This window comes from Athene noctua, chromosome 3 (genome assembly GCF_965140245.1).
Source record: "Athene noctua chromosome 3, bAthNoc1.hap1.1, whole genome shotgun sequence".
NCBI classification, from domain to species: domain Eukaryota; kingdom Metazoa; phylum Chordata; class Aves; order Strigiformes; family Strigidae; genus Athene; species Athene noctua.
Window position 1 is genome coordinate 78,515,929 of NC_134039.1, and position 288,358 is coordinate 78,804,286.

General features: G+C 37.4%; 1 protein-coding gene across 2 annotated transcripts; it reads right to left on the minus strand.

The window, feature by feature from the left end:
• Nucleotides 1–42,985: 42,985 nt before the first annotated feature.
• On the minus strand, nt 42,986–214,131 carry SEMA3A (semaphorin 3A). 2 transcript variants are annotated; one of them, XM_074903439.1, is made up of 18 exons: nt 213,860–214,131; nt 182,822–182,949; nt 165,092–165,249; nt 162,310–162,372; nt 145,326–145,445; nt 112,463–112,556; nt 105,050–105,169; nt 81,628–81,770; nt 80,360–80,474; nt 80,192–80,261; nt 78,981–79,125; nt 73,097–73,316; nt 67,968–68,059; nt 65,025–65,066; nt 59,149–59,306; nt 54,957–55,024; nt 48,846–48,988; nt 42,986–47,278 (listed from the first exon to the last, which is right to left on the minus strand). In XM_074903439.1, exons 1-18 carry the CDS (start codon nt 213,973–213,975, stop codon nt 46,823–46,825), a joined length of 2,451 nt encoding a protein of 816 aa, XP_074759540.1. In that variant the 5' UTR covers nt 213,976–214,131; the 3' UTR covers nt 42,986–46,822. The 2 variants fall into 2 exon arrangements, with proteins under 2 accessions (XP_074759540.1, XP_074759541.1); XM_074903440.1 differs by lacking the exon at nt 182,822–182,949 and having other exon boundaries at nt 213,864–214,061.
• Nucleotides 214,132–288,358: the final 74,227 nt, after the last annotated feature.

Consider the following 288,358-nt stretch of genomic DNA (forward strand, 5'->3'; position numbering starts at 1 on the left):
AGCTACAGCAGAATACCTCTCAGATACCTCTCCAAAATCTTATCATTTGCATTATTCTTTCTAAGTTATGGTGGAACAAATCCAACTCATAAAGTCAAAACATATTATACAAATATTTATTTAGAAAAGATAATATGAAAGACAAGTATATGAAGAAGTGGTGTACCATCTTTAAAGCTTCAGAAAATTAATGGAAACCAGGAAGAAAATTTTTTCATAGACAGATTATTAAATGTTATTCACTGTGGAGCTTTCTTCATAATATCAACAAAAGCAGCTAGCAGCGGTTACTATCAGTGACAGTAACGCAGACACCTTGGCTGTTCCAACACACAATTGTACATGTTATACTGTTCCAACATAGAATACATACATATTATTATTTATATGTACTGCGTGCACACTTAAAAGTCCTACTCAGGAGTGTAGATCCTAAATACCGTATAAACAAAAGAATTTACCACAGAACTATGTTCCTAAACCTCTTTGCTTGTTTGTAGATGAGAAAACTCAAGAATTGTTTGGATGCAGCAGGATTTGCTAATAAAGTCTGGTGTGATCATTGCAACATGTTTCATGAGAACTAAGTCTACCACAAAGATACACACGGAACTTGTACAAAGATAAAGTACAGAAATAATCCTGTGAAGCAATGAGTAAAAAATCCACTGTTGTATCTTACCTAACATCAGTATGACTTAACATTTGGCAGGAAATAGGCGAATTATGCATGCCCTATCTACTTTGTCACAAAACCATCAAATGCTGCTGAATTATTTGTAGTCTTGCATGTTTTACTTACTTTGGGATTTCCAGAAATGGCATTACCAGGTCAGCCAAGACCTTCCAGCTAAAAAAGTGACATAATTCCTGGAAGTTACATTTTCTGATAATCACATTAAAACATAACACTGTCTTTTATTACATACCTTTCACTCCATAGAACCACAAATTGCTCTGCAGGTTGTTTATGTATCTTTCCATATGTATAAGGATAGTGAATGTGACATCTCCTCTCTGCCATCAGCATTACATACCATGTTTAGGAAAGGAAATTAAGAGTAATGTAATCCAATGAAATTACAGGGCAATTTTGCATAGGAAGAATGTGATCACTCAAAGACAATTTATCTAGGTCATCAAGGAAAAGGCTCTGCAAACATTTCCCATAAGTTCTTTTCTGATATTTCAGTCAAGATCTACTTTTTCTAAAAGACAACATACAAGAAAAAGTGTTTTCTTATCATCTACTCCAGAAAAATATTATACCTCTCATTTCCTTCCTACATACTTGGAAATATCTCCATCAAATATAAGACTTACACTATGAAATCTAACATGATGGCAGCTGAAATTAATGTGGCTGCAAAGTTTGTCTGTCAGTCCAGAGTTTCTGAAGTTCTTCTGGATACATTTCATTTTTAGAATTGCACAAAGCATTTTCAAAGAGGACTTCACAATCCACACAAGGATGCTTACTAGGCAGGGGAATACTTGGGTAATAAGTTAAAGAATATGTTCTTTTGCATTGCTGGATGTAAAATTCAATGTCTGGAGCAGAAACGTGGCTTTTGTGGTCAAGGCTGTCACTGTGAGTTTAATGAATAGTCCCCAAACGTTTTGTTGTTAAGCTTCATTTGAAAAACACACCTGGTAACAGCAAATAAGTGCACTGATAAGTTTAATAGCTTACAGTATTTCACTTAGCTTGAGGCAGAACTGTTAAACAATTTTATTTTTTAAAAAAACCCAACTTTTAGCAAACCTGTGCAAGAATCCCCTTACTGTATCCAAATAAACCTTAACTACCAGTCTTTCCAGCAATCTGGATAGAAAGATAGTGAAAATGATTGGCTAATGTCTTCCAGGTGCCTTGTTACTTGCTAAAGAGCTGTGTAATGGGGTAGGTGTCAGTAGTCCCCAAGAGTGATGTGTTAGGCTCCTGAGAGCTCAGGGAACTGCTGCAACATTGGAGAGATATTGGGAAAACAAGGAGTGACTAACCAAGGTGGTATAGAAAGGTCCTGCAGACACATTTGGAGGAGCTGTGGGCAGGGAGGAATGTCTGCAAGTCTGCGGTGTGCTGCTGTCTGTCATGACCTGGATTGGGAGCCCAGAGACTCACAATGGTTCTGTGATCCCCTCGGATTAAATTAAGGTGAAACAACACCAAACGACCAGCTAAAATGTTTTACTTGCGGTAGAAAACTATTTAAACGTGGAAAAAGATAATAAGGAATGTGATCTCTTATAAATTTATAAAAAAGGAAAGATAAAGAAAGGAGTGAAAGATAGTCAAAGAAATCCGGATCACCACCCCTGGATCTAGCGTTGTCTCAGGTCTGGTAATCTTGAGTGGTGGGTGCACACACAGCAAAGTTTTCTGTCACCTTTTAAGTTCATGTTATCAGCTGATTAGCATACTGGACAAGGAGAGGCAGGTATTCCACAAACGCATTTCCATGAGAGATGAGGAAAAAGGTGGAGCATGGGTTCTGCATGTGCATTGAGGGGGAATGGGGTGCACCACCCCTCGTCCAATTGAGTCAGTGGTCGTAGTCACCCTGCCCACCTTTGGCTTTGCCTCTGTTCCCACAGATTTTTGCTCATTTGATGCTTTTTGAGCAACCATCCAGCTTCTGGTGCAGAAATGCTCACCTCTTACCAGTTCTTATCACATCTTCAATGGTGAACTTGGGAAGTCATTAGCAAGGCCTGCATGGTGTCTGGTGGTCACAGTGGAGCCACATAGTATAGGGTTTACACAATGAAGCCAGTGATTAGCAGTCCTTGTGCTTGAGGGAAAACATTTGGTTTCACTCAGTCCATGTTTCCCCCCTTCGAGGTTTAAGGAGTTTGTCAATACAACTGCGAGGGAGTGGGGGATGCATCCTTCTATAGGCTCCCGCTTCCTTGGGTGACATTCCTTAGGCTATTCACAAAGGCCACAACTTGTCTTTGAGCTTTTCCATGTCAATGAATGTTTGAGGCATTTCTTCCTTCAATTCCTTACACTGTTGGACAGGAGTTACCCTCTTGGTCTACCAGAAAGGATGAAGGCAGTGATGTCAGGGCTGCAGCCGATGACAGTTTTCGCTCCTCTCTTGCCATGATCTTAAAAGAGCCAGGTTCACTCAGCAACATGCTCTTACTGTCATCAGCCCTTTCCCCAGGCTCAGTGAAGGGGAGACAGGAGGCAGATAGCACAGCTAGAGGATACAGTCATGGTGAGTAAGGAGAATGGGCTCTGTTCTCTGGCTCTGTGAGCAAGCTGTGTGGCTCAGATCACATCCATGCATAGCTGTGGCCACGGATGAGTTCCCTTCAGCCAAAGCCAGTGCATCAGCTTTTTCTATACCGCTTATTATAAATAGTCCCTAGTGCAAGTTATACCCTAAATTGTGTCTGGACATTGTCTTGGAGAGTGCCACTTGGCAGGCTAACATGCTAAATCTCCCTTCTCTTCTTGTCTTGCCTCCTCGCCCCAGTTAGGAAAGCCTTTTGTAAGGGTACCTTTTTAGGTGCAGGTATTGAACCAGCATTGCACAGATTTTCAGGTTACTTTAGATCTCAGTGAGGATTTGCTTCAAAAATACCATGCCCTTCTTTGCTGATAACAACACAAATGTCATACAGCTTCTGGCACCAGTCAATTTAAGAATTTCCAACTCAAGTAAATCTTATATAGCTAATTAAAACACCATCTCATAGGATTAATTAAATCCCCTACATAAAATTACTGCACATAGGTCTTTCTAACTGTCAGATTAACCCTGCCTGATGCAATTAAGTTGGAAGATGAAATTGTATTCAAATCAAAAGTAGATTTTAGGTACTTTATAAAAACACTGGACACTGATGAATTTGTAGCAGCAGGTAGCTATAATTAGTGTAGGATTCAGGGTTCACCAACTCATTAATTTAAGACATTTTAATCATTTTTTAATTTTAAATTATTGATGCAAAAAGAAATATTTTCTGCTTTAAATCATCTTTAAATCTTACTTAATATTTCTGTAGTATGTTAAGTACATGACAGTGTCTAAGGAAAATTCTCCTTGAGTTAAATGAGCCTGGTATCAGAATTTGCAATGCAGAGTTAAAGTCACTGGGCCAGAGTCTCTGGTGTGTTAGTGTCAGTGTGTGCTACACATCCTAACCAGTTTAGGGACTTCATGGATCTGGACATAGTGCTGAAATGTCTTAATCTTGATGTATTTATACTCTGTAAGGTGGGAAATACTACTATCCCCATTCTGTGTATCGAATTAGACAAAAGGAAACTAGAATTTGATTCTTCAGAGTGTTAGCCAGTTACTTCTCTCTGAAATATTGAAATGACACACTTAAATGTCTTTACGTACCAATGCTTAAATGATTGATGGGGTCTCTTTGAAAAGCCCTGACTGGGTGTATTCTCCTGAATGCTAAATCAATGCCCTATCCATCCTTCTTAGTCCAGAAATACTGTAGAGTGCTTTAAAGTAGATGAAACAAAGGAATCTCGTTTTGGAAGTGGGCCCTGCCACTGTTTGTCAGCTGACATCAGATGATGTTAATCTCCCCAGTTTCAGTTGTCCTGGATAAGAAAGCCTAAATCTGAAGAGGGAATGGTAGGGCAGAGCAGACAAGTGTGGCCTGTAAATTTAAAAATGTAAGTGACCACTCTGCAACTTTCACTTACTGAGTTGCTTTTATAACAGCTTTTTTTTTTTTTTTTTTTTTTTCTATTTTCCTTCACATAATATTGCAACGTGTCTTACTACATGCTGAGCTGGCTATAAATCCCTGATATAAAATATGTTTATCTTTTTAAGGAGCATGGAAATGTAATGATATGGACATACAGCCTCATGTGCTTACTAAGGTGAATGGAATGTAACTGCTTAAACCTTCAGGTCAATCTGTACGTGCCAGTGAAAAGAACAAAACTTCACATCGTACCATTCTTCCCCCACTCTTTAAAGGAGAGCTGAGACTCCCTCAGTGTCTGGTGGTGTTTATATTATTTTCGGTTTCATCAGCATTCATGTCACATAGGTAGGTATTTCAGCTTTCATTATAAACTTTAATGAACCGTGTTCCTACTCTTGGTGATAATGACTTTCCAGGCTTAATGATAGGAAAGTCCTAGTGAGTTATCAAGCCTATCTCCCAAAACCGTTCCCTAGAGTACCTTTTAATTTAAGAGTCCCAAGTAACAGAGTCTCTACAGCTTCCCTTGGGAGACTTTGCAGATCGTTTAGTTTGCTCTCAGGAGTTGTTCTGGATGTTCATCCCAGATCTTCATATCCTTAAATTAATCCAGTTACTTCTTTAAATCAACCAGAACTTTTATTATGGAGCTGACAATCAGAAAAGGAGAAGAAAGAAAATGAAAGAAAATATCTAGCAGGAAATGACTACTGTGTATGGCCACTTCTGTCTGCTGTTTCTCCATCCAGGTATGTCTACACCCCTCTTTTCTACAGCATCTATGAACAATTTCAAGACTGCTTTCTGGGAAAAGAATATTTGCATTTATCATAATCACTGGCTTTCTTCCAGGTAAACAATGTAAAGTGTCTGCATGCCACCATGAGGGACAGACACATATACTTTGGTGACGCTTTTAGATGAGGAAAGAGAAAGGAGGCTCAGTGGCCAGTTTTCTCTTTGCAGCTTTCCACAGAGGTGCTACACACAGGGGCTTGTCTGTGGAGCAAAGAGCCCTGTGCTCCCGGCAGCTTCAGGGGGAAAATGGTGTAAGAAACAGTCTCACGGTGAACTCTATCTCAACACAAGACAGAATCTAAATGATGGTCTATGCCTGAATTATCACCAAACCGACAGAGAAATTCTAATTTTACGCCAACACAGTTGTTTTCTTCGCTGACTCTGATTAGAGAAGGACAAAACTGATTATTCTGAGCTTCCTTGTTTACCCCTGCCCTTTTTGTGTCACCTGTGAATTTTAAAAATTTAATTAGCTAATCCAGCTGTTTGGGACTTCACATTATCACACAGTAGCAGCCACATAAATGATAAAATTTACAATTTAAGTTTCATGTACTTTTCTGAAATATTGTTTCTGTTGTCATATACTCATTCAGATCAGTACATGACATACGATGTCTGAGGTATAAAGGAGAAACTATTTAAAACAACAATTCAGAAAAAATACATGCTTATACAGTGCCCTAAGACAGCAAGGGGCTAATTTGACAGAACTGAATAAAGCTGGTCAGAATTTTTTTTTTTGATAGTGGGAGATTACTTGAAAAATATCTGTTTATTGAACTGGATTATTTTTCCTAAAGGGCTTCATGTTTGAACTTTTCCCAAGGGAAACTTCTTCAGGGAAGCATCCTGAGCAAAGTTCAGTTGGATTTTTTATGCTGGATCTTCCATGGCCTTGGGAATTTGATGTATCCTTTTCTATTCAACTCTACTTTTCTTCCCACCCCCTTCTCCATTAATTAGTGTAACTCACATAAAAAAGGTAAGGGAAACTGTCTCAATCACCTTTATAAACAACTTTGAAGTAAAAAAAAAAAATATTAAAAATATTGCAGTAGAGGATTTACAGTATAACTTAGTGGTACAATCTAGTGGCTCTTTTGCCAAGACTTGCTAATCATTTCTTTGTAAAGGAAGAGTTTCTATAATTTATGATGAAGATCTACCTTTCTTATGAATCTTTGGTATGTAACACTAGTAACACTAGGATTATTTTTCAGAGGGATCACTCTGAATTTATCTGCTTTGTTTATAAATGTCCAGTCTTATTTTAAATGATGTAATATTTTGGCCTCAATATTTTGTAACAAGGAATCACAGATCCCTTGTCATTTGCCTGAATAGAGCTTGTTCTTTTGCAATTTTCTTCCAGGAACAGAGGAAAAAGACAAAAATATTTTCAGAAAGCTTGAAAATGGAGACTTCAGCCTCACATCACTAGCTCAAGATGTCAGACTGGTTCAGTTATCTGTCCAAGCTTTTTGATTCTCACCTCAATCAAAGCCAAATGCTAAAAGTTTTGAAGTTCACCATTTCCTGCTGTGACTGTAAGATTTTTTAGAACATCTTATGCCCTTTTCAGTGCAAACAGTTTGCTGAGCTATCAAGCTGAGCTACCTTATGAAGAAAGGTTTTGCAAGCAGAAAAATCACTGTATCTGAAATAAAGTGTCAGATAAATCAACATGACAGCTATGTGGAGTGACAGAAATCCAAAGACTTTTTTGAGTCTGAAGTCTATTTCCATGTATCCTCCTCTGTCTGATATGACATTAAGTTGCTGTGTATAGATAACCTGGATAAGTGATCTAACATCTGTGATGTGCAACACACAGCCCCTGTAGAGTGACAGCTGCAGCAAGAAATAGCTGACTTCTACCAAATGAGGGTCACTAAAGATGTAAATCAGTATCAGGAAACAGGAAAGAATGGTAATGAAAGGGAACATTAACTGCATCAAAAGCACTCTTAAATGCTCTTATTCAAAAAATTTTCACCCTTTTCTAAACTTATGGATTCTATTATAGCTAAACTGAAAAACTGTGTTGACCCTGTCACAACCACTTGCACAAATTTTAGTTAACCCATTTTAATGAACCCTAGTGATGTATATTAAATGTTATGTATGGACTACATATTACATTTGAATGAAATTGAAGCTGTGCACTTTATACTGGTACATTTGTGAAGAACATCTGCAAAGATGTTATTGCTAGATGTGTGCCTTGCTGCTCTGGTAATCCATCATGGTTCTGATTTCTCTGTTTCTAGATGGTGCATAAGAAGAGCAAGGTGATGGCTGCCAGGACAGTGTGACCATATTTCCACGATTCACTCAGACTAAGTCTTTTTTTTGACATTTCTGCCTGTTTGTTTTGATGTCATTTGTTGTTACTTTATTTTTAACAGGCAAGAAGATCAGGGTTGTCTCTTCAAGACAAAAAAGGTCTGAACTAAACAAACATTAGTGTATCAAGGCTGGTTTGTTTTGCACTGTAGTTTCAAGAGAAACCAGGGTTTCATTATGCATTTTGACTTGGTGATGCAAACTTGTTTCTCTGAGGAGTTTAATACCCAGTTGCTTAGAAACAATCTTCAAAAAAGACTTTTCCTGCTAGATCAAACTGCGGAAAAAAAAAAACCAAACAAACAAACAAAAAAAAAAACAGCAACAAAAAAACCAACCATACAAAGAAAAGCCCCTCGATGATTCTAGAGAGTCAAAAAGAAGGCAAGTGTAATGATAGCAGAAAAAAAATAGCATTGCCATAATTAAGATAATCCTGTGATTGCCGCTTACAGTGACATGGCAGATAGCACCAGGTAAATGTGAGTATTTCTCTTCCTTTCTGGGCTAGATAAAAGACATGTGCCTGCCAATGGACAGAAAAAGATCACTTTCACAATGGGCCAGTTACTTAGGCTGTTCAGTGCACAGCATACGTTGCAAGTTGCCTGATGCTCTAAAGCAATATCTGGTTGAACCAGACAATAACTTCAGTCCACGTTGTGCTATCCAGCCACTTCACATATATCTCCATGACAAAGCACAATAAAGCACTCCACCAACACAAGTGTGACATACTCATGCTTTGTACATATTCAAACACTGGCACTCAGTAGGAAGAGTTATGACCCACAGGTTAAGACTGGCAAGGAAAAAGAGCCCTTGCAGACCTACAAAGAATAACCATCTGGACAAGTCTGCCTCCAGTAATATTGAATCTTCATCTGGGCTGTGGTTAAGTACTGTCTCTCCATAATAGCAAATTCTTCAGCTCAGTGAAGTATCTCCAGGCAGTAAGATCCTGCTCACCTGAGGATTTCAAATGACTACTGACATTGCACATTTTTTATTCAAGGAGTAATTTCTGTAGAACTTTGTGGGAGCTTGAACCTTTTTGCACCTTCATTGTCTCACCCTACCCATGATCTGCTCCTGTGGTGACTCACAACCCTGACTCTCATGAGCAATGAATGTAGTAGTTGAATGAATGAATGATGTAGTTTCAGCAAGTTCCCTCTTGGCAAAGTGGCCTGCAAAGCTGTTTCAGTGACCCTCCTGTTTCTGCTTCATCAACAGGACTCTGGTTGATCTAGACCTTTGCTTACTATGGACTCTCCATCATCATAGGAGATAGGATTTGCATTACTATCTTGTTATCATCCCAAGACAGATATAACTAAATGTTTAGAGACTGAAATAACCAAAAGCTTTCTTAAAGTACATTGTATCCTAGGAAAAATTCCTGGCAACCATGAACACAAAGAAATAACTCAATGCCTGCTGCTGTGCTGCTTGGCACTATAGGGGAGTGAGGGAACCAACTACTGCAGGAGATTGGAGGATGACCAGACCGTTTGGGGATTGCCAGCAAATTCCACTATGTCGCAAAATTTTATTACAGGCAGGGAGCTGAAAGAAACAGTATAATTACAATGAAAAAACAATTCTCTTTTTAGTTCACATGCAATACTCATTGATTGGCGCAAGGTATTTGCAACATGTTGGTGCTTCATATTATTGACAGTTAAGAGAGGTATGGAGAGATATAAGGAGTGATTTGTAAACTTTCAGACAGGAGGTACTTACCTTGCACTCACTGTCAAAAAATTTTAGGTAATATTGCCTATTATTTATCCCTTAAGTGATTTGCTTACTGTAATATAGGAAGTGGGATTCTAGCCTGTCTAAAACTGATCAAAAAGAAAGACGGGAAAGAATAAATATGGGATTATTGTTCTTCTCATAAAAAAGGTATTTTCTGGATATACTATACTGAGGATAGCTGCTTAAGGGACTTCTGCACATCCAGTGAGGTGAAGCATGAAAGCTGATCTTTTAGAGTTACTTTTTTTTTATTGAACTCTTGGTCACAAATTGCCCTTTATTCTACATGTGTCTCTGATTGTTATTGTTCAGGACAAAGATATCTCGAAGTCTTTGGTGAACAGGTAGATTCAAATTTGCTTCTCTTCCTTCTTTTTCAGTAACAGATAAATACAACCTGTGAACAATCACCTAAGCTAGAATTTTAAATATAGAATTTCTGAAGGAAGATGGTCTATCATTCTTCTGTTTAATACCCCTAGTGTGTAGGTTCTCATTTCATATGAAGCTGTAGCTAAAGTGTAAAACAACATAGATCATATAAAATGCTTTCAATGGATTATAAAATATTACTCACACAATGACATATTTTCTATGTTAACATTTTTACAGCACTGCAGGAGTCAGTCAGAATCAAGGAAAGGGGCTGACTGGGCAGAAGGAAAATGAAATTTTAATGAATAATAAGAGAGTAAGTTAAACTGCAGTTATTTAGAAATTAACACCTTTTGCTGCATTAATGGATCAACTAATAGATCAAAGGTTTGTAAATGTCGAGATAAAGAGGTGAATGTCTGTGTCATTAAATGCTGTATTTATTTCTGCAAACACAGATTATCAAACCAGAAGGATTTATTGTAATAGTGTATACTTCTTCCTAACAGACCATAGGATATTTTTATTTAAACTAGAACATCACATTTAAAGAGAGAAGAAAAACAACAGCAAAACAAACCACAGAAAAAGCTTCAATTTTTTTGCCTTAATCCTTCAAAACACTAGAGAAATCCTTAAAATGAATAATTATCCTGTTAATACTCTCCCTAAGCAGATATTTGTTAGGCTGCACTGCTGGGTCACAGTCTGCTGGACTGTGGGCTACAGACTGGCAACTCTGGGACATTGAAAAGGCATAAACATAGCCATAGATATGGCTTCTAAATAATCCAGCTGCTTAGAAGTACACGTTCATTTTTAGTGTCTTGCAAAATTCCAGGAAAACCTTTTTGTCTGTATATTTATTGAGGTTAAGCAGAAATAAAGGACAAGAGTGTAAGATTTCTTACTGAAAGAAACCTCATGGTAACTTTTCCCTTCTGACACCCTCAGGAGATTCTACTAGCATTCCCAGAATTCTTAACACTATAAACTAGAAGATGGATGGCCACTGTATATATTGCTTATACCAAATTTATTAATGGCACATAATTTTTCAAATAACTAATTTTTGATAATAACAGAAATATTATGATTTCTGAAAATGCATAAAGCCTTTACACTGCCTTTACCACCATTTCTTCAGCACATCAGAGGATTCTTTGAGGTATATCAGTGTTTTTCATGGTGCCTAAAATATTTCTTCTTTGTCTCCTCAGAGCCCTGGATTCAAGTGATATCAGCCAATTTAATATGAGTTTGCTTGGCTAGTTCTCAGTTGCATCACTGGATATGAAACTGGGAACCTTGTTCCCCATCAGTGTTTTTTGTGTTTCTGTGAGAATATTGCATGTTTCCAAGCAATAACATCAACACATTGTACACTGCATTGAATTTTTCATTCACTGAACTTCAGCCTTAAGAATATTAAAAGTAATATTACCTCCTTAGTTCTTCTCAGGAGTCTTTGCTTCAGTCACATCTTGTTTGATGTTTGTGAGCTAAAGTACAGTTAAGTATCATGCTACTTCTTTACATCCAAGTGTCTCCGACAGTTTTACAAATGATAGCCGGCTTTGGTCTTTCATCGATTTTGTTACCCTTGATATTTTTTGTATGGTAAATGATCTATACTAAATATTCAATGTGAGGGGTGGTGGAAGCATTAGCAGAAAAGGCAAAAACATCCCTCAGAAAGTCAAGATCTGATTTGGATATTGGTTGTACAATTTAAGCATGTTCATCTTCCTGAGACACACCTGACGCTGAGTCCAGTTCAAAGGCTTCCTTGGTGATAAAGACAAAAGGTAGGATGGTCCTTTCCCTTGCTTGCTGAGGTACAGAGGGTCTTTCCCAGTCAGTACCTCCTCTGAAAAGCTGTCATTGTCAATGATTACTGCGGCTGGAGGATGAGTGACTGCCAGCAGTAGATTTTTTGCGTAGTCCTGCTAGCAGGAGCTACAGCCCATGCTCTGGCTTCAAGTCTGAATTCACAGATCAGCCACATCATGTTTAACCTTGGGATTGAGAAGCAAAAAATTCTCCTCTGTTTTACTAATTGGCTTCTACAACTATGGCTTCAAGATGTTAAAAAAGCCCAAAACACACAAACAGAAAACCTGTCTGCAACTTCATTGGCTTTATTATTGCCCTGAAGTGTCTTTTATAGGAGAAATAGCACCTGATGGAAGGAACTTACTTCTGTCTGACCAATGCTGACAGTTAATTTGAAAGACTCACTTGACAATAAAGGTCAGAAATACATTTAATAGCTTCTAGTCAGAGCTGCTGATGGTCAAGGGCTCTTCTGGTCTGAAGTTTGTTTCACTTCTATTAGTACTAAGATTTCTCTGATATCATATTTATGGACAACAAGGTAATAAAGATGTTACTCTCTTAGTGGTAAGCTACAAGAGACCTACTCTAAAAGGCCACCCAGTGACCTAAGTCAATTCACTATTTGTACTAAGAATCTTAAACTCAACCAAACAAACAAAAAAAACCCCCAAATTCTATTTTTCTGCCCCTGCAAAGAACAGGCTGATGTCTGACAGTAAACAAGGGAGGAAATACTTTAAGTCACAGAATATTACAGTATCATAAGTAGGGAAAAATAGCCCCTCGTCTCAGCAGTTGAATTAGGGTTGTATCTCAGTGCTTTTGGAGCCACATCCTAGGAAATTTGAAACCCACATGAAACTTACTCATTGACAAACACATTTGGGAAAACATTTTTCATTTAGGAATATTGTACATGGAGTCTACTTCTATACTACCATCTCCATAAATTTATGTTAATGTCAAATTTTATCAAATTAAAATAAAACACAATCAATCTTTTACTTTGGTATTGTAAAGAGGTTAACTATGCAGAGTATAGAAGAAAGGTGGTCCATGGGCAGGAATTAAGACAAACAAACACTTGTAATGCTTTGATCAGTGATCCATATGCATTGAGTTTCAATTACAGATACCAAATTTTATCTTAACGTGTTTGAATATATATTTAAGTCACATTAAAGAGAAATTTAATACCACCACTTTATCATTAAACAGAAAAAAGAGATTTTCAGAAAACTAGTAATGGTTCCAAAATCTTGAAGGATTTTATTAAAAATATTCTTGTTTTCGTTTTTTCATATTTTTCCCTAAAGTGTTATTTTGGAAGAAAATATTTGAATCAAAATGGGAAACAGTTGTCAGAACTCCAGTTATAGCAAACAAATTAAGCCTGTTAACTAGTCTGATAAAAATAGATTTGGGACAGTATGCTCTATGTTATAATTATAGACATGTTTACAAATATATGAAAAAAAAAAAGAAAATATTTTTTCCATTAGTATGTTTTATAATACATAATACAATGGAATAACACGTTCAGTTGAAAATTTCACCATGTTTCAGAGAGCACCATTATTACAGCTTTAATACGGATGTTTAATCATTAACATTCTTGTCTGAAATAATAAAAGAATATGAACCCAGAAGAATTTTAGAACTTTAACAGCTTCTAAATCTCATCTTTCAAAGAACTGTTGACTTTCTTGACTTCCAGCTGACAGAAAGGAAGTGGACAGAATAAACTTCCTCAAATAGTGATTGGCGTTTATTTAAATCAGAATGCCAAAGCAGCCACAGTGAATTTCCCTACACAATTCCAGAAAGACTAAGAACTGCTCAACTAGGGAGTTAAACACATCTCCAGGAAAATAAGTTATTAATTCTATAATAAGAGAAATCAATTTTAAAGTTTAAAAAAATTTCTCAGAAACTGAATTTTTACATAGTTGGTATGGAATTGATATTGATATGCTTGATTTATTTGAAACTGTGGCAATGATGAAGTTAAATGGAGTAGCATGAAGTTCAGGAAAAGAGTTAAATTACAGTTTCACACAGTTCATTAAGAACAGTTGAAGAAAGGATGTATAGTAGTCACTATTTGTGTAACCTATTAAAATGTCCTAATTGAATTATTTACCTGAACCTTTGACTACTTGGATCATTATTATTATCTCTCTTAGGCACAAAGACTATTACAGACATGTCCTAACTGCTAACTTGTGTTGTAACAAAGAAAAATTAGCTAATAATAAAAATAGGTTTAAAACTGCTCTGCATTTGACAGGCAGAATTTATATAATATAAATTGTTGTGTTATTTTAAGTCTATGCATATACTACTTATATCCTATTCCTGCCAAGCAAGATAACTCAGTACTCAGTCATTCCACATGCTGTTGGGGTTTGCTGGTTCATTTACTTGCAGGTCTTGTATACAGTGATGTTTCTGCAAACTATAAGAATGCAAATGTTGTCTGCTCAAATTTTAATAAGATCATTCCTCAACACTAAAGTCTTTTAGTACTAAATACTGAAGTATTATGTCTATCTATTTTAATCAAACTGAATTTGAAAGTATTCAGGATTTATTTAATCCCTGATCTCTGGCACAACATATAAATTGTTTCAGATTTGTCCTTGCTCAGGAGGAAAGATTTGTGGATTATAGGATACCATGAAGCAGGATGGGGCAGTGTGCATATGCTTATGAATCATTTTGGACTTAATATTTCTCCATGGCTGTTTTTCACTGCAGGGAAGTGCAGCTGATGACCTTTATAGTCTAACAATTAATGGAAAGACAGAATGCAGTCATCAAGGTAAGGATCCATATGATTAATTCTTACTAAATTGCATTTAGTTTTGTTCATTAAAACCTTTTTTCATTAAAACATTTTATTTTTTTCCCCACTATTTTATGATCTGCAGTATTTCTGTACTTACAGAAACCACTTTTACTTCTTCGGTGACTAAGAAAGCGAGATTCTTATTTCATCTTCATCAAGAAAATGGTATGACACATTTTTTTGAAGATGCTGCTAAAGTATTTGATCAGCAGCAGACTTTGAGGTGTTACTTAACATCAGAAGCTAGTTAGGAAGTTGTGAAAAAAAGATGCTGGATGGTATATGTATATTCCCTTTCTATTAATCTAACACATGTGGTCAACTTCAAAACATTCCTTTAATGTCCTTCCTCTTCTCAGCAAAGGTACAAGAAATCTTATGCTGTAAAACAAGAATACTGCAACAGAAACACACACTCTTAAATTCAGTATTTGGGCTAAAAGTGATAATGCATATGGAAAGGACAAACATTTTATCTTCCACCAACCCTCTGACATGTCAAGGACATGTCAACACTCAGTACAGGAGAGGGGATCTGTACAATGGACTGTGATTCACTAGCCATCGATTACCATGTTTCTTCCCTTGTTCATCTTTAACAAAACGTCCTCACCCTGGCTGTGTTTCAGAAAGCAAAGGAATGGAATGACAAACACACAAGTCACTGAGTTATAAAATCAGGTGTCTAGGAGAAAATACACATTTTCAGAGTTTGATGTTAATCATGAATTAGCTCCTGTATAATCTTTTAGCATTCTGCTTTCTTGCTCAATAAAATATTTTGCTCAAAGGGTGGGGGGTTTTGAGTAATATGTTAATGAGTTAAATCTGCTGCAAATTAATCTACCCAGGTAAATGATAATCAAAGTTTAAGTCTTCTTTCTTCAACTATCAACTTCACTGGCTCTTCTGATTTATTTTCCCTGGGCAATTTTCATTCCCAGGTTTTTTAGTAGAAAGTTCAGGTTCTTTGCTCACCGGAGTACGAAGTCTGCCTGCCATCTTCATGGGCTCATGCCTCATTCATTCCTCCATGCAAGTCTTAAAGACATAATGCTATATCTCAAAGATGCAATTTGCTCTGATTTTTCAGAGATCGTTACATATTTCACTAGCAAATTCAATATGGAGCCTATATGATCTCAGTGTGATCCCCACAGAGATGCAAATGCACTAGTATTATTAAAATATGATTAATGATGGCTAGTCAGATGGTAGTTAATGACGGTTAATTGTTTTTTAAGTGTACAGGTATCTCTTCCAGTCCAAACTGATACAATTTTGCCTTCCTACCAGCTGTTGACTCCAGAAATTCTTTGTAGATTTAGAATGTCTGTCACTGAGAGTGCCTCATAACCTTGAGAAGTAGCTGGATCTTATGCTGATTGTGTACTCTTCCATATGGTAGCACTGAGAGGTCTTCTCTAAATTTTTAATACATTCTTCATGTACATTTGATCACAGTGAAAACTGAATTCACAACATTTGTGTTTCCCTTTATGAGACGATCCTTCCACCTCCTGGGTTTACTTTATGGGTCATGATGGCCCTTTGCATTGGCAGCAGTGTGAGCTAAACAACACTGCTTCCTTGTTTCTCTTCTGAGTGGGAATTTCTACAGTACAGTTGGCTATTTTCCTTCTGCATCAATAGCATCCATATGCTGACTTTTTCTGCTCTATTTAATATTTTCTTTATTCTGGGATCTTTTCCAATTTAACTATGTAAGAGGTGGCCTTCTTTAGTCTGTTGCTGTGGCTATTATACTGTTCTAAAACACAGACATTTTGAAAAAGGCCAGTGTAACCTTGAAGAATGAAGAAGTCTGAGGAATAAGAAATGTAACATAGAATGCAGAAAAATTAACATCTACTGCTGCACATGACAAAACAACAGGAAGGAAAATAGCTTAGTCAGAATCAATCAGCAACAGGAGATATAAAATAATTGCACAGAAGGCTCAGACACATGTTCAAATTACCGCTGCTCAACAAGTTTCTGAGCATGCATTGAACCAGTGTAATTGTCTGTGTTCTTAGCCCGTGGCAACAAAACATCTAGAAACTTTGCTTAACCTGTTTTCATTGCAAGTTCAATCGAGTTGCATTATTTTGCTTTTGCTGTGTGCTAAAGGCTTGCACATTAAAAGGAGATTAAAACTGTCACACTTTTGCCTGTTAACCTATGGGAATATATTTTGTTTTCTGATATGTTAAATAGGGACTTGTTTTTATTAGCTGTAGTATACTGCTTTAACATTTCTTTATTTTATTTGTTTACTCCAAACATCCACTGGCTGCATATGAATCTGAAGTGGCACTGCACAGACATTATAAAACCTGTCAGTGAGTGGCAAGATGGTCATTTGTGCTGTCCCAACAATCACTAGATTTCTGCATGTGATTGTCATGGTGACTCTACGCTGGTAAAAAATGATATTATAATCCCCATTTCCAAACAGAAAAAGAAGGTAAGATCTTCTGATTTATTCACACAGAGATGCTATGCATGGCTTGTCAATGAATCCAAAACCTGAAGTTCAGTGCAGACCAATCTTCTTTCTGAGGATGCCATGTGCTTATTTCTTGTTTTGTTACATATTAATAAACTGATAATACCAAGTGTGTCTGACATTGAAAGATTCAACAGATTGGAAGAGAGAAAAATGTATAAACTGAAAAAGAAAAGAAAAAAATGATGATGGACTCTGTAAAGAGTAAAGCAAGTCTTTTAAAACTGAGACCTAAAAGGAGATGTGATCTCTAAAACAGACTACTGGTAAAATTGCACAACTGTATTACTTAAGCTAATTACAGTCAGATTAGTGTCTTCCTGAAAAACGGTAGCTTATTGAGTGTGTTTATCTGATTTCTGTACTGGAAGCTGAGGAATAAAATAAGTAGTACTGACATATACATCAGTAGTCACATAGACATCACTAAGGAGAGGACACCTTCTAGTGGAAATCAGAGGTCAGGGAGCTCCGTCAAATTCATCACGAACTAAAACATGACTCAGTCTCACTGAAAGCATGTAAAATGTGCTTTGGAATCGTGGAGGGGAATAATACCAGTCATGCTATTTACTCCTTACTCTTATAAATATAATTTTTGCCCACCCTGTGTTTTTTTTAAAAAAACCTATTTTTGTTCATTATTATAACTTCTTTCATTTCATGTGGGTGAAAACCAGGCACAGTCATGGCTGATAAACAAACACAAACAAGTAGATTAAGGCAGTGGAAACAAATTTTGGCTGAATCAAATACCAAGTCAGACTACTGAACTGCTTTTTTTTTTTTTTTTAAATGTTTAAACCAGAATAAAGTTGAAATAACTTGACTATGTTATCTCTTATTTCTGCTCCACCTACATTTCTCCATTCTTCTTTTCCAACTGCTTATGAATACAAAAGCCATTTGTATATCTTCATTAGAACTTCAAGTAGCACTTCCACAATTAAGATACATTTAATCTAGAGCTGTAGTTGAAAGAGGACAATAAAATGGATAGATTGTGGAATGTTAAACTGAAGTTACATTACCAGGGAGGCAGCATACCAACTCTAGCAATTTGCATGGTAAGCTAAAATTCTGAGCAGGAATGTCTTGCAGGTGGTAGATCAGATCTCCAGAAGAAACCTCTACATACCTCACAAAATTGGTTAATTGGCATGTGTGGTAAATCTGAAGTGTCCAGGATGTGATGGACTCATGGTACAAATCAGCTGCACATATGCAATAGATTTGTCACAGTTTGACAATTGCCATATTAGTCAATGTTGGCAAGTGTAAATGGGACTTAGTCAAGCTGACAACAAATTCATTATGTAGGACACACCGAAAATTTTTTTTGGACCATGTTAAAATGAGATGTCTTCCATATTAATCTGATCTATACCAATTTTTTTCTTAATTTATTTTCTAAGACAAAAAAACCAAAACAAAACAAAACACAAAAGACTTTTTTCCCCTCCACACAAAATTTATCTAATAGAAATATTTGGGATTATATTAATCCTCAAAATGTGATTAAAAATGTATAGCTTGTTTTTCTTGAACTTCAAGAAGCAAATATATATAACTGCAGATAAACAATAATCTCCCCTATATTAGTAAAAACTGGTCTAGAATTAACCTTTTTATATTAAGCTTCACAAAACCAAAATTTGCTCCATATGAATATTTACATGCTAATAGCCCATATGTAATATTAATTTTCAGTGTGCTACAATTTAATAGAAGAAGAAAAAACAACTGTTAGAAAAACAATAAGATAATGAATGATCATTTCCATATCACAGCAAGATTAATAAATGTATATAAAAATTAGTCTTCTAACTAAGCTACAGGACTGGAAATTCATCACCACATATTTGGGAGAATGGGGGTTATTTTTAATTTTTTTTTAGGGGGGGGATTTGTGAGTTTTGTTTTGTTGTGGTTTTTTTTTTTTTTTCTTTCAGCTTTTTATTTAAAATCTGCTCTTGAATTTAAGGTTCTTTTTAAATGCATACTAGAATAATTAGATGCACCACGAAGCAGCTTAAGCTAATTGAAGTGGCCACAAAAACTGTCAATGCAAATTGAGCCATCTGGATGAACAGATAAAAGCTTTGGAGACATTCAAAAGACAGGTGGCATTCAGTTACTTTCCATCTCTTCTTCACAGTATGGTTAGAAAATTGGGAGAAAGAAAAGTGAAACTCTTTAGGCCACTGAGACAAAATCTAGTATCAACAAGATATTTCTGAAAAGAACAGAGCAGGTAGCCTACAGTATTAGGGAAAGATAATGTGGTACCACATGGTAGTAAAAAAGAATAAATCAAGTACATAAGCTGAAGGAGCAACAACTACTCGGTGTACAAAGCAGGATTAGGCCAAACTGTAAGATATTTTTTTTTTTAAATAGAGCAATAATCATTTCTTAAGACACTTGACTGGATATAGAATACTGACTTGAGTTTCAACTCAGTCATACATTTTGTGAAGAATTTGGCAAATCTCCTAAGTGCTAATTTTCAGAAAGTGTGAGCATTCATTTTTTTATTTCATGTCTGTAGGAATTACATGTGATCAAAGGTTCTGAAAAATCAAACTGGACTGGTTTTAAGCCTTGTTTGTAAATGATTGTGCCATTTCTTCTTCTCTTTTGTATAATATAACATGTCTATTCAGATTGCCAGGGATTTTTTTTTTTTTTGTTGGATTATTGTGTGGGGTTTTCTTTTAAAAGGACAATAATTTACTGTAAACTGATATATCCCTTTGTACAGTTCAATTTTCAGCCAGGCTTTCTAAACAATACTGTAAAAGAACATATCAAAATTGGGCAAAATTGTTCAAACCTCCTGTTCCACGAAAATAAGCTTTGTATTAAATGAAGAGTACCTGGATGGAATGTCATCTTTACAAAGCTTGTCTTTTTCATACATTTACAATTTGATTGCATTTAAGATGATTTTTTTAAAAAGCTGAAAGAAATATTTAAATGATGTCTTTATAGCATTTCTTCTTAAGATATTGTGCATAACCTTTTACAAAAACAGGCAAACCCCAAACACAAGCTTTCCTTTTTAAATTAACAGAAGTTTAAATTTCTCAGCCTTGAAAAAAAAAAATCTAAAAAATCAAGTAGGTCTAAAAATAATAAATAATAACCACAGGAATTACTTGGTAAATCTCAAAAAATAAATTTTCAGTTCTGATACACTTATGGATAATATTTGAGCTCACCTGGAAGAAGCCCCTGTTGAGAAAAACCGATGTTTTCACAGCTGCTCTTTTTACTCAAAGATAAATAGTTCTTTTATTGTCACTTACATGTATTGGAATAGCTTTACATTTCAAACACATTTAGATTGTTTCACATGTGCTACCCCACGTGGTTTATTCTATGAACTTTTTAAAATGGAATTTCCTTCCAAGACACCTGGAGATTCTGATCATTGCAGTGTCAAGCGCTGTGTGAGTACTTACAGACCGGGAGAGACATGGCATCTGATCACTGTAGAGCCATCAATCTGTGTTAGGTACCCAAACCCTTGGAAATCCAATAGGAGAGGTGCATCCTCTCAGGACTCCCTGCTCTTTCCCCGGTAGGTCATAGGTCTCTTGTAGGAAGGATCCTGCCAGCTAGACTCAGGGAAATGTCAACCATATATTGAGATTTACAACAGAATCAAATGGGCTTTCAGATTTAGTATCTGATATCTTCACTGGGCTAATCCTGCAGGTCTGTTCAGGTTCAACACCTGTAATTCTTTGGAGTCTGTGACCAGCAATGGTATAAGATGCTTTAAATATAATTTTTTAGTGTACAAATTTTCATGCAGTGAATCAAGTCATGGAGCAAGAAACTTCAATATTAGGTCATATGGTGGTTAAGAAGGCATAGGCCGCAAAAGGGACAGGCACCGTTTAGTGGGTGTCGTGGTTTAAACCTGGTTGGCAGCCAGGTTGCCTCTGTTCTCTTGAACATGGAGAGATACTAGACAGTGTACTTCCCAGCTATAGGAGTATATATCACAGGGCATCCTTTGTTTCATGACCCCAGTTAGTAGACATACCCAGAGAAGTTGATTGGTGATGGGTGCCATGGTGTTGTGCTACATGCCTGAGATACAGTCTAGAGGCTGTTGTATGAGTTTGGATGTACAGGTAAGCTATGCTAGCTCTATACCTGTAAATAACCAAAGGTTCCCTGCCTGCAATTTGAGAAATAAAGCTTAATGGAAAAAAGACTATGAAAAACAAGCATAGGTCTATCTGGGGCTACAGACTGCCACTAGAGGGAATTCTTGCTCACTACAATAATTTCCAGCTGAGACTATCTCATATCAGGCACAGAAGTCATGGGACAATAAGGAAAAAATAATTGAAAAAAGTATTATCTAAGTGTGACTGCATCTATCAACAGTTTTGCAAATTGCACAGACCTGAAAATCTTCCATGAGGAAACACTGCATACTACTAAACCAGGGTTTGCTTTAGGGCAGCTGTCCTTACTCAGGTGCATATTCTTGTTTCCAGAGCCCAGCTAGAATAGACAGATCTAACAATGCTTGACACTTCACGAAATATTAGAAGGAAAATTAGATCATTATTGTAATCTTGGCTTTCTTGTAAGGAAGGCCATATGCACCTTCAGAGATCAGGATTGATCGTAGCTTGGGTATTTTTTTTTAATCTTTTTTTTATTTTTGTTATCAGCATAGAGAGCAAGTGTCTGTGGAGTTATTCACTGAATAAACCTTATAATCTTTAAAGTGACATATTTCAAACAACTTGTTAATGTTAGGGAACTGTAACATGAATGTAGCGTGATCAATTAAAATATGCATAAATGCAAAATATGGATTATTATACAGGTTTTTGTATTTAAAGATGTAAGTTATGTTTCAAAAGAGCAGTGCTGATATTTCACAACCTATATAGGTACTTAATGTCTGATCCATAAACAAGGGTATTCATTTCTGATTGTACATCAATTGTTAGGTAAATCTTTAGTAGTAAACTTCAGATGTGTGATAGTATGTATAAAATACAGCTGCTTCATTCTTCTGACTTAAATTTTCCTAAAAATTCGGGTCTTTGGGAAGCCCTTTATTTGAATGACTTCAAACAAGTTCATTAGTAGGATTACCATCTCAATTAAAATAGACTGGAATCTGATATTAAGGACTGATAACAAAATGCTTTCCTTTCTTTGCTTTTATGTTCAATAATTGTAACACATTTAAAAAAAAAACGTTAGTAAAGGTTGTGAATGGTTCTGCATAAGAACAGACTATAATCCTTAATCATGAATCTTCTCTTGACTAAAGAAAGAAACTTCTGTTCTTTCTAGGTGGTCCCAGTTTAGATTATGCTGGAAACAGAAGGCAAAATTAATTTGTCAAATTTAGGCATCTAAAACTTAGGCATCTAATATCTAAACACCTAAAACTGAGCTAATCACACTAGGCTCTTCACATAGTCAAATAAGAGAAATAAGCACCTCCAGAGGGCAACTGAGCTCATTTTAGCATAAGCATCTCAGATAACTGAGTTGAACAAACCTAGAGGATAACCACCTCATATTTAAACATCTGAGTTTTAGATGTCCAAAGTGAAGCAAGGTTAATACACTCAGAATGACCAAAGCCCAGAAAAAGTGCCTATCCTCCCAATATCCTGAAATCAAAACTTGCATGCATTTCAGTTAATGTTAGCTCTCTAATCAGATTCTTCCATGTGAACAGCTGGTACAGAAGGTGGAGGAAATGGGAGACAAATGTTGCTCACCATAAACAGAAAATACTGGGGGTTTTAATATTGCAACTTTGTATGAAGAAAAAGAATAAGGCAAAACACTCTGTGGTCTCTAGAATAAATATAACAGGAAAAAGTCAAATCTATTTTTAGGACTAACTTTTTTTCCAGAAAAAAAACCATTCCTAATTGTGTTACTAAATATATTACTGATTGATTGAAATATTTTGACATTTCACATATGAGACATTTTGAATGTGAACATTCTAGTATTTTCCAATAAAAGTGAGCAGATGTTCCCTAGATAGTGTTCCCATTTTAAACTTACTTCAAATGTTTTTCTTCCTCCCTTTCACCAACTGTAACAATTTCTACTGTTCCTTAACAAGTATTTCTTACAATTAAACATTTTTGCAAACCACTCAATATATTAATACATCCTAAGGTCAGAGAAAACCTTGTGATAATCTAGTTTGATCTGTGGAATAAAACAGGCTATCTGATTTCTACCAGTAAATTCATGTTCCAAATTAATGATTTCCAGAAGAATATCTAAATTTGCTTTAAACATCTGCCCTGATTCTGAATCTACCACAACTTCAGCTAACTTGCTGCTTAAGTATTCTTGCTGTCAGCATTCATGCCCTAGTTTGCATCTGAATTTGTCCTATTTCATCTTAAGAACTAATTCTTACTAAAACTTTTACGTCTTCAGTCTAGAGCTCTTCATTAACTGAGTTCTGTCTCCCATTGAAGAGCCACTGAACTGTGCTGAAAGTATGACTTTCTTTTGGTTAAACTAAACAGATTGATTCATCCTTGTTAGAGAGTTTATTGAAACAAGAGGGCTTGAACTTAATAACAGCACTTAGAAAGGACAGTTCCCCATCTTCATTGGTGCCCTGGGAGCCAGGAGGGTTGCTAAGAAGTATTAGCTGGAGAGACGCAGAGTGGAAGAAGTTGGGCAATGCAGCCTCCTTTAAGCCTTTGATAGATTTATGTCTTGTGTAAACAGTATCAAGAAGTACACAAATACTCTCTTGTTTCTGAGGAGCTTGAAATCCTTTGTAATACACAGTGTATTGAATCTCACATCTTGCCTTCAAGCTAGATGAGCATTATCCATGTGTTAGACAGAGGGAAATGGAGGCAAAGGGAATTTATATGATTTGCCTCAGGAGAAGATTACCCTTCTGCCTTATTTGCCAGCCTGAGCTCCAGCTTTTTAGTAGATAAAAACATTTATGTTTGAGTGGGATCTGAAAGGGGATAAAGATCAGGAAATTTCCTTCTAATGCTATCTGTTGATCTCTTAGTCCCTAGAGATGAATATATGTATTATGCATGATAATTTTCCTTCAGATTGCATAACTTCAAATTTCCTTTTTATTCATACAGGGCCTGATTCCAAGCCTGCTGAAGGATGAAATGATTCTCACAAGCTTTGAATTAAGCTTATAAATGTATGCTCCATTTTAAAAAGTGATGCGCACAGTATTGTAACACTGTTATTTCATCTATGAGGCATTTTTAAAAAAATAGTTTTACGTTTATCTACAGTTTCTTGTAGGCAGGATGATTATCAAGTTATATGTATAAAATCCAAATCAACAAGAACAAAAGGTAGAGATGATTTAAAATAAGCTAATAACCTTTACTTTCTCAGTGTAGTTTGCAGCCAGTGTGTTATCTAGGTTAAAGGATAAAACAAAACCAAAAAGAAATTAGCAAATTAACAGATCCCTATAAGAGAACATGAACGTTTTCCCTAACCCTGTTGGTTACATTCCATTTTGTACTGGAGAAGAGCCGCTGGATGGCAGCCTTGCTCCTTACAAATTAGAGGATCCAGTCCTGGTTAAACAAGCTTTGTTACGAACCTGCAGCCCAACCGTGTCTGTTGCCTGTGCCCTAGTAACGGAGGTGCCTTTGCTTGATTATTCAGAGGGATAGGGATTCTTCACATGCAGGTGCACTTAATCTTTTCAAGATGTAACAAAGCCCTGTAAAGCTGCTCTCTGTTGTGTAAAGTGTAATATGTCCGCTGATCTTTCATGTTTATTCAGCTTTTTTGGGGAGGGAGGAGGTGCCACAACAAAAGAGAGGTAGAGTAGAAAGTATGCAGCTTGCATGTTTAAGCAATAAGGAGATTGCTCCATTGTCTAGCATAAACCCCGCCAGTGTGCAATTTCCTTTTTCCTGTTCTCTGAATTAGTTGGTAGGACCAAGTTCCCCCAGGTGGGAATAAGTTCTGCAGACTTCTTGGGAAAAGCTGACCAAAATTTCCCTGTACAATTCCACTTTCTTCTTAAAACAACTGGGAAGTTTTTCCAAGATGCCCTGTATCCTATTGCAGTCCTGCCCCTAAACCTGCTGACATCAATGTGGAATTTTACCTTGGTAAATTTGGGCTTGAATATTTTTCCTGACAAATGTGTTTTGAAACGATAATAATCTTCTGCTTCTACACTAGTCAGACTTGTTCATGCTTCTGTGAGACTTTTTCTCCAGGTAGATAAATGAAGGCAAAGGGTAGGTCAGAGTAGGTAGATTAACACACTGAAAATACAAATCTTCTGTAGGATCAGTACTAAATGGGATCTTGGTACAGCCCTCAGCATGTCAGTAAGATTATAGCTGAAGAAATCTCATCTCTACTGCCTTGGACATGTGGCAGATTCAGTTACGACTCCCTAGTTGCTTTCCCTCTTCTGTGACCTGCCCCTGCCAGCTGGCACAGAGGGTTTCCCTGTTGTGTCTGTCACCCTGTAAGTAGCAATATTACCAGTGTTTGTGATTTATCACGCTGCTGTCTGCTGACCTTTTGTTGCTTGGCATTTCAGCCTCAAGGAAGTAGAGCTATTCCAAAACCTTCTAATCTCTGTGAAATACTAGAGCAAATCTATGGTCAGTAAAGATTTCTGCTTGTCACTGTGTGGCCTGACATTGCTATTTAGAGCTTAACAGAAGAACTTTTTAAAAAGAGCAAGGTTCCTGCTTAATCAGTGAGGATTAATAAGGAGACTGCTGCCCTGTCTCCCCAGCCATCTCCCACTGAAGGAACAAGTGAGTGCTTGTAAAAGAGCTCTTGACCCATCTTTGTTTGCATGTGGCATGTTAACGGAATTCATTAGATGTTTTGGTACCAGTGGTAATTCCAGAGCTGATAACCACATAACAAGGCCAGTACACACCACTTCGAAAGGCAATCTCATGAAAAATCCCAAGCAAAACTTTCACTGTTCGTTCAGGAACCTCTGAAAAAGTCTTGCTGCAAAAGCATCGTTCTCTGCTGCTTCAAATACAGGAGAATCTGCATCAAAGAATGAACTGGCATTCAGGTATCCAAGCCTCAGTCTAAGTAAGAAATTACGGCATGCATACCTCTTCCAGTTTACAGCAACCCCCTGCCACAGAATCATAGTTCTTAGCAAAATAATTTTTCCACAGAATAGTGTGTGTTCATGACACAAGCATGTTCCTCTCTCACTTAGGTCTGTAAAACAAAACATTTATCACTGAGAAAGAGACACTGCAATTTTAAAAGCGTATTCCTCGTCCCATAGCTCATAGTTCTTACACGGAGTGAAGGCCTGAGACAATGTAAAGAATTCACACCATTTCAGCTGAACTATGCAGATGAGGTGCTTGAAGTGGTGAACTTGTGACTGGGAGCTCTGCTGAGTGGAGAAGAGCACCTAGGGTATCGTTTAGTCACCTAAATTAGATGTCTAAGGCCATGGTGTGAAGAATATTTCCCTTTTCACATATTTTATTAAGATGTCAAGATCTGAATGTTTCTATCCAAATCATACTGCATATTTCTGTGATACTTATTGATTTTCTTGTTCCTGTACATTTGTTTTGCATGTGGTAAAGTATTTTACTGTACTGCAGATGTAACATGTTCAAAACTCAGGCCCTACCAGGTGGCTGCCTCTCGAGAGCTTTGTATTTGCTTGTAGAATATGCAGCCATCACCTCTGTTGCTCTGGAGGGATCCTCAATAGAAAACACAATCAGATAAAGATAAAATTCTCCACAAGTTACTACAACACTTCTGCTCAGCTGAGACTGAGCAAACAATCCTCTCTTGCTTTATCAATGCAATCTGAACACAAGCCACCCCGGAGCCTAAATCTACATTAGTGAAGTACAAAAATACACTTCTTGAAAGAGCAGTTACCACATCTGAAATACATCCCCAGACAGCAACAACCATCCACTGAGACATGGCCAAAACACATACCAACTTCTTTCCAAGTATTCAGCATACCAGAAAATAAGGTGTATAAGAAGTGCTAAAGGAAGTCTGAGTCACTGTCACTGTTTTAGGCTCATGCCTATCGTGCCTGATGAACGATGTCCATATTCTTGGAGACTTTGTTGATAGACTTCATCAACACCGTATCTGAAGAGGCAAATCTATCATCCACCCTGCAGCCTGCCTCAGGCTAAAAATATCTCAACAGATCTTATGTGCCATTGCCTTACAGAAAACCTTCTATTTATAAATAAGATAGGTGATCAACTCTTAAGGAAATAAAAGCAAAACTCTTTCCACCTTTAATAACCTAGATTGCTATAAACATCAGCTGGGTCAAGCCAGAGAAGAGAGTAAGATTTGGCAGTGATAAGGGGTGAGTTTTTCTTTAAAATAATTACAAAAGTAGTTACAATGCTCTTTAATTCATATTACATCAGCCAATACCATACTCATTCAGGGCAATAATGATGACTAAAAAGGACATATAACTAATAAATATTTATATGATAGATTTTATTAGTACTAGTTATGACCTTTGGTCTTGTTTCTTACTTGCATAATAAAATGTGTTTACAATGCCTATCCAGTAGAATATTAAAATTTCCATTTCAGGAAGAGCTACTTACTCAAGTTTTTAGGCCAGCTCTGTAGTGCCTAGGACCTCCGAAGGAGACAAACCACTTGCATCAAGGTTCAGGCTTTAGTTTAAGTTTTTTGACATAGGACACTCCTCTCAATCTGGGCTACTGGAGTGGTCCCGATTTCAAGACCAGACCTCAAAGCCTTCAAAGTCTCTTGAATGTGGTCAACTACCCACACAAAAATGAGGGTTGCAGTGTCTTAGTTGCTCATGAGGTTCTGCTAGTCAGTGCTAGTAAGCAAATGAAACCCAGCATTTGGGTTCAGACCCTGTTTCATAGTTCTCCACAATGTCTAATTGTTAATGCAAGCCCTCTTACAGTTTTGATTCATGTCAGTTAGGGCTCTCCGTACTTACAGGAATGGACCGGGGGACAGAAGATGCTGTTTTCAGTAGGCAATCTGTTTGCGCCCCACTTAGGTGGAGAGGAGAGCTCTGTTGTGTGAGAGGTATCATGTTGTGCTGCATGCCCCCAAGGTCACCTAGCAGTAATGCGACCAGCATGTTTTATCTGTTCTGTACAAGTAGTAATAGTGACCATAATGACCAACACAACAAAAATCACTACTTTGTTATCCCTCCTGCTTCAAGTATTTCACCAAACTCATGGTTCTGTGGATGTTTTCTGTTTGGAGAAAAATTTTAAGGAGACCGAAAGACACTCTCTTTTTATTTTTTTTTCTTTTTTTTCTTTTTCTTTTTCCTTTCCCTTTTTCTTTTATTCCTTCAAAGTAATTATTATTCACAAATAATGTTCAAATATTTTTTTTTCAACAGAACAGGAGTCAAATAACTAGAAACAACAACACAATCACCATTTCTCTTGAATATTCAACTTATTTCCAGGCAGCTAGTGTTTCTCATAACATTTTAGAGCCACATTCTGAATATTTATTTTAAACATTTTTTTCTTAGTTTACTTTTTCTGTTCCTTTTTTTTTCTTTGATGTTTCCCTGATTCTTCCTCATAAACACACAAATATAAGAAAACCAGAGTCAAGGACATAAGATGTCATTAATACAACATTGTTTTGGGCAAAGGCATGTACCTCCAATCTATATGTGGCAGAATTTATTATTGTTTCCACTAAGTGAACTAATCTATCTGTAATTCATTTTTATCATAAATGAAAGGCAGTTACTATACTTAGCCTGTAACAAAATATGGAAGTGAATAAGTATTCTGAAACAGAAAATACCTTCTTGCACATTTTTCTTGAGCCCTGCCAACACAAAGCAAAGGCCCTCATCAACTAAACTTCCCCACTTACAGAGATCTCATTGCCAATCTGTTCCATTTCATCTCTTTTCTGGTTTGAGGTTGAAAGTATTTTTTAACCTGATGCTGTACTTCCATTCATAGCTGTTTAGGGCTGCTTAACAGCAGAACTTCTTAACAGACACAGTGTGAATTACATGAATATTCAGCTAATGCATGAGATATTTACCACAGTATCTTACTGTTATATCCTGGACCTGCTCCCTCTTCCCCAACAGTGTCCCTGCCTGTGATTTCTCACATCCCAGTTGATTTGAGATATAGGCTATCTGCTCATCTTACTTTCAAAGAGCAATACTTCTGGAGGGATGTGGATTATCTGATTATATGTGAGAAAATATATTCACTGTTCTTTCTCTCAGCCAATTTTTACTGTGAAAAACCAGATGCAGATTTACCAAAAGCTAAATCTGAAAACATCAAAGCCTGCCAAATGGCTATATTGCTAAATGAGGGGGTTATCTGAAAACCACTGTGGATCTGTAGAGAGTTCTTAATATATTATTTCTATGAACCCAAAAGGTAGTAATATTTACAATGCTCAGTTAACATAATAACTTTAGTGTTCATTAATCTTCACAAGCTGTCCCAAATCTGCTGCATTAAGAATGAGAAATAACAGTAGTAAAATGATTAAACAAGGTTATTTTATTCATTTCCAGGATCTTCTCACTCAGACAGTTCCCTGCAGTGACTGCATTCCCTTTTGTGGAAATGGCCCTTAACTGAAGGGTGCTGAGGGCATCAGGAGGTGAAGGATAATTTACAAAGAGAACTCCAGGTGGACAAAAACAAGCAAATCATTCTTGTGAGTCATAAACAAAACTGAATCATATAAACAGAAAGAAGAGTAAGAGAGAATAAAACACAACTGAGAAATGTAACCAACTCATCTGGATGGAAGCCATCACTTTGTGGGAAATGGAAAGCAGAAGGAAGTGACCATCAAGTATTCCCTTTATAACGGGCTGACATCACTCAGTTCTCTGCCGGTCAAGGATATCAAATTGCCTGTGCTCCCATTTTAGGACAGTGGGGAAAGTATACCTGGCTGTAAATTTTACTAGCATTATGTTTTTATTCTCTGGAGATTCTAGTCTGACAGCAGGAAGACAAATATTGATACATCAGTGAATGAATATTCTTCTGGGTGATGACCTTTGTGAATACTCTTGTTCTACCCTAATAAATGGTAATTCAGAAAATTGTTGTCATTTACTCTGCTTCTGACAAACAAAAGGGAAAAAACAGGCCTTACTTCCTGAGTCACTGGATTATCAAGAGCAGTAGGAGATTAATGTACTGGGAAAGGAAGGAATAGCTTTATGAGGATTTGGGAATCTCTGAGACCTCATCACCATCAGTGACCTTCAAGACCTTCCTATGTGAAAATCCATCTGGACACCTGGTTGTCCCACTCTGTGGTTCACAACTCTTTACCTATTATATTTGTCTGAGCATATTATGTTCTCTATAGAAACACTAAACTCCCTTATGTGAAAACTAATCCATATGGAAAAATCATTTTTCCCAGATAGTTGATCAAATATATTTCATATGTTTGAAAGATATTGTGTAGTTTAAACAGAGCTGGCTTGAACTCATACCACATATAATCTCTGCTGTGGAACAAGATACGTTTTAAAATGAGTGAGTATATGAAAAAAAGATTGAAGGTCTATATTACATACCAAAAAAAAAAAAAAAAGAAAAGGTTAGTTTCATATCAGACAGAAATTGTGGTAAAGATTTTGGGTTATTTTGTAGATGTCATATACTCTGTGAATGAATCTGGGGTGGTACAAACGCAAAGCATGTGGAAATACATATTGCAAACCCATTTATTTAGGAAGGATGGACAGTCTTGTGGTTTCGGACTTGGAAAAGCATTTTCTGATTGAGTCACTCAGGTAATGTTACCCAGCCACTCTGTTTATCCTTGGCCTGAATTTTCAGATGCGGAGTAGTAAGAGCACTGTTTCCTACATGTGTCATGAAGAAGAAAGAAATCTGTTAACGAAGACCCTACAGTATAGGGTATCTAAGTGCCTTTATAGATCAAGTCACATTCTGATTATATGCCTGAAAATTTTGCTATGATTGCTTATAAATAATAAGAATTCAGCTCTGTTAACTCTGTCAAGATGTGATAACTCTAAACTTCAAAGTGGTCAAAATAAGACATACTAAGAAGATTTCTTGGGGAAATTCAAGTGGTTTAAGAAGTGATTTTTCAGTTGATTATTCTTTCCCTACAAAGAGCTGTGTCATTTCTTGTAATATTTAAATGAGCCCACTAAATGAAAGACCATTCATAAAAGAAGATTAAGAAAAACATACATGTTTTTTAATTAAATGTTAGAGGCACTTTGGCTGTCTTTGTAATGCATTTTAAAAGTTTGATAAAGATCTAATAAATAATCCTTCAATTATTTAAAAAAAATTAGTTGACTTTTTATGGAAGAGGTACTTTTAATCTAACAGTTATGAACAAATGCCAAGATAAATAATCGCTGTGGTTTCAAATATATACAGATGTCTTTCCTCTTTCGGTCATCTGTTACTGCACTCCAATGCTGAATTCTGATTGTGGGCAATGTGCTAAATGTTCACATATATACACTGACATCCATTGAAATCTCCACCCCCACCATGGAAGAAACAGAAGTTAGTGCACTAAACACTGAAGTCCTGAAGGTGTTTTGAAAGTTAACTAGGTGGGAAGAAAAATCTATATAATAAACAACATAAAATAATCCAGATCCTTCTATGGATACAAATTATTTTTCTATAAACAACGTAGTTTCTTATCAATATAGTTTTCATTTGATTATTCACTGAATTCTATTGTTTTTAAAGAGCTGTTAGAGTGAATTAGCAAGACACTAGGCTGTACTGTGCATGTAGAATCAGGTTTATTTTTCTTTCTAGATATTCCTCATATGGGTAATCTGAAACAAGTGATAATCAGTACAATTTTTAACCAAGACTTTTCACAGCTGTCATCATAATTGGTTTCCCATGATGCTTATAAGAATAAAATGGATAATGATAGAAGAAATATACTCTTATTTTTTTGCATTGTTCTACAGAGTTCAGCTGTGCAATTGGTTTCCTCACACAGTCTTCACTGAAATGTCTTTGGCATTTATCTCATTTCATATGAAAATTCTGGGCAATAGTTGGGTAGCTGTTGTGTTAAAGCAATTGCTTATTAGACTAATGAGTAGTATCTCAGTATTGTCTAGTGCTTCTTCCCAGATGACTGCTCTGTTCACCTGCTCTTTCTTGCTTTAGGCTGTAATCACACTTTTGGTACAGGTCATCTTATTTGTGTATTGTATGATTAAACATTTTAATTCACGAGTCTTTTTACAATCTTGCAGTATACACCAGTAAATAAAAACTAATACTGAATGCTGATATCACTTTTAAGTACCTCTTTAGGGATCACTGCCTTTCTAATAGCTGATATTTATACAGGATTTTTTTGTCATTTACAAATAAGGATCCCTCTTGTCTAACTGGAATTCCTATGCAGAGCAATATTTGTATTTATTAGTCTGATCTGCTTACCTGCAAAATACTTCCCAATGTGGAGCATAGATTGTAGAGTCTTATATTCAAGAATTAGGTTATTCACTTTGAAGCAGAACAATTGTTGAACAACAAATTCTGTTAATGTTAAAACAAGAATAAAATTATTATTTAAACTAAGCAGAAATACATAGAGAATATCAGGCAGACAGAATGCAATTAGCAAGCTGCAAAGCCAATAAGATTTTGTAACTACCACCTCTGTGGCAGAAAACAATTCGTGAGTGAATCTTCAACTGTAATTATTTAAAAGACGCAATCAGAGGGTAGCTACAAACTGATTACTCAAGGACTTCCCCCACATAAATTTGAGGGATGCCATTAAATGAATTTAGCAGATAACAAGGTTAGAAAATGCAAAAGAATGTATCATCCTTTACACAGTAGGTTAAGGATGTGAAATTGCTTTAAAAAAAAAAAAAAAAAGTTATTGTGGATGGTAGATTTTGTATGGATTCAAAGGAGGTTGGACAAGTTCATGGAACGGAGGATTGGATCAACAGAGGTGCATCGAAGCTACCTCTGGACCATAAGGTTCCTGGGCTGCACGCCATTGAAAACTAGATTTTTCTGGGGAATTTTCACTATATTTGCTTCTTTCTTATAGTCTTATGTGCACATTCAATTTTGTCCAGTGTTGCAGACAGGTAGTTGGTCAAGATGGGCTTCTGCTCTCACTCAGCATACTTGTTCATATATGCCCTTAAGTTATGAAGAATTAATAATGATTAGATGTTCTCAGAGAGATTTCCTAAAGAAGAAGAGATTTAAGAGAAGAGATCTCTTTAAAGAGCATGAAGCTGTTCTTCAAAGATCAATAAAAACCTCCTAAGAACTCTCAAGTTTAGTTTAGTTAAGAAATTCCTATCTGAGATGTTGTCAGAAGTTGATCAAACTCCTGGAGCTACAAAATGACAGTTTTATACGTAAATAAGAATTCTCATGAGAGTAGTGTTATTTACTGACACGCTCACAGCTACACATAGCAAAAGAGTATTCTTCCATGTCATATTTAAGAACATCTGCTTCTTATTTGAAAACAGGAACTCTGTAAGAACAAAAACGTTTCTGAAAACAAGAAAAAAAATTGATCAGAAAATTTGGGCCTTGGTGGGAAAGGATATGGGTAAGGTCTAACTACAGGTTAGAATTCATAGAATCATAGAATAATAGAATCATTTAGATTGGAAAAGACCTTCAGGATCAAGTCCAACCATTAATCTAGCACTGCCAAGTCCACCACTAAACCATGGCCCTAAGTGCCACATCTACACATCTTTTAAATACCTCCAGGAATGGTGTCTCAACCACTTCCCCGGGCAGCCTGTTCCAGTGCTTGACAACCTTTTCAGTGAGGAAATATTTTCTAATATCCAATCTACTCCCCTGGCACAATTTGAGGCCATTTCCTCTTGTCTTATCACTTATTACTTGGGAGAAGACACCAACACACACCTCACTAAAACCTCCTTTTGGATAGTTGTAGAGAGCAATAAGGTCTCCCTGAACCTCTTTTTCTCCAGGCTGAACAACCCCAGTTCCCTCATCCACTCTTCATAAGACTTGTGCTTTAGACACTTCACCAGCTTCATTGCTCTTCTTTGGACACATTCCAGCACCTCAATGTCTTTCTTGTAGGGAGGGGCCCAAAACTGAACAGTATTTGAGGTGTGGCCTCACCAGTGCCAAGTACAGGGGGATGATCTCTTCCCTAGTCCTGCTGGCCACACTATTTCTGATACAAGACAGGATGCTCTTGGCCACCTGGGCACACTGCTGGCTCATATTCAGCCAGCTGTCAGCCAACACCCTCAGGTCCTTTTCTGCTGGGCAGCTTTCCAATCAGTCTTCCCCAGGCCTGTAATGTTGCCTGGGGTTATTGTGACCCAAGAGCAGGACCTGTCACTTGGCCTTGTTGAATTACCCTTGTTTATGAACAGCAGGACTCTGAGTAGTTTTATTTCTTCTGAAATGTGAAGATACTTGTCTTCCTGAAGACTATTAGTTTATATATCAACTCAAAGCAGAACTGAATGCAGAGGCGCCTTTTAACATATAGTGGCGATCTGACCCTGGGAAAAGTTCTAATTGAACTTCCCCTCCTTAGATATTCAAGACTGACAATGATGTATCCCCTTTCCTCCTCCTTTCCTGGGCTTTAAGCTTATACATTCAAAAGCAGTTTAAGAAACTGCACTGTTTGGACACAGTACACACACTTGTGGAATCCAGATTCTAGATCACAGAATCATGGAATTGCTGAGGTTGGAAGGGACCTCTGGAAGTCATCTGCTGCAATCCAGCCAGTTGCCCAGGCCCGTGTCCAGACAGCTTTTGTGTATCTCCAAGGATGGAGACTCCACAACTTCTCTGGGCAACCTCTGCCAGTGCTGTCATATTCACAGAAAAAAAACCTCTTTCCTGATGTTCAGACAGAGCCTTCTGTGTTTCAGTTTGTGCCCATTGCCTCTGGTCCTGTCACTGGGCACCACTGAAAAGAGCCTGTCTCTGTCCTCTTATACTCTCCCTTCAGGTATTTGTACACATTAATAAAATTTCCCTTGAGACTCAACTTGTCTAGGCCAAACAGTCACAGATCTCAGTCTTTCCTCAGACGAGAAATACTCCAGTCCCTTAGCCACCTTTGTGGCCTTCATTGGGCTCTCTACAGTATGTCCTTGTCTCTCATACTGAGGAATCCAGACCGGGACACAGCACTCTGGGTATGGTCCCAGCAGTGCTGAGTAGAGGGGAAGGATCACCTCCCTTAGCCTACTGTCAACTGTCCTCCCAGTGCAGCCCAGGATACCATTAGTTCAACTTGGTGTCCACCGGGACCCCTGGGTCCTTTTCTGCCAAGCTGTTTTCCAGCTGGATGGCCCCTAGCATATGTTGTTTCATGGAGTTGTTCTTCCCCAGGTGCAGGACTTTGCACTTCTGGATGAACTTCAGGAGATTCCCGTTGGCCCAATTCTCTAGCTTGTTGTCAAGGTAGATTTCCTTCTCCAAGAACTGAAATCAGTAAACTGATGACCTTCAGGTCCACTCATAGCACCTCCAACTCATGACTAATGCTCTCCTACATACTTCGTTTCAGTTCTGCTCTCTCCCTAGTCCTTGTTTCTTTCTTCTGGTAGGATTCACTAGACCACTCCCTGATCCCTGAGTCAGGAAAATTCAGATTTGTTTACATCATTAAGAAACCATGAGCACAGGATGAAACAGATAAATAAAGACACACACACTTTATAAAAGTAATACAGAAATTTACTGTGTTATCCAGAAATATATCCAGTAAAGCATGAGGGAAACTCAGTTTACAGTACCTTGGTAATAACCTGCAAGCTAAAAAATGTCATGCAGATTTATTTCAGCCTCCCAAAGCTCTATCGTGATTATGTCTACTTCTAATTGAATGAGCAGCCCTAAATGCTTCCAAATAGCCTAACTTTTCTCATTCCTCAAGAAAGAAGAGGGAAAACTGTCTTTGAAAACTTAAAGCATAACGTATCTTCTAAGTAACGAGCACTGGGAACAAAGTGCCACTGTGAACAGGTTATCTCATTACTGCTGATTGAAGAACTGTTTACACCTCCCTCTGAGGCAGCTGGTACTTTTTGTCTTCTGAAACATGGCACTGAATGACACACATCAATTTTGTAGGCCAATATTGCAGTTTCTATATTAATCCATTCCTATAAAGCATCATTTCAGAAAAGATGTTAAAAAAAGAAAATCCAGACTCGAAACAGTTGGCTTAAAATTCTGGCTGATCTCTTTTTATGATGTGAAAATAACCTTCTTGGTAATACTAGAAGCTTATACCCCCTAGAGGTGTTTATATGAAAAACTGACAGTTCTATTTAGTTTTCTTCTGCAAGTCTATTTCAAACATCAAGATCTACTGCAGAAATCTGGAGAATCATTGTCTGGTGTTGAAAGTGTTGTCACTCACCTTTCCAAGTGACAACAGACTGACATATACTTCCAGAGGTAGAAGAGAAATGTAAACTTTTATGTAAAACAAATAGTGAGATCAAATTAACTTTTCTTGCTGTTATACCTAAAAGTCAAGCAAAATTAGGACTAAAACATGTCCCGTATAAGCAGCTTTATAGTACTAGATCTGTAACTCTGTTTCTACATCCCCTTCTACTCAGCCATTACAAAAACAAGTTTCCATACAGGGCCTGACCTTGTCTGAATGCCTCAATCCATTGCTTTTAGTGACTCATGGCAGGAAATGCAAATTCTGCCTTTACCCCCCTTCCATTAAAGCTAAGATGGAAGCAGATTTCACTAATTTCTGAGAACTTTTCCAGATTTTTAGCAGTCCATTACATCTGTAATTCTCAAATGAACTGGTAGAGCTCAGTCCATGTGTGTGTACCTATTCACCCTTCAAATAGAAAACTGAGTCTTTAGAGGTCACTAAAAATTGTAACTAGGTCTTACAGTTATTATGAAAATACTACATATTTTAAACTATTTTAGCAATGTAGTTCTAATACAATTGTGATGACTTGAATGAATCCTTTTGGAGATCTCTGGTGGCGGGGTAAAATGCTAGCCCAAAGGAGTGGCTGAGGCAAAATACAACAGACTTCGTTCAGGATCATCTACCTGTTAGGAGTCACTGGAATACTAGATAACGCAATAGGGATGCAGTTCCTCGGCACTGCTAAATTAAGTTCCACTTTGCGAAGGCAGTCTAAGGGGGAAAATGCTAGGACACTGCCTTTCATTGGGAGAGTGAATAAGTATTCATCAGTAGATCACATTACCTACCTGTGATACATGTGCTGGTTCTACAGTATAAATCTAACTGACCCAACTAGTCTAAGAAACAAGATTTAGCTGTTATACAGCCCATTTTATGGCCTTGATAAACATTTCTCTTTTTAATGGTGGATATTTTAACTGGTTTACATGGGATTCAAAAGCATTCAATGCCTATAATAGAAGTTTAACAGAAGTAACTTTCATAGTAGTGACAAAATAGAAAATAATGTGTTTAAATACCTAGAATTGAAAATAAAACAAAACAAAATTTTAGAAGGCAATACTTGAATAGAGACTGCCATTTTGTGATCTTATTTCTATGATTTTTTTTTTTTTTCTGGTATTCTTTATTTCTGTTCATAGCCCAGCCCTAACCTTTTTAGTGGCCATAGAAATATTTACTGTGTTTTACATGGAGATTATATGCAAACTGCAACTTATTTAATGTTTCAGCTCCTACAGATGCAAGAGCAAAAAAGGATTTAGCGTTAACAATAGTTCCAAATATTTGCAGAAATGCTTTTCTATCAGGCCACAATATGTACAATTGGCAACATATTATTGTTGAAGCACAGTGAATGCCAAACAGGAGAATTTCTAGGAGACAAAGAACCATTATTTGCTGAGAGTGCATGTGTTCTACTCAGTGTGCAAAGATTTTTTCAGCTGCATTGTGTCTGCTATTCTGACATGCAACGGTGAACTTAACTATAAATAGTTTAATTCTACATTCAATCATTTCTCCCCCTCCAGCTAGTGAAGATCTGAGATGTATAATATGTGAAATATTTACCATAGTTTGAAGCTCTGCTATACTCAGTTGCTTTACAATGGCATCAAACTCCTTAGGTTTCATAATAAACATTTTGAGCCATAGTGAATAGCACAAGGATTGAAATTTATACCTTTCAGTACCCTGACTGTTTGAGAGATTCCAGTCAAAAAAAAAGGTGGCAGAGCACAAAACTTTATTTCTTTGGGTGAGAATCTAGCTAAGTACACTGGTTAATATTAAAGACAAAAATTGGAACTTGTTGATTTCTAGAGGTGTTGACATGTTCATAAAAGTGATGTGTGCACACAGTTGATTAATAAAGGAAAACAAAGTGAAAAATTTCACAGTGCTCTAACAGACGTAGATCAGTTGTATCCTCTAAACTTCATTTATGACAGAACAAAAAAAGATCACTTCTCCTTACCTATCTAGTGTGCAAAACAGTACAAGCAATCTTCTTCATCTGTACTGGACATTGGACAACTATTAAACTGGGGCAAGAGCCTACATTGTCTTTACATAGAATAGCAATTAAAAATCAATTTACATGAAGACACCCAAACATGAAGCAAGGGAACATTCTACTCCAGAACTTATTGTAGGAACAACAACATGTGAATAAGTTACCAAGAATTACACAGAAATGTGCTTAAGCAGATGTTTGATTCAGGACCTCTGATGAGCATGCAGATGTTTTAAAAAGAAACACAAAGTCCAGTGAGGTGGGAAGCTTTTCATTATACTCACTGAGCTTTACTCAGCTCCTAATATTTTTGCACTACAGTCACTAAAAAAAACCCCAAAACCTGACATGGCTAAATTTGTAATTTTTTGTTTGTTTGTTTTCTAAACGGATTTAATCTCATTTTAGCAATTTTCTTTTAGGAACTGTAAAACTATTTCTTGATTAAAAGCTGATATTTAAAACCGTTAACCTGTAATGAATTACCTTCGACAAAACTATGAAGCCCTAAAAATAGGGCTTTATAATGGAAGTGCTGACAAAACCCTAACAAAAAGAGCACCAGTGGCCCTACTGTAATAATAAAATAACAAACAGAAGAGGAAAGTTAAGCCTTCTCTGAAGGAACTTGGACAGTCTGTCTGTTTGTTCTGGTTTATGGAGCTATTCAATGTGGTATTGTTCAGTGAAAACAGAGTTTATAGGAATGCATTTTTTCTACAAACCAAGAAAATAGTGACATGTGAAACTAAAGGGCCTAAGGGGCTGGTCATTGCAAAACATAACTGAAGCGTCTGTATTTCTTTTTCTTTGCTTTTTTCCTCTCCTGCCCCCAGATATACCAAGAAATGAGAAGTTGAAATCAAGACATATTTGATATTTACTTGATGTACTGGTTCTAGTAGAATTACCATAGTCTCTTTATCCTTTTTCCATGCAGAAACGTGCATATCTATTTACCTCTACATGAATAATCATAATTCATGCTAACACACTTACAGGAAAAGATGACGATGAAACTCCCATAGAAATGACTATACGGTATTTGTATGAAGCATAAAAGTAATACAAGTTGCAGGGGTACCCCATGTTGAGGGGCGTAATGAGGAGTTTTGTTCCCGGGGCAGACCATCAGATTTGATTTACACAGTGCTGTAAGGTGGAACAGCCTGAAAAAGCATTGGGCCTGTACGTGTAACAAGATTCATCCTTCAGAACCTGTTCAAAGTCCTCGGATGGAGCTCAGCAGCATGTATTACTGTGTCGGTGGACATGGCAGGCTCACACATGGAGTGAAGGCCTAGCTCTGTGTTTCTCATGAGGCCTTCTTTGCTCAGAGAAAAAGGGTTATAATCCTGTGTACATTCATTCTTAGTATCTGTTTTGGTGTACATTTTAGCTTTCTTTTTCAATGTCAGCTAAACTGGGTCAAGTAAACCAGCTTTGTATTGTTGGGGTACAGTTGGTTATTGTAGTCTTTCAGAAGGTGAAGAACTATCTCTAAATCTGAAAGACAAATAAATAACCTCATACGATCAAGAGCAATTCAGGAAGGACTGTTTGAGACTCTTTAACTGCAAACACCAGGCTCCAGCTTGCTGCCATAAAGCCTTGAGCAGTATGGAGCAGGACCTCTCTCACGCCTTAAATTTGTTTGGGGTTCTTGTATGTTAGGCTTCATTGCCACATTTGTGTCAATATTTCTTGCTAAGACCTGTTGCCTCAAAGGGCTGGTCTGACACAGTTGCTCTTTCTTGAGCCTCCGCAGAGGAAATGGGACTTCTAAGGATGTTTACTGACCCACTGCCAGCAGCTGAGTGCGCTCAGGGGCCTTAGTGCCCCTTCACACCCCTGGGGCTCCCCCCGCCCCGCCCATGACTCAGGAGCCCATTCCAGCCCCCAGGGCCAACAGTCCCTGCCCAGCTGAGGCTGTAGGATGCCACCTCCAGTCCCACCACAGGCCTGCCCATGGGCCCTGACAAGCCAGGTTCACCTGAGAGCTGATGTTCAGTCCCCAGCCCCAGGGAGGTGCCTGAAGCCTGGGGCTGGGGCAGCCCCGGCCACCCCCTGACCTGTCCTGCTCCTGGGTGGGGAGGATGGGCCCGGGCTGCCAGGTCCTGCCCTGCCACCCTGGGAGCCCCCACCGCCCCCAGCCCGGCCAGCTGCCATCCTTTGTGACTCCCTGCAGACATCTTGCGTGGTACCTCATAGTTCAACTACAATGAAGACAGGGTTTTTACTGATCATCAAGGCCTGATTTTATCCCTGTTGATGCGAACAGAACATTTTTAAGTCTAATACTAACAGATGTGACAAGAGTAGACTGTATGCTAGTTTGATTGAAGTGTCTGGACACAGAGCAGCTCAGGGTCATCAGAACCTGCATTCCCCATGTGTGATGAAGATATTAGCCTTCAACAAGAACTGTAGATATGTATGATTATCTTTCTGGATTAATATTGAGGCAAGAAGAACCCCATTTCCTAAAGGGGTGAAAAGCTGCTATGAAAGAAAGGGAAGCTGCTTTCTTAACTGAAGTGAAACTTTTTAGTATGGAAATATCTTCACTAGAGTTTTGGGATTTAGCTCAGATCGTCCTGAAGTTCTCCAAAATGTGAACCTTTGATAAATTCCAGGACAAAAAAGTCCCAAACAAGGCCTGTTCCCCACAGTTTCTAGATTTTCTATGAAGCTTCTCCAACCTTTCATGAAAGTATTTATGGGGAGCAAAGAAGCTGGCTGGTTCACTAATACTCTGGTCTACTTGTATCCTGTTACTGAGCATTCTGGAGAGAATAGTCCTTTTGTTTTAGGCTTTGGAAAAAGTAATCATAACTTTGCCTCCCGTTAAATGTATGTTTGATGGGGAGCTCAGTGAATCTGACCTGCAAGGGAACAGAATAGTGTGTCTCAGTCTTCAGAAAGGAAACATTTATATCAATTTATAGCTGAGGCCACCAAACGTGTTCTTTAGAGATGCACTAGAATTACATGTAGAGCCTCAAATACTTCAGGGAAAAAGGGATTTCATCTCAGTGAAAGCTGGCTGTTTAAATATATGTGTCTGTGTATATATATATATATATATATATACACATATGCATATATATATATGTTTGAACAAGTAAGCATTAAACTCAATATTTCTTCTTTCTTCCCACTCAGTGTCAATGAAGGTTCTCCGTACACACTGTACATTCCTGGCAATGTAGCAAAGTAGTAACAGAGGACAATCAGTTTAGCTGTGCTCTGCAGGGAGTTCTAGCAAAGGACACAGGGTAGCTACATCCAGAAACAAGGGTCTTCCTTTGTGAGTGTTTATAATCCATCCACTGGACAGACAAAAAAAAAAAATTATTCTGGTCTTTCAGTTAGTGGATTCACGGCTTGCCATATCCATTGTGTCCTTGTTGTAATTGCAGACTTCTCTTGTATCCCACTGAGTTGCCCAGCCGCCGTTGAGGGCTGATTTTCATTTTCAGAAGGCAGTAGTACCCATAAAATATCCTTACAATGTCCTTTTGAACATCTCTATCCTTGCTTTACAGGAAGGAACATGGCAAAGCTGAATGGATTAGTGATGATTAAGTACTACTGGTTGTTTCTTTAGTTCTGTTTGTGCCAAACAGAAATAATAGTACTTTCTTTTCTCCACTTCTTGTCTGGTATATTTAATCCTCATGCTTTCCAGGGCAGCATTTGTCTCCTTAGCTGTTTGCATAGTGCTTAGTGCCATGGCATATTACTTTTAGATATACCCCCTAGGCACTTCCAAACAGCTGCTAAATTTACCAAAGGATACAAGGGTATGTCGATAACAGACAGAACCTGATTTATTTTACTTGCAGTCTGTGCAAGCCAGATTCCAAAAGGAAGTAGCATAACTGTACTAAGCCATTAGCGTGGCACAGAGTGGATTTTATCAAGTACAGCAACTTCCTAGCATTTGCGTGGCTTCCAGGCTGATTTACAGTTTGGTTCATGGGCAGAGTCAGTGGGGTGTGTATATGTGTGGCTTTATCTGCACAAGCCCATGAGGGTGTGCCAAAAGATAGGCTGAAAATAGGTTTATAGTTTTCATTTCAGGCATTATTGGTTTGTTGTCTTCAAAAATAGCATCCCTTCTGGCCTTGTAAACAGCTCATACACACTGATAGCATTATATTGGCAACAATGCACTCTGTATGGTCAAGAAAGTTACAGGGCACATTTCCACGCGAACAGTCAAGACAGCAAACTCAAAATATTTGGAAGAAATGTTTATTTAACAACTGAATACATGCTAAAAGAAATAATTTACAGCAGCAGTTTCATTACATTTTTTTCTCTCCAGTTTTCTAGATCCCATCTGAATTGAAGTGATAAATACAGAAGTAGAATTATTTACTACCCAGTGAGGAATGCGCTTAAAGAATAAGTGCATAACTTTGTCACCGATATAGGAAATAAACCACTTAATCACCTGTGTGGCAAAATCTTATCTTTTAGTATTATGCTGAACACACCGAAATGGAGTACCTCTAGATAACAGTACTTTACACTGTACCTTCGTATCTAGTCAAAAATATTTACATCTCTTTTGGCTAATGTGTAGGTAGCAAAAACTGAACTATTAAACACATACCATTGATATTCACTAAATAATACATAAAAAGGATCAGTAAATGCGCATTCACATGCATTTAATTTAATTTAATTTTTTTTACATAGTGACTTTATTGGGTCATGAAGATTTAACTCTGTTCTGCAAAGATGCACATTTTCTCAGTTTGATGTTATAGTTTAACATAACCACACAGTTTTTAGGAGCCATTGAACAATTTCCCATCTTCAGTGATCCATGCAAGTGCAAAGTGTAAATGAGTAAGAATAAGATTCAACGCATTTTTTTTTTTCCCTTGTAAATGGATATTTTCAAACAAATCAAAGTAGATCTTTCTGGTTATAAATGAAATCCTTTATTTCTCTCCAGCTTAAACACAACTTTTTACTTACTTTTTCTAAATTCTGTAACTAGAGGTTTAGAGGGTTTTATTGACAATTTACAGAAATACAGTTTTTACCTTTATCTTCAAACCTTATGTTGCTTTAAACAATAATGACACAAATAGGGATATGAATTTTACTGAAACTGCAGGGCATCTTTCTGTACATGAATTCATTAAAGCCTATGTTCTTTGAAAAAAAAAAAAATTTCACGTCAGTAGTAAATGCTCTTTTAACTTGACCATAATATGAACTTGAAAAGCAAAAATTTTGACTGCTGGTTTGATCTTCTGCCCTCTTATTTATATAAGTAAATACAAAAACATAAACAAGACTACTCATGTCAGTGAGGACTGGATTGAAGTTTGCAAGACCTGATTATATAAATTGTTCAATTAAACTGCCAGGCTATGGTAAAAACTTTGCAACTTCTGTAATTTTGTGCCCACAGATCATCTTAATTTTAATCTGTTTCTTCTTCAGGGGTGGTGAAAAAGAGATTGATTTTGGTTTGGCTTTTTGCAGCAAGTTGCTATAGAACCAGTTGCTGTGAGCATGGTAGAGAAAAAAAGTTAGATCGCAATTTCATTAATATGTAAAAAAAGGAAACAAAGTAATTTAGCGCCTGTTGAAATCAATCTGTATTTTTCCCACTGAGTTTTCCGAGGTTCACTTTCAAACTGTTTCCTTTTGTAACAAAGAGGATTCTAATGACTCGATAGTACACAATAGCCCTATATAAAAGGCTATAGTGTTCTGTAATTACAATTAAATAATTCAGCTGACAACAGCGCTCAGAAATTCATCATAAACTGAGCTGAAAAGTTAATACTTCTGTACAGGAAAGCACATAATTGAACCTATGTTTTAATTCATCCCTATTCAGCACATCATGAAACCATGGGAATTTAACAGCATATTAAAATTCACAGAAATCGAACATAAGAGAGACTTAAAGTTCCTTTAAAACTAAATTCCTAAGTGCTTTCCTAAATCATTACAGCCTTTTTCTTGTCTATTCAACAAATTTTCTGCTAAAGAATTAAATGACAAAAAATCTTGCACGTTCATGCCCTGCAAAAAATTCAAAGGGGTCTTAAAGTGACTGCGCTGTTAGTGAAAATCCAGTTGTTATGGAGGCAAGAATACAAGTCTTCATTAATCATAACAGTACTTGAATTAGTGAGTGGCAAGGAGACTGGGATGTATTGTGAGAGAAGTGTCACAGCAGTTGTGTTATACTGTATCTGATAAGGCTGATAGTGTAGTGATTGATAAATTAAATAATCTGGAATGAATAACAACAAAACAGATCAGTCATCAATACAGACACACTTTTATATAAAAGCTCCTTTAGCAAACTAAGGACTTTGTTCTATTAATTTTCCCCACAATGACATTACTTGAAATTCTGTCATTTACGGACTCTACCAAGATAAAATATGGGAGGCTGGAGAAAGATGATCTCAAAAGAACTGGACACCATAGAACTGGGGACCAAAGGCACATCTGTGCTGAGGTGAATAAATCCACTACTTATAACCCTAAACCTACACTTATGGTGCAAGTACATTGTCTGTTTTACCCTGTTGCTCTCCTGTATATAGAATAAGACAGAAGTGCAGGACCAAAATACGTGTTAGTATAACCTAGTCTTAAGCTGAACTTCACCAATTTACTACTGCAGCAGATTTCACCCACAGATAAAACTGTCCCTTAGATCTTAAAACAGAGAGCTGGCTTTGAGGTTACTCTTTATGTGGCCTAGTGCTGGTTCTTTGCATTTGGGTGATCTGGCCCACAGAAAGAATGGAGCACTGAGAATCAGTAGTGTGGACATATTTCTACCACTGAGCTGGGAACAAAACTCCTTAAACTGAATGTGAGCTTTGCTCATGGATATATGACGGTCTATGAGCCACAGTATTTAAATATTAGCATTCACAAATATTTACGAACCAAGAAAGCAGGAGTGTAATTAGTAGAGGGTATTTTAATGCTATTTACTTTTTTTAATTTAAAAAAAATATACAACTGAAAATCAATGCTCTCCTCTTCATTGGTTCAATCTATAGCAAGGTATTATACAAGTTGAATCATTTCAAATATGATACTTAGAAAAAAAAGAATGCAGAAGACTTCCATGCTATACAGCGACTTTCATGTTAAAATAGCTTAGTTTTAAAATTGTTTTGAAGTTACATGTCATATAGATTACTGAGAGGGGAGGAGGTTAACTGTAGTGTGACTAGCTCCCCTGGAAGATTTTCCAAAGAGAAGAGTAAAGCAGCTCATAATTGGAAGTTGTCTTTTTTTCCTCTAAACCAATAATTAGAAAGTACAATATTTCTAAGACAAAAAAAGTCTAATCTATTTTAGAAAAGAGCTAATGTTTGCTGCATATTTTTCATGGTACATTTAAATTATAGTTTTAATAAAATACATCTTTTTAGATCAAAGCTGAAAGAAGTCATCAGTAGTAGGCCAGTGTACTCCATATTTTTTGTTCTTCTAGATGATGGATGGCTTATGTTGTTCATATTTCCACAAACAATCTCATTCAGTATTGTTTTTTCCTCTTCTAGTATATATAAACAGGAGAACTGGTAGACAAAACAAGAACAAAATCCTTGTGTCCAATCACGTGTTTAGACGTTCATCAGCTTAATGAGTTCATGCAGTTTTATACATAAGTCTAGAAATGGTAGTGCTGATGATGAAAGCTGTGTTTTGTGTTTTGTTTTTTTTTTTAAGATGACAGCATGAAATACAGCATTATTTTTTTTTTTTAATATATTCAGGCAAAAGAGAAAGCAAAACTTGCCTGCTGAACACTTGAAGAACTTTTTGAGCAGTAAGCTAGGTCCGGGTGAGTTATCATCCTTGAAACTCTGATCTTTCTGGTCTTAGAATCAGAGCAGAGAGGAAGGAGTTACTACGAAAGTTAGAAATGGATTTTTTTTAAACCTGGTGGAAATTGTTTGAACTTTCCACTCTTGTAAACATCCACATAATGCCATGAAAAAGTTCATGAATATTGCATTTTTTTCCAGTTATCTGTCTATACAAGTTTCTACTTGGATGAGGTTCCTAGAGGTAATGTAGCTCAGACACTCCGTGGTGCCCTCTCAAATTCATGGGTCCTCCTGTTCCTACCTTTTTTATTCTCTTGTAGGTGCTTCCACTTATTTGTATTCACCTGCGCATTGGCAGGCCTTTGCCGGCGTTGTTTGCGGTCTCTTTTCCAAACCTGCTCACAGAACTCATCCATTGTATTGAGATTGGGGTGATTGATTAACTGCATGAAGTCTCTATACCAGATCTTTTGACTGGGGGTCATGCTATTGGTAGCATCCTTGGTCTTGGAGGCATCACCATCTTCTTCTTTATGGAGCAGCTCTTCCAGGTGGTCAGTATCAATTACTTCCAGGGTCACTTTAAGCAAAGTTTGCATGAAGCCATGCTCCACAGCATGACAAAAATAAATACCGGAGTCTCTCCGTTGAAGACTTCGTAGCAATAGGCCCTGTTCTGTTCGGATCATGCGATCATCCACTTTTATCTGTATTGGAAAAAAGTGTTAATTTCAGTAGTTTTCTTCCATGTATGTGCAACATTATTGTCTATCCATACTAGTTCTGTAGTCCTGCTTTCAGATGGTAAAACTTGGCCAAAAATCCCCCAAACCACATGAATGGAAAACACTTTGCCAGTCATCTGTAGTAATGGAAGGCTCAAATACTCTGGAAAAACTACTGGTGTACTGAAAAGAGTTTGGAGGATTAAGCATTTACTCCTTAGTCTCGACTGTTGCTACAAAGGTCTGTATCAACTGTCGGATGGACTTGCTGGTAAGATTATAGAAGATGGAAGGCTATAACCATCAGAGCACACATGGATGCATTTAGCTATATTACTGACATCACATTTACCATTATCTTTCAGTCAAGCCTAGATATATTTGTGGGAAATGTTCTCTGTCTTCCTATTGTTCCTTACTACAAAACCATAGAAGTGGGATCTGCATAAGTGGAGAATTTATGAAGAAATACTAAGGATTAAATCTCAAAATTTTAATATTCAAAAAGCAGCTGTCCAAAGTACTGTATTTTTCTGAATTAATTAATATCTAGAATACAGTTTCATCCTTTGAATGCACATGTTGTTGCAGACAGAAATGGCATAAACCTGTTTACTGCTCTCTCCACCAAGAATCAATTCTAAATAATTTACCCTTTATGCAAACAAAGTAAACAGCAAAAATATCTAAATCTGATAATGTAACTAATTATTTAGTACATGGGTTTTTTTAAAAAATAAATGCTTCAAGGTAGTTTGGGTATATTTACAAATACTTCAATGCAACAAACAAGCTTTTGTTTCCTAGCTTGATCTCCCTCCCTAGCAGAGTAGAGTATCCTCTTAAGATATGTATGACCTAGCTTGATAGTAACATGACTTGAGAACCTGGCTGAGTAATAACATAAGAATGTTGGTGACAAGAGAAGGAGAAAAAATAACGTATCAGCTTAGTGTAATGCAAGCAGGAAAAGCTGGTGTCTTTGCCTCTATGAATATTGCTTTTGATGAAAAACATGTACAAATTTTCATACCCTTGTGTCCACTACAGTTCTCAGTTCTTTCCGTCTCTGTCTTATCTGCAGTAAAGTCTTAGAGCGTGTCGTACATTGGACATGCTCCTGTTAGACTATGTTTCAGTCAAACAGTATAATTACATGAATGCAGATAAATTTTTTTTTCGGTGGCAGTTTTAGTCTTTGTAATTTTTAAGTTCAATATATTCCTTGTATGATGCTTTCGGTGGCACCTAGAAGCATGCTAACTTTTTGTATTTCTGAGATATCTAACAGAAAACCAGTGTGTTTTGCAGGGGGTCTGACTAGGGAGAGGATATGAATGTTTTATGATGTAACAGTCTGTAAAACCTATTAGAGAATTTATGGGATTCTATAGTGATAAGAGTATGGTGAAGAACAACAGAAATTATAAGATTCCAGAGAAATTCTACTAAACTAAAATAGAGATGGACATTATTCTGGGAAGGACTCAGGTTCAACTATATCTTCATAGAGAAGACTAGTTGCATCTCTTTATTTTTTGTACTCTACCTCTTCTTTGCGGTCATCATTTTGCTTCTGGAATTGCCAGTAGACTGCAGCACGCTGAGATTTTGGACTGCACTCAAGAAAAGTGCTGCTATTCTCTACTCCATAGATAATCTTTTCCTCCAGGGTCTGACCACTTGGATTATCTGTAAAGCAAGAAAAAAAAAAAAAAAGAAAGAAACCCAATTAAATTACCAGGAAATAAGAATCTTAATTGTTAAGTGAATTCATATGCTTAGAAACTGGGGTCCCTTAAGGTGTTTAAAGATAAAAACTTTAAAAGAAAATTTCCCTACACCAGTATGCCATTTGGAAAATCTCCATTATCTCTATCTTTGTAAGAATCCCTGGTAGGACTTTTTTTATACTTATTTTTGTATTTTGAGTCCTAGCAGCTGTTAACATCACAGTATGTGAAGTTAATGAATTTTATTGTGAAATTTTGTGTAAACCTCATTATTATTTATCAAGGAAAAAATCTAGGACACAACAAGAATTTTTAATAGCAAACTGTATGCAGTGAGAAAACTCTGGATGTAGTTGCAGAATGTCTGTAATGATGCCTCCTGGGCTCTATGATCATAATACTTTAGAGCAAAGTAATAAAACATGAGGCTATTTAAAAGTAGTATAATATATTTAGATTATATGGCACTGCAGTTTGCTGAAGCTGTTAATGACCAGGAATAATGTTTTTGAGGAAACAATCTTCAATTAATCATTTCCTCTCATACTGATATAATTTATGGAAATGTAATGAGGTTAATAAACCAGTCATTATGGGAGGGGAAAAAGAAAGTTAAATAAATTACTTCCTTTTGTAACAACAATGTTTCAAGATATTCATCAACTTGCTGGAAATATCACATAGCTATAGGACTTATACAGCATTTGATTCTTCTCCAATACCACAGAGGCTGTAAGGCATCGTATTTCAACTCTCCACCTTAGCTCTTTAAAATGCTGCTACAGACTTAAGTGGCAACAGTACACTAATCCTGGAGAGTAGATGGGGAGGAAGGGGCTGGCAAGCTATTTAACACTGTGGATCTCATGGGGTTTCTTGTCTCTTTGCCATATTTGTCGTTCTTTCCATTTTCCACTTCTGATCTTTAGCACTGTAAATCTTTAAAGAACTTCTTTTGATATGTTTTAACAGGAAAATGATGTCTAATTAAAATGCTCTCAGAGAAATCCTTTGTCAAGTTTTATTTGCTTCCACTGTGCCTTTACCATGTTGGCCATGTTGGTTAGCAAACGCTGGCTGTTTGCTAGATGACTGAGCCAAAGGTAAAACTAAAATTGAGCTCCTGGTTTATGTTGATACAGCAATCATATGTCTTTCCATGATGACTTGCCGCCCGGAGAGAGGATGGGAGATGGGGACAGAATAGGGACTGGTGCTTGTCCAGTTCTCAGTAAGGAAACATCAAATGGCCTATTAACACTAAACAAATAGGGAACGTGTTAGCTTCCTTTCCTCTGCCGGATGGTGAATCTTTCCAGCAAGTAAGCGGGGTGCTATATAAACAACCAAGTGAAACTTTTATGACATCTCTCAGAAACCACATCCCTATGAAGTGCAGCATAGGGCCAGGAAAATGCGGAGCAATGGAGGAATTAATTAGAAAGCAAAGCAACAAGAGAAGGGCAAAACAGCTGGAAGAGAATGTGACCAGGAGTACCAGTGGGAAGATCTGAGATGGAGCATGGTTGAATCTGTGTCAGTGAAACAGAGGAACTGGGAGTATGTGAAAAGATTAACTGAATAGAACTAGAGTTATAAGATGAAGATTAGAAATGCAATTGATTAGCTGATAACTCATGGGTCCAGACTGAACATTGTGAATGGCTGACTGACGTCCTGGCTCTTCTGTTTCAAGTTAAGTGCTCTCATTTAGGAACAGAATTCAGACAGCTGAGCGGGCAGTCAAAGATCCTCACTTAGTCAACAAGGGGCAGTTAGATATCTGAACTGGGTTCCACAACAGATAGCACATGTAGGGCTGCAGCGTAAGACAGTCAGAAGGAAATGTCTCCTTTTATAGCCTGGGACACGTACGTTACTGCTCTAGTGATGTGTTTCTGTGAAACAGATTTACAGGCTTCCAGAATAAAGAATGGAAACACAGGGATTTCGCTCTAGGATGCATTCATTCCTTTCTTCCAGGCTCCATGAACTTTGAATCATGGTTGCAAAATGGCCCAACTTCAGTAAGAGCAATCTGATAGTTTGGGTGCTTGTATTGGAAGTAGAGCTATCAAGTCAGTCTCCTAAGCCTAAATGGAATTTGAGCCCTCTTCTCCCACATCCAAAATACCTGATTTAACCAGCAATTAGGTGGCTTGTAGCACCACTTGACTATATTTTCCCTAACACAACATAGTCCAAGTGAATTATACAGGAGCAAAGCACATGTAGCACTGGTCTCATCAGATCCAAGGAGACAAGTCTTTTAGATCCTAAATACCCGTATAAAGGACAAAAATAGATATTTCTTTGGCAAGGATCCTAGGGCCCATGAGCAATAGCTTATTTTTAAGTACATAGAGAAGTATCTGCTGGAAAATGGTATCTAGAGTATCCTTAGAATCATAGAATAGTTTGTGTTGGAAGGGACCTTTAAAGTTCATCTAGTCCAACCCCCCCTGCAATGAGCAGGGACATCTTCAATTAGATAAGGCTGCTCAGAGCCCTGTCCAACCTGACATTGAATGCTTCCAGGGATGGGGCATCTACTACTTCTCTGGGCAACCTGTTCCAGTGTTTCACCACCCTCATTATAAAAAAATTCTTCTTTATATGTGGTCTGAATCTACCCTCTTTTAGTTTAAAACCATTACCACTTGTCCTGTTGCAGCAGGCCCTGATAAAAAGTGTCTCCCCATCTTTCTTATAAGCTCCCTTTAAGTATTGAGAGACTGCATTAAGTTCTCCACAGAGCCTTCTCTTCTCCAGGGTCTCTTCCCCAACACTCAGCCTGTCCTTATAGGAGAGGTGTTCTGTCCCTCTGATCTTTTTTAGATTCTAAGTATTTTTAGTAAATAAGAAGCTAGTTACAAGTTTTCATGGAAGTTACCTTGAAGGCGCGTGCTCTGATGGCATTTCAAACTTCTGAGTGTTTTCTTGGATCAGACCATGGCATTTTAGCATGTTAGAGATCAACACAGAAAGTAGCAGAAGCCCCCTTTAAATTTCCTCACAGCTCCAGACAATATAGTATGGGTGACAGTCATGCAATGAGAGAGGAAGGATTTAAGAGATCTTTCAAATTCCATTTCCATGATTTAAGGGAGCAGAAAGCAGGTCCAGAAATGTCTATAAAGTTCATGTAATATTGTACATGTGGAGTGCAAGAAAGTAAGCAGAGTGATGGAATAATCCACAGGATCAGAATGCAGCTCTGGGACTGAGGGAGAAACTGAAGAGACTAGGAGGAAGAATGAAAGTCTGGGAAGTTCAGAAGAGCAGCTGGAGGAATTAGAAAATTATAGAAGTCATGAAGTTGGTTATGAAATTCAACTCAAAATCCTGCCTGAGAGCTGTAATTCCCAAAATGAACCCAACAGCAGTATCAGTTTACTACCCTGATAAATACATAATTTCTGACATAACCGAAGAAGTATGAAAGGCTAAGTACTTATACCAAGATTGCTTTGTAGATGAATGAATCTCACTATACAGTTAAATTCAGAGTGATTCTTTGAGCTTCCCCTTAGATAAATCACCTAAAAACTGGTGCCTCTTTGTTTACAAGTTCTTCAAAAAAGAACTTGATTGATTTCTTGATAGCATTAATATATTATGCTTAAAAAAATTGTTCTTTAGCTGACACAAAGGTGACCATGCTTTTAGATTTAAGCATTAATGCCCAGCCAAATGCCTGTAGAGCTAAGGATGCGCAGCTCCCTCTAATGTTGTGTAGTTATGCTATTTGTTACACATTTGCACAAAAGGACAACTGAAAGAGCTGCCTAAACCTTATTAAAAGCATTATTGCTTCAGACTGATATCAAAGTAAGCTTCTGCAGTGTCTTTAAAAGTAAGATATACAGTAAGAAATTGTTGTTTCTGCTGGTTCACATGGAGAATCAACTGGCAGTTAGTGCAAAGGAATGTATAGACAAGTAGTAAATGATTGCAGGAGCTTATTTTTGACTGCAGGCAAACCCAAGTCTTCATCTGTTGTCCAGGAAACTACAAGTCATAACTGAGGAAAAACCTGGCATGAGTTGGCATAGGAAGTTTGAGGCCCATGCAGCTGCCTTTACTATGCATGATAATGTGTAAATGACAAGTAAATATAGGATAATTTTATACAAGTCAGAATTAATTCAGAGAAAATTTCACTCAAGAAAGCTAAAGTATTTTGACAGTGTTTCCTTAAAGTCTAGGACCTAAAACTGCATTCCCTCAGTATTTTTTGTAACTTACTGATTATTCTAATCGTGCTGTCTTCATTTCACTATTAAGTAAAATTTACAGTGGTATCTCATCTCATCTCATCTCATACTTGCTCTGCTCATTTTGTCAAAGGTGTATTAAAGCTCCTTGTGATCAGGTATACTATGTAATAGCTTCTTCCTGACCTTGAGTTCTTATGACCGTTGTAATGAAAAAACTGCTCTGCATTGCTCTCTTCTCTTTGGACAGAAGATATCTTTTGGTACAAATCAGTTTACCAAATATGGAAAGATAGCAAAACCAAAGTGTTTTAAAATCCTTTTCTTGTCTATGAAGATAAAGAACAGACCTATAATTGTATAAAGCACAGCAGGCAAGTACAAGACAACGTTAAAAAATTGGACTTGTGGTAGCCCAGATCATCATTTTACTCATAAGTTAAATGTCCTTATAGTAAAAAGATAAAGCTAAGACATGCCTCTGCTGGTAATAAAATCCATGTTTAGTGCCTGGTGAAATTTTCCTACTGGGGAACTGAAATGTCATCTCAACCCCAATATATGGATGTTCTCATCTGCATTTTTTAAACATTACTAGATATCATACAACTGGACATCTGTGAGCTTTCTACTAGCCCACACTAAGTAGCTCAAATCTGAAGTAGTTGTGTGTTCATGGGCTCTCAAAACTTTACAATTGCATGTTGATGCACTTTTCCAAAACATTTTCCCCTCTGAGTAGCTTGGCCTGAGTCTGAATCAAGAAATAAAAAGTTATAGTAATGTTAGCTGTGATTTTCAAATGATTAAAAAGGAAGATAAAGTATTACTGAAATGTAGTGGTGGTGAATTATAGCTGACAAAAGTACAACTTTGGACTATTTATCATTCTTGCTATATACAAGGACTGAAAGGACATGAGGGTTTTGAGGTATTTCCATTTTCAGCCACCCCTTCTTTATTTATCCCAGAAAACTGCCCAGTGGTTTAATTGTTATTATAGATGTACCACAAGCATGAGTAATAATTTTTTCCAGCAGAGGGAAGTATTGCCTAAGTGTTCTCTTCTCTTTTGGCAAAATGGGCATTTTTCATTTTCTGACTGAAGATCTTCTGAAGAGTTTGGCAACAAATTAGTAACTGTGAGATGTTTATCAGCCAAACAATTCAAAAAAGGAAGATTTGATCAATACACTGTGAAAATGAAACAACCAACAACACCCCCCCACCCCCCCTAAAAAAAAGTCAAAGAAAACCCATGCTGAAAGCACATGGGATGGGAATACTGAAGGGAACATCCTGATATTAAGGGCTGCTTGTGTGGCATCTACAACAGACCATTTCATATTTAGCCAAGGTAGTTCATTATGTGCTTGGTTATCATCCTATGTGAACTATATGAAGCTGTTCTGAAGGAGATAGGGCTTTTTTCTGACATAATATGCCTAGCCTGATGTACAGTATTGTCAGGTAAGTGAAGCAGAAAAACTGAAATGCTTGAAACTTGAGGAAAAACAAAAACAAGTCTTCAGTGTCTGATCCAGGCCATTGTGAGCAATCTAAATTGGGATAACGATGTATTATATTAATCTTTCACAGATGTTCAAGACAATTTTACCAACAAAACATTCATGTGCTTCCTACTCTTCCCACACACAGTCTGCAAATTACATACAAATTAGTTGTACTTCAGTGATACCCATAACTCACCATGATGCTGCAGGTCTGAGCAGTGGGTAAGTGGGTCTCCATTTCGGATGTCTTGTCGTCTAGTACGTCTGCAAATACCATATTTGAAAACCGTTAGTGACCTTCTCAGTTGTTAGCATTCACATTTGCCATGACTGAAGAGGAACAAATGGAACGTATATATAATTACATAGGTCATAAGTGCACCTACACAACACTGGGAAGGAAATCATATTGTTACTACCATACTCTATGCATTATCACAATTTGTAGAACCAGACTTTACTGTTACAGGTAAAGGCTTCAGAAACTGGTAAATACAGATGTCTTGCACTGAGCCTATGAAGTTTATTTTAACTGTGTTGGCAATTTTGATCACAGACAAATTCATTACTTGATTCATAGATAGAGGGACTGCTAAGGGATCAAAGTATATACAGTGCAGTTTAACATGGATACACAAACATGAAGAAGCTACAGCTTTTCTGCAAGTAGAGAATACTTTAAGTATCATGGCATCTTTTAGATAAAATGAAATGTTAGGATGAATGTCTTTGAAAGAATGTCCATGTGCTGTATTTTCTACAAAATCTGAACGAAAATACATAGATCATTTCAGCCACTACAGATCTCACCAAAACATTTCTGATAAAACCTTTTCCAAAACTGTTGCAAATAGTTTTGTCTTTAGAATAAACTCAATAAAACTGTTGGATAGGAAGATTTTGAAATGTCATTTATTCCATCCTTTGTAGCTTGAGTCTGGGTTCTAGCTTTTATTACATGTCCATTTAATGTAGTATATTCTTTTCCCAGCTTGATTTCCATTGGCTCATTTGTAAAACATATTGATCTGTGCTAAAAAATGTTGTATTTCACAGAAGAAAGCTTTTTAATACAGTTTTATTTTGCATTTGGTTTTTTTCTGTCTTTGTCTACTCCTATTTTTATGTAAATAGCTGTGACACAAAATTCAACTGAGCCATAGAAAAGCGTTTCATATAAAAAAAGAAAAAAGAACAAGGCAAACAAAGATGTGTTTCAAGTGTGAGCACTTTACTTTAGGAATCAGAGAAAGCCTGAGGGCTTGCAAAATCAGAAGAGAACAAAGAGGATTAGGCTGCTGAACAATGCTGTGATTTCAGATTAAAGCATCCAGCAACGGATATGCAAAAGTCAAGTAGCCTTGTAAAAAGCCCTGTTGGTCACTCCCTTGTGACAACAGCCCGCATTTTTAAGAAGCCATTGTTCTGCAGCACAGAGACCATCTCTCTTCCGTTCACTAGCCCCTTTTGCAGACTCTCACTGACAGCCCAGCATCAGCACACACTAGGAGTTCTCACAGAGGCACCATCAACTGCACAGCTGACTCCCCTTGACTGGAATATTTTAACCATTTGATTTTTTCCACTGAGAACTACTGAAATGTTAAACTGAAATGAGTTGTGTGAAGTTTGACAACAGTTGGTTTCTTTTTTTTTTTTTTAAAAAAAACCAAAAACCCAACCAATTCAGAATGGGCAGTTGTTATATCTTTTTGAATAAAAACTTCTTTAAAATTACCCTAGTGAATTAGCATGCTTTAATAAGAAAGATTCTTCTGTTGATTCAAAAAATGTACTAATCCTAATTTCAGATATCATCTTCATATTACTCATTAGCAATAAGTATAGATACACCAAAACAGAAGAAACTATTAAGTTTTATTACTCCTTCCTAAATTTTGAAATGCAGCTTATTTATAGGATACTATTTGCCGAAAAGAAGTCTGTGGAACGACTCATATTACTGCCAGTGGAATCTGGATGAGATGTTTAGTTAGAATCTCAGGAAAATGTTGCACTTATCACCACTGTATCAACACGATTATTTATGAAATATGAACCAGAACACATCTGCATGGGGTAAAGTTAAGTGGTCACACTACAGGAGCTCTGAACTGTCATTTAGACTTGAAAAATACACAAAGAAAGAAAAGTAAATTAAAATCATGGCTCATAAAAGCTCCTTTTTAAAAAAGAAGAAAAAGAAACAAAACAAAAACCAAGACCCCAAACCAACTATTAGTAAAGCATCTGTGCAATTGCCTCAGGACTCAACTTTCCCAATATTTCTGGAGCCTAAAATTACAAGGAATCATTATTAGGAAAATGTTGACATTTAAACTGTTTCCAGCAATGCTGATTTTGTCATACATGCATTCAAAGCTGGCTTGAGGCAGTGGGTACAGCAAATACCAGGTAAACAGAGAATCCTCTCCCCCAGTAACACAGACCTTTATTCTGCTTGTGCTGCTGCCAGGGGAAAAATGAGGGGAAGTAGAGGGGGACAGAGGCTTTTTCTGAATGCATTGTCAGGATCCCAGCTTCTTAGGAATTTTTCTTTCATAGTGGCCTCAAGAAGAGTAAATTCTTCACCCCAAGGTTTTTCTGTAGCTGTGCAACCCAGTTTAGCCCCAGTAATCCTGCCCCTTAATCCCTGTAAGAAGAGGTCTCAGTCCCTTTACTCCTGATGGCAACAGTGAGCTCAGCCTGCTGTTTAATAAGTTGGAGAGACGGATAAGTAAAAGACAAAGGGCCCTATTTTTTCCATCAGTGTAAGCAGATGAATGACTGGATGATGTGCTCTGTGGGTCTTGAGATGGCCTGAAAGTAGGAATGGGTGCTAGTGAATGCTGAGAAAGGAAGACGTACAGGGATAATGCTTAGTAGGGAGGTAGACGAGCGAATCAGTGATTCCTGACCTTACTGACTCCTTCAAGTCAGAAGCAGTACTCAACCACAGTGACTTCTAACCCTAAAAACTTTCAGATCAAATCAATCTCTTAGACTCTCTTTGAACACCTCAACGTTCCCTCTCCTCTCTTTCCTCCTCTTCCTACAGAGCAACTCCCATGTTCCCACCACTCACGTGAATTTAGCACATGCAGCTGAGAAAATTTGACCAGCTCTTCTTTTGGGATGAGTTCAGTTTCTCCTTTTTAATTATTCTCTAAAGAGTTTCACAAAAAGCTTGTCTCAGATTAACTCGGTTCCCTGGTGCAAAAATAGAACCTCATGTGCTGTAAGCAGCTTTTTGTTTTGTCACCAGTATTTGTTTAGGATACATTGTAATGAAAACCTTGCAATTTTAATCCCCTCCATCTGAAAAGTCTGTTACACAAATGCTACTTCCCACCCTTTACCACATTTCATCTCCTGCAACAACCAGCGACAAGCAATCCAAATGTGGAATTTGGAGTCCTGACATTCTCAGCTAAATATTTGCTACCATTAACTGTATGTATATAAGCCCTTATGTATATAAACCCTTGGATTCCTTGTTTCTTCATTAAGTGCAAGATGTTTGGCATGTTCAATTTAATGTGAGCACTTTTTAATCATTTTAGCCAATTTATCATGGGAATCTCAACACTACACCAGTATCCGTTCTTATTTGCAACTGGTTATCTATTCAGCTATTCCTAATTTCTAGTTCAGTAGCTAAGAGCTGTTCAGTAACTAGCTAATATGCTTTAAGACAAGGAATTTCAGAGATAAAGGCAGGCAAAGAAAATATTATTTTAAATCTTCAGATCAGGCAAGTAGGACTTGTAAATTCTCTATAAAAATTTTATTTTCACTTGCAGAGTCTGTTTTGCCTTAACCTTTGCATTGCAACACCTTTAGCATCAGTGCAGAGTGAGTGTAAAATAGTGGTTCTGATCTGGTAGCACTTAGACACACATCAACACATACAAGTTATACTTTTGAATAATAACAATAATGTCATATATCACTAAAATAACAACTTTCCATTCATGTCCAAACACTTTATAAATATTTCCTTTGAATTAGAATTCATGAAAATGCAGGAAGATTAACTTGGGCAAGTAGTTCTTTCATTTTAATATCAAGCTCCCTCCTCATGTTAGAGAAAAGGACTTTTTTCTTTTTGCTGTTTATTACTGAATATAAAGTTATGAATCCATTTCAGAGACAACTCTTTTATGAATGTTCTCTTAAAACAGCTTTTTACGCCAACCCAAGAGGTAACAGTGTTCACTTTAAACCAAGACTTCACATTGCTTGTAACTCCCACAATTATGTTTTTTTTATAACAGAAAGTTCTCCAGTTAACCATCCCATGATAAATCTCCAAACCCCTCTGGCCATATTGAGACAACTAGTTAAAACAAATAGCAAACCATGGAGAGATCTAAAGCTGCACCTACCTCTTAGCAGTGGGGAAGTAACGTGAGCAAGATGAACCATCCCAGGCACAATAAGGGTCTCTTGCAAGGCAACACTCAGCACATGCTTTCCCATACACATCACAGCGGTGTAAAGGAAGCTGTGAAACTCCAGTAGCTGAGCCAATGTAGAGCTGTTGCTGTTATAAAAGTAAAAAAAAAAAAAAAAAAATCATTACCATTTTTTTGCTAGGAAAGCATTAAAAAAAAAGTTAGATAATAATATGTTAGGACCGTTACAAATACAATAACGGATCATGTTCCTGATGTACACTAAAAGAATGAGAAAAGAATTGTCCTCAGGATAAAAAAAAATCAAAAAGGAAAAACTTTGATTTTTGTTATGTAGCTCTTGGTGGCTTCTCTAAAAAGTAAGAAATATTAAAGTACTCTTCCATTTTTTCTTTTGTATTCAAATTCCTGCACTGGAAAAGCACTACAATCGGTGACAGAACACAATGGAGAACATGCTTTTGAGTTTAAAGAAAAAGAAAACCACTTAAATTTCCTATATATGACATTGATTTGTGTAGGTGTGGGGGGAAACCTAAAGTAAATTATTTCAGACTGATGCTAAGATATTTCGGTTTGGAACTGCTGCCATGCATGCAATTCTTTACATGTCTGATAATTCAGATGCTTCATACTCTTTTCGACATGTCACATATTCTAATTGAAAAATATCTTTAATGAGGGGAGATGGCTTACTTTATTTTGGATAAAAAACAGTCTTGAGTGGAAGATGTAGCTCAAATGCAGACAGAAGCCATGAAGTAAATAAAAAAACGTGCATACAAAATGAACTACAGCTTTGTATGGCATCACAACAGACTATCTTGTCTCTCCCAATTTCCTCTCTGATATCAAATTCATGTGGTCCATTAGGGAAGTTGGTCCCCAGAGGGACGTAAGGAAACTGAACTACTGATCCCACATGAGAGTCCAAACAGAGATATTTCAGCTTAGCACAAATTCAGAAAGAAAACAAGTACGAGTATAGTAAGTAAATATGGTTCCCTCTGAGATGCAAAACTAGGGAAAAACAAAATAAATAGATAAACAAAAATTAAATGGCATAATCCTTCTGTTTTGGAAACACTGACACTTTGGTATCAAAGGCTTAAACTCTGTCACTCAGCACCCACGGTGGACCAATTAATACATTTGTTTTTAATGTCCCACTCCAAGCAGTCCCATCAAGAAAATAAAAAATTCTATTTTTTTTCTTTCTTAGAAAACATAAAGCTAGTGTGAAAAATAAGACTTCAGGAAATGTTATCAAAATTCTTCATCTCCTACACAGGGATACCCCAGAGGTACCCTTTTCCAGGGAATTTGGGGATGGAAAGTGGCTGAGGTCACTTACCTAGCAGAAATGATGAGCACAGGATACCAGGAGACAGCAAAACCAAAAACACTCATAAAAAAGTGTTGTGTTAACTTCTTTCAGAGACAGCAGTTTGGCAGTTTATACAGACATATTAATTGTAACAGAAACATCCCATGCATTTATATAAACACCAGTATTTTGTCAACGAAAATATGACAAGGAAAGCACCCAAAGGAAAATTCACTGGTAAATTGAAAATGAAGCCCTTTCTAAGCAGCTGCTTCCCTCTATTACAGTGCCATTGCTGGGTTGTAAACCCATATTCTCTGGGCAAAAATCTCTGACCACTCAGAGATCTACATAAAACCTTAACTGCATGTACCTCTTCCCAGTTAGTGTGGTATCCCTGAGAAGCAGATGACAGGCAGCAGACATGATAAGCTAATTCTAACTTAAGTCACTTAATCAAGTACCCAGCTTAGGGGTACGTACTGCAGTAAAAAAAGCAGCAATTCAAATCTTAGGTGTCCGAACAATTTCTCACGGGATGCCTTTTCTCTTTACTGATTATGGAGGCAGCATAGGTCAAATGAGAGCTTCAGTTAAGTATTTTAAATGTCCAGATGGTATTGATCCGAGTCCTATGTAATTGGGGCATTAATATCTATATCAGCATGTAGCAACGTGTGGTGCAACTAATATAAAAATCAACGCAGAGAACGCACATGGGAAAATAAGGAAGAATGGTGTAATGCTTTTCTGTGTACCTCTGTAACCAATTTCATTTTTGTCAAAAACCCCTCCCTGATTTCTAATAAGTGTATTTAGAATTAAAGAATGACCAGAAACACATTAAAATAAAAAAAAAAAAAAAAAAAAAAAAAAAAAGTGAGACCAAAATAGGGTTACTTAAAGACTCTATTCCTTGTAGATAAGTTCATAAAGTTCAGCCAGTGAGCTCTAGCATGTGTTTCAGGTGCTGCACAGCCTGAAGGCTGCTGCCCTGTTTGCTGCTCTTCTGATTATGGTTTTAGACTCCAGCTGGTGATCATTATTCTGGACACTAATAATATATAAATCCAGGCAGTATGAAATTCAGAAAATAATAACAGAATGATTTGCATCAATGGTCTGACCTTACTTTGCCATACACATTCAAACTGCCTTTTGGGCAAAGAGTCTCTCCCAAGAGTTTGTTAATTTAATAAATCAGCTGATTATCAGATCAAACCAGGGGGGGTGTGAGGGGGAAGGTTGTCCTGTAAAAATTCTTGCTGAAGTATCAGAACTCCAGAAAAGCTGAGGACACTAATGTTTTAAGCAATGCAGTGGTTTCTGTTTGCCCCATGGTGATGCACAAAATGCAGTCTTTCCTTGGAAGCCAGACAAAGAGATAACTGAGGATTTTCATTTGAAATTAAAAAAAAAAAAAAAGAAAAAAATGTGATACTTAAAAATAACTTAGGCAGAATTTCAGAAGGGACTTTAGGGAGCATGATGTTCAAATTCCTTTTAATTTTATGTCTTGAAAAGTAACTGATGCAGAACAGTTCAGGGGGCTGCTTAAGTGACATCTGTTTTGAGCTGGTCTTTTCTATATTCTCACTATGGACAGAAATGGCAATCTCTGAATAAAATTCACCACTCTGTGAAAAATACTATAAAAGTAATCACTAAGGTCTTTCTGAAGGTCTCTGTCTTGACTTTGATTGAGAATCTTATGGAGGAGAAACAAAAGCTCTTCGTAGCAGTTCACCAGACAAGGAGCTGGCCTGTATCAGCCAAGGATCTCCTTGGTTTTGTCCCATCTTACCAGAAATCCAGCGGCTTTTTGAAACAGGGGATCATAAATCTGACCCTGAGAAAAAGTTGAGAGCTTGCTCCACAAAAAGTCACCTTTGATTGAATGCCAGGCCTGACTTTTTGGCCTACTTCTACATTGTTTTAAAAAATCATGAAGCCTCACTTGACAGACTCGGGGACGGTTGGTAGCCAGGGGCTCCCTGCAAGCCTCCTCCCACCGAATTGTTAATTTATGCAGCTGTAGGGTGCTACAATGGCTCTAGGATGCTGTCCTCTGAAGTTTTGTGTCTATTGCTAACAGTTCATAAGTTCATATAAGAAAGGTTACACCAACCTAGGACTCCCAAATTAGGAGGAACATGTAGCTTTAGTGAGAAAATATAATTCCTGTGAGTTAAAACAGAGCTGAGAAAGACTGTATCAAGGCTTAGTCTTACATATAAAGGTTTAATTTTCTTGCTCAAAGTCACTGTTGCTCAAGGGCCAAATTCATACTCATAGAAAGAGGCATGGAAGCCTTAGAGTTTTATATATTTTAAAATTATATATATATATATAATTCTATAAATTCTGCTCCTGAAGAATTTGTGGATTTTGGTCTTTAGGAAGAAGAGTCACGTGTAACAACGTATAGTCACGATGGCAAAACAGGTAGCTTTGAACAATCAGTGTAGTAAAATATTCAAAACCAAGGAGAAACTCCCCATACCATGTTTTTATGATTGGGTGGAAGAATTGTTGGTGAAAAAATAAAATGAAGTGATTGCTTTAAAGTTATTCAAGAGGACATGTTGGTTTTACTGTTTACATTTCATGATTCTGCTTTCTACAATGCATAGAATTATCGTTCTGTTTATATGAAAAATGCCCTGCTTATCAGAACACAATGAGTAAAGTGTTTGAGTTATAAAACCACAGTATTTTAAAATCATAAATGTAAAATGGAAACATGTTGCCATATACTTATTTGATATAGAGATAGAGTGCCAAAAGCTTGTCTACTGTATCATGATTCTGTCATTTTTAGCCTGAGGCTGGTTGATTTTTCATGAGCTTAACTCTGCCGGAATAACTTGTGTTTTATGCTCTTTTTTAGTTTTAAACAATTTTAGCAGTGTAAATTTGTTTTTAAAAGAGTCAGGGAAAATTGTAATCTTTCTTGAATAACTAAAGATGCTTCAAAGAAGAGATTGTATGAAGATGCATGGTCCATTATCAAATCTGATTGGCTGTTTTAAGGGAATGTACTTATAAAAATAACCCAAAGCAGAGCATTTTGGTATGATGTGAACATACACACAATTTTACAGGTTCGTTTTTAAATATCCCAGTGTTCAATAGTACACTTTTTTTGTCCTACCATTTCTGATGGTTTAGGTGGTAAACTATGTTAGAAGTGTCCCCAAACAAAATGTTTTCTGTCAAATACATGGAAGTTTTCAGACAACTTTCTTAAATACAGTGAATTCTGAGTTAAATATGCAGCTTTTCAAACATAGTATTGGGCTCTGATCATTACAGAATGAATTTAGCTCTGTTTAATTAATGAATTGTTCAATAATGTATAGAGTAAGGTAGATGAATTAACTAAATCTTATTTATAACACATACAATTTTTCAGACACCCAGTCCTGGAAGTACTACCAAATCCCCTCTTTACTGACAATGACATTAATGGAAAAATTAATGAGTGTGAACAAGTTGCTTGTATTTACCAGATTAAGCTCCAAATCAACATGAATATGAAAAAGAAAAAAAAGTTTTATTATGTTAATTATGTTAAATTTGACACCAAATTTTATGTCCCAGACTTCTGAGACAGGAAGTGGCAGTGGCTGGGATCCATCTACCTAATTCAAGGCAGAACTGGAAGATAGGGACCTAATACCCACTTCACTCCTTGACTGCAAACCAATATTCTTTGCACAACTACATCATTCATCTGCTACTTCCTAAAGAAGCCTAATAACAATTGCTTGTATCTGCTCAGAAATGCAGGAATCACCTTGTAAATCAAACAAAACTTTACCTCCATCCATCAACAAGTCCAGTTAATTTTAGTTATGGTGTGGTCTACAATGAAGACTATAATACATATCTTTTCTTCAAACAGTTATTAGTGCACTCAACAGAAAGTAGGAAATATTAATTCTGGAGTCAGGAACTCATATCCTAACCATGTGACTGAACCAGAAGGCCATGGAAAATTTGGACTAAACCATATCTACCTTCTTTCTGAAAGCTAAATGGTGCACATCCAGGAATGTAATGGACATTGGACAGACAGACAAGAGGATGTCTCATTTCCAGACTTTGCTTCCACTATCTCAGGATGTCTCATTTCTAGTCTTTGCTTTCGCTGTCTGCATTTTTTACTAGACTATTCCCACAGAGACTAAAACTAGTCCTGTTAAAGCAAGAGACCAAGTCTGGACACTCCTTTTGAACAGTTTCTCTGTCATAAGAACATTTTTTTTTCCTTCGGAGCCTCTAGACAGTTGGTTAGTTTGTATTTAATTTTCACCTTACCAGTAAGTAACACATACTAGACTTTTCCTTTCTCCTTTGCATGTCACATTTTCCTAAGAAACTACTGATGTTTATGTAAAGGCCTGGGATGCTGCTGCTGTAATTAATATGTCTCTACTGACTGCCAAGTTACTGTCTCCAAAAGACAGAGACCAATAAATATTTAAAAGTGATTTAAAGTTTGTGCACATAGTACCTGTTTTGTGGAAATCTTCATTGCTGAAATAACAGTGGGTTCCTAGGGGAAAAAAGAGTGAAAATATAAAATAATCTCTATAAAAATAAAAATTCTGCTAGAATGCTATTTGCCCAACCTAGAAACCCTGAAGTTAAACTAGACACTCCTTAGAAATAGTGCTTCTTGTTGTCTTGCAATGGAATAGTTTCTAGTTGTAAGTGAATCAGAATGTGTGTACATATCTGAGTGTGTCTTTGATTCCTATGTTGATTGTAGATATATAATTTTCCATTATTATTATCATTGTGATTAACTTGTAACTAGTTTCACATCTTGAAATTAATTTCTACAATTAATATTAAAACTACATTTAAAGAACCTCCCAGGTAATATGAAAATACTAACAGTGGTATCAAAATACATAGATACTATATATTAAAGGTGTTAACGCTGAAATAAGCAACATGTTTTGACCATACCAAGGTGAAAAAAACATTCCTGAAACATTTGAGTCATAAGAACAAGTCTTAGTCCCAAGTATAATCTTGTTAACTGCACCACACTATTCACATACAAAGAAGTTACTCATATTTGCACAACACAGAACTAAAACTGGCAAAAGGGTTTTTACACCCTGGAATACTCATTATTTAATTAACCAAATAAGTCACTAGGAGAATTATTGTTCTCCGCTCCTAATTATCTGTAGCAAGCAGATGTCAAACCAGTATCTACTTTGTTATATGAGAGACTGTAGGAAATATTTAACAGAATAAGTATGTTTAGATCTGATTAAAAGACTGTTATACCTTTAGGCCCAGCTGCTTGAATGGTTTTTAATCCTGAGAGTAAAAGTGGCATAATTTGGTTACAAAGTGTCCAAGTCAATTGTCTATGAACTTTATTCCATCTAAAACCATACTCTTGGTTATATATATTAATAAAGTCCTTATTAAGGTTTTACACTTGCGTAGCTGTCAACTTTCTTATCCTGAGAGAATTTGATACAGGTCAGTGGATGTTAAGCATGTGGACTTGCCTTTACAAATGGGTTAATAGACCTTATATTAGAAAGCATTAATTAAGCATAACAGTTAAATGAAAATTGAACTCATTAGTTTGTTTGCTCAGCTGTTCAGAGAAATATTGCACAAATGTGTTTAAAAGAGGAATTCGTTATCAATGTAATAGATATGGAAAATTTTCAGTTTCATGGAATTATAACCGAAAAGTGTTCTGTTCAACATGTTGCAGTTTAAACATCAAAATACATTGTTTATGATGTCCATAGAGTCTTTATTAACTAAAGAAACTTACATTTGGTTAAGGTACTTTTAAAATCCCTATTGAAAGATCCATATCTTATGCATACAAATTCTGCTTATTCCACTGAAGTACATTAAGACCCTTTTGAAGGCTTAAATACATGCTAAAGGAGATAAATGAGCTTTCAAGTAAATCCGAAGACCAAAATCCTTTTGTGTAATGAATAAATACATATGTAAAGTAAAATACCAGATGTGAATTTGCCATTAACCATTCTACTTCTGTAAAGCCTTTCTGAAATAAAACTTTCATTCCATTTATTTTCATTCTTTCACTTTTATATTTCTCTGATCTCCTTCAGCTTGGCACTTCTGCTTGATTTAGGGAAGAGACTCATACATTATCAACAATTGCCAAATTACCCTGCATTAATGTAATGACTTTTGCATGTACAGAAAAGAAAAAAAGCTGGGAGCCACAAATTACTTGTCTCATTTTCTCCTCATAGTTTCTACTTTATTTTTCTGCTAAAACAAAGAATGACAAAACCCCACATTTCTGCTCTCAAAAAAATCCTATGGATTGCAGAAACAGATACCCATTTTTCAGTGGTATCTTGCACTCAAAACAGTGGTTTCTGTGCAAGACTGCCGTCAAGAAAAAAATAGAAATATAAAAAATAATAGCAACATGATATACAAGCTCTGCTTAGATATGATGTGTCTGTTCAGAAACCAAGGATAAAGGGATGGCAAGTGACTATGATGAGGGGTGGCTGGGCCCCTGTGGCAGGTTTTGAGCACAGCCCTTGTCAGCACATCTGGGGCAAGACCATGTGATGCCCATGGGGCTCACCAAGTACACAAGCATCATCTTCACACTGTCAGATTAACCTCAGCTCCCAGCTAGGTATCAACCCCCCCCAAAAGCCTGGAGCCTGTGAACTGGTGCCATAAAACAGCACTGACAAAAAGAATAACGTGAGGAATGTAAATGATTCGTTGTTGTGTACAAAACACAAGACATCCCTGGGTTCTGTCTGGAAAGTGTTTGAAAGGTTTACTCAGCCTCAACTTGCAGGAGTGCCTATGGGATGCCTTATTTTTTAGGTGACTTAGATAGGAAAAATGGAAGAGATCGATTTTCACAAAAAAAGTACCACAGATTAGGGGTTTATCATGTCTTGTGTCAAACCATGAAAATGAGACCCTAAAGTCACCTTTGAAAATATAAACACTTTCTTTGTTTCTCAGATTATTACGCAAAAGAAATCTGTGCAGATCACTGTTTTTCCTAAAGTATCTTCCTAGTTACATTATGCTGATAGTCTGAAGAGTTGACGCAACTATAAAATTCATGTTTTGTATCTCTCTGTGGGAGAAAACAGACAGGCATTATTCCCAGACTTGCACAGATATATACTTAACTACAGCATGTACTAGCTCTAAGATTCAGAGATACTAATTTACTTTTCAAACAACAAAACAAAAGCCCAGAATGCCATTTTTTTTATCATTAACCTCCAGATAGGACTGGAAGTTTCAAAGTTTATTTTGACTAGTGTCTGGGTCTGTAAATGACAAGCTAATTAGAGGGGTATGCCAGGCTATTCCTTGGCTAGACTGCAAGAAGTTTAGTTTGCAGCTGTCCACAAAGAAATCTACAACCTGACACTTGAAATTTAGCCGCACTTACCCGAAAGACTGTCATTTCTTCCAGCAAGACTTCCTCTAATTCATGCCAAGTCTCCTTAGGAATTGAAACCACTTTAAGAACTGTTCCGATATCTTGAAAAGGAAAAAAAAAAAAAAAAGTTTTCAGGTGCTTAAGATGCATACTTCAGTTTCAGAGCAGCCAGAGTTTCTTGTCGTATGTAATTATTTCACATACAAAGACTCTGAAGCTACGCATCTGTGAGCACTTGTTCAAAATAACAACTGCTGTTTAATAACCTGGAAAAACACTGAATTGCAGTAGGACATTTCACTGAAGTCTTTCAGCTATCAAAATGCAACAAAGAAGATAAATATTACTATAGCTATTAAAGAATAAAAAGGACTGAATCGCTATTTAAATCATGTTTCAGTCACTTAATTGAGGAAGGACATGCATTAAATTTACCCATGCACGTTTTATTGTCTATTTTCAATATAATGTTTTTCATTCTTAAAATGCATGTGAAGATGGTGTCAGAAGGCTCAGTATGGATATAAAAACATCTGGATAAATGTTAGACATATGAAGCTGTTAGATCTGTTAAGTACATGTGATCTTCCCCATGTCAAACAAAGTACCTAAGATGTATAAGCCCCTCAAGGCATCTGTATTTCTCTGCGTGTTACATACTGGTCTTCACTGAGGGGTAACAAGCAACACAACTTGTATCTTCTGTTTAGAAATAGATGTGTGCCAGCATTTTAATACCGTACCCATTTACATTCTTGGATTTTTGCAATGGGCTTTAACATGAACAAGGCCAGTACTTGAAATTCCTGAGCTACAGCCTTTGGTTTCGTGGACATGGTTGAGACTTAAGACCATCTCTGTTTTACAGCTTCTCCATATGTGATTTATTTGTTTGTTTCCATGAACAGACTTTTCAGGGAAAAACAACAACCAAAAAAAGAGAATTATTTCTAGGTTGGTAAACATCACTGTAGACTCTGAAATGGAAACACCCAGTATGTGACTTTTCTTTTTAACCAGCCTAGTGTAGTACCCTGTAAATGTATCACAGGAATAACAACTATGTCCCTGAGGACTTTCAATGTTTCACATGCTATAGCAGTAACAGTTTAGGAAAACACAAGGAATTTTAAATTGATAAAATTCTGAAAGTAACAGAACTGTACAGGTCAATATTCTTAAAACAAGAATTACCCATCAATTACACAAAATCAAAACATATTTTGTATGTATATGTATTTCTCTGTGTTAGTTGAAACTTCTGATTAGAATCATGACAACTCACCACTTCTATATTGAAAATACACATAAAATTGAAACAGATTACACAAGCTGAAAATGTTTTTATAAAGTGACAAATTTAAAAGCTATTGATTTCATGAGAAAATTCTGGTATTTTAAATTCTTTACATGAATTTGGATTAAAATATTCTAGAAATCCTAAAATATCCTGTAGAATTGAGATCTTAATTTTTCCATCTGCTCTCCTTTAAACAGATATTATTTTCTAAGTACATATTTTTTGAAGTTTAGACAGAAGTGATTTTTTTCCCACAAAATATGTACATCACTATTTTCTTTAATTTGTCATAATTTCATAGATCTTTTTTATAAAAAGAAAAAAACGTTCTTAGGACAATAACAACAAAGCAAAGCACAACTTCCTTTTTATTTAGGCAGCTACATGTACAAACTAAGCTAGTAAAATATACTAGATAAGTTGTTTTGGAAGTGGTTTTCATTATGGTTACTGCTACTAATTGAATTTATTTCATTCAAGGAATATTGAGAACAATACAAACAAATTTTAAAACAAGAAAGAAAAGAATACACATTTCTACAACAGGGTAATTCAGAACAACAGATAATTTAATGTTAGTTATATTTGTAATTTAATGGATGAGTTCATTTCCTTAATTATCCTGATAATTTGATGACTGTGGTTTTGAGGAAAATACACTGTATGAGTAAAAAAAGAGAACTCTGATCTAATAAATATAGCAGCATAAGACTATGACTGTCCTCAGCCACAATCCATCAAATGCCATCTTCTAGAAATAAAGGGGAATTTTTGACAAAACAACACAAGGGAAACTCTGGAGCCTGAGTGGGCACTGAGCAGACATGAGTTCCCCACATAATGTTGTTTCAAGAAAAGGTCTGACTTTTAAGTGGATCCTGCAACAATTACACTCGCTTGATGCTCAAGAAAGCCTCTGAGGTCAAAGATACACTGTGTTAATCACTATGGTGACTCTGGTCAGGCCACAGGTACAAAAGTGGGGCTTTATCTGAGTTCTAGATCAAGTTTTACAGAGTAGTATTTCAAACAATTTCACACAAATGGAATCAGCCTTCTCCTTTAGGATAAATAGGCTCTACTCACTAAGATAAGATTACTGTTATTAATTTGTTTTACTGACAGATGTACCTTGACTGTGCCAAATGATCCCAAGCATCAGACACTCAGGATACGCATTAATTGCGTATCTTAAATCCTGTTGTTTTCTGATATAATTTCAAACATACCGATATGATTTTATTTCCATTGTGAAACACACTGGTACAATCACAGTGGGAAAGAAACTGCTCAGCTAAAGATTTCACCCACAGGAAAGGAAAATGTGACCACACTGGATGGCTATTAATTATGTTGTGTTCAATTATCATCAGTTATTCAATGAAAAGGAAAAAAAAAAAGTGTTTCTTCAACATATTGAAGTTCAGCAGCATGTGGGAATAATGTAGATTGCTGCAAGAGCAATGGGAAAATACAGAGAAATATATCTAATCTGATGGGACAGACCTGCACAGAAAAATCCAGTCATACCCCAGAGAGCTTAATTCTGGCTTTGTCATAGGTTCAGATCATCAAGTGGGAAACTGGACTGTGACTAGAGTCCCTTATCTGCTCCCCGGTTTGTTCTTTGTTTGAGGAAGATATGATACATTTTGATTGTGTATCTGTTTCTGGTTTCTTTGACTTTGACCAGCTGGCTCGGTGCAGCTTTCTGGCAGAAGGCAGGCAGGGCCTCAGTCCCTCCTCTTTTCCTTTCCCCCTACGTGGAAGATGCCCTTTACTCATTCTGAAAATCTAAATGAGGATAGTGAGCTCAGAAGATCATGGAGCATCTTCTGTGCTCCAGCTCCATGGACAGGTGTAATGCCTGTTCTTGTCCTCCCGCTGGAAAAAAAAACAGTTTCTTTGGACAAAAGTAATATTTCAAGAAATAGTAACACTCTGCACTTACAAACCTGGGGTTTTGGTGCTGAAATCTCTTTTGGCAAGTACAAGTAATAATCTTTCAGTACTTTTCTTATAGTTCCTGGGCACAACTATCTGCAGTGTTGGATGGGATCCAGAGCACTTACCACACACCTGAATATTAGTGGTTTACGGAATTAAGTGAGTGTCTAAATTCCCAGCTCAAAGGTAAGAGTTAGGTATCATTGAGGCTCTTTCAGAGAGAGACCTTGCCTGACTAAGTTAGATAAGAATCATTATACGTAATGATAATTATCTAAAAGCTATAGCTCAGGCTTAAGCAAGTCTTCCTGTACTGTCTGAAAACAGACAGGAACTTCTGCATAACTATTCATCTTACTCTAATAGGTCTCGATAAAAGTACAATGAATCTCTCTCTGGAAGTACTTATCTCTTTCCCTTGCAGAAGCCAATGCATCTTTCTTAGACTGAATGCCAAACTTGGGTGAGATAAATGCCACCTCTTGTGCTTAAGATCTAGACATAAATCTGTTCCTTACATTTGTTCAGCATCATACTCTGGATGCTGAAGGGTTTGTTCCCTCACATCACAGCCAAAGGGAGTATTGCCTTTTTATTTTCTGGACTGAACCAGGTCATAGAAGACTCGTTGAAAGGCAAAAAGCACTGCTAATTGTGGATGGCATTGTAGTCCCTAATGTGTGATGGAAAATACATGTGTTGTGTAAAATCACATGAAATTACTTTTCAACGTTTTATGCAAGAACATATTGTAGCACTGGTATCTAATAACTCAGCTCACAACTTTGAAGAGCTGGAACACTTTCTGCAGAGCTGCATTTCCTGCAGTAAATGTTCTGAATTGCTATGCAGGCACTGTGTATGGTACAAAGCTTCATCAGCTCTCAGTTTGCTCATAATATATTTCAGGCATCAACATTAAAGAGACTTTTGAGATTTATTGCTTTGGAAATCTGACTCCAGGTCTAGAGTACTAGAACTGTATTTAAATCAAATAAAAATTGGACTGTTATAAGACAGACAGATATTTTTTGGTCCAAAGCTGAAAAGAAACAGTAGGGTTTTGGTTTGATTTGGTTTGGTTTCATGATGCCAATGTCTAATTACTAGCAATTATGTTCAATAGAAGTTTAAAATACTTTTATTCAACATAACTGAAACACCAGCCAACTAATGGAAAATCTTCAAAGGTGAAGAAGCAGATTCACCAACTGCTAATCAGCATAGTTAAGAAGCCCCTGAACGTAGGCAAATGAGTATCAGCTAATTTTTGGCTACTGTTATTTCTCATTATTACCTTTCTGGAAAATATGTCTATTCTGAGTGCATATTTCCACTTTTGATAAAATGCCCAAGCTGTAAGATTCTGCAAATGCTTTGGAAAGGGTATCAAGTTTCTATTACCAACTCTTCTTAAAACACCTTGTATGTGCCAGATATCTTCACCTTAACTAAAATGATGCACTCTTCTGGCTAAAGAGCTGGGCATCTTAAGGCAATACTTGAAATACTTGAAAGGCACACAAGACATTTCCCATACCTGGATACTTGCCTCATTCATGTTAATACTTCTTATGCAGTACTTCAAAATTATAATTAATGAGGCAAGATATTTCTAATAAAATTCACTAATAACAGCAGTTGAAAAGAGAGTGGTTTGATCTTTATCCAGTTGGCAAAGCTCCTAAAGAATTAAGCTATGCAGGGCCAAGGCCTGAACCTGTTACAGTGAATGTATGTAACAAAGACCTCCCCACACACAGAGTTTTGAGTCTTGCCCCAAATTTTCACAGGTATATACTGGAACATAGATCAGTGTTCTGAAGTTTTGTCTGAGCTATGTCTCCATAATACCCGGAGAAGCATACAGTGTAGATTCAAAACTTCTCACCTGTGCCAATGAACATCACATCGTATTGGCCATCTTCAGCATCCACTCGATCTACTACTATCTGTGTGAACTGGTAATCCACGTCTGTTTTGATCATGATTGGACGGTTGTTGATGGGGAATACCGGGTTGTACATGGCTGGATGACTTCTTGCAAATGTTATAACTTCATCAGGAAGGTCCTTGGTGGAATCAAAGCCTCCAAATGTTTTACTGGGACACTAGAAATAAAAGAGAAAATGTTTTACATTTAATTATCAGTCACTAGAAACGTATTAGAAATCCATTTCCTTACAATCATCCCAACAACTGCAGTTTATAATTAAATATGACAGGCGAACTAAGTGATTCATGACAGACAGCACAAGTTGATTCTTCACTAAAAGTACTTTTAACATTTTTTTATTTAAATCAATATGGTTAACAGAGTGTAAATGATCCTCATACATAGTTTTTCTTACTATAATGTAGTGCAAAAGGATTTTTAGTAATTTACTGATTAGTCTTAATCTTTAATTGGCAGAAGGAAGAAATCCTGAATTACCTAAAATTCAATATGAAACAAGCAATTTCAGTATTTGGTTATGTATACAACAGAAAATTAATTAATTATGCTACTGTCCTAGTTTCGAAGTATTGTCTTCAGATGTTGACTGGAAATCAATTCCTCTCCTAGGAACCAAATCCTTAACTGCTGGGACAAATCCCTGCTCTACTGACTTTTCAAAATCCTGCTTGTCTCAACAAGCCTATGCCATCCATGTAGTCTCAATAACATGGATTCTGTTACACTAAATCAAATCAGAAGAGTCATGTCCTAAATGTTTTTTTTCTCTCACCACTGATTCTAAAGAAAGCCTCCTGTGAGTGTTGCTTCTTGCACTGTCAGTGCGAAGAGTTAGGTGAGACAACTCACTAAAGAACTGAAATAACTCCTCACTGTTGTGTACCGTGCAGTGACAGAAACATTGGTATCCCCTTGGGATTAAGCTTGTCCCCATGAAGTCGTGCAGTAGAGAGTCCCTTTGCCCCCTTATACAGCCATGGGTGGGCCAGGTAGTTTTGCCTCTAATTTGTGAAAAACAGAGAATTCTCTGCTCACATTCTCCCAACATGAACGAAACATAGAGGCTGAGAAGGAAAAGAGAGGTAAGACCAGGTTTTGGTATCCACGAAAATATTCTTCCACTTTCACCTACTGCATGTCCCCGTGCAGAGCCTTGAGGACTGGCTATCACCACTATTTGCCCTTGTCTCATCTGTAGAATTGGTAAGTATTTATGAACAATTAGAGGTTACTTTAAAGTAAGCATTGGTAGTGTCTTAGTAATGTTGAAGGGATGAAGAAAATGAGCCACAATGGCATTAAGTCACCAGTCCAAAGATACTTGGCAAAGAACTTGGTGTCCCCCACTCTAATCTGTTCGGACACCGACTTTGAAACACAGTTGATAATAATTATGTTTGTGTCATTTGAACCTGAAATATAAACAGCTAGTGTTAAAATGCCCTAGATAATTTGACCTTTAAATCCATGTATAGTATATCTTCCAATTAAATACCTAGAGGACAACATCTTATTAACCAAGAATCCAGACCTTGAAGGATACTCAGCAGAAGAAATCAATTGTCTTTGCTATCACCTTGATCCAAATTATTAATAATTCATCAGAAATGAAATTAAAAAATCAATGTTGTCAAAAAGAGTAGTTGTTATACGCAGCAAAGGGACACTTTTAGCATGGACATATAAAGTGCAACTTGTCCCTTTTTGGCATATTTGTTAGTAAGCAAATTCCTGCATTCTGTTCAATTATATGGTATGGAAGGGAGGGAGGGAAGGAGGGAGTGAGGACATTTGATTAACGCATGTGGAGCAGACTAAGCAGAAGGCAAGTTAGTTATCTACTGTGTCAATATTTTTCAGCTTTTTTATTATTATATGCTCTTTCTCATACAGAAATATTACAAAGTTAAAATCACACAGGCTTTTTATAACCATTGGCCAAACCATTGTCTGTCTCAAATATTATGTTTAAAATTCTACACTTCAGTTTTGTTTGCTTTACATCTCGATTAATTTTCTAACTACAATTCAATACTAATTACTCAGATTAATTAGATAATGATTAATTAGACAATATATGTAAAGTGCTATAAGTATAAAAATCACTACACAAGAGCTAAGTATTGTTAATTGCAGCTGGGCAAACACTGAAAAAAATAGTAAATGAATATTCATTTCAATTTTAAGTAAATGAATTTCAGCTGTGATTCAATTGCTTGAATATTTACTTTCTGGCTCATTTCCTAACAAATGATATTACTTGCAGCAATGTTGACCAAGATATATTTTAGGCAGAAAAATCATAAAACTAAAATTAGTGTCATAACTCTGTGTGTTTAAATGAGACTCCCAATTCTGAGAGCCAGATTACTGCTTGGATTCCCTGCTTTTCTGAGAATAAGGGCCAGAAACTTTGTGGTTTTACATCTAAAGTCTAAAGTACATTACCTGGACTAGTCTGCAGCTCATATTCATCCCACCCAACTTTAGGAAGCTATAGTCTTGGCTACAACTCCCTTTTTTGATGGAGTGAAATGGGCACCATCAGTAGGTTAGATTTAGTCTGTCCATAGTCCAAAGTGCTTGCAGAGAAATCTCAACCCACATAAAGTCTGAGTTGTCCTGAGAAGGAAAGTCCTGTCATGTTTATTTATGTTATGGGCACAAAACCAGGACACACAAACAAAGACATTATCCTTGATGCTAATGACAAGACTGCTTTTGATATTAGTGGGTCTAGGTCAAGCTGATTGGCAAGGCGCTTCATCAGAACTCATGTTTATATACTTAATCAATCCCACTGACAACAAGGAAAGTTTTCATGTGCCAAAAGATAGGCATGAATACAAATGTCCTGAAAAAGTCTGGAGAAAGGTGCTCGATCTTGGATCCAAGTAGGGTCAAAAGAAGTCTTGCATTTAACATGCACTTCCAATTGCCAGTCCCCAGTATGCTCTGTCATGGGTTTTGATCAGCCAGGAGGAGGTAACTAGGCTACCCCCTAACTGTCATATTAGGGAATCCAACAGAATAAATCAATTGCTACATTTTGTTAAGAACAAAAAGGGCTTTGGTCATAACTGAAAATGTACTTCTGGTACCATGAAGCAGAGAAAACTTGAGCTCTGTAGATGAATTCACAGAAAGTCAGACAGGAATTCAGGATGAGGTACCTCACTCAAGATGAAGTATATACAAAAATCCTTCCTCCTCTCCCAAATATTGTTAAAAGGTTAAAAATAATAATAATTACTAGATCTTAAAGGAAGAATCTTGCAACTTCTTTGTTAAATGTGAAGCTGATCTAGTATTGTTTACAAAGTTTTCTGACTTTTCAAAAGAAGCATTAACTTTCCTTTTTGCTTGCTCGTACTGGGCAAGTCACCAGATGCTCAAGAAGTTTATTGGCACTACACCTATTAAATTCCTCAGATAATTCAGCACTGTTTATCTGCAGTGAGATCTGGAACAGAATCATTGTAAGAAGCTCAGGTTTTGTTTTTCCCTTCCCTTTCCCCGTTTCTTGGAAAAGGAAGACGTAAGTCTGACATCTAAAGGATCTTCAAAAACCTTTCTTCTTTATTCTCAACAGGTCTTCAAAGCCATTGAAAATACATTCAATTTTATCACTTTAGAAACAAAAAGCTTCTTTTCAGCCAGAAACATCTCTGATCTTAAAATTCAGTTTTATCCTACTAATACAGTAGAATGATTTAGCAACTGTGAGGGAAAAAAAAATAATTCAAAGTGGTAGACACCAGTATTGGAGTCACTGGCAGTGAGCTAGGAGAAACTGATGGCCTCAGCCACTCTTGAATTAAGATAATTTACAGTGGCATGGCCTCTTGCACTACATGATATGACTGAAGGGCTATGTAGAAATGTATAATTTGGGATCACATTTGCCCTTAGGCAAGAAAAATGTTTACAATGAAATCTGAACATTTTCACATTTTCTTTGTGAATCTTGGTATAAGTATGTTATAGTGAAATTGTAAGGGTAAAATCCATTCTGAGAGGGTAGCCAGAAAAAAAGTGTATGTAACTTAACTGTATTTCCCTACTTTGGCAAGAGATCTGGTGGCTTAGGTCACTTAGCCACTTAGGGGCTGGATTCAGGTCCCTGCTTTTCTGCTTGTTCTTGGGAATTTGGTCAAGTTATTCTTCTCCCATATGGATCTCAATTCAAAACCCTCAGACAAGTCTTGGAATAACCCACAGGCTCTGAGGCAGGCAGGGCTGTGTTGCCAGTCTCTAGGGCAAATATTTGAGCTGTGCATTCAGAATCTCAATAGAGCTGTGTCCAATCTCTGCGGTGGAATGAGCATAACAGAGCCGCTATTCAGCAGTCAGTTCTGTATCTCAGTCCATTTCTGTGATAGAAACGTAACATTCTTCTTTGTCTGTAGTTTTACATAATATCTATTATTTGGTTTTGTTTAGAAAGGTTTATCAATACTGGAATCAAAGAGCAATATAAATAAACATAATAATGAACACTAACTCATTAAGTCTGTCAGACTGATTATATTAGTTATACAAGAAATACCAAAAAATCTACACATTCACATTTTCCACAAGGATGTAAAACAATACAACTTAAAAATACCCCTCTGACATATCAGCGTTAACAATAGTAATTTAAAAAAAAAAAAAGTTTCATTATCAAATAAAAAATGAAACCTCTCCTATGCTGCAGAGCTTGTATTTTAACTCTGGAAAAAATTAGGAATCTCTTTAGCAGTCATAGCGACGAAGAGAGGAGTACTGAGGAATCGGGCTGTTAGGGAGCACTGTTTTATTTAGGAAGTAATTTTCATTAGGTTGAGCATATATATTGTCTAGCTGTTGCAGATCAATTGAAAGATCATGTTTGAAAGAACATTTTCAAAACATAACAGACAAAAGTAGAAAATCCGATGATTTAACAGAAAAGATCAAAGTTATTCTTGGTTTGTTTTGTGCTTTATATTTAAGGAAGCTTTTAAAAGAATATTGCAGACAGATATTTATATTTATAGTTTATATGTATACATGTGTGCACATATATTTAATCTTCAGCAATGACATTTCACAACTTAAATGGGCCAAGCTGGTTTATACTAGCTAAGGAGCTACCCCAATGTATAAAATTAATGCTTTTCTCATGAATGTCCCATCTTCTTAGACTACTGGTAATTTCAGAGGCAGTTAAAGATTTCTAGAATGTGATGACATTAGTTGGGAGTTATACATATGGATGTCTTATATACACTGACATTTTAGTCACTCATAACTAGAAACAGAGAAACAGGTAGAAGCACAGATTTTAAAAAATGCCAATGGAAGTTAGAAAATATTACAGTCACTCTATCATCCACTGCAGAAATATCTGTCTCACTATACTAGATTTAATGTCAAGAACAATTGAAAGTGTCTTTACAGTCAGGCAGATGTTCTGTTTTCTGTTCATTGTCACTAAGAACGGCCCAGCTAATATTTGGAACAAAGACAAATTCCAAGGAAAGGATAATGCAGCGTAATCTATTAAACATCTGACTTTCAGTAAAATTCTCCAGCCATCGCTCAAACTTCTGCTGAATTTGTTAATATGAATGCCAAAATTAAAATCCAAATGAAGTTGCTGTTGCAGTTTCATACTCACAAGAAAGTCAGTACATTTTTGATCTGGAGGAATCATCAGCTTTCCCTTCTGTCACCTTATCTCATTAGCTTTTTCAGTTTCTTCCTTAGATCTCAGCTCAAGGACCATGTAACGTATGAAAATATTTTCCATAGTTTTCCCATTTCAGATTACTGTATTTCTCAGGGTACTTACAGTTCCTGGTCGTGGATACGGCACTCGCCCTTGGTAGGGAACCCACTGGTAGTTTGGTCCATCTCGGTGGGCATAGGGACCAAGAAACACCCTCCTCACATCAGTCATGCTGTACATACACACTGCTGACCCCTTGAAGATATTACTAAAAATGAGGGGAGAAGAAATCAGATGAGGTTCTTTAAATTATCAGTCGGTTTAATTGAGTGGAAGAGCTATGGGAATAGCGGCCTGTCGCTTTCTAATTTATTGCATGTGCTGATTATCAAAACTCTGACATGTTCTCAGAGCAATCCTAACTCACCTCCTGTGAAAGCTCAGCATAACTGATACGATCTCTCAGACATTTTCCTAAGCAGATGGTTGCTATTTCACTATTTAAAATATATTGTCCCCAGAAGACCAAAACCCCAGTTTGAGTAAACTTCAACGGGGCAGTCCCTAGAGAACTATTCAACTCTTTCCTACACTTCGCATTTTTCTATATTTTTGCAGCCTCTTCTGTCATTCGGGCAGCACACACGCAAACTTCAGTGTTTCTTACCTTGAGATTTCCTACAGAAGACAGTAAGGACTTGTAAATCTCCCTCTTCTATGCCTGGTTATCATTAGAAACATTCTTTCTGTTTAGAAACTAAAACTTTTGTCCTTCACAAATAAATGTGGCAATGCAACCAGTACTACAAACCTTCCTCAGGCCAAAGCTACAAGCATAATTCTGTTCGTGGTGAAAGCACAATGAAACCAAAACATTCATGTCACAGTTATATGTGATTCAATAACAGAACTTTTGAAAGATCGTTAAAGTTTCCAGATTTCAGCAATATTTTTTACTAATATCTCCTTGAGTAACTAATTTCTCACACCACAGATTTTCTATTTTACCCTGCCCCCAAACAAGCATATTTATGTCTGTGTTATTTTTCCAGGTCTGTGTGGAAAGGGCTACAAATTCTGATCCCCACTATAAAAAGCCAATTCAATGGCAAGAACAGCCTGAGAAACTGATAGTCTTTGTGATTACTAGCTTCAGAGTGATGATGTACATTGCTCATAAGAAAAGAAACCTAATTCATTAGTTCTTACTGCCACTGACTTCTCAGTTCAAAGGTTAAGAAAATTTTGTGTTTCTTAAAAACATCTTTAACAAAGAGAACTCTTTAAAACAAGCCACCCAAGTTTTCACGCAAGTAAAATGATACATTCTATACCTGGAAGTTGTAAACACTCCATAGACTATTGGATTTTTAGGGTCTTTTGAGTTCATTAGGAACACGTCCTCTGTAACAGTAACAAGAGAAGGAAAAGAAAACTAAGTTAGTTTCATATGGATAATACCTGAAAACATTTCTGTATTCAAAACCATTTCTGCCACTTACGTAGTTCATCAAAGTGTGTGTCAATGCCATTAGGTCCTGGCACAGAACAAATCAGACGTGCTTTGAGAAAAGTTGTCCATTTGTTAACAAGGCTCCTGTGTCCACCAAAGTCATTCTAATAACAAAAGTGTTTTGCATTAATATCTAGTACCAGTCTTTGTTTGAAGTATCAACAGAGTACAGAGAAAATACAGTAAATAACCACAAGATGCTACTCTTAGAAAACAGAGAAAATAGTTCACCTTCTACATAGAAAAACATTATTGTCAAAGACACTAACTCTGAATTGCTTTTATTTTACATTGTATTGCAACAGATTTCATAGTAGCACATCATTTAAGAAACAAAACCAAAAAACCCCAAACCTCATTATATACGGTAATACATATATAACACTGGAGAAAGACAGGCAGAATATTTTACTCCAGAGTTCCCAGGCTGCCATGTCCTGGTAAAGCTGAAGGGGTTTATTACACTTAACTGGGTAGCAACAAAGTAGAAATACAAGTTGCAAGTGAACAAAGTAGATAAAAATGCCAGAACAGTGGGATCAGTTGTATAGCTGAAAAATTTATGAATAAAGTACACCAAGAAGTTATGAGGTAACTGGTTTACAAGCAGCTCCCTCTGGATTTGAGAAGATAAATTGAAATTGTGCTTATGGATTAAGATTAAATTTTACCATAAACATCATAGTTGCCAAAGCTACAACTTTTATTAATATAATTTCACTTGTAGAAATCTTTTTAAAAGTCTGTCAGAAAAATATTTGGATGTTTATCAGTGTGGATGAATGATTCAATCTGCAGTCATTAAGGGTCTTCTGAATGGGTGCCCATTTCCACAGCTAGCTTCAAACAACTGTCGTTAAATCTTCCTTTGCCTCTGTTTTAAAGGTTCTTACTAATGTGGGAATAGAAAGGTATAAACATTCCTTTAAAAAGTAAATTCTTCAAATGTTTTTGGCCTACCTGGAAGTATCATATTTCCTGTAAAATTTTCTCTCTTTTGCAGACATATTCTAAACCTCAGAAGATGCCTATGACTTTTTAAACAACACATCAGAGTTTGTTAAGCTTCCCCAAACAGAAAAGAACTGAATACTACACCTTTGGGTGTGTTATCCCCTAACTATTTTTCACTTGGGATGATCTCTGCTTTAGTACAATGCTGGTATTAATACTGAATAGTTTACAGGCAAGAAAATGCAGTTTCTAAAATCACTTGCAAAGTGTATTCAATCTCACACAAAGAAGTCATCATTTTACCTTGCAAATCTGCCCTATTCTGGCATGAGTGGCTTTTCCAGTGTGCTCTCCATCGATTGCATTTTCTCGGAAGAAGAAATAGATTTTGTCATCTTCTGGATTGTCGCTCTCTTGTATCAGGTGAGCACTAATAAATCTAGGATCTGAGAAGACAATGCCAATGCACATGTTACTATTCCATGAATTGAATTACTTGCCTTCTTTATATAAATGAATTGTGATTTTGGTTCCCAAGAATCAATCTTTGCATCAGATGGCAAATATATCGATGTTAGGTACACCATCATTTACCTACATGACAGGTGTTTACATTCCTCTTATCTTTAATACACAGAGGTGTTTGTTACAGATATTTAATGAACAGATCTTAACTTTATTATTGGAGCAATTAAACATTCATGAAATCTCTTTACAAATGGTTGTATAACATTACAGTTTGGCTTCCTAATTCCATGTATTTATTACTGACATACTTCTTGTTTCTTTGGATGCTTTGACTTTGGTCAATACTCTTTCTGTATGTGTCACACATAAAATAAGAGAATTATTGAGACAAATGTAATAGTTCTAACTTTAGCAATAATGAAAACTATATAAAGAAAGTATTTTACATGTAAAAAAATGTTACTGTCAAAACAATTAAGTAAAAAATAATTTTGATTGATATTATCTACTTTCACACTATGACACTTCAAACCACAACATTTTTGTCTTGCTTTCAGAAGAGAAGTTCATTCATTAATTTCTACTCAAGATGTTGAAACGCTTTGTCTTTTCACTTTTTTAAAGATTTTTTTTTTCACAGAAAACCTTTGTTTCTTGAGAACTAGAGTGACATTATTTGGTGATAAAGAAGATACATAACAAATGTAAATGCAGACATACTGATCAGTTATGTAAAAAATGGTGGAAAGATTTGGGAGAGAATGTTATAGAAATCATAACAGTAAATTCATACCACTGGTGAATCTGGCTCATCACTGTATTTTACAGAGATACTTCAGCTGGTATCTTTCACTATATTTGGAAAAAGAAGGCATATCCAACAGATTTACCAATCTGTTTTATAACCATTTTATATCCTGCTGGGATAATTAACTGTGAACTATATTTAACTACTCAGAGTCCTGTTCCGATGTGAAATTATAAGCTATTTTAGTGTCATGCATTAACATCTTCTCAGTGTATGTTTATTGCTACATAGTCATGGAAATAATGAACTGTACTCGTTTTGCCAGTTTGCACTAGCTGTCCTGTGAAACCCATTGCCTTATTAAGGGTGGCAATGTTTGTAAGCAACATATTTTTATATATTTATCTATATCCATGTATGTGTTTAGATGTTTCTATTATACATACAGCATAATTTTGTGTGTGTGTGTGTGTATATATATTCTCATGTACGTTGTGTGTATGTATATATACATATATATACAGAGTACATGAGAATGACCATACTTGCTTAGACCAAAGTCTACTTAGATCAATATACAGACTCCAACACTGTCCAGAAGCAATTATCCGGGACAAAGCATGAATACAGTAAGTACAAATAATACTCTGCTAGAATAATCTCCCTTCCTCCAACTATTTTCAGTGTAGCTGATTCCCTGAACTTGGTTACTTTCTACATCCTTAGTAACTCACAATAGATTTTTCATCCAGTTATCTGTATAGACACTTCCTGAACCCATGGATATTTCCAGCATTCATAGCGTTCTTTTGGAATTTGTTCCACACATACACAATCTAAGGATCCAAAACCTACCTCTGATTTCATGTTTTGAGCATTGATCTTACTAACTTAATTTGATGCCTCTTAATTCCTGTATTGGAAATATCCACAGTGTTCAAGATGTGGATGAATTGTGCTTTTATACAAGGGCTATAGCAATGCTCTTTGTTGAATTCTCTGTTCTTTTTCTATTAATTCATAGCATTTAATATGACTTTGACAGTTCCTAAGCAGTAATCTGAAATTTTCATGGAACTTTATGCGCCATAACCCCAGAACTCTTCATTGGTAATGTTCAGTCCACAGCCCATCACTTTATAAGTGAAGATAGGGATGTTTTCCTCATGGTTGTCCTCACAGTTTATCACTATATCATTCATCAAGAACAATTTAATTTGTCATTTGATTGCTTAGCTACTCAGTTGCATAAGATGCTTTTGTAATTCTTCACAGTCTTCCTTTGTCTCACTATGCTGAATAACTTAGTATCATGTGAAAAATTTTCTCATCCTGCTGCTCAACCTCTTTTTCAGGTTATTTATGAACATGTTGAACAACACAGAGCACAGACCAGATCTCTGTGGAACTGTGTCTATTAGCCATTGTCTATTAAATCTTTTTAGACATCTGAAAACATCAAAAATCTGTAATCAGCTTAAGCTCTCCACCCCAAACCCCAGTAACTTAAGCTACTAAATTTTCTTCTTTTCTTTTAGCATGCATTTAATAGCCTTCAAGTTACACTGACATGAGGCCCAAGATAAATAATATGTAGACTATAATGTACCACAGTAAATATCTATTATTTTCTATACGATCTACCAGGGCTTTGAATGTAACTTGTATCACAAGGAACACAAAAATACAGATGGAAAATTTCTGCATCTCAGCCTGTGGCAGGATATATCAGAGAAAGAGGATACCCATTAGAAGACACTGTTCTGGGCTACTGCATCTGGAGAACCTCTTGTCTGAATACACTGTTTTTACAATCTTAAGGTCTTAATGAAAAGGGTAAAAAAAAATATCATTCAATCAAAACCTAAATACATTCCCAAATGGCTGAATGATTTGTTTCTAGTGCAATGGGTTTTGTAAATCACAAGATATCAAATTCTAAAATAAATCACTGTATTATCAGGCATCAAAAATCTAACTTTACATTGGCCTATGAAGATACTGTGGGAGTTCCATTTGAGTCAATAATATTGCTGATATAGTACAGGTTATATAAACTTGCCCTCCGTTAGCATATTATTATTCTTTTCTTTCCCTCTCATAATTTTGCAAGAGAACCTAGAAACAGTAAGACAGTCTACTATTAAAGCAGAATTGATACAAGAATGATAGAAAAATAGTTTAATAAATCAAAAATATTTATTTCAAACAATTCTGTCAGAGTGGTAGCAGAGGAGAGGGGTGTGAGGAAGGCAGATATAACTAACACCATAACCAGAGCGCTTGTGAATATGCTTTGTATACATTTCTTACCAGTGCCCATCTGGGATGAATTCAGATTTTCAATTAGTGATTAATAATCCAAACTACATCCCTGAAAATATAGCGGTCGCACAACTTCATATTAGAACACATCCATTGTACATCATGGAACAGTTTTTGTTGAATAACACTGGTGTTTCTTACTGAGCAAACCCCAGGCTGTTTCGCCATCTGGTTAAATCGATATGTTTTAGTCAATAAAAGAGTAGTTCTTCATGTTATAGGGCTCTTGCTCTTGTTACCTGGTGGTGTTTTTTTTTTTCTCCTCTTCCATATAACAAAACTATGTCTATGCAATGAACCAAATAAAGGAAGAACAGCCTACTTGTGCTCTGTTGCATATAGAAACAGATTCATTTCTGTTCAGAATGAATATAATGATCATAAAAGCAACATCCTGGTTATACGTGTGGAGAGAGGGAGAAAATGTGGTTGATAATTTTGTAGTTATAAAACTAAGAAGTGGGTGGTGTGAACTAGTGATCTGTAGTGTGTTCTTTATTGTTTCATTAGCGGAGAAGCTGTTTGACTTGCCTGAGGCTTGATGCACACTTGCATTTAACTCCAGGGCTTCAGACCATGCTTACAAGTAACTGTTTAGCTTCATGATGAATCAATCAGCCAGATGGCCGGCAGTCACGCAACATAGCCCTCTCCATGGACTACATCACATTTTTGTATTGCTCTTCTATGAGGAAGGGAAGGGAGATGTCCACAGATGAGGGACTTCTCCTTGACTCTCCTAATTGCTCACCCATGCAGCAGAAGAAAAAATGTCATCCATGAATGTGTATGTTGTATTGAGCCTGCCCTGCCTTACCCTGCAAAATTAAACAGGTTCGGTATCAAAGGGTCCCCATGGGAAGTTTAAAGTAATTCATTCAGGGTTGACCTATTTCATGCATCCAACACAGCCGCAGAAGAAGTGCTGGAATGAACTTCAAGCAAGTTTTACTGAACGGAAAGTGGGACTTTGATCCAAACCCACTGGTGACAATTGTAAAAGTTGGTGCACTGCAGCTATTGTGGATAGATAGGATGACTTCTAATTTCTGTGTATGAATTACCGGGTATTTTGCGACCCTAAACCTGTCTCCAATCCTTGAAGTGCTCAGAAATGCTGTTAAAGCAGTTCAACACTTTCTTGTCTAAAAGCAGGCTCCCATTAGCTCAAAGTCCAGAAAGCATGTTTTGGGAAAATGAATTTAAGAAATAATTTGACAGCAAATATTTTGCAACGTTTCGTTGTTTAAAAAAAAAAAAAACAAAACCAAAAGCAGACAATGTGGAAGAGTGTTTTAAAAACAGCATACATCAAACAAACATGTCTGAAACATGTTTAAGCATGATCAAAGGAGAAACAAAGCCACAGCATAAACATGATCAAAATAAAATTACAGCTAAAAACACTTCTCTGATCTTGCAGCCAATGTGAACAGGCTAAAAATAAAAACTTAGAAATTTATTTAAAACAATCAGCCTCAAGAAGCAAATTATGAAAGCACACACCTTTTTCAGTCTCCTTTTTCCAGTTGTCTTGGCTTCGGAGCTATTTCTCAGCTCCCACATGACACCTTTCTAGCGCCACTTTTTGCATGCCCTCTTGCAATTACCAGCTCTGCAGACATTTCATTGGCAGCAGCCCATTAAACTGTCCTTCATGAGAAATCTGGCTCTTTATGAAAACGACACCTTGGTCCAGCTGCCTCTATGATTTATATGCCATTGTTTGCTTAGTTAAGTAATGGAAACATGTTTTGCTTGTCTCAGCACTTCAGTTTGAGAAAAAAACTAAGGAACATCGATCTGCATTTGTTCTTTCACAAATGTTACTCTTTAGCAGCAACAACCGTACAGACACAGACACTCCACAATAGCAAGAAACAATAAAAGTCAGAAATTGGATTTCTAACTGAATTGTATTAGCATTTTAATGAAGATCTATAAACTTGAAGGCACAGAAATTACCTTTAGCTGTCAAGATTGAGTAAGCTGAAGGAACAGAAGCTGGGGTCATCTCTTCATCACTTGACAGGAGCCAAAGGGCAGCTCTCTCAGGAAATGTTTTGTAAAGCGTTTGAACTAGATGCCCCTATTATTGTATATTTATGGTCAAAATTACTAATTTATCAGTTCACAGCAAGGAAATTCTAGGAAACCAGGGAGATTTTACGCTCAGTAAAACTGCAGTTGCTATATTTTAACGAAAAGTACTGGAGGGTGACTGGGGCCCTGAGGAGAGGAGCAAGACTAGCTGAAAATTAAAATTTAGCTTGAAATTAAAAGCTGAAATTAAAAATTTAACAACAACAAAAATAGACAGCTACTCAGGACTTCATACCTATGTACAGTGCCCATCCACTGAGACCCAGCACAGAGAGCCAAGCACTGTCCTCAGAAAATCTGAACATGCAATCACAGTGAGCTCTACTACCCACAGAGAGGAGGACTGGCAGCACAATCAGTCACAATGCAGTCACAAATCCGCACAGCAGAGCTGTCTGTCACAAGCACACCAGGTCACCAGAGGACAAAGCTTTTAATATATGCTGATGAGAGAGCTAAGTTGGTTTGTGGTTTTACACGCTCAAATGGAGTTTACAAAACACTGAAGTGTTTAGTGGTGTTCTTCCAAAGTCCCTTCATTTTAATTCTTCAACTTTCACATCCCTCTTGTTGCCGGTGACTCAGGCAAACACCGCGGAATTCTCATGGACTCACTGCTTACAGTGAAGCTCTTCAACAGCATGGATGGCAACAGACCACATCCTTAAGGTGGGAATGCTCTTTGCACAAGGGAAAACTTGTGGCTATTATGGACCTAATATGAGGGTTTTGCGGTAATTTACTGTCAGATGCTGACATGGAAGGTAGTACCAGGGACAGACCACAGAATAGACATCTGATTTAAAGACACTGTTTTCAAAGCCATGGCTAGGCAGAGATGGATGTGTGGTACACAGGCCGTGCATGATTAAGAAGCTAGCAGCTATCACAGGGTGAGAAGCAGTCATTGATGTTGCAGTGGAAATTCTCATCAGAAAGAGTTTTAAAGACTGATGATATTTATCAAATGGTTTGTCTTTGAGTCAAGCCAGACTCATGCTGAGGCATGATGATCATAAAATAGTGTGTTAGCTATGACAGTTTCTTTTTCTTAGAAGTCATATCCTTTTCTTTTTTTTTTTTTTAATGTTTCAAAGACTAGTAAAGGTAATTTTGGTGACATAATCAGATTATAATATGGGCTAGTAAGTTTAAGGTTTAGCTAAGGCTTCTTGTAATTTCCATTGCATACATATTCTTCATTTTTTTTCTTATTCAATACTCTTCAAAATTAAGAAAAAAGCCTCTGCAGAATCTAGCTATAAAGTTTCAGTGGCAACTTCTACGATTTTTTTTGTGACATAAAGAGATTTTCAAGGGTGAAAGATATTACAAATAGTAGTAACATATCCCTCTATTACATCAATACATGGATGCAGCAGCAACATAACAAGCAAAAAGACACACATTAACAAAGGCACACAATACTTTTACACATGTAAATTCCTCCACATCTCAGTGTTACACCTACATATACAGCAAGAGGAATCTAGTCTTTGTGGCTTTTCAGTGCTTTGACACCGAGTGTCACCTATGCATCTTTCTTATTGTGAGAGATGTTAAATCTGAATTAAGTGTGGGTTTTTCAAGGAAATACTGATTTATAGTTGGGGCAAAACCAAAGAAGGGCTGAGTGTTCATATTACAGAATGATAGAATCATAGAATGGTTTGGCTTGGAAGGGGCCTTAAAGTTCATCTAGTTCCACCCCCCCTGCCATGGGCAGGGACACCTTCCACTAGCCCAGGTTGCCCAAAGCCCCGTCCAACCTGGCCTTGAACACTGCCAGGGAGGGGGCAGCCACAGCTTCTCTGGGAAACCTGTGCCAGGGCCTCACCACCCTCACAGGAAAGAACGTACTGAGGCATACAAGCTCCACGTTGGCGGGATTGCTCTAAGGAGAAGTGCAGAACCTTGTAAAGTCAGCCAGGGGATGAGCTGTGGGCTGCAGCTCCCCAAGAACCAGGCTGAGGTTGGAAGTGACACTGCCTGTGGGGTGGCTGGCGGTAGCTAGAGCATCTTGATGCACCTGGCCTTCTTCCCAGTGCCACAGAAACACGTAACCTTAAGGGGAGCACAACCTTAACTTATGGTACTTAGAACCTCTGAAGTAGAGTAAATGAGCCTCTGAATACTGACCAAGGCTTAAATCTCCAGGCAGTGTCACTACCCAGAGATGTCTTTCCTCCTCTGGCTTAGAGGCATAATTCAGTATGAGTCTTTCTTGGGAGTAACATTTTAGATCACACAGGAAGGAGAAGGATCTCTGATGCAATTATCAGTTTCTGAAGCCTTTGTTCTAAAGAGACAACAATAGTTTTGATTCCCTGTAATGCCTAATTATATGGTGAAGAAAAGTGAATACAAAAGTTCAGTACAATTATAGCTTAATTCTCAACGTAAATTAGATTTCTCACAAAACAATGCTTATGATCTACCCACCTTATTTAATTTAAAAGAGGTGATTATTATCTCTTTACAGAAGAACAACCAAAATTAACACCTCTTTTCTACTGCTGACTATGTTTTAAGGTGTTGTATATCTATCAACACTGTTAATTTTAAACTGATTTACTTGTCCCTCAGAGAGAATAATTGGGCAACTGAGAAAACTAGTGTCCTTCACAGAACAGAAAGGAAGGCTTGCAGCATACTGCCTCCATTTAGGAATACTTTAATCTCAATTTTCTGTATTTCTTAACCTCTCTGCAGAAAAAGCTAATGAGAATTCCAGCTAAGAGCCTGTTTCTTCCTCTCTAGGTCATTTATCTGAAGTTTTTGACATTGATGCTTGGAAATAAAAACACTGGAAAGCCTGTGCCTTAACTGTGTAACCTACATCTTTAGAGCTCTGGATGAGTGACAAAAAACTAAATATCACAGTCTTTATGTTAAAAAGTGATGTATTAGGGTAGGAAGCGGAGCATGAAGGCACTGAGGAGAAAAGAGGTTTCTGATTTGGGGTGTTACACACTCTTGGCAATTAAAACCATGCTATGGGTCTGCCTTTTGTAAGCTCTGAAGATTCACAGGTGGAGTCCAAGTCCCTGGAGATGCCCAAGCGATTTATGGTAGATGACCCAAAACTCAGAGACCAAACCTGTTCCTCTCCACTAATGTGACTTTCTCAGGCCTTCCAGAATGTGGAGAGATGTCTGATTATGTCTGGATGGAATATTCTTCCTCTTTGCATCTTGGAAATTAGAGCGTACAAGAAAGTGTCCTGAAGGTAGAGAGACCATGCTGTAGCAAACTATCAGCCAAACTGCTGACACATTGCAGTAGACAAGTCCCTGACTCTATGTGAGGAATAGATGGGGATTAACAAGGCAAACACATTTCTCTGAAGGGAAAGTAGGACAGCCTTCAGCAGTACAATTGGCAAAAGCATGAAACCCCAAACTGAACAGTATCTTGACAAGTATGTCTTCAGCCTCCATCTATCTACAGAGCTGTAAACTCTTAAGATTTCTCTGTCAGAAATCTCTGTAGAACCCTTTCTCCGGCAGGACCCTTTGCCCACACATATATCACTTTTTTTTCTGTCTACACTGTGAACAAATATGGCCTTTGTGACAAAAATCATCTATTTTCAAGATAGGAAGAAAACTTCCAAACTTTTTACTGCCAAGTTCAATCTGAAGGGTGTGGAAGGGGTTGTGTAGCTGTAAAAACAATCTCCTCCCTGACATCATGTCAAAAAACTGGACAGGACTCTGCCATCATCTCTGTTCTCAGTGAGTGATGTTCATTCATTGGGAAATGATCATCAGCCCGAGCCAGTTCCCAAGGAGTGATCCAGCAGACACTCCTGTAACAATTTCCTAACTTATCCAATCTCCTGTAATTTAATTTCTTTGTTAAATCCTTTATATTTGGCCACAAAACTGAGGACATTTTGTCAAACTATGAAAAAGGTTTTGTTGTTATAATTACCTTTTACAGCTAGTGTAAAGCAACTTGACACAAGATCCATTAAAATAAGATTAATGAGGGATGGCAGTAAAGACTGAAAAAAGCGTTGGGTGAATGAGTGTTTTTAACTGATCTGTCAGTGTAGCCCAGAAACATAAAATGCAGTAAGGCATCTGTAAGTGGAAGCAAAACCCCTCAGCACAACCTGAAATATTCAGTATGATAACATCAGTTATGACAACCTCCTTCTGTAGTCATGTGAGCATATGTGATTCCAACTTAATTTAGTTTCAGTAAACATAAGGTATTAACAGGTTATGTACTCAACTGAAATAATGTACTAGTTTATTGATGATATGAAATTTACTTCTGGTCATTAAAAAAAAAAAGAAAAAAAGGTGTTTGATAGCACAGGTGTGATGAAAACCATGGAGTTGCTTGAGATAGAAAAGTCTTGCAACACTACATTTTAAGCATCTCTGTCAGAAAGTTGTTTCCAGACTCTGTTTAATTGATGTAGACTCTTATCCTGTACAAGCAAACCCTCCCCCCTTTTTTTATTTTATTCACCGATAGCATTTCAGAAATATTTGATGTAAGAACTGTGACTTCTAAGAATGAAAACCTCCTTGGAGTAACATTGTATCAAACTCAAAAATTTTAGCATTTTTTAAAAGCAGAGAGGGAGGAATTTGCAGCACACATGCTTATGATACTTGACAACAGGGAGAGGAACTAGCACAAAGTTTAGCAAAAGTATTTATAAAGTAATAAAAGAATGAAACACAGTAAAAAATATAAGTTATGTAATAAATGGGAAACTGTGGAACACTTTTTTAAAGAATGCTTCCTACCGATAAGTCTGGGAAAAAACCCCAACCTGAAAATATGTCAAATATGGAGCAGAACTGAGTATTAATAATGACAACACATTCACACGATCTTGTGAAAAAAGTTGATGACTCACTAGTCCATATAAAATATCTCATAGGAAGGTTTTGCACCTTTCCCTCTCATGAAGCTTTTTCTGCATTTAGTGGAAGTTCCTTTAGAGAAACAGAAGAATAGGAAACAGAGATCGAAGGGGTGGGTAAGTGGAGAGAGCTGTGCCCTATGACTGTCAGATTTTACAGTGTGTCAAATGTTATCATAGAACTCAGGAAGTATGATTAATCTCACTGACATCGGTGAAACACTTTTTATTATTTATAAGGGTATTGAATTTTGTCAAAAGGCAGTGAAGGAATCAATAAACATCAATCCTCAGATAGATGGCCATATTCACAGATAGTGTATTATGATAGTATATGTCATAACAGCTGTGGAGTGGATGGAAAGAATATGTAATCCAGTCTTTAAAATAACTTTTCTTCTGTTTTTCTTAACGATCATCTATAAAAATAATCTCAGTCCCTGAAAGGTTATCTGGTTTCTTCTTCTATCAACTCATCTAGTAAAATCTTCCTACAAATTTTGCTGCTCTTACCTGAACGGAAAACTTTACAAATCTACCAACAGGAAATTAAATTTATACATACAAACATATGTTAAAAATACTCTTTTCCATTATTGGGTAATCTACACAAAAACACAAGCCAGGCTATCACTTTAAAAGGCAAATCAGAGAAGGAACTATTTTGTCTTCATTTATTTAGTATGCTTGTGGCAGCCCTAAGTGCTCAGGAACATCATATTCTGGTAGATGTTGTACAAGAGATGGTGGTCAAAAGATTTACAGTTTAACCCTTGACCTCAAAAGAGGTAATTTTTCCCTGATAACACTACAAGATGACTCACCTTCCTAATACATGAAACATTCAGCCTATAGCCACCAGTGATATGGATCTGAGAACAGAGGGCAAAACCACTAGAAAAAGCATATCAGCTGGCAGTTCAGTTTTGGTGGGTTACTCTCAACAGTCTTTGGATACAGAAACTTTCAGACAATACTGCTGCTTCTGTCACTGAAATTGAGATTCTTAAAAACAGTGTTACTACATTTCAGTAATAGTCATTTATCTGTACACTATCACATCTGAGGCATTCACATGCTTCTGACTATCAGCTATTAGCTGGTGAATACCTGTATACCTTGACAAATCTTAAATGTTACCATAAAATTTACTATGTCTTTTTTACTGTATGGTATGTAAAAGCATTTATCTATATGTTTGGAAAAATCAAATCTAACAGCCAGCTATTCAGCAAAGATAGATTGATATAAGTTTATGGAATCCAATGGAATAGCAAGGGAAGGGATACTTCAGACACCACTTTGAAACCTAAAAACTAGACACTGAAGCTTAACATAAGTAACAAAGGGTACCCTAAAGGTCAAGGGGAAAAAGAAGTACCCTTGGGAAGTTCAGGATCTATTGCACTGTCAAAACTCTAAGGCATCAAATGAGGAACCATTTGTCAAGCTTTTTATTGTGTGGGTGTGTGTGTGATCTGTCCATCATATCTGATAACTGCAATTCTGTGACAAAGGTATTTGGGATTTCATTGTTTATTTTCTGTTATTTAGTCAAACATGCCACCTTTACAAGTGAAAGATAAATATGTTTGTCTCTCCCATTTGTCCTTTTCTCTTCCTGGTCTCTTTCTTACACCACAGTCATGAATAAAGCTGTACAGGCTAAGTGATGGTGGTAGTGGCATCTGTTTCACCCTTTTGTTTTGCAGGTGTTGCCTGGTGGAACCTGGGGAGGGACCCAGTGAAGTGGCTCAAGTGGGACTGGAACAGCATCTATCCTGGAAACACTGGATTTTGCAGAGTAAATGAAGAAAAATCACTAAAATATTTTGTGTCAATTAAAACCATGAAAAGGATGAAAACTCATCTGCTGGAAAACTACATGCCATGTTAAATATAGAGTTTTTTAACTAGGTGTTTTCTCTGTTGAAAGGCTACAGAAATATTAACATGTCCTACAGTTACAGCACAAAAAGGTCTTCAAGACTTAAGATTTGATTTATCGTAGTATTTCAAAAATAATGAAACTTTAAAATCTGCAAGGAATTGACAACAAATACAACAGATGCTTTATCTACATTTCTTGATCTTACATGCTTTTTGTGTCTACCAAATCACAAAGTATTGTGTTAGGCCCTGTCCTGCTTTAGTAAAGTCAACAGCCATAACTCTACTAAATATGGAAGTAGGAATATATCCTTGAAAATGGAGCTTAACATTAGCTTTGAAATTCTTTGCTAGTGTGAGTTTTGAATTGTGCTCTTCAACTACCTGAATGTGTTATCAATGTTTTAAATATATTGATGTTTCCACTTTGTTGTAAAAATAGTTTTTTAATACAAGACAGTATTTAGCAATCTAGTACCAGCCATCAGTTTGATATCAGCCGTGACATTATTTAATTTTCAGAATCACAGAGGTTAAAGCTCACTGAACTATAAACAGTTGGAAACATGGAGTGTAATCCCAAGGCACAGCTCTGCACAAGCTGTAATTTAAATCATATTGCATGCTAAGCTGAAAAGGCAGTGCAGGTCCCAGAGGGCATGAATAAATCTGCAGTCACTGATTTGCCACACACATTTGTGTTGGGACTCTGTAACTGTGCAAATGTGATGTCTTCCTTTAGTGCAGAGGACCTGTCATCTACTGAGATTTGTAATTAAATAACCCAAAGAACAAAAGCAATTACTTAGCCTTACAAGCATTCAGACTGGAATTTACACGATTTCATGAACAAAGAGAAGGGGAAGTTATGGAGACATAAAGAATGGGAGGCTTTGAGTCTGCAACTTATTTCAGCTGTGTCTAGCGCTAACTGAGATTTTAATGTATAGACCAGGTATTCAAATACCTGGCTTACTTTGAACTAATAATTCCGTCATCACAAACTCCACTCTGAAGTGGATGTTTCTCCATCTAAGGAGCCAATTATGTTTCCAGCTGGCTACATGCCACATCAGGTGCCGGCTTTGAGCAATCAGTTGTGTTAATTGCAAGCAACACTGAATGCCTTTTGGGACACGCAATTCATGGTTCAGGAATGTTAGCGTAAAGGGGGTTAGGTTCAGCCCCATTAGCAAGAAAAAATCACAAGGTCTGTATATGTTGCAGACTAACAGTTGTAATTTTACGGAATGAGGGAGAGAGGTAGGAACAGACTAGGGGGCTGTATCCTCACATCATTAACTCTGCTGGGTGTGCTGGACGTCTCAGTTACTTGATGGGGTAGGTGGTGGCTATGTGGCGGTGAAGCCCTTTGAATTTTAATCTCAGCAGCTGAATCCTCCCATTCCCCTGCTTCTGTCAGGTATTCTGATCCAGGCCAACAGGGCCAAGATATTGCCTCAAGAGAAGACTGTATCAACTGCCCATGAACATGGTCTCCTCCACATTTCTTGGCATTTTCCTTCTTTCTATTTGTCATGCAGGGAAAATAATAATTTAAAATATGGACAGGCGTTGTTTGATAGAAAGGAAATATTATAAGGACATAAATAACAGTGAATGCCATAAATAGATGATGAAGGACAGATTTATATAAAAAACAGCTATTCAAAAAATAAAGCGTATTAGTGAAACGAGCTGAGCACTGCAGTGAGTAGAAATCAGTAGATCTTTATTGGCTGCATTGGGGATATTCTCATTTATTATCAATTAAATATCTGACCTGTGATATTTTTTAGTATCTAACTTTTGTCTCTGTACATGAATAAGAAGTTTTAGCTAGTCTTATCTATCTGCAAGGGTTGATTTCTAATATGTTTGCCCATGAGTCTTGGCACTAGCACTATTTAAAGGAAGAAACCTGCCCAAATGTTGGAGGTGATGAATGGGAAGCTTGGATTGAATCATTAGAGATAAAGAGAGTTAGTGTGTGGTGGGGAGGAACTGGTACAAACCTAAGTCTGCAGGTGCTTAGAAACAGCGTGGAGGCTCAGGAAGTATCTCTAAACCCTTTAGACACTCAGTCCGTGGTGTCCCACATGGCTGTACAAAGAAAACTTGTTAAAACAAAGCCATCTTATTTCTCCCTTTAACACAGACTAAAGCATTGCCAAACACTTTTTCGTCTGAAGCTGTGAATTTCATTAAATTCAATGCAACTCGCTCAGCATTCTCTATTTTTGTGTGGCTGAAACCTCTAATTCTCCCCACACCACCCCGCGGCCAGCATGCTCTAGTCACATCACACTTAACCTTTGCCTTGGCTTCTCAAAAAAGAATTTGTTTCACTCTATTCACGGCTTCAACAGTTTGGCAAACTGCACTTGAGTGCTGTGCTGGGCCTTTATATTGAACACACTAATCTGATTGTTTTTCCACTCTACAAACTTTGGGTCAACAATCAAGCTGCTGCCAGAAACTAATTAATTTGCAAACAGGCCCCATTTTCACAGGGGGAGAGCTTTTGAAACCTATGTCAGCAGAGCTGGTCACACCATGGTGACATGCATTGTCATGGCATCCACTTTTCTGGGTAATTCTCCTGACTAATTTTTCACCACACACATGAACTCAAATTACCCAGTCAACAGTAAATCTCTATTCAATGCCCACCAAACTCTGAACGTGGTGGCCTGAGAAGAGGAAATTGGTATTGACAGGGTCAACACTCATTAAATTGATGGCTAGAGCAGAAGAGAAAAAAAAAAAAAAAAAGACACAAGAACATAAAAAAAAAGATTCAGATATATGTCATATCCCAAGGAAGCGGGCTGTAACAGACCCATTCCAGCTTTGTTTAATTAGTATTCTGCTGTGTCATTCCTTACAAGCAGATTTCTACTTAGTTTTTCTTGAAAAACTGCTTAGCTACTTTTGTGAACAGGAAAAGAGGCACAATTTGGTAGCTAAAAGTCACTGTTTTCCAACAGCAGAGCTGCGATGAGCTCTCATAGAGATCTCAGAGATCATGGGAAACCTACTTGAATTTGCAAGGCCTATAAACACACAGGCTTTGTCTTTGGCATCCTGCCACCTAATCTGAACTTTCCTTTTCCTTAAGATGATTTAGATCTTTGTGAAAATAATAATTAAAAAGAAAACCCATGTTGTGTAATTTAAAGTGGGGTCTATACCAAAAACAAAGCAAGTGCAGCCTTAGAACCTAGCTACATCTGTCCTGGATAAATTACCTTGTTCTCCCTGTTGAAATACATCTCTAGGGCAAAAGGAGAGGCTTCCTATGAACTGATGCATGTGGGTAACATATTTATACATATATATATAGATATAGATATGGTCCTTTTAACATATATTAACTGAAAGTAGTACACAAAGCTTTATAGTAAAGATTATCACCACAGCTACCACTGCTTGACTTGTATACAGAGTTTGTCACCTTCCTTATGCAAACAGACCATCAATTTACAAAGCTGTCCATTGCCAACTCTACAAGTTATCCATTTAAATAAATACATATAAGTAAACAAACTTTCTTAGGTTTTTGGTTTGTTGGGGTTTTTTTTAGAAAAAAGCTTTCTAGAGAACATAGAGTATCACTGGGACTACTTGTAATCAACTGCTGGTATTTATTATTCAGTATGTGATGGGTACAGAGGTGGAGACATGAAGGATCAAGAGTGTGACTACTGGAGTGTACTCATGCACCTGGTTACACAGCTCCTACTGCTGGAGGTGGAAGACGAGACTTAGATTTGTTAATCTAAAGTTATGTCTATAAAAAGCAATTCACCTGGGTCATGAAATTTGGTTCCGCACACCCAAGCCAGATGACCTGGTTTGCGCTGTGCAGCCGGGTGCACTGATTTATCCACATCTAGCATCTAGTCAGAGCTTGTTCTGGCTCATTCGTCCAATTTCCTCCCAAGAAAAGTCAGAGCATAGGTGATGGGAAGGGTTACACTCTCAGGTCTTATCCTGACATGAAACTCACAAAGATTTACTGGGTTGTTGACCTGATATTGTATTCACCACCGACGTAAACCCCCTAAAATTTAACAATTCTAAGGCAACATCAGTTTAGTGTACATGAGTGCACGTAGATCCCCAAGCTGGCAATCACTTCCAAGTCCGTTTAGAGAGAGACCGTTCACTGATCTGTCTGGGACTGGGGTCATATCCCACAGTGCTTGTTTGGAGAGCAATGAACTTCTTTCCTAAAAATGTACTATGTGCAGCAGACAAACTTCTCTGGTCTCCAGTGGAAACAGTGAACAAAGCACTCTGAGCTACCTCATTATTTTTGATCTTATATGCTCTATAAAGAGAGTCATAGTATGAATTGCAGCAAAACATGGCTTCTAATCTACACTCCCAGCTATTTTTTTCTGGTGTGGACAATAATGCTGACCAAAATCAAACCCATAAATGAGCCCATGGTTAACCATGTAATACACATATATCCTAAGTCAGGTGTTCCTGGACCAATTTGTATCCTAACTTCCCCAACCATACTGTGGTTATATCTCAGACCAACATGTTTACTGATGCAAGTAACCTTTTTGCCCCAGGTCACTTTCTCTAGTGTCAGGAATTCTTCAAAATGCACAGTCAGATCAGGAGAACGTCCTCTCCTGCTTGATCTTTCCCACTCGTTTTTATCACTCCAGCTTCAAAACATATCATTTGGCTAGTTTTGCCAATTTTTCATACTTAAACACAACAAAATCTCATCCATAGCACTGAAATGTAATGAAGAAATGATCTAAACTGGAAGGGGAGGAAGAGAGAATGAGAGAGAAAGAGAGAGAGAGAGAGAGAGAAGATTTATTTCCTTGATGGATTTAAAATAATTTCATTTAGGCCACTTGATGGGAGATTATAATTTTTCTGGTTGTCTTTACACACCATCTCCATGATCTTCCACACATCCAGAGGCACTGTAAATCACATTCTCTAATTGCTACTTGGTTTTTGATTTCTGAATCAAATGTTTCTCTGACTTTGTATAAAGATACAGGGAGCAGTTCTGAGACAGGATGAGTCAACTGGTTCAAATACATGAGTATCTTTGGATCAAGCATTCAGCTGGACCTATGGCTTCCCGAGCTGTAACCATTTCAGGTTAGTGACAGTATAAACATCAAGTAACAACATTAAGAAAGAAGTGATTATTTTGTGATTTCAGAAATTCTACATTTCTTCCAAGAGAAAAAGAACGTGTTGTAATAAAAATGTATAGAGAAAAGACTTGTTAGATTGCAATGAGAAAAACAATTTAAAATTCATATTCAATCACTCAAATTTGGAACTACAGACTTAAGGGAGAAAAAAACCCTTGTAAATTGAGTTCGTATGCCATTCTGTTCACATTATTATGCCACCGTCGCCATAGTTTCTGAGTACTTCCTAGCACTGTGTTAGGTGACATTAGCATTTGTCACACATGGAATTTATCACTGTGAAATTATTTTTTTACTATTCTTAGCAATAAAGATAATGGGAATGGGGGTGGGAGGGTGTATTGAGTGAGAAATGAGGCTTGCATATATGGACATGTTTTGTTCCTGCAAGGGTTGGGGTTGTTCATACCTGTAGAAGCAGTGGTGAGAAAGTGTGGAGCTTGGTCCACACTATAGCCTGCCTGTTGGAGATATCAGTTGACTAATTTGGTGCAAGTATAGAAATGCATATTTCAAATGCAAGAGATCTTTGAGGAGAAAAAAGCACCAAAAGAACAATAACAGAAAAAACACACACAAAAAAATCCTGCCACTGCTTTCACTGGTAAGGTTGTTTAAATATGCCCTTGTAAATTTATGGGAATGCAGACCTGGAAGAGACTTTGTCTACTCACTGAAGTCCCTTGCAATGTCAGACAAGTTTGCTATATGATAACACATAAAATGTTATCCAAATTCCTCTTAAAATCAGCTAGGCTGCCTCAGTGACTACTACTGGGCAGCATTTTTTAACTTCATTCCCCTTATGCTTTAAGACTTCTAGTTTGAAGATTTAATATATTCATATGCAGCTCATAGCCTGTTTTGGTTTTGTTTGGTTTTTTGGGTTTGTTTTTGTTTTGTTTGTTTGTTTTTTTTTTTTAATGTCCTTTATTTAAATAGCTCTTTTCTTGCTGGAGATTTATTGTATTTGGAGCATCCATCACCTTCTTTCTCTAAGAATACCTTAGATGTACTTTGTGAAATAAGCCCTAGGTACCAGGATGACTGGGTCCTGTCTATGCTGGCAGGTCAGCCATTTTCCACATCTGCTTACCTTTGTGGCATGCCTTTTAGTGCCTTCTATATATCCGGATTGGGAATGTGTAGGAGGTGAGATGGAAAGTGGGAAACTAGGAAGGCACTGAGGGACAAGGGAGTGGCACAGAAGAGGGGGGTGTCTGTGGGTATAGTATATGGTATGGCATCTGTAGGTGGGAAAAGTGTTTGGTGTGGGTGATGAAAGACAAATTATAGATTCAAGGATGCAGCAAATTAACACATCCAAGTCCAAGCAAGAGTAGTTGCAAGAAAACAAATATTAATTTCTAAAAATCTTGACACATTTAATACATTTTATTAGAAAGGTAAAAAACCTAGAAACTAGCTCCAGTCTTGTCTTTCTGTTGCCATACATTCCTCTACTGTGCAAGACATATATATTCAAAATTATGCGAATATGTTGCCAGTGCTGGGACATCCAACAAACTGCCATAAGCGGAAACAACATAAAGCAATGGCTAAAGTTCTGTATGAATGCCAGGAGAGTATCAAGTCCATGTTTCCTGCCTTAGAGCCTGTGAAATTTAAGAGGGCATTTTCTTTTTTATTGAACAGTCGCTCAGCTTCTATAATTCTCAGCTGTTTATGTAACCGTAAAGTAAAGATTACCAAGGACAATAACCCCAGGGGACTAAGCACAGCTACTTCCCCACTTTAAAAATTAAGCCATGGAAAGTATGCTAAAATAATATCATAGAGCTGGTTAAAACCCATAAAAAGCAAGGAAATTCCAAGTCAAGGCTGGAAATCCAGACTGACAGTCTCTCTTAACCCCAGGTCTAATAAAGAGGGAGAGCAACACCAGTATTCTCTCACTTTTCTGGGGTGCAAACCAGATTCATACTATCTTAATGCAGCTTTTGTGATTTCATTTTCTTTTGAATCTTCCACAGCCTAACTCTGCTCTGCTTTTAAAATACATGTTTATGGTTAGTAATTTTACAAAATGTTAACAAGTTAAGGCCAGATCCCCTGTGCTCAAGTCAGGGAAGATGAGAGTGGCTCCACACTTTCTTTCCACCCCCCTAATCTTCAGCTCAAAAACTTCCTTCAGTACATTGCTTTTGCATTGCTTAGCATTCGCTTTGGTACACTGCACTGTCATTTCTGCCTTCTTGCCTCCAGCCATGCCCTCAGCCCTTCCACGAATGCTGCTGCAGATGGTGTACAGCAAACGCTGTGTGTAGTTCACCAGGGAACAACCTGGTACCAGGGTAAGCTGCTCCAACCTGCTCAGGACTCCTACCTATCTTTTTTTATCGCTGAAGCAGGGCCCTACATACACTTTGTTGAAATAACACTAGCTTCTGATGTCTCTGAACTATAAGAGGCAATGGCACATTTAAAGGAAAACATGGGGTTTGCCTATAAGCAAGATATCTGTGTAACATCAAAGCCATTGCTCCTTATAGTATAGTAAAGCTGGACAAGAGATGTTTTTTCAATTTCAGGATTTTTTTTCCTGAGAGTTCAGAACTATTCTTGACCCTCACTGGGACCAACTAAGACTGTCAAAGCTTTTTGTGCAGAGGAAGTCCATGCGCTTACCAGAGGAGCCAATAATGTCCAGAGTGAGTATATACATGGCTTATAAAAAAGTACATGATTCAGTCTGGGGCACTGAACTGCAGCTTTTCATATCAGGATAACTTCCCTGAGCACCAACTTATTTTACTGTGTTTTTGCAAATGCCTCCATGTCATATCTGGCCAACTCTATATCAATAATTAAATATACACTGCTACAGTGACTGATGTATGGTTCCCTACCTTCTAGATGAATGCCCCAACTACACAGCTATAGAATCAGTCTCCCTTGCTTTATTTGGCCTGATGACTGTTTAATTATTTATACAAAATGAAATGTCTTTAGAAGCCTGTGAGTATATAATATCTTTAAAAGACTTAAAAAGTCTTTAAGAGCTGCTCATCAGCACCTTCCCTTGGGCTGGGCACAGTTCAAAGCCCTCTTCCCAGCAACATTTAACTTCTTATAGAAGGTGGAGCATCTCCAAACAGTGTGTGATTCTGTAGGAACTCCGTGTTCATACTGAAATCCAAAGAACTTAATTGCTCTGTGCAATGCTGTCCTACTTTTATGACGGTTCAGGATGATATTTAAACTCTGGGAAAAGTTTGCAATTTCTTCACGTGCAAGCGTCTTCTCCTCTCCATTTTTGGTACCAAACAGCTGTGTTTTCTGCACCCTGTCATCTCTGACCTTAGCCTTAGTATGGGAAAAGCAGTTTCAAGCTCCTGCTCTGAATGAAGTAAACATTAGAAGGATGTTCAACTGGATGTCTCACCTCCTAGTTATTAAACTCTACAGAGTTGAGGATTTCTCTTTGTGAACTGCTGATCTTATCCACCTTTCAGTCCATTAGAATAGTGGTTTTTAACCTGAGGCTAAGCACACTGTAGAAAGCAACTAGGAAAGCAAACCCACCACTACATAGTAATCCATGTCTTTACTAAAAAATGTATGAAGATCTGCAAACTTAAGGTTCAAAATTAGTTTATACAGATCCTTAAGAAAGCAGAGTACACCTCATCCTTCAATGAGAGCTTGTTTCATTAAAAGTATATCTACTTTAAATATGTGCAAGCACAAAATGTCTTTTATATTAAAATAGTCAAACGTCAAGAAAAAAAAAAAAGGACTGGCATGCCTGCAAAGTTTCAAACCCAAAGAGTTATAATTTTTGGATTTCCCTGTAAGATGCTGAAATTAGGAGTACTGTGTGGAAAGGCTTCCAGGATCTTATCGCTGAGAAATTAACAGTAAAGTCATAGAGTCTTTAATAGGAACATTGTGCAGATTTTAAGCCAACCTTTCCATATTAGGAAGTTAAATTTATTTATTTGCAATGGAGAGATAGATAGATTTTAAAAATGTACTTAAGGATCATTCTCTATTAAATTATAGACAGTTATGTGAATAATTTTGAAAGGCCTCAATTTGATACTTACTTTTTTTTTTTTTTTAAATTAGCTACAGGAATATAGTGTAAGAATTAGACTTAAGAGTTGAAAATTGTCTTTGCCCTGTGCTATGATAAATACTGCCTTTCTACCTTTATGCTCATTTTGGACAATGCTTAAATTCTAGAGAGCTTGAGGTTCATCAGCTCTTTGTGTGCAACTATCTTCTCCTCTCCATCTTCAGCACAAAGCAGTTGTGGTTTCTTCATCCTGTCAGATGTAACCTTAGTGCTAATTTGGGAAAAGCCGTTCTCACATTTAGTGCTGAAAGACTGATAACTGAATCCACAAAGGAATGACACGTTTTCAGCGATGAAGTACAGGGGCTGTGGACAATGGCCATGCTTTCCCACTGCATAAATCCTCCCGATTCTGCTGTCATTGTGCAAATCTACCGCACACAATCAGATTTTGCTTGCGTGATCAGACTTTATGTCATTATGACTATCAGAATAAAAGTGGGTGTTGTGTTATCTTTAAAATATTATTACTCTACCAGGTACCAAGATAGATGGATATGTCTATAACCCTTGTACTTTACTGTCTCCCGAAGTCCAGAAATCTTGTCTGTTATTATAATAAAGTAACCCAATGAACAATATTCCTGGGTTACTGGGCAAGCATGGACTGTAGAACGAAAATGGGATAGAGCTGAATCTGTACTCACAGTAGTCCACATGAATTATGACAAAACTAAATTTAACAGGACAAAAATTGGATTCATACAACTTGTCATATTAAAATACATAGAACTCGGCAAATACACATTTATTCGATACATGTATCCAATGTATACGTCATACATAGTTGTGTATCCAACCTGTAATACTGCTTTGTGGTTTTAATTATGAGTCAGGGATTGGTTTTGTTACAGATTGTATATACAGCTAATATGATAACCAGTATGATACTAGAAGTTCCTGACTGTAGCTAATAAGAAACTGTGCTGTTAAAATCTAGTCTCCTCTTACACATAAAAAATTTGTGTCAACAGTTTGCACTAAATTGCAAAACCACATAAGAAAATCTGGACCTCAGCAGAGACATAAATAATGTGCTAGGAGTGAAAAATATCTAACAAAATACTTTGTGAATTCAAAAACAGGAGTGCAGATGCAAGCAGTGTGTACAGCAACAGTGGCTAGTTAACTCTTCAAAAATTAAAATATAAATTAACTCAAGAGTAACTACAGTTAGTATTACTGGCTCACTTAAATCAAATGTCAGCTTTTTCAAATGATGAATTCTCATTTCTGGAATGCTCATATCCCTGCATAACTAGCGCCAAGTGTAATTCCATTTAAGCTATTAGAATTTTGACTTCAGTAGAACTTGGATAGAGTACTCAGACGCATTTTAAAGTATTTTGGTACATGAAGCCAAAACCAGATTTTCTCTGAAACTACCCCTCTCTCCCCATACACACAAACAAACGACTACAGGCCTGATTAGTAATATCCATACTATAATGCAAGCTATTGTGCCTTGTTAAACTATTGAATATTTTGAAATCCAATAGTTGGGAATGCCCAGGACCCCTCTCACTTTTTCCAAACTATTGACAACTCTGACCAGCTCTGGAAGCTCTGCTGATTCCCTGTCTGTTGGACTTTGGTGGCCAGTGTCAGATTCTTTTCAATCAAGTGAAAATTAAAGCCTGAACAAGGCACAGTCCTGCCCAAGGCTCTGTAGCTACTTTGTGTTGACGTGTGGCTGATGCCTCCACAAGCCTCAAGCTTCTGTCCAACTTGCACTCTAAGCAATCTGCTCCTGTGACACGATCGTGTTAGCTGTAGTGTCTGTATATGTTTTAAATTTAATCACACTCCACAAATCTCAATGTAATTAAAACAAAAATGCTTCTTTATAAATCACTTTTCATTAGTTTAGCTGCTTTAAGACAAAATTCCGCTCCAAATAAAAGAGGGGTGTATATGTCACAGATGTTGCTGGAACGAATCTGTGTGCTGGTTTTTAATGGCTAGATGAATGTAACCAGATAAATGTACATTTTACATACCATTTAGCCACCGGGAGTCATGCTGCTCTGTTCTGATTGGATGATGATGCCCCAGAGTTCGGAAAATGGCAAAGTCCCTGCCCATGAAGTCTGCTGCTGTGCCAGAGTACAGTTCTCCATCTGTGGGAGGATGTAATTGTAAGCAACATTTCTCAATTTTCCAGTCATGGTAAGTCAGAGAAAGCTGTCAGTCCTATGTTTATATTACACTAATAGGGATAATGAGAAAATTACAAAGTAATAAGCATATGCAATGTATTGTCATTGAAAATATATGATTAGACCCACTTCCCCAGTGCAAAGCTTAGCTGTAATCTCTCTCAAATGAGCTGTATCTCCCAACTGCTAGTGCAGCCCCTTTTCAAAAATATGTTTGGATTCTCAGGCTGGAACTGGGACAGTTTGTACACCTATCCCTGGCAGGCAGTACCCCCAAAAACCTACCTAACTGTGAAGTTACCCTGGTTTGAATAGGAGTTTGGACCGGACACATCCAGAGGTTTCTCTCAACATCCTGGGGTTCTGTGACTCTGTGTTGGGAATTAAAGAGTCCAGCTCATTCACTCTTGGTTCAGAAAGTCCTCAAGTCCCTTCAATTTTTCATATAGAAACTGCCTTTTGCTTTGGTTGGTTAGTTTTTTTCCTTTTTCTTTTTTTTTTTTTTTTCCTCTGAGCAAGCAGATCCTCAGAAAACATCTTTTCCATCTTCTATAGGAAAGACAGAACATGCCTTTCTCCTTCAGCCACCTTTGCAACTGTGATACTGGCAAAGGGCAACAGCCAAGGGAGAGAATAAGTGAGATAATTTCCTGCTACTTTGACCTGAAGCATATCACGGTGAACAAGCGAATTAAAAATTGACCTGTGATACTTCAGCCTGTAAGTGGCACATACATAGCATAGTTGGAGATGAAACTCATAGTATTAGAGTCCCAGTGTGCCCCTCCTCAGCCAGCTAGAAGTATCATGGAGGAGACAGAGAGAGACAGTCTAAATTCCAAGGACCAGGTCAAGTTAAATACCTGCCAACTGGTAGACAGAATAATAAGAATAATAATAAGTACATAATAATCAGATCCAGAGAAAACATCCAGGGATCCATGCACAACACATGTCTTTCTGGCATTAACGTAGAGCTTGTCCATGAAATTACTCTGAATTGAAAATGCTAAAAATGCAGTTTATAGGACTGTGACCTTTCGTATGTGAAATGAGATACTCTACCCTATACTTTTAATAAGGAACTAAGGAACTTTTAGTAAGGAACTAAAGGGTATTATTCCTTCCAATTACAATCTTAAATGGGTCCTGTGAAGAAGACAACTGTGAGGATAAAATAACTCTATCTTTAAGCTAAGGTAATATAGGTAATAAGGTACCATATCCTCATGTTAAAACACTCTTTAGGAACAAGTTTATAATTTTCATGGCAATTTTAGGTATTTCCATGGTGGGACAACCAGATCCAAGCATGCCTATTGGATGTCACTGCATCTTTTCTGCAGAACACTGACACCACGAAATTATCAACTGACCCTACAGTGGCTCTGTACCATATGGTAGTCATGAAAGTCAGGAAGGGTGAAAACACGATAGCGGTAAGGCGTGGAATTGAATGAATTCACAGCAGACATTAGAAGCAAACAGACCAGTAGTGCCCAGCAGGAGGTGTAATCAGAAGTGAAACAGAAAAGCATATCATTAATTAATGATTTATCATTCCTCTATGTCATTTTCAACTTGTTTTAAAGGGGAGACAATCACTTAATTATAGCGATTATTATGTACAGGGTATGCAGCTGAGATTTTAAAGAACATAAAATCTTTTTGCTTGTGAAAAGGGCTTTGATGCTATGCTTAACCTTTCTTTAACCTTATCTTCATTTTCTTGTCTTTCAGTCCCTAGTGAGTTCTGATAAATCAATATAAAACAAAGGGGAAAAGAATAAACCAACAAGCCCTATTGCTTCCTTATTATAAACAGATCTAAAGGTCAATCAAGAAATAAAAAAATTCTATATTTATTAAATGAAACATAGCTCAAAACTTCATTAAAATTACATATTGCAATATTTAAAATTATAAGGTGTTTTAGCACCTGAGCTTCTAATTCAATATATAAACACCTCTGAAAGTAATATATCTTCCAGGTTTGTCTCAGTTCAATCCAAGACTTTTTCATGCCACCAGTCTCTTACGGCTGGTACATTTTCATCAGTGGTGACAGAGCAAAAGTTTTGCCGTTGGGCTTCAGTATGTTCCGAAGGGGGAAGGGTCCCTAGGAAACTAGCTGACTCTCTTTGCTTTCTACTATAACCCCTCCAAGTTTCATCATACCTAGACCAGTGCCTGCAGTTTGAATTGATTTGCTGTACTCATGAAAAAAGGGGATTTTGACTTCTCCCAGATAGAAATACCAAGGAACACCATTTATTTTTGTAAGGCTTTAGATAATTTTTGGTAACTTCAGGGTGAGCCCTAAGTCATGTCCCAGTGTTTTGCCAATTATTAGGCCTATCATAAAGGACACAGCCAGCATAAAGATGAACCAATAACCAAATTGTGTTTGATACAAAAGGGTCAGTACAGGAGTGAGCGCTGAGGGTACAAACAATTCAGTCAGATTATACATAATCGACATCAATCCCACTGACCCCAACAACGACACTGCACAACCAACAATGGGTGGAATAAATGGTGAAATGCAGTCTCCCATAGAAGGGACAGGAGACAACTGAATCAACAAGCCAAACATGTAAGACCAAGGAAGCCACACACTGAATCTCTACACAGCCCACGTTTACAAAAGCCAGACCTGACTGGACCCCAGTCCCAGGGAGGCAGGAGGTCCTTCCCCAACAGGGAACTCTGCACAGTGCCTCCACCTCACACACAGACACTGCCCCTTCTGCCAGGGGTCCCAGCTTTTATCCCTCAGTGGGACACCTGACCTTTGCTTACTGAATGCAGACACCTGGGGCTCCTTTACCTCATGGCTCTCCCTGCCAGGCCGGCCGCTCCCTGGAGGGAAGCCTAAAGGCAAACTCACCCCCCCTTTGGGAAGGGCTGTGGGAATCACCCACATGTCAACATTAATTTGGGGCTTGGGGTTGAAACCCCAGCATTTCACCCAGATGTGTACATCCTTCGAGTTAGTATTATTCAAAAGCTATATGAGGGGTTTGTATACTGTCTAGATAGATGTACATTAATCTTTGTTTCCCTTTGCAGCCCTTCTTTTGGACTGAAATTTACTCATTGCTAGTCTAGAAAATTATTCTCTTATGTCATTGTGCTATTTCCACTGTCAGTAGATTTAAAAGCAGTTTTCACTAACTTTAAGAAGAAAGTGGAAATGAACAGTTTGAAAACTGACAAACATTTCTGAATGGGAAAGAATGAAGGAAAAAAGAAAAAAAAAAATTCCACTTTGTATTTCCAGCCCAGCAGCATAAAGCAACAACTGTCCAGAACAAGCTGATGGCCTTCAGTTTGCATAGGAAAAAGCTCTATGTATTGGAGAGAAAGCATTTTATCCTAAAGGAGTGGCATGTTGACATATGAATGCAAACAGAAAAACATATATTGACTTAACTAAACAAAGAGACAACAATTAAAGTCCACAGTAATTGGATTTTTTTGGGAGGAACCATTTTCCCGCGTACCGTACATAGGCAGCATGGAACTGTGAGCACCTCCCCAAGTTCATTAGATACAAAGATGTTAAAAAATAAGCAGTACACATTTATTTAATTAATTGGTTTTATTCAGCTTTTTAAAAAGATTGCTTTCTTAAAAAAAATTTTTTTTTGAGAGTACAGAAGAGTAAGCTTCCTTTTTGAAAGAAATAAAGTTCAATGGATAGGGAACATAAGCAAACACAAGCCTTGACTATCTCAATTGCTCTCACTGGTAAAAGGCTTCCCAAGTGAAATCTGCTATCCTTGTTTAGTAGGTTTATTCACTAAATTTAAGATTTTTGGACATACATGTTATTGCTTTGACTTCACTCCACACTTCACTAAAACTTCACAGAAAGTATGGTAACTCTAAACTGCTGAAACTCATATGTACTTAGTAGCTTATTTCTAATAAACAAGAAAATAAAGTTCTTCCTTGGTAAGAAGCCACTGTATTTCAGATCAGATTGATACGTATTTGGGAATATTAAGGCACCTAATTTTTTTTTTAAAGTTAAAACTTAAAAAAATCAGTGAGACATGGGAATAAAAATGTCTTTGAGGATTCTGGATCATTGGAGCTTTTGAAAATCCCGAAGGATGATTTCCTAAAGAGCAGCAAACTGAAAATGGGGCAATACTGTCTCCTCTGAGGTTGTTGGTTTTTTTTCATCTATTCCCAATACAATTGCTTTAGACTAATACATTAAGTGACATTTTCTCCAGTGACTACATTATTTGAAAACCATGCTGTCTCTCATTTCCCTCCTGCCCTGGAATACACACGAGTGGTGCCCAGGAACTGCTTAGTCTCTACTTTTTCATGCATTTGTCCACTCAAATGGAGATTGTTTAGTTATCAGCATATAGATGGGAATGTCTGAATAATGTCTTACATTATTAGGAACTAGTTACATCATATTCCCAGCTGGCGATTACTTTAGAGTAGGGTAGCAATAACTACCTTTAATGAACAACTCTTAAAAAAATAATGAAAAATGTTTGCAGGTGGATGGAACAAGGAATGTATACTGGAAAAATATTAGAACAATTTAATAATGATGAACTGTTTGTTTTGGTTTGGATTTTTTTTCAAATATTATTGATTTTCATTTCTTTAGGAGAGAGGGAAAACTTAAGATCATTTTCATACTTATAGAGGTTTATTTCAGCTGAAATATAAAATAGGAATCCTGAGCAATAATGGCTATTAAAGATATTAAGTTACTTTTTGCAAATTAACCTTGGTGTTTTGCCCAAATTCCATCTTGGGTAATTACATTTCACTTACCTAAGATTTACCTTCTACTTATGAAGTCAAGAACATACTCTTCTTCCACACTTTGCAAAGTCTCTGTTTAGTGTTTGTGATGGAGAACAAAGGTTATTTTCCCCTTCTGAATTTAACCATATAAATTAGTCACACTTCTCAGCCTTCTTTTATCTTCCTGATAGTTACATTATGTTACTAATTATAACACCGCATTTTAATGAGCGCTGGCTAATTGTTTTACAGAGTTGCCCTCTTGAACCTAAGATAAACCATGGTTGCTTATGAGGACAAATACTTCTGGCACATGAGGGGCCAGGAGTAGCTGAGCTCATTCATCTCAGAAGAAGGGAAGAAGCAGTCCATCCATGTTCTTGGTGTGAGGCACTTGTGGTCAAGAGACTGTCATGACTCTATTCACTGCTTCATCCAGTGCTACCTACTTCAGAGAGCAGTTGGACCAAACCTCTCCATGCGGTCATTGATTGGCCAGTTCATTCCCTGTTCCTCACCTATTTTGGGGGGAGGAAATTATTTTGCCATGGGTCATCATTTTACCATAAAATTTATGCTTTTTCAACAAAGATAAGAGTAAGTCATTGCGGACCTGTGGTGAATCTGGTGCACACTTTCTGAAATATCAGGGGACCCTTTGCAGTAAAGGACTGAAGTATTATAGTCAGTAACACAATATGACCGTGAGGCAGCTATGAGGAGGCAGCGAAGAAACTGTGTTCATATTCAGGATGTGGGAATGTTAATTTTAGCTTCACCCTGAGTTTTGTATAAGTCACTGAAATAGAAATTAGTCACTGGCTTTGAATGTTGAATTTGTGCCATTTTCTATAGTGCTAATACACTCATGACTCTGATTGAAGCCTGATTCAAAACAAAATATCATACTCAGTCTAATGTTTATTACGAGGAAAAATACATGGAGTGAAAATTATAGTGATAGGAAGTGGGCTCAAGAAAGCAAAGATGTTTTAAAGACATGAAATCTAAGCCAAGGGAAATAAGATAATCATATTTGTGCCGGACTGAGTGAAAAAAAAAAAAAAAAAAAAAAAAGAATGTGAAAAGCTAGACGCTGTTGACTTTGTGCAGTTGCATACCGGGTATACCATGTAATACTGGCTTGTCATCATTCTCTTTCTTTATTGTATATTAAAGTAAATAGTAAAGCTATTCCCTTAAGAGTAGCTCTGCCACAAATTCAAGTCGCTCCAGGCACTAATTTATACACTGGCCTTTCACACACACATTTTTTTCCTTTCTGTTTGTACAGGGTACAAGTTGGAGCAAGATATGTTTTTCCTGTTTTTCCTGTTAGAAAGTGCATGTCCCCAGGGTTGCTCATCACCTGTGATCATTAGGGGCTTCGAAGACTGGGAAATGAGGCACAAATTTAAGACTAAAGTTTTGTCGCTGTCTATTTTGAATAGCTTAATTTTAAAATGTAATGTGAATATAGTAAGAGTAGATGGTAGGCCAGGCCCTAGACTAGTGATATGGACAAAGACCTGGAGAAACTAATGTATCTGGTTGTGTGTCATTTCCCAGGGACTTCTGAGATAAGAGAATCTTTGATTTTCTGAAGCTATTGTTGCCCTGTTGGATTTGAAGTGGTAATAAAATGACAGAAAGTTACACGTTAAGGATAAAGTGGCTACACCTAGGCAGAATCGTTACGGAAAGAAGAATCTATTTCTTTCACCCTTAATTTCTTCTCACAAAACATCTTTTTGCCTTTTTTGTAAAGGAGAAAGAAGAACAATGAATACAATTCAATTAGGTAAGTTAAACCAATTAGATAAATTCAATCAATTGGATTAGTTCAATTAGATTAACACAGTCCAGGTGCTCTATACTTACATAGTCCATGAAATGAGGTATTACTAATTCAGAAATACCTAATTTATCGAAATCCCTCTGTTCTGGCCAGAAGTTTAATTGTATTCACTGTCAGATAGATCTCAGCTGAAACATCATCTTAAGGCCTAGACCTGTGGCTGCTTGTATATCTCCAGCTCACACATAGGTATAGTTGGGTGATAGACCCTCCTTGGCAGCAAAACTGATGCAAGAAATAATTTATTCTTGCTCTCACTTTGCTCTCATTTGTGCTGGTGCAACTGTCAGTGTGGCCAGTCTGTGAACTGGTTGATTAAAATACCTCCAGAGCCACTTAGCTCTGAGGATGAGAAACACTTTGCAGAATCAAGATCTTACAGAGGTATAACGCGGTTCTTGTGATACCTGAATCCTGGCTTACACACACCTTGTTTCTCAAGACAGCTGGGACAATTATTTAAAAATGAAACCAGAATTACTTTAGCCTGGAAATAAAATGCATAAAACAAAGCCCCATCATAGGTGCTGCAAGGAGAAAAAAAAAAGCAGAAAACTGACAATTATTTACAGTGAATGCACATCTCATTGAACTTGTATTGTGGCACCTACCTACTAAAAGAGAAGCTGTGAGCAGTTTAGGATCATAAGGGCTTTTCCCTCGGCCATTTTCAAAATGTGAATCTTCCATTCTAAAAATGTTGTCCTGTGGGGTAGAAAAAAAGGAAGGAAAAGCAACATTATATAACAAAAGAACACTAAAAATAAGTTGAACTAAACAGAGTGCAGTATATGTGAATCACACTGGGTGTTGTGGTTTCAGGAAAGTCAAATTACACTAGGTGAGGATCTGGCAAAAGTGCCCACCGTCTAATCAGTATTGTGCTGAAGGCTAGTCAAAAGCACAAATGCACATGCACAGCTTGTGTCTCATCTATTCCACTTCACTATAATTTCATTATATTTCATTACATTTCATTAAAGTTTCATTAAATTCTTTTTGCTTTCACTGAGAATATAACTGAGTAATAGTAACTGACGAAGCTGGAATTTGAAGCTCTTTTCTGAAAAGAGATAAAACCTGTTTTTCACTGACTATACTTTTCTGAAATATCCTGCAAGTGTAGATTAGTACATAATACAATGCTAAATTCTGTTTTTCCTAACCTGAATATTTAGTGACTTACTGTTTCATGTATCCTCAAATTCAATTTTAACTTCATCACAAGAGCTTTTTTTTATTATTATTTTTCAGTAATATGCAACAAAACTGTTAAAATGTACAGGCTGAGGGCAAAGCATATGGGAATATAAATCAAGATTAAAAAGGGCCTCAGTCAACACTAAGTCAAATTAAGGTCAGTAAATCCAAAGCAATGGGATTTTCAGTACATTTAATTACTTTAATTTTAACTGGTGGACCAAATCTGCCACTCAATTTGAATACTGTCTTTATCTTATGTTTTGCACTGAGGGTAAAACCAGAATAGATGCTTTTTGCACAGTAGACTTCTACATTCACAGAAGACTTGTGAAGACCACACTGAAAGCTGAAATTTCCATTTCCCACCTGCACTGTGGTTAATTTGCATTGCACTGTGTTAATTTACACTGACACTGTATTAAGTCAAGGACCTCCAAAGCTGGAACAAGTCCTATCCCCCAACAGTTTCTCTCGTTAATTAGGCCTTTGCACCCAGTTCTCTGTTGCTTTTAGCTGAAAGTTCTCTACGAGGTAGATGCTGGAGGACTTCCTTTAACCAATATTTGCAGGACCAAGTAGCTTAGGCTGTAATAACAACCACAGCTTGATACAGCCTCCTTTTTTCGTATTGACTGATCAGGTATCACTCATCTGTTTTAGGAAAATAAACAAAAAATAACTTCAGAATATGTGTAATGTATGTATTGATAGTACAAAGCAACTAAGAAGATGATACAGTATTTTTTCCCTATTTATTTCATAACAAATCAGCTCTTTACCTTGATTCTCAAGTCCTTACAGCACTTACTGCTTTCACAGACTAAGAAATCACCCCTTTCTTATTCTCATCATCCCTTTCCAAAGATAGAATCAGAGAGGCTGGAAGGGCTCTCTAGATATTGTTAAATCCAGAAGGACTTAAAAGAAGACTGTTGTCAACACTGGGTATGGTCAGTTTTGGTTTTGTCTTGTCAAGTCATGAAACCCTCAAGGAATGGAAACTCAATAACTTCTCTGGGCAACTTCCAACTGTCCTCTTAGTGAAGCATTTTTTTTCTAAACTGAACTTTCTAAGAAATAACTTATGGCTTTTGGTCCTTACTATATCATCTGCCATGATGGCAAAGAGTGTGGGTCTTTCGTTTTTGTAACTACCCTTCAGGCAGTTACAGGTAGTTCCTGAGCTGCCCATTCAGCTTCACTTCTCCAGACTTAGTCTGAGGCTAGAACTTCATCAAAGCTTCATTAGCATGTAAACTCCAGTCTTACATTGTTTTGTACATGCAAGTAGAAGTCTCAAAATTTTGCACAATACTTTCACCCTCAAGGGTAACGCTCCAGTGCTCAGTGCTGGAGACTTGGCACTCCACACTGCTGTGGAGGATGCAAAAAAATACCAACAACACGAATTTTATTCAGCAATTGCTTTGGTAATGTTTATTTAATGTGAAGATCGTTCAGACAAATAGCTGATGTCCTTCTCACGAGCAGTGAATTGAAGGATTTGGAAGCAGCGCTTTCCCTGGCACTCTGCCTTCCCCATACTGCTCATCCATACTGAATCCAGGCATGGTCCAGGCCAGTGATCAAACATACTTCCAAATGGTATTATTTTAAACCTATTGAGTCCATGATTCCGTGAGTCACAGGCTATAATTTTTATTACAAGCTTGTTTAATTACATCATGCAAGCACATATCTGTGTGAGTGTATTACGTATTTTCAAAGGAACATCAGAAAGTTTTTACATTTCACTCCATTTACTGGAGGAAAAGGTGAAAGGAAAATGAACTGTTAGCACGATAGTCTATCTGGAGGGGCTTACTGCACTGACAGATAAAAATTTGGACCCAACTTCGTGAAGTTTGAACCCAGAATTCAAGTTCAATCTCCTAAGGCATGTTCTTGTAGATGTAGTCGGCCTGATTATACAGTCATCCTGTATCTGTAATATCTTGCATAGTATTAAATCTTTCTTTCACCTTCCCTTTCTTTCTATTTCTTAATAGTCCAGACACATTCCTTGCTTCTATCTAGAAATGAATAAATAATTAAAAAACTCTGGTTTTGAAACTCTGCTGTATCTAGATCTTACACAATTAATAGAAGCTGTAAATTGAGGAGAATGCTAGACCTCAGCTAAATAATAGAAAATGGCACTAATGCTACAAGCCATTACTGAAAAATTTTATTATCAATCTATTTTTTCTTGGGATTTCTTATTAGTAGATGATAATTGCCCAACCAGTACACCAATGGATATTTGATAAGGCTATAAAGTCGGTGGCATGACAGTTAAAGCAGAATATATTCCCAAAATATTCCCATGTGTCATTATAAGACAAATAGGAAACAGATGTGGAAAGTGATTTGGTGTAGGAAGAATCTGATTTTTGACTGTATTCTTCTGGTTTATGTCACTGTAACTCTACTGATATTGGTGTGTAGCAGGCAAGAAAGGTGGAGAACTGGGTCAGCATAAGTCAGAGATGATCTACCCTTCTCTTTGTGTTTGTAGAATAAAACATTTGAAATAACAGGCATGACAGGGAAATCCCACAGTGTTTTCATATTTCAGTTAAAATGCAATGTAGAGACAGGTACTGTAAAAGTTTCCAAATGTATGGGTGACTAATAATGACAATAAATACATCACTGTTAAGTGCCAAATAAATGTATCACAGTTAGTCTGAGGCCCCAAGGAGTTTTGATAAGCATGCTGTAGGAAGTCTAATCTGTCACAAACAGGGCAACTTGCCCAAGTATCTTTTTGGATGCTGAAGTCAAACTACTTCTACCTACAAACCAACAATAAATACAAGCAACAAAGGAATAAACTCTTTTCTATGTACTTCTCTACCCCCATTTTAAAAGCCTAGGAAGCAACGTGACTAATCACTAGTCTGTGACATTTGCACCCAAATTCGGCTCTGAGGTGCCGTAACAGCAAGAGAGGAGAGGAGAAACCAGTGTCAGTATTTGAGGGTAAAATTTCATCTCTTCATTTATTAAAAAAAGGTGTGCTTCATCATTTTCTGGAGAGTTAGCCTCTGCGTCAGGCTGGAAACTCAGGCTAAACGCCTGGTGTTATAAATCCTGTCCACGTAGATTACACCTGAAAGCCCGTGTGCAGGCAGCAGAGAGAGTGAGGGCAGCTCCTGGGTAATGACTCAGCACCAAACCAGTCTGCCTGGAGATAGCAAAGACCAAGGATTCGCTCGCAGACTTATGCGGGCTTTGGACTGTGTGAGCATGGCCTTCTTTTGCACAATACAGACAAGAGCTTTTATCTAAAAATTTTTTGTTCTCAGAAAAAATTCTGAGCAGTTTATAATCTTTCTGCCTCTTGGGTTTTGCGGTTAATTGAATGCAAAGAATGATAGTGCAATGAATCAGCAAATACCTTAGCCATAAACTGCAAGAAAAATCGTGTATTCACCAAATGCTCACTGTTTCAAAGTTTTGTGAGGGCTATTATAAAAACAAAGACAGGAATTCACGACAAAACAAGTTTGCCAGGCTGGATTAAATTCTCTAGAAATGCAAAAAAAAAAAGAAAAGAAGATATTCAAAGAAAGGTCTTTGTAACTCAACAATTAGTCCAATTTATTGTCCAGACCCTTTAGTCGCATTGGCAGCCCAAAAGGACATTACTGTACTTCAAACCTTTTTCAGGATCCTTGTAGTTTTAGCTAGGCTTTTAGGCCTTGCTGTAGCATGTTTTATTTAGTTGGTGCTGGGTTACTAAACTTTAGGTTTATATCTCATTGATGCTTCTCTACAATCCATAATACTGAATAGTAGTGAAAATGAGATTGTTTAGGTTTTGAAATTCCACAAATTCATAATGACAACAACTGACTGCTGGCTCATGGTATGGCACGAATTATTTCACCTAGTAAATGCCTTGTGTGGTTGGAGATCATGCTTCCGGCTCCCTAAAACACATGTTTTCCTGTAGCATGTAGAGAGATAGTTGGCAAGACTCAGGCAGAAAGAACTACATTTCAGTCCTGGAAAAGTAACATAAAAGTTATTCTTTAGCCCGATGATCTGCCATTTCAAGGCTCCAGAGATTTGCTTTCAAATGGCTGAAATACTGCTGAAATAATGCTCCATATCATGATACTGAGTGGTGACAAGACATTGCTGTTTGACAAGATTTATTTTATATCTTACTATTGAACAGCTTCAGTCAGGCCAGTGTACCAAAATACTATAATATTATATATACATATAAATATATATATACCAACTGTATACATATATATGTATATATACCCAGTATGATAATTTTTATGCCATTTTTTTATCTCTGTCAGCAGCTAGACCACCCAGAACTGTCTCAGCAAAACAAGGACAAGAAAAACGAAAGCATACATTAGTTGGTTTTGGTATAAAATAAAATACTAAACTAAACTAAACTAAACTAATAAAAGCATCTTTCCCATTTTAGTACTATTTCTGGTTTCTGAGAAAACATGTGGCCAGTGAGGAAAATCTAACCTACCAGAATGGAACAGCACAAACTGCTGAGTTTCAGGGTGATTCTTTTTCCTGAAACTTTTCTGGCAATTCACACAGAAACCACCCCCCAATTGCACAGCCTAATGCAGCAAAACCACTGCTGGTCATTAACGAAACACTGCTGGTCAATAATGAATCAATGCAGTGCAAGCAAATGATCTGAAGAGGCTGTGTTGATGGAGTGTGTACAGCTACTGAGAAGGTATTACTGGTTTAAATTATAAGAAATAGAAGATGTAGAAGGGTTTGACAGCAGTGATGCTCCCCAGCTGTTCTAATGCAATTGAAGGAACTCATATCCTTACTCTTGTAACCCCCAAACCACAAATAGAAAGGAGTATGTCTCCAGGGTATCTTCCAGGGGCTAACTGATCTCCACAACAAGCTGCCAAACAATAACATGGGATGGTGCAGAAACAGTCAAGATGCCAAGAGCCTTAGGAACTATCACATCCTTTGTTTAATAAAAAAAGTAGAGTTGGCCACAGCTGTGAGCATTATAGATGTTAACATTTCCCTTGCTGTTTTCACAGACTCTGTTGTGTTACCGTGAAGCGTTTCATAAGAGAAATAGATTAAAGTGAAAAGAAAAAAAAACAAACAAACAAACAAAAAACCAGAAAAACCAAACCACCCCAAAACTCCAGAAAAATTAACTCCAAACGACTGCCAGAGTGGAGTGCCTGGAGTATGACAAGGCATCAAGAAGGGGTATCCATTTGGAGGACTTTAAAGCCAGTGGCAATGTCTCTTAACTGAGTCAGAAGTTTCTGGCACTGAAATACTGTATTCTTCAGTGTTGGTAAAAATAAAAGTCCCACTTCCCATTTAGAGAAAAACTTTCAGACTTGTTAAGGCTTGGATTTATCTCCTCTACACAGAGTCATTAATTGGGGTGGCTAAATTTGCTGCCCTAGTCATAGTCAGCAGGAAGCAGCAGGTTCCTCTGAATGACGAGTCAGAGCAACTCAGAACTGCAGCTCCCAAGGGCAAGATCTCTCTTCACTGACCACAGAGGAAGCTTCGTACGAATTCAGGTCTGAGCTGAGTCTTTCTGAAATGAACACTGCTGAGGCAGCTGATTGGAGCCACCTGACTTTGAAAACAGACGCTGATGGTTTTGCTGTTTGATTTTTTTTCTATTTTTTTTCCCCCCTTCAATATATTAATTGCATTGAATTTTTGATTTTCCTCTCGCCCAATGCAACTTTCTGTGCACACATTTTATGACTATATCAAGGATATTTCACAGAGTCCTTTAAGTACATTTCACTCTATGAGAAATGATTTATTTAGGAATTCTGTTACTTTTCAAGAATAATTTTAAATGGAACAACTGTGCAGGATATGGCTATGTTGTTATTGTTATTATATTTCCTATTTCACACTTAATCTATTGAGTCATGAAAACTGTTAAATATGAGGACTTTGGTTTCAGGTTTGGGAATCATGCTGTTATAGAGCTTTTAATAAGAAACATTTATTAAAGTCATCCCCATGGAATGTTTTATTTTTAAAAAAGTGCAAGTGCAAATAAATATAATGTGAGAAATTAAGCAAAAAATACAAATATTAAAACAAATGTAAATGTTGAAGTAAGTGGTAGCCATTGGGGAAATAGGTGAAAAGTGATTGAAGCAATAATGCAACTGTTTTAAATCATTAATTATTAAAAAAAAAAAGAAAAAAAGAAAAAAGAGAAAAAAGAAGAAACGCACACAATGGGCTTCTGACTTTTAGTGTTCAGGCCCCATATGCTATATGGTTTTTACCTGCACACATTTGGGGGATACTGAGCTGTGCAACACCTTTATTATGGCTTTTTTCCCAATTTGAGGCTTAGCTGAATTTAGTTATCGGAAACCAGTTTTAAAACCCTGTGGGAAATCACTCCAAGTGACAGATCTTTAGTAAAATGCTGTTCCTAAGGAAAGGTCTTCAGCTTCTCTATGAGGACCTGGTACTGTAACTCTCGAGCTGTTGTGCTATGCTAAGGAGGATGGAGAAAAAACTTTATTGAAAAGCATTTACCTGCAAAACTGATCATAAGATCCTAAGAAGACCTGCCCATCTCTCTGTACCTGCCCTCAGGCAGTTGCCCCGCTTCAAGATCACTGCAAGACCTCTCAAACAGTCTCTGTACTAATCTGTGTCCTTTTTTCCAGACCCAGGAAATACTCTTTCCACTGAGCCATTCTACTTGTAGATATTCACTGAAATTTTGATACCTAAAAATCTTATTTTTAACGTTGATATAAAAGAGCTGCTGAGATAACACCCAGCTCCATGCTTCATTCTGTAGATTAAAGAATACAGAACAGAGCTCTTAATTTCTATTTCTCCTTTTATTCCAATATGTCACTCCTACTGGAAAGTTTTCCTGGCTTATGATGTTCAGAAGATGACTTAAGATGCAGTAGACAGCTCTGGTAAGCACAAGTTTTGAAAACCTGTCTTGCTAAACTAAGGTGATTTTGGACCACTTAACCCCCTCAATAGTTCTCTTGCACTCAAATATCAAAAGTCCCACATTTTTCTGCTTTCTTCTCAAATTAAATGAATTAATATTTATTAAGTTACCATAAACCTTCGCAAAAAAAGGAAATGTTTCCTATCTATCTATCTATCTATCTATCTATCTATCTATCTATCTATCTACCTACCTATCTATCTACCTACCTATCTACATAGAATTAATGAATTTAATGAAAGGGAAACAGAGCCAAATAGGCTGTTCAGGAACAGCTGGTTCAATCTATTCATTATTCCAAGTTTCTGATCTGTAAGTGCTTCTGCTTCTGATTGGAAGACAAACCAAGTGTCAATGTCAAGGAGTGAAGACTTGTTCACACCTGAACATACTAGTTTGCATACTAATATTGGTATTTATACGAAGGATAGCGTCTTTCAAATAACTGTGCAACATATGTAAATAAAAGAAGGGCAGGCACAGTCAAACTGAGCAGCTGTTCAAAAAGAAGTATATGCTTGTGAACTTGGTTTTGCAGTATTTCACAGGCTAAAGACTTACCTGACATTCATCAAACAGTTTTTGGGGAATTTTTGTGTTAGTTTTTTTAATGATGTCACATACCTATTTGTACCAATTTTAAAGCATTGCCTAAATTTATATTTTGGGTAAAATATTGTTCTGGTTCTGAATAACACAAATATATGAGCAGACATGAAAAATATCAAGAAATTTCATTATAGTGTCATTATACTAGTTATCCCTTTAGAAAAACCTGCAAATATAGGGTGATCAGAAAAACAAACCCCAACCAAACCAAACAAAGTTAACATGAATGACATGTTAACCTTGAGTGGTTAGTGAAGACACCAAAAATGTCATCCCAGTGGCATATCAGGCACTAGATACCATCAAGGATATTGAACGATTCTCAGAGGACACTGAGAATTAGAATGCCTTTGTATTGCAACTTTCTAGGTTGTCAAGTGTAATACATCACCTAAGATCACCGTCTGGCTCATAGAGGATGACCTCTGGAAATATAACCACCATACAATGAGTGTCTGTTCTAGTCAAGTTATTGAGTGGTCTGCATATGTAAGCAATAAGATATACAAACCTAAAACCAGTACACATGACTGAACTGTGTAACCTAAAAGTTTCGATTCTTTAAGTGTTCTTATTCTTACCCCCAACATATTTTCCATTAAAACCATTTGGAACAGATTCTAATTGCTTTAGCAGATTCTACTATTATGTGAAATAAATTATTGGGCCATACACTATTACACGATTGTACCAGTTTTCTATGGCTATTTTTAGCATTCAAGACCACTGCTTTCCCCCTTTGTCTTCTGGATTTCCTGTATGTTATTAGACTGTGGTGAGGTCAGGCATCAGAGGAAATAACAGCAGAGCTAAGTCCTAGACCCAATGTTTTATGAATTACTGAGCATCAGTGATGTAATGGCAATAAATCTAACCCAGTCTCAGTCTTGTGTCCTGTTGTAAATAAATGAAGTTAGCAAAGGTGTTATTTTATTCAAGAGCCTTCCTGATGAGAACGAAAATGTTTCCCCCAGGGGATTGTTTCTAAAATTGCTTCTGTAATTAGCGTGCTGTTTAACAAGAGAAAGGTTCTCCAGTTTTCCTGGGGAACTTTCATGTCTGAGTCCAGGGTATCTTATTTACAACACAAAAACGACTGCAAATTGGGGAAGCAACATATAGAAAGGATTTAGTCAAGTGGAGTTAACATATAAGCATATGGCCAAGATTTTCTAATTTCCCAAGCGATTTTGCATGCTTCTGAGTTGGGCACCCAATTTGAGACTTGCTCAAGGGCTCTGATTTTCACCAAATACCTTCTTGGGCAATTTAAAATTCTGATACTTGAAACTGTTAATCACTTCTGAAAATTGAGGCATTGCTTTGCTTTTTAATTCTTTTGGAAAAATCTCTAATATGAGCACACATCCTAACTAATATCTTCCAAAATCTAACTCTAAATGAGTGACACAATAAGGAGCAAGCCTAGAAACATATTAAAAACTCTTTTCCCTATAAAAAGACCTGCTGAGCATGCTTTCAGAGAATTTGTGCAAGTAACGAAGAAGGGACAGTGAATTACACCCATAGCAACTACTGTAACAACTATTATGCTTTGTTTTTTGTCTCTGATACTGCAATCTATCTGCCACATTTCACTCAGATAAGCCTTTAAAGTGTCAGGTCTAGCCCCGTGATTGATACATATTCAGATTTTTAAAAACCATAAACAAGGTCTGGAGTACAGAAGCTGAAATTCTCACCCTTTGGACAATTTTTCTTTTCCTGAGGTAAAGCTTAGATTTGAAATCTCTGCAATAAGCACTTCTTTTTTACCTTTGTTCCCTCCACTTGTTTTCAGTGTGACATGACCCAGCCCTTCTGCAGCCTCGTTTTATTTTTCTTCATTAACAAAAAATAATATCCTCAACATGTTAATAACTGGTATTGTGTTAGAGGATAACACATTTGAAAATCTAGCTTCTATTGTGCACATGAAGACATAACTAAGAGCAGACATAATTATAACCTCTCTCTGTGACAAGTTGCAATTATTCCTCATGGCACTGTGTTTAAGAGCAATGCATTTCTCATACAAGTTGGGGTTTTTTATTTAAAAAGTCAAGAATGTTTGATATTCTTTTCCCAGTGCAACAAAAACTTTGCTGACACAGAAACAGATGGATTTAAGTGTTTTTTGATTCAGGGTGACTGAAGAAAATACATTAAAATTCACTCCTTTATTCATTAACTTGCTTGCTTTTCTAGCACCCAGGAATCCCCAGAAGGGGAGAGAGTCAGCAACGCTGGGAAGAATATTTAATACACTCAGCTCACATGTCTATGTATGTACACTCATGAATAGGAATGTGCAGTGTCAGTGGGGCTAATCAGCACCCAAACAGATAACTCAGTTACTGATATTCATATTTTAAAGAAATGCTGCCTTTCATTTAACAGAACTTTGGCTCAAAATCCTGGCTGTTTCATGTATTAAACTCTAGTGTAGTGTAGTGTAGTACAGTATATCATAGATCAACTTTGTTGACTAAAGCAAACTGACAAACAGCAAACTCTCACAGTAAAGTAGTTCTCCTTAAAGTTAATTTGATTTCTGGGATAATTTTATGTAACCAACTTTAATGGAATCCAAATGATTAAGTTATTCAGCTTTTTTTGAGAAAGAAAGATGACATTTAGATTACTTCACATTTTATCACCCACCACCAGATCAGGAGTGGTTATGGTCATGAAATGGGTTAGGCAGGACCTGTCTTTGTGCTCAGGGGAGGGTTAAGGCCTGTAACGGTAAACACAACAGACTGCAACTAAGGGTGATGCCATCCCAAACGTGGTGTGATCCCTGAGACCTTTGTGCATGCCTTCTCAGGCCCTGCTCTCAGAGCTTCAACATGGAGCCCAGTGAAGTTAAAGAAAGATTCCCCTCAAGTTCAGTGAACGCCAGAAGAATCTTTCTCATATCCCTTGCCATGTTTACATGTTAACTCAAGGTCATAGCAAATCCTTCCAAATGACTATGAATTAAAACAGTTGTTCTCCATCACCATCAATTTTAAAGGTTTGAACTGACGAATAGTTGACTTCTAAACTTGCATCTGCACCATCACCCTTCTGCTTTTTGTCATCATTAAAGTAATGGCAATAAACACTAAGAAGAAAAATAATGTGTGTTCTTAATCCATACTGATTACTTGTCTTAGAATATCTGGCTGAAATGCAAGCTTCATTTGCATTTATGCAGATAAATGTTAAATGTTTAACTGCACTTAGCTGCTGATCTTTGAAATACATAATTACACACAAACACATACATGCACAAACAAAAATAATAAGACCTGAAGTATTAATCATCTCACTTGCTGTGCCAAATCACCCTTTTAATTTGTTATTCATAAACAAAAGCACCTTTAGACAAGGAGCTGAGTTGTCTCCTCAGCAATGCTGTGCAATCCCAGTGAAAGACAATATAACTAAAGAAAAAAGTCAGTTTTGGAGACTACCAAGCAGGCTATCAAAAGGATCCACATGTTTTTTGCATATCCACAATAGAAATGCAGTTTTTAAGTCATTGGGTTGCTTCTAAGCCATCTTGTCTTAGTTTTAAAACTGGAGTGTTTCCTTACTGTAAATTAGCCCTGGACCCAGAAAATCTGATCCTAATTCGTAGGGAAAAAACTCATGCCTTTGTATTTATTCATTAAAATCTTCCCAGACCTCTGCAAGATAATGCTGCTCAGCTTTCTATCACTTTGGATGTAAACATTTCAATGGGAGAAGGTGTTTGTGCTGTTTGAGGCACCTTCTGAACTCTGCTGAGCTTATCTTTTCTTTACAGATGAAACTTTGTTTACCTAAGATTTGAACACTGATTACAGGCCCCTGAGAAACAGGAGACAGTTTTTGAAACATTGTCAACTATAATTGGTTCCTGTCAAAATGCAAGTAAAGGAAGAACTCAGAGGTATGGCCTTGTAGGGTAAGTGACCAAACATCTGCAATGATGCTGGAGTTTTCTTGTAAGAAAAACCTCACCAGGGCTAGCAAGGTCCACTAGTCCCATACTGCACATTTAGAGATGCACAGAAAAACAGTGGGAATGAAACACATCTTTTCCCTTTCCTTTTCTTTTGTATGCAGGGCATTAAAATTAACACTTACAAGTGGAATCTGAAATATAATAGCCCAGCTGTCTTCCTGTTTCAGGAGGTGTTAGTGGTAGCAGAGAAGTCAAATTGCAGGATTGCCATTTTGTTCTCGTATCAGTGACTAAGCATCTGCTCCAAAGCCCATTCAGTCTATGGCACTCTCCTCTCATCTTTCAGTGGCCTCTGCATTAAGGCCCCAAAAGACCAGAAGAAGCATCACTTTTTGTATCGATTATAGAAACAGGAATTTTAAAACTACATTTCTGCCTGAAAATGTTTTATTTGTCAATTTTAGAGATAAAATCTCATATTACTGACTGAAGGTAGCTAGTACAAACCAGAACAACTTGTATATTTATTTGAAAGACTTTCTGGAACTTTGTGTAAAGCTGTGTTCACTGTTTCCTTCTGTATCTTTCCACAGAAAGCAATTCTAAAGACACTAGTACAGTACCTCATTTTACAGCTCAAGAACAAGATTTTAAAGTCACAATAGCTTTTTTAAAATTTTATTTTACTTTTAATGAATGAGGTCAATGCCCAGTAACAGTCAAAAAAAAGCAAATTTGATGTTAGGAGTTTCAAGGAAAGAAAGAAAGAACAAAACCAACAGTGCCTCTGTGCCTCTCTAAGTGCATAGCACTCATGTATTTTCAGTACTGCGTGGTTACAGTCCTCTAACTTAGAAAGCATACAGCACACTGGAAGAGATACGAAGAAAACTGTTCTCTGTTCTAAAATAAGAAACTGGCAGGTAGAAGGTTTAAAACGAAATAAAGATACGTTCCTCACATGTTACAATTGGTAGGGCATGGGATGTTGTGGATACTTAAAAGATGTATGAGCTCAAGAAACGCCAGTACTAATTCATCAAAACCAAGTCATTGAAAAGCATTAAACACAGAGATTCCACCCCTGGTTCAGGAAATCCTTGAACAACAAGTGCTGGAGCCTGGGAGACTATATCACTAAGCACTGCTGCATGCTCGCCTCCTCATTCTCTTCCAGTGGCATCCATTATGGGCCCTTGTGAGAACCGAGATACTGGGCTAAATGAGCCTTTGGGCTGAACAGATTTGACTGTTCTTATGAAATGAGGCAGAGAGAAATTAGGTAATTTAGCCAGGAAATCTATGCCAAAGCAAAAAGCTAATGTTCTAGTCCCTGAGCCTTGTCCAGTGCCATAAACAAAAGTATATAGTCCTGCCTCAAATCCTAGTAAAGCTAAAGGCAGCTGAGCTTACTCAGCACATGCAAAACTATGCACAATGTGCCAAGTAAAACTGGTAAGGATCACTTGTGATGGGAAGAGTGCATTAGCCATTGTGCCCAGTCAGCCTTTAGTTTCCCTGTGATTCCCAAGGAATATCTCAGTCGGGTTCCCAATGCATGGATAAATTGCCATATGCAAAGAACCACTTGTTTTTGATTCACTTGAGTTTTACAAGAACCAGCAGCAGAAGCAAAAAATCCCTCTCACAGTTTTCCAACTCTATAGCAACTTAATTAGATAAACAATCACATAAATAAAAATTAAAACTAAATAGGTAGTTTAACTTAGAATAAAGATCAGATAATGCATGCCTCAAAATTTCAGAGAGATAAGTTTGGGGTTTTTTTAACCGACTTTTATGATTCATGTACAGTCAGTGGAGATTCATGTGACAATATTATTCTAAAATGTTCCCATCACATCCAACGCTTATTAAAATAATCTAATCTGTTTAAACATATTGGAGGGAAGAAGAGCTGATACGTAATTATCTCTTTCCCTAAATTGTTCTTTGGTTTCAAGGTTCAAAGATCCACCCAGTTTTTGTGTTAATAGACAGCACTGATGTCACTGGGAGAAACAGAATGGAAGATAGAGGTGGAGGCTGAATTTGAAGATAAATTGAATAAAAACATTAGAAACCACTGGATAAGAAAAGCAAACAAACATCCAACAAGTCCACCTCTGGTTTCATAACTCTTCCTTGTCTCTTGATGTATCATAATATCCTTCCTTTCCCTTTTTAATCATGCAAACTTACAGCTGTCTTTTTAAACATTTTTAGATTCAACTTCAAGTGCCTCACTTGATACCATATGTCACACATTTCCTCTTCTTTTTGTGAAATGGCTTCAGATAAAACAGTTTAACCTTATTTTCCTGCTGTCTGGATTTTATCTCTTGGTATTCAGAAGCTTCTTTCTATCTTAAATGACATTCATTTTAAGTCGTTTTGTCAAATTTTGGTCACAGGTTTTAAATTCTGCACTGTTAATCTTCTTAACTAATATAAGAAGTTAAAAACTCATTTATTACAAATTGTACCATGATGAGGATGTGTGCCTACACAGAGCAGCTAAAGGGCAGTAGAAGATTACTGGTAGAAAATTAGTAAGTGTAAGATGCAAATAGAAAATGAAGTGACAGTAACAGGATGTAAAATAGACCAGACTTGCTCTAGCTTATGATGTCCAGATGCTTTTTTCTTTCTGCTGTGCTCCTAACTTTCTACCACCTCTACCTTGCCATCACATTAGGTTTTAGACATTTACATAATTTTCAGACCTACTGTCTTAGATTACAATGTCTAAGGAAGAACACCAAATGTTGCTAGTAGACTCACATGTCAAGAGTGTGAACATTAAAATCTAAATTTAACAGCATACCTAAATTCATGGTTTTTTTCTGAAGGCTAGTGTTGATTGGCTTATGCTGGATAATAATTTGCCTCAAATCCTGTACACTTAAATTATATCTGAAATTTCACACTGCTTCCTGAGTTCCTTTGTTGTATTCAATTTGTATAATTTTATTCTTTCTAGTTCAGAGAAATGTAAATCGATATCCAGGAACTTTTCTGAAATGCATTGCTTCTGAATGACTGCCTTATTTTATTTTATTGTTGTTATTTCATGGTCATGAACATCCCAGACAATATGATAGCTAAGAAAGATAAGCACTGTTTCTGAAGATGCATCATTCTCTCCATTGACCAAGGATAAGGCTGGGTAACTGTAACAACTGACTGTTTCAGGTGATTTAAATCAAGTAAAGGAACTTCTACCCTCTGAAATTAGGCTGTATTCTAAGTCTAGAGGGAGTAAATTATCTAATGCCAGGAAAGAGTAAAATACTGAAAGTCTCAGATCCTCCCAACATACTTCCCTCTTGCCATCTATTAATCTTTCTCGTCTTTTTTTCCTCTATTTCATGACCCAGTGTTCACTGGCACTATAAGAAATCCCAGATGTTTCTCCCTTTCCCCTTTAGAGTGTCCTGTCTATGGTACTGCCTACAAAGAGCCTACGAAACTGAAATACAGTTTTGAAGCATCTAAATGCAGAAAGACTTCAGATTTGGTTTTACTTCGGAGATATGAGTAATCTCCCTGAAAACAATGAAATAATTTGCTTAAGTTCCTTCTGAATGAGGTTCTGAGATTTCTTTTCATAAAAGCACTGTAATGTGAATTTAAATGCATAGGTAATTAATGTTCAAATTTGACAGATTGGCACATAAAGCCTAATCCCGGCCCTACAGAAATCAAAAAGTAGCCAGTGATCACAGTGCATCAGTGATCTGTTTTTAAAATCAACTTTAAAAACAAAGATGCAGCACCTATATTCTTTCCCCTTATCCCCAATAGTTCATTGAAATCTCTTGAAAAAATATTGCAATCTCTTTTTAATGAAATAATTTTAAAATGTAGCTATTGCAACTAAATTTAGAATTGTTTCATTCCTTCAGCTATGTAATAACTGGGGTAGTTATTAATGCTTATTTTTATAGCTCTTCTCATCTCACCTCTTATCAGATGGCTAGCACATTTAGAATTCTCCTTACAGCAGGCACTAACTTTCATTTCCAATCTTTATTTACCTGCTTAACATATTGGTTTCTACTACAACATTGCTTCTGCTCTTTAGGAAGTTTTGAGGTGAATTTTGTTGCAGTTTCTCACACCTTTTTTATCAAATTTACTCCGTCTTGTCAGCCTGGAGGAATCCGAGTGATTTAGAAGTAGTAGTCCCAAAAGAGAAAAAAGCGGGTAGGGAAGCTTGAACTACTCATCAGGGTTATTTGACTACTGAAAGAAATGTGCATATTGCTTTTAAGGTGGAAGATCCAAAAAAGACATTTTTCTAGAACGTAAGTTTGAAAAATGAGAATAAAACCCCACTTATACCATGAGGTAGTAGTATACCATGGTGTCAGTAGACACCAGTCTTGTAAATAATGAATTTGGCCTTTAGTGCACAAAATTTGAAATTGACTAACATTAAAAATTTTGAAATAAAGTATGCTCATCTGAAATAAGCATTTCTTAGAAATTCTTAGAAGCACTTGAAAAGAGAGAAGTCCATTACAAATTATGATATCTTATTATCAACAGTTCCAATGTTTATTCTGAGGTATATTCAAGTTTTGTTTGTTGTTTTTTTTTTCTCCATTCAAGGTCTCAAGAAAGTCTGAGGAGTCATGTTTTCTTTAAAAGTCTGGTTTTATTATTTTTATACATCCTTCCGTCTTTATTTTCATCAAAGAAACTTAGAGACAATTATTTTTAATGGCATTTAGATTCTCAAGCACCCCATGGAAAATGTGACTGAAGTTACTAAGCCAAATAAGCACTCATGAACATGGTGCCTTTGATGTCTAATTTACATTCTGCTAGTTAGGTATGTAAATATGAAACTTCAAATTCAGGTAGCTAAATTTCAGAAGTAGATTAAAATTGTTTTTCTGGTATCAAGTCCAAAACTAAAGAAAGCACTTAAATCTGTTTTTAAATATGGTCCCTGTTAAGGCATAATATGTAACCCATGTATTCTAAAATCCATAAAAGCTACTGCAAATTTGTCATTCTCCTGACTCAAGACCAGTGAAAACTAGAAAGCCACAAGTGAAAAATTATTTATGCTCCAGTTTAACTCTTGCAGTAACTTAAATACTAGTTAACCCCAAGGGACATTACTTTTATCTCTTTGGGAAGTTTTAGAAGGGTTAAGTGCGGGTTTGTTTCTGACCGTACTGCTTACTACCCAGACAAACAAATAAGAAAGATGTTGTAGGTGTAAGTTGAAAAACATCCCTGTTCTTTTATTTTTTTCCGCCAAAGGAATAATTTTTCACTTGGATTTAATTTCTCTTACTCAAAGGGCTAATGTGCCTCATTAGAGTAAATCATTGCTTCATATGAGTAAGATGTCTGGCTTTTTGTAAGTAACTGAAATCTCCAGCTTTTCCTACTCGCTTCTTTTATCTGTTTTAAAGTATTTCCTTATTTATTATCTTTAATACTCTATGAAATATACTGATTGTAAATATAATATCTAAGTCATGAAGTGTTATCTAGCTACTTGTTGCAATGTCAGCTAAAATAGATAACTTTTTTTAAGGGTTTCTATATCATTCTTCTACAAAAAATAACAGACATTTTCCTTTATTTGCTTTTATCCCTCTCTTTAAGACTTTTATTTTGTGGTTCTGGTATGTGACTGTTTTTATAATGTCAAGAAAGTACCTTGAGTTAAAAAATTTATTGTGCTATAATCTTTGTACAGAGAGATTTAGCATTTCTGTATTAACCATCCTTTACACTGTAGTCCTACTATCACCCTTCAAGGTAATCCTTTTTACAGAAGGTCATGGCTCTTCGATGTCTGTATGAAAACACATTTGGACAAAGAAATAAGAGCCAAACTTGCAAACGTACAAACGACAAGCAGAAAGGACTTGTATTCCAGCTTGCTTTCCTGCAAAATCCTTTGAAAGGATAAACAGCCCCTTCAGTGCAAGCACTAATCTGCAGACTTGTATCACTATGTTTGAATGTAATGAGATTCCAGTAAACACATGCATTCCACGTCAACACAGCAAGTTCAGTTTAAGAGCAGCTTATTTTCAGTTACTTTCAGGCAGCTAAAACCAGACCTGAAACACTATTTCCACTGAAATGAGAATGCCTGTGCAGGGATTTGCACCAATTTAGTGAGACATTCACAAGTTTTAATATGGACAAGACTTAAGTCATGCAGAGAAGTCTTTGACGATCAAAACTTCTCCTGCTTTGTCCAAACTTCCCATTTTTTGGCTCCCTTTTTTGATTGAGGTTAAACAAAGTCAACTTTCACCATTATTGTTCTACTTATCCGCACCAATCCTTAAGAGAATAAGTCTTGTACTTATGTCTGAATAATTTATTATTATATTATGCCTGTTGGAAGAATCTTTGTGGCCTTGTTCCACGTTAAATAATGCCAAATCTTTCCACGTCCTAAATTTGACACGAGTTTCACAGCTTTTTAGTTAGGAATTGAAAATCATGATCCAGACTAAACTCTACTGATTTCAAGGGATTTGTTCTTCAACGAGTATTCCAGGAAAAGACCCTAGGTATAGCAGCAGTAGGCTGATGAAGACTTACTCCTGCATTACTCCCACACTTGAGTAATGAAACCAGATCCCTGTTTCTTATAACAAAAGTTGATGAAATACATAAACAGAAAGGTTTGTTAAAACAGAATAAAATAAATTGTTATTCAGAAAAAGTAAATTCAGTTAAGCACCTCAACCGCCTATAATTAAATTGAATGCGCCACCATGACTATTGTTGATATACCACCTTCATGACCACTGATGCTTAGCCAAACAGAAAATGAAACTTGGATCAAGTAAAGGGAAAAAACAACATCACTATTGCTCGGCAGCCTTCTGTTCTTTGACACATGGTTTGTATTGTAGGTGTACTCATATCCCTTATGAAACTCTCTGCAAGCTTGTAAATAAACGCTGGCTACAGAGAGCAATGCTGATTTACACAAATGGCAAAATGCTTTCAGGTTTCACGTTTGTTCCATACTTCAAACAACCTGGAAGTATAGGATGAAATGATTAGAGAGTTAACTGCTTTGAAAAAGTAATCAATGCCATTTGTTTTCTGATTACACGTTTACTGGTTCAAAATTTAAAAAGAAATAAATCATACCACAGGGCAAAAGAACTCATTGGAAGACAGTCTTCCTCTCTTAGACTTTTTATTTTTTTTTTTTTAATCCCCCTTCAAAAGCTGTTTCCAGATCTGGAATCATGTTGGATTGATCAGCTTGTATGCTTTTACTGTGCCCAAGAAATAAAAATCTGTATTATCTGAGAAGCTGCAGCACAGAACACTGACGAATTCTTTGAGAATCCTGGTATTAAGACTTTTTTTCTATTTCTTTACACTTAACATGTTATAACTTTGTGTAGGCTTGGCCCTTATGTATATAGAGGGTTTTTGAAGGGCATCTAAAGATTATTCAGTGGACAGATAGTTCTGTCACTGTTATTAAGCTTGTCTGGGGATTTTTTTGGCCCAGAGACATGGGATCATTTTCACATGACAATGACTGAAGCTTCATCTTTCAAGAAATCTGAATTGCAGAGAGCAAAACCAATTAAGGCCAAACCACCTGGCTTCAGCAGAAGCCTGAGGACTGGAGAAGAACCCGTAACATTGGTGTCATCCTCAATCAAAATGTGCAGCAGCTTTGCATATCACCGATAGGATGGTGCCATCACTGCTAATTATCTCACTGGCATAAAAACACATATCATATCATGAACAAGGCAGATTTGTATCAAGAATTCTTCATCTTTCCTTTTCCTTTGCCAATACTTTCCTAGCTGTGTTGTGAGCAAAGATTTCTGAAGCATGAGACAGACTTTTTTCTCTTCTGTTTTGTCAAAAGACATGATCAGGCAAAGCATTTAAATAAGGGTAAACTTAAGGTATGTGAATAATGTCATTGCCTGGAGCAAGGCCAATGTTTCAAGAGGACAGCAGAGATCTGAACTTTACACCTTCTTGCTTACATATCAAAAGGTCTCAGATGAATCATCTATTTATCCAGTGGATTGTTTCTCTTTAAACAAAGAAAAAGAGCAGAATATACTGTGTATTTGTCACTGCCAGTTTGCATAATGGTAGGAAATTATTTTTTGAGTCAAGATCTATGAAATGAGATTTCAATCAAGCACCGAAATTATGGGGAAAAAATAAATTTCTCTCATTTCTGTAGTGCTCTGCTCTGTCACTGGTGTTGCCCGTATCATAGTCCCACCTGAATGGGTGATGAGAAATGTTTATATCCGGATCAAGCCTCTTGCTCAAATTTCCTGGTGTGGTTTATATTAAATACAGAAGGCAGCAGCAAGCTAGTAATCCCTGAAAGCATCCTTCTGATGAGTCAGACTGAGCTGCTAGCAAAACTCTAGTAACTTGTTACCAGGCATTTAACTCCATGTAGCGCAGAGGTGTGAAAAGAATCAAGTGAATTTTAATACCTCTCTCATCCTAGCGGTGCTACTCGAGCTTTGCACTCATGCAGCACATGGAATGCGACCATGAAAATTTTGACATTTCACTTCTCTTCAGCATTTTTTTCACTGTTCTTATTAATCCAATATCATAAGAATTATTTCACATAGAAGAACAGCCAAGATTGTTTTATGTTTAAAAACAAATGGGCATATCTTCAAGTCCTCAGATTTCTGCCACCAATCACATTTATATGCTAGATATTCTGCACATAAAATAGATTACTACAAGACTGATATTTAATTTGCTTAATTAATTTCATTGTGAAGGCATGTTTGAAGCCACATTACTGAAAGATTCCTCCAAGGTAACCATTTAACAGCTAAGTACCCTTTAATTACTTTGCTGTAATGATACACATCTAAGACAGATATTGTTATACTGTGACATCTGAGCACTTTAACCTAAAGGTAGTTATTAGCACTCCCATGCAAGATTCATTATGGATCATATTTCATTAATGGAGAGTATTGTGTTCTCATCTGATTATGTACTTGCGAACGTTTATTAACATATTTTCCTGAGTGTCCCCATGTCGCAACTCAGAGAATTTCATAAATCAGGTAACATTTCTTAACTAAAAAATATGCAGCCATACAAAACAAAAGTTGTATGACAGCTCTTCTGGAACTTTTTGCTACATACACTAAATAGGAAAAGAGTTGCTTAGGGCAGGACAGTGTATATAATTATGATTAACCAAGAAATACTTGAAAATGAAAGAATTAAAATGCAAATCAGTGCTGTACTGCAAAATCACTACTTGTGATTTATATCACTACATGTGAGAAGACAGGCCAAACTTGTAGATGACTGCAAATGTACACAAATCAGAATAGATTAGATGACATAGCATGTCACCGTCAATTCTAATAGGCATGAATTCATCATGATACATTTATTCATTCTGCACAATACCTCTTTTTATCTAAGTTTTCCAGTGGTGACTGGTTTTTCATCCAATGTGTTTCACACATTCTTTTCTGACTCACTGAGCTAAAGAAAAAACACATTTTTTAAAAATAAAGTTTCCTTCTGGGAATAAATAAAAATAACCATATGTGAATTGTCTGCAGCAAATAATACAGAAGCTGAAGAGAAAGAAAAGAGCAGGTATTAGCTCATCTCTCCCTGAGTTCCCAAGTAATGGTGGAAAGTTACCCACCCTTTTCCAATGAAATTGGTTACTTAAGAAATAACTAATTTACTCAAAGTCCACAGAGGCATGAACGAGTCAGAGGCATGTGTTTCATCTGAGTCAGGTCATAGTCACGAAATTATTTGTCTTACATAAACGACGGAGAGGTGATGGAAGGAACAGAAGGGCACAGTACATTTCTCTCACAGGAATGGTATTTGAGGGAAGATAGAGAGTTTCTGTACGTTTTATGCTCAGGAGCTCAAAGAGGAGCCAACACATTTCCAAACAGACTTATTGAGTGTCACAAACAGAAAGCAAGTTGTTACAAACTATGTAAGCTAGAACTGAGGATGAATGGAAGAGTAAATAATCTTTTTTTCCCAGCTGACTTCAAGTGGTTTTATTCTTAGCTTTTGAGGACAGAAAGAGTTGCTGTGATCACTTAGTCTGATTGCCAGCATCACACAAGCAGTAGGCATATGGGACAAGCACAAATATTTAAAACACTGCCTGTTTCAGAACTATTCTTAATCTCCCCTAGTCTTTCAGCAGTAAATTGATTAACTCTTAATGGCAAAAGATACAGGGACTAATGTGTAAGTAAGATAATTATTTATGTTTACGCACTGCTTTTATGTCTGTTATTTTTATGTAAGTTTATGCAGTCCCATGCTCCTTCCATGCACAAAATACAATCTCAGTCTAAGCCATGACCCATTCTTAAAACTGGATTTTCTTCCTGCTGATAGGTACTATTGCAAAAATCAAGCTTACGTTGTTGTACTGGGTCTCTATTCACATAAAATTATTGTTTAAAGAATCAAAGCATCAATATTTAGCATCATTTTCTTACTGAACTATGGAATAGTGGAATTTTATGCTTTGAACAAACTTAGAAACAAATTTGAGACACTGTATAACACAGGGCAGAGAAGAAACTCAGTTTCAAAATATTGTAAAGGCAAGGAGGCATCTGGAAAGTATTATGAAAGCTTTTTCACATTAATATGAGTCTGTACATAAAATGGGGATGCTCAAGATAGCAGAAGAACAATTATTTCCTGTTCCACCAGGCAACTGCTGGAAATACCTATGTACTGCTGTTTACTCACAGAAATAGTAGCTTCACCTGCAGTTGCTCTGCTTTTTATCAAAGGAGAAATAAGATTTAATCATTGTGGAGAAGCCAGTTTTGTCATGCCAAATGCAGCTGTTGATGAAAGAAAGAGATGTATAAGGAGCTTGGAAGCACACCAAGGAGGCCTCCCACTGTGGAAAGTGACTTTTCTTTTCTGAATCTGTTTGGAAGATTGCTTTTAAATCCATGAGTGTACTAATCTTTCCTTTGGGGAAATGCCCCTTTTTCTGGGAATTCTGAATGAGTGTGACTCTTGTGGCCAGAAGTAACATCAGGAGGAGATTTTGAGGAGAAGCTCAGGCATGAGCCTCTCCATCACGGCTGAGCAGCCTGCACCACGGCCGCACACAGCTTCCCCGGGCCCCTTCCTGGGACTAAACAGGGGCCAGTCACCATGCCGATGTACCATGAAGCTCACACATTGTGAACATGCAGAAACTATGAATATTAGGATGGTCTGAAAGCAGGGAGATAGGCAGTGTTTTGAGGCTCGCATGTAGCTTGCAAGAGTTAAATATACCCTACAGCCTTTAAAAATCAGGCCTGAAAGGCACTGCACAACACAGCAGCTTTCATAAAATTTTAGACAAAGACCAATGAAGTTAGCTAACATCAGTAGGCTCTTGGTTAGGTCCTCATGTCTGAATATTTAATATAACTGGTTGCTTTGCTATTCTGCGTTTCACAGCCTCGTGGCCTGTATGTGGAGCATCACCCACAGCTAAAACCTGCTGTGCCGTGACCTTGGGTGTTTAAAGACTATTTGACAAGATGTTTGTACTGAGTTGCAAATGCAATGCAGTCACTTCCTGCAGCAGCAGAAATCACACTTAAAATGTGATTCTTCTTCGTGAGGTCAGCCCCTGTCAACTGGATTTTTGTGACGTGGATCCCACAACGAACAATGTTGCTTTGATGCTGATCTATCCAAATCTGAGCTTAGTAACTCCTTATTTCAGTTTTGCTTCCTCCTGCACCTCTAAATCAAGAAATAATTCTATTTATAAGTCATTTCCTCAATTAAATCAGTCTATAGTATAGGCCAGCTTTCCACTGTTTTTATTACATTGGCTTCCCAACAGATGGTGGTTTGTTATTTTATTTTTTTCTTCCCCTTGTTGGTTGAGAGATCAAAGGATTTAGCCATACTTGTCTTTTGTTTTGGGAGGTGTGTGGATGAAATTTTGCATATGTTGCATGGCTGTGAAGTTAGGTTAATGTTTTCAATTGTTACTCTAAAAAGAGTCAAATGCTGAACTTCTGTCTACTAGCAATAGTATGGGCTCTGTTGATGAATGAACATAATATTCCCACACAGAAAATTGCATCAGCATCTTAATATGATTGACATCTCTCTTAAAAGTACAATCTAAGTCTGTAATGAATTAGGAAAACTGTATCATCTCATGGTAGAGTAAGGTAATCATGTGGCAGTGGAAATACTTACACTGTGGAAATAAATAATTCATCATAACATCTTTTAATTGATAGGAGAAATAATGAACTTGCAAATGCAAACAATGGGTGTATTTTCAGCTCTTCTGGTAGCCATTGCTAAAATTAATTTTCTAAAAGCAGTCACAAAACTCTGAGTCATCACTCTAACAACGCTGAAAAATAATGTCTTTTCTGTGACTATACAAATAAAGAGTGAACCTCTGTCTTAGCTATGCTAGTATAAGTCATAGAGAACTCCACTGAAGACAACTAGTACTAGAAAAAAACACTCCACATTTTAAAAAAAGAAATTAAACCCAGATCCTGAGTGTCTTTAACTTGACTCACTCATTATCTGAAGATATTCAAAGTTACCCATGGTTTTATGACATGGATGTACAAGCAAGACATTGCATATGGTGTAAGTGAAGATCCACTCAGTGGTTCTGCATGTGTGTGTGTGTGTGTACACTCCACTCTGACAATTTACTTTCATGGAGGTCTCTTTCTATCTCGCTCTTTTTTTCTCTCCTCCAGCAGCATAACAAAAGTTTTCCCACAGTTCTGAGACTCATTTCTTTGAATCTAATGAATATGTTGACTGGCTTCAGTTTCTTATTCATGGAAGTCATTCAGCTGTGGCATACTGTATACAGTTCTCCACTGTAATCAACCAGAATTTCTCAGCCACAGAAGGCGAAAGCCATGTACGGTAAGGGAACAATGGTCTTCTCAGTTATCTCAGTGGAAGCATGCTAGTGCATAGATTTCTCTCATTAGGAGGCAGGGGGTTCAGATTTGACACTATCATTCACACCGGACTCTTTTTGCACTGAGAAAACCTAAAAAAAATATAATCTAAAAACAGTTACTTTGTGCAAGTTGTTTTTTTTCAACAGTGGAGGAGAATATGCAGGATCTTGCTACTATCAAGCTTCATTTGTGTCACTGCATGTCTCTAGTGACCAGACCAGATCAACGGAAACACCAGTGCTCTCTACAGACCATACCCTTACCAGTTCTCTCTCATCTCGGGGAAGTTTTCAATTAAAACCAAACTGTAGACTGCGGAATATCACTTCTGGGGTGACTTTCATTTACATTTTCTTTAAAACATATTTATAAAGTAATATGCTTCTGGATTTTTTATTTTTTTTTTTTTAAACTCAAGAATAAACTGGGAGGTCTGCCACAGCAATTTGGATATATTTATCAGGTCCTAAACAAAAGTGAGTTGCTGAATAGCTGAACTGGTCAGACTTGAATAATACTAGGGGTTTCATTAGTGGTTTCTGCTGTGCAACAAATGGTCCTTACGGTTGTAAATTCCATGTCTTTGTTCTGCTTCTCATCATATCTTATACCTCCCATCTGTATGACTTACTAAAGGACCGTGCTTCCATTTTGCCTAAACCATGTAAGTCTGAAGATTGAGGAATAAAGGTGAAGAAATAAAATAGCCAACCGCACTGTTTTGCCTTGTGATAGTTTAAAACTTGATTTAATTTCCTGCATGTAAATGTTCAACTTGTAAATCTCAGAGTGAACCTCAGACATAATTACTGACTTTCTGTCACTTTAGACATAAATAGATTCCAAATTGCTTAGGTGTAATTATGAAATATGCAAGGGCAGGACTGAATGCATTAAATGACAGCTGAAAACCTACGATGTTCACATTTCCTGTCAATGATTAAAGCATGACCCCTTTGCTAAATACCTTCCCCCCCAAATGATAGTTGTACTGCATCTGAATTTTAAGATACTGAGCCAGATCCTTTGCACTCCTATGATTTGGAATAGTTCTATTATTACAAATACACCATTACATTGGTAAATGGAAGATCCAATGGATCAGCTAGTTGTCAAATATTCAGCTGTCATAAAGACACATACTTCTTAATTGGATATGTCAGGATAATGAACAGTAGCTGCAAATTTAAATTATTATACTTTTAACCGTGTGGTTTACATCAAAAGTTTAGTATGCATTATAATTTGTATTAGAAAATTGATTCTTCTCTTGTTCAAATAAAGTACTTGGAAAAAACATCTTTCAGAATTTTTCTCTTCAGTGTCTCACTTTGCTGAGGATGAAATATCCGTAGCAGCTGTGTAGACTTTCCCAGCAGTGAGGGGTAGGAAAGATGTCAGCCATTGCTGCCATGTGTGCTATTCAGTTGAGAGAAGTTTACCTCGTAAATTAAACTATTCCTACAGCTAAATTATAGCATAAAGCCTAAGAGTCTTACTTTGAAAGAGCTACTCTGGAAATACATTTTTATTGGAATTATATTTTGCTTGGGGATGACAGGATGAAGCTTTGAAAAATCTGAGTTTTCCTGGCTTAACTTCTCTTTTGACAAACCAAGTGTTCAAAATACAGCTAAAGTCAAAAGAGATCTGCAGTGTATTCAAAGACAGGCCTTCATAAATAACAGCATTTAACAATGAACCTGATTAATATCTATTTACAAAGGCGTTTATGGAGTTTTTCAAAAATTTTTTTCAATGGAAATCAAGTTACCTCTTTATGATGACCTTCTACTTCCGTAACTTTATCACAAGATAATGCCACATAACAAAAGGTGCCATTTGGGGCATAGCACTTGGCCCATAAGAAATATGTGCTTCTGCATGACAGTGCTTAAAACAACAGGCAGAGCTTCCAACAACACACTCTGGTTTCCCTGCAGAAATATTTGTTAGACCTTACCAGAACAACTGGCTCGTTTTGGTTGTCTCGTGAAAAAAGGACATTTATGTTCTCTGTCCCTTCCCTGTACTCTGCTTGTAAATATTGTCTTCGGGTTATTGGAAAGTTCTCACAGCATATCCCTTACCAACCAGTGTCATAGTGAATTGTGGCTTGGAAAAAGTATTATATGCTATATACAGCTACTTATAAAACTACATACTTCCAAACTGCTAGGAAGGTTATAGCTATGCCTAGATTTATTCTTTTTAACAAGTGGAGGTAAATTGTACATGTGTGAAAAGCCTGATTTTATCAAAAGAGTTTTCACACAGGGTGGCCAAAGGGACTGGAAATCGATGTCATGTGGAGCAGCAGAAGTGACGGTCTGCAGACCCAGCAGCGTCCAGAGGAATCAAGCCCCTTTATTTTGTGATTTTGGCCACTGACCCTGTGAGATGCCTGGACAGATGTGTGCCTAACACTGACTGTCCTGTTATCTGCCATCCTCCACAGAGAAGAACATCAATACAGCAAAAACATCCAGTACCTGGGATTTCCCAGTGCAGCAGAAATCATTATCCTGCTTTTCATGAAACAAGGTGAAATATATCAGTCTTTAAACATCTAAGAGATGTATTCTTTTGTTCCCCTGACAAAACTACCCAGGTGATGGAAAGAAGTGCTCTAAAAGGTACTTACCCTGTACAGAAGCTAGAGATCTGGCTCTTCAGTTTTATTTTCATGTACTACAGTAACACGATATCTAGTGGCTTGAAAGGTTAAAGCACCTCTGAACTAATATAGGCTGTTACAATCTGTAAACTAGATCTCCCTTTATTGGCATTTCTCTGTGATTGTAGTGATGCTTAGAACTAGCATGGCACAAATAATAGTTCTATCACACAATTGTTATATCACAAATGAGAATAATCTTTTCACAGCATCCTTTCCCTTCATATTTTCTCTATATACTTAGTAAGCTTATAAATGCCACATAAAAGTATTATTAATTAGATGGAAACCAAATTAGCCTGAGATGATTCATAACTTAAAAAATCATTTGCTCAAATGTTTCACTTGAAAACCACAGGTCAGAATCTTAACTGATGTAAACTGATACAGCTCTGCTGTCTTCAATGAAGTTAGGCCAATTTATGCCACATCTGCTACTACCGAAGTCAATGATTCACCCTGAATTTTATGTTAGATAATGAAACACAACAAGTTTTCTACCAACAGTAGCACTGGTCCTTCAAGTAATGTGTTCCTTCACAGTCATTCTCTTAGGGAAAAAACTGCTCTTCCATCACTGCATACATATATATAACATATACAGACATATATAGACAAACAAAAAAGACAAGATGCATGAATGTATCAGAACAGGATATCCATTACTTAGAAAATGCACTGTAGACCTCTTCTAATGTGAAGTAGAGGAGGGATAAAAAAAAAGTGGAAAGTATAATTCAGCAAAATTTTATGAGTTAAACCAAAGATTTGTAAAATACAGAGTCCGGAAAAAGCAAATATGTTACAGGTGGTAGCATTATATAACTTCATATGCAATAACTTAATGTTTTATGTACACCATAAATCTGACCTAAATTTAGAGCTTCTTTATTGATTAAGAATGAGAAATAACCTGCAAGTAAAGTGATACCAGATCTTTTAAGTTCATCCAGTTACAAATGAGGCTTAATCTATTAGACAATGACAAAAAAATTGAAATTGGGAGACAAAGAAAGAAGCTGGGTTAGTTCTTCAGACAGTGTCTATTGATTTACCTCTGTTGAAGAAAACCTAATATATTCCTGCTGAGGATCTGGCAAACAATTTTGTACAGCTCTTGCAACACCCGTCTGCGCATTGAAAAAAAGGTTCTATAGGGCATTCTCTATACCTCCACCTGTATGTAAGGGTTAAGTAAATGGAAAATCCTGTTCTTTCCTTAACAGGACTGTTCCCTGCTGGTTCACACAAACTACCCCAAAGGGAGCCCTGGGGAAGGGGAGCAGGGGTCCTTCCCCCTGCTCAGGCTTGCACAGGCAGGTGCATTCTGCATCCTGTTGTGATTTTCTAGTGGGTTTAATGCACCTCTGTGTCTCCCTGCAGTTGGATTTGTTCCTTTCAAGCACAGATCTGACTTGTGTAATTTTGCAATTGCTAAGTACAACATTCCTACACATCCAATCCTGTTTCCTCAGAAGTCAGTGGGAGCAGGACATAGCTTTACTAATTACTTTCTTGTTTTGTCTGGTAATTGGTTTCTTGTATTATATTGCGTTACGTAGAGAGAAGGCCACATGTTGCCTAATCCTGGATCCCTGAAGTTGGTGTAGGTGTCTGTGTTAGGTCATCTCACTTAAACGCATGCGTATACAATATAGACATCTGCGAACGCGCCAGTTTGCCCCATTCAGTGAAAGTACATATATGTATAGCCTCCCAATGGATGATCTCAAGCTTTAAATTAGGCTCTCTGCAGGTATTTTCTGCGTATACACACGCTACGTTCTCTCTAAATATGTTCTTTCCTGCTTACTCATGTCTTACACGCTTAAAGTCTATTCAAACATTAACTTTATTCTTCTCTCTAAATGCCGTGGTTATTCACTTACACATCTGGAATGGATTTAAGTGAAGATTAGTCTGCTTTACTCCTTAGACTGCGGTGTAATTCACAACATATTAGGTTGTATACATTTGCGCAGATCATTTTTAATCAGATGCACAGCATGCTACTCATATCCTTTTACCTTTTTATTATTATTTCTGATACTGTACTTCATCAAACTCAATTCGACCTGCCTAGTTTCATCACTAGAAATGGTTTTATTCAAGTATGGAATGAGGCTCTGATACGCTGCTTCATATAGAAGAGATATTCAACAGATATAACAATTCATATTCCCATTACTTTATGACTGTCACACAAAGTAATTTATTTCCTTCCCCCAGTCATAAAAGTTGTACCATGTTCCAGCCTCCTGCAGCCTACTCCAATTGCTTCCAGTGTCTCCTCTATCGCTTGCCACTCTTCTCTTTACATTTCACTTCTCCATCCTCTTCAGTTTGGCACACACTAATTTCCTCTCCTCCACTGGACTCGGGCAGGTGGATTATATTGAGAGCTCACATAAACAAGCAATCTTATTAGACAGTAGGTACATTCCCTGACAATTCCCCTAATCAGTTCACATTTACCTCTCTAAGTGCTTGAAAAATAAATAAGCAGATGGTGAAGTCTGTTAATTTTCCACAAGTGTGGCAGAAAATTAATCTTCAGGAAATGTTTCAGATGGCAATTTTTTAACTCAAAATCAACCACTTGCCTTCGTTTACAGTTTTTACCTATTTTAGTATGCTAGGGAGGTATAAACTATACATGATACAGAAGCAGTAGCCCTTTGACACGTCCAGTGCTGCTGTCTGACTTGACAACATAAGCCATCTGGCTCTCACAGATGCAGTGTGCAGGGGTGCAGGGGTTAATATTGTATACCCCCCCCATTCGTGGTGTCTCTAATAGCTACTGTCAATCAAGCACCCTCCTCTTTCCCAGCTCCCAGAGGAGATGCACATTTGAAATTCCTGGCTGGGTGGTATGAGAAAGGAAGAGGAAAGAGCAGGCTCTAGGTGAGAGACAGAGACAGGCCAGAATATCTTTCATTGTAAATCTGATAAATTAATTTATTCATTTGATTTTCACTTTTGCAAGGGACAGAAGACAGGCTGACTGTCAGATTTGTCAAAGCCTGAGAAGTGGTGGGTACTGCTGCCTCCTGTCTGCCCCACTTTCTCTCTGCATGGGCAGACCTGGTCTGAGAAGGCAGTGACCCCTCCTGCACCAGTGTCCAGAGGATACAGAAATTTGTGCCCCTTGAAGGGCAGGTGAAGATGATTTCACTCATGGTTTATGTATGAAAAGGAAATAAAAATCTAACAGTGTCTGAGGCAGTTCAGATAAACATACTCATGACTTCCCTGGTTTGCGAAGATGAAACCCAGCGTCATGAGAGTGATTCAGGCACAGGGGGACTAACAAACTTACTGCATAAATGACCAAAGAAAACAACGTTAGGTTTTGTTTATAGTTAGGGACTGCTAAAAAGAAGCTAAACCAAACATCCTCTTTCAGCTCCAGGGCCAAACACATCACTGACTTCAAAATCCAGAATGTTAAACCAAGGTTGGAACTGGCCTCTCATCCCTGATCATCCTTCCTATAAATCCTTGATAAAGTGTGTGTTAGTTTTATAGTACAGTCATAAACCAGCCAAATGTAGAAGTAAATGACCTCATACCAGCTATCTCTCTGCAGATAGATTCACTTGGCAGATAGCCAAGAATTGATTGACACACATCTTACGGAACTAGAGTTAATTAATATGTCTACCAATTCCCAAATGGATCTCAGGAAGCAGAGAATCTGTTTAATGCAGTAAGCAATGACATACTGTGTGTGGTCAAGAGACAATCACTAATTGCCAAGAATGCATTCTGGAATAAAAGCATTAAAGAATATGAGAAAAAACCTTTCTACTTTGCAGCTCTTTTATCCCTTCAAAACCTTATGCTTAGAACATTTTAAAGACTCACGTTTCAAATATCAAAAGACATTTTGATAGGAAAAAATGGTTCCCAGACTATAAAGTCAACACTCAAAAGATCTGTTAATTCTAATCTTAAAATAACTGAGTCCTCATTCATTCAACAAAGATGTCTTTATTTTCAGGGAAATCTGCAAACCTGGATGGCAAAACCATAAGGTAACTTGAAAGAGCTATTCTTCGATGATCTCAGAAGCTACAAGTAACACAGCTATGGATTCACCCGTAAAACATATCCATAAATTAGTGGCTGCTGAAAACACATCAAGAGTCTGGCTGCTAAACTGAAACAGGCCATCGAGCAATACTCAGGTAAGCCAGACTGAGAACAAACTGAAGTGGACTAATTTATATTACATACTCATTTTAACAGGGAAAAAAAAAAAAAAAAAAAATAAATTGGCTTTTCTGGAGAGAAAAAGTATTGAAATGGAGCACAGAGACATTCTAGTCAAATCTTCAGCCACAAAACCCAGCATTCCTTTCTGTGAGTGATACTGTTTTTCACCAGGGAAGACCATGCTCATCTATTTAGTTATGACGATCACTGACAAAACAGTACAAGAGCTACTGCAAGATTTCTGCAACACTAAGCAAAAATCAGCAAGCTACAGATTTTAAACAATGGGGGAAGACAGAGAGGAAAGTGATTTATTTTTCAATAAAAAGTAAGGAAACAAAACCTAGGTCACATATGAAAAACTGTCACTGTGTTAGGACAAATCTGAGAAGTGGGATTTATGAATGTGTGACACTATTTTAATTCCCAGCTAGGAGAAAGCTGCCGTGGTGTCAGAGTGTACTGACTAGTTGGAGACTAAAGAACAGAGTTGGCCCCAGAATAAACACAGAAGCTGAACTAACCTTCTTATAGCTGGTATCTGTCCTGACCAAAAAAAGGAGCGTGCTTTTAACTTCACGAACCAAGTAAGATGAGCTTACTCATATTTATTTAAGCCCCTGGGGGAAAAAGATGCTGTGTAGGGGAGAAAAGTACAGATTCTGCTGTGATTTATCAATCAGCACATCAGCACCTGATTCAGGAGCAGGTTTTACCAGATCCACTCACCAAGCCACAGAAACTATTGAGAGTGCATTTTGGCAGGAAGAGATCATGGCTAAACACCAATAAAGATTAAAAAGAAGAAAAAGAAAAATACTGTTTTAAGATGGTTTACCTCAGGATGGCTTCCAACTTCAATATAGGTGCAGACTGGATGAAAAGCCCCTGTTCCACAAGCGTACAGGTGGGTTTGGTTGTAAGCCTTAAGCACCTTGATGAAATTAGCACATTCTCTCTGAAAAGAAAAGGGGAAAAAAAAAAAATTATCCACAGCGTTAATTCAGTGATTATGACTAATGGGAACTCTTCTGTGTTAGGGATGTATGGCTGAATGAACAGATTTTAAAAGCGTGATCATTTCGTGCTGTTTATAAGCTTGTTTATTGCTAAACATCTAATAAATAGCTTGATTTAGTTTCTCATTTAAATATCTTTGGTTGCCATTTAATAAAGCATCCACCCCTGAAGAAAAGACTACATAAAAAAAAAATCCTAATTTCTGTTTCAGACATGTTTTATCTTTGTAATTTATGCTATTGCCATGTTTGTAAGACAAAACTCATTTATAGAAATGTGTCAGAATGAAATAATGAAGAAAAATGGACCAACTGTTTGCTTGTATTCAATTAAGTAACAATTAGAAGAAAGATGGGCCAGATGGAAGGAGTTGATGAAAACCAAATCATTGACATAACATTTCTAACAATAATATGAATGCTGCCTCACCCCCACTGTCTGTGTTTAAGGGCCAGTTTTACAAAGATGAATGCATATGCTAAACTTTAATGCAATTATTGACAGTCCCTAGAATGTAAGCTTTCCAAGACTTGGACTTTACACTTTCTACCTAAGTAAATGATCCATCATGAGTAATTCTATAAAAACTTAGTAGCAACACTAACAGTCCCTAGTACAAACATTATCTGTTATCTGTTAACAAAAATGTCATTATTAATGCCTAATGTTATTAAAATGGAAATGTCTAACCTGATAGTCAAGATGTCAACTTTTTCTGTTTATCTAATATTTTTATTTCAGTCAGGTCTAACAGTGAAAAGAAATATGTCAATGCCTGCAAATCAGTCTACTGACAACTACAAATAATAGATTTTAAACAGGAGAAGAATAAGAACATTGAAATAAAATAGTTATTTTCAGTAAAGTTGGTGTTAAAAATGAAGGAAACTTTTCTAGGCATATTTGATGACTTCTTTGGTACAGCACAGAGCTGTACCTCTCCAGGTGGACCAGGGCCCATGAAATAACACCTGAGCTACTGCCTCCACAGAAATCTCATCCACTGGCATCATCCATCTCTGTAACTTGCTTGCTAATTAAACCAGAAACTTTCAAACAAGAACAATGGCTTGCCAGGAAAATGTATGTGCAGTTTGAGGCATGCCTTAGGCCACCACAGGGAAAAGCAATGAATTTACACAGATAAAATACTGATTCCCTGCCTTACACAAAGGACTGTACTGAAACAACATTGTTCTTCCAATTTCGTTGCTTATCTGTGTAATAGATAATGGTGTGTATTAAAAAGAGCATCCAGAGAAAAGCATACAGAATCTTACTATGTCCTTGGGTTACTGCTGACAAATTAAGTTATCCTTCCAATTGAGATGGAAGAGAAAACATAGTTAAGGTAATTCAACAGAAAATTGAAAGAAATAGAGATGGATGTTACCATGGGTCTCTCTTAATTCTTTCCTTTCTGATCTTTTTTAATAAAAACACATGCAATTTCTGGTGCATACATTTTCTTCCTTCCACACATGTATAAACATGAACATATATTTATTATACATATATGTATCCACAGACTGCTTTCCACTGTCACAGGGGTAGGGTACTAAATAAATCCCTGGCATAAATCATCAAAATTACAAGGTATGTTTCGATAGTGCTCTTAATGCTGTTGTCCTTTGTTGCTTTTAGTAAAAGAACTATGGAAAAACCATTAAAGAGTGTAAATAATTCAATGCCTGTAAGAATAAAAATGGGCAAATGCTGCAAATTCACATAACATCAAAAATGAACAAAACTGAAATAGATCCTTTCTTAAACTCTGATATTCTGTGTTTCAGACAGAGCATCTGACCTGACTTTTACTCTACATAAATGAAAACTGACCAATGATTTGTGCATTATTAAATAATTCAGAATTTTCTCAGAGTTGCATCTGGCCAAATTTAATCACACCACTTTTTCTGTAGGACTGTTCTTTGCCTTGTCTGGTTTGATGTATCACGATTTAAAAAATGTCTTTGTGGTCTACTCCTATGCTTTGTTAAAGCTTTCAGAAATTGTCTACCTGAAGAACATGAAATGTTAGAGACCAGTGGACACATACCTTCGCAAAATGCTGTGAGCACGTGGGCTAGACCCACAGCCAGTGTGAAACAAAACAGATTGTGCTGATTTCAGAGGAGCTATTCTGATTTACAGCAACACGCCACCTGTGACTATATGCACTCGCTAAATACTGTTCAGCTGCTTATCTGTAATATACAGCAAGAAGGTATTAGATAGCTAATACTTTAAAGGTGAGATGGAAAACCCTACTTAATTTAGGGACCGTCTTCTTTGATTTCTATGGATGGAAATTAAGAAAAATTCTATCATCATCTGCACTGAATTATTCCAGATTAGCTGGGGGGGGAATTAACTCTATCATAGCCATATTTATGTTTCAAGGGTTCAGGATTGTTAGTAGCAAAAATGTGTTAATATCACTAAAGTTACTCCAGATTTAGAATATACTTCCAAAAGCAGATTTGTCTTATTCATCCCTGCTTTTAAACTCAATTCCTTGTACAACATATTTTTACCACAGATATCTGAGAAAGACACAACCAAGTTAAACAACAGGGAAGGTAAATACCTACAGCAATAAACCTTTGACTATGACAAATAAATTTATATAACATTTAAAGTTCCTAGTCCAGTTCAGACTGCTCTTATAGCTTCCCTGTGTTTTATAGCTGCATAAAGGAACCATTAAGGTCTATAGAGTAAATTCTCGTACACCTCCCTAACAGATTAGGTTTCTTTATATATTTTACATGGTTGTAAAAAAATAAATAAAGAGGGGTATTAAACCACAATAAATGACATCAAAGTAACGTTACAGTTCTGATTTAAGCCCTTGTCAACTCAGGAAGTTCAAAGTGAAGTTTCTGCCCTGCCTGGGAGACGGTGCTATTCTCCCTGGAACAATACAACAGGCGCATTGACTTCGATTGCAGAGTAATCAGATTCCTTCCTTTGTCTAATTGTGCTCAAATACAGCTGCACAGGTACACGTACAGCTGTACATCATCATGTGTGGAAATGTTGTACCTGTGTGTCTGATATTCTGAACTTAGCAAGAGTGCTTTATGATGGTAAATCTTAGGTTTTCCTGGTTTATGAGACACTGCAACAAAAAAAGCTTCCCATAGATCTGAAATACACCAACTTCAACAGCTTTGAGTGATTTGCTCAGGCTCTAAATCTCAGCACACACATATGAAGAAGATATTCTGATCAGGGAAAGCGTGTGTGCACTGAATGCAGTTCGGGTTTGCCACTACATGAGACTTGGGTGACAGACTCATTTTCAGTCTCTGTTTCCCCATTCCTGCCCTCACGGCAAGGCTCCTACAATGGCATTCAGGCAGCGCCAGTTGTGAAACCTGGCAGACAGCTCTGCTGGTCCCGACACCGGTGGCTACGTCAACTCGGCTACAAAGCAACTCCCCGACCCCTTGGCTGGAGGCCTGGAATGACTTGGGTGTCCCCAACTGGGCTTGTCCCACTTGGCAGCAGCATCTGCCCTTGCCAGACCCCCAGGCCAGCTCTATATTGTTGGTGTGAAGATCTGTGCCAGCAAAATGAGGCATTTCACTACATGATCTCAGAGTGTAAGGCACTGGAAAGGAGACAAAGACAACAAAAGAAATGTAGTGTCTCAGTAAAATACAGCAGATGGGAGAAAATATCCACCGGAGGAAGAGGAAGTAACCCAGAGCCAGAAGCTGTAAGGAACAAATTGTCAGGGAATTTAAACACTGTGACTGCATGTGAGTTCATCCCCCCAGTACCTTTGTACCCATTTTCACTTTCCCCCGGAAAGGGATGATGTTTAAAGGGAACATAATCTGGATGTATCCATACCCTTTGAATATTGTTCTTTGTTAAGTCTAACAGCTGAATGAAGAAAATTAGACTTTTAAAAATTATTTTCCAGGTGGAAATCAGGGGTGTTTTTTCCATATGTGAAAGCAGGGTGGTGTGGGAGTTTAAAATACTTTTAGTCTAATAATATGAATGAAAATGAATGCAAGGTTTGCAAAGTTCTCTGTAGGCAGGAAAATATTACTTGGTCGGGTTATGAATATAAATTTTAAAGAAGAGGAGAACTGGAATCCCACAGTGAATCATTATGAATTCTTCCAATTAATAATCCTGTTTATTATAATGGACAGCTTAATATTAAGAAACTTTCCTTGTCTATAGAAAGCTAAACACTGGTTTATGCCCTAAAGCTTGAGTTTACATATACATACATACAGCAGAAAGAAATAAGTGATTGCATATGGTACAGAATGATTGAGGTAGGTATTCAAAGAGAAAATTAGATACATTGTGTGGGAGTTACTGCAGTCCTCAAAACCCCCATTCGTTTATCTTGCCTACCCCTGGAGAGGATTAATCTTCATTTATATTTCAATAAATGGTATAAGGTTTCCCCAAGGGCTGTAGGTTCTGCCTTTGGCCTTGTAGAGAAGTACCTCTACCTCAAAACCCAAGCAGCTAAGCCTCTACATCATGTCTGAGACCTTCTAGCATAGCCTGAGAGGTCTTTCTGTACAGACGGAGGGAATATTTTTAGATAACTACTTTTTTTTATTTTTACAGTGTAACTGCTAGATCTGCTTCTGCGAACAGTCCTATGATGGCATGATCGCCACTATATTCTCCAAAGCATGTCCAAATAAATGGTTCGTGCCTTGTCCTGGCTCTGCCATGTGGAGTGGCTGAAGAACTCACCCCAAATGTGGGGAACAATTCAGTTTGTTTCTCTGCTTGAAGGAATATGAAATGTTTCCCTCACCAAAGCCCAATCAGACGCTACAGTTTTCCTGGGGTTTGTCTGGTATATAAGGGCACAAAGACATCCAAGTGAAGCCATTCTACCTTGCATACATGAGTTAAAGGGTCATTTGGCCACCTGGAGGGAACAGTGCTCTAGAAATTTACTGGGTATTACTGAGTAAGAAAAGGTTTTTAACTTCAGGTACATTATAGATGTTTACACTTCCTCTAAACTTGATTGAGGAGGTTGTGGGGCTCAGACCCTCAGTTCCACAATGACAGTTTACTGAAATTAAAGTGGCTAAAACCATTTGCTTCATACTATGGTAACACAGTCAAAGCATCAACCCCACTGCAAATTCTGCTGTACTAAACTCCTACTTGTAGAACAAGTTGAGAAATTATTAGACTGTCACTTACATTCAGAGTGTGAATTAAAGTCAAACAGGTCCAGTGTGTCTGGACAAAGATCTTAACTCTAAATTTCAATTCCAAATATTGTATGGTATGTATAAGGGCAGAGGGCCTGTCTTGAAGAGAAGATAAAGTGTTAATTAAGTTTTTCAGAAGGGCACCCACTATTTAAAGATAAGTATGTCTGACTTACTAATTAAACATACACATTCATTTTTTAAGAATTTTCTGATATTTATATATCAAATTGATAGAAGAGCTTATGCAGAGATTAGCCTGAAAAATAAATTACAAAAAAAAAAAAAGTCTGCAACTAAAATCATAGGAGCCAAATGCAGAAAGATTGAAAAACAAACACTACAGATATGTAACACTGATTAGGCTGTGTTATGCAGACTTTTCCCGGACAGTTACAAAAATAAAGTCCATCCATCTGTCAAAACATCTGTTCCATGTATGAAAATTAAAACTGAATTTAGGTGGTTTTTATGAGTTTCCAGTAATTATCTCTCTTCCAGAAGCCTGGAACTTACATCCTTCGATCTGGATTACTGATGCAGCAAAGAGTTTTTACTGACATCTTTTTAAGTGGAAGTTAAAGGGTAAGTCCCTGTGATCAACTAATATCCAGATTTTCCTCGCTGTTTCTTTTTTTTTTTTTTCTTTTCAACCAACGTTTAGGTCCATACTGCTTCTCTGATATTACAGCAAATGCAAATAGCCAGATTATGCAGGGCAATAAGTAGGCTAAATAATCCATTTCAGTATCATTAGCTTCAACAGTTTTCTGATGATTTAATCCAGATAAGGATCAGACCCTGTAATACATTCTTCCTTTAATTCAGCCTTCCCACATAGCAAAGTGATTAAAATATCAGAAGGTTTTGTCTGAACTGGATGGACAAGGGGATTTAAAGCTATCATCTAACAGCTGGACAAACAAAATAAATACGTGTTTTGTCTTTCAAATCAAAATGGATGGACAGTCTCCTTATAAAATCCCATGCATGAGTTTAATTAATATGTTTACTTTTTTTTTCTTCTGTCTAATTAGTTGAATTCTCAAGTGACAAGGTCAGGGATATCCATGGAGAATAAATAATCCCTGATATTACTGCTGTCATTCAAATTTATCACACTGATGAAAGATGTTCTGGATTTATCAGGGAGCTTTTTAACTTCTCTCTGCTGCTAGTGGGCTATTGCCAGCTGCGATCAGTTCAGTCTGTATTGGCTAGGTAACCTTTTCAGCATGGAGCAGCACTGCTTCATATTTCTAGAGTGTTAGTGTAATAAATATATATGTGATTGCCACGTACACAGATGATCGATTCTCAGCTAGATCCTGCAAACACTTTAGCGTGTCAGTAAATATGTGCAAGGAAGTCCTCTTCTGGGTGAGCTCTAAATGGCATGTGCTTTCACAGCTCTTGTTCCTTGTTGCTTGTGTGCAAGTTTTTGTAAAATGCAGTAACATTATTTAAAAATTATTACTGTTCACTTCTTTCTATTACAGTAACACTTAAAAAAATACTGGCCAAAGAACACAGTCTGCTTAAGCAGGCTCAGAATAAGCAGGGAACAAAGCAAATTATTCCGGTCCAGTTAAAATGCAATGATCTTTTAAAATTTTATTTTATTGGAGTAAGCTAGTTGGTAACACTGCGGCAAAGCTATTGTGCTAAATGCTGCAATGGCAGTAACAGGAAAGTCCCTAAGTACTAGGAGCTTTGCACAGGCTCTAATGGGTGGGGAAGGCATGCCTGGCACCTGTACTCGATGAGATAACCTTCCAGCTCAACCTGTATTTGCAGGTGCATGATTTTACAGTGGGGGAGGCCAGCTGGCATGAAAACATTTGCAGACTATGATTTATTACTGTGTACTCCTTGCGTTTGGATCAATAACATCACTTCCATCCCTGTTTTGTCATTATTATACCTTGCAATTAGCAGGATCAATGTTTTATAGTCCTACTCGCTAGTCTGTAGTGCTGAGTGAAGTAAGCTGAACAGCTGAAGTACTGGGGTCTGTGTTACAGAAAAGGATTTCTATTAACTTAGTTCTTGGGGATTACATCCCCATTAGCCTAAGCTTTATAAGCAGTGTGTATTGCATCACACAAACACAAAAATTCTAGATAAACCTAGAATACATCTAGGTAAGCAAAATACTTAGCCTCTTTTATAAAGCTATGTTATTTTGCGGACTGAATTCTAATTGTACTTGTCTTTCCACATCTGAAAAAACTGGCAGATCCCCAGATTCAGTGACCCTTGTATTGGAGTGTGATCTGGAGCACTTTATATTGGCTGGTTCATAATTTGTAGGATTTGAACACTCTGGAGATATCAGGAATGACACTACTCCTAGGCATGGTGACCACTGCCAATATTGCAGAGGAACCATTGATTAATTCCATATCCAGACTTTCGTCTGCTGTCAAAACACACCCTGAGAAATTTCAGGTTGAAAATGCTGATAAGGGTTGATAAGACATTTTTGGTTGCCTAGTACAGCTTATTGTACTTCCAGTTATCCTTCCAATTAAGTTATGCCTGTTATCTCTCTGATTTTTTGATATGACAAGAGTTCATGAGAATATTTAAAATGTAGAATTTACTCAAGTTGCAGGATGTCTGCATGAATTTAAACCATTAAAGCATCAAGACAAAAAAAAAAAAAAAAAAAAAAAAAAAAAAAGCAGCCAACTAGCAAAGCATCTGATAAAAAAAGCCACTGAAAAAGCCCAGATATATCCTGATTCCTTCAAGGCACCAAACTGCATGCCATATTAGCAAACAGTTGTATTGTCAGCACACTTGCACAGCAGATGGAAAGCTCCTCTGGTTCTTCCTTTGTGTTAGTGCGGGTGAAACACAAAATGTTTCCCTGCCTGTCTACTTACCTACTTGCAAATCTGGTAATCACTACTAGTACTTGGTCATTTAGCCCAAAGTTTACCACTAAGGCTAAACACGGAGGTAACTAAACCAGGTGGGATAATCCCTAGGGTCTGTCCTGAAAACAGTCTTAAAACAGAAGCCATTAGAAGAAGTCATTAGAAGCTATGCTTTAAAGATTCCTTCCTTAACTGCACAGACTAAACACATCAGGCCTTCAAATCTTCGTCGTTAGCACTAACCATCCGACCTAGAGATCTTAGGAAGTAAAATTTCTCCAATTTTTTTCTGCATTCAGTATGTTCAAAGTACAAGCCATGTTTCCAGTCCTTAAATCTTCATTCAGCAGATGCAGATAATAATTGTTCTGGACCTGCGAACAGCTAGAGGGATGCCAAGAAAACGCTGCAGCACTAAGTACCTGATTTAATGACCATCTCATATTTTTGTACATCTGGTTAATGCATAGTTAACAAGACAAAACAAAGTCTTTTGTGGATGCAGTCCAGCAAACAAGCAGGTTTTCACGATTTTGCAGTCACGGCATGATGGTTGTACATTAAATCTTTCCATCAGTGTTAGCAAGGTTCCTTTATTTTGAATTACATTTTTCAGTAGTATGCGCTTCCTACAGCACAGAATGAATTTATTTAAGGAACAGAAAAATATTTCAAGAATAACTCAAAACATTGGGAAGCCTTGAGGTCAAGCAGAAGCCAGTTCTTTTCTGACCATAACTTTAAAACAAAATAGGTTTTGCTCTGTAGAATAAACCTGTCCGATATTTTGGGCATGGCTTTATTAGCAAAGAAATGAACAATACTGAGTTTCAGCTCAAGCAGTCTCACCAAGCCCAGCAGCAATTTAAGTTGCAGCCACAGTTTAGATCTAAAGAGTTTCTCTCATCTGTCTCTTCTATCTGGGTGGGGTAATCACCTGTCTCCTGGAGAAATCAGATTACACCCCACCTTTCCGAATAGGATCAACACTTGCTAATTGGGTGGAGTATTTCAGACAAACAGGTTGTCAAGCCTGTTATAGACACATAAAGCACTTAGACTCCAGCTTGCCTTTATTCTGCATATTACGGGTATATCCTGTAATGCCTTCTACTCAGAGCCACCTGATATAAATGTACTCAAAACTCCTGTGTTAAGAGTGGATGTAAAACCATGAAGTGTTTAAAGGAAGCAAAAGGCTCTTGCATCTATAAGGGACAGTTGCTTAGCAATATGTGTGCCTGTAAATAAACGTACTCTATAAACTACACTATGAAATTGCATGTGCTTACGGTGGGAATCTGGAAATTTGTGCGTGGATATTAAACTGTTTTGACACCACATAGAGGTGCTGAACAAAGAAACCTGAAATGACAGAAGCTTAAAATTCCCACTCAGTAAAAATTTGGCACAAAGATAAATTGTTGAAACAGGAGTTTGCTAAGCAGTTTTGGGGTTTTTTTTGTTAGGTTGTTTTTTTGTTTTGTTTTGTTTTCTTTGTTGTTGTTGTTTTGTTTGTTTTGTGGGGTTTTTTTTAAATATTCATGGTAATGTAAAGTTTTGGAATATGTTAAGCAGGAAGGAATTACCCAAGAGAAAAAGAGATCAATACATTATTTGATCCAACACAGATCACATCACTCAGCAAAAGAACAAAGGAAAAAATCAAAAGCAAGAGAGAAAGATATAGATTCTCCCTTTATTTACTGTTCTTACTCTTCTTGTTCCACCATCTTCAAAATACAAAACTTTATCTGCACTGAAAAAATTTCTTAAAGATCTTCTGTTGACATGAAGATGTGGAAACTGCACAACGTACTATCTTCGGCATAGGAAATAATTATATCCTAGGTTATTTTAAGGATTTTCGCTTTACTTCTATTACTTATTATAGAAGAAGGATAAAATTTTAGGCTTGTGTGCAGCAGGAAGGAATTTTGTAGACCTATTTTTGGTGTATGTAACAGGACCACAGAAAAAAAATACTTGTGGAATAATTTAATAGTTACATAGTGACCAAATCTTGAGTATAGAGAAACTGTGATACGTGATCTTTAAGAGCAGACCTATCCTGAATTTTTAATCTATCCTTTCTTTTATTAAAGCAACAGAAAATCCCCAAAACTAAACTAAACCAATCAACCAAACAAAAAACCTATTCTGCTGAAATAGAAAGAATGTGAAGTAAATTCAGAAAAAAACAGAAAAAAAAATAGAAAAAAAAAATGGCTGGTACCAAAGGAAAGGCTTTTCTCTGACTTCATGAGGTTCAGACTGAAGCCCTGGAAGAAAACAGGGACTAAACATATCGATCATTTTTACCAGTCATCCAGTTAATCTGTTTCTCTGGAAAGACATGTGCAAAGACTAAATTTACTCTGTCCATCTTGGGATGCAATAAATCCTAACAAGGAATTACCTAACATCATTTTGAAATAGCAATAGCTGGTAACTCAGCCATAAATAATTCTCAGACTTTGCTAAGGCCAAACTAGGGCTCGTGAAGAACAACCTATTGACAGAAAATTAAACCCCATAATTTTGGGAACTATTTTTCCTTCATTTCTCCTTTAATTCCCCTTTGCTAACGCTGTGTCTTTGTATTTCAAAAACAACAAAGAAAACTTTTCTGCAATACCGCATTAAATCTGCTGAATATTAAGTTTCCTTCAGAAGCAAATTTCTACAGTCACACCTATAAACAAAAAAATAAGACCAAAATTGAAAAATTAGCTTTGTCCTTGATCTATATCAATTTGTTCCCCATACTGAAAGACTTAAATGACTTCCCATGATACATAAGTGGGTAAAATATGAAAATCTGAACAACTGCCAACTTAATTCTTCCTCTTTATAAGTTATTACCTTACAATAACTGATTTGCCTTGGTCAGTTCATATAAAGAAATAAATTCAAATGCCTAAATGAACACAAGCTGTAGGATCAACATCTGAACTAAGAGCCATAAATGAGGCTTTATGACAGTGGGTGTGTTGTGGGGGTCCATCCAAGAACTGGAGCTGGCGCAACCAGAATTTCCCAGGGGAAAAGTTCTGTTAGAGAACTCCACAGGTCTTTGAAAGACTCCAGTGCACTACACTTCTTTTTTACCAGGCTCACCAGGTTCACCTCTGAGTGAAAGGGTTGTAGGTTATTTTTTTTCCCTCCAATCTGTCATTCTCTTTTGTTCATAGTCTAGCAAAGCAGTTTTACACAGCAGCAATATTAAAGCAGCTTAAAGCACTTGCAAAATGTCTAACTCTCTTGTCACCCAAATGGTAAGAAATGCTTTGGTAGGAAATCATGCCCACATTAAAGACCATGGACAAGATTAAGGAGCAAGCATCCCTCAAAATAATAAATGCAGTATATTAACTGGGACAGCTGATAAGAGTTGAAAGGGATATGCAATGGCATTATTTGTCTTACAAATGGCTCAAAAGTCACATTTCTCCTTGTCATATGTAATATTGAGAGTAAATTCTGTCCTTAATCTCACTGGAGGTCCGTGGCTTTGGATTTTTGCTCACTTTACCCCATCCCACTCACAGGGGACATTCACCTTTCCCTTTTCCCCAGGCTGGATGGGGGTCCTGAGTCTTTAGGGTTTGTTAAAAGATGTCAGTGCTATGCTGGAGTCAGGGAGCCAGGAAAGGAACAAGGATGAGGGTAAGGGTTGGTGATAGGAAAGCTGGAAATCTGACTGTAGATGTCCTCCAAAGGAAGAACCCTGACAGAAAGAGATGAACTTCTCTTTGGCACACCCAAAGGGCCAGAGGTAATTTGACCAGAAAAACTGTGCCTGTCAGATGAATTTAGAAGCAGGCTTTCTAGATCCAGCCAGCATTGTATATTTAATTTTCAGATTCTCTCTTCAGATCTTTGTTTACAATAACAGATGAAAAGAATTACTTTTACTTTCTGCCTCCATGTTCTTCTGTTTTCCCTAAGGCAACAACAGTAATAAAATGAGTTAAAGGAAATAGTGCTCATTTATTGCCAACTTTGTTTTTCCAAAGTATCACCAGATATGGCTGAGGAACACTTGCTAAGTTACACTCCATTTTTCTTTTCCTGCTTTTTCTTCTTTCTTTCCAAATTAAATCATTGCACGCTGATGGATCTATAAACTTACGGAATTTCTAATCTTCCTATGATTTAGAGAGGGGCTGGTAAACTTTAAAGGAAGCATAAACTGAGACGGCATATGAAAATTTTGGCTTAAATTCAGTATTATCATAATAAATGAGGTGATAGTGAATTAAATTATAGCCATGTGATTCTACCTGCATGAATCATAAACTCAAAAATTAAGTGCCACTTAAATGCAAAGAAGCATGAACAGAATATAGCTATATCATGTGTGGTGTAAAGAGTCTCTCTCCTTCTTAACTTAAAATAGGCTTCGAACTAAAGTATTTCCAAATTAACACCAAGAAAACTATCAAGTATAAAAAAGGTAACCCCAGCTGAATCCAGGTAAGAGTTAATAACTAGGCAAAATTTAATGGCAATTAAATAGCCCAAGTAGATGTCTATCTCCTATAAATTATAACACAGTCAGTGCTAATACAGACACAATTTTGCTGGTACACTTTAGCTGTTTAGAGAAATGACACGAAAGTGTACTCTCTGTAAGGACCTGTTTGTTCATGTGACACAGCATACACAGAAGCTTGCTGATACCACGTAAAAGTATTTGATACTCTTTGTATCTGTTTGTATATCAACATTTATTTCTCACCAGAAACACCCAGGGACAAGCCCATTTCATACAGCATGCAAAGTGTATAGAAGTATCTGACATCATGTAGATCTTCCTATGTGACTTTGTTAACGCACCCATTGAAATTTTGAAGATTTATACATCTCAAGGTCTGAAGCGTCCATTTCAACAATTTAATTTGAGCTGGGGTCTTTAAAAGTGGCTAAATAAATTAGATAGTCAAATTACACTTGAAAATATCATCCTAAGGTGCCCTTCAGAAACCCGTCTTTAAAGCTTTCAAGTTGCAGAAATCTATCATACCCTTTAATAGGGATTTCTCTGATTAATTGTGTACCACATTAACTACTGCTACAGTGCCTTAGCCAAATCTAGTGCAGAGATGCATCAACTAAACTTCAGACAAAACTTCTGAAATAATAGTAAATTAATAGTTTAAGGACAAGAACTTATCCCTATCCTATCCCTACCTGAAAAACTAACTAGTGTTTCTGGCAACTTTTGTAAATCACCCAAGCTTTGCTTTGCTGGTTTATGACATCCCAGGAATGTCAGAGTGGAACTGTAGCCACATTTTATTTTTTTTTTTCCAGTTACCTATTATTTAACCCATATGTAATGCAGAGGTTGTCATGTGTTGCTGTCGGGTCCCAGGTGCCTGTGAGATCTTAAAATCGAAATTTTGAGGCTCTTTAGTGAAGTATTTGACTAGCAGCATGTCTGTACTATAAGTTGAGTATAAAAGCTGAGAAGTATTCTGTAGAGACTTTGTCTTCTTTGATCATTATCAAGGTCTAGTCAGGAATCGTGAGAAATATTCACGGGACTTACAGCAACCAGAGTAGATCAAATGAGAGACTGAAGTCTAGAATAGCAAGAAATCCTCACTGAATTGCTCATTTAGTTGAATTACATAAGCAAATATCTTATTTGTTATTTATAGTCTTTAATTTTTCATGAACAATGTCAATTTCATGCCTGTGATACTCTACACTGAGGAAATGGGAAATATTATATATTGTAATACTAAGTACTTACGTGGGACAGTAATTATGATTTTATTGGAAAAAATTTATATATTGTGGGGAAGTGTAGCAGTTAACGTCTATCAGAGAAGTCCTGCTGTAAGTATTGCGTAGCCAGGGGGAGTCTTTCAGCCTCTCTTCTCAGCTTACCCATATAAAAAAAAGGATCCGAAGCATACTTTAAAGGTTTCTCTATCTATACAGTGAGCAAAGCTTAACTAATTAGCATATACTAAGCCCTTTAAGAAACAAAAATGAAAATGACTGCTTAAAGAACAAAGGGATATCAGGAGAGTGGGAACAGCCCAAGTCAGCCACTCTCCTCAGATACCGTGCGCACTGTCCTGAGCTACCAACCTGCTGCGCCTAGATTGGCGTGACTGACAGCGTCAGTGTAAGGAATCCCTCTGAAGGAGTGAAAATAGCAGTAAATTATAATTATGAGGGGAAATCTCGGAGGTCATAGCTGAGGTTAGCTGTGGGGCAGAGCCGGGGTTATACTTGCGCTACAGCTGCTGCAGTGCACCTGGCCTATTAGTGGGGACTTGCATTTTCAGCACTGACTTCCCCTGGAGATCAATAATTTTTAAAAGTTTTTTTAAAAGACCTCAATGTAGAAGCATAGACTGTCATGTAGAGAGTTTTGAACCATCACAAATGAAAAGCATCTAATATCTTAGCAGTGGTACATGCTGAAAGCAATATTAAATCAAGCATGTTTTATATGCCACTTTATTTGTCCTCTATTTCTCTTGTTCCCTCTAATGAGAGTCTGTTGAGTTATTTTTATGGCTTTTACATTTCATGCTCCCAAGGTACTGACAATGGCTTTAAGGAATAAATGAGGGAGGAATAATAAGTTTCTTAAATGATCTGTAATCTTTATCTGTAATTACAGTTAAAGCAGTTACATTAAATACTTTGTTTGTAATGCACTGGTTTATGGTAAGAATAGGTAGCTGCAAATATTTAAAGATGATGACCTGAATATACCAACATATATATTCCATCTTTCTAGTCGTCTCCAAAACTGGACCCATATTACATATGACCTATGCATTTATTTGTTGTTTTTATTTCTCACCTACACTTGTAGAGAAGCCTAAAAATGAAAACAAACAAACAAACACCCCCAAGAGCCCATATATGTGAAAAATGTTTGTGAAAGCAAATTATCTGATTCTAGCAACACTGTGCTGTACTACCATTACTCTCAGTTCGGGCTGCCCTCTGTCCTGAGCTCTGGGTTCCTGTTCTGCCTTGCTCTTTTCCATCAGGTCATGCAAGTGCTGCTTCTACTGCACGGGATCACAGCAGGCAGCTAACGCACCCGGGTTACACGTGGCACTGTGGTGTGCTATTGGCTTCACCTTTTAGTCATGATCAGCAGGTGTAGCTGCCCTAATATCATAGGAATTAGGGTGAATAAAATAGTTACAGCATAAATGGTCAGAGGACGGGGACCTGAACTTCCCAGCTCACTTGAACATAATAGTGTCTCTATTTACAACGAATGGATTGGAATCAGCCTAGCGCAATGTATAAAACATACTCTTACTTATTCTTGTGAATTTCGAAAAATAATTATGAAAAACTATGAGTATACTTTCACTCTAAGTGCTGATTCTCTTATTAATTTTCTATGTTTCAGCCCCAGCTATAACAAATTCTACTTAATGTAATATCATAGTACTTAGTATAAGATCAAGCTGCAAGGTTAGTTAATTTTCTCAGACATTTAACACAAACCTTATTTTTTTTAACCTTGAATATTAGACATTCTAGTTCTCACCTTGCAGTGTACTCATGAAAATTGTTTGTGGACATGAATATGGATTAATTTTAATGTATTATTTCTATGTAATGAGATAGCCCAAGTATCTGGCACTTTAGTTGTCCCTTCACATATACAGCTTAGCCCATGTTTCTTATTTTTCACCTAATCCACCTCTACTGTTCCCAAATGGCTTTTTATGAAGACAACTGTCCTCTATGGCCCAGGTAAAGACTGATGAAACTGGGAAATTATTCAAATGGAGATCTCTAGAGGCATATGGTTGGCATTATGAATATTTTACAGAACCATCTCTGAAAATCAGGCCAATAGCATATACACACAGGGCCAAGTTCCACTTTCAGTTATACCTTGGCAACAACAATGATTTCCCATTTGGCTAAGCCATGCAAGCATTTGTTTGGCTTATTGCATGCATGTATTTTTTACCTTTTTTTCCCTTCTTCAGCCCTGTCTTCTCATTTCCCATGTTGTTCTTATGAAGAAGACAATTATTATTAGTGTGGTATGATTATTATTTGGAGGCTACTGTCTATGTCTCTCCGACCTCATAAATACAGGCAGTAAGATGTACACAGGAAAGAGGGAAAATGTACAGAAATATATGTCTAGTAACAATGTACAGAAATTTATGTCTAGTAACAATGTCGTTCCTGAGACATCAAAACTGATGCAGCATGTTAAACCACTTTGACCTCAATCTTGCTATGAAGTCCATGCAAGAAAGAGCTCAGGGAAACCCACTGTATTCAGTGAGATGCCAGCACTTCTTGGAACTCACTGTAGGACTGGGACCTGGAGCAGGGCAGAAGTCAAAATATTATGTACCCTGAGATCAGGAGACAAGTATACAAGGGTTAATATTTCTTACTCCGATGCTTCTCGTCCCTTCTTGTCTTGTTGATTTTTTAATTTTTAATTGTAGATAAATTCTATTTCATTTGCATGATTTCCATTTTTAAATTTAAACCCTTGGTCATGAAGACAAAGTTTTCATTATTTTTAATAAGAAGGCTGCGATAACTCAAGACTGAAGTTATGATCAGATGTGTGACCTCGCAGATGAGGAAAAATAAGAATTAACATAATAAGACATAATAAAATATTTGCAATGTTTTATAAAAGAAAAAAAATGCTTAAAAGATTTGTACTTACCAGAATATCTTTTCCAGCCCACTTGCACTCATCCCTTCGGGAATGAGATACAGGCCAAACAATCTAAAGACACAGAACAAAAATCATGTTGTTATTTCATGCTTCAGTAATCACAAATTGCAGACCAAATGCTACAGACTGTCTTTACCCAGTTTCTCTTTTCACCATTCTTTATTTCCTTTTCTTCCATAAAATTTGATGACAGAAAAATGAAATTATAGGAGTAAAATAGGGATAATAGGAATCACAGTAAAAACAATCTTGAAATATAGTCTGTATTGTGAATCCTGAATACTATCGATAAGAGGGTTGACTCTCCATTAAGTGAGTGTTCTTTCACTGTTTTAAATCTGATGTAATGGAATGGAGACTGAGAGGAAAAAATTGCAAATACTTTCTAAAAATAAATTGGATCTATGTGAAATGTGATCTCACATTAGGGTTACAGCATCAGAAATGAGGTGTTTGCCTATTCAGTGTACCTACTAGCTCACTCTATTAGATATTTGCTAGATTTAGTGATTTAAATAATAAAAAAGAAGCCATGGTATTTGAAAAGTATCACACCATCAAAATAGAAATGTTTATGCTGTTCCTATAGAGCTACCCTAACATGAATAAACCTAAACCTAGGTTTACTGTAGTGTTTGCTTAGCAGAAAATGGATCTCACCTCATACAGAGAAAATCCAGAGACCCTCACAGTCAATTATTCATGTTTTTTTGAAAAGCTTTTAGGAATTACATATAGAATAAAACATGATCTTCCCATAAAATGCCAGGCTATTCATTTGGGAGCCTCAGATAATGCAATATGAATGGCCATAAGTCTGGATTACAGCCTTGGTGTTCAATCTAGTTTGTTAAAAGAAAGTAAAAGGCAAAGTACTCAAAAAGAAAAGAAAAAAGACTGAACATGAATAACAAAAGAGGTTGAAGGAGATGTTATATATGATGTTTGAAACCACAGCTTTAAATTCAAAATTTTCTTAAAACTTAATGAAATCAAAATAGCAATCAAACATCTTAAGTCTATAAAATAAGGCTGAAAATTTTATGAGCGTATTCTCTCTCAAAGGATTCCCACTACTTCCTCTTTCTATTCTCAGCTTAAAATGTGCAGAGACATGTGAAAATTTAAATTTACTAGGTTGAAAAACATTAACCAAACTTCTGAGATCTCCCAAAAGGATCAGTTCAAGTTCAGTTCAAGTTTTGGGTAAAGATTTCTATACTACTCAAACCAGTATTTTCATCCAAAAAATTAATGTCTAGATGTTCTTTTTCCTTATTATCACAGCACAACATTTTCCTCTAATTTGGTTTAAAAGTCAGCTAAATTGAACTGGTTTTAATAGAACGGAAAGTTTGGTTTTTGAGTTGTGCTCATTTGGAGACATATATTGCTATCAGCATTTAAACAGAAACCTCAGTTCTTTTTTACATGGTGGAAGCTACAACTGGTGAAGTTTGAGCTCCAGTGCACTGGTTGCATTGTAATTTTGATTGAAGCTTCTTCTGTGACCCTCCTGTCTTTAATAACCAGACCTCCAAATTCTTTAAGCCTTTTGTCTATTCTTAAATCTAAAGTCTAAACTGTAAATCTATTCTTTCTGTTGCCAACATTCAGTTCCATGTTACCAACAGTAATTCTTTCCTTAATATAGTAATATTTGTATATAATTTCAACTAGTGTTCTAAAGGTATCTGAATAGGTAAGTATATAAGATACAATTCTCCCATCTACAGAGCTGTTTTCTGCAATGGAAACACCTTCTTTCCTTTAATTATTCCAGATGTTTTGCGCATTAAGCTATCAATCCCTCAGAGTATTTAAATAAATAGCTGGTTTCCTTTATAGCTGCTCTAAAGAGAATAGAAAAGAAAATACCCAGTTTTCCTTTTATCCTTTTTCCTTAGAGAATACAAATGAATAGCCTGTCTTCCCTCTGAACAGAAAACACAAGGTATTTATTGCTATCATCTTAGGAAGCTAATAGTCAAACGGGCAAAAGGTCAGGAACACCAAGAAAAAAAATCTCTGGCTATTGAAGCAATATATCTCTCATAAAAGGGTATTCTCTGAATTTTAAAATGTGCCATCAAAATAGTTAATATAACAAATCAAACCTCCATCCCATTGTTTACCTTCTTAGCATTTTGTCTTATTAAAATAAATGAAAAATGAAAATCTTTATTTAGACTCCAACAAAAGAACAGCAGTGAACTGTTTGTCAGCTTTTAATTCATTGCCAACTTTTACTAGAAAATTATACTCTCCATCAAGAATGGCAAGAATTTATGGTTCTGTTCCTCCTTTCTTAATACTGAATCTGTTTTGATTTGAAAGCAGCAGAAGCAGAGTGCCTACAAGAGCTGGGTTAAAGGAAGGAAATCAACACTCAGACTCCCAAACAGCTTCTTTTTATAAGCAAACAATACAGAGTAATAAGACCTTTTTGTGTAAACCATCATAATAATTGTTTGGGGTCTTTTAGAAGTAAACATGAAAGTATATCTGGTTTGGGAAAGAGCTGGATTATTCATTTATCATTTACTTTTTCATAGTCTGAAAAAAAGTATTGGAGATTATACAGTCATGAGTTATAGGCTCATTATAAATTTCTCTTCATAGAGTCAGCAAATGTTTTTGCTGTAATAGCATTCCTGACACCCAAACACTTTCTACATAATTCATACAGTGCCCAACACAGTCTGAGTAACAACAATTCCGCAACATTAGAAGTATATATTTACATTGTACAAAACATGAATGGAAGTACCTTTTGATATTCCTTGATGTTTACCAGGTTAAAAGAAAATATGTGATCCTTTGCTCCAACATACAGACGACCTCGTTCTTCATCCAAGAGGAAAGTATGGTAACTGGAGCTATTAGCTAGTCCGTTGAAATTTATTATATTGTTGGATTCCAACATTTCTGTAAGATAAAGGTAATGATTCTGTTTTTAATATGGTCAAATAAAATACAGACATATATTTCAATTTGTACAAATTTCATTTTAGGAATTTATACTTACAGAGTAGAAACCAGTGAAAGCATTATGTTATGTACCTGGGCCCATGAATGAGTTTATTTAAAGTACTCAAACTCAAACTGCTTGTGAGATTCAGTTCTACACAAGCAAAGGTCAAAACATGAATGAAAACAATTAAAAGCCTGTATGAGGTTTTAGGTAGTAAAATTCCATCCATGTAACTTATCAACTGTTGGACAAAGTTCAATTTTGTTCCATCAATGAGATTTATAAGGATAAACCTGAGGATGACCAGCTGATAAAAAGCACATTTAAACACAAAATTATTTCATACAGATATGTAAGCTATGAGAAAGGGGATAAGAATGAGAAGTTGACGAGAAAAAATAACATGTACCATCTACTTTTACAGGTTTTATTATCTTTCCAGCTTACTGACACAGGCAGCATGTTGTTCCCTTGCTTTGAATTATATAATTATCCATCACAAGAATAAAACTAGAGAAGGTAGTTTTGCTTCTGTTTAAACTCAAGAATAATTTTCTAGTTCTCATACCCCTTACAGAGCTCTTGCACTTTCCAAGAACAGGATTTTTTTAAGTACTAGGATCCACAGAATCGTCTTAGCTATTCACAAACGTTAACAGACATACACATTTTCCTGAAACTACTTTAAAATAATTTTTCCATAAGATAATACAGACCATGTTAATATAAACTTTCATGAAAACACTCTTTATTCCCGTATATCTACATTCATACCAGGACTAAAGCCAAACCAACTCTGTCATTTTAAGGCATGTCTGCACTAGTAAGTGGTCAATAAGAAACTTTCCCTGTGATGACAAATCCTATGCAGTTCAAGCCCTGACCTTGTGATGTACGGAGGCAAACACACAGTTTTAGGAGCAGGAGCAGTTCCATCGGTGCCAGTGCAGCTCCTCACACAGCACCCATGAGGACAGATGAGAATGGGAGCAAAAATATCAGGCTGATGGCTAGAGGGCTTGGCCAGACCTTCAGGCATCTAAAGTTTGTGTTAGCTCTGCAATATGTGCAAGCCAAGGACACGTCACTCCTCTCAAAACAGCTGTCAAATGCCTCAATGTCTAGGATTTGCCTAAAAATGCAGCTACCTGCTATGACTTTCTGGTTTTCAGTAAGACCACTGCCATTTGCCATCAATACTCCAATTGAAAGTGAGTGTAATAAAGCATCCCCCGCTAAAATCATGAAACTACTGTTAAAACATAAGCTTCTGCTTAATTTTCTTTTTGAATTAATTTTCCTTCTTTTTACCCCTTTCTTTTATTTTAATGAGAACCAGGGATGTGTTAGGTGGGGCTTTTTTGGACCTACATAATAGTGGTACTTATGGTTTTACAGAACTCCAGCCCCTGGTGCTTAGCAGTCCTGCAGATGTGAAATCTATTTTTCATATTCACTTATACCAGGTGGATTTTGAAGCAGACTGATGCTCTATAACAGCAAGAATTAGTAGACAACATATTCCAGGAAGATAAAGGTAACATTAAGAGTTGCATACCATTCAGGCTAGCTTGGCCCTAGGATTCTTTGCACTTATTTGCAAACGCTCTCATTGCATCAAAAACCTAATTTTTATAGCAGTGTAGCAAAGTGTCAGAGCATGCACTATATTTTGTTCCTTATTCTATGTTTTTTCTGGCTAAATATAACTATACATTTGTATTAGAGAATACTTTATAAAAACTTGTACTGCTCAAGACTTAAGTTCTTTTTTTTTTTTTTTTTAAATGTAACAAGAAGAAATCAAATCACCCCAAGCAGTCTTGTCAAAATAATTCTTCTGGCTTCCTGCCAGGTTCTAGAATTTGACGGTATTGTCCTCCAGTTCACTTATTTGCATTTTGTTAGAGACTTTACTAATTCTCTTTACATTGTAATGACTGATTCAGATGTTGAATGTCGACTCTCTGAATAGTGAGTGATGCAGATGATTGATTGCTTAACTTGTCTTAGAACTCTCTTGGCTAGAAATGCTTTGCTGTCATCTGTATCTGATCATTTTTCTTATAACATAGCTGTCAAAAACCTTTGTAATTTTTTAATCTTTTTTGGTTTGAACTCGCATAGGTATGATTCTGCCCTTTGTGACTGAGGTGTAAAGACAGGTGTCTGCTGAAGTCAATGTTACACAAATGTAAAATTGATATAAATAGAATGAAGACTCGTTAGGCACACAGATACTTGGTTTAAAAGAAGCCAGATATGATTTTGCTAGTGCAGAGTTCTAAATAGTCACATCTACAGAAGGTGACTGATGTTTTATTTTCTCTCTAATATTCATGAAAAATTCCAGATCGTACCATTGGAATCTAAGGTTTATTATGGCCAAGAGAAAATTACACCATCATCTTCACTGTTCATATGTCTCCACAGTATAACTTAAAAGTACCAGGTGTAGCTGTGCATGGAAATACATATATCTTTTAATTTTCTGTGACTCTAGAGTATGCAACAATGTTAAATCAACACTGGTGTGTTGTTTTGTGAACATGCGATTTAAAGCCAAGCTAAAAGCTATATCCAAACTCCTTCTTTAATATTAGGGCACTTCTCCTGGGCTTTACTCCAGTGTCTGTCATATTGTCCTGTTACTGACTTTTGCAGGAGATGAACAGGTTTCCAGGGCCTGTTGCCCAAAAGATTAGGCCTAAGCACATTCCAAGCAGTGTGTTTCAAATCATGTGAAATCAAGAATCAAGTTGAATATACAGGTTGAGGAGAAAAAATGTCATTTGGGTGCTGATGATTATCATTCACTACTAATTTAGTTAGGATTGAGTTACATCACAACTAAGAGGTGAAAACCTAAATAATCTCTGCAGTTCCTCAGCTTTTTATTCTAATTTACATATATTCCTCCAGTGATGAAAATGGTTTCATATGACATTCTGGGAAGGGCTGTTGAAGAGCAAAGCAATGGCATTTGTGTAATCAATACAAATTAAGTATTCCACTTCCTCAAATACATTAGTTTCAAAGTGTTTAGCGCACAGTGTCTTTCCAGTATCCAGCCAGTGACTATTGCCGAGAGAACGACAGAAACCGAAGTGACAGGGCACACTCCCAGAAGTGCACTGACATCCATCAATTCTGTAAGTGTCCATCAGTCATGCTGGCGAGGTACATGGCTGATCAGTGCAAAAATAAACAAAGATTTACAACAAAGATTGCATTGCAATGACAAAAGGAAAATGATGAATGTCTTCAATAAGTCAATGAAATTAATACTGTCTACTATGCATACCCTAACTCTTTTCCATTTTTTTGTTGTTGTTCTTATTAAAGGTTGGCATATCCATGATCTGTGAAGACAGGTAATGGTTGCCTGTACTTAAAGTCATTTTTTTACTTCCTCTATCCTTTATTCAGTTATTTTTATTGCAAAGATCGTAACATTGCTCCACTAGTTGTTGCAGTCAAGTACCATTCCGTCAGTAACTGCTCAGAGAGAATTTTCTTATTTCCTTTTGACACATCCTCAGCTGTAGGCATGCCTGTTGTTTTGACCAGGAATTAATGAACCCTATAAAGCTAACCACTGCACATTATGACTGCAGTATTGTCTATAAAATGCTGTATGAAGTAGATTTAGAGTGGGTGGTGATATTTTGAAGGTAATAAAGACTTCATTTCTTTTGTTATTGCTGTTTGCTTCCCACATCTATTAAGAGTGTTGCAGGTGACCAAAACTAACACTTTGAAACGTCCCATATCTTAAAAACCCATCATATTATAATGAATTTTCACTTGTGATGATCACTGAAACCAGCTGGAGGTTGAGTTTATCAAGATTTGTGGGCCAGATTCTCCTACTAACCACTTTACTTTAACTACCTTTAATTCCCAGTCCTGATTTGCTTGTTCCATCTTAGTCTCTCTGCCAGTGTCCAAGCTTGAAGTATTTGACCTTTTTCACTGTGCCTTTCCGTAGACTCTGCATGATCTTTCTTCTACTAACTGATGTTTCTGTTGATTCAGTCTGACGTGTCAGAACATTGACTTTGCCAGACCAAGTTGGCAAATTTACAGAAGAAAACCAGTCCCTAACTCTTGCCTTCCTTTTCATACATGGTTATTTAATTTGCTAATGGAATTGCAACTTAATGGTATGTATACACAAAGAGGGCAGATTCCTGCAGTGAAATCCATGGAGATACGCACGCACAAGGAATGTAGATTTGGTTTATTTTTATGACACTTTTTTTCATTAAGGAATAAGCCAGAAAACCACAGCTATAGCTAAGATGAATACAGTCAGGCAGATCCTGAGGTTTGCTTTACCCATGGTTGGTATTCTACTGTAAACCTTGTTTTATGTCTGTGTTCCTTCAGCAGATTTTGTCACGAGGAGAACATAACAAAAGAAAACCATCTTATTTTTTACTTATCTGCTACCAGTCAAACTATCTTTATAGTGAGAGGGAGTTTGTCTGTGTAACAAAGTAGAAAATTTGTGAGATTTGGCCTGTGTTCCTGTTATAGACTTCACAATAACATACCAGCCAAGATTATTTTTGTTGATAAGGATCAAAGGGCCATATCAATTTCTAGGAAAATCAGAGGAAAGGTTTCCCAGTTTCCTCACTGGGATTCAGATGTGGCCCTGTCCCATTACTGGTGACTCCGCAGAGTGACTGGATTATACAGGCAGTTCTGCTCGTCATAACACGCTTGTGAATCAAATGAGTGGGTTGCTGGTTGCACAAAATTCCTTTGCCAGCAACGATAAGATCTTGCTGTATATCTCCTAGCAGTAGATAAAAGATGAGTCAATGTGTATTATGGCATCAAACAGGGATTCTGCTGAATTGTGAGCAATTCCTCCCACAGCATCATGCTAGAACATTTCCTTCTTCTCTCGCCAGGCCTTTACTTTGGCTACAGAGTATCAGGTGGCCGCATGTTTGCACATGCATTTGTTGCTTACACAGATGCTTATTGTGCCTGTTCTGTATATCATCATGTATATCTGTTTAAATAATCCTGGGTATAAATTAGTCACTCTTTGAATGATTATTCACTGAATTCTAAGATATTAATTCTATTGTGCAAGGAAATAAGTAGATATTTTAAATTCCAACCTCTCCTGCATCTTCCTCATTTTATTGTTCTGAGTGTAGATGGCGAAGTCTGACCCTGACAAACAGTTAAGGAAAAGGCAGGGACTGGCAGGATATCAGGCCAGCTTCCTGCAAAGCATTAGCCTGCAGAGCTTATTTGACAAAATTAGGGATATAAGCAGGGAAAATGCACCACATTTGTTGTGAGTCCATTCCACACCCAAAACAGGCAACATCTACAATGCACACAGCGGGATGTTTCAGTGTGGTATTTATATATATTTAAAAGCTGACAGGAACTAACTCAGGTGGCTGCTTGTCAGGTGTCTGAAATCAGGTGAGCATGGCCCCAATCCAAGTTTAATGCTTAGTAACATGGCCAATGGACTGAAGAATAACTTCTTTAATTTTTTTTTCTTTTCTTTTTCACCCCAGGATTTGACTACTTTATACCTCAGTTAATTTCTTTCAGCTGGACCTCAGACATCACTGGGACCTTAGGATCTAGCCCTTAGTGAGGAGAATGGTTCAGCCAGGCACTCTAAAAAAAAATAAGAATATTGCTACAGTCTATGGTATAATTCAAACTCCTTCAAAGTAATTAATTAAAATGAAGGATAGTTAATTTATCCATTGTTTAATATTTCATCTGAGAAAAAAAAATCAGAAACTTGTGTTTTGTTATATCTTTAACTGGTCAGGCTAGTTAGTAACATCCAAACTGTTCTAATATTTCCATATTATTTTTAGCAATTAGCCTTTGATTTCATATCGCAGAACAAAAAAAAACACAGAAAAATTATCACGCCCCCCCTCAAAAAACGTATGTTTTCACATAATTTCAGAATTATGCTCCTTGAGAATATCAGAAAGGGATCAGTTTTATCTGAAATGCAACATAAATAGCTTTATAAAGTATATGAGATCACATGGTGCACTTAAGTGTTTATCCATTTTTAGAAATGTAACATGAAAACTTTTGTCATCAGCACCTTTGGTTTTTTACTACATTATGAGCCAGATAAACTTGAAACTACACAGCATTTGTTGTTGATGGCAATTCAGTGTTATTGTAATTTGAATGAGATAAATCACTGGCAGAAAAGGGAGGGTTATCTTATCAGTAATCAAAATACAATTGGAACAGAGCCTCTCACAGCTGTTCAATCAGTCCTAGCTTTCATCCTCTTCATCTACCTTATCATAACAGTTGCCAATCACCTGGTTTCACTGAACTCTATTGGAAGGAGAGAAAAAAACAGAACCTTTTTTTTTTTTCTGTAAAACTTCTGTTTCTGAGAGAACATGTATTTCAGAAACATAGCTCAGGGAACTATGTTTTCATTACAATTTATCAATTAGGAGTAGCTACGACAAGATATACAGTTTTTAGTGCACTCATGATGTAAACCAAGAATTTTAAATGAAACACTCCTGCCTACCTTCCACTGCAGAAAAGAAAACTTGAGGGCCATGAGTATAGTTTGATTAAAACCAGATACTTGGAAGGAGGAATGTTGCACCAATGTTTTGTTTCAGTTGCACCGGCATAAGCATGGACTCCTTTGACTTCAAAATACTGATGCATATGTTTTTTATACTGTAAAACTGAGAGAAGATTTTAGCTCATTAATGTCAGCGCTATTTAGCTACATGACAGTCCTTAAAGTGTTCTTGATTTGAATAATTGAAGGGGTCACATGATATTTCAAAGACATAAAACATTTAGATTTTAAAAGCCAACCTGTTTTCTCTTTATTATTTTCATTATTTGTCCTTTTTGTCTTCAAAAATTAATCCAGATTATCCCTATCACTCAGTTTTTTTCTTACAAAACATGGGAAATATTAACCTCTGAGCTAAATAAAGACTTGTAAAGCTTGGTTTCATGTATTTCTAAAATTAATGTAACATTCCATATTATGAATTTGGTTTTGTGAGAAAGGTTATGGCACATAACTGTGAACTTCACAGGTGTTTAAGCACAATGTTGTTACAAAATCTCAGACAATAAATATTGCCTATAGCATTTTTTTTGTGTGTGATGAATCAGGCAGAAATATATGATGGAAAAAAAGATACCAGGATCTGGTTTTACTAAGTAGTTATCTGTCTAAGGGAAAATTTATCTGTCTTAAGATTTAGTAGGTAACATCTTTGCTGGTATAAGGAATGCTCAGGAGAAATAATGGAAGTGATGTATTGTACCAATAAACTCCCAGCTGTCAAGGACAACATCGGTAACTCCCAAGGTTTTCTAAAATGTGGTGAAATTATATGGCAAAATACTGAGCTAATAAGAATGATTTCTAAACATGATAACTCAAATAGAAGAAACACTGTAGGCATATTAATTCAGCCCTTTACCTTGAGTAATATACCCTCAGTAAGCTTGGTTAGCTCAGTGTGGCACTGCATAACCCTAAATCGCACCATCTAAGCTAGCACAGGTAAACAGCCAGATAAATCCCATTCATTAAGTAACTCAGTTATCAGATCTAGTTAGCAGTTCATCAATTCTCAACTATTTGTATGAGACTGCTAGAAAGTTAGTCTTCAACAAGCAGAACCGGTACTGGTTATCAAGAAAGGGAAATTTTGTGTAGTTGTCACTTCAAGGATTACCTTATCTATAAACAGTACCATCCTTGTCTCATTAAATACCCTATCATAGAGAGCTTTTCAATGACTAACAGCACAGACAGGTTTTTTCCCAGGGTACAAATGTATTTAATTTAGCCAAGTGGGAAGTGGGAACAAGATGGGAAGACTTTTGTCCTATCCTTTGCATGGCCTATCCACATGTTGGGTCCAAACTTACCATGAAACACAGTTTTTACTCACTGGCTGTGCCCTAAGAAAGCAAGATACAGATTTCCAATTAACTGAACTTTTTTTTTTTTTTTTTTTTCTCCCCAGAACAAAAGTGAAGCAGGAAAGGAACTGTTGCTCTACAGGCACACCTACTTACTCAAACTACTGACCATGCTGCAGTACAGACATACCCGAGTTAGCCCAAAACTCCCTTATGTACTTGTAGTGTCTAAGAACACTGGCTAAGAGGCCAGTAAAGATTAATTGATTTTGCTCCTCATCTAATTCTGCCTTGATGATGCCTCATGTTGAATAACTGGAGTGTTACATCAGGCTAAGCAGGGAAGAGACTCTGAAGTTAGTTCAGGGGATATGACTATACTTTGTTGTAATCATGATAATGAACGAAAGTCAAATATACTCAGTGCAAACTCATGCTAGTTTCTGCAGAAGTACAATCTGAGAAGTATTAGGTTTGTTTATTTACTTTTAAAGTCAGTTCCTCTTCCAGAGAACCATTATTTCTGGAAAAAAAAAAAAACCTTCTCAGGTGAAAATAAAACTGTTCAGGTAATGTCAAAACCTGTCAAGATATTTGTGGACTATTAAGCAACAAACTACTTAAAATACCATGATGTTTTAGAGAACTCCTTTCTGAAAAGCTAACCTACTGAGTTCAGTTAATTTTTTTTTTCTTAATCATCTCTAACAACATTGTCCTTTATTCTAAATTCCTAGCAACTGAGCCTGAAAGTCCAAAACCCAGTCAGCATCTTTATGATTCCCGTTCTATGGACAATTAGGAGTCAAAAGAAAACAGTTGTCAATATGTGTATTGGAGTTACAGTTGTGATAATAAAATCCTTCCTCCTGCAAGTGTATTCCCTTCTCAGGGCAACTTTTCAGTAAAAATAGCTTTTCATTTTTTTCCTAACTCTTAAAGAAATCTTGATTTCAGGTACTAAATGAATGTACTTCAAAACCCACTGAGCTCATTTAAAAGAATTAATAAGTATGAGGTGCTAAGTTTGTTAGGGATATCAGGGGAAATTTTCAAAAACCCAGTTGTTTTATTTTCAAGTGTGACTTTGGTATTTGACAACCAAGTTACCACTGACTCTTGGTGAGACTTGTGGGGTAGGTCTGTGAAGGATTGAGATGTCAAATTTGAGACAGTGTGAGACTGAGGGTAACCTGCAGTGGGTCAGCCATTAGTGAGTGAGGGTGCGAACTCTTTCACTGATGTAAGAGGTTGCAAAACAGAGTGTATCTCTACAGCTTAAAATACTGTGATGTAGGGGAATATCCAGCAGAGGTAGACTTGGTCTGAAATTAAACAATTACTTCTTTGATGTACTTTTTGTTGTTTTGTTGTTTTTTGTTTTTTGTTTTTTTTTTTCAAATTAATGAACTGACAATATAAAACTGCAAAAATTATTTACTAAGGTGAATTATTTAATATGCACAATAGGGTTAGGAAGCTTCCCTGGAAATTTAGCTGCATATACAAAACAGAAAAATAGAATAAGTAGTACTTGAATTTTCAGAACTTCACAGACAGATTTATGATGAAAAATCCATTTGACCTGCTTCAGAGAAAGGTATTTCTATGCTTGAAAATCATGTATTAAACTCTTGTGTCTATCTGTCTAACAAGTCTTCAAGGTCCTGTGATTAATAAGATGCAAATAGACTTTGGGGTAGTTCTGGTAGTTCTACTTGTAGGTAAATCATTATATTTTATACAGCAGCTGGCTTAGATGGACTGTGTCCAGCTTTTCTTATATGGGTACAAATCAGTGACCTCATATTTTCAACTTCAGACATAGCTATCAACACTCCTTCTGTTAAAATTTGTTTTCGCAGAATGGAACCCATCCTTCACTTCAAACACATATCCAGCACTTCAAGGAATTGTCTTTTTACATTAGTAGAACGGATGAGTAAAATTCATGCTTGGATTTACATCCTTCTTTATTCTGATAGTTCTTGTTTCTTCTGATCCATGAGGGAGACTTTGAATGAATTCCAGCCAGGGACTGAAAGCACTGATTGCAGTTAGTCTGTGTAGCTCACGTACAGACAGACACAACTCTGCTAATGCACTTTAACTGCAACAAAATAAGGGAGAAACTTCTTCTAACCACTGACTCTCCCTTGCACAGAATTCAGTGCCAAAATAGAGTAAGTGATGATGCACAATTTCGCTCTTAATTTACCCTAATGAAAATCAATGAAGTTACACCATGGATAAAAGACTATGATTCCTGTGGTTCTGCATATGTGGAGTATATTCAGTGTTCTTTAGATTAAATGTTACATCAAATTAGTTATCACTATTTATCAAATGTTTCCAACTACACCTATATTGTGATAGGTTAGGTTCTGTACATCAAAAAAGAATTTCCAGTTCTTCCATTCCAATGTCATAAACATAATTAATAATCAAACAGCAGCAAAGCCCCCAATACCGTTTTTCAACTCAAAGAGAATTTTTCTCATGTTCGATGTGGTTCTGTAATCAAAGCTGTAAACTTCTTTCAGGTTACACAAACTAAACTAGTTCTACTTTCAGTGGTTTTGTAATTATTACACACTCAAATGGGGAACTATCTAATTAACTGCTAGATTTAAAATGGAAAATAAACCTTAAATACAGTCTTTACATTAATTTTCTGGATCCTGGGCATACTCTAAAGGGACTGGGAGGAATGCATTTCTATCTAAAATTCCATGACATGCAAGGAAACTTTGAACTGTAATTCTGATAACACCAAGAAATTATAGTGTGAAGTGCTTTAACTAGTTTAAAATCTCAAAAATGTATTAATCCACTTCACACAACACACAGTTAAGCCATGGAAATTCTTGACCTGGGCTGTTGTAAATGCTAAAATTGTTTATAGTTTCAAGGGGCAAAGTGATAAGAACAAAATAAAGAAATCCTTAAAAGGCTATTAAATTTAGAGACACAGCCTCTAGCTCATCAGGTTCCTGAAATCCACATTACAGAAGGCTTAGAGAGTATTCTGGGGAATTATTACTATCTGATTGACCTAACCCTATTATCTTCTCCTATTATGGAGAATCCCTATTGTGGAAACCCCATATTATGTGTTTGCTTTGGCTGTGGTTGGAGACAGAATATTTCCCTCCTAGTCACATGTGGATAAAATTGCAGCCACAACTTGAGTCTTGAGAAGAAAAATGAAGATGCAAGACATGAAATGCTGCCACTCCCTTCTCACCTGGACCATGCTCTGTGGCTACTAATGGGGCCTCACTAACCCATCCTCCTCCCACTCTGTCTCCTCTCCTCAAAGCTTTTGTGGCCTCCCTGGGTGAGTGGAAGTATTTGCAAACAGCATCATTTCACGCTAATTGAATCCATCTTCTGTAACAGCATTTCAACCTCTAATTCCTTCTAAAAACCTTTGTTTTGAAATAACTTGTCCATATTTGATCTTTTAAGTGAACACCAGAAACACCCATCAGCAATTTCCAGTAGAGATGGAAGAGGGAAAGTGAGTGGATTATCAGCACTCAGGTAGCACCTGCTGTCTGTCTGGGCTTAATGCATGACAAGATTTGGATACAGCTTTGTGGTTCTTGACCTCAGAGCACAAGTTCATTTGCTTAAAGACATGTCAACGTAAATATAGTTGGATTTGTTTGAACACCAAATCACCTGGTGCATCAGGCTCTATGTAGAGCAGCCTCAGAAGGGGATTCAAAGATAATTGAAAGTAACTTCAGGATGTTTTGACTCCAAGCATACTTGGCCAGTCCCACCTGAACCAGCTCGTAGCAGGTGCCTGGTGGATGCTCTCCGCTGAAATGGCCAAACTGCAGCACGTCCAGCCACATCTCCTCCCATCTTATGCAGTAAATGTCAGTAAGAGAGAGGTGACATGCATACAAATTACAAATGCAAAAGTGAAAATACTGTTCCAAAAGTAACAAAAATAAGCAGTATTTTGTTCAATTAAATTAACGGGGGGGGGGGACGACCGTTGTGACCACCTACCATGCTAAAATTTAATCTGTTCCCAGTTAATATTCTTTTATTCTTTGCCTCTCTCTTTATACTAGCAAAAGGAGGTCTAGTCCACACCACTGATCCTAGGTGTCCTGTCAATCTAAATAAATGATAGTTTATTCATTGCATCAACACAATAGCATCATTATCCTCAGTGTTAGCATCAGGAATAAAGTTCAGTGGAATTTTGCATCGGGGAAGAGGAATAATGAAAGTTTTATGTTTCTGAGGCTCCAGTGGAATATCAATGAGAATCAGTATATCATTTTTTGCTCAAGCCACAAAAAACTGCACTCTTCTTACCAAGACAGAGATCAGAGATCACATTGATATCATTTACTTCATCCCTGTCAGAACAGAGGACTTTAGAGGATGACCTGTGGACTGAAGGTATTAATGAAAAGACCCAGGCACACTGAAATGGAAAGCAGGGTTTGCTTTCTTTTCTTTATTATGTAAAATGAGAATTACCAAAATGTAACAATTTCTGCAAAATGTACTGCAAATTTTAATTTGGTTCATTGTTTCACACTCTGCATTTCTTTGAACTTTGAGTGATTTAAAACAGGACCATTTTTCACCTGAATTCAGGAAACATTCTCCACTGGCACCAAACTGCCATGCCTGCACAATGAGTTTAATGAATTGCTTACGCAGTTTGTGTAGCCTCAGTGTAAGTTTGGTTTATGTAAAGGACACATTAAAAATTGGAATGTTTTGGGTAAAAAGGCAGGGCAATTTCCACTTACCCTCCCAAACCCAATGATATTATTCATTCTCAGCAGTTCTGCCAGTTATTCTGCTAATTTCCCTCCAAAAGAATGCTCCTTCGGGTGCAATATTCAAGTGTATATGTATGTCAACTGCCACACAGGCTTCCAAATGCCCACATTGATCCAAGATACCATGAGTCACTGTTGACAGATGAGGAACATTCACACAAAACCCCCACAGAAAGTTAAAGGAGAACTCACATTTTTCCTTGATGGTCACACATATTGTGGTCAATGGTATACTCCAGAGATTTGTCAAAAAAACACTTGAAAATAATATTTTAAAATTGCAATTCACCTAAAATTGAACAGGACACTGATTCAGTGTTTCCAAATTAAAGCAACACTGGGTGGTTCCAAATAAATTCTGAAGAGCCAGATTTCAGCTGATAGAAACTGGTATAACTCTTTCTCTATTGCTTTCAGTAAATCCAAATTAATTTACAGCAGATGTGGATATAACTTAAAGTCTTAAACTGAAGTGTACTAAGTATGTCTCTAAAACTTCTTATCATCTAGCAGGATTGTGATTAAATCTGGAATAAACTAACATTGCAATAAAGTTTCTACATGTTTATAGTGTTTGAAGACCAAGTAATACCCAAGAAAAACATTACAAAGCAGCATCATGATGTTCTGTTGCAGACTACATTCATACTTCTAAAATAGCTGGGAAAATGACTCCTTATCCTGATGATGAAGAGGTTTCCTATTGACACATACATATTGGAAAATCTTCAAAAATGGATCTCTCACAGTCTTGAAATCAGTGAATCCTGAGCCTCCATGGAGCAATACCAATCGGTGTACAACTAATGCACTACTTTTCCAACGTTTTCAGAAGTTATTGTAACCATTTCTGTTTCCTGTACCACTGCATACATATTCAGGATAAAGTATGTTCTTGTCTTTTATTTTTTCCTTAAGCAAATGTAATTCCAGCAGCAGCGGACGTGGCTTCTAATATAATGGCAAACACTTGCATTTATTTCTAGTTAGTCTAATTATGAAAGGCATCAGGGTAGATGTGTTTTCCTTTTGTAGACACTAATACTAATTTGACCTACTGGGGAAACAATTTCAAAATGTCAACATTTGCATGCCTGAACCCTGCTATGAACTAAAAGGATTCGTGTACAGAGGTCCTGCCTCAAGCTGTGACACACTACTTACCTCCTCAGAGGGAGTTAACACATTAATTTGAACAAATGAAATGAGAACAGCCAACTCTCCACGGTGGTCAGAGGAAAAGTACCCTGACCATAGTGGCTGACTGCAGCTGAAGTGGCATATTGCTTAATTAAACTGTAGTACGACAGCTGAATAAGTGCATAAACACCCCACAGAAGAGGTCTTCAAACTTGAAGGTATATACGAATGTAGTACCCAGTTCCCTAAAAGAAAAATTGCTGTTGCCCTTTTTAGAAGTATAAACTTTGAGATTTAAGACAATAATTTACACATTTGCTGTATATGCTCGTTTCTGCAGATGTATATTCCAGAGAGCACTCCTGAGATTCAGATGCTAACAAGTTTGATCACAAATCTGGTAGAAAGGTCCACAAGTTGAGGAAGCCTGCATCTGCTCCACTGCTTAGTTTAACCAGTTCATGACCCCTGAGGTCTAATCCAAAGCCAAGCAAAGGCAGGGGGATTTTACTGATTGTGGTGAAAACTGAATCAAGCCAATGGATTAAGGGTATGGTTCCTATAGGACTTGTGTTTTCAGGAACTTCCTCCAAAACATTTACCCTTATAACCTCAGAAACATTTTTTAAAAAGTATGCACTTTAAGCTAAAACACAGGGTCCCAATGGATGTCACTAGGTAATACTCTTATGCACAGTGGTCTAAATACATTTCTTATCTTGTGATTAAATGTTCAATCCAACATGCGTTGCAATGATGTCGGTAGTGAAAATATAAGCAGTGGGAGTTTTCTATTTTGCCTTAGTCTAGCTCATGTGAGTTGAGAGTAGGTTTTGGGAGGTAGGATTTGGTGTTGGTTGATGCATTTCATATGACTGTCCTACTATCCCCCATGTTATTGGAGAACTCTGTTTCAGAATAATGCTAAAATAATGGATGATATGCTCTACATCTATCTTGGATATCTGATCTGAGCCTAAGCTTTAGCTATGTCATGAAGCGGTTTGCCTAAAATAAGTGTTATATAGGTCAGTGGAAGTGCCCCTAAGGATCTCCAGGAAGAGATCAAGTGTGCCTAAATTTAAGAACTTAAATTAAATGAATCAAATCCCATTTCATTCTGCAAAAGAGATACCAACATTAAACTGGATTGAAGTATTTTAATTGTAGGTATTCATTAATTGCCATAACATACATTAATTTGTATAGTTTTCAGATGCTATCCTTACTTTGTTCAGTGTGCAGGATGGACAGAACATCACATTTATCTTTCTTTTTGAGCTTTTTTAGTGTTTGCCCCAATGACTACATAGCCTTCAAATGCTGGTCTGGAAGAGAGAATTATTAAATTGCTTTTCATCTTTCCTTTAGCAAAAATCTGAGCCAGAAACTTGACTGAATGGAATAGAAGCCGTTATGATTCTTTATTTATGCAGACACAGGAAGAAATAAGACAAAAGTACCATAAAATGTTAGGCATTTGATTTGACTCAAGCCCTGACCTTTGAGAATACTTAGCATGATGAGTTACATGATTTTAAACTACAATGCCACACTCTGCCAAGTGCAGAAATGCGCCTGTGGATTCACAGGGAGGGTAGCTAGACAGAAATTAAAAACTGTGAGCTCTCAGTGACCATCTAGCATGCAGCACCCAGGAACGATAAAGCAGCAAGATATCCAAGAGAGGAGTACCTTAATCTTTTTGTCCCATTCCTCACTCATCACACAGATATTAGATTCTGCAATAAATGATGCAGCACCTCTGATCTCACCTTGCTGCTTTACCCAGCCCCGTCCTTTGCATCAAGGGAGACAGAAGTCCCTTAGAAATAACAGACAAAAACTGTGTAATCAAATGTTGCATGGGACTGCTGCAGTTCCCGTATGAAATGGGCTGCTGGATCCTCCAGTCATGTGAGGAGTGGAAGGCTCTCTCTCTGAAATTCAGACCCAGTGGTAGTGGTAGCCCAGGCTTCATTCCACAGATTTGTATCCAGAAGTGACTGTGTTGGCAAAAAATTCCAAATAGAAAGAAGCAGGATGCTCAGCATGTAGATTTTCAGTTCAAAGTATTAAAGGTTATGAGAAACTAAACCCATTGATTTATCACAGGAAGTACCAGCACATTTGATTAGTTCAAATAATAAGGAATTTACTATGAAGTGTATGACTTTTTTTAGTCTTAAAACTTAGTGCACACACATCTCCTACTGAAGTCTACAACATTCAACTCCTGATTTAGCTTATATACACTAAAATGTTTCTGAAAATCAGGAATATGGACTGGTTTATAATTAAGTGAACATACTCCACATTTTACTGTGGAGTAAAAGCAAAGGCAAATGGACAACCTGTAGTTTCCTCACATCCGAAACCTCTGTATCTGCATGTACATCCTAATTCCTGTATAATCCTGAGTGGTTTACCTCTTAAAATAAACAGACTCTACCTTATGTCCTTACTGGATTACTGTGAGTAGGATGTTTACATAAAGGATATAGCTAAGTATTCACTGAACATAACAAGAGTGCAATTCATTCCATGCATTACAGTCCATTATAATTTGGTGGCTATATTTAAATAAACCACATTTAACTATGCCAGCAATTACTATCTAATGTTAATACTCTAAGTGTGTCCAACCCTTCCCCTCCAGAGTTTGATTCACTGAAATGTTTATCTGCACTACCACTACCCATGGAGTATAAATATGAAGATAAGCAATTTGTGTGAGAGAAAGTAAGCATAATTTATTGTCCAGGTGTATTAGAGACCAATTTAGTAAACATTATTTCATATTATTCGTATTATTTATATTATAAAATTAATAATGAATAATATGAATAATATATCCACATTATTCATTATTCATATTATTTTCACAGCTAATAATACTAATTACACTGTGCTTTTTCCTTCATGCAAAGATCTAGCTGCAACTCTAATAAATAATAGAACCTGAGTCTCATTCTCGGTAATTTTTTTTAGGCAATGCAGAAGGGTTTCAAAATGGAAATAAATGTTTTAAAGCTTCTTTGTAATATCCTAATTGTGGAATATCTCCATGACATGAAGCAAAAAATCCTGAAGTTGTGCTTGACCTGAACCATGGGGAATCACAATGCTGAGTGCCATTTTAGGCTGACACAGCATCACAAGACAAGAATTTACTGTACCTGAGCAAGTAACGTCTATGGAAAAAAGAGATGGCTAAGACTTGATCTAATTGTTGTCTTCAATTACCTATTGTGGGATTATAAATAAGAGAGACCCAGACTCTTGCCACAAGTGAACAGTGAAAAGACAAGAGGTAACATGCACAAGTTGCAACAGGGAAATACTGACTGGGGTATAAGGAAAAAGGTCTTGACTGGAACGATAATCACAGAGGTTATGGCGTCTCCATCCCTGGAAATCTTCAAAACTTGACGGACTCAGACATAAGAAGCCCTGACCTAATTCTACATATAGTCTTGATTTGAACAGGCAGTTGAATTAGTACCTTCCAATCATATTTTTTCTTCCTATGAATAAAGTATACTGATTTAGCTTTGATTAATTAGGACCTAACAAAAAATAATAGGGAATTACAGGCACATTCCTCCTGTTATTAAAAACAAAAAAAAACCCCCAAACTCATTAATCTCTCTTAAAGCTGATTTTTCCTGAGGTATTCCTGAGGGAAAGAATTTCCTTACTGTAAGCAACAGCAGAAAGCAACCAAACGGGCAACAGGTGATATGGCACATCGTGATCCTTGTAGAGCTGTTGAGGGATACAGTGGAGGGTAGCTACTCCTGCTTCTGCATTCTGCATTACTGGGCAAATGAGGATCCACAGCTTTCACCAAAAGAGAAAGGACTGAAATAACAAATGTTGTATTGTAGCCTATGCATGTCAGATATGTCAGATACAGGAATTCAGATGTAGTTTCAGTCAGGTTCTCAAATAGCATAAGTAAATATATTGCAATAAAGCTATGTAGATGTTCCTTTACTAATCATGTTTTCATTTGTCATCCTCTCATATATTCTCAACACAATCTTTTTTTTAAGTAACAACATTTACAAATCATGCAAACATCAACAGGTAATAGTTGTTCCGGATTGATATTTTCTGCAGAATAGTACTCCATTTCTTTTATCTAAATTTAGTCTTCAGGTAGAAAGAACACATCACTATTACTGCTGTTTGCTTTATTTCATTACCACAATAAAGGTACCTGTGAAAATTTTTCATGAGACAGTGTAGTAAATATCAGATAAAGGGGGAATAGGTAAACACCACCTTAATGGTGATTAAGTAACATTCTCAGCACACTGCACAAATTTCAGTCCTTTCAACATCGTCATTCTCCAAATCTCCCTTGAGCTGCTGGACAGCATGTGCGCCACAGCCATAAAGGGCACAGTGAGACTTGACAAACACAACTAGTCTGTTTTGCAGAAGAATAGTCTGGAAGAAACAGTGAAGGTACTTACTGAGTTCAGAATGAAAAAAAAAAAACAAAACAAAACAAAACAAACCAACCCTGTGCTAACACTGTAATGTGTTATGGCTATTTAAGAAACAAGGGAATGTTGATATAGAAAGACAAAAGAACTGCAGCGTTAAGAGTAACTCATTTTCCTTTTATGGCCTGTTACTGCATGGCTGAACATTGCCACTAACTTTGTGTTTTCAGAACATACTGAATTTAAGAAGACTCTTTTGTTCCATTTGCAGCCCACATGCTGACACAGCATCTCATCTCCTATTGTTCTAACTTAACTATTATCTGATACATTTGATGTGCTGAAGGATAAAAAGCACAAAGATTCCAGTTACCTTAGAGATAGCAAAAGAAGAATTACTTAACAAAAGAACAGCTGAGAAGAGGATGTTTCTGGCAGTTGAACTCCGGTGTGTGTGTTAGACCCACAAATGTGAGTTCAGACCCTGTAAACCAGGAGTCTTTGTTGGGGCTCTGCTGTGCGCTGAATGATCTCACCCTCTCCTGACTCCCACACACAGAGGTACACAGGGAAGAGCAGGCTCAACCAGTCTTAAATTCCTTTGACAGCTCAGACTCCAGATCGACTCTGTAGCAGTGGGGAAGAAGCATGGCTCATAGCAACAGTTAGAGAGAGATGTTTTGAAGAAGACGATTTATTCAAGGTTAACAAATGCTTCTACCATCATTTTCCATGGGTGTTAGTTCTGGTGATGAGCAAACAGTGCAATGGAAAAACTGGCTGCTAAGAAACCTTTTAAAAGCCTGCAGCACCTGATAAGGTACAGTGCTAGGCAAAAAAGAAGATTGGTTCCCATATAGTTGCCCTGAAGATTATTGAAAGACAGCTGCTCCTCAAAGTCTGAGACCTTATAGCCCCAGCCATTAAAACTCAGCTATTTTATCTGGGATAGACATAACCAAGCTGTGCTTCATCAGTATTGCACTGGCTTGACTTGTATCATCAATCTGGAGAAGCTCTCAAAAAGTCTTGTTCTATCAAACTAATTAAAACAGACAAAAAAAAAAAAAAAAAAAAAAAAGTTGTGCTGTTTAATTTCCCCATGTAATCACGGGGACTAAGTTCCATGGGTGTGGCAAAAAAAGTGAAGTAGATGACCTGATCAAAATCAAAATTTGTGATTTCTTCTTGGAAAACCAAATAGGGCATGGGCTAACATCATCATCAGATCACAGCAGAAACTAGGCATCTCCATGGTTCTTCAAGTGATCTACTAAAAAGGAAATTTCAATGAATATATGCTATAAAAAGCAAATTGCTAGAGAGTAGAAGTTCTTTTAGAAAAACAAAATTGTACTGTGGTTCCAGGAAAGACGAGCATTCTTAGTTGGGTTCATGAACAAAGGATATCAAATGAAGGCAGGAGGAAATGAAGCCTGACTCCACATGATGTGTGCCAACTGTGGTTTCATAAACCCAAAAAATCTTGGAATGCTTTGAGTACGTAATATTTTTAGAGCTCTAATAAGGCACACCTGAGCTCCTCTTTACCACATTTAAAGATATGTGCCACAGAAGCTAGATTTTGCTATGCATTTTTGCCTATTCTGGTAACCTGTAATTAATAAGCACTCATGTGGAGGAGAGCAGAACACTCAGTTGCCTGTTCAGATTCCTCCAAATTACTCCCACATACTTTTCTAAAGTGCACAACATATAGTAATGTTCTTGAATTCTTAAGTCATTTGGCTAAGCGAAGATGACACTGCTATGTCTGCCTTGTTGAAATCAAATATCCTTCTATCTCCTACAGATGTTCTTCCTCAGTTTCTTGACTTACTGAAGTGTCTGTCTAGACCAGCTGTCTTCCTTCAGCATTTCCACAATTCTGAGCCAGTGTGAGAAACAAACCTGTCTCTCCCATTAATAAGATTTATTTTCATTTTACCTAAGAAGTGCAATAAGAGAAAACTGTAAGAATTAAGCTCCTCCATACAAAATATACTAGCTAGAATGACCTTACTGTCCACCCTACTATTCATGTATTGATATCAAAAGTCATACTGCATGCAGAGAAGTCAAAATGAGCTATGACAGCATGAAGGTACTGAGGGAATGTTGGTTTCATTCCATCCAGTTTGGGTGCAGGAAGAAGTGATTGTTACCCAGAAGCCAGATGCAGTCAGATGCAGTCCCAACAGCTGCCAGGATAACTGGATCTCATATGTACAGTATATGTGAACCAGACATGGAATATATGTTGCTAATCACTTGGAAAAATCATGTGCCAAATAATTGTAGTAGCACAATAGTAGAAGAAAGCATGGAATCAAAATACACACTGGGTGGTATTAAAACACAGGAGAACTAGAAAAAAGTTCAAATACTTCATTTTACAGGGAATCCAGTTACATTTTGATTAAAAATAATAATCATCTAAAATTATACTAAAATTAAATACTGTCTGCTTTTAAGTCAAGGAATTTAGTTTGTATGTCATCCAGGAGTCAGTATACGAGTACAGAACATATGTAATTATTCTGTCCCAGTCAGAAATTGGGCTGGCACTTTCTGTACTAGCTGATCTATAATCTTTATGATAATTTTCTGCTAGAGTGTATTGCAGTACTGATCTTTAAATACTCGCACTGGTTGCCTACTAAGGTCACGTTATTGCTGACTTTACCTAATGGGAGGCTACAGAAGGGGCTGATGCAAAACTCTCCATGAAGTGCCCAGTGACAGGACAAGAGGCAACACAGAAATTTTGATTAGAAATCAGGACAAACTTCTTCAGCATGAAGGTGGTCAAACACTGGCACAGAGGCCCAGAGAGACTGTAGAATTTCCAACCTGAAAATACTCAAAAGGTGCCTGGATAGATCCCTGAGCAACATGATTTAGCATGCCCTGCTTGGACCAAGGGTTGGACGTTAAACTAGATGACTTTCTGAAGTCCCTCCCAACCTAAATTACTCTGTGATTCTGTAATAACTGACACATCTTCCCACTGTCACCATCTATGAGGAGAAAGCCAAAGGCTTAGGGTGATATGGACTTCACTGTCCATTAGCTGTCTTTTTAACAACTAATGTAGTTTTCACACAGACATTCAAACTTTTGTTTTTGATATATCCTACCACTTCTACAGCAGTCTACATGGTAAACTTCTAAAGTAGGAAGGCACAAGCATGATGATGAGTTAGGGTTTTCTGTCATGGCACTTAGGCACCTAAAACAGAATCAGTGAGCTAGCAAAGCAAGCAAAAATATCCAAGATAATGGCAGTGTATGTGTACTATGTATCATGCAGGTGAGAGTAGAAATCCAAAGGCTTATCCAGTCCCTCTAAAAGCGAGATCTTGTAGTTCAGGGAAAACTATTGTAACTTGTTAGAATTAGAAACTCAGATGAAATTAAACCTATATCTTTCCTCAGTTTTCTATCAGTGAAAACTTCGGTACTTTTGCTGTTGCTGTTGTTGAAATAAAGAGATCTCAGGAGCACAAGAACACTGTGGGGGTGGATACAGAGAAAGTGGCAACCATAGACATAACTTCAAGCAAGCAGGTTCAAACTTTAATGACCTGTGTAGGAAGATAAATGAGACTTCAAGAGAAAACAGCACTGTTAGCATTAGGATGTTGTTAGGTGCGGAAGGCAAGCACTCTCAGTGCTGATGAATTGGTAGCTGACAAAGAGCTACATCTCACAATGATAACTGCGTCAAGCCATGATATATTTTTCCTGCTAGTTTTTGTCTTTCATCACATCCATTTGAGAGAATACTTAATGAATATCGTGTTCTGTTTGAAATCAGAGACGAAAACCAACAAGCACACTATTGCCACTTATCAATCACATTATTTTATCTCTCAATTACCCTTAATTTAATAATTGTATAATTTTCACTTCTGTTTTAACTTTAAGGGCCTCTACTGCAAATACTGTATTTTTGCAGGTGGTTTAGGTTACCAGTAATTTTCAGTAAGAGTTCTTTTCCATCTTTCCTTTTTTTTTTTTTTTTTTTTCTTTTCTTCTGAAAGCTCTTCTCTCTACCATTATTTTGTCTAATCATCAGCCTTCCTGGAAATATTAATCATTATGTCTACCAGACTTTCAGAAAAATCTGCGTCAGGTTTCTTCAAATTGCTTCTCTGTTTATTTTAGCCACAGTCTGAATAAAATTATTTGAATAAACAGGTCTGAAGTATATCCTGAATTGTACAGTTGGGATATGAACCCAAAATCCAACATAATTCCTGGCATTATAGTAATAGTATTTAGTAGAAAGAAAGAATTGTATTAAATTGTAAGTGCATGTGGAAAGGAATTCTCTACAGCTAGCTATATTTTCCATAGTAAAATACATTTTATTATCCTTTATTTCTTATACAGAAAAGCATGAGTCTAATCTGCTAAGAACTATGAGAGTTTTGTGACAGCATTTTTTGGTTGATCATATACTCCATCATTTGCATGTCATTTAGAACTAGTCAGCTGAAAATATGGACTTAATGCCACCATGATGTGAAATTTAGTGACATCATGTTACACAGAAGAAGAAACAAAGTTAAGACAATAGACTAACTATTCTTAAAAATCTAATGTCAAACCCAACCTAAATACTGCAGTGCTTTGTGGGACATGGCACTTCAATGGCTAAATTACCTACATCCAACTTATCTGAACACAGAAGAGAGACCACAGTTTTGAAGCTCCAGTGTGAAGTTACTAAACTCTCTCATTTCATAGAATCAGAGAATCATAATATCATCTAGGTTGGAAAAGACCGTGAAGATCACCTAGTCCAACTATTAACCAGACACTGACAGTTCCCAGCTACACCAGATCCCTCAGCACTATGTCAGCTCTACTCCTAAACACCTCCAGGGATGGGGACTCCACCATCTCCCTGGGCAGCCCATTCCAATGCCCAACAACCCCTTCTGGAAAGAAATGCTTCCTAATATCCAGTCTAAACCTTCCCTGGCGCAACTTGAGGCCATTCCCTCTTGTCCTATCGCTTGTTACTTGGTTAAAGAGACTCATCCCCAGCTCTCTGCACCCTCCTGTCAGGGAGCTGTAGAGGGCGATGAGGTCTCCCCTCAGCCTCCTCTTCTCCAGACTAAACCCCCCCAGTTCCCTCAGCCGCTCCTCGTACGACCTGTGCTCCAGACCCTGCACCAGCTTCGTTGCCCTTCTCTGGACACGCTCGAGTCATTCAATGTCCTTTTTGTAGTGAGGGGCCCAAAACTGAACACAGGAATCGAGGGGCAGCCTCAGCAGTGCCGAGCACAGGGGTCAGATCCCTTCCCTGTCCCTGCTGGCCACGCTATTGCTGACACAAGCCAGGATACCCCTGGCCTTCTTGGCCACCTGGGCACACATTTACCATCATTTCTTTGCAACATGTGGCATGAAGCCCTCAGTGTAAGCCTATCACAGATGGAAGGACATCACCTTGATGAACAAGCACTTGTGGTCCTTACCCTTTCTCTATTTCAGATGCCCAAGAGAGTTTCCACATTACTGAATTTAGTTTTCATTTGGTCCTGTATCCAGCAAAGTGCCTGATCTATAACTTTGTATTCTGAAGACTCATATATATTTATATCTCCTCAGGGACAGAAGGTGTTAATGAGAGTACAGTTGAAGTTCTAGGAGCTCACAAACTTACGTAATTATTTTGGTGGTTCAGGGAACACACAAGGACATTTCAAGATATCACTAGATTAATATGGTTCGGCATGGGAAGTGCTTTGACTACTGGTCTGTGTTTCTGCAAGTGTCTCAGCTTGTTCTGTACAAGGGGTGAGCTGGATGGAGCTGTGGCAAGGGCACCCACACTTATTAATAGGCTTTAACTATTGCCTATAATTAAAAACCAACTGTCCTGATATATGTCTCATAAAGTAACAGCTACCAAACATCTGGCACTAACAGCTCACACACATTATTTACTGTTTCAAATTTTACAGGTTTAGAAAACAAAAGGGTTGGTTAGGTAAACAAAAGCAGTGTAAGAAATAGGCCAATATATTCTGAATAACAACAGCATAAAACCAGTTTAGTTGAATTACAGAATAGCTTTGTTTTGCTCATTGAGCGCTATTGATTTTTTGGCATGGAAAAAGAAAAAAAAAAAAGAACAGATGGTGAAAGAAATAAATTAAGCTGCTGGTGATAGAATACAATATCACACTGAATTATAAAGAATGATGAACACAAATCCCTTTAAACAGGCACTTACACTCAGTATAAGAGGTTCATATGGTTGAAGTTCATATCTGATTATTTTGGTTTATTTTCTAGTTATTACAGTTTTTCCTTTCAGTACAAACTCCAATATTAATTCAAAACAGAAATCCAAGACAATGTACAAGAGATGCAAAGGTTCCTTTTTCACTGTGTTCAACCATAAAACAGAGCTTCTAGTAATGTTCTAAAATGTATAGCATTGTGAAACCAATCAAACAAAAACTTCATACTTTTCTTTCTTAATAGTCCTTATTCCTTATTGCAGATTTGAAGGAGTGTGTGTATGGCCAAAGCCTTGACTATATTTTAACAACTCTTCCAGTTTTAACAAAAATATGTTCTCTCTCCTCTCAGGATCTTGCTTTGTTTATCCCCTTAGACTTTAAGTATAATAAGCTGCTATTGTTAAAAAGCAATGCATTTAAGAAAAAAAAAAAATGTATTCATGTAAGTGAATGGCGAAGAACTGCTGTGCAAGATAACCCTGTTTTCAGAAGCAAAATTACAATGCCAGATTTTGGGCCGGTAAAGTGATTGAATTTCTCTTCATTTCAGTAGAGATGTATGACTTCTTAGGAGTTCTCAGTTTGACTCCAGTAATAACACTTCCCATTTTTAATGTGATCTAATTAGCATTTGGGTTACAAGCACATTATCAAATGTGGCAGAGATGTTTCTTTTTCAGATATTGAAAATTATTTTCCCTTACAATGCTCTAGTCTTTCTGTAACAATGTTGCCCCAAATCACAGTGCCATGGTAAACAGTAGTATCAGTGTAATTGCTTCAAGAGAATTGTAACTCTGTCCTAAGTTAGTGAACAGAAATCCCCTATAATGGCTATGGTTATCTTCCATTATTAATAATATCATCCTTCAGCCTCCAGACATGGTTTGATAGCACTAGTTTCATTTAGCAGTTAAAGCATTAAGAAGTTTAATCTGGGTTTGAGGTACAAATCATGGTTTGGGACTCAATGTCTGTCGATAGGCTTTGCTAGCCCTGACCATTAGCCAATACTTACTTCATCAGACCCTGTATGACTGGAATCATTTTCAAAACTCTGGGCCTAGCATGCCTTTCTCCAGACAGAATATTTTCTCTATAGCAGAGCCCTACAGGAGACAGCACTCCTTATTCTTGAACAATGTGTATGTCAAAAGCATGCTGACAACTGCATTAGCCATCTTAGCAAGCTCAGAGATGGTCTTTGATCACATTTTGTAGATGCATTAAATGGAGTTGGCATAATGCCATACACTTCTTGGGAGTTTTGTAGTCACAGAGAATAGTTAGCTTTGGCTTACTAAATATTGTAATCTACCTGTATATGTTTGCTACCAAGCATGACAGACTGACATTTAGGGTCATTTTCATGAAAAAAAATATGTTGTTTACTGCGTATTCAGGATCTTAACAGCAGCTTGAATGAATCCTATATCAATCTGCTTTCCCAGACCACTGCAATATGCAGGTTTCTTCTGGCAGCTCTGTCTGGAATCCCTCTGACCTTCATACTCATCTTGTTTGTCCAGCAAACAAGCAAATAGCCACACATCCGTAACAGTCATCCATGCTGGGAAGCTCCTCTAAGAAAGGTAGCATGATTAAATAGGTGACATTTAGGTTATGCAGTGCAAACACTTTTAACCTCAGTACATGCCTGGTGCCACTGGACTCCTGATTGACCAAATATGACCTTGGGCCAAACCTACGATGGAAATAGAAATAACCACCCATATTCTAAGGAAAAATGTGCCAAATTCATTGGGGTCATTATCAGCACCTGTTTGCACGACACAATTACAGCTTGAGGTGTAGGTGACCACTGTCATGAACAATTAAGAAATTTCTGCACTGAATAAACCTTGCAAAATCTTCAGTCCTTGAGTTAGAAAGCATCTCATATCGGAGAGCTCTGACAGTTAGATATCAAAATCTGTTTGGTCTCATTCCTCTTAGACTCTGTCAGGGTACTGTGCACCATCCCAGGAAAATGTTGGACGACATTAGTGTCTTTCCAGATCTCTCTGATAAAGACAGCACGATGATCTCACCGAAAGATTCTCAGGTAAATAATCAAGACGACAAGACAGAAAATTCTTACTTGAGACACAAATAGACTCTCAGGACAAGAGAGATGATCAGGCCTCTGTTCCAGTGGAGTGAACTGACATGTCCTGCTTCTTCAGGACAGTGAAAACCACTATGCTAGGTAAAAGAAACTACTACATAAGAAAAAAGATCGGGTAATATGTGTCCAAGTCTAAAAAGTTTGGCCTGGATTTCTGGCAAAAGGTTCAATATTTTTTTTCTTCTGATTTGCTTCTCTAACTCTCTAGTATCCAGGAGACATTATAATACAACGTGTTTGCAATATTTTCTATCTTACCTTATATATATTAAAAAATACACATGCATATATACACTAGAAAGTACAGAGACTACCTTGACATCTGATTAAAGGTTATCTTATGAACTATGGGCGTGATTTAAAAAATGCATAGTGTGGGGCAGAGATAAGAACACAACTTTTAACAGATGCATGAGCAATATTATTTTGATTGGGCTTGTCTCTCTTAAAACACAGTACTTTCAAAGGTGTTAAACATCCAACACTTCTGCTGACTAGCTGCCTTTGAAAAAATTGAGGTTCAGAGCTGCTTTAGAAATATCAAAGGGTTTAGATAAAACTGAATACGGTTTGAAATCAGTCAATCAAAGAATCTAAAAATTCATTATCACTTTGTCCTGGTTTTGCTTAGAAGAACTGAAAAAAGAGCTGCAGAGGTAAAATGGCAGAAAACAAAACCTAGCAATAATTGTCAACAAGTTGGGCATGTTCAGGTGTAAAGGAACATTGGTAACTTCTCACCTTCTTCCATAACATGGGTTGGATCATGATGGTGGTAGGGAGAATATAAAAAGGGAGGAGCTGGTACAGACATACTCTGGAACAGAACTGCGTAAGGATTCAGCTCCTGTTCCTGTCTGAAATGCCCTTGTAATCTGTTGCTAGGCTTGAAATGATTTAGAGTAAATGTTTTCCATGCCGCCTTTTGCTAAGATTCACAGTTATGTTTGGTTTGGAAAAGCCCAATATACTGATACTGTCTTACGATTACAAAAGGGAATTTAAAGACATTATTTACTGAAAATACATAAATATAGAAATTCTCAGTGTTTCTTTTACTTCTTTATATCTCAGCTGTTTCTTTGCAGCTGTCAATTTCAGTAGCATCTGCCAAAACTCCTTATTTTTACTCCTCAAAACCAAAATTAATTAATGCTTTTTTTTTCTTTTCTTTTTTCTTTTTTATTTTTTCCCCATTCAAAACTTGGATATTTCAGGACTGGTGTGGTTGTGTCCTTTTCCCGTGTCTCCCAAAGAGCCACAGTATGACCTTGGCATGACTACTTATCCTATGATGTCTCAGTTCCCTGCCTACCTTAGGGCTGGCTTGTTAAATGGATTGTCAGGTTTTTCACACAGAAATACTGTTTTGCATTGTACAGTGGCATCCAGTCCTCATGAGAAGATTTAAATACAAATAACAGTACAAAAGTATGGTAATGAATGGAAAAATGACCAAAGCAAAATTAATATAAACTCTAAAAGGTACAACAAGCACTCAGAGCATTGTCTTCCCATAAGTCAATAAATTTTCTCCTCATACTCATCTACGTCTGCTTATAATATTATCTGTTTTGTGCTAGAGAGGTCTCCAAACTATTGCCTTGGCAACCAATAAACATTAATTCATGTGAGATTTTCCTCTTGAAATACTTTCTATATTGGAAATGTTATGTAGGAGGTAAATTTCACTGGAACTGGAAAAGATGTGCTGATGATTTGATTCACATTTTTTTCTGGATTTTGCATCAAAACACAGTCCTGGATATTTCTTACGTGAGAACAAAACTCACTATCAGTTTAACGGAATTGGCTCCCATGGGCATGCCTGGACTGTCCAGAAGACTTGCAGCACCCTGAGCAGTCTAACAAAAGACACAATACCGTTCCCTCAAGGCCCAGAGTAGTTTGTGTAACACCAGGTACTATGCTGGTTTATGTTACTATTCTTAATTCTCAGTTATCACACACATTTAACAGCTGTTTCAAAGGACCAAACCAAGGATTGCATTTAGCTGGTAAGCACCTGTGCAAAAATTGGCCCTTGCATCATTTCTGTATGTTCCTGCATGTTAAAGCACTTTCCAGCTTGCATAGCAAGATCTAGTACTGTTGATGTACCACTTAAAAGATTTTGTCAGAAATCCCGAGCAAGCAAATAATGTCGCACCTTGGCCTGTCCCCTCAGGTAAGGCCAGCTGTTGGGGCTGAGCTCAGAAAGAGAACTAGTGTTGTGACACCAGCTATAACCAAAGACTGTGGTCTGGTCTGTAGGCCACTGAAATCAGTAGGGAGATTCTCACTGAATTTAACAGGCATTAGGACTGCACCTCCATAGAGCAAGACCAAGGACTTGAATTACACCCAGAATCTCATATGGACCAAGGCAGTAGCAAGTGGGCACAACTGGTTTAAAGGACTGATCAAAGTCCACTGATGTCTTTCCAAACGCTTTGAACAAGTGTCACAGAAGAGCAGTCATCCAAGAGGAAGGTGACAGAGGTTTCGGATGACTGTGGTCAGGCCCACATCCTAATGCCGTTGTGCACTGCACACTTGAAAGTCGAGTTACGTGGAGAGTATTTTATTCATAAGCACAAACATATTGGAGCATTTTTCAGTGTGAAATAACACATTGCTTGGGTCTCTGAAGACACGATGTGAACCGTAATGTGTGTTATTTCAAAATAATACATAGCTTGTCTCTTATTATTACTTTAATAATCTGTATTTGAATGAATCAACAATGGCATTGCGTACTTACATCAAGGAAAGACCAACTCCAGCTAAGGAGAAATTCTGGTTTTGTATTCCTTACGGAAAATAAAGGAAACCTTTTGTAAATAAGGACCATTGTTCCCGACTTACCTCCTGAAGAAAGGTTAAACCTCTCAGAATGAGTAGATGGTTTCCTTAACATTGAAACACAACATGGGATTAAGTTTTCAGAAATGTTTTCTATGCCTCGCAACATTCATATATTCATCTATGCCAGAGCCTAGGGGACTGCACAGCTTGTTTTGGAAAACAGTCATTCTTCTTGTGTGACACCTGGAAGTCCCCTGATAATCTACAGTGTTCCAGTTGACTGATATAACAAACTACACCTGAAACCACCAATTAAAAAATTTTAAAAAACAGAAAAAGAGGAGAACGCATGAAGAGTTTCAGCACCAATCAGAATGGAAATGAAACTGTTTCTCCTCAACAGCAATGAGACAAACATGTCTTTTCATATTGAAATGAATGTATGTAACAAACCTGAATAATTTTTCAGCCTTTACATCTAGAGAACTGCATAACATGAAAATGACATGTAAGAGAGAAATTTTGAAAACAAAAATTGTCAGTCTCTGAATTTTACATGTAGTGGAATAATGACTTAAAGAATATTTAAAACCAAGAGAAAATTATCAAAGTGGCCTTTTTTAACTAAAAATACCTTTTATTCCTCCCTCTGAAAGGAACAGGCTTCTAAAATCATTCACTTCTCAGTTGCAAAAGTAATGCGATCAGAAAGGTATCTTTCAAGTGACTAAATCTCTGGCATTTGTGAAAATGGGCTGGATATACTGTTAAGGAATTGTTCAAAGTTTTTTTTCTTTTAAATATATTTAAAATTTTATTGCTTTCTTACCAGAAAGCAAGACTAAGGCTTTTTTCTTAGTACTCAGACGTTTGTTTGAGCCTTGAACTAAATACTTCTGTTACTTTTCAGCTGTACTGCTTGTTCTGAAAAGACCAGATAGAATCCGATTGAGCGAAAACATAGTCCTTGCCTCCAAAAAACATGCAATGTCAATGGAAAATCAAACAACTGTACAAAAAGTAATTACAGATTGGAAGCCGAGGCACAGAGATATCATCTGACGTCACATAAAAAGTTTGTGTGAGATCCTGGAACTGAAGATCATCTATCAATTCAGAGTTTTAGCCGCAAGACCAATCTTTCTGACATTATTAACATCCTTGAAACATGAAGGCAAACACATAACTTATCCATGTTTTAAAAGCTTTATTCTTTGAAAGTAGAGCAAAAGTTCTGTTAAGCAAACTATAACCATTAATACTATTTTTTTAAAAATAATGTGTTAAATTATATTAAAGAATTAGGCACCAATTTTTAATGCTGGTTTTGCTGCAATAGATGTTGAGGACTATGTTTTGACATTAACACATAGCTGTATGTGTCAAGATGGTTTGGAGCTTTACAACTCACATAGCAGCTTTACAAAGCACTGTTTTTCTGGGACAACACAGTTTCATAGCAGGAATAAGTAAAGCTGAGAAAAGCAAGGAATTTTTTTGTCCCAAGGGAAATTACAATATTCCAACATCTGTTTTCAAATTAAGACAAACAGTCAAAATGTTGAACTTTTCACAGAATGACAACTTAGAAAAAAATTAAATGCAGGAATGTATAAATTTGCTTTTGATCATTTTATCTATTTTATCTGTTCTGGTCTGGGTGTCCAGCTTTCTTAGGCTATGATGGGGAAAAACAATGCATGTACTCCACAGCCCAGACATGGCCAACTCCTATTCCCAAATCAAGGAGCCTGGAAACACTTCTGAGTGTGCCTTGTCTTACATGGCATGCTCTGACATTGAACTGTGTCTTATACAAAGGATAAACAAGCCTCATCCCTCATTCAGACCAGGATTTGAGAGCAGGCTGTATGTTCTATGCTGTCCTGCTATCATATAAGCCTCATGCTGATTTCTGAGGCACTTGGAGATGTGAATGGGAGTTATGGTCCTGTGCAGGACAGAATGGGGGAGAAAGCAGCAAAAGCACACGAAGCTCCTATAAACCTTGCTGTTACCCGGAACACACGGAGGTTAATGTCAGAAGAATATATTATGTGTCTTAGATCAGCACAACAATCCAAAGTAATGTTTTCATTTGGATAGAACTGCTGGAAACTTTTGATTAAATGGAAACTTCCTTTTTCATTGACAATTCATTTTGATGGAAAACGCCTGCCTAAGCCTTGTAATACACTACCAGACAGTGCCATAAGGCAAATTCTCTGTTTATGCATGAGAATGGTCATCAGCCAGGTTGCTTCAGTGCTTTGCCACTGCAGCTCAGCCCTGACTTACATGCCAGCTCAAACCTGGGGTGCCAGTTGTGGTGGTGAACACTATGAACTGGTCAGTCACTCATTTCACACACGCCACAGATCAATTTCTGTATGATAGTGCTTTTTCTTTTACCACATATGCTGAACTGCATTTGACCTGGTGGTGAAAGGTTTCATTTACCATTACAGTCACTTCAGCTGTGCAGTCTCTAGCCTGTACGCTGATTTATGGATGGATGGATTTGCATATGGCAAACATCCACACAGCTTTATAAGTTTGCATTTATGCCAATAAATGTAAAGCAAGGGCTATGATACTAGTATGAGTAATGTTTTTATTAGAAATAGCTCTGTTTGGAGTTTTTGTTGTTGTTGTGGGGTTTTGTTTTGTACTGTACTGTTTTTTCAAATGCACATAAGGATAAAATTCCATTCCATTTCCAGTTTAAGACACAGGGACACTGCTAAAAAACCCAACCCTTTATTTCTTCTGATTTCTTCTTCTCTGTTATTTTTTTCTTACAACTTTTCCTTAGCAGGTATGCATGGGAATCATCTTGTCCCTGAGTGCAGGAATGAGCACGAATCCCAACACTGATGGAGAAATCTCTAGGCTGATTTTGGAGATGGGAACATAAGAACAGCAATATCCAGCCAGACTGAAACCCAGTATTATGCAGTGACCGCTGATGACCAGCCATGGATGATTAAGGAAAGAACATGAGAGCAGGAGAAGACATAGTTCCTGATAGCCCTTATGTCAGAGCTGAAGAAAATTGTGCTAATCTTTTTGGTATGGGTTTTTTAAGCTTGGGTTGGGTTGAGTTAGATTTGGGGGTTTATTAGTTGGTTTTGTTTGAGGGTTTTTTTTTATAGTATTTCACCTCCTCCATATCTAGCCTAATTAACTGACTGCTGCAGAAGGCCCATGTTTAAGTAGTTTCAATATCAACACTGCTAACACCCTGTACAAATGCTAAAAGCTAATGTCCTGGTTTTCAGAAAGTTTTACAGTGAGCAAGCTGTCATTCTTTCCACAATGTACGCGTGTATCTTCAATTAATGTTAACACTGTCTTGATGAAACATCATGACAAATATTCATTCATTCTTTGTTTCCGGTATGAGCAAAGAAGAAAAGATCCACCTCCCACCCACATTCTGTAACAGATTTAGGAATGCAAGACCTTTCATGCTTAAATCATCCGCTATGCAACGCAAACGTTTATACCCACTGAAATGCAAAACACATCATTCATTATTTTGAAACTTAATTTTGAATTAGACGTTTATGTGGAGAAAAAGTTAAAAATAACTTGCAGCAAGGTGTGGTGAAATTTTGCACTGTTTATGGATCTGGTCCAAGTATGGGTGTGTAAACAGCTTCATATTTGTATACATTATGTAGGTATATGCATCCATTTACTATCTAAGGATACTTTCAGAATTCAGAGAGTTTGGGAAGTTTCTTCTCTCAGCTTCGCTTCACAGAGGGATAGGCTGAGCTTACTCAGACCCAAAAAATCCCTTTGGAAGAGCAGTAAGGTGGGAGGAAGCTTCTGGTCTCAGTAAAACAAAGCAGGGAAAGGAGTTTACCATGTTGTATTTACACTCCATATACCCTGACACTGGCTGGCAATTTTCCATAGATGTCTGATATCTGCATGTCCTTATCACTTGAACAGGCTCAGAGGCTTTCTTACAGTAAGAGGCCTTCTTTATATATGAACCTGTTGCATATATGTTAATATATAATGCAATTTCTACCTTTCAACATCATTCTTGGCCAGCAGTAAAGAAGTGTTAGGATGCCTCTGTTCCAAGACATCATAGACTTGTTTACTCATGAGATACTCTGTGGGCTGTTCTCTGGCTGCTAACATAGTTTAAGAAACAGCTCCAGTGAATTAAATTGATGCCCCTTACAGCCTACTGAAGGACTTCACAGCCAACTGCACCAGAAATCAGAAGTAGTACAAATGTGTTTCCTATTCGATTTTATGCCACAAATGGTTTCCACTCCTATTTTTAATAGAAAACATTCTTTTTGCTTCCTTCTTTAAATCTATACCTATCATAAAATGTAAAAAATTTTATTGCCCCATCACCCTCTAGTGCATTTGAGACTTTCTGCGTTTTCTTAACATGTGACATAGGCCACAATAAATTTTAGGATAATAGAAGTGTCTGCACAAGTGCCTACATCTAGGTGGCTGCAATTTGAGATTCCTCTTGCTGTTTTGCAAAGAGCACTGAGAGCCCATTGACAAGATGTCTGGGGTGAGGGAGCACATGGCCCCATGCTCGCTGTCCCACTTTGTCAGACAGATGTTTGAAAAGGAGCAGGGATTCCTTGCTCTCCTGCTAGCGTTAGCAGCTATTTGGAGTGGCAGGAAAGCAGCTCTGGAGTCTCCAGCTGTGGGGAGATCTCCTGGGCCCTCTCCAATGAGCTCATGCGAGAAGCAGGCAGTAGCAACTTTCACTCTAAGTGCCTGGAGCCATAGCTACAGAAAATAAGTAATACTCCAGTAAGGGATAAACATTTCCATAATGCTGTACCCTTTTTTGATAGGTACGGGAATCGTTACTGAAACAGAACAACTGCATTATGGGAGCCCTATTCCAAAATTGCAGTATTACTTATCTAAAGTTACCGTGCTTGAATCAGTGGAACTGCTTCAGGGCTGATTTGTGTCTAATGTGTGCTCTATGTTACAATCACACAGATGGACTTCTGAATGGAAGGTTTTAACGGAAAGACCTGATAACAGCGAAAATGGGAGAGGGAATGGGTAAGATACGACATGCCTTTGCTCAAGAATTCAGTTTAAACTTGCTTGGACATTCAAAAATAATCTGATCAAATTTTATATTGATAGTTAAAAGGACTCAAAGATCCAGCAGACTCAGCGAGAGTCTTTCGTAGTGACTTCAGCTGACGTATCCTGCTGGACATGAGGATGCAGTGAAGCACGGCAAGGCACTGGTGGTAGAGTACAGTGAAGCCATGGGATAAGCAGGATCAAGAGGGATTATTACTGAATGAAAACTATCATTTGGGAACAGAACAGTATTTTGAACAGGTTTTGCCTCATTTCTTCCCATTAACCGGGCAGAGCTCAAAAATTTAAAGTGATCCTTACAATTGCTTGGTTTGTTGGTTTATTATTTCGTAAGCGAAGAAGAACTTGTATAACCTCCCAAAAGGGCACTTCATGCTGCGAGTGGCATGTACAGTGAAGTCAATGGGACTACTTGTGTGAGTAGGAGTTTGTAAAATCAAACCTTTTTTTTGTTTTTAATCTCCTGGTAAATACAAGACAAATCACGTTTCATTACGGAATATTAGTGTGATTGAGCAAATCCCAGGGCTTTTGAATAACTGCCCTTTATAAGTTCAGTGAATGAAATTGCATTTAACTCTTGTCTCTGTGAGTTCTTTTCAGCACAGTGTAACCAGATCAAAGTGCGCAGAAGCTTTTTGAGAAAGAAAATGTGGGCTGCAAATGATTATAGGGGTGACACAAGACATTTACTGAATTACGAAGCTTGAATGAAATACATCATGGTATTCTGAGGTAAATAGATGGAAACTACAAAACAATATCAGGGGAAATTATATTGGTAAACTACAGCAACAGTCCCATGTTATCTCATGATTAAGGGGTAGGTACATAATCCACGTCACCTTTGGAGGTGAACTTTACTTTGGAAATATTTTCTAGTCCTTGTGCCTGCCTAATCACAGTTTTTGGAACCGTTTCAGGCATAAATGGCTTAGTAAATCTTTCTCTCTCCATATATACACATGCCAATTCTATCTAAGCAGACACGAGGTACAATAAAACATGCAGAAAATTGTCTGGCTCAGAGCCTATTAAGATTTTTATTTTACTCTGTGTTCCTCATTTTTCTACTGTTTACTTTCACTTTTTAGCCTTTTTGGATGCATGAAGAACTGTATCTTTTGAAGAATACGTTTCGTTTTAAACTAAAACATTCACCCATTCTACCTAGTTGAGCATGTACTGAAGCACAACAGCAGAGCAGAATAGTGAAACGCTGAGCAGTTTGTAAGGAAGATTAAAGTAACGATTATTTGGGGGGCCTCCTGGGTCAGGTACTGACATACTTCAGAATAATATTAAGATCCTTTTCTTTCAATCCCATCACACTTGTCTGCCAGACTTTCAGTGAAGAAGGTCTACATCTTCTTACTGCTTAGATCTCGTGCTTTTATTTCTTTCCTTTTTTTTTTTTTTTTTTTTTTTTTTTTGGCGGGGGAGGAGGGAGGGTGTCTTTTTTAGCTTATCTTTCTTTTGAAATATTAAAAGAAGTAGAAAATGTATAGTAGTGGGAGACCTGATATTGCTTTTCAAGATTCATTTTTCCCCAAGTGGTCGTTATTACAGCAGATCTGTTTAAGGCATGGGAGTTTCCATACCTGTGAATAGGTTAAAGTTTTATGGTGCTGCTTTTCACAGCACTTTGAAATGCAATGATCTTTGCCAGGAGGTAGTTAGAGAATTATTTACATCTCTCCGTTCCTACCTCAGCTGACCATTCACATGCAAATAGGAGCTTTGACAGCTTCTCCACACATTTATGAAACCCAGTGATCTGCCCATTTTTCAACTCAGAATGAAAGCTATGACAATGCCTTAAAATAAAGCCCTGACAGACACTAGACTAGTTTCTTACTCTGCAATACTGAATATGGAAAAAAAGATAATCTAACTTTCTTGGAATGGAAAATTTGGGGAGCACAGTGAATGCATTTTGGTGACAAAATAAGTACTGTTTTCTTAGAGACCAGTTGGGGGAGAGTAGTTTTACAAACTGTTTGAAAGGCAGAGCTGACTTAAGCTCTTGCTTTTTCCTCCCTTGGTCACTTAGAACCCAACAAAGTAACTCAGGCCCTCAAAATCCCTTCTTTTTAGAGTAGGTTCACATCACTGCACCATGGGCACACCATGACATCAGGGGAGGAAAATCAATAGCAGACACTTAAGCGGACCCTGCCTGTTAAACCCCATGTTTGAAGAAACTTGACTTGTACTACTGAGCACTTGCTCACAGCATGTACTCAGTCATCAGTGGGTCCCAGAGAACTTCACCTCTGCATAGAACAGGTTCATGGTCCACCCTGCACATGCAAGCAATTGCCTCTTAAACCCTGGTGTCCGAGAGACCTGACTGAGTGGTCCAGCTCAGGACAATATTGTGTTGTCATGGTGATTATCAAAAATCATTGCTATTCTAGCCACTCGCCATTTGTTATTTTAAAGGAAAACTTAAGACCTAAAGTCTCCTTTTCTGTCTTATAACCACAAACAAGTGCCCATTTCCTAGTCTAAAAAAGTTGTATTTCACCTCTCCTCACGTAATTTACATACATTGATCACTTCCATATGTCTGGCGTAAGGTAAAATAGTTTCTGTGCCTAGTAGTGGGGGTAAACCTACAGTGAAACAAAATTCAGCATTTGTTATTTTCTTACATGCTGATAGAAAAAGTTTTTAAGGGTGGCAGCTATAAGAAATGACCTTAAAAAAAGGCTGTTTGGTCTCAGCTATGGAAACTGTGTTCAAAAAACTAGAAGTTGCACTGCTCAGTCTTGTCGTCAGTCCCTTTGGTGCAATGTCAATTAGCAGTATCAGTGGTCTAAACATGCACCACTGCAGTCACAGCCATTTAATGAAGTTACACTTGATTTACACCAGAATAATTGATGATAGCTTAAAATTTCTACTGTAGAATAATAATACCCATGAGACTTGATACTGCTTTCTCTGAAGACAAATGACAAAGTCTCTTTACTCCAGTAAACAGAACGTTTTATGTTGGTTTCTGTTGGCCTGTTTTGCCAGCTTGAAGAATTGGACTTAACATTTCTAGCACCAGCAAAACTGTCAGAAAACAATGTAGCACGTGATCAAGTAAGACACCGTAGTCTAACAAGTCAAACTAAAAGCTTGTGCCTGAAGTACAAAGGTACACCAAAATCGTACAAAATCTCATATTTGCTCTGTATTTCTTAATTAACGGCATGAAAACCAGTATTTTATTACAGAAGAAGGATGTTATTCAAAGCAGTCATTACATCATGTAAGTGGCATGAGGAAGTATAAAAGCAAAGAAAAAAATTCCTTGAGTTAATTCACTGAGGGTAATATTTAAATGCTGCATTTAAGGTATGTGGAATATATGAACAACCAATTTTATTTTCACACAGGCCAGGCTGATGAAGGGAACAGGTGCTTTCTTAATATTTTAGGAATGAGGATGTGAAACTTACAGAGATGCAGAATTCCACTTCTGAATTTATTATAGCAGTTAATCCTCATTATTAGGTTTGAACTAGAGCTGTCAAACAACAGATTTCCAGTGAGCAACTCACAAATGATAGGCAATTATAACTGACTGAACTGATTACTGAGTATTTCCCCACATGGCTAAAAAAGGCTGCCCTCATCCTGGAGAAGGTTGGGAAGCATTTTGGGTATGGAAAGTCAAAAAAACTTCCTGTGTGCAGGAAGAAATAGAAGTTTTGTGTCCAGAATTTCTTGGAAAAGGAAACACTTGTAGGGGCAGAGGAGTTTTTAACACCAGTGTCCTCGTAAGGTATGTTCAGACTGGGCAGAATGGGGAGGAAGTGCTCAAAGTGAGGGTTTTAGTTTTGTCTGATAACCAGAAGGAAAAAAAAAAAAGTTTCATTCTCTCTTAATTTTTAAATATTATCAGCTATGATTAGAAAAAAAGAGAAGCCTAGCTTAAACTCAGAGAAATAGGCCAGGATCTTGCAAGCACACACATACCTTTGGTAGACAGTATTGCAAAGACTAAACACAGGGGATCTTCTTCACCACAGTCATCTGTAATCACCTTCACAGTGTATTTAGTGTGAAATAGAGGCGGATACTCCAAGAAACATTGTGAAGGGCTCCTATACAGAACCATATGGAATATCCAAATTGAATTAAATTAGGTATGCTTTCTGAATAATAGGCATGTGTTTCATGTCACAGGCATACACAGCTGTGAATATAATTATTATAATAACTTTAAAGTACCTGTAAGGCCTTTGTATGTTGATCAAAAATAAATGCTGACTGAACTCCGAATATACACATTAATGGGATTATTCTGAGAATAGAATACAGCTCTGAATAAGCATGGCAAGTCTCTGATCTCGAGCAATTTCTCATGAGATCACTTAATACCACTTTACAGGTGAAGAAACTGACACAGAAGAGCCAAAGAATTAATAGGATTTCACATTTATGGTATTTTCTTGATTCCCAGTACAGTACAGATTTCCTGAGTATCATCAGTTGTGGTGCTGGGTTTCTGTTAACCTCCAACCTCCATTTGTAGGTGAGGATAACAAAACTTCCCTAATTTGTGTGACACTTGTCCAGTAAAGAGTGTGAGTTCCAGGGGAGGTTAAAAGAATGATGACACAAAATTGTAAAAGGATGCCAGAAAAGGAAGTATCATGCCCAATAGATTACAGTTCCATCACAGATGGGAAACAAATTCTGAGAAAGTAGAATTAGAAATTCATGTTAATCTCAATACTCCAGGCTGCAGAGAAAAAATTTTCAACATATTATTATTGTTACTTTATTTCATAACAACCCTTTAAAAAGAGTTATGAGGAATTTTCTTTCAAATTTAACAAATTCCTAAGTCTTTTTGAGGAGAAATCTTGTTGGCCTATTTGTTGGAGGTCAGTTTTTATGGCTAGAGTACAAATGACTGAGGATACATATTTAGAACAGCAATATGGATGGAGATTTACCATACTGATAACCGCACAGCCAACATCTTGCAAATATTGCTCTGCTGATGTTTAGGAAATGTCAGAGAAATGCCAGCTAGAGCTCTTTGAAAATGTCATCATACCCTCCTGTACATACGCTCCTGAATATACACCTGGTCTTGGGTGGATGGACTCTGACACCTCTTGGGAGAGGAAGAATTTAGAAATAAAACGATTTCCTAACTATGAAACTTGCAGGTAGCTCAGGAATGCGTTTATATTGCTGTCTGCAAGGCCATCAGACCAAGAAGTTTTGATACAGCCATTCACCTGCTGTAGTAGAAGGGAATATGAGGAAAACAATCTGGAAGTTAGAAGTTTTCTTTCCCAGATCCCCAGACATCATTTCTGATGACCTTTCTATCACTTGAAAGGAACTGGCATTTACCACATGTGCCTAGCAGAAGGGAAACCTGTAGGACCTAGCGTGATGGAGCTGAGACCAAGTTGGCCTACAGAAACTGCAGAGCAACACTCATCACCACTGATACGGCCCTTGGTGCGTTTTCAGAAAACTTTCATTAGGAGTCAGAGCCATTTCAGACTATACCTTCATGCAAAAGAGAAAAGTTGCACTAGGAAATCCATGAAGGAAGAAAAAAGTAATATTGACACCCGGAAATTTCCACTTCATCTTAAGAAACCTCAATCTATGCCTTGGACAGGCGTGGGATCGACCTCCCTGTGGCAATAGCTATCCTCCTCCTTGTCTAGGAGAGGGTAGCTATTGCCATTCCAGTGTTAGCTGGTGATGAAAGCTGTACCCTGCACTCTCTGCAGCTCTTTTGGATGCTTGTGAGCTGTATTTATCGTCTGTTGCCTCTAGAAAAGGCCACCAACCCCTCCCCCTTGAAAGGCAGCTCTAAATCCTTTAAATTATCTCACAGAGCTTTTTTGTGTCCTTTTCTCACACAAGGCTGGAATTTCAAAAGGAGCCAAGAGGGGCCGTCAGAACCAACATGAGCTTTGCTTCATTAGAGTGGAGAGTAAAGGAGAGCTTTCTTTTCCCTCCTTCCACAAGTTAGATGAAAGCAAATAACTACTTCATTCCTCAGATTGTTCCCTGCAAGATCCAACTTTGCATGAAAATATTTATAAGAGATGAGAATTTTATTTGACTGCTCGCTTCTAAAGTTTCTGCAACATCCAGCTGGAGAGATAAGCAGGCGGCCCAACAAATGTCAAACAACTTTAAAACATTAGAAGAATGGCAAAAACTTCTGACTTTACTGCATTTGGCTATCAAACAGCAAAGGATGAAAACTAGATGTGACACAAAGTAGACTAGTGCTCACACGTTTCAGGGATTGCTGTAGATGTGTCTAGCTCAAGGGGAATCTGTAATCCCCAAAGTGAGAACAGAATCCCCCAAACTGTAAGTCGACTTAGAATTTTTAGGAATGAACCTAAATTAGGTTTCATCCCGCTCTCATTATTGAAATAGTTCAGCTGAAAAAGGATAGAATCAGGGTTGAGACACCTGTCCTCTGAGTTGCACATATGCATATATATTTTTAATTGCAAACTATGCTATATGAAATTGAGTCTTGAATACATTTTTCTTTGAAAGTGTAGAAGCATTCAGAAAGTAACAGAGCTGCTCAGGGGACAGTTTATTGAAAGCTCTGAATGATTAAGCTATTAAATTAGTAAAGCTCTGCACCCCTAGTCACATCCAGCATGTGTCACTGGATTTGGGATGAGCTTATTAAGGAGGAGAGACATGGGAAATGTGAGATGTAAGTTAGGTAACTGTTTTAAGAATATGAAGAATGTAGTGATACTGTGTATTTCTTGCTATAACTGAAAGTTTGATGCAAATTTAGATAGTCACAGGTGACCTCAAGATCACCGATACTGAGGGCATACATAATCAGTTGGATTTTTAAACAACTTTAAATACTCATTTAAGCAGAGAGACTTTCTTAAATTAGGATGCTTTGGATCAGAATACAACCTAAATTCTTCCATAGCATTTAACTGGTACCTTCTTTTGATACCTTCCCAGAAAGGAAGAAACTAAATGAATGAACAAGGACCTTAATTCCTTTTACGGTCACTGAAAAGCGATGAGCACCCTTAAAGTCTCATTCAGTCTGCCTGACCCAAGATTAGCTCTCTGGAGGTACCTCTCCTTCCACTGGCAGTGAAAAGAGCCTAATGTGGCTGACTATGTCAGTCAAAAAGAAAGATAAAGACACCACAGAGAACCTCCTGTGGTGCAGGAGAAAGGCTACATCGCTCTTAAGATTTCTGATGCTCTCGACAGCTGTGGCCATCCTTTTCTCTCTTGTACATTGGGGCACTATCCCACTTGGAAAAAAATAGAAAAGTCAAGTAAATGTACTATCCCCACAGTTATTCGCACCATCCACAGCTGTTACTGGAAGAGAGCAGCTAACCTATATGAAGGCTGTATGTGGGAGGACCGTGAACTTGCAGACATTCCTGAAGGGAGCTTTAATCCTGCAAGGGAAGGAATTCACTGAATCGCCCACCAGCACAACACCAGCAGCAACTTTCACATGTAACCTTAATTAACAAGAGCACCAGGACAAGCTACAAAACTTCCATTTAATATTTTGACACAGAACTGCCAGGGTCCACTCTACACATTTGCTTAAAAATAAGGGGTGGAAGCCTGAAGACAATTTTACCCTTTTTAGATTTCAAACAACTGGAAAATGTCACAACCATTGACAACACTTAGAAGGATTTGTTTTCTTCTCAGTCACTTAGGCACTGCCTTAGGTGAAGGTGAGACTTTGCTTCAGATTGAACTAGGGTCAAGTCAGGCTTCAGTTCAATGACTTTTGAACACTGAAAATGTTCAAAATACTGGAGCAACTTTGTATTGCTTGTGCTTCCATTGTAATGTTCCAGGTATGCACATGAGAGAAAAAGCCTGTGGGTCAGAGGAAGTAAATAAAAAAGATGTCTCTCTAACAGCAGATGTGGGCATTTAAGGCCATATGCAAAATCACTGATTAGGCAAACCAAAACCATACTAAGGGCCAGAATACAGCAATGCATTAAATAAAATCTGAAAAACATTTCCAAGCAAAAAGAGTTAAAAACATAAATAATTTAGTGGTTTCTTCTCAGATGGAACTCCATGTAAATACTTGCTGTACATACAGAAGCACATGCAGGAGAGATTATCCTAAATAACCCACTTACACTGTAGCAACCTGCAAAGACTGGATTTCTTATTTTAAATATTGTTTTGCTAAACCCTATGGAATAAAGACACACATGAACAAACCCTAAGCAAACAGATAGGTACTTCAGTCCTGATCAAAAGACTTCAAGCACAGAAGTAAATTTTACGTCAGACTTCACATTATCAGTAGATCCATCGAACTCAGTGAACTACGGATGTTTAAATTCCTCACTAGATCGGTTTTAAAGATGCTGTAACAAACAGTAAAAGTAAGTGCTGCACACCTTGTCCACAGCAAGAGTAGTTTCCATTGCTGTCAATACGGCACCTTCCATGAATAATTCAGTCGTTTGCAAACTGTACAGCACAAATAATTATAGAGAACTCCAGCTTCTCAGAAAAGGGAAGGTCTGTAATTCAGAAACTACTTTTCTGAAAACGTTGGGCTAGGTTTTCACCCTCCTTGTTCCAATTACACTGCCTGTCTCAGGCCCTAATTAGCTAGCTGAAAATTTCCCTATATAGGCAAGATCTGAGTTTAGGCACTTCCTTCATCAGCTTCTCCCTCCTGTCAGCCTGTGGGGCATTTCAAAGTCAGGCAGGGTAGTCCTACTGTCTTCCCTGACATTTCAGTCTTGTGAAGACCCCACTCAACCAGTGTTAGAAAGACCAGCACACAGATCTTCTGTGAAGGACTCATCATTTTCGGGGGGAAAAAAAAAAAAAAAAAAAAAAAGGCTGAAGAGGCTGCGGCTTCATCTGATACCTGCACGGCCACCCAGCATCTGCGCCAACTGAATAGTGAGGTCCGAGAGTGCCAGAGCCGTGCAGAAACGCCATCAGGAACAGTGGGAGCTGGAGAGTGTTACAAATCCGTGCCTAGACTACAAATGTCACCAGTCTGCCTTCCTTCGCAGTCTTCTTCCTAGTCTGGGTTGCCCTTCTCTCCTTTTCAGGCACGTTAGAAGAGCTTTTTCCTTAGACAGTACTCATACAATATAGTTTAAGCACAAGTATTTTAATCTGAGACAAACTCTAACACTGGTCCCAACTCAAGAGAGACAGGGTCCCTTGCCAGTATTTCCCTCCCCATTTCCTTCTCCCACTTTGTCCTGCTTTACCAATATTTGTGGAGGTATTGAATTGTGAGTTATAGAGTTTGATGGAAAGGAAAAACCACAATCAAACCCACCAGCAGGTCATCAACTACAACCAGACTGGGTCAACAAACTACAAACCAGGTATCATATTTACACTAGTGTACATACAGGTAATTCAGTGCGGTGTCATTCCTCCCTCATCACAGCATGTTGGACAGATTGAAATGGATACAAGTTTTGCCTTTGCTTTCACTAGGGCCAGGATTTCATCCATATGAAAATCCATCCTATAAAACTGTAAATCAACCGCACATCAAGGATGGAGTAGTTCTCACTATCACTGCAGCTCTAAACAAGACGCTTATTTTTAATATGGCTTGAACTGGAGCCAGGGAGTAATAGAACCAAATCTGTGTGCAATGCTTTTCCAGTTACTTATTCTCAAGTAATATGTATCCAATTGAGCAACAATAACAAAAAAGAACCACACATGTACTCTTACAAAACATACTTACAGCATTTAGTAATTTTCAATAGACAAATAGGACGTGACAGATGGATTTGAGAAAGTTGAGTTCACAAGATTTACTCATGTGGAGACAAAAATCAGGGTTGCCTTAAGAAAAACCTGTAAATCAAGAAACTCTCTCTTTCTCTGGGCTTATATATTTATGTTTAAAAGTTATTGTAGCTGGTTTCATCTCTGTGCCATTACCTCCCTTTACAGAAGACAGCAAAAGAAAATAGGAAACAATAAATGATACAAGAAATCCATCTGGAGTTAAGACTATATTTATTATTTTAAACTTTGCACACTCAACTTGTTCACCATCTTTCTGAGAACTCTGTGCTCAATAGAAGTTTCTTGAATAGAATCTGTGACCCAGTGACACAGCATAGAGTCTTACAACTGACATCGAAATTGAAACCAGGGAGATTAAAAAAAACCAATCCCCAAAAAACCCAACCCAAACCAAAATCAAGGTCCCCTACAATCTTTAAGGAAAGATTCCTTTACTTTTGACATATCAAGAATGACATTTCTTGTTACTTTACAATAAGGACACAAAGTCTCTGAAGGACACAAAAAGAGGAGCTCAGAGGTTGAAGGGCTCAACTGGGCATTCCGTTTCATAGCTGGTTTTACCACATTTAGGCTGTGATCCAGAACTTACTGACTTCAGTGAACTTCAGATCAGGCCTTTAATCATACTAATTCCCTTTGACTGAAGTAAGGACATAAATATCATCCGTGCAAAACCTTTCCAATCCCTGCACTAAGATGAAAAAGCTTGTAAACTTTAAAATGAACAAAGCAAAACCCTGATGCTACTGAACAGAAGTTTCACCACATATTTCAGCTGGACAAGGATTTCCCTAGTGCTCTCCTCAAATTTCCTTCCTTTAATATGCCACCAAAATCAAGGTGATATAAACCAAATAACCAGAACTCTGTTTTACAATAAACAGAAAGAACCTTTTCAGATCGCAGATGTGGCTGTAATATATGCATTTATACACTTTCTCTTCCTCTTTCTATCCGTTACATGCCCTGTAGGATGCTTCTAATCTTCCGCAAGACTGAGTGACAAGAAGTTTAAGAGGAAGCAAGAACAGGAGTTCACTGAAACTTCTGTCCAGCAACCTGGGAAATGGCAGAGCTCATACTGCACCTTTGAAAACAAGTGACCATAGGAAATCAAGGTTGGCAGGGATTTAACCCTTCATGACCAGTTTTGCTAACTTTTAAAGCAAATGCCTGAGCTTTTTAACGATGTTTGACATCTAATTAGTCGAGAAAAACAAGACGTTAAAAAGCATCCTTGCTCTTCTTTTGAAATGAAGCACTGACAATTAGCTCCAAGGTGTTTGTTTAGGCAAAAAACAAGCATGCATGTTAAAAGAAAGCACAATGGCCGTCACTGAAAAAGAGAAGTCACTTGGGTCATTCTTTTGACCCTGCGGTTTTTTGTTGTTTTTTTTTTTGGTTGGGTTTTTGTTGGGTTTTTTTTAATATCATAAATTTATTCTATTCAACCACAGCTCTTCATGGAGAAGCTGAACGGGTAAGTAATTGGGTAGCTCCTTTACTTAACTGCAAAGTCTGAGTAGAGATGAATGATGTAGTATCATAGAGTCATACAGCAGTGAGGTATATCCTGAGAGATACATATTAGCATGTAAGGTATTCAGTCGGTGCCTAAAAGACATATTTTCAATACCTACAGCTCTACACAAGGTGTTAACATTGATCTGTGCATAAAATACTGTGCTGGAAGCAAATTTTGTCTGGAAAAGCACCAGCTGATAAGGCTTAGGTTTCCCTGACTAATAATGATATCCCCATACTTAGGGATCAATGCTGCAGCACAGGCAACACGTTCCTTTTGACCTGGCCAAGAATTTACACTGGTACTTAACATTAAGCATGTGAGCAGTTTGATCTGATTTTTAGGGTTACACATGTTTTAAGTCAAATCTGTGATTAAGTATACATATGAATCAAAGGCCAGAGTGTGAATTGCTGTAAGTCTTCAGACTTTAACTTGCTTTGAATCAACTATGCATTTACTTTCTTTACTAGATAGGAAATAGGGTTGCTCAGCATTTGAACTCATTGTCTTTTTACAGTGATCTGCCAATTACAAAAACAGTTTCAATGTTCCTTTCAGTTTCCTGTTTTGCTTATATAGGATTGACTGTATATTAAAATTTGATGTCTGATGTCTTCAAAAAAAACAAAAAAAGAAAATGAGTCCCTTTCTCCCAGCAAGAGCAGAATTGGAAAACAACCAATCAGCAGATTAGCAAAATGTTGCTAAACTGTATATGGATACAGTACCAGCAGAGTGAAGAAAAAAAAGAAAAAAGAAAACCACTATCAGTCAGATTTGGCCACCCTTTGAAACTAGTTTCTGTGAATTTAGTCAGTATGAGCAGAGGTAGCAGACTTGAGCCATCAATAAACTTTAAAAGGGTGAAAAAAAATCCCAATAATTAATTACCCGTTAAATCTCTTTACAGGATACTTTTATAGCATTTATGCTTCTATATACTAATCCGAGTTTCAGTATGATTGTAAAAGTTTGGAAGCAATTAAGAGGTTTTTAATGAGTTTTTTGAAATGACTTGTAGTTATGGTAGCGATTTCAGACTCTATTATGCAAAATAATCAATTTTGTGTTAAATACAAATGGCTTTTCTTACGAAAACCAAATTAACAGATTCTGAACCCCTTAAACTGCTTTTTTTCATACACAGCTTTTCAAGTTTAAACACACACATATATGCATACATGTGTTCTTTAATAAAAACCCACACATGCATTTATTTCACACAGTGCATCCAAGTTTTGCAGGTGTTTAATTTTTGTTTTTCATCTGGAGTGTGAAAATGACGTGTGCCTTGTATCAGAGAGGACTTTTCCCCCTCTTATTTGCAGCACAGGATGAAAAAAAAAAAAAAGGGAAAACGTATATCTACTGGCAAGAGATATATTGACACTATACTGTAAACTGAGATTGACATCTATGACCAGGCATGCACACACATGTTCTCTTTTTTTCCACTGTAGAAGCAGTGTGTTACTTTTCCACTCTTCTTTCAGAACTGTAGCTGCTGTTCCTTCTCTCAACCTTCAATAATCTGGGAATTATGAGAAGGCAGCTCTTCAGAGAGACATATATATAGACATAGATGTATAGACCTCCCTTCTAGAAATAATACCCTGCAACTCTTAGATTTTAAACTTCTCTCCCAGTTGCACGTTCTGCAAATTTGGTGAATTCTTCTGAAAATGTACTTAGAGAGGAACTATGCTGATAAAGGAGAGAGTCTGCCTACTTCAGAGTCCTCCTTTAATACTGTCAGTATTGTACAAAAGTTAATTACTGACAATTGCAGTGTGAATGGCATTACACAATTTCAAACATAAACGTAATCTCACAGCTCTTTCTTCAGTTACACCTTCTCTGTGATCTCTACTGAAATGCATCAGACTCCACGGAAAACAACCCCAGTTCAAATAAATTGCACTGCATTAAACATCCATAGGCAGTGTTTTCTAGTGCATAACAGTCCTTTCCTCCTTTTCTGGACTGATCTGTTCCTTTCAGTTTATAGTTTCTTGGCAAACCCACCATCTACTGCTTATGTTAGGCATCTGATTGTCAGATTTGTACAAACTGAATATTCATGACTTGAAAATTAACTACTTCATGCCTAAAAAAGGAAAATATACATCTTCATCTATTCCGTGCCGTTTGAAACAGATCTGGGTATTGTGGCTGCACTCCATGCCCAGCACGGGAGAGATTAGCTGGGTAGCCAAACACGTCTCATCGTTTTAAAGAGTAAAGTCCGATGAAATAGCACAAGACTGCAAAATACTCTTCCAGGGATCAGCACGATCCGGAGTCCCTGGCTGCAAATGCAACTAACTCTTCTTTGTCTGTGTTTAAACTGCGTGGTACCGACCGTAGCACGGAGCGGCTTTTTAAGTTATTTCTCCCGAAATTTCTCCTAATGCCAGTTTGCCCTTTGGAAGATCAGGAAAGCCAGGGAGGAAGGTGGGGAGAGAGGGGAGCGACGGGGCAAGGAGGAGAGGTCCTGCGGGGAAACCGAGAATACGAGAGAACAACAGACTTACCTTTATAGGATAATTTGAGCCTTGGCACATTATTCTTCACATGCTGGCAGTTCACTCTTCCTGCTAGTAATACTCCCAAGGAAAGCAAGGCAATCCCCCTGAGCCAGCCCATGCTGCAGCAGCCACTGTAGGGTCCCTGCGAGCCGGAGCCGCGGCGCTCCCCGTCCTGCCGGGCGCCGCCGGGGAACTTCAGGCAACCTGGGGAGCGGAGGTAACAGGTGATGGGGGTGGGCTCCGCGCCCCGCCGCGCCCCGCCGCGCCCCGCCGCCGCCGCCAGCCGCCCCGGCCCCCCGCCTCGCCGCCGCCGCCGCCGGGGCAACTTCAAGCCCCTCTCACGCACACGCCGCGGGCCGGAAAAGGAGGCAGCCCCCGGGCGCGAGCGGCGTGCGGGCGGGGGGGCGGCATGATGCGGGAGGCGGCGGCGGCGGCGGGCGGCGGCGCGGGCCGGGGGCAGGGGCCGGGGCCGGGCCGGGGCCGGGGCCGGGGCCGGGGCAGGGGCCGGGTCTGGCGGGCGCCCCGCTCCCCGCGCGGCGGGCGGGTCCCGGGCGGCAGGGGCGGGCGCGGCGCGGCGGGAGCCCCGCGCTCCCCGCGCACATGGGGAGGCGAGGGGGGACACCGCTGCTCCCCGCGCTCCGGGAGCGGCTGACAATGGGAGCGCAGGGGAGCTCGACCCCCCCTTCCCCCGCTGTCACACCGCACATGCGAAAAAGACAAAAAAAAAAAGAGAAAAGAAACACGTCGCCGCAGATAAGAGGAGGGAACAGAAACCTCCACCGAGCTTGGGAAAGGCACGGAGCTATAAATTCCACCAGCTTTTTTATGTCGTTGTCCAGGTTGTTGAGTTTGGGCTGGTTTGGTTGGGGTTTTTTTAATTTCATTTTACGGTTCTAATGAAAAAATGTACACCCCCCTCTTTAAAAACAACAACAGCACAACACAACCCACAATGTTGCTACCCACATAAATAACATCTCCTGCCCATAACGTAATCCTCCTCGGGTTGCTTCCAGTTAAAAACAAGTAACAAAGTCTTCCATCAGCGTAACTTTACCACTGAAGCTTTTAAAGCCTTGTTAGGGAAGGTTGCTCTAACCCTCCCGCCCTCCCCACCTCCTGCACTACTCCAATTCAGCGAAAGAAATTCCTAGTAAAGCCCACTTCAACAATCAGTTCAAGACATGTACAGGTCTAGAGGGGCTTATAAATTACACTGGAGTATTCTCTGAAGTGTTCTTAGAAGTTAAAAAAACGTTTCAAACCTTCCAATTTCTAGGACTCTGTGATTATTATAATCTTATATTTTGATGCAATCAAACTAGATGATGAGGTTTGTTTGTTTGTTTAAACAAAAGGGCACACAAAATCCCCAGAGGTCTTCTAAATGTTAAGGAGCTGTAAATACAAACATACAAGCAAACTTAAGCTCTCCCCTCCCACACATCTGAACAACCCCCTCCTAGTGAGTGATGGTTTATTCAGTTTTCCGTGCTATGCTGAATATCAATTTAATGTACATTTTGCAACGTAATGCCTTACACAGATATGTACCCTGTATTGCATTCCTAATGCATTATTGACAGAAACGCTGGCAATCAACCTTTACAAAACATTGGCATCATCAAAGAAGTGTGATGATCTCTCTTTATTTTGTTTTATGCTTTTCTAGGAAAAAAAAAAAAAAAAAAAAAGAGTCTGTGAGTGCTTTATGGTGACAGAGTCTGTGGTACTTCAGTGAGTTCTCTTCCTTCCTTTTATCATTACATACTGAGGCTTAAAAAACATTTATCTAGTCCCACCAATGGTGATCACGCTACACTCCAAATTTTACAGAACACAGCATCTCTTCTTTATGTTCAGACCTAGCTACTAAACTAGCATCTAGGAAATAGCCTTAACTTTGAAACTGAAGTTCATAGTTGAAAATGCGGGTGTCAGTATGGTTCTAATTAAAATCTAAAGACTCGAGCAGAACAAGGCTTGGTGCTATGGTAAAGCAAGGGCTAAAATTCTGTCATTGCTGCTTTCATTGCTTAATATTCACACACCAGTGGAAAAGAAGGGGCTTTTCCCCTCTCCTCTTTAACAAATTCTTTTGCTTCTTGAGTTTAATTCATTAATCCCGTGGCATTGTATCTGCCAGATTCAGCAATTCTATTGATCAGCAGCATTGTTAAGAAGATAAAATCCAGAAATAATGTTGCTTTTGGTCATTCCCACACTTGTTATCCTGAGCATTTTCATGCTCCAGGCAGTGGATTAGAGCTCCAAAATGACAAGAGACGCCTGTCTGTTTTCCATGGATTACTTGCTACAGACATTCACTCTGCAAAGGAATTCATGTCACTTTGAGATTATTTGGAGAATTGGCCTAATGAATTATCCTTTTGTATTGAGCAAACAATTAGAAACAAAACACAAAAGATGCACCATATTCAGGACTTTATAAAGCACATCATTTTACAGTGATGTTTTTACACTCAATTTACTTCTAGTTGCATAAAGAAGACACAACTACTTTTTTTTTTTGTTTTTTTCTTATAAGAAAAAGAGAGTACAGAGCTAAAATTCTTTCTCATGTAGAATGAGTGTGTAACACTCCAGACTATTTTACTGCAACCAAATAAACAAATCACAGTCTTCAGTCAATATATATTTTGCCCGGAAAACATATGGATTACATACAATGTATACTAATTTATCCAAGATCTCATCTGAGAGAGAAAGTACGGTGTAATTTTGGGAGAGATGAGAGATACTTCTTGCATCCTTCATGTGAGAGACCACTCATGTTTTGACTTCCTCTGTGGGATATGCCAGTCTAAAGACACACAGAAAGGTAAAAACTGATCCTGTGGGTCATCCTCCTGCTATTTAGCTCTAAGTAGTGCTAATCAGCTAGTCAGGGTAGCATATGCTACACCCCCTTATAAGGAGAGGGGCAATGGCAGCACTTCAGTGGTGCCTGAAGAGGCTTTTATATCTCAAAGACACCCATTGCCATGTGTTGCTTCTGCCAAGACGAAACTGGGCTCTGCTTGGAAGGAATGATTTGGCCAAGAGTCCTATGGCAAGTACCAGAAACTCTGGGAATTTAGGGTGGGCAACAACTCACTTTCAAATTACAATCTATTCATCTTTTTTTCTTTGGTCTTTTGAAAGCAATCTAGTTGCGGGGTTTAGAGAGAAGGGAAAAGTAAAATCCAAACTTTACTCAGTTCTTCAGGTAATACCCTTCTCCCCTGAAGACTACCACAGTTATTAGCTTAATTAATTATTCCATTATTGCTCAGCAAGTTCAAAAGGAATAACAATTCTTCTACATCACTTCCCATATTTGTGGCAGGTTTTATTGTTATTTTCCGTAACAGCATTTATATGACATTCTATAGAGTGTTTTATGTCTCAAAACCCAGATAGGCACTTGGGGGCTCTGTTTAGCATTTCTGATCTCATGCTGTGTGGCATTATGATTTGGAGTTTTTTATACCACCTTTCACTATGTGCAGCAACTTCACATTGATAGATCCTACAAAAAGTTATATTGGATGTGTCTGGGCTTTCACTGTCGACCATCCATGCAGAGTTACTCTTTCAATCACTTGCAAGTTGGCATCATTTGGTGCTTCTCATTACTCAGAAACAGTATTACTTGACTCATGATTACTTCAAACCTTCTTGCTGCTGCTGTGATTTTTATACTTAGAAACTCTTGAAAGCTTAACTTCTCTAAGAAAGTCTTTAGTGTGCTTTAAAAATGTACTTATGTTTTCAGAATCATTTCCTGTGTTTCAGATGAGTCATTACTTGTTTATATTGATGTGATCAGGTCCTTCTCAGAACTATGCAGGAATTACCAGAATCCGTTTTTTGATATGGAGTACTAATCCAGTCATTTCTGAGGGAAAGATTTCTTGTCTTGAGTGTGCAATTTCTGGTTAAAATCAGAGAAAAAAGACCCCTCTCAGTCAGTATCTGATTGCTAAAAACCTCCCTAGGGAACATACTCCTGTAGGAAATCTGAAATCTAACTCGGATACACTCCCTGCTATTTTCTTCCATAGCAGGTGAGTTGCTCGATAAGCAGAGTATTTACAATTCTGCAAAGGGTCCCTTTGAAATTGCTCCAGGTTTATGCCTCATGGTATTTGTAACATGCTTTAGAATGACCGAATAATTGTTGGCCCAAAAGGACGCTCAGTCTAGAGCCCAATTTTAAGTCTGATGTGTGAGAGACTCAGGATGCAGTTCTGACTTCAGAAGCAAAACCCCATTTAAGAATATCCAGACATCATCTACTGCTTTTTGCTTTTGTGGCACGGACTGACACTCTCATTTAGGACACTACAAACTTTTTGTGGGGACGTACTAGAAACATGGTGAAAATTAATGTTTAAAAATAATCCTTGTGGGCATACGAAAGGGGTTGTTTTTCACACAGATACATTGCATGCACCAGCTAACGGAGTAAAAGGAATTGTGAACTAGCATTGGGGAACAGCAGCAGTGCAGAGGAACTTCAGGTGTTGGCCTCACTTCTGAAGGCAACATGTCATGAAGCTCTACATCTAGGTTCGAATCCTTGGCCTATATCAGACAGGATTCTAAACCTGGAGTTTATTTGACATAGAGCTTAACGCTGACACAGTTGTTCTCTTTTGCGTTTGGGAAAAAAATAAAATAATAAAAAAACAAAAGAAAGAAAACTATAAAAGTCCTATATGGTGAAGAAAAATGTTTCTGATATCCAGACCTGCTGAACAGGATATCAGCTATTATATTTACAGTGTTGACAATTATCACATTAGCTCAAGAGGTTATAAATAGCTGCTTCCACCTGGATTTTAAAGGATTTAAAATTCTGTGGGGTGGCAATTTAAGTTCTGAAGCAATCACTGAGTAAAGTTACTAAAAAAATGCATCAGCAAAAAGGGAGTTGAAGGTGTAGAGTTTAATATTTTATCAAACTGGAGTTGCCAAAATCACAGGCTTCCATCTAGATCTGGAAATATTCTTGTTGTTGGAAGTCTAGACATGTCTTTCCCCAGCGCTCCCTTGGGCTATCTTGCATTTGGTAGCCTTATTTAAATCTCCTGAATCTACATAAATCCATAACATTTCTTATTATTGTATGTGATTGGGTTGCTAACCACACCAGTTAGTATCTGCCTTCTCTCAATAACACTGCATCTTACCATCTTGTCACAATCAACTTTTCCTTCATTTCTCAGGACTAATGAGACTGTACTATATGTGATGCTTGTACTTTTGGCAGCATAATGGGATCTGTATCAGTATGATGTGTTTTATTCACAATGCTTTAAGGTCTATTAAACACCTCATCAAATTCTTCAAAAATATTCTTTGCATCCTGTTCTGTAGACAGGTTATATGCTTGTCTGAACAGCAGCATTTTCAAATTGAGCTTCAAACCTAAACAAACCTTTTCTATTCCCTTGGCCTCTGCTGCCTGATGTTCATCTCATATGCAAATGTATGGCAACTGTGATACCCAGAGCCATGGTAAGAAACCCACCTTAATAGTTCAGTGCCAGGCATGTGACATTAATAAGAGTTACAAAAAGCTTATTTTCTCCAGCTCCTGGTATGGGTCAGTAGCTTCTGTTTCCAATGGACTCGTTCTGTGGTACTCATCCAAATGGAACAAAACTTCCACATACAGAGACTTCCGTCCTTCTGACTTCTGATTGCTCATGTTTATGGGCTGTTGGGCCTTCATTGCGGAAATACTGGCAAGGACATATGTGTTTTTACAGGAGATGAGGGAAATGCAGAAAAATATTTCATGTTCTAATTCTTCAGAAAAAAAGCCAATTTAAGAAAAATTATTAGAAAGGGGAAAACAAAGCAACAGCAGCCATGAAACTTTTGGCTCCTTAAATCCTATTCCAGTCCTGGTGTGTTGAGCTTTGTTGAGGGAAGCCTAATCAAACCATAAGGTCTTCTCCCAAATAATCGGCTGCAAAATGAATTGCAACTTTAACCCAACAGATTTAATGGTTGGTGGATCTCTGAAAAGATAGATAATAGACCAGTCCTGTCCTTTTCCCCACAGCTGGCCAAAGAGCCAGCTTGCAAGGTGTATTACACACAAATGCATTACAGATTCAGTTACTTTGGCATTCAAATCCAATTTTGGCTTTTATCACCCACATTTTTTAAAAAATTTGAAAATTTCCTGCACAAAACTTAAGGAACTGATATGACTCAGAAAAATAAGAAATAGACTAATATCAAAATATGGTGTTCAGGTATACCTTTTCAAGGTCTGATCCTAAGGCATTTGCTCAGGGCCACACACTAAGACGTTAACATGACAAGAAATTGATCCTGAGTTTCTCACGTACTATGCCAACAGTCACATCCTTACCTCTTCATTTGTCATAGTAGGCAAGTCATTCCTGTCAGCCCTAAAAGTCCCTCCTTATCACTCCGTATACAGAAAATCCCCACTTCTATTGTATCTGGGATTCATCATGGCCAACCTTTTGGCCCTATGTAATTTTGCTTAGTAACCTTTACTGCCAACTGTCAGAGACTTGAAAGACACAACACTATCTTGTGTGCCACCCATTCATCACAGGCTTTTAAATAGTCCAGGTGAATCGCAGTAAACCACAAACTGAGAGTGTGTGCAACATCTGCTATGATCATTGTTCTTTTCTGGACTTTGCTTCTCTCTCTTTTCCTTTTTTCTTCTTGTGCTGAGTGGCTCATTAGTATATGACAAGGATATAAGACCAACAAAACCGTAACCACCAGCTGTCATCTTCATATATCTGCCCTATTTGACTTTTTAGACTTAAAAACTTTTTAATGAGGATGTTTTTCTTCACAGACAAATTACAAGTCTGATTCTGTTGAACAGAGTGTGGGGGTGCAAATCATCTTTGGAAGATCAAACAGTATCATAGAAAATGTAGGGGCTAAAGGTTCGGTTTATGGCTTCCGATGCCAGCACTGATAGCTATATAATCACTACTCAGGTAATCTGTGGAAACTGGGAATGGTAGGTAAACTGTGATAACTTAGGAAAACTTGGTTGAACTTTCAATAATTTGACCTCTGTGAATGCTTTCAGAGTCAGCAATATGTGGAAGTGTGTGCTACAAGAGGAGGGGGGGAATTCGAAGAAAAACAAGCTCTAAGAAAGCATTAACTAAGTCTTTCTTTCCCTCTTTGAATCCCCAGTGAATAGGGATTGCAGCAGGGAAGGGGAACTTTATCCCTTCTCTGGACTGAATTTGTAACTGTTTCAGAAAAGCTTTCCACTACATTATTTTCCTATTTGTTTCTCTGACATCATAGTTCATGATATTTTAGGCAGGTAAATATAGACACAGGAGAGATTCCTTCTGTCTTGTGTGTTGAAATCCAAAGTGTTGAAATCCAAAACAAAGTTAGGATGGAGCTGAACCAGTCAGTGACATAAATCTTGCCTGTGGAAATTCAAACGTAGGTTGAACACATGCACACACATATACCATTAGAGCAATTCTCTAAGAAAATAACTGAAACCCCATCTTGTTTTCTGTTTCTCAGGCATTCTAGAAATACTTCAAATACTTTGCTACTCTGTATGTGCATACAGAGAGCATAACTACATACAGAGAGCATAGCTACAAAGAGCATCAGGTAATAAATAAACATCCCTAACTCTACAATGAGTTTTTTTCACCAGCACTTGGGCTTGGTGAAAGCGCAGTCAAACCTAAGTCTGAACAGTTGCGGTCCATCTTCCCTCTTTTCTCCCCAAGCAGGGTATGAAGCTGCAGTTTCAATGCTCAGAGCTCCCTGGAGCAGTTCACCCAGTGACTGAGGACTAATGGCAGTGATAAAGGTAGTAAAAGTGGTAACGCAAACATATGGCCAGATGTGAGGAGGAGCACTGCACCGTGGCAGCCTGACACCCTGTTGGAGATCATATGATAATGCGTATCTGCTTCTACTCTCTCAGAGCCTGGCCCGTTCCCTGTACCTGAGCAGAAGGAAAGACAAAGATGCTGGTACTGCCAATAAATATTTCCCATGACAATAGAAATTCTTAATTCTGGATGAGAATTAGCTACTTAGCAACACCTTAGTGACTTGTGATCAGACTAGGGAAGGAAAAATTTCATATACTAATACGCCAGGTATTCTGTACATGCAAAATAGTATAACTAAAGCATATTTTGTTATACAAAAATAGTAATGAGGGAAGACTGGACTCATACATGCATATTATGTATCTATATATATATACATACATGTTGTATGTGGATAGTATAACATAAAATTAGCATAATTAGCCATCTTCATTTTCCCTGGTATTTCACAATATCTCACAGATGGATCGCTCAGGTTTTCTTTTTTGTTATTTTTTTTTTCTGTTTAAAGCTTATATGCATCATATACTGGTTTCATGAATCTCTCAGCCAAATTCCAGCATATTTCTTAAAGCTTTACATAACAATCTTATAAACTATAAATATATGTCTATGAAAGTTACTTTTCTCTCTCTTTTTTTTTTTTTTTTTTTTTTTTATCTCTGCCTTCAAGTGAAACAGGACAAGAATATTTTCATAAAGACAAAAATTCCATTGTTTACACTGATCGGCACAGACTAGGCAGTGAGGGGGAAAAAATGAGGCATCTGTTGAATACAAATTAAGACAGCAGGTTGGTGTGTGAGTACTTAGGTTCTGAAGCTACTTGTCATTTGCTTTTAGTGGCTGAAACCTCACTCTCCTCCTCCCCCTTGGTACTGGACAAAGTTATGGAAAACACAGTGACCTCAGGAAGGTGACTTTACATGAAATTGCAAAAGCTGCTGCACACAAGCTTGGTCTTTACCCATTTGAAGGAGTGTTCCCCCTCAGACCTAAGTTTACCAACAACAGTTTTGTTCTAAACAGTCCCTTTTAGTTGCTGTTAAAGAGCCTTGAAACTCTTTACACAATGTTGCTAACGACAGGGAACACTACGCCAAAGCCTAGAATTAGTGTCCTTAAAGGGTTTATTATGATGGCAAAACCAACTGTTAGGAGAGCTCCCTTGTTCCCAGAAGGTCTATATTGTGCTTCAGCAAAGGGGGGGTTCTCAATAAATTGTGAAAATTGGAAGGAGAAGAAGAGGAAAAAACCAGCACCCCAGACTTCAAACAAATCTTGCTCTCCATTTTTCTTCCAAAGTGCTGAACGATACATGACGTCATATGATGTGTGGTAATTCCCCTTTCTCTATTTTGAAGGGAATAAATGGGTTCTATTTCTGAGAAAAAGTATTCAAGCCAAATTTTACTGTCAGTTACCCTGATGTCAATCCCAAGCAACAACAGTTCAAATACAATTCCTCTGGATTCATGCTGATGTAACGGAGAACAGTATGCGGTGCTTGAAAAAGCAGCTGTCACCTTATGGAAAACTTTATGAAATATCTTATTTGGAAATAAACATTCTTCTGTGCAGTGTATTTCCCTGTACTACTTTTGCCTCATTCTTTCTTTCTGAAGACAGTGCTCTAAAACAGAATCACTGTTGTTTCTTAAGAATTTATCTGCTTTTGCACTTATTTCCCACCTGACATCATAATCCTCTATTTGTGACATAATAATCATTCTTACAATGACCAATTGTGATACTACAAGCTGGGCTTAAAGTCTGATCCGAAAAAGGCATTTTACTCTGGTATCTTACATAACGTCATATCAACTTTCAGCTCAAGAGATAATAATTTCAAACAAGTGACATCAATTAAGTTTTTATACAAGGGAGTGGTACACTTGGTATAACTCCCTACAGATAATTCCCTCCAGAGTTTACACTTTTATGATATGACAGTTAAAAATATTTCCACTGTCTACCCAATGCTTGGTTATGCAAGTCTAATGATATTGCTGAAGTAGAAAACATTACATATACAATTCAGTCCAGTCTCCTACAGTAGTTAAAAGCTGCAACAAGCAGAAGCTTAAGAAAAGGAAAATCAAATGCAAATATATTTCCCATGAATTGTTCAGTGAATTTCAGATACCATAATGATTTATGAGAATAACCTGAAAAGCAACATCCTTCTTGACAAGTGCTGAGTGAGTACCCTTCGAAAGCTTGCAGTCTTATGTTTGAGGATGCAGTTTCATCATGTATTTTTGCTTTGAAATTCAGTGGTTTCTCTGTTCATCCTACCATCTTTGGCAGCTTCAACTGGAGTTACTCATAGGTTTCAATTTATGCACATGCTTTGCTGGATCTGCGCCCATGTGTGTTGAAATTTTGTTCTGAGTAGGACAGTCAACGGACAGTCAGCGCAATCCAGAATCGGGGAGAGCCAATTTTTGTTCTTTAGCACACTTTGAACTTTAAGGAAGGACCTCTGGAAAAATAGGAATTGGGGGAAACAGGCAACATGAGATTCTGTGTAGCCTGAACCTTCTCTTCTTGACAGCTGAAAACACAGAAAATGGCAGACTATGCCTAAACTTAAACCTGATGACTAACTTGGCCAGATGCAGGACTAAGATTTCTAGAGTCTCAAAGTTTCATGTTTAAGTAAACTATTATACAGAGATTTGAGCTGTAAATTATTATTAACAAATATTAAACTCTGGATTGTTTAAATTACTGGATTTCAACATTTCCTTCCTTAATAGATATTTCTAAGGAAACTACTTCCTCAAATTAAGTGTTTTGCTTTTTATAAGATACTAAACATACCAACCAATGGGTGGAAGAAATAAATAATATTTTGTGAATATTCTCTACTGCAATTATTATTTTAAAGTAATTATTTCTCATTAAAGAGCTCAGAACTTTCCACCCTTCTAAATTTTTTTTTTTTTCATAAGTCAAGAGAACTCTGGCTGGTGAAGGAATTATTTTCCTCTTAGAAAAATGTCCTGCAATAGTAAAATGTTCCATCTGGAATGCCCAGTTATGGAACTGTAAAAGTAAATTTTGCTGTGCTATCATATCCTTGAAAGCCATATGCACACAAGATGAGTCGCTTACACCATAAGACGGATCTCTGATGACATGAATTAGTGTCTAGCATGTGTTGCTTTGGAAAATTTTGTTTAATATTGAACACTGGTTGATGAGACTCTCCAGTGATATCACATTACAAAACTGATTATAAAAATACCGCAACCACATTATGGATAAAGTTATTATCCATTCTGTTTGCCACACCAATGCCTTACCATGGAAATCTATCCTAGATTTATTGACCGCAAATTATTGTATATGTGAAATAAATTAGTTGGAGAAAGAAGCATATCTTTATGGCTTTCAGCACATCTCCTGTGGAAACAGCATGAAAAATGCAAAACCTATTTCACTAAACTCTTCCAACATTTTGTATATGCAACAGGCACTGCCTCAAAAGCCATATTTCTTCACTGATCACGTTTTAAAGACTCCTGAAACAAAGCTTTCAAAGTACAGTTTGATAGAGACTGTTAACTTGTTTGCTTGTTTATGTTTCTTCTTTTAACATATTATATAGTTCAATTACTGGAAAGGATAAGTTTGAAATGGTTACTGTTGTTATTGCATGAAATTAATCTGGGCTCCAGCCAAACGCAAGTCTCTTTCTCATTAAGACGGAGACATTCAGATGAAAATTAAGACCCGTCTAATGAAATATACTGGAGGATTAAGTTACAAGTGGCAGGACACATTACCTTATTTATCTAGTTGTGCTTACATGACTTTCTAGGCCAGTAGTTATGACAAATGTTCTTTGCGCAACCTATTTTCAAGACTATTTCCATTAAAAGTAACATGATTGAGTATGCTGCTTTGCTCATAGTTGAGATATGCTTCCATGTTTATCTCAAACCAATTAAACTGTGTTGTTTTAAAGCAATAAAAATGGTTCTGTAATTGCCACATGTTCTTCTCTGCCATTTTCAAGTCTGGAGACTAGGAATAGTTTGCAATCTTTCTGTACATGTTATTTCATCGTCATGCATTTGACCTTCTAATTTTATCTTGCATTGATCTGTATGATAAAATATTCTAGATCTTCTGTGTGTGTGTGTGTGTAGTTCTTTATATTTTCCTGATAGTTAGAATAAAGATGCCTACAGTGATATTATTGTTGTTGCTGTGCTATTGTTATTGTTATTTCAAGCATTTTTCTTGCTTACACATTTTCATGGTTATTCCTAGCATGTTACAGGAAAAATCACTGAGCTGCTAAGTTAAAAACCTGTAGCTGCACACAATCATGTCATTAACATACTCTTGCTGACGGTTGAAAATTATGTTATATAGCTCCCTTTGACACATCTGCTCTTGTGCAATATGTACCATCATCTTCATAAGCGTGTATTAATTCTCAGTGCCTCCATCTGAACCAAATTAAAAGAGCCTGTATTTCAAATAACGAGTGTCCTGAAAAATGTCTTTCACAAAGTGTCATATTCAGAGGCAAGTAAGTTAGCTACCAATTCTGAAAACCTCTTGAAAAACATTATTTGTGGGTTTAAAGTTGGGGAATTAAACTATTTCAGATTCTGGGCTATTGGGTCTCTGTATGCAAGTAGGCGAAAAAGGAAGGGTCTTCTTTTCAATACCTGAAATTACAGGGAACATTTTTCTCTGTGGACTTTTTTTATCTTCTGTGGAACATTTTCATTTGTAGTCATGCAAGCTAGAGCACCAAAGGCCTATCCAAAGCTGGTCTGAGGTAGAAGCAAAGCATGGAAGGATTTAGGGCATGGAGTTGCCTCTAAGGCCATCATGAGTATTTGTTCATGTCAAGTGGGGTGTAGCAAACTCCTTTGATCATCATGGTTTAATGGCACTAATATTACTTGCCTATAAACAGATCTGGATATATGGAAACAGTCTGGCTAGCAGAACAGGTAGCTTAGCACTTGGATAGTTTTGTTTTGGTTTTTGTTTGTTTGTTTGTTTGTTTGTTTTCTGAAATACGAAACATCTTAAGACTACTCAGGAGGCTGTGTGTTTTGAGGCTCTGGATGAGCTGAGATATAGGACTGTGTAACTGTGAGTTGTTACGCATCATCTGACTCATCACTCAGCCTATCATTAGTGCATGCTAAAAATGTGTGAGCTCATACCTCTGTCACCAATGCAAAAAGCACCTATGGGGTACACTTCTTGTCTCTCCACTGCACAGTAACTCCATTCACTGCTGAAGCCTTACTCTCAGTGCAGTACACTGCAGAAGCAATTTTCCTAGCACTGAGGTTTCTAGTCAGAAATTTCAGCAGAGGCAGGAAGGAAAAGAATGGGGAAAGGAATTGGTAAAAGTTCAGAGGCTGTTTATGTGGTGGGGAAAGAAATTTAAACTCTTCCCCAGAGAATGTTATGATTAGCAATGGCATTAATGTTCAAGCTGATATTTGTACTTTATGTTGTATATTCTCTAAGAGAAAAAAAAAAAAGTCTGAAAAAGTAAAATTATGGGAGAAACAGAGATACAGAGATACAGAGATACAGAGATGAAGAAATGTTCCCATGAAATGCTATAAATTCAATCCAATGTGTGTGTTATATATATTGGACTATTTTGTGTCTCTGAGAGGTCTCACGTTAACAGAGGAAAGCACAATGTCAGGATACATACCTGCAAAGGAGAGGACTGATGATAATATTGTGCTTCATATGCACTTAGAGAATGAGAGAAAGAAGAGAAAGGCGGCATATGTTTTTGTTAGCTGCCATATATTATTTTACAAATAATATATATTCATGGGCCATATTGGACTGCAAACTCCACTTCTGCTCCTTTCAAGGCCCAGCTTTAGCCAGCAAAGACCTGATAGCAGATATCTATGATCATATAACAGCAAATGGAGGGCTTTGAACTCATTCACTTGCATGAGATAAATAACATTAAGAGACATGGTTAATAGCATACTTATCTTGTGCACAAGTGGAAGGGTTGGCTGTGATCCACTTCCGACTTTGAATTTTTACTACCACAGCTAGTATCAGATAAAAGCCGTTTTCAGGAACCAATAAAATTGTGTTAGAGACAACAACAGGGTTCTGCCTCCTTTACGGCAGTTAGTGGAAATGCTGTAATTTCTTTTCAGCAATTTTTTTTAGGACACCTCTCAGTCAGAAGAATGTCTTTGTTACGCACGTATAAACCAGAATATCAGCAGTGTCTGGAACAGTACAGGTTAATGTTATAATGCTGATAAATAACACAGATTTCAACTCAGAAAGGCCAATAATATGGGTTATAGGTCCACTGGTCAGCTAAGGAGTCTGGCCAGGGCAGGTGATGTTTACTATTTAAAGGATTTATTAGTAATTTTTTTGGGACAATAGTTCACACTACAAAATATTCTGTCATAACACTGATAGTCAAAGGAGAAACGAAAACTGCACAAGTACAGATTGTCTCATGCTGAATTACCAGAAGGTGCTTCATCCACAACACAGCTTAGTGAATAGGATAAGATTTGCTGTATTCACTGCTAGATCTATGCTGCTTCTTTCTATGTATTTAAAAGGATGTCATTCTTCAGTGACTAATAAATTCCCTTTCAAAAACTATCTTAACTTCACTACGTTTGTTTTTATGAAGAACATCTCACACTGTTTCATCTAATTTTCAAAAGTAAAGATGTCTCTAGAACGTGAAGAGTCACTTCAGGAGAAAAGAAAATCATATCTAGATTTTCTGTTTCTACTATGCTTCCAGAGTTCTGTATTTCTGCTCTGTTTCTACTGACCACAAGTTAACAGCCTCCAGGGCTGGGGAGGCAGATGGCTAAAAAAAATCAACAGTGAAGAAATATCTCTCTCTTCTGCCTACATCTTTTGGAACCTGAGCTGAGTTTCACAACAAAGTAAATTCTTTCAGTAATGATAGAAATCTAATCACTGTTTTTGCTAGAGAAGGGTTACGGAGTTTTGGATTAATTTCAGCCTTTAGTTATCTGTGTTTAAAATATATAGGATATATTCTCTCTGTGACATCTTTTTAGATGCAAACCAAAAGCTGGGTTCACACGCGGAATTTGCTGATTCTGTGGGGATGTGGCAAGACGGAATATGACTGTCAGGTGGCATTTCTATGTATCACTGTAATGCATTGAATAATAGTAATTACAAATGTATATCATAAAAAACTGATTGCTTCCAAATGGATACTCTGTCCCTTTGCTTGTGGGAATAGTTCTGAGATATGTATGTAAAAAATTGTGGGATTAGAACGTTGATCTTATTTATGCTCAGGACAAATAATGCACCTGCCATATGCAAGAGCAGTAGCCTTAATATGGAACTGAAATACCAGAAAGGAGGACTGAAAACATCAGAAAAATGATTAAAAAGTGGTGATAAATAGTGTCATCAATACATGAAAAAGCCTCATCCAATCACTTCTAATTTTTGGGAGTAGAGGTAGAGGCCTCCTCCCAGCCACCATGGAGCTTCTGAGGCTGCCATTAATAATCTGTCTATTGCATTTATTTATACCCCAAATCCTGTGAGCATAGAAAAACCACATACAGTACTAGAGCTAAAGGAATCTGAAGTAACTATGAGCCAGTACAGTTACAGTTGAAGAAAGTAGCTGAATAAGTAGGTAAACTTAGGAAAAAAGAATTCTTAACATGGCTTCACATAAAATGTTCTCACTGTATACAGTGGGACTCAAAAGTCATTTGAACATACATATCTGAGAAAGAGCACAAAACTTTTAAAGGTGAGGGAGGATTTTTCAACATAAACATAGAAGAAAGCCGATATTTTTAACTTTGGCAGAATAATCGTTGGTGATAGCTGAGTTCATATATTTTGATTTCCTAAGTCTTGGCTAATTTTTTCCTCCCAGCATTGTCTTGGAGTAGTAAAAATCTAGTTTGCAGTGAAAAGTAAGTGACTCCTCTAGCACTCTTGCAAGAATAATGCCAAGTAAAGTACATTTTTCAAGAATGTGGCATTCATGGCACTCTCTGCCTGCTTCCCCTGCTGTTTTCTTGGGTACACCTGAATATATGTCCCTGTCACCACTGAGGTGATGTAGCACCAGTAGGTAAAAGATGGGCAATGAAAGGCCTCAGTGCGCTACACTTGTTCTCCAGATATATTGTACACTTGTCCCAGGAATATCAGATTTATTATGCAAGTGCAGAACTAAAGCACAGTGCACCCTCGTTAAAACTGGCCTTCTTGAGAAAAATTGATTTACAGAACACTTCTAAAATAATAATTACATTCATTATACATATATTACATGACATGACAGAGAGAATGACTTAAGAGATACTTGAGGAAGGTAAAGGCCTGGACCAGTGCATCACCTGGAAAATCTTTCTGGCTCACAGATTTTTTCCAGTTTATCTAGAAAAAGAGAAACATTCCAAGGGGCGAGTGACTAAATGATATATTTCTCTAGGCGGAACATAGCTGGTTTATAGAACACAAGTTGTACATCTACATTACAGACAATACTAAGACCTGCCCAAATAATATATATTTTTTTTAGAAAAAACAAATAAAACATTAGACAGCCATGACCAACAGCTTTGAGCTGTTGGAATTTTGAAAAGAAACAGAGATTGTGGACCAAATCTGAATAACTATAACACAGGTTCTGTATAATAGACATAACATATCTGGTGGAGACCTTAACACAACTAGGTGTATGTGCAGATTATAATAAATATGAAGTCATTACTAGAATGCCTGATGCAACAAAAAGTTTCCCAAGTTTCAGTGTTAAATCATACAGGGACATTTGTGATAAATCTTGCTGCCTAAGTTAAACTGTGCAAAAAACCCAAATGGCTATCACAGAGAAGCTTAAAGAGCTTCTGAAACTGATGGGTTTGTTAAAAGACCTGGTGATACATAACCACTATTCCAGAAAGCAGAAATCTAATTTTTTCTATGAAAGTTCTAAGAAAGGCTCTGGCAGTCTACTTACAGTAATGTGATTGAAAATGATCATCACTAGTTCATGTATCACACTAACCACACTAACCACTAACCAAAAATGAGTTTCAGTCTGCTCAAAAGGAGGCATTGACCTTAAGAAATGGAAATAAGAAGCTTCACATCCTTCTTTCTAACTCTTATGCCCTTTACAAATTAAATTGGTCAGACATTATTTACTGCTATCAGAAGGGGATCTGGCAAACCATTCCAGTTGTTGAGAACCTAGAAATGATTATTTTTTCAGATACAAAACTACACTTTCAAACTGATAAAAAAGTGGGAAAGATTTAATAACTACAGTAACACTGTCTGGGCAAACATGCAGTGGAACAATGTCTATTACTAGATTACAGAGTTGTCAACACATGGACAGACTCATTGGGTCTCAGATTAGATGTGGGCTGAGATTACCAGAACTACATCTGAGATAACACTGCAAAAAATCATCAAAGTTACCAGCATGGGACAGGAGGATCAGAATTTTCCAAGAGCTTTTCAAGGAAGACTATTCAGTCCTAGATGGGGTTTTATTTAAAGGAAACAGCCTGGCAATTTCTAAGGTGTTACAGGAATATATATTCGAAAGGATATGTAAAAGTAATTTTATGGTCAAAAAACACCTTAGAGGAAGGGCAAAAAATATTTTATAACAACCCAAAGTGAACAGTGAAATAAAGAACATTGGCAGAGATTACCACATGAGCCAAAACTAAGTGAAAGAGTGATAAAGTCATGTTAATGATAAAGGAAAATCAGCACCTTGAAGAAAAGCAGACATAGATGATATTGTTTAAGTTGGCAAGGACAAATATAGTTGTGTTAAAATATAATGCTGACTCGCTAGTGATGACTTTAGCAGAAAATACTGCAGCTAAACCTGTTGCCATATGTACTAAATCTTTTTTTGCTAAACCAGCATTACATCTAATAGAAACATATTACATAGTAAATTGTGCCACAGTTTAGCTAGTGTTATTTGAAGCAGTTTTATTACAGGTTTAGAATGCAAACATTAATTGATATTATCCCTAATGTTGTAAGTAAGCAAGAAAATGGTGTCCAAATGGAAAAAAAAACAAAAACAAAAACAAAACAAAAAACAACAAACCAACCAAACAACTAGTAAAAAATCAGTAGAGTCACACTTGTAATGATGCTAAGCATGGCTGACTTATGGAGTGCTACCAATGGATCTGTCATGGTGTGCTATTTGTTCCACAGAGAATAGAAAACATTAATAGGATGTCAGACCCAACACCAAAAGTAGAGAGAGTTTGGAAAAAAACAACCTTAATTTGACCTTGTGTCACTTTTTATGAAAAGGAGGTGAATATATATTGTGAGAATAGATGGTCACCAGTGGTATACTTTGGATGAAACTGTCACTCCAAACTGACACATACTTTAAAGAAAGGGTAATATCTTTACAAATCTTGGAGAGACATTTGAAAAGGTCACTTCCCCTAAGGAAGTGTCACTTGTGTAAGAGTTGCAGCAAATTGACACAGTGAAACCTGTGGGCATGGCATAACCAAAAATAGATAGGACTGATGGTCCCAACGGGAAGGCATGAAGATTCCTGGGACAGCATGTCAGAGGCTGCTGGTCACTTTAGAACGTTTACAATTAATGAATAAAATATAAGTAAAAAAGAAGTTATAAATATTTGAAATCCTGTATTATGCTAATGATGATTCTCAATTTTTTTTTTTATGCTTGGCTGTAAAAAGAAGACATAGGATTCTTTATTTTTAATAAGCTTTTTCACATGTCTGTTGAACTAGTGCTAAATTTATGTGGTGTCTCCTATAAATAGTAGTGTTCAGTTAGAAAACTTAGTAGCTAAATGATGCTCAGTTTATACAATACCTGGACTCTGGGCAATGCTGATGGAATACAGCAGTAACAAAGTTATAAAAGAGCTGGGGTAATATCCTTATTTCTCATCTCTTCCTTATCTGAAATTGAGTTTTAAGAAAAATACAAAAAAAGTAGATGAACAGACTCAATTTTATGGCTAAAACATCAGCAGTAGAGGAGCCAGAACAACAGGAATGTAAAAATATTTAAATGTCACTCAGACGAACTATTAAATATTTTTAAAAAAATATTTATCCAAATAACTTTCCTACACCTTTGTTAACATTAGAAATATTTAGTGCTGCTGCTGCTTTGAAAAATGCTACTCTGACAACTTTCCAACTCCTTCTATAATTTGCTTTCCCTGTTGTCTTCCTGTAGCATTAACATCACCAGGATAAGCTGCTTGGTGCAGGATGAATCAGCTTTTACTTCTCTGCATCCCACTGTCGGGTATGGCTACTCACAGGAGATGTAGACTGGGTGGACTCTTGCCTCTGATATTGATGAGAATAAATCTTCAAGCCACTAATTTTATAAAGAAACATCTCCCCCAAAATGGTTACAGTTGATTTATATATTACGTACAGGCCTTTCATTCAGTCTCTCATACCAGGCTATGCCTTCTAAAAAAATGGGGCTTCGTCCAAGAGTCTAAAATATGCTAGTATGCTACTTCCATCATCATCATCATAAGATCAGCTGTGTCATAAACATAGCAAAAGCAATTATTTAGGTAGCAGTTTCTGCAGTTCACATAGCTGGAGCTTTTGTCCTGGTGTGAAAAATCTCTGATGATCTTTTATCTTTGCTTCTTGAGATCATTAATACAAAATTCTTCCCATTCTTCTGTTGTACAACCAGGGTTTCAAAAGCGTATTTGCAGTTGATCTGATTGCAATTTCATGTGTGTGTCTATACGCATCATGCATGACGTGATGCATGTGTATCCATACATAATAACGATTTGCCATGTAGTATACTGAAGATAAAATCAATTGTATTTCCTCTGTAGAATAGCACTTTAGTAATCTGATTATTGTCCTGAGACAAAAAAAATCCCACTACAGTCATGGTGGAATAGCATTTGTGTAAAGTATATACTCCAAGACCCCCTGCCCTGACAATGGTGCTTTATCACTTCAGTACTTCTATTGATTTCTGACCCATTTCAGCTGGGGATTTCATTTTTCCATGGAGATTAATTTTACAGTTGTAAAAACTTTACTTCATTGTGATTCTTTCTTCGATATTTTCACATCAATATGATATTTTGGAAGGGAAATGTTAACAGAGTTAACTAATGAATTCAAAAAATCTCCATGTAAAGACAACTTCAAAGAATTGTTCAAAGACTAAGCTGTAAATCATTACCTCCTTTTATTAACCTTCCAGTCAGTTACATCTTTTGCTGCAGTGGGAAGCTAAAGTGTTCCCTTAAACTTTAGGCTTCTCCCATTTATGTTCAAATCTTTCTGATGTCTACTGTATGACTGGGCTTCTTCCTAGGAGCTTACTTCATCCTAGTTATGACAGGTAAATGCAAACTAGAGGGGTAGATTATGTGGGTGAAACAGCTTGGGTATTAAGTGGATAAAGTCAAGGATTTTAAGCCTCTTGTGCAATCCCTAGCAACACTATTAATCCTAAAGAACTGACTTTGCAAATCTCAAATCAAGGCTGTAGGTGTATAAATTTTCACAGATGAACAAGAAGAGTGTTTTCCTTCGGGGCGGGTGGCAGCGGGTACTCTTGTGATGCTGACAATTTTTCCTATCACTTTGGGTAATGTGAGCATTTCCAGTTGCCACCAGTAACATGAACAAACAAGCAACCCCACAAGCCAAAAATTTTATCCAACTTCTGTTGTTCTAACTACAGAAGTTTCGACAGACTTCTTGCTCAAATTATCATCAAAAGAATGTTCTTGTATAGCACTAGAAGACAAAAATAAAATCAGCTTATTTGTTATAAATTCATGTTTCTTACATTACATCAAGTTGAAGCACTGTCTGCTTTTGATTGCTGTGTTTTGCTATCAGTTGTATGTTTGCTTTGGAACATAAGCTCTACAGTGCCTTTGATGCCAAATGTATGGCAGGTGTACGCATGTGTTCCGCACCAACAAGCTAGAGACCTTATTTGATGAAATAAGCAGACTATTCTTTGGGTAGTGATGAGACAATGTTTGCTTGAATTCTCACAATGCCCTTGAGAAGGCCGGTGCATGCTGCCTTGTGAGCTTGTTAGCTTTAGTGTGAAATGTAGGGTGGCTCTTCCACAGGGTCCTGGGAAGGCTGGTGACACTCTTTCCTCCCTCCTTGTTCTCCATGCAGTCAAGAATCAAGACTGTGGTTGCTGCTTACTAGGACAGATAAGGAAAGAAATTTGATGTTATGTTAATATGTACAGAGGCAACCTCTTTCTGCCCCTGTTTGTAAATGTGATCATATATACAGCTTAAGAGACACAAGCAAAAAGGCTGTGCAACTCATGCTGGATATGATGTATCTGCTTGCAAATCACAGAAGTATAGGCCACGGCTGTCATAGCTGGATTATTATTCACTGCCCTTTTGTGCTTTTCCTGATTTGAAAGCTCCCAGTTTACTTGACATTAAGTCTAACTTTAGCTCTGTCTCCCCACAAACCCCTGCTTTTAACTTGTGCTGGCTCAGCCATAAAAAAGGACAAAAGCTAAAATTCAGATAAGCAGAAACTCATGATTCTGTAACAGGGCAAATCTGTGATGCTGGTACAGAGGAGCTCCTTTCAAGTTAGCTATTGTGGTCATGCACATGCTCAGAGATAATGATGAATTATGGAGGAAGAATTGGTGAAGTGACATGGCTCACCGCTGTGTTGAGAATTGCTCAGCATGTCATCTAATTAGGTTATTAGCTTTGCCCTGAAATGACATGCAGATAAGTACAGTGCCCAGGTGGACTTGGGATCAAGAGTGCTACTCCCCAGGGAGATTTTCAGACTCAAACTTTCTTAACACAAACATAAGGGTAATGAAGACCCACACCTAGAAATGGTCCCAGGCCATACAATCTTTGCTGGAGCAGTGTTCAGGATAGAAATCACCCTTTCACCACCTAATGTAATAAGGGCTGCCCTTCTCACATATTTTAGCTACACTAAAAAAAAGCCAGGCACATAATAAGTGGGTATTTTGTGAATATGTTTAAGAAAATCTAATTGAAAACCTTCCATAGACTTCTGAAACATGGATGGAATATGACTTAGCATACTCTTTTGTGACTGACTAAAAGCAATAGTAAATGGATGATTATACAGTGGCATAGAAGCCTCTGGAGTCAAAAGGAAATCCATGAATACTTGGACCATGCCTGGCATTCAGGGATAACGAGGTGATCAACTCTTCAGGAAACTTTTAAAGATAGAAAGCAACTCCTTCAGATGTACTAAAAAAGGAGTCCTCCATGACTTGTGAGTCATGACACAAAATGTCCTTTATGCCTTGATATTTTGTTTTACAACGGCTTTTATTATGGAATGATGGAATAAGTGATGACCAAAACTTTACTCATTAACTCTTTTCTGATCTACTACCAATTTGGAAAGTGGTGACCACATGACTCAGATATATTATGCCAAAACAGGAGCATCATGAATGTTAAATTATTTGCCATGTTTGCAGACTGCCAGATGGGGCAGATAGCCAGCTTTTCAAAATAATCGCAAAGAGATCAGCACAGCTGTATCACATTTTCAGCTTGTACTCCTTTACTACTGAAACCAACATCCAGTGTTCTCAAACCGATGCTCTCTTTGATGAACATGGGTTTCAATTCGTCTTTCTTCTTGCTTTAAATAAAATGAAAGAAAAAAAAATGTGACTGGGTAGTCTGATCTATAATTTTCTTCTAAGCAATATTGTAAAAATGTCAAGTTTGCAAAGCAGAAATAAATTAAGAAGGTGATAAACAACAGGTGTAGAAATGCTGCATGGATGACATGAATAGATGAAGGGTCTGAACTGTGAGAAATGAGAAACATGAATTGGGGTGACAACACATAATCAAATTCTCTTTTCAGTGCTTCATGTCTCACTTCTGCAAAGTGTGTTGTGTTCATGAATGTCTATCACTAAAGGAAGAAACATTTGCCTTTATTATACCCAAAAGTCTTGTGTTGCTATTTATGAATCTGTTTAATTATTAAATGAATTGCTGGTCTCAAGCGTCTTAGAAATTCTACACAGTACTCCAAGATTATAAGGTAAGAAAGTGCATTGGCAAAAATGTTACAACTTAATATAACATCATTATGTTATTGATATTCGGGAAAACCAATCTATCGTTATAACTGTTCTACCACCCGCACACCCCAGTTAGGAACAAACACTGCAAAACTCTGCGAGACACCCTGCCTCAAGAGAGCTTACAGTCTGAGGATATGGCAGGAGACAAGTGGGTATGGGCAAACAGATGGGGAAAGCGGAAGATAACAGTGAAATGGTTATGATTAGTGTAATAGTTTCCGAACATTCGATCGGAAGCCTGCCACAGGGGCAAAGAAGAAAGCCTTTATTTTATTCTTCCATAAAAGGCTGCCTACACCAGAGGATGTTAATAAGATAATTAGGGTAATGATGTAATTAAAAGCAAAGCTGAAGTCCCAAAAGATATAGTTTATGATATGGGTGAGGAATTGTTTCCCATGTTATGCTTTTAATATTCAGTACAGTCTGCCTTTGTAAGACATCACAAATGCTTTAAGGCAGATAAAAAATTGCCAGCTTCCAGAGGCAGAGTTGAGCTGTTCCCTAAATAAATATTGTAGGAAAGGGCAGTGGGTAGAGTGAAGAGTTTATCCAGCTTGCAAGGACAAGCACAATGATCACCTAACTGTTCCTACAGGGGCATTTGGCAGACTCTAGAGGTCAGGGAACGGCAGCGGGGAGTGGATTCAAGCTGGAGAATTCTCCCTCCCAGAGCAGTTTGGCTGCCTTGGTTGGGAAGCATGCTGCAACGAATGTGATGGGATAGCAGTGCTCACCCTCTCCATCCAGCAGCCCAGCACAGCATTAGCAGGCCTTTCTGGAGGAAAAATACACCTCAGTTCTCCCAGCTCCAGCAGAAGGGTGTTGTGTTAAAATAAATCAGTCAAGCACTTAATAAGAATGACCTGTGAACTCCCTTTCCTTTTGAAATGGTCTTATTGTCAGAAAACTGTTGTAAGTGAGAATATTTGCTCACCGAGATTTATTTTTTCATGACTGGTTAAACTAACTACACCTTTTATTCCACAGTGTAATACAAAGAGTGTGCTGAAATATTATAAAATGGCTTTGTTTGCTAGAGCCGTTTGACCGCTGAGGCTTTCTGAGTGTGCATATCGCCTGTCTCATTGTGCCTGTATTGACTGGAATTCATTAGCCTCTACAGTGTCCTCAATGTCAATATGTTATGTCCGTAATGTAGCAAGGAAAAAAAAAAAACACAATCCACACCATAAATAAAAATATCCTTACTTCAAAAGCATAATTAATTAAATTTCTGTAATATTGATATAACTTTGAGATATCTCCTCTTCCTGTAAACCTCTGTCTTAATATACTAGATTACACAGACACAGATTATCAGTAGGTTTTAACTCTGATAGTGTCCCCTCCGTAGACAGTTTAAGTCAACAGAATGACTGTCACCTACTCAGAGGGCTTTGGATCATCTTTGGGAGCTCAAAGTTTTCCGAAACCTGACAATTTAAGCGTAACTACACCTATTCAGACATAAGATTAAAACTGCTTGAAAAATGGTGCTTTTTTCTACCACACATCACAGGGGAAAGAAAACCCAGGTTTTGATTTTTTAGCTACAATCTCATCAAAAATCTTTGACTCACAGGTCTTCGTTCAAATAAATGGGCCTGAGAAAAAAAATTACACAAGCTTGTAAACGCATGGAAATGTTTTTGCTTTATGTCTTTAGCTGATTGTTTATTTATTTATTTCCTTGAAAATAATGAGAAATATGAAAAAAATGTTGTTTAAGTCACTCAGTCTTTTTGCATAAATAAACTGAACTGAATGAAAATTTTACGTCAAATTCCAACACCCCCCAACAAAGAAACCACACCCCCAACCTTGCAATTACAATTTTATAAATTATATTCTTTCTGCACTTAGAATCAGGAAACCCATTCAGAAAGATAGCGTGAAGTCTTTTCCATGCACCTTTTTATTTAAATTTTTAATTTTTATCCAGTTTACAAAAATAAGCACAGTCTCACATGAGGAGGGAGAGATTCAAAACTCTTTTTTCCTGATTCAGAGCAAGGATTAAAGGCAGAAGTCCCACCTCCCCTGAGGCTGCTGTAATCATCACAATCTACAGTATTCTTTGAATGCATTTTTTCTCCATTTCTCATACAGAAGGTCTTTCACTTTGCATAAAATACTTTAATATTTATTGAGCCAGCGAGAAAGCATGAAAATGACTGCAAGACAGTGGTTAGACCAGTCCCAAGGGATGCGAGACACCTGGGTTCCTGTTCCCAGTCCAATGAATTTTTAATTGTATTCTAAAAAGTGTAACAGCTTTAAGAGGAGAGACAAAGCCTGACTCAACTTCCCGGAAAGCAGATGACCTTTGTTCAAACCCCCACTGTTAATCAAGCAGAAGGAGTGTGTAAGGCTCTTTCCCCATGTTTGTGTGACTGACCTGATAGCTGGGCCATAGGATTTGATGAGATCTCTCTGGTTTGCAAGGGAAGTTGATTTGGAAGTTTGACTGCCAGTAGAAAGAGACTGTTGTGATTGCTTTCAGTACAGGTAAACATGAAACCAACAATTTTTGCCCAAATTTTAAAAAGTTAAGATTTTGATTCCTAAAAAATGTTGCCAAGATGAAGACTCAGCCATTTCCACAACTCATGGAGAAACATTTCATTTTACCCTTTCACAGAACAGTAATAAATTTGTCTTTTTGTTCTTTTTTTTTTCTTCTTTAAAGAAAACATTCTTCACAGAAAGCAAATACTGAATTTTGTTCAAAACAAATAGAAAGCTTTTGCCTCATGCACCCATTCATCCTGCAAAATCTTTTCCTATGGACAAACATATGCAGTAGAAAGGGGTTTGATCCTACTTCCCTAATTCATATGGTTGCGTACATCTATACCATGACGGGATATGAAATTAATTAAATTCAGCATGTGTAACACTAGTGAAAAGCAATGAACTTTACATCAGGAAGGAACTGGATTCATGCTATATATATGAGGAAGCAAACAGCCTTCAAGTCTGAGTTTCATGAGACACAAGAGGTATGCACCTTTTTCATTATAATTGAATGTAAGTGCTTGTATGGTTTTTAACAACCAGTGATCGCTCTTGTGGTTTTATGGCCTGGTCGTATGCCCACTGAAATCAACAGAATGAACTGTGAAAGGCTTCTGAGCTTGCTTAAAAGTGCAGCCCCGTGACACAGAACAACCCAGCTGCCTTATCAACAGAAAGGATTTGGACAAAACAACAAGAAAGAAATTTTAGAAAAATTACTAAAGCAAAGGTGATTGCTTACAGAGTTTAAAATTTTTAGATCTACATGGTTTATACTTTCCCATGCTCCTTTTCCCATCAATAATCCAACCATTCATCTTCTGTGAAATCTAAACCTTCTGTGCTTCATGTTTTATTCATCCTAAGGTGCTTAATTTATACCAAAGGACAGCAGAGGGGCTAAGAGTAGCCTGTGTAAGGGGAGATGCCTTTAAGGCTATTATTCATGCCCTTTGATCTCAAGTTTTCACTCAGGAAACTTTGGTTCTGTGGGTAATTAGAGGCTGCCACTAACTTTTACTCTATAAATTACAATATATCTGAAGAAAGCCAAGGATCTTTGAGACTGTAGCCATGTTTTGATATCTACAATATTCAGAACAATTATAAATATGTTATAAAACACCAAAGTTAATTCTGACTCAAGGCTAGTTATTTTCTTTTAAATCTATTTTTCATAATGTAATTAATAAATATTACCAAACCCAAAAGTATTTCTGACTGTTTATTTTATACACCACTCAGTCTAACACCTAACAAACTACAATATGATGGATGAAGAGTGACACTAAACTTAAACTTTCCCATGGTAATATATGTTATGAACTGTACACAATCAATTATTTCAGACAAAGCCCATGCTGTTTTCTCTTCTTCTAAGACACTGCTACATATTTAAGTTTTCAGCTTGAAAGCCCATTTTGGCACCACTAATGAAATAAATTATGTTTCTTGTCAGATCTCCCACTGGGTGGCGTGTGGTACCTCATGTACGTTCATTTGTCACCCTCAAACAGAATAATAGTTCCTGCAGGTTCCCAGAGCAGATAACTGCCCAAATGGAAGTTAATTAAGTCATTGGTTCACTTTGCTCCAGAGGATGTTAAACCACTGATGCTAAATGAGATACTTAAAGTACCACACTGGAGACACATCCAATTAAAACACCAGAAGAATTCATATATAGGGCTGTCCTCATAGATTACGGTGAAGAGAACACTAATAAGTAGTAAGCCATTTAGAAGGAAACACAGAACCAGAAATTCATTTTAAAAGGCAGCAAAAATCATCTTCCTTGAAAAAACCTAGATGGAAAAAATGTGATGAAAAAAAGCCATTTTCTCCTATTTGAAATTTGAGATGTGACATGACATTTCATTGTGTCGTGTTTCCACTAGTGATTTTTCATTTATCTGCAGTAGATAATAGCAGAATCCCTCTTTTCAACAGCAAAATCATCCAAGACCAAGGAGTTGGTTTATTTCCTTAAATATAGCCTAAAGGAAATATTTACAATTTCTTAACTACTTAAGAAATGCTGCCAACAGAGAGATGGCATTCTTTTTTTAAAGTTTCAGATTTTTTTTCATGGAAGAAGAGAATACTTCCGTTGCTTCAACAGTAAATGGAAAAAAGTTTCACTTCTACAGAAGAGTGTGAAAAAGTAGCCTTGTAACCCAGTGTTTTTCCAGGCAGAACACAAAGCTCACAGAGTTTTGGCTCTCTGATAACTGTGAGCACAAGACGTCTATCCATTACCAGTTTGATCAACTCCCATTAAAACAACAAAACCAGGAAGGCAATAAATGTTGACATTTTGCTTTATACTTTACTACCTTTTTCCTTCTGAGAGTCAAACTAATTGAAGACTGGTGAATGGCTCAGAAAATAGAAAAGAAAATCCTCTGCTTCTGGGTTCCCAGTTCAAAATCATATTCCATTTCCAAATGGAAACTCTGCTTTGGTCTAGCGATGGCCTTCAGTGTCACACTGGAATAAGCCTGGTGACGTTTGTCAAGTCCTCAGGGGCATATTGCAGAATCTCAATAGTAGAGAGATAGTAGTTACGTCTACATGTAATGACAGTTCTGTAAGTAACTACCGATGCTATAGTATAAAGAGAAAGCTCTGTCCTGAAGACTATGAGATTGGCAAAATTTATGCACAATAAAAAGTGAAGGAAAAGAAAAGCAAATATATGGCTGCACAATTTAGCATAAAAGAGTATTGGACCAATTTTGCTGTCTTTGGAGAGGTTGCCTGCTGCATTCATGGAGAGCGAGGCAGGCTGGAGCTAGGATTTTCCATTTCCCATTTCTGTGAGAGGGCCATATTCAGCCAACATCATTCATTTTCTATTACAGCAATTTAATGAGTTGTCCTGAAGTGAGCAAGCCCATAAACAGAACTGGGAGACAGCTACTATCAGGGTAAAGCGGGTGGTCCATAGTTGTACGTACCATAAAAGAGCTCTTTTGTGGGGTATTGCACATGAGAGTTTGTCCTGTCAAAGGGTAGGGCACAGGCCCTTTCCATACCAGATTCTGTCCTCACAGACAAAACTACTCCCTGAGTAGAGGATGCACATGCTCTGTGTACAGCCCTTCGGGAACAAACACATTCTAGGCCCAGAACAGTTTGAAGGTCATAGAGATGAGCATGGTTTAGGACCTGTTAGGCAGTAATGCAGAGGGTAATGCCTATGTGTAATCCTTCCTGCAAGTGCAAGGAAGTAAACCAACTTGAAATTATTACCTGGGACTGTGAAGTGCCATATTGTCTGCAATAAGAGTCTACATCTATTAAAGACAACCTAGTTTAGAAGCACAGCGGGTGCACACTGGAGGCACTGTCCACCTTACTTGTTCTGTATGCCATTGAACAAAACTATTATTAAAAGTCCAGATTTGAATTTCTTTGGTTTTCTTTGGTGTTTTTTTTTTTTTTAATTATTATTATTATTTCTTTATTTTATTTCTTAGGGTTTTTTTTGATTTGAAAATACATAGCATGCAAACTGTAAATTATTTGCAATGGATATCGAGCTGGTGTTTATTAGATGCTCCTCCGCCTGGTGGGTTCAGTTTTCTTTCACTTGAAAATGCAAGTGTAGGTGGCTGGTGCAAATGCAGGCTTTGCCCCAGAATGGGTGAGGGAAGGGTGGACAGGGAGCTCAGACAGACAGCCCTACTGCCAAGATTTTAGATTTTAATTCTAGATTTAGCCCTGATGTCTCTGCAATCTGTCTGTAGAATGTGCACAGGAATTCTTGCCTGCCTTCTTCATATAGCCTGCAAACTTTTATAGTTATGGACTGTATTTCCCTAAGCACAGTGCCTGTCTCAATAGGACTGGTCAAAGCCAGAGCCTTCCTACAAGAAAAGTAATCACAATGCAATGTAACTTCTCAAAAGGACTATAGCAAACACATTACTACATCTCTAAAAACGAAATACACATTTATGGTGAATGCCTCCAGATAGTTTCAAAACTTTTCCAAGAAGAGTTGCATAGAGAATGTTACTACTTAATGGAAGGGCATTTATAGACATGAGGTTATAACGAAATTAAATTAAATTCAAACCAATGAGGGTGGGGGGGGGGGTGGGGGGGGTGTGGTATATATTTCCAAGGACAGTACATCCTTAACAAAGACCTCAGTGCATTTATCCTTAGCACTAGGAGTTGAGGACTGCACATAAGCTTTGATCAACCTTAATTAACTCTGGATTGGATCTGTGTCTGCGAATTGTTTATAGTATCTTGGCTGAAAGCAAGACGCTAACCAATATATTTAGGAAAAAAAATAATTCCCTAAAACAGAGTTTGACTTGCTGGATTAATGCTATGCCAGCTAAATAGGAAAAAAATAAAAAATAAAATTTAGCCTTAAATACATTGCTGTTCCTCTCATGAAAAAAGGAAATCCTTACAAATTAGGATTTATGACAGTGTGGCCTGTACACGCATTTCTGTTGGAAAACTCAACGAGAAGACCTTGGTATTGCTCTATGGCTGGGCTATGCCCTGCAGCTGTGCCTGGAACTGAGTGTCAAACACTGAGGCTCCAGTTGTTTCAGAAGCCAGCTGGGGTGTCAGTGGGTGGTTTCCCAGCTGGCATCTTCTCATGACTTTTGGCCGAGAATCCTTCTGGCCGGTCTGGCAGCTCAAGAGTTGAACGTGTGGCTGGGATAACATCATCTCACTGCTTGTGCTCAGCTGACCTTCACAGTGTTTTTGTTTTGACTCATATTTGCTTGTAAGGAATTTGCTTTTTCTGTCATTAAATAAATACAGACAGACCCAAGCCAAATCCTGAATCCTTCGCTTTGCAGGCTCCAAGCCCAGCCACAAATCCAAGCCCTGGCTGGGATCAGCACTGCACAGCATTAGGTAAATTCAGTGGCTGTGGGGCTTTATATGCATCCAGTCCTGATGCTCTGCAAGGAAACCCACTGGAGCACAGGTACCTGCCCTGATCCCCCTGCAGAAACATGCATGGGGCTCACTGACAGCTGAGAAGACAGAACGAGGCCAGCCAGATCCCCTCCTCTCAATACCCAGCATGACCGACCACCCTCTGTGAGCTGTGAGAAATCATCTATATCACAACGGGTCCTATAGCTTTTTCTTTAAATAATGCCACCAATACTCACTCACCCAGAAGGGACAGATCCCTTCTTGTGGGGAATTCACAGTTCCATTCACAGACAAGACACAGCATAGGCTTGGAGGAAAGGGACAGTTATAGACAAACTGAAAGCAGGTACCAAACAAGAAGAAAGTGTAGACTTCTGAAAGTGCTGATGTCAAAGCTGAGACCTGTAGTAATCATGGTTATGTCTGTTCTCGTATTCCCATATGTTACTGCAGGCATCAGTGAAGTTATAACAGTGTTACAGAAGTATAGCCAGAAAATACTGTTTTAGTCAAGGCTTTTTGCACCTCTTAGACAGGAGCAATTCCAGTGACCGATCTTACCTGCCAGAGTCAAGTCCCAGGATTAGCTTTGCTCAACGATTTTGAAACTGTGGTTCCCCAAAGTGCTGGTAAATCATCCGTATGTGGTCTCTGGTCTATTAAACAGCATGATCTCATCAGCCCTAAATAGCTGAGCTAAACTCTGTGAGAAACTTTGAGAGCTGACAACAGACTTAGTACCAAACTGTGGGCGTCACTGTCCTCCACAATACTGTCATTAAAGCAGGCTGTGGGTGGAAGTTGGAATCACCATTACTGCAGAGAGAAAAGACACGCTATGGCAATATCTACATTAAACATTTGCCCTGGACTGGAGGTCTGGGCTGCAGGACGTTGAGCCCACTGGTTTGGATGTGCTATGAAGGTGGGCAGATGTCATCCAGTGGGCTGGGAGAGGTGATGGTCCTAGCTGCTGACACTCTCGTTCGGAAAATACCCCTGCTCCACTCCAAAGAGATGTTTGATTTCAGACAGATCTTAGAATGTGACAGGTTTGACTTTAAGCTCTAATGGGCATCAGTTTGTCTCTTTGGGAAGGCAGCACTCAGCAACTCTGCCCTCAGATGAAGGCATTAGGTGGGTCTGGGGTCTGTGATGGTCTCACCTGACTGGGTCCTGCTCCATGGATTCTGCTTCTCCTTCTTAAAAGCTTCATCTGGCCCTCAGACCCCTGGAAGGTTTTAAGATGTGAGCTATGGAGCTCCAGCTTCTGCGTCATGGTTTACAAAGGAATGAGTGTATAAAATAATATCTTGAGTGACTGAAGATAAAGATGTGGAAGAATGCACTGAATACAGAATGAATGTAAATATATTTTCAGTAGAAAATGTTCCATTTTTTATTTGCTGCTACTGTTTCAGAAATGAAGAAATTATTGTTTAATTTTACACCCCAACCCCTCAGTGTAGTCATTGGTCTAATGTAAGATATTTCCTCTTCTTTATGTAACATTTTCATGGATACACTTATTAAAAGAAATCAGATGTCTGAGAAAAAAAACAAACCAAAACAAATACTTCAAACTATACAGAAGAAAAAAAAAACAAACAAAAGAGACTGAAAAATGATCATTTTAATGTTTTCTGTTAAAAAACAATTTTGGGAGAAGGTTGCTTTTACAGATAGTTGGAGCACTGTCACCCAAGTAGAATTTAGTCATATTCTAGCCTGTTCAAACTAAAATGTTCCAAAGAAGCATCTCAGTATTGACGATGTTTTAAATGAGAAGGTTTCTGAGGTCACTTTCTGATGAGAGAAGAAAAAAAGAAGAAAACAAAAATATTACTGAAAAGAAGACCCTTATGACAGGAAAACATGTTTTACAGCATTTCCAGATTGGGGGGGATAGGGGATACTTCTGAAAAGCTTTTGCTTTTATGCTTATTTTTTCAATTTCTAATGCACACCAAAACCACTCTCAAGCTGTTTTCAGGATTTGGGGTTGTCTATTACACCTCTCTGATCATCTCTAGCTCATTATAATGTGACCTGTGGGCCTGTGTGGTGCTGTGCCCTGGAGTCCTACTGCTCCCAACGTCTTAACTAGAGACTTGTTGGAACATGCAGGCTGGATGGGTCCTGCAGCAATTTTCTTTTGTGGGAAACCGAGGGCATAGACGAGGGCACCGGAGGCGCCTGCTGTTCCATACCGTCTCTCTCACCAGGGAGTTGGGCTGCTCCCAAGTCTCTCCATCTGAGATGTAAGCTCCATTTGCCATTTCCCCCCCAGCTTTATTTCAATTTGCATACACCTATGCTTGAAGAATAGATGTACTGTGCATAAATGTCCTAACTGGCATACAAACAAGGATGTTTATACATAAGCAAATTCATCCTTTGTTGACTATTAGAGTCATTAGTCTCTTTCAAACACTTGAGTCATTCCATTCATGAAGCAAAAAGAGTACCACTGACCTCAGTGACCCATCACAGACAAGCCAGTGAACAGCCAGTGATGGATAAAGAAAGCAAATTCTTACTTAAAAAAAAAAAAACACAACCAAAACTATGAGGTTAAATTTGTTTGCATAAACCAAAGAAGAGTAACTCACAGCTTAGTGAAGAAACTAATTTTTAAATATTGACAATGAAGCGTGAAGATCGAGGTCTTGATCTGAGCCTCACTGCAGTCAATGGAAAGAATCACTGTTAAGGGGTTTTTGGGAATGCTTCCTTCTTTCAAGAGTTTTGAAAAACCATCATTTCTAGCCCTTCCAACTATACAAGGAGATGGACCATCTTTCCAAAACATTTAGAGATATACAACATCCAAAGACAAGGAAAGTCAGTTTGAAGAGATATGTCAGTGCATGAAGGGAAAGGGAGGTGTGTGGGGAAATGAAGGAAAAATAAGACATTATTTTCTTCTTGTCCCTGCAGAGTGGGATGCAGGACAGAGAACATAAATTTAGGCCTGTGCTGCTGGGAACAGGAGAGGTGTCAGAAATCACACATTTTGCAGTGTGTTCCTCAACAAGAAAGTCCTTTGAGAGAAAAGCCTCTAAGTGTGTGAGCAGAACCCATAAAATTTTACACCCACCCCCCCAAAAAAGGAAGAATCGAGAGTCCAAACCTGCCACAGAAACCTCGACCCTTCGTTTAAATTTGTCTGCAATGCTTTTACAAGACATAACTTGAAAAAGGCTGCATGCTTGCAGTAAAAAGTTACATCTATAACTTTTTCATTGTAGCAAGCTGTTCTTGCCAGTGCCAAGATATTATTTTCTAGACTCACTACAGCATGTATATATGGTTTTAAAATTCTGCACGGTAGTTTCATACCAAACTGTTCATTGTTTATATAATTTTTCATGTCAAAATGCATTCTGTGTGCCAGAAAAAATGGAATATATCATATTTTAATAATTTTGCATAAATTATGAGTGTTTACTGCAGGTTTAAAAAAAGTCTTTTCCTCCCAACTACCAAACTGATTGAAAACAATTATGCTTCTGGCATAAGACTCTAAACAATATTCAGCACAAATTACATTTCATTCTATTATTAATAGATGTGATATGTGAGAAATGAAGATGTATGGCTACTTGTTTCTGCTTATAATTATAGCAATGCCATTCCTATTTTCACCCTTTTATATATCCTTTTTAGAAACTTTGGGTTGGATATCTATGTGTTTGTGATCTCTTATCCAAAGGGCAAAATGACAATGAAAATAAGAGCAGCTATCCTGTTACAAGATTAATTTGGGAATGATAAATGAGTGTTTTTAGAATGAATTGCATAGGTTACCACTTAAACAGGTCTTGGCAGCAAACCAGCCCTTTTCTTCAACAAAAATGGGGAAAAAAAATGTAGAGAATGTATAAATGAGTTGATTGCCCCAGGATGTCTCTCTCAAGAAGGATTAGAGAAACCTACTGGGGCATTTTCTATCCCCACAAAAGCACTATTTGTGCTACAAAATTTCACTCCAATAAGCATGTTATTACAGGAAAAAAAAAAAAAGAAAAAAAAAAGGTTTTCTGCTCCTGTACAACCTCTTGTAAGACATTTGAAGTCATAGGTGCCACCAAGTCAGTGGCATAATGAAGGCTCAGCCTATCTAAAGGGTGGGAGTGAGAACAAACTCTCTGAAAGACTCTTCAGCATAGACAGGGCAAACCAAACAATATATTTTCCTGCTAACATTGAAAAAGTGCTATGAAATCAAACTCCACAGTCTAGGCAGAACTGTGCAGGTTTTATCTTCAGGTTTTAACTGCACTCTGCCATTAGGTTCAGGCTCTGGTTGGCCCTGCATGTGTACTTTGTAAGAAAAAAAAAAGTAGTATTTGAAGGGCAGCTCCCGGTCATGCACATTCTTGCTCCTAAAGCTGCTTCTTCCAATTGTGAGACAGGGATTTCTGAAATGCCCAATCAGTTATGAGTAACACTCCAGCATGGCTTAAGGCCAGTCATGATATACATTTGATGAGATGGGACATCTGTGTTTCAGTTTGGTCTCTTTACAAGAAATTTATTGGCAGGAATATGTCTAAAGTCTTGTCTGGGTATTACACTTATGTCACAAGACAACTGGAATATTTTTGGTGGAGCCTTGTAATTTTTCTTCCCTTTGTTTTGTTTTTCTTGTAAGGTTTCTTCCTACTCTTAACATAGGTATTTAATGAAGATGTAATGTCTTCCTCACCTTGATCATTGCATTTTTTACTCTAACCTTTCTGCACTTAAAACCTTTAAAACTGCCAGAGCTGTTCAGATCAAGAGCCCATTTCCTATCTGTGGAAGGCATCAGTAGACATTTATGGAAATAATATAAGAAAAATGGAAAGAATGAAGGGAGCCATCCTCCCATCATCGTGTAATCAGATCTTCCGAGTGTGCAGCTGGTGGGGCTATCCTTCATGGGGTTTTTTTAAGCCATTTTCACTTCATTTATTTGTCACTCAAAATCCAGTAACAATGGGCTTCAGATTATACTTTTTTTGCTGTTCAGAAAGATAATTCATTTTAAAAAATTGTATTACCTGGTAATTTTGTTGTTGTCTTTTAAACTTTAGGTTATGGGAAATAATGAATAGTCTTTGACTTTTCCTCTACTTTTTGTTTTTAAAGATTTGAACTGGGCATGGTGAGAAAAGGCCAAACAATGAAACAAGGTGGAACAAAAATAAGGAAGAAGAGAATTGTCAAAAACACTATAAGCAAAAGCAAAGATGAGAGAAAGACAGGTGATGGGCATATGTTTAGAACTGAATGAAGAGATTTTCTGAAGGTGAGAGAACTTGAAATGGGATCTAAATAACCTGAACACCAACATTGTCTTTTAATTACTGGTCTGTGTTCTCAATAGATATTTTATTCATGCTAGAGAGCTCTGTTCATTAAAATTCGTACATCTACAAACAAGCAAAACAAAAAACCCAAACCGACTAAACAAACCAATTAAATGTTGATGCATAACAGAAAAAAAAGGAAAGATTCCCTCCCTGGCCCCAGCTGTTCATATTTATATTCACTTGGCAAACACTTGAAAGAGTTTCTATCTGATCCATCCATGAATGTCTGGGGGGAAAAATGGATCCTGGATAGATTCATACTGAGATATTGTTATAATTCATGGCAATCACAACCATCTTGATGACATATTATGTTTCTGTTGTTCTGTGTTTGAGCTATACTATGAGTTTATGGGATGGAAGGGACGCTGATGTGGCTTTCAGAAACTGTTTCTTTCAGAATGACCTGTGTGAAGGATTGCCACTCAGCCCACGGTACATGGTGCATATCAGAAGAAGGGAGGGAAGGATAAAGCTATTTTATATGTGGGAGAGTGGCATGCTCATGGCTGACCCAGGTGCTACAGGAATATTTCTGTTAAATATAAATGGAAACATGACCTCTGCAGAACACAGTGACCACCCTTCATGGACAGGTCTTTGGGCAGCAACGTACAAGGTCAGTTACTCTGCTCCACTCGCCCCTGGCAAATATTTACAAATGAATAAACTGACTTGAATTTAAATATGAACCATCCAGAAGAGCTGGTGCTCAAAGCTCAATCCAAATAAGACAACTTATTTCCCTGAGATCTGAATAAAAAGTGAATTTATTTATAAAATTATGACTGTAAACTGTGATTTTGCCACTTACGTTTGAGTGTTGAAGACAGCAGTCAAACTTCCCATTGTGATGCAAACCATTACTGACAACAGAGAAACCTGTCCATGTGCAAAGCTCATGTATGCTATCATAAAATTTATAGCCTAACTTTAAGACAAAGAACAGTCGAATTATAAGGACTTTTGGGGAGGGTGGAAAAAAAGGTTTATTAATCCTATTTGTACTTTGCATTTCAGGGAGTAAGACATCCTCATCCAAAACCCTGTTAAACAAAATATTATATTCCAGTTGCTTTCACTGAATACTGGGACCCAGGGTCCTCAGAGACTTGGATGTTACACAGACCAAGTAAGATACAGTGCCTGTTCCAAAAAGTTTTCACTATAAACTTCTGAAGCATTAGTGCGTAACTAGCACTGAGTTTAGGCCTACAGATATCAGTGCAAATAGTTGCTTGTGCCTGAAAGATGAAGATATTAGCAGTATTTGGAACCAGAAAAGACAAACAAAAGAATAACTGCTGTTCACAGATTTTAAGTATGTAAACAGAATGATCATTAAGTCTGGTTATGAAAAATCCTTTTCCTCGTCTAAATTTCACCCTTCCAGCCAGCTCAGGTGCAGGTGCTGATGCTGTTACCCTAACAAAAACAAAATTCAATTTGAATACTCTGAGTTTTCTGATTTTTTTTTTTTTATAGAATCATAGGGTAATATGGGTTGGAAGAGGCAAAGATCACCCAATCCAACCCCTAAAAGAGGGAGTTTTAAAGAAGGTATATCCCCAGGGAGGCACAGGAAAACCACAAACAGACATGAACAGTATTTCACATTGCTTAATGTGTTATAGATCCAATATCCATACAGTTTTGGATGGATAAATAGAAAGACAGACCAGGAATCAAAGAGTATGTGTGTATGGAGACACAGTGTATTTCCAGTGCCAGTATCTGACAGAGTTCAGTTTGTCTGCCCTGCTAGTTACAAGTTGCTCTGTTCAAAAGATTATGAAACTATGGAATGAAAAAATACTTAAGAAGTCCTGTTAAAAACTTTGCAAATATTCTCCTGATTTTGCTTTTAGTTGTTTGTACTTCATGTAGCAGATGATGTATGTCATGGTAACCAGTTGCAAAGAAATGTCACATACACTGTTGCCCATTCAAAGCAATTTCCTTTTCTTTGTTTGTTTGTTTTTGCTCCCTCTTTCTTTTTTTTTTTTTTTTTAATAACTATTCTTCCTGTTATAATGTTACTTCTGACAGCTGATACCAATGCACCTCAGTCACCAGAAAGCAAGTGGTTCTGATTTTTCTTCATTGTTAGCTGGATGTTTGTGGTTTTCCAGCCCTGGTAGTTAAGGTTCATTCAAAAACAGTCCAATGTAAAAATCCAAAAGCTCCTTTTACATTCCACCATTCTTAACATTTTCTCCTCTCTTAGTAAAAATTTTTACTCCATGCCTGAAGGGACTGAAAGCACATTGTGTTCATCTCTGAGAGCTTCAAGAGATACAAGAGAGATGTGTGAAGAAGGGAAAGGACTATGAACTTGACTATTGATCACAGCAAACTACACTGCTGTATTTAAGAAGTAATGGTTACAAATGGCACGAGCACCCTATTGCACAGGCATAGGCTACAACACTTACTTTTGGACTCAAACAATCCAGCAGTTATTCATGTCTTTATCACTCTGGGGCTGAATTATTGCTCAACCTTCCATCTCTGACTGTGCCTATAAAGCACTCTGCAACCGCTGCTCGTTCAGCATTACAAAAATGTTCAATACAGAAACAGCTTTGTCTTTGATATTCACTAAGTACAAAGTGGTGCATTCCAGGCTAAATTTTTATATGACATTTTTGACCTTTGTAATGCAAATTGTTGGAGAAGCCTGGCCATTTGTGCAGTGCTCTCCTGTGAGGAATAGAAGGACATATTCAGGTTCAAAACAAATAAACATGTTTTCTTATGTAATGTCTGTCAATAGCTCTATTATTGAAGCTCAAAAAGCCGTCACTCACAAGTACTGTCATTAACAGGTTTCACTGATTAAACAAGAACTCTGAAAATCAGGATTTTTATATAAATAAAGTAACTATTGTATGGTTCAAACATTTGAAACAGAGATATTGTCCACTGAGCTTTGCAAGAATATGACTTTGAAGCTATGATATGAAGAAAGAACTTTTAATTTCACTTCGATTGACATTGGACTTGGGCAGTAGGAGCCTAATCTTGTGTCTATCCAATGTTTCCTCTCAGCACAGCATTGCCCAGCACTTCAGCAGAGTCTTGTTTTTACAGCCCCTTTCACTAATCTTGCTCAAAGTACTAATTCATACAACAACCTAATGGAAAGAACTTGGAGGTCCCCGTAAAGTTAAACAGTGGTAAATCCAAAAATCCTGCTTCCAGCTGCATCCTGTGAGACCTGTACCCAGTGCCGGAGCTGAATACACAAATTCTAAATTTGTTAAAAAAATTGTGCCACCCATTCAGTAAGGCTAACAATGACAGAACAACCATGTTACTCAGCTTGTTGCAATCACCTGGAAGTAAACAAATTTGCTAAAACTGTTTTCAGCTTAGATTACTAGATCAGACAGAACAGTATTGCTGTTTCTGACAGAGTTTGGGTGGATCAGGCAGCTCCTCAAAACCAGGGACTGGAATTCTCCACGGAAGAAAACCCCACAAAACCCAGAGTATTTAATTAGCACAAGACACATACTTTTTTATTCAATAAAAAGATCCAGATTTGCAAACTTAAGTGGCTTGATTTTCTTTAATTTGCATTTATTAGACTGACGGAAATCCATTGGCTTGGTGAGGTGGCTTGTATGTTTAAAGGGATGGTGGGAATGCAGCCACTGTAATTGCCACTATGTGTTTTATATAGCCTGCTCTAATACCTATTACACATACGAATTTGCTTCCTAGCCTACAGAACACACACATGATTAGTGTCAGTATATTGAGAAAATATGTAGATGCTGAAGGAGAAAAGCTATCAAAAAGGCCTTTAAGAGTGAATAAAAATTTCCCGCAAGATCTTAGCAGAAGAAAATCTCCTTTGGACAAGACTTTGTGCAGTGAGAATACTAAGAAACATATAATTGGACCAACAGTTTGGGTTTTTTTGTTGTTTTTTTTTTTTTCCCAGCATCTGGTTGTCACTTGAACTACAATGCAACTCCAATTATATTTTATAGGGAGCAATTTCATTTTTATAGTTTAAGAATCCTTTGGAATTGGTTTGTGAAAGGAAATAAAAAAAAAAAAAAAAGGAAGAAAAAGAAAAAGATCAGCTGGCTTCAGAGCTTCTAAGCAGAGGGTGAGATCAGAAGGCATAACCCAGACTGCCTGTTTATAGTGCCCGCTACTGAAACTGTTAAGTCAAAGCAGTGCCCTAGAAATATCTATCAGTCTTATCCTCCCTGCCCATTTAAGGGGAAAGAATGAAATCCCAAGAAATTATTGGGGAGCCGTCCAAAAGTCTCATCTCTCCTCTCTGCACAAGCTAGTATATATCAGGAATATAAAGTTCTCAAATGACAGACTGACTCTATTCTTTCTTTTTGCTAAATAAGTCCTCCCTCTTGGTGCTAGAATCAAGGACAAAAATACTGTCCCTTATCTTCAGTGCAGCATCCCACTCTGATCTCATACTTACAGGGGATGGATGTCCAGCTTGTACAGAACAAGAAAATCAGTGACATTCAGTCTCAGTGATTAATGAGAGCAACCTGGTTTATCAGCTCATTAGACATCCAGCAGACATCCTCAGTGAAAGTTTGGGAAATTTATTCTTTGGGGCACCTGAGTACAAAACCCATGTGCAGTTCTCAGAGGTGCTCTTTGCCTGAAGAAATAAGTCCTGCTAATAACTTTATCCTGTGCAACAGTAATTCCTGATGCATCCTATTCTGAACTAAGTTTATTTTGTATAATATGACAATTCACAGGGGCCTTTTACCTGGACAAGACAGCTGCTGGAAGATGGGTTTAGCAGGAGGAGGTACATCAGTGACATAAAGCTTGTGGGGTAGTTCAGTAGCTCTTTTTAATTCTGCCAGCAGTGAGACAGCATCAGTAAGTTATAGTCTGAATGTCACTAAACACCACTGACCGCTGCCAGGCTAAATTACCTTCCAGGCTAACCTTCAGTTACATTCAGGCTAATATAATTTATATTTTAGGACTGTATAAGGAAAAAGCATTGGTAGAAATGCGATATAAAGATCTTCTGCCAGGTGTGGTTAAAAAAGCTGTTGAATCTGAGCTTGTGCAGGTTTCCTAACTCAGGTACAGTTTCACACATACTTTAGATATCCTACTTTCAGAGACCAAACGAATAAAACTCTCCTCTATGCTACACTGACATGACACAAGAACAAGGATCTCGCTATTGAGATAATTGTATGATGGAAGTATTATCTATTTCTTTTCTCGTATCTTGCTGTTAAAATAGTGTCTGCACTATCACATTTATGTCCTTGTGTCTAAGAAGACTGTATTAGAGGATACATAAATCATGCCATAGTCCGGTAGTCCATTCACTTGTAAGAAGCAAAGGAAATTTATTTAATTAAGCAAGTGGCATACTACACTGATATATTACATGGTTGGCTGGTATTTTGATATTAAATCTTCAAGTTCAAATGCTCCTGAATTGTAACAAAAGCCACGTTTCCAATAAGCCTTCATGCTATCTTCTCACAGACAAGTCAGAAAAAAATTAGACTCTTAATTTCTTTTAACATATAGGCTATGACAGGTGCCAGTCTTGCCCTTCACCTCAGAACCTCAGTTAAATCAGTGCCCCTTTACATGGCTTTTCCTGTATTTTCATCTATATCTTCAAGATTATCAAAGCAGCTCCTCATAAATTATAAGATCGGTTCTATAAGCACACTGCAACTTTAGAGTTTTAAACGAAGAATAGTCCCATTGAATTTGACAGATTTCCATTGCTTTAAGTCTGGAGTAAGACAGACCAAAATATGTTCCTTCATGTGCTGGCTGTGGTTAATTATCAGAGATGCACAGATATTTGTGTAAGAATATTATTTAGTCTTTACCATTTACAGTAATGTTTTGAGAAGTAAGAGTCTGATTCATCCCTGTGCAACTCCACTTCTATTACTGGGGATCTATTAAATCTTTTCTGTATTTGAACATTTTGGCTCTGTTGACAAGCTGTTTTTATTGCTTTCTCTGCATTTAAAAAAGTTTTGGTTTTTTTTTTTTTTTGTTTTTTTTTTTTTTTCCAACAGAAGATACATCACATAATTGAAAGCGCTTTTACAAATTGTAAATGCAGCGTTCTCCTCCTGTCCTATTCCCTGCTGGTTTTGTCCTTAAGCCTTGAAACAAGCTCAAACAAGATAAACACTTCACAGGATACAGAGAACTCTTTCAAAGAGTCACCCCTCGTTTGGAGGTGTGACAGAGGATCACAGAAATATTTCGCCATTAACTTTGCAAAGATTCACATCTATACAGGAGCTATTTCAGTAACATTCCTTCAGGGTATAGAGGAACCATTTTGCAAGCATCTTACATAATGATAAAATTAAGCATACAATTCTTCATTTGAGTTATCTATAGAAGCCCTAGTCCCCTTTCAGACAGACAAGTTTCAGTAAACAGCAGTGTTTGCTTATAGAATTAGAACTTTTTCCTATTCTTTCTTTAAATACACTACCTTTCTAGGACTCTTTGATGTGTTTTTCTGCTTAGCAGCATTGAATTCAATAAAGACCCTTGTTTAGAGCCATAATACAGTTGTGCTCACGCTGTAAGTGAAAGCTGTTTATACTACTATCTTTCATTTTTGAGGAACAGAAAAAACAAAACTAGTAAAGGGGAGATCTCATCCCATCACATGATGTAGGTTACTGGAAGGCCAAGTTTGACAGTTCAGCTGTGATATAACCTTGACTGGAGTAGAAGAGTCAATTCCCCATCTTGCAATTTCAAGCTTGGAGTGGGCCAAATCTGCATTCCCCATCATACTACTCTTCCACATAGCCTTGTCTTTTCCTGCCAAGACACTAAATAGAAAAAGATAAAGCTAAGGCACAACTTTTACAGGCACATCTCCAGTACAGTGTAAGTCCTGTCCTGCAAAGGGGCTTGCAAAGTGGTGATATTGCTGCAAAGATCAGACACTGAATGGGGGCTGTGTTGGGAACTGTGAAGAAACTGATACTGTTTAAAATTGTGACACTCCCAAAAAGATTTAGGTGAAGAAGTTTAGCGTGAACTTAAACAGACAGATGCATTTAATGATTGGAAAGGGTTGAGGATCTTTTTCTGTTATAGTACCTTTTTTGTCAGTGAGGGTTAAAACAAACAGTCTTCCACGATCCCACGGTGTAATTGCTTCCATTTTGTTTAGGCAGTTTAACCTCACTTTAACCCCTCTGACTACTGTTCAAGACGAAACAAAATTACTTTGATGATCTTAGACCAGCAATAATAATAAACTGCTCGGGTGTTGTAAACCTCTTTGTGTGAAGGACAGAGAGACAGATTACTCCTCCAAACTGTTTGTGCTGTGTGATTGATAATGACCAGTTGAAATTCCCCTCGCTTCTCCCTGTGTACCTCCATACAAGAGTGATTTAATCCACTGGCACTTGGGAGGAGTTTACCTCAAGGCATGGAGAGGGTTCAAAGGCACAGTGAAGAATGGCTTTCCACAGACAAGTTTTTGGGGGCAAAGCCTTCTGAAACCTGCAGTCACCTTGCCTCTATAACAAGCTGGGAGTTAGATCCTTGGCTAGCATAAATAACTTCAGTGAAGAAGTATTAGTGTTATTGCCAAGGTACGTTAGTTTTATTAAAGCTTGTTCTGGGGTACTGTTAGCCATTCAAAGACGAAGTTGTCCCATTCAAATTATCTCATCACTTTTGGCTGCTGACAGATCCAAGGCATCTCTAGACCACTCAAACTCTATCACCATTCAAACCATCCATACCTGCAATTCCAGCATGACAGCGTGCTCTGCAATTACCATGAAGTGCAGGAGTCTAAGAGAAAGACATGCTGTGGCAAGAGGAGTCTTTTAAAAATACGCAGAGTAAACACAATGCTGAGTTAAATTGACCTGATTTGCATTCATATATGAGGTAGGGTGAATGCAATTATGCTGTGGCCATGGACTAAATGTCAAATGTCATGATTTTTAATTATAAACACACTACCAGAAAAACAGCAATGATGCACGGATCTGGGAGGCCATCCATTTAGTAAAGTTTTAAAATCCTTAAAATGACCACAGATGTATGTGCATGGTAATGGCGAGAGGGAAAGAGTGAGAGAGTCCCCTCTACTTACAGTCCAGGTTTTGTCAAGTCTGTGGTGTTTGGAGTCATATTATTATTAGCACTATATGTGTGATGAAAATGAAGTTTCCAAAGTAAATTCCCATTAAGCTAATGGTAGTGCTACAGATGACCCAAATTCATATTTAAAACATATTTCAAAACCATGAACAGGTAGGTTTCTTTTCAAAGACTTTTGCCATTCTGACTCCTTGCCTGCTGCTGTAGGCTATATCTACTGCTTTCAGATACAAGAAGTCATAAGTTTTGAGATGAAAGAAACGTGGAATAATTTTTCATAGGCTACAATATTAACTATAAAAGAAAAAAAAAATTGCTGCACAATGATCTAACTTGGGCCCTTATTTAGTTGTTAGAGGCATCTAGCAGGCAGACATACCAACACATAAGCCATTCAAAGTAATGTAGAAAAATGTTCATACTCCCACTGCTGATGGATCCACATTACCTCTACAATACCACTGAGCTGCTGGTTCGGGGATCAGTCTACACTGAGCTTTAGTGGGGCTTTAACTCTACCCAGCTGCTTCTGCTAAATCGTTTTGATCCTAGATGGACTGCAGTTAACTCCTAAAAACATTATCAGAGACAGAAGACTCATTAAACAAAGCAGGATTTGGTTTGTTTTTGTTTTTTTTTTTTTCCTTTTTCTTTCAAGGAAACTCTAGAAATGTCCACACCTGGATTTAGGCTTACATTTCTTACTTGTTTTGGGGTTACCAAACTTTAGAAAGGTGAAAAGTCTGAAATTTAAACAGTGTATGTTCTTCAGTAACTGGGGCTTCACCAGATCATATAAAGAAATAGAGAAAAAAACCCATGTGACACAATAATGAGCATGTCTGAAATATATAATCCCAGAAACAGAGGAATCTTTTGAGTGCATCTGTCACTCTACTCTGTTTATTGGGGCAGGCTATTCCCTAAACATTTGCCTTCAATGTGTATCCAGCAAGTTATAAACTTTTAAATCAGTCTTATACCTGGGGATAACGGTGCCATTTTTTGAGGACAGAGCAAAGTCCACTAAATATTTCAGTGAAAACTGAGATCAGTTAATTATTTGAATTAGTGCTCCCACAGCTGTAACATTCCTTACTTGCAGCTCAGACAGGTACATCATTCTTTCCTGTCTTTGAGAAAGTTTTCACTTTTAGCACTTGCTTTAAAACTGTAGTCCTCACTGATCACTACAAACAAGGGTAAAAGCAACAACACACTAAGGAGTGAATGATCTGAAGGATATGATGGTAATTCACAGTGGCAAAGACCATCAACCCTCTGTAAATCCACCACAGGATGAGGATCCCTCAGCAGAGTCTTGGTTTCAGTGTTCTTTTTGCAGTATCAGGTATATTGAACATGGTCCTTCCATGATCCAGATCTGGTTCTTATACTGAAGTGACTTGAGAAAGGTCATATTTCAGGTGTGAAGGAGATTTCTGTAATTTGGCCATCTTTGTGATGATTTTTCTCACCACTCCACACATGTGTTGTAAGCCTCTCTGATAAAGTTTTCATGCAGGTGGAAAAGATGTTTTCAAGCAAATTCCTTTCTAAGTCTGAACATCTATTTAAATACAAGCAGATTTCCCCCCCAAAAAACACCTAACAAATTAAAACATCTGCTTCAAGGGAATCACAAGTTTATTGCTGTCGTAACAACCTGACATTTGACATGCTGTACTTTGCTGAATTAAAGCCACAGCACACTGTATTCCAGAGAAGCAATGATGGGTTACAGTTTGCTGTAACATCTGCAGAGTGCAAAATGCATGTTTGCTCTCAAGTTCAAAGAGTTCTGGGAACTATATTCCCTGAAAACACGAACTGGAAGATGACATATGTTTAGCTCCTCTTTTTGTTTTATTTATAAAGTTGTTTGTGAGATATAAATATACTTAATTCTAAAACCTAGAAATCTGCCCCTGAATAGAAACACTAGCAAGCCAGGCCAAGGAAAGGATCCTTCCTATAACATTGTGCTCAGGTCAAAAAAAAAATGTGTTGGGGTAATGAGGAAAGAGAGCAGTAGATGAGCACCTTCTGAAGTGTTCTTCCCCAGTACATCTTTACTGATGGATCAAGGAAGAATTTAACACATTGCTTTGTTAGTGGCTTACTTGGATGACCCGTTCTGCAGCCTAGTTCCTCAGTGCTTCAGTTTCCTGTTTGCAAAACGGAGACCATAGTAACGGTCTGCCACAAATTGCTCTCTGAATCTCTTATGTAAATTCTCAGATCCTGTAGTACCTCAGGAACGGAGGTCATGTAAGCATGGAGACAGAGGAATGGAGGTAAAAACACAAAGATAGTAACCTACCTTTTTTTTTTTTTTTTTTTACATATCTCTCAGAGCACTGATGTCTCAGATACAAACAGCAGGATAGAAGAATAGAAAGATTTAAGTATTCATTCTCTTCATGAATCAAGCAGTAATAAGGGAATAGCACTTGCTACTCATGACTGCTGTTAACCCCCAAAAACCAGTAGTCAAGTTATCCTAAAGCACCAAAGTCTTTCTAACAGAAAAACCTAAAGCAAGTTATAAATGTCAAGTGCACATCAAAAGCAAGTTAAGTTTTGGGTTGGTGCATTTTTATTTATTTTTTTTCATAAGGCTGTGCTAGGATTCTTTGAAGTGTTTACTTTTGGTGAATAGTACCTATGCAGTTCAACTCTATTGCATATTGTTATAATGCACCATCTGATTAAAAGCTTATGTATTTGACCCAGGGATTAGTAAAGTAGGGTGTCCATAATAGGAGGAGAGAACTTTCTCAATGATTTCTGGAAATATTTCATTTTAAATTCCTGTAATTTTCTTTTGGACAATATTATGTATTTACACAAAAGGTTTAGGTATAACCCTGTAACATTTATGCTCTTGGTAAAGTATGTGCGCAGAGAACCAGTTATGTCCTGCTCTATGGTCACATATTTTTGCAAAAGTAAAAGTTTTTTTACAAAAGTAACATTCCAAAGTATGTGGCACCTGAATGGGAAGAGCAATCCCTTCAAGGGATGATTGGAAGCCTTCTGCTAAGATTTAAAACAATGTTTTGGTTTGCACTAATCAGTTATATCAGTTGTATATGTGTTGACTCATCTTAAATAAAAGAGAAGAGCAGGAGGGAGCAACTAATTTAAAAAAAAAAAAAAAAAAAAAAAAAGAGCACTAAAAAGGCATTAATTCAGCAGTCTGATGCTGAGTCAGAACTCGCAGTAGCTCTGTCTCCTCTATCCAGCCCTGGAAACACTTGAAGGACTGGCAAGCTCGGAAAGAATAATATGGTAGTGACAGCATGTTACACGGAAAACAGAGTGCAGACAAAAGCAAACAGGTTGACAAAGCACAAGGAAGATTTATGTTCACATTGTGGGTACAACATTTTGACGGTACCTGTTGCGCCTTTTCTTTGCAAAAACTGCAGGCAGCATTGCATGTTGTGTTGTGACTTGGCTGACATGGCAAGAACAGCAACTACTTTAACACTGATGCAAGATAAGGGGAGCAGCTGCTCCCATCTAGACCCGAAGATACATTCCTTTTTTCCTTCCTTTCAAAAGTCACTCTCTACCTCTGTTCTGTCAACACTCCCCTACTAAGGGTCAGGGAAGAATTTATTCCACCTCTTTTATCACATACATTCATATGTAACACTTCATTTACTGAGGTATTTTTTGGGGGAGATGATAACTCTTAACTCCTCAAGGTTTGGAAGACTGGGTCTTCTGATCATAAGCTCTGGCTCCTAAAGGTCAGATGCTGCTTGCTTAGTTATGTCAATTTTATTACAGTCACCTCACTTTCCATGTACAATGGGCATTTGATGATTGATGCTTCATAATGGGACATTCCTACTGAACTCTTTAAGAAATTCTTTCCCTCCATTCAAGAGTTCAAAGGAAAAAGAAAAATTGAAACAGCAATTGCGTAAGATTTATGTACTGTACAGTGAGAAGCCAAATACTCTCCTGTTGAACACAGTTATCTAACAGCAATTGGGAACAGCATGTGGAAGCTGACTTCAGGTATTGACTTGAAATTGCAATCCACTTTTACAAAACAATGGAAGATAAGAGGAATCCAGAAAAACAGAATATAGAACCTTCTAGTTTAAAAGTATAAATTAATTATGCTATTTAAAGCAATACTATAGCAAAATATATTTATGTCTACAAAGAAGTTAATTCTTTTAGAGTCTTAAAGATGAAGTTCATGACAAATATTTTCCATTTTCTACCCACTGGCTTTTGGGTTAGTTGAAGTTGTAATTTCTTTCCATCTGGTTCTGGCTGCTATGAGCTGCATTCACAAAGCCAGCCTTTCTACACCATTTCTGGAAATGGTAAAAAATAGTTTAATTCTTTTAATATATTCAGTAGAACAGACATCATTATAATCTCATCTGACCGCTTGCATTTTCTGTTATAAAAGCAAATTCATTAAAAGATCGGAACTGACAGTTTTGCCAAAGTAGGAACAGAAAAAAAAAGTCCCATTCTGAGTCATTCTTTGTAGAAATTTAGTTATTTTTATTACTGTAAATATGGCATTGTATTTCCCCCTTTTTTTTAAAGAAGAGTTAGTCATGAGTGTATGATCTTCAGACCACCAGTCTCAGTGATGTTATTAGTGTTATCTTTGAAGTTTTTAAGAGAGACTCACAAGTGTTTAATCAAATGTATTCTTTATTTAGGTGCACATAAAGCTAGACCTTTTAGCTACACATAGTAAAAGTTTTGTCAGTGCCATCCCACCTGCCCTCATGAAATGGTGCATTATTTTTCAGCACAACTTATTGTAATGCCTACCATGTTTGAAATGACTGGTTTTGAACTATACATAGAAACGCTGTGATTTATATGGTCTCATTCCATGTATTCCATAAACACTTTAGCAATGTGATTTTCATTTCCAGGACAAGTGCTGCCACTTAGTTGCAAGCACACTATTTCATTCCCAAGCATTTTAAAACAGCTAGTAAAGAGTTGAATAAGAAACTGTTTAAAAATACTCCTTTAAAGAGGAAAAAAGAATCTGGGCATTTTGGTCATATAAGAATACACAAAGTTTAGATGATTCTAACTTTCCAAAACTTAATCACATACCTCCAAATGAATCTCATTAAAAGGCGAGAGGATGATAATGTGTTTTAGGGTCTGGTTGCAATGAAAAACAATGCAGAAGACAAATATTTTAGATATGATCAAAACGATATATCAGTTAAAGTAAGTCAGAAAGGCCTAGACACTCTGCTATAGTCTGACTAGGCTCTCGATGCCCTTATCATTACAGTAATCTAGTCCTTCTCAAAATAGCATTAGGCAATGAGATTGACACCTGTCATGGTGACTTCCCTCTTACTTTCTCCTCAGAACTATCTGCTGTGTTGTGTTTTGCTTTGGCAGAGTTTTAAATGTACACACTGTGCAAAACCTATGAAACTGGGAGTATTTCCAGAAGGAACAGAAGACAGACTCCTCATGGTTTACTGGGGGGTAATTTTACACCCTGAGATTAATCTAGAACAGAGCTCAGCTTCCCGACTCCTGCAAAGATGGAAGGAAAAGGTGGTATCTGACAGTAATAGGCAAAGAGTAAGATCACCTACACCTCCTACAAAATTAAATAATATTCTCAGTTTAAGCTAATATCTTCCTAACATAATGACATGAACTCATCCATTTCTCTCTTATTAGAGATGGCTGACCTAAAAATGCCCCATGACATCAAATGACTTCATCTTCTTAGGAGCTCCCATCCCTCAAATCTCTTTCCTGTGCATATCCAACTATGACTTTAACAATTTGGAAGCATTTACTAAATAAAAACTAAATAATATCAAAAAAAATTTTGCAGTGTTTTGGTAAGATTAGAATTCCTGGTTTCCTCAAGGGACTAGTGACTTAATAAGACTTCAAGAACCTCTATTCATAAAACAATCTTCCAGTTTTAGCTCCTTCTCTTTAGCAATTTGTCCTGGATGATGTCAGCTTGTTGATGGAATAACAGAAAAACATTTAATGGAACTGTGTATTGTCTTACAGGAATATGTAAAGTATAAAATCAAGGCAAGTACTTTATTTTTTGTCTCGTAAAGACTGTTTTCTTGAAAGCAGTCATCATGTTCTCAACCTTTGAATATTCACATTTTCAGGGTGTAGCAAGAACTTTACACATCTCTTTGGTGTAACCTTTATTTTTAAAAAAAAAATGAAAGTTAAAAAGAAAGATTTAGAAAGAGAAAGAAAGATACAAAACAGAATTGACAGTGGCCTTTCTTACCACAGAGTGATTTCTGTCATGTTATGCTGACCTGGGTCACAGCAGAAAATGCCTCAGAAGCACAAGAGCTATTAGCAAAGAAAACTTCTCTTTGACTGAATCAATGAATAGCCCCAAGACTGTCTCTCGTTTGTTTGTGTATGTGTGGTTGTTTGAGTTTCTAAAGCTTGATCCTCCTATAAGGACTGAATTCTTCTATAAGGATTGATGCTGTGTACCAGATTTCCTCTATTCATCATGAAAACACTGACATGCTATTGTCACAAACATAAAAGGACCTACTTAATCCAACCAGCGTTGAATTCCCCACCAATTAATTTTGGGTGGGTCTCATGGTTAGAACAAAAAAACAAGAGTCAAGCAGATGCTGGAGCTGAGTTTGAATTGAGGCATTGAGTCACTGGGTGACCTTGCGGACAGTCTCTTGACCTCCGTGTGCCTCAGCAACCCAACAGCATCACTGGGGGAAAGGCGGGACCTCAGTGAATGCCAGATGTGATGCCTAAGCCTTTTGAGGCTAGGCTACAAACCAGTAAAATAGGCATGGAACGTTTCCTAAATGATTCACCTGTCTCCTCTGACTTCCTCCTCAAAAGCTGAGAATGACCAGGAAGTCAGTGAGAAACAAGGATGATTTCATTTATTCTTGCTGGGTGGGCTCCATTCACCCTGTATCTGCAGAACATCCGAGTGGGATTGCCAAAAATCCCAACTGCTCTCAAAAAAAAACCCAGTGCCAATGATGGCAAGACAGAAAGTACGGGCAGAAACACCTGTGTGCCTGTTGAGCACAGCTGTACACAGTCTGCTGCAGGAGTTTCCATGGTGTACATGCCAGAGTGCTGCCAAGCTGAGTGTGTCTGTCTCAAAAGGAAGGGAAAGGCAGCAAAATGCATCACAGTTCACGTCAGTGGAAGACAAGCATCTCTCACTGATGTTTCCCTTAGACTCACACTGTTTTGCACAGGCAGCCCTCTCCTCTCTGAAAGTGCCTACTATCTGATGTTCTCTATCAGTAGTGTTGGATCTGTGCACCTCTGTTGACAGTTGTACATGAAACTCATGTGCAGACTTTCCCTGCTGCCCCACTGTAGAATATAACTGTCCCCACCAGTTTGTAGCTGTCACTCTAACGTGAGCCACTGGAACAGAGTGCATAAGTGCTTTGCATCCTCTTTAGAGCAAAATCACTTAGGTCAGTTTAAGAAACGCTGTGTTTGCAAGGAAAAGCTACCTATTGTATTAAACATGATTAGACAGTTTAGATAAATTATTTTAAAATTTTATACCACTAGGTTGAAAAGAAGAATGATGTAGGCAACGAGGAGCAGACCTTCCCACAGAAACAGGCCTGCCCTTCCCAGCTGACTGTAATGATTTCTAGGTATGGACACCTATGGATCACGTCCCTCTGTTCCTGCATTGCTGGTCTTAAATTGTCTCAGATTTAACAGGATAGATAAAAAATCCCTTCATCCAGAACATGCCATGAAGGACAGTGACTGAAGGCACTGCACTGTGTTGTGGAAACAGGAAGTCCTGTCTTTCCTGAAGTGATACTGTAACCATTAGGTAATTATATCAAAAGACATGCCAATACTGCTCTAAATTAACTTAGTGCAACTTAAGTTAGGTGTGATCTAAGGATGTCTAACAAGTTAAGTCCACTTCATTTAGGACATGCACTTTCTGAACCCCAAACAGTTCAGCTGAGCAAAGGCAAGAAAGTTAATGAAAATACTCAACAGAACAACAAATCTTCTTCCTAAACTTCTTAGAAAAACTTTTAGGTGCTTAAAAGTTTTACTGTACAGTGACTTCCCTTTTAACATAACAACATGTTCTTCCCAAGCAACTTTTGTGTATTTAGAAAACACTCAGGTAGAACAGAGTCCCAGAAAACAAAACGAAAACCATATTTATCATGCAGGAAACTCTCTATAACAGCAAGTTATATAGAAAGACTCACATTTTATTTGCTAGGCACCTAGCAGTGCACAATAAAACAGAAACCAAATCTGATGCTTTTCTCAATAGTAGGGAAATGTCCCTATGGTTTCACTCAGATCAGAATTAAATACTGGTTTGAACTGAATATAATTTTTCCTTCTTTCTTTAACTACTTCACCTGTCTGTATCACAACTAGCAACAACTGAAGAAGCTTGCTTCACATATTCATAAATATTAAAAATATGCTAGGCTATTCTACGTAAGTGAAGCATGCACTCCATGCAATGCATTTAGCAATGTCCTTGAGTTACCTGTATTTTGGATGTAATCTAAAACCACAGCTCTTGACCACTTTTATAGCCGTGAACAGTCCCCTGGCTCCTTTCACTTGAGCAGGGGTGTTAACCCCAGTGTCCTGGCTTACTTCCAGTTTACGTAATTATGTTATGCTTGCTTAAATTCTCGAAGAGGTCCCAACTGGAGAAGCTATTCTTCACTTTCTCTTCCAAGAGATCCTTGAGAAATGCTGCTAGCAGAAAACATCCCCCATTCTTTGAGAGGTGACTGAATTTCCATAATAGAGGAAGTGGTCCCTATTTATAGGTATATAAACTTGTACAGACATATACACATATGTGCCTCTTTATTTGTACTAATTGCTTGGCTATATGGATAAATGCACACACACATATTTAGAGTTGTGATGGGATAGTCTTTTCAGCAGAAGGAAATATTTTTCAGCTTGGGCTAGTTATAGAATTTTCTAAAGAATTATGTAACATGCAAAGCAGAAAAGAACAAAACCTGAGAGGTTTTAATTAAGTGACATAAGATGCCTATGGCAGAAGTGGGAACTTAACCCAGGTCTCAAGATTTCAGCTTTCAGCATGACATCATTTCTTTCCCTGAAGAAATGTTATATAATATAATGCAGAATATATAACAAAGATATAGATATATCTAATATAATGAAGAATATATAATGAAGAATATATAGTATAACAAAAAAATATAACGATCTAGCCTAATCTCATATCTGAAATTTATTTTCTGGGGAAAAGAAATTACTTGATCTATCATGGGGTAGGTGTGTCTGTCACCAGATGAGCAGGTAGTGGTGAGGACTCGTTGAACAGGGATAAACTGGGTGCTCCAATCTTTACTCTCTTTCTGCCCTTCAGCTCCCAATTTCCACTTTATTTTACTCCATTAAGTCTAAGGCCAAAATTGTCATAACTTAATAAGGGCCCCTTTACTACATTAAAGAAGACTACCTCTCTCTCTGTATCCAAACCACAGAAGGGTGTGTTCAACTTCTACCATTGAAACTGATTTCCATATATTTCATCACTCACATTATTCACATGTTGGTGTTGTAATAGTTTAGCAATATGTGCCTGTGGTTTTCATTAGACAGCATCACTTATACTTTGACATGTTTCTACTCTCTCCCCATACAATTATTTTGCAAATATTTTGGCAGAAGGCAAGTGAGAAGGAATGGTCTATTTGTTAGGACAGAGGACAGGCACTTTGAAAAAGTCACAGACTTTCTATGTCCCCCTGTTTTTTCCATCTATAAAACCGCAATAATTTTTAATGAACTCATAAGAGTATTGTGAGGTTGAACATAGCATTGTGCATTGTTTGTAAACTACTTGGAGATTTTTGGCTAAAAAGTACTGTAAAAGTGCAAAGGAGTTAATTGAAACTACAGGAGTCAGTTCCTAATGTGCATCTCTGTGTTTACGAGCAGATTTTTCACCTCGCCCTTGTGGAATTTGAAGATGTAAAAAACACACTCAGCCCCAAAGAACTTACAATCCCAACAGAAAGCACAGATAAAAGGACAGAAGAAGTTAAAAATTATCATCCCCATTTTACAGAGGGAGAACTGAAACATGAGCAATTTAATATATTTGTTTCAGAATGCACAGTAAAAGAGCAGCAGATGCAGGGATGTAAAGGCAGATCTCCTGAAGCCCATCCCAAGTGATTTATATAGAGGATATTCTGGTTAGCACAGTCCCTGTACAGTCTCCCCACTGCCCTGCCATTATGTGTAATTACTAATTTTACTGGTGTTAGAAAGGTAAGAAACAGTCTTTTGAAAACCTGCATCTAGCTTGGGAAGTAAATACAGCAGCATGCTGTATGTTTTATCACCTTCTTGTTTAGTTAATTCCTTTTTTTTTTTTTTTTACATGAAACTCATGAAACTCTTTGGTTTTGATGGTGTTTTTTATTACGACAGTTTCTTAAGGTAGCTGAAGTGGCTGAAAGCAGGGCTTGCTGAGGAAGTGCTCAGCCATGGCCCACTGGTTGATGTCAAAAGGCCAGCATCTGGTACCATTCTCTTGGTACTCAATTGCTTCTTTCTTTCAGCTCTTTTCAGACCAAGGTACAACTTGAGAAGTGTACTTTGTGTTATAAAAGCCTTAATAGAATGGCAGCTTTATGTGCATAAATCTGTTCTCGCTGCCAACACCACAACTTAGCCAAATAGCAACTGCAGCCACAATACCAGGAGGCCAAAGTTTTCTAAGACTAAATCTGTCACCTCGTCTCATGCAACTAGCTGCCTACAGCCCTGAATATGACCTTAAATTTGATTCTCCCATTGTACACAAGCTACAGAGAAAATTACAAAGTGTTGATTTATTGTACCACAGATTTTCTCATTTTTTTTTACTTTTTGTTTGCATGTTCTTAACAAAATTATATATATATATATCTCCCTTTAAATATTAAGCAGATAACCAACAAAAACAACGACAGAGCCACAGTCAAATGTCAGCAAATCTATGTAAAACTCAACTGTCACAATTTACTAATCTGAACAAAGGGAATTTAATTTTGATTTTATTGAAATATAAAATTTCCTCAAATTAAAACCAAATGAATACATCTTTATAGTCAAACTGAGACTCTACCAAGGCAGACAGCATCAAGTGTTAGTTCACACAGTGGGGTCAGCACTCTTTCTTCACTGCATTTGCCAATGTTTATGTTTTCTTATAATCAGGAGAAAATCAAAGCCATGTGGACACCTACAGGGAAACAGCAGGTCTCAAAATGTTGTTGGCAGGGCAAAATTTGTGATTCTCCCATGGCACTTCGTTTTTTGTCAACTTTGTTTCAGTTATATTTTCATATTAATTTCTTTTATTTTGTAAAGTAGTTGGGGCTGGAAAAAATTTTTCTTATTGTTTTTATAGAATTTGAAAGCAGCCATTCCCAGGTGGAACTCCTATAAAGAAAAGCTTTATTTTAATCTACAAGCCTAAATCTAATATATAAACTCTCCATTCTTCTAAAGCATAGGCTAACACAGCAGGTGTTTCAAGTTCCTGGGAGATACATTAAATAGACAAATTTAAACCATTCATGATTAATAAATTTTTTTTGTTTTTTTATTTGGAAGGGGAGGAGAATATGAAATTGTAGTGACCGTACTATAAATATAGCTTTAAAATATAAATAACCCTCATAACACCTGTGTGTGGGGAAACAAAGTAATATTCTAGAGTGTGTTTAATAGAACAAGGTAAAAAAGCCCCCACTATTAAATGAAATATTGAAATGCAAGTGCATAGCAGTCATAATTTTTAAAACAGGGAACCAAAATAATGAACAAACAGCCAATAACTAGAAAATCACCTGAAGGACTGAATTCAAAGGGCTTATTAAAAATATCAAATTTACCTTCTGAAAGACCTGGGTAATTGCATGCATCATGATATAGTGTGCAGGGCACACAAGGCAAGCATGTGCTTTAAAGGTCTGAACAACCCACGGTTGTACATGTGCAGAAAACACGAGAGTTTCCTAAGCACAGGAATGTATAAATGTCCAGGAGAGGGAGCCTGAAGGCAGTTTGCAGTGCACCATTATGACCTGGTTTGCTTTGCAAGTTTTGCCTATTTTGCAATTTGTCAGGAGAGGACCTGTACAGATCAAGGGTTAATGGGATACGTTAAACCCTGTTGGCACATCACTCCAAACAAAGCCACTGGACTGTGGGATATGAATTCAGTCTTAGCTGGTTATCAAATAAGAAAAGATGATAGACACTTTTGCCTTCCAGTCTTACAGACCTGTGTTAAACACAGCTACAGCAGGCCTGAGGATGCACATCAGAGCTCTTGTTTATTAGACTGAATGAGAAAATATGATCTGGGCAGAAAGAGATTGGATTTTTTTGTTCCATTTCTTTTAAGTCAGAACTAAATTGGGGATAGGTTCCAGAGTTTATTCATGTGAAAACCACTGTATAAACAATTTGAAGTTCATCAGACTGTATTATGTGTGCTTAGACTGAGTACTGGGAGTGGTGTATTTTTTTGTTCTGTACATGATGGGATGCTGATTTGGTTAGTAACTATAGGTTAGGCGTCCAGTTAATATCAGATCTTGATATGTAAATATTTTGACTGATTCATGGCTAAGCCTATTGGAAAGAGACCATGTTCTAGATTCCTGGAAGTCCCTTATGAATCCAGTGAGTGGTTATTTAAAATCTTGTTTTCTCATCTCACTTAGTCTACTGTCAATACTATCTGCCAGGAAGAGAATTAATCACAGTGAGTCACTAGTTACAAAGAAAAGAATGTGGTTATCCAAGGAGACTTCAATGACTTCAAGCCAAATCCCCAAGCAAGCTATATGATGTTACCAGAGCAAAACCAACGAAGAGTAAAAACAATGCCCGTGGATTCCCCAGATGTAAAAGAAGCTACAAGGAGTATATGAACAGTTCAGACAACTTTGCATTTCCTTCATGTAATGGAAATATCCAAGGGGATGATAAAAGAAAGAGTTTAGGGTAGTTAATGTGAGGGAAATATCTCTGCCATTTGCCATCTGAAACCTAATGGACTCTTCTCCCACTAAGACAAAGGACATATGTAACTGCTTAAAATATGTATACTAACCAATATGCATTTCTCTTGACCCCATAAGATTTGAGATCCAATAGGGTCCAAAAATCTGAGTCATACTTATCAATATAAGCTAAGTATTCTGCTGGTTTTGAGTGTTAGGGACATTATTTTCATAGAATCATAGAATGGTTTGGTTTGGAAGGGACTTTAAAGATCACCTAGTTCCAACCCCCCTGCCACAGGCAGGGTTGCCTTCCTCTAGCCCAGGTTGCCCAAAGCCCCGTCCAACCTGGCCTGGAACACTGCCAGGGAGGGGGCAGCCACAGCTGCTCTGGGCAACCTGTGCCAGGGCCTCCCCACCCGCACAGTGAAGAATTCCTTCTTAACATTTAATCGAAGTCTACTCTCTTTCAGATTAAAGCCATTACCCCCTCACCCCTTATCACAACATGCCCTTGTAAAAAGTCCCTCTCCAGCTTTCCTGTAGGTCCCCTTTAGGTACTGAAAGACTGCAATAAGCTCTGTCTGGAGCCTAGGCTGAACAACCCCAACTCTCTCATCTTTTCCTCACAGGGGAGGTGCTCCAGCCCCCTGATCATCTTTGTGGCCTCCTCTGGACCTGCTCAAGCAGCTCCATGTCCTTATGTTGGGGGCCCCGGAGATGAACACAGGACTGCAGGTGGGATCTCACCAGAGTGGAGCAGAGGAGAGTCACCTCCCTTGACTGCTGGTCATGCTTTTGATGCAGTCCAGGATATGGTTGGCTTTCTGGGATGCGGCTGTACATTACCAGCTCATGTTGAGCTTATTGGCAACCAACAGCCCCAAGTCCTTCTCAGCAGGACTGCTCTCAGTCCACTCATCACCCTGACTGTATTTGTGCTTGGGATTGCCCTGACCCATATGCAGAACCTTGCATTTTTTCCACTGATATTTTTGACATGAATAAGACATGCTTTTTTCATCTAAATTGTCTTGAATAGCTGAAGTTAGTTGTGGATGTTGGATTATATATGGGGAAGTAAGTTATGGTTCATAATTTAATAGACCTAGTGGGTTTCAAATGGTCTCTAAAGAAGCTCAGAGGAAAACTCATATACAGATTCTTAGATATTGGTTTGCTTTATATTCATGTTCATACACAGAAACCAAGAAACATCCATAACAAGAACTTGGTGTTTCTCCAGCTATCTGAAACAGTATTTCATTTTAAATATTTCCATGTGTTTATGAAACTGAAATATTTTTATGCAAACAGCCATGATATATTCCCTCTTTGAAGTGACTAAGCACAATGAATAAAAAAATCTACCAGAACAACATTGAGACTTTGACTATAGAATATTTCAAGAAACAGACTTATATCTTCAGGGCAGTGAGCTACTGGGAAGGTATTGCAAAGTGGACACAGCAATGACATGTGATTTGTTCTTATTCCTCCTATGACATCTCAGGTCAGTAGAAGCTTAATGTAATGACCAGTCTTCATGAAATAAGGTAATACTCATTTACAGTTAAAATGACAGAAGTTTCAACCTGACTCACAGAGTCACTTGAACACATTCTCTGAGAACTGCTGAGCAAGGACACAGACTAGATTGAACTTCTTAATTCTTTTTGAAACTTCCTCATATACCATATCTAGTACATGACATAGAGTTGGCCAGATACTAGAATATTTTTATTTTTTTTTTCTAGCTGTGATAAGTCCACAAGACCAGAAGTGCAATAGAAACACCACAGGAGACGTTCTGGTACTATAGATCAGTATACCTCAATGGAGCTATGTCAGGTTACACAAACTAGGCACCTTCATTTCTGCTCTGCAAAATGGATCAGGGAGCACATGTATTTAATTCTACATTCTGACTTGTGGATCTGACTCCAGTACATCTGACAGCACTCTTGATATGTTAAAGGTTTAATGAGTCATGGTTAGTTACAGATCGTGTATCCCAAAGCCTCTGTGACTAGGAGGAGGACTGAGAAAGGCCATGGACAAAATGCCCGACTGTAGAGAATAATAAAGCCTCAGCTGGTTACATGGGAGAGGGATGTTCCCACTCAAATGTTGCTGATGGCTCCATTCTTCAAGATGTCAGCAAAGTAGTTGAGCACTTGTGACTTCATGAACAAAGGACAACAGGATTTCTCATCTGCTAATATGCTTTGTGTTAAAAAGGCAAAGTCAATTTGCCTCTTAGTCTTTGCTGCAAAGTTCTTTCACTCTGTGCATAGGCAAATCAGACACATTGAAAAGTTGAATTTCAGTTAGGATTTTCGAAGGTAATAGTTAAGAAATAAAGGGAAATTTTGTTTTCAAGGTTAGAAAAAAATTTGTCTCTGGTGTTATTCCCATGTGATCAGCGGAGCTATAGTAGGGGTGAATTTTACTTGGCATGTTTAGCCAACACTTCATCTAAAACTAATTTTCCTACATCTAATCCCCTAACCAGCCTCTTTCACTTTGTAGGGTCAGAAAATGGGAGCCAGTGTCACTGACATCACAGATTTTCTTTTAAGGAAAAGGCAGGAAATTTCACCTCACTTCTAATTTTCTATGCAACAGCCACAAAGTGGCAATTTGTTGATTAACCAGATGTTGACGTATGATTGCAGTATAAAAGTGACCCCACAATCCAACCATAGCAATCATTAACAAGTTAGTTTTAGTTTAAATAGCACCCCTTCCTGCGTTGAAAATAGGTTTAGTCCCACCCAATTACCAAACTCAACATGGTGTTGCCAAAGGCAAGCAGAAAGTTGTACCAGTTGAGCAAGAGACTTTCTACACAATATTATTGATTATTAAGAGAAAGATCTTAACAAGAGCTACAGGTTTTGGTGGTTTCAAAGGAGCCTCTGCGAAACCAACTCTGGAGATAGCACATATTTATTTTAGAAATAAAAGCATGGATTTGGTTTCCAAATCTTACAGTTCTTACAATTATCAAAAATTTGTGAAAAAACAGTAACACAGTAAAATAAAGTGTCTTTGCTGCTGTGAAAATGCAGAAAGGCACAGCTAGGTATGAAGCACCAGAGGAAATTCTGGGTCACAATCTCTACCTCGTTGTTGTTACAATCATTGATTTTATTCAATACTCTTAGAAACTAGTCAAAATTCACTTTAAAGTTAGTTTGGGTTTTTGTCCCCTAATTTTTTGATTTCCATTTTTCCTTCATCATTTGGTATTTTGTTCCTGTTCTTTTGATGGCAAATTCCAAGTAAAGCAAAGTCAAGATAGTACTACTAGTTTTTCTGAGTTTTCAGAGGGAGTATCACAGAATAGCTCTTTCTGAAAACTGACATTATCATGAACTTAATTGGTAAAAATACATCTAAAACAATGAAACTACATCACACCTATCTGAAACATTTGCTCTGAAATTCCATGATAATATTGCATTTGCTGTATTAAAGTTCCCTTCTGCTATAGGGAAATAGAACTTAGGATAGCACAAGAGACAATTTCTATGTGTATACCTAGGCTGCTCCAAATATACGGTGCACTGACATCCTAATTCCTTAGCTGGCTACAAAAAAAAGGCATAGCAGAGCACATTGTGACTCCACGCTGTTCCAGGCAGATGTGCTTCCTTTCCAAGGAAAGCATGGCAGGGAAGGAAATGCACAGGAGCATCACCTTTATATGGCTCCTCAGGTTTAGACAGACAATACTAACTCTGGCTTTCCAGATTTATTTTTTTTATTTTTTTTTTTTTTGTTATTAATACCCAGTAAAATTCTAACACGCATCAAAGTCACTTTTCAGATGAAATTTCACTTTGAAAAATGGCTTGGACATGTGGGACCAGATGCTAGAGATACTATATAGTTGTCCGATTACCCTTAATAAAGACTGTAATCAGATAGCTTCCTAAGAGTTTAATGTCTGACAACAAAAATGTTTCATCATTCTAAGAACCTAATTTGAATTTTATCCTAAGATTGCTATTGCATCTTGCTGAATAATGCTTTGAAAAAAGAAGTGTTAGAAATTGCTAAGGGTCTGAAGTTTGAATGTGATTTATTGCTGTAAGTGAGGTTATGTGATTCATACAACCACAAATATCTAGGTAAACAAAGCCTTAATTTTAGAAGTCTCAATATTTTGTATTGACATTGTGTTTGACTATTCCACTGTAAAATGTAAGTGTAAATTGCACATGTCCTGAGAGTAGGGCGTGAAGTCTAATCTTTTACCTGCTTCAATTAATTATCCAGTATTTGCTTTCAAATTTATATTGGTATTACAGCTCAGTAACTAGGTGATGACCATGATTTATATTTACAGTTTAGAAATATCCCACTGTTAAAAATCTTTGTCAGAAAAAAAGTAAAGGATTTTTATAGATGTTCATTTTAAGTTTCAGAGCTGTTGACATTTCACATTTTTAAATGAAAGATTCCCTCCATTTTCTCAAGATCAATTTGCATTTGAAAAATTATTTTTCTACAGCTAACCCCCCATTCCCTAAACATTCCCTCAACATTTATTTCAAGGAAACACTATAGAAATATCACAATATAGATGTTTAATTTATCTCATTGAACCTCCAATATGAAATTCTAAATATATTAGCCCAAGGCTTTTGACCAAGCTTAGAGACGAAAGTTCTCCAAAATCGTAAAAATTCTTGCTGGAAGAGAACAATATTCCTCCAAACTTGTTAATTTAGCCTGATCTTGAACTGCAGAATTCTCACCACTGATAGCATGAAAAACTCTTTATAAAGTTTCACTCCAGCAAGATCTTAACTCTACCTTTCAATCTTGCCTCAATGAGGTTTACCTGAAACATTCACCTGAGTCCCTCCAAACCATCACTGATCACAATCACTGGATTGGTGCAAATTAGCATATTCAGTCTCTCAGTTGAGCTTCTACACAAATACCTCTATATTCATCAGAGGTAACTGGAGGCAAATGCCTGAACAACTTCATTCAGGTGATGGCCACCCATTAGCTGCTTGGCTGGCCGTGTGATGTTGCAGGCTTCAGTCTCTGAAACCTGCCTGAATCACTGTGCTACCTGCAGGGACCTGCAGCAGGCTAAGCTGGGGAACTAAGCTGGACCTTAGCCTGCATGGGCTAGAAAAGAAGATGGGGACCCAAGACAGATAGATAAGGTAATTTGGCTGTAGTCCTAATTTTCAAAGGCAAAGCAGTTCAAAGAAGATGATGGAATGGTACTGGGGACGTCTTGGGAAAAGATAAACCTGGGAACAGGGCGGCAGAAAGGGCCTTTCTATGGCCACACACAGCCCAAAACTCTGACCAGAGTCATGTCCTTCTGTCACTAGAAACGGAGCTCGTGTGTTAGTCTCTATTGTGCTCTTGTAGACTCCTGCATTCACAGAGCAGATTTGGTCCTTTTCTATGATAAGGGTGTGCTGACTAATCCTTCTCACTTGCTGCCACTGATCTCAGACCTGAAACGCTCATTCTCAAGAGACGGTGAAACAGTTTCACTGGTTCTAATTCTCCTAAACTGTTTATTCCCTTAGGCAAAATAATCAGCTAACACACCTGTGGAAAGCGAGTGTGGAGCAGAGGAAAGCCGGCAGGGAAACTCCCTGAAGCCACCCACAGCTGCGCGTGCTGTCACTGGAGTATGCCCAGTGCGTAATAGCACATTAGGTAGGCATTGATCTCAGCCAGTTTATGAGCTCGGTTACAGAATTGAATCACTTGCTGCTGAAACTCATGGAGCAGAAATCGCTACTTCCTAAGCTAATCCATTTTCAAATTAGCTTCCAATTGTGACTGATGACCTCACTGCAAATCAGTTTACCTAATTGCTAACACTCACTAAGGGAAGAGAAATCAATCTTTATATCTCTCTCTTTGCCCTATTTTTCTTAATTTTTATATTCCTCACAGCTTCCTTTCACAGTGCTCCAACTGGGAAGACAGGCTTTAGATTGCTTAATTGCCTGTTCCTATTCAGAAGACGAGAAGGGTAAAGAGAAATCAATGACTGCCAGTGCTCCACTGACGGGGCAGTTGAGAATGTGTATTCATTTGTTTGTGAAGCTTTCCTAAATTGTTACTTAGCATCTATATCGGAACAAGATACAGAGGCTTCTGCAGAAATATACTGTTTCTTGATCACTTTGCATAATTATAGGCAGTACATTTCCCAGTCTGCAATTGTAAAGACAAGTTTTAACGGGAATGGGCACAACAGGAAAGGGAAGATTTGATGCCCGTGTAACTATAAAAGTGGATAGCACTTTTATGGATACCTCATAAATCTATTCTAGATTATTTTCATTATTAGAAGTCGATTTTTTTTTTTCCTTTCCAAGGAAGGCTATATGTAGAGATGAGAGTGCATAAAGAATACCTTACACAAGCATACTTCAAACTAAAGAACAGAAACTACAGAATCAAATCAACAAATATAGGTACATTCCATTTTAAAAAAAGCTCAAACTTATGTCAAATTACAGAGGCCTTTTCTAGGACAAAAAAGTATCTCAGCCTGAACCCTCCTTAAATTTGATGGCACTGAATTCCAAGCACATACCTCTTCAGACCTGACAAATTTGTATGTAACATATATTCTACATGGTAAGCTGGAGCGTATAGCAATGTACAACATAAGTTCTATCTGAGTATCGTGGAAACTTATATCTATTTTTTACTGTATTATTAGTCATGTAAAACTAAGAAATTATACAAAAAGAATGAAAAAGGAAAAAAAAAGGCACTTAACACTAATTCAGTAAAATAAGTCATACAGATCTATCCAAGCTCTTCCTCAAAGCAGTCAGCACAAATTAAGTAACCATTAAGTTCATCCTACACTGACTCAGAAGAGAAGGCAGTGAGAAAAGAATTTTTGTGCAGCTCAGTAAGGGACAGTCCTGATTTCCATTTTGCTGTGTCAGCTAGCTCAGAAGCAAATCTGTATTTCCTCCTGGAGAGATACAGATGTACTTTTTTAATAACAAAATAGCCAATATGTCTCTAAATATGATTATCATAACCACATATAACTTGTTGTACAACTATGCTCAGCTTCATAGGTAGGGCAGAAAGCCAGAAAATGTGGTGAACATATCCTCTTCCTCAACCCCTTGACCTACTGGTGTGATGTTTATCTTCATGCTGACATTCCTAAAAATCTGTATTTCCCCCTTGAATCAAGCTACCATATATTGAGAACAGAATAGCAACTAATATTCTTTTGGCATTTTAGAAACATTTTTTCTTGGAATAAATTGCCTTGCTTTTGCTTTCCTTTTGCACGACTCTGTCTTCATTGCGTCCATGTTTTATTTCTGACTGTGACTCTTTGCAGCCACTCCTGGTTACATGTTAAAAAAATCCCAAGGAAACATTGTGGCTTGTGGTTTCAAATGTCAGTTTTACTATGTCCCTGAAGTTTAGACATGAATGACATGTTGACCTTTGAAGTAGCATTGTCCTGGGACATAGCTGAGATTTTCTGTTAGAGTGAGGTTTGACTTTAACAGGAGAGGAATGTTCAGATAGACTGATGGGTACTTGGCCCCTGGCTAGGCTAAAAGTATAGCTTTCCCTCTCAGGCCTAATTCCTAGCATAGGAATGCAGAGACAAAAGGAAACACAATAGTGAGATAAATCTAGCAGAAGGTCTTCTGAGCAACTTTATAGAAGTTTAAGCTATAAATTGGAACACATACTTCTTCCTGTAGTTATTTAATCCATTTTTGACTGTGCCTAATATATCATTAAAATATGCAATGCTATTCTGAAATTTAGATGGATTGATGAGTGTTTTTTTCTTGGGGGAAATGTGTTGTGAGAGCTCTAAAGTAACAGGATAAGGTATAGCTTATTTTCTTAAGAGTTCCTTAATCAGCATTAGTATGTAACTCAGATTCCAAAATATTTGGAACCCCACTGAAACAAATAGAAGTGTTGGAGGAACAGAGATGCACTAGTGACCTCAGAGCAATTTTTAATATTATTAAGTGTTGCTTCCAAGTACTAAAGTCTTTTGAAGTGGTGTCTAGCTATTTTCCTAGGATATCTGGGGATAAGCTCTATTCTTTATTTATCCAAGCAGGGATTCTCCTTCAGTGGATCTCATAATGTTAAAGAAGCTAACTGAATTAAGTAATTGTAAAAGGTACTAGAGACTAAACCTATGAAACCAAACTCATCTGCTATTAAGAATGCTAAATGTCATTTTAGTTTTCCCATCCCTATCAAAGAGTGTTCAGAAATGAGATTTAGTCAATGTGTCTGTAAATCTAGATTTCCAATAGGACCTTCAACAAAGTAACCAAAGTGACAGATGATAAACTCCTACCAGGAAGTACGAGGATACCATCAAAATGCGCTAAGTACTTGTAATTGCTTTCCAACAAGCACAAATGGCTATGATGGTGCACAAGACAGTGATCTGGAACATTAAAGTCAACTCTTACTAGCATTTCTCTCTTTCCATTGCTCAAATCCTGACAAAAAAAAAAAACAAACCAGTCATAAATAAGCCCAAAACTGCAGAGTAGCCATGTGACCTAAACAAACAGAAGAGCAGAAAGCAGTGAAGCTCATCTGGAAAAAGGCGAAAAATAACAATGTAATGAAAGACAGCAGAAACAAAGGCCCCCTAAACTACTTCCCTCAAGGTCACACTAGTTCAGAAGCAGTCGCAGAATCACATTCTCCATAAAAAGGATTATACAGAAAGGATGTGGTTGATTTTGCAGGTACCTGTTTGAAAACCAGTAAAGTGATGCAAAGACAAGATATGGAAGGGGAGAGGGAAATCACAGCCTTTAACTTTTTCTGAACACAGACATCTGAGCCTTAGTCTGCTAAATCTAGGAAATGATTTCTCAAGTGTTTGTTTCTCACTGACCAAACTAAATCATCCTTTGCATTACGCCAGTGTAGGGTTGGTGGTTTTTTTTTTTCCTGTTTTTGATTTAGACTCATGTATGTTGGCTTATCAAAGTCCCTGCATTGGAAAGAAAGCATTTAAATGTACATTGTGTGAGGACTGGCAGATACTTCATAGTACTTTGGAACCAGAATATAAAGCATCAAAATTTATGACAGAAATGGAAGAAATCTCAGAAACAGAAGTCATTGAATTTTTGGTATAAGAAAAAACATCAATTTGCCAGCATTTTCAGTAAACTCCAGGTTGGGCAACTGAGACTATGGCTTTGGTTCAAGAATACTTCCCTTCTAGAGACAAAGAAAATACAAACTTGCTTATAAAGCTAAACTTCACTGAAGGATATCAGCCTGTCACTGAATACCACAGCCCTGCTCACCAAGGCATATGCAGGACAATGATTCTGTGACCCTTTCTTCTCACAGCCTCAGTGACCTCTAAAATAAAGTTCTTCCCCTCTCGCCCTGCTTGCCAGTAGGAAAGACAATGAGGAAACAGCATTTGAAAAGAACTGAAAATGCTACTTTCTCTGATGAACGTAAAATAACCTGTATTAGAGGACTCAGTTTTTATCGTCTGGATTTTAAAGATTGAAAAACCCCAACCAACAAATACCTTTACACTCTTCAATCACTATAAATGGTACAAAAGTAGACATAATTCATGCTAAATTTGAAGCTCTTTTACTCTCCCATACTGATGTGAAATAAAACTGAAAATCAGACCTGTTGTTATTTCTGTATAAACTGTCCATTAGAATAAAAAACCATTTTTGCTATGACTTCAAAACTAGGTATATATCTGGAAGAATCTATAAAATGGCTGTCAAGATTTATACCATTATCTGACTACTGATGGATTTAATAATCACATCATGATTGCGTACTCCATCTTTCTGGAGTACAATTCTGACAAGAAAAAAGATATATCTGCATATAACATGGATTTTATATTCTAACATTTGTAAAATGATAAATTATCTACTGCAGCTGATTAAGACAATATTGGTATGTAAGACGGAAAAAGTGAAACTACTGCTTAAAATTATTTGAAAGAAATTAGAATTACTGGAGTTCGATGGATATCTCTTAAAATTCTTGGAATTAGGTGTAGTATTGTACTAGGCATAGCAGAAAGCTTATGATGGTGAAATATCTATGTGATCTTTCTTTTTTTCTTTTCATACATTATCACGAACATACCAAAAAGATATACATACAAGAGAACAGAAGGAGAAACACAGTATCTACTATGTAGCTGTCATGACTGACATTTTAATTGGCTCACAAGTGTATGGGGACTGCAGTATGTTTAGACTTAATTTCCACATGTACAATACAGCCATTACAACTAGTCTTTTCTACATCTGGGAATTAGTTTATAGCATTGCAACTGTTGCTCATCTGGTCTTCTGCTGTCTTTGCCATGAACATGAGGCTTGACAGAGAAACTGTGGCTGGATAAAATAGCTAGCAGATATTAATGTAGTCCCCTTAGGTATGCTAGTTGAGAACATACCTCTGTAAGCAGAGAGAAGCCCAAACCACAGTGTTTAGAATTGGAGATAAATAAAATAGGGATTGCAGACTTTGAGTGTTTCTTCTTGTGTTGGAATGGGAAAGGCAGGGTGGGTGAAAAGTACAGTAGGTACGACAGCACATGCTAACAGTGCTGGAGCCCATCTCATGAGGACTGCTGTTGTTCAACTGCAGCTTTCAGGGCACACGTACATGGAGCAAAGGCCATCTGCATTACAGCTGCTTGGGACTTCTCCAGCAAAGACCCCTTTCTATCCAAAAATTATGATTCATCAGAACATTTTATTTCTTTTTCCTAATGAAAACTAAATTTTCAAGAACATTTTTATTCAAAAGTTTTCTCAGATAGATTTGTCATAGAATATTCCAAAGGAGTTAATTTGCTTTGACTGTATTTTTACTTAGACAAAACATGAGAACAGAGAATTAATGCATGGAGGTGGAACATCAGTCAGAAAGTCTGTATCTCTTCAAGGTTACAGAGGCACAGAGAGACCAACATCCTTAGAGACAATTCACAAACAGGGCTGTGCCCCATCTCCCTCTTGAGGGATCAAGATGAACCAAAAAAAAGAGTGAGATCTGAACTGCAGTCTCCCACATCCCCTGAGTTATAGAATGATCCTCAATAGAAATTTCATTCTTTTGTCACCATCAAGTCAACTGGACTCTGGCCCATTATTTAAGTATTTTCACAAACCTAAATAGTCGCAATAAAAGCAACAAAATCCCCCTGATTTTGTTCCAGGATTTATCAAAGACATGAAAGAAAAGGAGTTTTGTTTGTTTTGCTTTAAAATCATACATGATCTTCATAACTATTGAGCTATTTTAGAGCATTCACATATCAGTATTACTAAGAAAATAAGGAGGAAAGGGTTTGGAGGTTTGGTGTTTGTTTTTTTTTTTTTTTTTTTTTTTTTTTTTTTTTGTTTTTGTTTTTGTTTTTGTTTTTTTTTTTCCCTATCCTGTTTTTCCTTTACACAATTTGATTTAGCATGATGAAGAAAATAAAACCAAACCCCAAACCCTGAAATCTTTCAGACACCAGAGTTCCAGTTTTCCAGCCAGCCCTCATCCACATGGAGGCCAAATGCTTTTGTCATATTATTAATTCAGTCTGCACAAGAGGTTGTGGTTCTCTTGATAGAGGAACTCTACTAAGAAATGTGGTGCCAGAAAATCTGACAAGTGCCCTCCCTCCCAGTACAATATTTTGGAGAGAGGAAGCACAGAGCAGAAGGCGGACTCTCTGTGGGTTGTTGGGGGATGGTTTGCATAATGCTTACAATTCTTTGTAGTGTGGTTTGAAGGGAGAGAAAGTTGGAGCATTTTAACAGCCCTTCTCTCTCCATCTCCTGCAGTTTATACAGGACAAAGAGAAACATAGCACTAAGCAGAAATCAATGTTGTTACTTTCCTGCCTTTTCTACCATCTTAGAACAAGGTCTACCAGCAAAGTCTAGTAGACCATGCGTTACAGCCAGTGCCTGGAAACACATTTAGGAAAGGTTTTGGCAGTAGAATAAAACCAAATATTTCACGAGAATAAGTGCTCAGTTTCAGATGCTGTTTTAAACCACATTCAACTATATGAAATATGTGGTTTTCTGGTTTTGTTATTTTTATCTCCCACCCCTATTTTAAAATACCTGAGAACTATTTTTAATACTTCTTTCACCTTTCAGGTAAATGTATTAGCAGTCATATTGACCACTGTGAACAGAAGCATTAGATCTTAGGAAGATGACTGAAACCCTAATAAATTTGAAACCGTTTTCAATTAGTACACAGGAAATTTACTTTGTGAGCCATGACTTGTTTTATTAGTGCCCTGGAGGGCAATTTAGATTGGAAAAATCAGGACATCATTGTTTGCCAAAAAAAGAAAACAGATACTTAGCTTTCATCTATAGTCTGGGATACAGCCATGAAAATGTGACTAAAATATTATTGAGTATCAAAAAATATTTATACATTGGGGTCAATCATAGTTCCAGAGTGTTGGAAACGACATTCAGCCCATCCGAAAGTGTGTACTTAACTTGGAAGTTTGCCACTTGCTAACATACTGCTTTTACTTTTTAATGAACCCAAAGTAAAACCTACATTTTTAATAGGCACAATTAAAATATGGGAAGAGTTGATCAAGAAGGAGAAACCTCCTTAAAATGTATCATACCTCTTGAACTTTATTCACCTGTGTTTTCTATTGGGTTACATCATATACCTTATTCTCTATTTTTCTTCTTTGTTTTTACTCAAATTCTCAGCCAGGAATAAAAACTTACATTAAAAGGCACAGAACAGAAAGAAGTAGGTACAGAGAAGGGCTCCTACCAGTGCATAATCCCTTCTAAAAATATGAATAGCAGGATCAACTTTTATGACAGCAAAATTTGTTCTACCAATTGTAGTCTGGTCAGTAAAGTGAAGGAGAGGATACACCCGATGAAACAACTCTTAATATGTCTTTGCCTGATGTACAAAAGCATCAACTACAAAAGTGTTCCCTGTGTGTTAACCTGCCTTGACCTCATCCACCTGAATAAGGGCCTCTTACAGTGTGGTCTATAATTTTTCAATACTTTTTAATCATAGCCACGTCAATGTCTTTCACACTTCAGCAAGCTCCTTCAAATGATGCCAAGCTCAGTTAGATTCAGCAGCACTGGACCATGGCTTAATCACTTAGGGCTAAATTATCATAACTCTGTCTTGGTCGTGCAAGTGAGGGAGAAGTGTCCCCTCCTATTTCCCCCACTGTGAATGTAACTCCAGGGGGAAAGACAGGAATATGAGAAGACCCTGGTGCACTTTGCTCTATATGCAGCAGCTGATACATAGGGTGAGAAATAAAGTTCTCTAAGAAAAGAAGTGAAGAGCTTTAGTCTTTTCACCAAAGCATGTACTGGAAGGATGCGACTCAAAACAAGTACTCATACCATTTACCATTAGGTTTCACCTGTACAATGAACTCACTGTAATTAGGTAAAAGAGGCTGCTCCATAAAATAATTCAGAGCACCTAAAAAACCCTAGTACCCAAAGCCAACCTCTGTGAGAAAAACCTATATGAATAGTGATCATAATTACTCCAGGGTTCACAGAAGCGGAATTACCCCATAGTCAGTCACAATTCCTATCAAAAAAAGGAACATTAAAAAATACAGGGGCGTTCAGTAATGAATCTCCAGATAAATACAAGTTTTGTGAGGGTATTAAAAGGCCTTATGGTTTTCCTTTCCCATATGAAGTTTTCACCTTCAAGATCTATGCTTCTCAAATCAATCGTAGATGCAGTGTCTGAGCTCTTACACCTGAAATAATTTCAGACATGCAAGTATCCAGCCAAGAGTTTAACTTGCAAGAGTGAACTCTTGTAAATGTTGCTTCCTCCAGAACAAAAAGGCTACCATGTGTGAAAACAGCATTCACAGTTCAGATCTGTGGTGTACCTACAGTCCTATCACACATTCACCCTCTGGACACGTCTGACCCTGAGGCAGAAATACCATAGCTGCAATTCCCAGCTCCCCTGGAGGGAGGGACCTTGGCATGTCCGTCCACCAAAATCTCCCAAACAGAAGCGAAGCATAGGAATGTCATCCTAATGAGCCAGGTCCCACCTCAGTAAGCAGGCATGACGTTGTCAGGACACATATCAGGGACCAGAACTGTAGGGCACATCATGGGCTGCACCTATGCTGTATTATAAGCATGGTATCTATCTGTCTCCATCAAAACAGCTGTGTCTATCTGAACTTCTAGCTGAGGTTTTAACAGAAAACTAATCCTTTACATAAAATTCAGAGTTTTAGGATCTTTAAGGAACATAGTAACACTCTACAGAATTCTTCACTACTGGGACACAAACAAGAATGAACAGTTAGCTTTAACTTATTTAAATACAAAGAAGTAAAAGAGCTTACCTCACACGGCCACAAGTGTTTAATGGTCAAAGCAAAATTATCCAGTTTGATTGATGCGTCTTTTGATACTCCTAGAGGAAAATAATTTTATATTTGAAAAATACAACTAATATACAGAAGAACCCATAAAAGTTTATCTACCTATTTTGAAAAGTAAATAAGAACATAATAAGTTACCACAGCATTGCTTTAAAGCATCCAAAGCCCTGACTATATAACAGGGAGCATTCTAAATTCAATACAATTTGGGAAAGTGCATGGCAGAGGGCTTGTGACGAAACACAGTCGTATTGCTCATATAAAATACCAGCCTCTTTGGTGTAATGAGGCGAAGTCATCTTGCTTTGCAACTGCAGTTTGTTAGGATTGTCTCATTAATAGAAAAAAAAAAACCACAACAAAACCAAAACCAACAAACCAACGCTCTCTTCCAAGTTTCTAAATGCATCCATTTTTATTGGAATTCTGTTACATTTCCTTATAAAGGCAAGCCTAGACATAAGACATTGAACTAAGTAAGTTTTACTTCTTGAAACATTATATCATGGTTTTACTTTGGCCCACTCAGTTAATCTTGCTTAGGAAAAGGGGAGGGAGGCAGCATTTATTTGGAGAAGGGACATGGAGTTTTGCAGTGCTGTATGAATAACACACAGCACAGGTGTGGAGCATTGCATAAATAACCCTATGGCAAAAAAACAGCAAGCAAGAGCACAGGGAACCTGATCTTACATTAGCCAGAATTCTGTAACACAGATGTCGGATTGCCTGTGCCTAGGAGCAAGGCAGAACTACTACACACTTTTTGGACTCACAGGTCTACTCAGACACATATGTGGGCATCCACAAAAGCTAACTCCAGCCAAGGAAAGTTGATTAGAAAGCCAAGTTAATTTTGAGTAGCTCAGAGCACCTAACTAAACTTCAGCTGTAAAGGAACCTCACTCTCTTCACCGAAAAATCTCAGATAATTCACCTTCCTACATTAACCTCAGACTACATGAAATCCCCTTTCTCCATTCAGTCTGTTCCATTTGGTTTGGTTTGTTTGGTTGTTTTGTTGTTGGGTTTTGGTAGTTTGTTTGTTGGTTGTTTTTTTTTTTTTTTTTTTTGGTTTTGTTTTGTCTTTTTTCCTTTTCCCTGAAAACAAGCTAAATGAAAAATATTTAAGAGTTTCTACAACTCATTAAGAAGAAATTTGCTCATGTAAGTGGGCCTTCCAGGCACTGGCACATAACTTCTCCTGGCAATACGACAAACTTACCACTGCCTGATGCCTGTCACATGAGCATGAACACCCTGGGCTGCAGTTTCCTGCTCTGGGACCCAGAGCATGCCCTGGATCAAGAGCGGCTAAAGAGTGACTGAGTTGTGAATGAACAGAGAAAAATACTTTCAATACTTTCTGTATGGAATTTATCCATGAAAGATCAAGTCCAAATGGAACTAAACCCAGTTTGGTCTACAGTTGGTTCATTTCACTGAACATTTAAAATTAAAGATTTCTGTTTGGAACACATGGACTGTGCTGTTATATCTGACAGCAGATGCTATAGGACCCTACAGATTTGGAGGATACATCTTGTGTTTTAATATGTGCTTGCACAATGCCTAACATTCCTTGGCAAATAAGTTAGTAACATTCTCACGTAGAATTATGCAAGGTCTTTCTTGTTACATGCAAGTATAGTATATAAAAAAATTATATTTGGATCATGATTTACAGTTTCACTGAAGTGCTCTGGCTTTCTAAATGTGACTGACACAGAAGGAACTACGCTAAATATTTCTTTTTAAATAAGGAAGAAGTAAATGAGATTACAGGATATTTTTCTTGTATAAATGTATTACAAGAAATTTTCTGAAAGACAGTCTAGTCTCTAGTTCTAAAGAGCTGACAGAAAAAAACCCTCATCCAGTGGAAGAAACCAGTGTTATGAACTTGCCCACATTAGCTGTCAAACAGAAGCCAACACGCTCAATTAACATAATGAGAAAAAAAGTTTTAATATCTCAAAAATACAAGAGTTGATCTTCTGTAACCTACACTGTCAATGATTTAAAATGAAATAAATTACCTTATCTGCTAAAGGGAACAAAGTTAATAAGTCTTTTTTTTTTTTTTTTCTTTTTTTAAGCTATATAATAGCTGCTGATTTGCTCTCCAAGAGTACTTTTAAATTTTTTTTCCTTAGTGTTCTCTTTTCAGTCTAAAGACAAATTTCAGACCTCACTCTGCCTTGTGTTAAAACCTTCTAAAGACAAATTTCAGACCTTACTCTGCCTTGTGTTAAAATCTGAACAAAGCCCAGTGAAGGAAGTAGAAGACATTTCAGTAAACTATGGTAGCAAGACCCAAACGATGCAAACCCATCAAATCTAACAGACCTAGATCTGTACAGGCTAACATAGACCATTTAAAAAGTAAACCTCCAGAAAGTGGAAGCCTACAGAGGGTGGAAGCAAGGACAGGCAGCCTCACAGGAGTACAGAGAAGTTGTCTGAACAGCCAGTGATTATGTTAGGAAAGCCAAAGCCTTTATAGAACCAAATCTGGCCAAGAACGTCAAGAGCATCAAGAAAAACTTCTATAGGTATGCTGGTGATAAAGGAAGACTAGGGAAAATGTGGAACCTCTCCAGAAGGAAGTAGGAGACCTGGTTATCCAGTATATGGAGATGGCTGAGGTACTAAACACCTTTTTTGCTTCAGTCTTCACCAGCAAGTGCTCCAGCCACACTGCCCAAGCTGCAGAAGGCAACGTCAGGGACTGGGAGAGTGAAGAACTGCCCAGTGTAGGAGATCAGGTTTGAGACCATCTACGGAACCTGAAAATGTACAAGTCCATGGGACCTGATAAGATGTATCTGTGGGTCCTGAGAGAACTGGCAGATGAAGTCTCTAAACTGGTGAAGTTCCAGCTGACTGGAAAAGGGGAAACATAATCCCCATTTTTAAAAAGGGAAAAAGGAAG

What these genes read in the sequence shown, in the direction of transcription:
- SEMA3A (XM_074903439.1), bottom strand. Translation starts at nt 213,975, where the DNA reads ATGGGCTGGCTCAGGGGGATTGCCTTGCTTTCCTTGGGAGTATTACTA. An exon ending in AAATTATCCTATAAAGGTAA is followed by an intron (nt 182,950 to 213,859) that starts GTCTGTTGTTCT and finishes CAGCTCTACAAG; the next exon opens with GATCACGATGTGCCATATCA. An exon ending in CACACACTTTGATGAACTAC is followed by an intron (nt 80,262 to 80,359) that starts GTAAGTGGCAGA and finishes TTACTGTTACAG; the next exon opens with AGGACGTGTTCCTAATGAAC.